Source organism: Thermobia domestica, chromosome 17 (assembly GCF_964235325.1).
Source record: "Thermobia domestica chromosome 17, izTheDome1.hap1.1, whole genome shotgun sequence".
Taxonomy (NCBI): Eukaryota; Metazoa; Arthropoda; class Insecta; order Zygentoma; family Lepismatidae; genus Thermobia; species Thermobia domestica.
The window spans coordinates 169,958,732-170,247,089 of record NC_137470.1 but is presented as its reverse complement, the minus strand read 5'-3'; the positions used below and the strand labels follow the sequence as shown (position 1 = coordinate 170,247,089).

At 37.0% G+C, this 288,358-nt stretch overlaps 3 protein-coding genes and 11 non-coding genes across 21 annotated transcripts in view; 8 read left to right on the top strand and 6 right to left on the bottom strand.

The window, feature by feature from the left end:
- Nucleotides 1–34,269: 34,269 nt before the first annotated feature.
- Nucleotides 34,270–44,678, top strand: LOC145674234 (uncharacterized). The gene is made up of 3 exons (XM_081744071.1): nucleotides 34,270–34,498; nucleotides 36,897–37,414; nucleotides 44,411–44,678. The coding sequence occupies exons 1-3, from the start codon at nucleotides 34,388–34,390 to the stop codon at nucleotides 44,676–44,678; spliced, it is 897 nt and encodes a 298-aa protein (XP_081600197.1). The 5' UTR covers nucleotides 34,270–34,387.
- A 10,830-nt stretch (nucleotides 44,679–55,508) lies between these two features.
- TRNAV-CAC (transfer RNA valine (anticodon CAC)) lies at nucleotides 55,509–55,581 on the top strand. Its single transcript has one exon. It is a non-coding gene; the product is annotated as a tRNA-Val (tRNA).
- A 25,580-nt stretch (nucleotides 55,582–81,161) lies between these two features.
- On the bottom strand, nucleotides 81,162–81,233 carry TRNAK-UUU (transfer RNA lysine (anticodon UUU)). The gene has a single exon. It is a non-coding gene; the product is annotated as a tRNA-Lys (tRNA).
- A 2,295-nt stretch (nucleotides 81,234–83,528) lies between these two features.
- On the top strand, nucleotides 83,529–83,601 carry TRNAM-CAU (transfer RNA methionine (anticodon CAU)). The gene has a single exon. It is a non-coding gene; the product is annotated as a tRNA-Met (tRNA).
- Nucleotides 83,602–85,768: 2,167 nt separating this feature from the next.
- On the bottom strand, nucleotides 85,769–85,841 carry TRNAK-UUU (transfer RNA lysine (anticodon UUU)). The gene has a single exon. It is a non-coding gene; the product is annotated as a tRNA-Lys (tRNA).
- A 2,328-nt stretch (nucleotides 85,842–88,169) lies between these two features.
- TRNAM-CAU (transfer RNA methionine (anticodon CAU)) lies at nucleotides 88,170–88,242 on the top strand. The gene has a single exon. It is a non-coding gene; the product is annotated as a tRNA-Met (tRNA).
- Nucleotides 88,243–90,409: 2,167 nt separating this feature from the next.
- Nucleotides 90,410–90,482, bottom strand: TRNAK-UUU (transfer RNA lysine (anticodon UUU)). The gene has a single exon. It is a non-coding gene; the product is annotated as a tRNA-Lys (tRNA).
- Nucleotides 90,483–92,780: 2,298 nt separating this feature from the next.
- TRNAM-CAU (transfer RNA methionine (anticodon CAU)) lies at nucleotides 92,781–92,853 on the top strand. Its single transcript has one exon. It is a non-coding gene; the product is annotated as a tRNA-Met (tRNA).
- A 2,167-nt stretch (nucleotides 92,854–95,020) lies between these two features.
- Nucleotides 95,021–95,093, bottom strand: TRNAK-UUU (transfer RNA lysine (anticodon UUU)). Its single transcript has one exon. It is a non-coding gene; the product is annotated as a tRNA-Lys (tRNA).
- Nucleotides 95,094–97,387: 2,294 nt separating this feature from the next.
- On the top strand, nucleotides 97,388–97,460 carry TRNAM-CAU (transfer RNA methionine (anticodon CAU)). The gene has a single exon. It is a non-coding gene; the product is annotated as a tRNA-Met (tRNA).
- Nucleotides 97,461–99,632: 2,172 nt separating this feature from the next.
- Nucleotides 99,633–99,705, bottom strand: TRNAK-UUU (transfer RNA lysine (anticodon UUU)). Its single transcript has one exon. It is a non-coding gene; the product is annotated as a tRNA-Lys (tRNA).
- Nucleotides 99,706–102,002: 2,297 nt separating this feature from the next.
- TRNAM-CAU (transfer RNA methionine (anticodon CAU)) lies at nucleotides 102,003–102,075 on the top strand. The gene has a single exon. It is a non-coding gene; the product is annotated as a tRNA-Met (tRNA).
- Nucleotides 102,076–107,620: 5,545 nt separating this feature from the next.
- LOC145674484 (serine protease persephone-like) lies at nucleotides 107,621–254,315 on the top strand. 6 transcript variants are annotated; one of them, XM_081744601.1, is made up of 8 exons: nucleotides 112,614–113,132; nucleotides 115,414–115,466; nucleotides 133,088–133,345; nucleotides 147,971–148,107; nucleotides 219,489–219,613; nucleotides 226,272–226,522; nucleotides 249,170–249,333; nucleotides 252,833–254,315. In XM_081744601.1, the coding sequence occupies exons 2-8, from the start codon at nucleotides 115,424–115,426 to the stop codon at nucleotides 253,004–253,006; spliced, it is 1,152 nt and encodes a 383-aa protein (XP_081600727.1). In that variant the 5' UTR covers nucleotides 112,614–113,132; nucleotides 115,414–115,423; the 3' UTR covers nucleotides 253,007–254,315. The 6 variants fall into 6 exon arrangements, with proteins under 6 accessions (XP_081600726.1, XP_081600728.1, XP_081600729.1 ...); XM_081744600.1 differs by lacking the exons at nucleotides 112,614–113,132; nucleotides 115,414–115,466 and adding an exon at nucleotides 107,621–107,725; XM_081744602.1 differs by lacking the exons at nucleotides 112,614–113,132; nucleotides 115,414–115,466 and adding an exon at nucleotides 112,006–112,094.
- Nucleotides 254,316–273,220: 18,905 nt separating this feature from the next.
- The window catches only part of MCPH1 (Microcephalin), a 148,204-nt gene continuing 133,066 nt past the window's right edge, over nucleotides 273,221–288,358 (bottom strand). For 2 of the 3 annotated variants that reach the window (XM_081744607.1, XM_081744608.1), the window contains exons 9-10: nucleotides 285,477–285,554; nucleotides 278,165–281,620 (exon numbers count right to left, since the gene is read on the bottom strand). In XM_081744607.1, coding sequence (XP_081600733.1) covers nucleotides 281,333–281,620; nucleotides 285,477–285,554 — 366 coding nt within the window. In that variant the 3' untranslated portion in view covers nucleotides 278,165–281,332. Of the gene's footprint in view, nucleotides 273,805–278,164; nucleotides 281,621–285,476; nucleotides 285,555–288,358 lie in introns of those variants that run through there. The other variant, XM_081744609.1, reaches the window with a different exon arrangement.

Genomic DNA, 288,358 nt, shown 5'->3' with positions numbered 1-288,358 from the left:
TAGCGCCCCTTGATTGTAATATTACCGCTTCTTTATTTGTACGAGGGAGCCCCTACACAATCAAGGGTGACAAAAAGAATAGGAAGAGTGTCTATTGATTCCAGTGGTGGATCCAGCACGAGCTCCTGGGGGAGGGGAGGGGAAGTGAAACATTCTTTTGATGATGTGAAGCTGTCACAAATTACCAGTTAACTAAACTAAACAATAGTGGAGGGAACTGGAACCCAGTCAGTTTAAATTGATGTAAAAGTTTAATTTTTGGATTCATATTAAAGTTTTGGTTTCAAATGAGAATTTCAGTCCAAGTGGTCAATGATCAAATCTCGTGGGGCTCTTCAGTGTAGGCTAATACGGCCCCCTTATGAGAAAAGGCATAATTATTAACATGTTTATAACTTTCGAATTTTTCGTCTATTTTAAAGAAATATTTTGCTTCGTATTAAAGTGTTGGTTCCAAATGACAAACTCAGTCCGAGTGGACAATGATCAAATCTCCGGGGGGGTCTTCAGTATAGGAGGCTACGGCTCCCTTATGGGAAAAGGCAAAAATATGAAAATGCTTATAACTTCCGAATTTTTCGTCTATTTTAAAGAAATTATTGGCTTCATATTAAAGTCTTGGCTTCAAATGACAATTTCAGTCCGTGTGGACAATGATCAAATCTCGGAGGGCTCTTCGGTGTAGGGGCTTCGGCTTCTTTATGGGACAAGATTCACGTAGTTGATATTGCGAAATTGTTTTGTATATATAAGTGGAAACTTGCACCATTTGGTTAATTTTACCTCTTATGTTTTGCAGATTCATATTCCAAGCAATAGTTACTTCGCAGAGCTAAAAGAAGGCACTTACTAGTTTCATTAAAATGAAATGTCTTTTATGAGAGGAGCAGACGAACGAACAGGCACCCAAACGTTGGTTGAGTCGTACGGTTGAAACTCGTTAAGCTCGCTTCAATTATTAATATTATTATTATTATTATTATTATTATTATTATTATTATTAATAATATTAATATTAATAATAATAATAATAATAATAATAATAATAATAATAATAATAATAATAATAATAATAATAATAATAATAAAGCATTGCAGGGACCTTTGGTGCAAGGGGTCCTTGGCACGATTCCACTTCGTGCCAAGTGAAATTTGAGGTGGACAAATACCGTGTGCATGGATATGTGTTTTCTTGAGATTTTCCATTTTCCTCCCACTTTCTTCATTTCACCATTTCATTCATCATCATTCTCCCTTAGCGTAGATGCATAATCGTCCAACGTTAAACTAGATTTTGCAATTTCAATAATAATAATAATAATAATTAATTCAACTGAAAGGACTGTAATTTATGTGGAGAGCAATTATCATAAATATGCAACCATTATAAAAACAATGCTTTGAGTAGAAAGATAATCCTTCCCAAGTGTTAACGAATGCGCACGAGATAAGACATGTCTCAAGAAAGAGACAAGACGCGCTTTCTGACATCCAAGATAATACGAGGCAAATGTTTTGGACACGAGATAGCTTGTAAAATGTCTCGTCTTGTCTGGAATGTCTCGAAAACAAAAGTCTAAGTTTTAAAATTATTTTTCAAGATCTATTCTCTCAGAAGTAGTTCTCTGCCTTAAAATTAATAACGACATTTGTGATTTAAAAAAAGATAAACAATGCCTAAAGTTAATAGTTAACTTTTCGAAAAGAAGCTTCATTAAGGGTGAACCTGAAAGATGTCCACAAACTTCGGGAGGTGATTCGTGACATCAAAAGGAGACAAATGGTCCTCTTGCAGTTTTCGAATTCAGCTTCGTTGTCGAGATACAGGGTTGCCAACTGGTCGTGTTTGAGAAACTCACTGGGAATAAATTCAAGTCCAAGAATAAACTACTACTCATATATTTTTCAGGTCAATTGACTTATACCATGTTGTAAGGTCAAATATTTATTTATGAAGTGTGTACAAAATTCGCCAGGGTCTTTTCTGAGAAAATCGTCGAGAAAAAGTCACCTCCAAGAATAAACTACCCCTCGTAAGTTTTTCTAAGAGAAATATCTGATACTGCAATATAGGGTTGTTAATTAAATATTGATTAATGAAAAATAAACAAAATTGTTAAAACCATTTTTGAGAAAATAGCGTTTTTCGATTTTCGGCTGTTTGTAAACCACACTTATTTTAGGTGGTAGGAAAGAATGGAAAAGCTCCTGTAAGAATACTAAGTAAACCCTAAGTTTAAAATTTGGTGTAGATAAGTTGAACGGTATGGCCTCTAGGCGAGTGCATATAAAAGTGTGCCGAACGGACGGACCGGAAGGACGGGTGTCGAAAAGTCACATTTTCGGTATGTAGACGCCATGAAACATGTAAATCCGTTGAAATCTGAATTTGATATTATTTTCACAATCACTGTATTTTCTTCTCTCTTTTGTCGCTCGAAAAAGAAAAGCCTGAGTTTACCACAAAAAGCTAGGGAGTTTCTCAAAAAAATATTCAATTACAGAGCCACCGCACTAAACTTTTTCAATTCAATTTCTTAACTGTGTTAGGCCGCAGTTGTTACTGAAGTGTGTATTTGGATAATACGAATAAAATTATCGTATTATTCAAATACATCGAATGTCAGATTATCGAATAAAAAACTTCGATTGAAGAAAATTCATACTACAAAACTAACTCACACTTTGAGCACATTTTCATTAGACATATAATAGACCAATTAATGCAATCATTGTTGATGAAATATGTAAAAAATCAAATGAGTCACTTTGGGAAAGTCATTCAAAAAGAACACGTCAGGAGTAACCTACCTTTTGTGAATTGTTTCGAACAATGAGTTAAGATATACTTTTGGTTATTAATGAAATATTTATTTGCGAAATTTGAACAAAATCGCCTGTCGTTCGAGAAAATTGTCGGGGAAAAAACCTTGACCCCAAAAATAAACTATCCGTTGTAATTGTTTTTCATAGAAATGACTTATACTAAAATATAGGGTTATTAATGAAATACTTATTTATGAATTATCAATAAAATTGTCCGAGTAATTTTTGAGAAAATCGTGATTGAAAAATAACTCCCCGAATAAACTATCTCTTGAGGATTCTTTCAGGGTAAGCCAGTTATTCCATATTACTAGGTTTTTAGTGAAATATTTATTTCTGAGTACGAACAAAATTGCTTGACTCATTTTTGAGAAAACCGTGGAGGAAAAACACCCCCAAGAGTAAACTACCCCTCGCATATTTTTTCAGGACAAACGAGTTTTGCCATATTGTTCGGTTATTAACGAAATATTTATTTTTGAAATGTGAATAAACTCTTTTGAGTCGTTTTTGAGAAAATCGCCCAGACAACACTCCACCAAGAATAAACTACCCCTCGCATTTTTTTAGGACAAACGAGTTATGCCATATTGATAAGTTATTAATGAAATCTTTATTTATGAAATATGAACGAAAACATTTGAGTCCATTTTGAGAAAATCACTGAGAAAAAACTCGCCCCCTTAGTATAAACTACCCCTTGTAGATTTTTCTCAGATAAATGCCTTATACCACAAAATAGGGTTGCTAATTAAATATTGATTGATAAAAAAAGAAAGAAAACAAGATCGTTAGAGCCAGTTATGAGAAAATATCTTTTTTTATTTTCATCGTACAGGAAACTACCCTTGTTTTGGGAGTAGGAGGGAAATAAAAAAAACTATAGGAAATACTATGAAAATCTTAAACTAAAGTTTGGTGCAGATAAGTTGAACATACCGTAAATTTTTCAACTAATTTACGGTATGTTCAAGTATGGCTTCTAGGCGAGGTATGGCTTCTAGGCGAGTGCACAGAAAAGTGTAGCGAACGGACGGACGAACTGATGGACATGTATCGAAAAATAACTTTTTCGGTGTTAGGGGCTATAATACGTGTAAATTCGTTGAAATCTCAAATTTGATTTTTTTTTTCGAACACCATACTTTCTTCTCTCATTTGTCACTTCAAAGTAAAAGGAACTCAGAACTACAGATAAAAGACACCTACTTTTACACATAGACATTTATTGATTTAAAACTGTTTTAGTTTGTGTCATTTCACTTCCAATTGAAAGGTTTTACAATGATTAACGGCATACCAATGACGAGACGGAAGTTTTCAGGAAGTAAATGCATTCAGAAGTCTAGACTGCATTACAGCCTGTTTTTATTTCTGCAATTGTTAACAGCTGTAATTTCGTCCAAACGCTACATGAAATAATTTTTGGTTGACGTCATTGTATTACTATTTTAGTATTGTTCTCTTCAGACTTGGTTGAAGTTTTGTCTTAACGGTTATACATTTTTTCTTTCTTATTTCATCGTTACACATAAGAACAAAATGTTATGGTGAGTGGATAGATTCGAACCTACGAACATTGAGTTTATATTCTTCCAACACTTTACCAATGGACCAAGCTTTGTCTTCACGTTAACGCCCGGTTACAGGGTTTACTACGATTTAAATAAAATGGCTGGCTGTTAGAATTCCCTTGTCACATATTTCGATAAATAATTTTCATTGCTTCACAATATTGGCAGTGGACAAAAGTTAGCCCGTGTTGAAGCTTTTTGCTCCTAATTTAGTTATTTTACTTATTTAAGGAATATATTGAAAATTGTCAGCAGGCACGTATGCAGTAATTTATTTCGGGAGAAGTCCGACTTCAATATTAGGATAAATTATAATAAAATTTAAAAGATAATCCTTAAATTTAGGCTAAATTTACAGAGAAGTTGGGATTTCAGAGGGGAGTCCGGACCACCTGGACCCACCCCTAAATGCGTCCTTGTTTGTCAGTAACGTTTCCTCATTTTGAAACCCTCAAAAACTTCGGATATATAAAGGAAAACGAGTTATTTTCGATAAAATATCACTTCAGAAGACGCGACAGTTTTATTGCACATGGTGGTGTCCCAAGTTCACAAGGGCAAGAATTCATTAATTTTGATTCTCTGTCATTGTGCTCTATCGAAAGGTTAGGTTTGTAACATATTACTCCTACGAACAAGCATGACTGGCAGATAGGAATACTGAACACAACTCCAGAGAAATGCATGCTGGAACTTACGTTTATAGCTACGCTTTGGTGATTTGCCCTCAAGGTCAATCGAGTGGTAATTCAGTTCCGTCCCTGTTCTTAAGCCATGTTCGTATTACTTCGAACAGTTTTGATAATGAAAAGCATGCCTCTTAATATAACAGACTTCTTTCGCGTAAGAAATCGAAACTCAGTTGGTCAGAGCAACTAGTCTGTAAGAATTAGGTTGTTAGTTAGTTAGGAGCCCAGTACGAGTAAGGGTTTTTATTACTATTGTTTTTATCTTTTTTATGTGAGGAAAGATCAAATTGTGACATCGCGATATCAAATGTATTTGATTAGGTAGCTTTGTCTTAGCTAAACTTTAAACAACAGTAACCGTCGAAATTATTTCACTAACCGATCACTTACTGAACATTTCAAACACGTCAAACCAGTGGCATAACATGAAGGTTAACCTCTCCTCCGCAGTCCTTAGTTATGCGTCCGTACTTTCAAGGGCGGACTAAGGGCCGGGCGACTGCCCGGGGCGCCAGAGAAAGAGGGGCACCAAAACGAGCCTCAAAAAGTAAATTTTATAATGTGCTTTCTACTGACGTTTTTGGTTTATATTCTTGTAAAGTAGTGGCAATTATATGATCTTTTTCCATTTCACTATGGAAGAAGAGAGTTTCATAGTACTAAGGGGGCTGTATCGAAAAATTGAGAGATGGCATGTAGAATAAAGAGTGCCGGGAATTAAGTATTGTTTGTTTGTTTGCTTGAGTTTAGCGTTCCACGGTTATGCCTTAATGGGCAAGGGAGATGTGGATACTAATTATAGTGGAATCCGAACCACTTTTATCGTTCAACAGTAATCCACCGGGAATTGGACCCGGTACCACAGAAGGCAGGCGTGCTAGCCACTAGACCAGGGGGGGTGGAGTTGGTATTGTTTATAGCGGGCCATATTCTTTGTGAACTTTTCCTAGGTAATGGATTTCTTTTTGAAAATGGGTTTAAAACAGGGGCGTCATTTAGGGAGGGCAGGGAGGGGCATTTGCCCCCCGTGAGTTTGAGATGTATATAGATTTTATCATTAGAATAGTAGTAAATCAGTGAAAAACGCGAAATTTTACTTATATCAAGAGGTCTTGCCCCCCCCCCCCCAAAGCAAAATCTGAAATGACGCTCCTGGTTTAAACTATTAAAAACACTATGATAAAATGTAAAATATAGGCTACTACTAGGGGAAGGGCGCCAAAAAGTCACTTTGCCCGTGTGAAAATTTGGCCTGCTCCGCCCCTGCGTACTTTCTGTATATTTTTTGGCCTTGCAGCTTGTGCGGTCCCCACGCCACATTGTTGCGGGGGCGCTATTTACGCCTACCCTTCGAACGTAATTCAATAACTGTTTAAGAAATTCTACCATCAGCGTGAAAACGGGAATATATTTTTCTAATAGTCCCATAGAACTTTCACTCAGAATGCCAGATGCAATTTTTCAGAGTGGGCTCTGGCTAAGTAGAAGGAAGATCTGTTTCCTAAGTAAGTTCCTTTCAGAAAGTTTGCTATTTCTTTAACAGTGATGTAAATAAATATACTTATCGTTATTAGCTCGACACCAAACCATCCTGGACAAATCCCTCTAGAACAATGATCGACAAAAGTTATTCTGCATAATTTTATAAGCGACTCAAGGGTGAAACACTTGTTAACGAAAGCAATGTTGTGTATATACTGCCTTGTTTCTGACAAAATATAAAGTCTTTTGTAATCTTTAGACACTTTACCTATTCTTTTTGTCACCCTTGGTTGTGTAAGGAAGCCTCGAACAAATAAAGAAGAGGTAATATTACAGATAAGGGGCGCTATAAATATATTAGGTATTTCTTTTGTTACCTAACCATAACGGCCTAGGGTCGTCTTCAGTAGAATAAAAAATGCTACGTGATATTACATTCACGAAGGAGGAAAGGATGCTCTAAATATATTTCTTATTCATTTTGTCTGCCCTGCTATGTAAGGGTGGCATATTCATTAATAATAATAATAATAATAATAATAATAATAATAATAATAATAATAATAATAATAATAATAATAATAATAATAATAATAATAAATATGAATGTCTTTGGAGAGCCGAAATTATGTGAGACGAACAATGATATGTAGAGGTTTAAGATGGGTGGTCCTAGAGGAGGAAAAACCAGGATTTTTCTCTCTCTGACTCTCTAACGTTAAGATTATGTGCTGAAGGTAAGAAGCATCATCATTCTACAATAGGTTGCTTTTACGTAGAATATCTATTACTTGAGCTCCCCTCCTTCGGGCAACTTTGCTTATGTAGTAAATTCAAAACAATTTCAATTTAAGACAAATATTTTTAGAGAAAATTAAACATTTAATAGGGAAATCTGTTATCAAAATATCCAAACACGTAGATGGAAGACTATGTAGTGAGAAACATTGTGAAACTATAAAATTCTCCAAATTAGAATTAACATTTACTGAAAACATTCGTTATGCATCAGTGAGCACAGGGGAAATAATTACGAATCTGTTTGCAAACAAAAATTAGAGACACTAATGCAAATACGACGATATTTTCTCTCTCTCTCTTTTTTTTTTTTTTTTTTTGGTATCGTCATGAGTTTTACACATATGTTACAATTTGATTCTTTCCCAAATAAAAAATAAATAAAATAACCTTAGTGATAAAAATGACAACAGTACTTCCACGGGATTCGAACCGTCTACCTTCGGTATACAAACTCGTTGCTTTACCTAACTGAACTATTTGCTCTCTTACGTAAGCTGAACCTGTTCTACAGTAAAGACGATTTTTCATTAGGATTGGGCTAACAATTCGTCTTTTTCCATAGGTAATTTCCACTATTTGCACTATCTATCTATACGTTAATACTTAGCATAGATTCATATATTTGGAGTTCGCTGATAATGCATATAATAAGACATACTAGAAATATTTCGTTAAAATTTTCGTTTGTAGATCTAATCCACGCTTCTCTCAATGACATAGATGTCGCTGCTTCGTGTTGAACTGCAGAATTCCCTCGCGTTCTTGAAAATTTCCCACTTTAGCAGAGTTGGTAATTCTCGAGATTTCTGTCGATTTAATGTTTTTTGCTTCTAATTTCTTTATTTTAAGCTAATATCTAACACAAATATTAAAAACGGGTTTGTTATTAACCTGTCCTGCTGGGGAAACCTTCCGAAATTTCGAACATATAAAGAAAACGGAGATATTTTCAAAAAACTTCAAAATAAAGAGACGCGTCATTTATTTTGCTCATGGTAGTACACAAAACCTATCTACATAAGACTAAGATTTACTGACAAAAATATTTATTTATTATTCGTGATTAAAAAACACCATATTTTTTTATTAACAGCTATATCTCACTTCCTGTTTTACACCAAGTAGCAAAAAAAAAAAAACTGCAAAACAGAATAAAAGCGTTTTTCATCAAATTTCCCATCCAACAAAAAATATGTTTTTTAAAACACTAGTTATAGCATATAAAAATATAAAGTACTTATAAAGCAGTTTAGTACCATTGTTTTATGGCAGTATTTATAGTACCTTGTTAAAACGTTTGTCTTCAAACTGTCAATAAGTCAAATAAATTGTGTAATCTGCTGTCAAAAAAAGTATTTTTCAAAGTCCATATGTTTATTATGCAGTTTATGTTGACACACATCTAAAGAAGAATTACACACTCGAAAAATTATAAATGGTATGCAATAATATAGTTCCATTATCTAAACCTTTTCCTTTAAATTTGGATATAATTGAAGCACAAGTTTTTTTTTTCATTTGGGTTAAAGAAGCTGCAACTTCCGTAAATTATTAATTATATGTACACTTTGTTATTTTTTAATAACTGAAGCGAAGTAATCTTAGGATAATGTTTTAGAAGTCGGTCATTTGTTGGATCCAGGGAATGATTTGGGGGACACGGATCTCTTCTTTTATATTTTTGATTTGATTTTAATTTAGCGTCTCGTTCAGCAGCGAGGCTATATGAGACGTCGACCTACTGATTAACGTGGAATCCGAACCACATGAGCTCCCGCCGGGAATCGAACCCGGGTCTCCCACGCCAAAGGAGCGTACCCTAACCGCTTAGCCACGAGATGGCTCTCTTCTTTTATATTCTTTCCACCTCCACTTTGCCGGGTTGTGTAATCGCCGAAGAACCCAGACGCAGAAATATCTGCAGAAGATAATCACTATTGGGTTAGGCACGATTTCTTATAACTTAGTACAGGTACAAGGCACTGACTCAAATTTGTATCGGTAACAGGTATCAGGTAATAGATAGCCAAAGTACTACCCAAGATAGGTACTGTATGATCTGTCAGGAAAGTAAATGTACACCTATTTTTCGAGTCTGGCATTCCTGCGCTCCATCCGTGGAGAGTATGAGAATTAAATCAATCAAATGTTTACTGAGGGGCAAAAAGAAAAGCTTAATCTGAATAAGACATTGCAGAGGGGCACAAGCTGTGAATACGAATAGTGCATTGCGTAAATAAAGGACGACACCGAAAGAGAAAGCCAGAAACAGCTGTTAAACTTACAAAAAAAGAGTAAAAATTGTCGAAGTGGGAACATAAAACACAAACACAACAAATACGCCGACAACTAAACGATCACCATGCCGTGATCTTGGTGTAGTGGTTAAGGTGCTGGCTTACAAATGCAAAGGACGCAAGTTCGAATCTTAAGCGAGGACATTTTAAAAATTTTTGTTAATAATACATACAACTCATGAGAGATGGTAAAAGAGGTCGTATTTAGTTTTTCGTAGCAATTATTATTGGTAATGTTTAGTACTGATAATACTTTTTGTCTTTGCGTATTGCTTTTATTCTTTTCTTCATTTCCAAAGAGAAGAATATCCGAACAAATGCCACCAAAATTCCTCATATTTTGAATATAAACGCCATTTGCAATTAGTGAAGAATAAAAATTGAACGTTCCGATGTAGCTGCAAAAAGTAAAAAGAAAAACATGGAAGTGGACCATACTCATGGTTATTAAAAATACAATTTCTACATGCCTTACACCTCCCGACCACGTTTCTACGTTAGCAAGTAAGAGGTTTGTGTTTAGGTTAGGTTGGTCAATACGTTTTGCAGAGGGGCCCGGTTTAGCTCTGACGCACCACAGGTGCGAGAAGGGAGAAAAACACTTTTTCTCTCTCCCTCTGTGTGTCTACTTATCTATCTATTTGTATATATATATAACGCTATTTGCGAATGCCATAACCACCCTAATTTTCAGCGGATTGAGAGGAAACTTGGCACAAACATTAATTGTTGAAATATCTTGATGAGTTCGTTAACCAGAATAATCAGATGAAAATGTTCAAAATGGTGGCCCTTCAAACTCTTAAAAAGTTCCAAGGGAACCAAATTTCGCCCATAAATAGGTATTCAGAAAGTTTGAATAAATTTTCCTCTTTTACTGAAATATTTGTGTGCAGAAACTTATTGAAATATTGGACCCGATTAATAGCCTAAAGAAGGTTCACGCCCTTTCGCTACGGTCAGGGTTTTTTTTTTTTTTTTTTTTTTTTTTGCAGGAGGGGGTTATCTTCCTATTGGAACAAGATGATTGTTACTGATGATATGAAATTACACATTGAAAGTGAAGTAACTTGTGTAACGTGTTATTTGAAAGAATAATATAATAAATGTGCATTCCTCTAACACAGAGAACTGTAAATTATGTATTTCGAGTTCGGGAGCCTGAATGGCGAGGAGTGTTATTTGATTTGCTTTTTAGTAACACATTGCATTGCAAATAAAGGTAGGCACTATTAGTGGTAAATAAAATAATAATAATAATAATAATAATAATAATAATAATAATAATAATAATAATAATAATAATAATAATAGGTGTTGTTTGTGGCAAGGTAATATCTTAATCAATTCTTCTTCAAACGTAATGATTGTAACGCCATATCTCCCTTACAAACAAAATATTAGCAATTTATATCGAGAGAACGAGAAACTGTAGAGCGATGGGAGCAACGTTGGACAGTATGCACTCATAGTACTCAGAAAAGTAAGCGATTTCAGTGCAAAAGGAACGAAGAGTCATTGTCATGGGTAGTCATGGGGCCACGGCAGAGCCCTCTTTATGCAAAGTGTCAATAACTTATATCGAGAGGTGATACTGGGATGGGACCAACTTTGGACACCGTGGACCCATAAAGCGCATCGAAAAAAATAGGGGGGGAGGGCGCCAGCCAGCCTTACTTATTTCCACATAATAATATAAAATTATGTTGTCGAAATACACACACGAGTTAGCTACTAATATTTCATATTATTATTATTATTATTATTATTATCGACAGCGTCTTTTCATTACGTGTGCGTGTTTGACATGAAGCCAAAGAGAAGATCCATCATTCGTAGAAAGAATAGTCAGTTACTTTAACTGTGAACGACTGCAAAAAATACGAAAAGAGTGGACTACCTGTAGCGAAAACAAACAATACTTTCTCTCAAATGGATAAAAAATCAAGCCGAGATTAATTCGAACTCGCATGGACGGCGCGAAAAGCAAGTGCTTTGTCCACTTTTTTTTAACTGACTCACTGAACGTGTTTCAGTAACTTACTTATTGCTAATTTTACTTGCTTCACTCGTTTAACTTGCTTTTTCTAATAACTTATAACGACAGAGACACGAACACAGAAACATCGAGAACAGTTAAAAATCATAGATGCTCTCCCGCCGAGAATCAAACCCAAGACTCCATACACCCAAGGCTCACGTGCTAGCCTCTAGACCAGCCGCGATGGTAACGCTCACTTCCTGTGTCGTTAGGGATTACGACCACTGTATTGCCAGCTATCACTTCTGTGGGTTGTATACTATGATCACATGTTTCTTCTCTGCTGCAAGAGTAAAACCTACATTATATGTAATACATGAGGTATTTAGACCTACATGCTCTTCATATAATGTAATAAAAGGGTCATGCTGGGAATAAGAAAAAGAACATTCCTTGGACAAAACGGAAACTATTGGCATCAGAAATATTTATCTACGAGGCATGCGCAGTAGTATATTTCAGAATAGTTACTGTTTTGTTCAGTAAACGAAGAAAGGGGTATAAAAAAGCAAATATGTCGCGTCAACGAGATCGACCAGATTTGACAGGGGAGGAAGCAGATGTATAGTAATACAACAACTTCGCTCAGTTGATACGAGCCGAGCCGGTTGATATCACTACCCGAGTTGGTCTTCTGCTTGAGCTCAAGAATTCGACCGTGCAGGTCTCAGCCTTAATTTTAAGAACTACAGTATAATTTTAAGTACTACAAGAAAAATACCTTTGACTCGACTCGGATTGAACTCGAGTCGAGTCGAATTTTGGCTCGACTCCTGCTCATCCCTATTCGTATTTGTATTTTGTTTCCACTTCAACAATTTCTACTCTTTTTTTTTTCGTTTACCTATTGTTTCTGGATTTCTCTGTCGGTGTCGTCCTTTATTAACACCATGCACTATTCTTATTCCCAGCTTGTGACCCGCTTCAATGTCTTATTCAGTTTAGGCTTTTCTCTTTACATTGACTTGACATGTGATTGATTTAATTCTCACTTTCCGCGCACGACCGATGAAAATGTTTTATTATTATTATTATTATTATTATTATTATTATTATTATTATTATTATTATTATTATTATTATTATTATTATTATTATTATTATTATTATTATTATTATACTATTGAACTTGCACGGCGAAATTACTGTATAATACGATATCATTTCAGTAATTTTATTCCATTGTATGTTATTTAATTTATTAATGGGCACTAAATTGTCTCCAGATCAACGAATAAATTAACTACGGCATGCACTTTGGTGGAAATATCATTACATGAACATGTTTGGAACGAACCAATAATCTTATTGCAATGATATTTCCACCAAAGTGCATGCCGTAGTTAATTTATTCGTTGATCTGGAGACAATTTAGTGCCCATTAATAAACTAAATAGCATACAATGGAGTAAAATTACAGAAATGATATCGTATTATACAGTAATTTCGCCGTGCAAGTTCAATAGTATAATAATAATAATAATAATAATAATAATAATAATAATAATAATAATAATAATAAAACATTTTCATCGGTCGTGCGCGGAAAGTGAGAATTAAATCAATCACATGTCAAGTCAATGTAAGAAGAAAAGCCTAAACAGAATAAGACATTGAAGCGGGTCACAAGCTGGGAATAAGAATAGTGCACGGTGTAAATAAAGGACGACACCGAAAGAGAAATCCAGAAACAGCAGGTAAAAGGAGAAAAAAGAGTAGACATTGTTGAAGTGGAAACATAAAATACAAACACGAATAGGGATGAGCACAAGTCGAGCCAAAATTCAATTCAACTCGAGTACAATTTGAGTCGAGTCAAAGGTAATTTTCTTGAATTGAGTTCCGAGCCAAGTCGCTGTTTTCGAGGTCTAGTTTCGAGTTGAGTTGAGTTTGATAATGGCTCTCTCACTCGTTCAGCTCGTTTTAACTCGTTTTGAAATATTGGCCTGATCAGACTGGAAAGCAAAAGCCATGAGAAATGTAAGCAGTAATGTGGAATACTTTTAGTGTTGCTCACGACAGAGGTGCGTCTCATCTCGTAATTTTAGTGCATCTCGTGGGGCAATTTTAGTGTATCTCGTCTCGTCTAGATAACGAGAAGAAAAGAGTTTATTATTATTATTATTATTATTATTATTATTACGAGACAGCCTCAAATGTCGTAATCACCAATATAATTATATACTGTAGTTCTTAAAATCAAGGCTGAGATCTGCACGGTCGAATTCTTGAGCCCAAGCAGAAGACCAACTCGGGTAGTGATATCAACCGGCTCGGCTCGTATCAACTGAGCGAACAGCTCGAGTCGGCTCGGTTGGGATGAGCCGATGACCCGAGCCGGCTTAGTTGGAACAAGCCATCGACTCAGCTCAATTGAGCCGATGGCTCGAGCTTTCTCGGTTGGGATGGGTCACCTACTCGGCTCATGTGAACCGGTTCGAGCCAGCTAAGTTGAAACTACTTCATCAGCACGTTTCGACTCAGCTCAACTAAGCCGATGGCTCAAATCGGCTCGGTGTGGTGAGTTGTTGGCTCGGCTCACTTCTCGATTCGGTTCGATATTGAATGAGCTGTAAGCCGAGCCGCTCGAGCCGTTGAGAAGCCCAAACCCGGTCCCAGCTGTTTTGAATATGTTTGGATGAAGCCTATAACTTTTAACAATTTTTTGCTCGAGCCCGAATACTTGCCCCTTCGGAACTCAAACCCAGAACGTGACCGATGTCCTTGCCTCCTTAAGACTTCCAGACGACCGAGATCGACAGTCAATTAGCTTTTACTATTCAGATACAAACCGTATATCTTTTAAAGATTATACATGGAGTTGATATAATAATAATAATAATAATAATAATAATAATAATAATAATAATAATAATAATAATAATAATAGTAGTAGTAGTAGTAGTAGTAGTAGTAGTAGTAGTAGTTTTAAACTTGCCCTGAAATTTGGCAAAACTTACTTAAAATTAGAGATTTCGGGGAAAGGGTTCCGTACCTTCAAGACACACCTCTGCAACTACCAACATTTTAAACTAGAACATTTTATTGAAGTTGCATGTAGAAAGTATGTTTTGAGGAAAATAACTGTAATAAATATAACTGAATATCACGCGACAGTAAGGCATATAATAAACTAATTTTTAGAATATGCAGAGGTAAATATAAAAGCTTTGCTACAAAAATACCTACACAGAGCATAATTCAATGAGCTCTGAAATACAATGTAACGAAATAGCCTATGAGATTCAGTCTACAGAGCAATTGTTACTTAAAGAATGGACATACACTATTTCGAGAATCGAGACAAGACGGGAAATGTTTACGATACTTTTCGTCTCGTCTCGATTCTCATCTCCAAAGAGAGACGAAAATTTTGATTTAGCCCTGACCCGTCTCGAATGTAAAATGTTAATTCTCATGTTATTTTATTTGTTTTAGAAACGAGATGACAAACTCCTCTTCTCGTGAGCAACATTAAACCAAACCGAAATATTCTTTCCAAATGTCACGTTTCTCCTTGTAACGGTATGACCTGAGCGATAATTTAGCTTCTAGATTTTAATCTTCTACGAGATAACAATAATAATTATTATTACTATTATTATTCCTGAAGATTTGATAGTTCAAGTATTGAAACATCCGAGTATTCAAATATCTGAATATAATAAAACGTATGTTATCGCTGATCAATCGCCATCAAAAATTCTAAAGTAAGAAAAGAAAATTGCAACGTGCATTCGCAGAAGCACCTTGACCACTGAACCGCGATCGCTACGCGGTAAACGATCCGCCTTTAGTCTGGTTACGTTAGGTTTCTTTGTCTCCGCTTGCAAACTTGTATGTTATATTTTTCGATTCAAAATGTCTTTCGTATTTCTTTTATGAAGTCGGCAAAGTTTATATTAATAACTTGAGTTTTTCTTAAACCACTGGTTCACAAGTTCGTTCTTTCTCCACACGAAACTACAAATATGACAGATTGAATTCTCATACTCCCCATTTCTTTCAAAGCAGTCGCCATTACCTGGTCAAAGACTTATTTCCGCCACGATTCATATTAACCAAAATAAATTCATTTTTCGGAAGCGGAACTTTCACTTTCCGGATTTCGCAAAATTATGGAATTCAGTTATACTCCGGAATTCAGAAGAATTTCGGAACTCGGAAAGAATCCGGAATTTAGAAAATTCCGGAATTGTGAAAAACTCCGGATTTTCCGAATTCCGGAATGTTAACGAAATCAGAAATTTCTAAATTCCGGATTTTTCCGAATTCCGAAATTATTACAAAATTGGAATTTTCCGAATTCCGGAATTTGTCCGGCTTTACTTTCGGGAGTCCGAAAACTAATAATTCCGGAACGGGCTATCCCTAGTTTATACACAACTTTTCAGAACACTAAGCTAGTAGCTGTCTACAAACAAACAAGTAATGCAAAGCATGTTGTATACTGCAATACGTTATGTATTAAAATCCGACACCATGACCCTTTTATTACATTATATGAAGAGCATGTAGGTCTAAATACCTCATGTATTACATATAATGTAGGTTTTACTCTTCCACCAAAGAAGAAACATGTGATCATAGTATACAACCCACAGAAGTGATAGCTGGCAATACAGTGGTCGTAATCCCTAACGACACAGGAAGTGAGCGTTACCATCGCGGCTGGTCTAGAGGCTAGCACGTGAGCCTTGGGTGTATGGAGTCTTGGGTTTGATTCTCGGCGGGAGAGCATCTATCATTTTTAACTGTTCTCGATGTTTCAGTGTTCGTGTCCCTGTCGTTATAAGTTATTAGAAAAAGCAAGTTAAACGAGTGAAGCAAGTAAAATTAGCAATAAGTAAGTTACTGAAACGCGTTTGGTGAGTCAGTTAAAAAATAGTGGACAAAGCACTGGCTTTTCGCGCCGTTCATGCGAGTTCGAATCAATCTCGGCTTGATATTTTATCCATTTGAGAGAAAGTATTGTTTCTTTTCGCTACAGGATGGATTTTCTCTTTGGTTTCATGTCAAACATGCTCACGTAATGAAAAGACGCTGTAGATAATAATAATAATAATAATAATAATAATAATAATAATAATAATAATAATATGAAATATTAATAGCTAACTCGTGTGTGTATTTCGACAATATAATTTTATATTATTATGTGGAAATAAGTAAGGCTGGCTGGCGCCCTCCCCCCCTATTTTTTTCGATGCGCTTTATGGGTCCACGGTGTCCAAAGTTGGTCCCATCCCAGTATCACCTCTCGATATAAGTTATTGACACTTTGCCTAAAGAGGGCTCTGCCGTGGCCCCATGACTACCCATGACAATGACTCTTCGTTCATTTTGCATTGAAATCGCTTATTTTTCTGAGTACTATCGGTGCATACTGTCCAACGTTGGTCCCATCGCTCTACAGTTTCCCGTTCTCTCGATATAAATTGCTAATATTTTGTTTGTAAGGGAGATATGGCGTTACAATCATTACGTTTGAAGAAGAACTGAGGAAGATATTGCCTTGCCACAAACAACACCTATTATTATTATTATTATTATTATTATTATTATTATTATTATTATTATTATTATTATTATTATTATTATTATTATTGTTTTACTTACCACTAATGTTGCCTACCTTTATTTGCAATGCAATGTGTTACTAAAAAGCAAATCAAATAACACTCCTCGCCATTCAGGCTCCCGAACTCAAAATACATGATTTACAGTTCTCTGTGTTAGAGGAATGCACATTATATTATTCTTTCAAATAACACGTTACACAAGTTACTTCACTTTCAATGTGTAATTTCATATCATCAGTAACAATCATCTTGTTCCAATAGGAAGATAACCCCCTCCTGCAAAAAAAAAAAAAAAAAACCTGACCGTAGCGAAAGGGCGTGAACCTTCTTTAGGCTATTAATCGGGTCCAATATTTCAATAAGTTTCTGCACACAAATATTTCAGTAAAAGAGGAAAATTTATTCAAACTTTCTGAATACCTATTTATGGGCGAAATTTGGTTCCCTTGGAACTTTTTAAGAGTTTGAAGGGCCACCATTTTGAACATTTTCATCTGATTATTCTGGTTAACGAACTCATCAAGATATTTCAACAATTAATGTTTGTGCCAAGTTTCCTCTCAATCCGCTGAAAATTAGGGTGGTTATGGCATTCACAAATAGCGTTATATATATACACAAATAGATAGATAAATAGACACACAGAGGGAGAGAGAAAAAGTGTTTTTCTCCCTTCTCGCACCTGTGGTGCGTCAGAGCTAAACCGGGCCCCTTTGCAAAACGTATTGACGAGCCTAACCTAAACACAAGCCTCTTACTTGCTAACGTAGAAACGTGGTCGGGAGGTGTAAGGCATGTAGAAATTGTATTTTTAATAACCATGAGTATGGTCGACTTCCATGTTTTTCCTTTTACTTTTTGCAGCTACTTCGGAACGTTCAATTTTTATTCTCTACTAATTGCAAATGGCGTTTACATTCAAAATATGAGGAATTTTGGTGGCATTTGTTCGGATATCCTTCTCTTTCGAAATGAAGACAAGAACAAAAGCAATACGCAAAGACAAAAAGTGTTATCAGTACTAAACATTACCAATAATAATTGCTACGAAAAACTAAATACGACCTCTTTTACCATCTCTCATGAGTTGTAGGTATTATTAACAAAAATTTTTAAAAATGTCCTTGCCGAGGATTCGAACTTGCATCCTTTGCATTTGTAAGCCAGCACCTTAACCACTACAGCAAGGACATGGCATGGTGATCGTTTAGTTGTCGGCGTATTTGTTGTGTTTGTGTTTTATGTTCCCACTTCGACAATTTTTACTCTTTTTTTGTAAGTTTAACAGCTGTTTCTGGCTTTCTCTTTCGGTGTCGTCCTTTATTTACACAATGCACTATTTGTATTCACAGCTTGTGCCCCTCTGCAATGTCTTATTCAGATTAAGCTTTTCTTTTTGCCCCTCAGTAAACATTTGATTGATGTAATTCTCATACTCTCCACGGATGGAGCGCAGGAATGCCAGACTCGAAAAATAGGTGTACATTTACTTTCCTGACAGATCATACATGTACTGACTAATCAAAGTACCTAAGGTACTATTCTAGGTACAAGATTTTAACCAATTATCTCCATATCTGGAATAAAAGTAATAACAGAATTCGTCAAATTTTAAATATTTAATAATAATTCGGGGTACAGAATATACTGATTTATTTTACTTGTATAAGTAATAGTTCCATATATGCAGTACATAATAATGTTATTATTAATTTGGTTTCCTTGAAGTACAAATGACAGAAAATTCAAAAAAAAAGGAGGGGGAGGAAAGAAAAGGAAAGGTATGCTTAGCTACCAAAAAAATAACAGATTGCAGAAAACTCCAGAATGACGTCAAATTTTACCCTTCTGGAATGTCAAGTTTACAAAACTGAAATGTCAAACGGAGTGACAATCCTTTCAACGTGTCACTAAACGGGTGTCAATGTGACTAAACAAAAGTTCAAAAGAACTTTTTGTGTGTGAGAGAGGAATAACCTCCCAAAATTTGCCGTATAGATCTTGTAACACTCTGTGTATTATTACTAATTTAGCTCACGTCAAGTACAAATGCAATAGAAATGCGAGTTCCAAGAGGCAAAATATATTACACTAAACAACAAAAACATTTGAATCATTAGGTGAAAAAGGAAAAAAAAAAAAACATACGTTTTTAAAATTCGTAGGAAACGTTCACTATTTAATACAATATTAATAAGTTTAAAGTGTTCCTATCTTTCCTCACGTTTCGTTTTGTAAGCTCCATAATACTTTAAAAAACTTAATAAAGCTATATGTACACGTACAGGGTGATCCAAAACGTATGCGACAAACTTCGGGAGGTTATTCCGGACACAATACATAATTTTGAAACAAACATTTGTAAATAGAAAAGATATGACTTCGACAGTAATTTAGGAAGCCGCACTCTCTACATTGAGTAGTTTTAAAATTATATTCCCTTGAAATTCAATTTCCTACGCATTCGGCATCTTGCAGCTCCGAAACTAGTTGCACTAATGTTCAAAAAGTCTTTCTTTCGTGTCCGGAATAATTTTCCGAAAATTGTCGCATAGGTCTTGTAACACGTATTATTACAAATTATAACTTCCTAAGAACAAATCACTTAGAAAGGAGACAATTCTAACAAACCGCAAAATATGCTATTCTACTACAATAATAAAAACACCTGAATTAGTACGTGAACAATGAAATAAACACATACACGGAAACACACACACACTCTTGAAATTCATATACAGGAAACTTTCATTATGCAATACAATATTAATACACTTCAAGTGTTCCTATCTTTCTCCACATTTCGTTTCATAAATCTACAGTATATTTACATGTACAGGGTGTTACAATCAGTGGCGGCTTTAGCGGGTAGGCTGGGTAGGCACGGACCCACCCAAAAATTTTGAAAAATATATAAACGCAAGAAGTTACAATAAAGAGTTTAATATATTTTCCATTATTTATATTAATGGTAGATAATTATTTAACAAATAGTATCAACCACTACTGCAAAAGTAATTTCCTACTGTCATTAATCAATCAAATGTGTACAGACGTGTTCAAATTATTAGATTCACGCCCGTAAAATGCAAAGCTGATGTTGCAGCCCTAATTTAGGAGTTCTAAAACATGTGAGTTAAGGGTTAAACCACAAATAGAGGATCCTTCATTTGTTTACTGTACAGTTGAAGTGATGATATCACCGTTGAACAGCAGATGACATTAGTGGAGGAGAAAGTTCTGAAAGTGGTGTTTCAGTTGTATACAGCGCAGAGACCTGCACGAACCGAATTTTTCGGCCCGGGCCCGATAAATTTTAAAAGTTTTATTTTTGTAACATTTTTCACGGGCACACTTCTTCAGCGTTTGCCTTTATTCTAATTATTGTTTAACGAAAGTTAATAACTATTAAAGAAATGCAATAATCGGCCCCAGCCCGGCCCGGCCCAAAGAAATAACAGAGTCCGAGCCCGGCCCGTGCAGGTCTCTAATACAGCGATTGTGGTTTCTATCAACAAGTTACAGTCTGAAGTGTTGTGGTTGCAGTCGTAAGCAGTCACAACATTCAAAGCGTTCAACAGTTCAAATGGGCCAGTTTAAAGTGATCGTGACGTGTTTTGTGTATTAAAATTTTAGTCTGTGAAGTCCTGTAATCGCTGCATAATGTGAAAACCAGAGATCTTTCTCCACGTAAAGTGGAAGTTATCAAAACGCTTCTGGCGGAAGGAAGATATACACAACGACAAATTGCTAGTAGAGTTGGTGTAGGGCAAAAATGTTTGAGTAGAATCTCTGTTGCAATGAGCAAAAAGCAAATGTATAAGCAAAAATCTTTCTTATTTTGGCCTTGCTTCTGCGCTCATGTAGATACATCCCTACTTTCTTCCTTGGCTTCATGCTGGGGACTTCAGTAAACTCTTGAAATGCACACGTCAAAAAATATTACACCTGTCACACAATACACACAATAATGCTGCTTTTCCTTGCCAGCAGACGTCGCATGCGGATCTTCCCTCGCGAACTACTTTATTGTATCCCTCCAAATTCTACTGTGGGTGGGGCTTAGGCCCTGTCGAACTTTAAGCACAAGATGTCGCTACAGTGCAGAGAAACTTTACGCTGTTACAAGGGTTTCGTTTTCCACGTACAGTATCGATATATCAAAACTGACTTTACAAGTTATAGTGCGAGTGTCAAGTGCAAAGATCAATGCACAATTCCTTCAAAACGGATTTTTATTAGCATGTGGGGTTCTGGAGATAATTGCATGTGAAAATGGCGTTTATTCCCCATTTTTATACCAAATTTACTCATTAAGGATGAAAATTTTTAAATTTTTGTTCTGAAGGATTTGTGCCGACATGTTTTGTGAAGAATATAAAAAAGACCCCATAGTTCTATCTTTAGTCGTAACTGAGAAAAATGTTCAAAACGGAAGGTCTGTTCTGCGCGTTTTTGTGGAGGTATGAAGTCCTCTTAACATGTGGAAGTGGATTTATTCTTGCATCGCTCCTATCTTCCAGTATAGCTCTCTTGCGGTTGCCTTTCTTCCGCAACTGGTCAGCTTCTGTAATAGTTACGAATTCCTCCGCTTAGCAGCGCTTGACGCAATTGATAGGGTGAGGGAGATACAGACGCTTGGAAGAAAGAAGTTATTCACAAAACATAAACTCGCAAAGAACAAATATAAGTCTGGTGGTAGCAGGGACGGATCCAAGCTGAAAGTTTGGGGGGCGGTCGTTCGAAGTCAATAGATTTTATTTAACATTTATAATACAAAAGTGAAAATTCTTGGGATAAGATTTATTTAAAAAATACTATTCTGGGGGGGGGGTCGATCGAGTCTCGAAGAAGAAAATGTCTTACTACTGGTCTAATTCCTAGCTCTGTGTCTTTTGTGCACATGATTCCGTGTTCGATTTCCGGCGGAGAGCATAAATTAATATCAAATCATTAGCTTCCAATACTCATCTGTCTTCTTTAGCCTAATTTGCTGGAATGTTAAATTATTTTTTTTTTCACTTTCGAAGGAAAACATCTTAGATTTCATGCTTCTTTACAGACAAAAATACGTGGTTTCTAAAAAGGGACTTTTTGTACCGTATATTTATACAAAGAAATGCTAACAAAATGCATATTGTCGGAGGAGAGAGGTGTTTCTGGACCCTAAAGAAAATAAAGCGGAAAATATTTGCGGTAGCGATGCTTTCTATCCAGAGAAACTTGGCGAGCAGCATTTCAGATTTCAATAAAGTCATAGAAAAATTTGAAGCCCGAAAGATCGAAGAAAGACCTTCCATTCTAAAATAATGCATAGTTTATATAATTAAATAATTTTATTTAACTGCGTGCATGCAATTTTCTTGCTTTTTTTTCTTTTCGGATTAACGCCATCATTCATGGCTTACAGCACATACTATATATTCGATTTATCTCGTGTTCAATAACATGAGTGTAGAGGTTTTGTATATAAATAGTGTATAAACGTACATTGATAGTGGTTGTTTGAAAAAAAGGAAATAGATTACATATTAAATAAATATTAGAGAAACAATTTAATCAATAATATACAAATAGAGCTTAAAAGACTTTTCTCTTCATATTTCCTGAATATTTTTTGGGAGGGAGGGGAAAACTTGCGCGTACCTACATACCTTTGATATTACAACCGGTGCTTGTATAGACTACGAGCCGCTACTGATATGTACACTCATGTCCAAAATGATTGTCGCATATCTATAACTATCTTCTTGTAAGAATATAATTTGATAATGATTTTGCAGGGTACTTTTAATACTGATACTATGTGTATAATTGGGAAATGTATATTTGTGGTAAATTTCATAGGAAAAGAATTATAAATACGAAAATTAGAATGAGTAAAACAAAATGTTGCTAAATGGAGAAGAAAATTTTGTTTTCGTTTTATTGTTCTTATTTACTGTTCTTTTGACATGAAATTTGCCACATACATTTCTTTACCAACTATACGCATAATAACATTATAAGAAATACCAAGTGAATTCGTTGCCAAATTATATTCGTAGAACAACATATTTATAGGCATGCGACAAAGATTTTGAACATGAGTGTACATACTTACGTATGGAGAATTTAGAGTTACCATATATGGCTTTTGATTGGTGGAAACGTCATCAGGAGATTCGAGTTTCGTTGGTATATGATTTTTTCTAATATGGCGACGTTGCGTGGTCGTCGAACAGAGCTTCCTCCGTACTAGGGTTTTAAAATCTGAATACTCGCGTTTACTCGCATTCTTTTTTCAAATGGCTTGCCTGGAGGCTAGCACCCTGTGAGAGGGTTACGCCCTCTTTTAGGGAGGAGATGTGGGAAGGATTGGCGGAATTTAGATTTTATTATGGGTGGTCTAAGGGATGCTATACAATCTTTATTGTAATAAAGGACTTAAAGAACTTTGCTTTCTTTAACATGTTAAAGGAAAAGGGAGCAGAGAATTAGACTTAATAACATCAAAAGAATACAATCATATACAAGAGAAGTGGCATGATAAACAAGTAGGTGAGATAGAAAGTTCACAATAATATAATAAAATGTATAGCATAAAGTAGACATGTAACACAAAAATCTTAGAAGGGAGATGTACTGACAAGTAAACCTTACGTTTGGGTGAATCGAGTTGCTGACGGAGACACATATGAGAAAGTAGTACTAAATATGGTCAGTATTTCAGTGAAGTTATAGGTGCGAAGCTCCAGGGGTTTAGGAGATATAGCTACCAGAACATTACATGGAAGTACAGAATAGTCTTCATATAGTTGGAGGTAAAAGCTCTATAAGACCTCTTGTAACGACAAAAAATGAATAACAAATATATGGGTACATATTAGGACTAGGGAGAAGTCATATAGTAAGGGTATACCTGACGGCGGCCATCTTGAAATCCGCCATTTTGAATTAAGGTTAAGTTTTTAAAATAGGAATAGGGTCATGTGATACATGATTTAAGACTCGAATTTAATCAGAAGAACAATGGTGACGTTAATTTTGATTTACGGGCAATTGGTAAAAAGTTACAGGGAAATTAAATATTGTTGTAGCATATGTATTAGTCCTTTACCACACCTTGTAAATTTTGTGTTAATAATAATTAAATTAAAAGCAGGTGGATAAATATTAGGTCTATGGTAAGAGTTGCCTTGATGGCGGCCATGTTCAAATCCGTCATTTTGAATCAGACAAAAGTTTTAAACAAAACGCATAACAGTGACACCTTATTAATAGCAAATTTGCCATAAATCCAACGGTATAACCATTTTTGCTTTATCATTATCCAGCACAAAATTAAATGGGAATAGAGTAATGCAATAGATGACTTCGGGCTAGAAGTTAATCAAAAATACAATGGTGGCGTTACAATGTTAGTTGTTTGATGCTGTACTTGCACGCCATTTCGTTGTTTTTCTTGTATCCTGTTCACATCTATTTCTCGCTCGCTATTTAAAACTTCTGTCTGATTTAAAATAGCGGATTTGAACATGGCCGCCATCAAGGCAACTCTTACCATAGACCTAATATTTATCCACCTGCTTTTTATTTAATTATTATCTTTAACACAAAATTTACAAGGTGGGGTGAAGGACTAATACATATGCTGCAACAATATTTAATTTCCCTATAACTTTTTACCAATTGCCCGTAAATCAAAATTAACGTCACCATTGTTCTTCTGATTAAATTCGAGCCTTAAATCATGTATCACATGACCCTATTCTTATTTTAAAAACTTAAACTTAATTCAAAATGGCGGATTTCAAGATGGCCGCCGTAAGATATACCCTTACTATATGACTTCCCCCTAGTCCTAATATGTATCCATATATTTGCTATTCATCTTTTGTCGCTACAAGAGGTCTTATAGAGCTTTTACCTCCAACTATATGAAGTCTATTCTGTACTTCCATATGATGTTCTGGTAGCTGTATCTCCTAAACCCCTGGAGCTTCGCACCTATAATTTCACTGAAATACTGACCACATTTAGTACTACTTTCTCATATGTGTCTCCGTCAGCAACTCGATTCACCCAAACGTAAGGTTTACTTGTGAGAATGCAGGATGAGGTGAAGTGCGGTGCATAGGGTTAACACGTGGGATATGTTAAATAGACGATTGAGACATTCTTCTGGTGTAGGGGCTACTCTAGACCGTAATGAATGACGGGTGAAGCCCAAGTTATTTTAATGGGGAATTAGTGTGCAGAAAATAACGGAAAGATATGAGGAAGATGAGCATGAGTGGTGTAATCGTCCAGAAAAAGAAGCTTTGGATCGTTTGGCGGTAAGGAGAGTTGATAAAGAGTAAGTGGTAAGGAAAGGGGAGTGTGATAGTAACGTACAGTGGAAGGATGAAGGGCTATGTAATGCATGGCGTCGTGTAGAAGGGGATGTAGTGTTTCAAAACAATTCAATTGGTGATGTACGTCTGGCGGAGTTTTTCAATGTGAAATTCAAGGTTTGGAAAGGTGATGAGGCGATAGAGATCTTGGGTAGGATTTGGAAGCTTTATGCGATGGGCTACTCGTATTTTTTTGTTCGCCTTTGCGTTTAAAGTATTGTGCCCTTTCTTCGGGTAAGTGCTGCAATGTAGATCTATTGTCTCTATGAAAATCTAGGTAGTCTAAGGGTTGTCAGGTTTATTATTTCTTTATTCATCACATTAATATTAAACATACATGGATTGAAATGATTCCAGGAGAAAAATAAAATAAATATATATGACACGAGCAGTAAAAGCTTAATGGCTGGAGGTGAATATTGGCAGTTATTACATAAACACAAATTATGAGAGGAAAAGAAAGTTGAGGGCTGCAGTAAGAAAATGGAGAAATGTAATGAATGGATGAAATGCAGTGCTTTGGATGTCACATCACAAGGCTATGTTAGTTCAGACGAATGAAGTTATCTTCTGTTCCTGGGGCAATTCAGGAACTGATGAAGACGGAGGAGGCCCTTGTTAATAGGTATTACTGTGCATACGATGGATAGATATGAGAAAAAGTCCATGCGGTCGGTAGATTGTATAGATTTCGGGGTCCAACATGTCATCATCTAACTGTAAATGATATAATGTCATGAAGTGTTGGAGGGGGGTGTCAACGAAAGTTGGTGGAGCATCGTTGTCACGGTCGTAGCTGAGTATAGCAAGTATCATAGGATGTGGTTGTACCAAACGTTTGCTGATGTAACGTATACGAAGTTGTTCCAGGTGCATTAATAATGGCGGAAAATCGATCATTTCATAAAGTAAACGTGTTGGATGCGGTAGGCTTATGCGGTAAACTAGGCGTATAGCTTGGCGTTCTAGTATAGTAAGTTTTTGATAGAATTTTAGGGGCGCAGATGCCCAGGCTGTATGTCCGTAGGTTAATGTGCTCCGCATGAAGGTTTTATATGTATTGAGAACGGTATGTGCCCTTAATCCCCAGATTGTGCAAACTAATCGCTTGAGAAGATTAAGTCGATTTAGCGCTTGACCTTATGAGTTTGTTGAGATATGGATTCCAGGTAAGATGAGTGTCAAAATGACACCGAGATACGTAATAGTACTTGAAACTGGAATAGGCGTAAGATCAACCTGAAGGCAAAGTAGATTCGGATTTCGACGTACTCGTGAACGGCGTCGACGTGGTAAGAAAAACTATCGTTTGTGTTTTGGAAGAGTTAATATTCAACCTCCAAACATGACACCATCGCACAAATGCATCAATAGCTACTTGCAGGGTTTAATTAAGAGATTGTATGATGCGACCAGTTGTGAAAAAAGCAGTGTCGTCAGCAAACTGAAATATTGTGGTGTTATTAAGAACAACAAGATCAGCGACGTACAGTAAGTATAATAAATGAGATAAAAAATAAGCCTTGTTGTACACCAGATTGCAACAAGATAGGATGAGATAGCGTTCCATTGATTAAGATATAAGCTAGTCGACCTATTAAGAATGAGTGTATGAAGCGGAGGTACGAAGTTGGCAGGAGGTAGTTACGAAGTCAATATAGTAAGCCAGGGTGTCAAACTTTGTCAAAAGCCTTTTTCAAATTAAATGTTATAAGGCAAGAAGGAAAATTGTATTATATTGATTGTAAATAGCTGTGGTGATACGGAATAATTGATAATGAGTACTAAAATTTGGTCGAAATCCAGCTTGGTGTATTGGAAGATGATGTGAGTGAAGATGCCCGCGCATGCGACGGACAAGGATTCTTTCCAAGATTTTGCAGAGACAACTAGTGAGGTGAATAGGACGATAGGATGTGATTTCTGATGGAGGTTTGTTTGGTTCAGGAAAGAGAAACACTTTTAAGTATTTCCAGTCGAGTGGAATATATCCAGTTCGCAGAATAAAGGTATAGATGGTGCTAAGAAAGAGTAGAAAAAAGTGAGGCGTTTGTCTGATGGGTACGCATGTAATCGACAACTATTTCCTGCTTTAATGTTGATCGCTATAAATTGAAACTTCAATAGGTAGCAACAAGCTGTTCTCCATTCTTAACTCTATAGTAAAACCAAAAGTACAGCTTCCAGTTTGAACACTCCTACATAAAGCAAAAGGTATAAGCCATAGAGAGTAACTGCATTTTGGAATCGATTGATCTTTTAAGAAAAGATACTACCTTCTTTTTTAGTCTTCTATTCAAACGGGAAGTGGCAGAGAACCACTTCCGTTTTAAGGTTGGTCGCTGTAGAGTAAAAACTGTAATAACTGGTGAGAAGCGGATTCATGGAATCGCTTTAGCGTTGGAAGAATAAGTATTATACACCTTCTTAATAATCATAATACTTTCTTTAAAACTAAACATTGAGATTTTCAGTAGAACTCTGCCCCCACGTACAAGGTCAAAACAAGAGAAGAATAACTCACGAGTAGCGTCTCGGAGTATATAAGATGTGCGGATCAATGTTGCCAGCAGTTTAGCACGTTTTCTGACGAGATCAATGACTTAAAACCAACAGAAAATCACTAAAATGGTTTAAACGTCAGTAGATATCTCACTAGACATGGAAATGAGAAGCAAAAGTGATAAATTCTGCAATAGATCCTTTAGTTTATTGGGACTTCAGTTACAAGTAAGCACAATTGAGAATTTGTTGATGTAATACAAACTCCGCAATATATAGCTATATAAGAAAAGGATATATCTGAAATGTTTATGGCCTTTGTTAAACAAAAGAGAATGTATTTTGAAACATTTTCATAATTTTGACGCAGCACTTTCTTTTAAAAATATAAATAAATTTCTCCCTAAGAATCCTTTATTATTGTAGTTCCTATTTTGGAGAAAAAAACACCTATATCTGCTATTTCGATGAGAATACGTTTTAACATTACATCCTTATGTATTTGCTTCTTAAGTTAATTTTTGGAGCTAATACCACCAGTGAAATAACTTGTAAAACTACACGCCCGAACAGGGACTCGAACCCTGGACCGTTAGGTTAAAAGCCTAACGCTCTACCGACTTTTTTTTCATTTGCTTTATTGGAGTAGAATTACATATAAAACATAGAGTACAGTCAGATTACATGAGTATCGGAGAACAGTTCATTGTTTTCTATTAGTAGAGTGACAGAGATCAGAATGCACGATTACATAATGGGAAGACGTCGAAAGGTGAGGTAGTTAGTTATAAGCTTGAACAAGAGCTACATCGAGGAAATGTGCAAATAGGGTTTTTCTTCTGGTTGGTGGAAAATGTCTATATCTGGTATACAAGTAATCCTGAGTAGTAGAAAATGGATCGATCTGGGCCAGACCTGGAACAGCGTTTAACAACGCACAAGCCACTGGGAAAATGACCACCGTGCACCGTGAGCCCACGGTCTTTTACGACCTCCATTTTAGGGGTGAATTCGTTCCCTTTTATGAGCACTTTTAAGGGGGTGTATTCGTTCTCTTTTACGAGCACATTTTAGGGGGTGAACTCATTCCCTTTTATGAGCATATTTTCCAACCCCTATGAACAAACAGCAGAACATCAGACTACGTAACATAACGAACATACAGAAGAGCAAATTGAACTCGTTCCCTTTTATGAACACTCTTTCAGGGGTGAACTCGTTCTCTTTTATGAGCACATTTTAAGGGGTGAACTCGTTCCCTTTTTCAACCCCTATTTTAACATAGCAGAAATTACATAGCACAGCTAATAAAAGAACATGGTTTATTTCAGAAATTACACTGAGACTACGTAACACACAGCAGAACAGATAACACATAAGAGTACATAACATAACAAGGGTGTACTCGTTCTCTTTTATGAGCATATTTTTCAACCCCTATTTTAACATAGGAGATAACACATAAGATTACGAACACATACAAGAGAAGATAACACATAACACTACGTAACACACAGCAGAACAGATAATACATAGCACAGCTAATAAAAGAACATGGCATATTTTCCAACCCTTATTTTAAGATAACAGAAATTACACTGAGACTATGAACACACAGCAGAGCATAAGAGTACGTAACACACAAGGGTGTATTCATTCTCTTTTATGAGCATATTTTCCAACCCCTATTTCAACATGACAGAGACTACGAAACATGGCGGACATAGCACAGGGGGTGTATTCATTTTCTCCACCCCTAATTGAACATAGCAGAAATTACACTGAGACTATGAACACACAGCAGAGCAGATAATACATAGCACAGCTAATAAAAGAGTATGGCTCATTTTTGAACCCTTATTTTACCATAACAGAAATCACACAGAGACTACGAAACATAGGGAAGACCACCTCTATTTAAACATAGTCCATTTTAAGGGTGGACTCATTCTCTTTTATGAACATCGTTTCCAACCCCTATTCGAACACAGCAAAAACTAGAAAATAATGGGGGATGTACTTGTTTCCTTTTTAACCCCTATTTCCCACATAGGCTACGGACATAGCAAAGGGGGTGTACTCGTTCCAACATAGCAAAAAATTATTTTTACCTGAGTCTTATAGTTTATGTGGGATACGCCCTTTCTATAACAATTTTAACCGATTTGGACTAAAACTGTAACTCGAAAATAGATCCACATACTGAGGAAGTGTTTCCACATTTAGCAAGAGGTCATCAGGTACTACATGTCTCAAAATTAGTGGCCATCGAGGTCAAAGGTCAAAATACTAAAAACCTAATAACTCGAAAAAAGATATCCACATACTGAGGAAGTGTTTCCACATTTAGCAAAGGTCAACAGGTACTACATGTCTCAAAATTAGTGGCCATCGAGGTCAAAGGTCAAAATACTTAAAACCTAATAACACGAAAACGGATCCTCATATTGAATTGGTTATTCCACATTTAGTAATTAATCATCAACTACTACAAGTTCCAAAATAATAACCATCGAGGTCAAAGGTCAAAATACTTAAAACCTAATAACACGAAAACGAAGCAACGTATTGAGGTGCTGTTTTCAAATCTAGTAATAGGTCATGAACTAGTACATGCTAAAAAAGTACTGACCATCGAGGTCAAAGGTCAAAATACTTAAAACCTAATAACTCGAAAACGGAACCAAATATTGAGATGCTGTTTCCACATTTAGTAATTGGTCATCAACTACTACAAGTTCCAAAAATAATGACCATCTAGGTCAAAGGTCAAAATACTTAAAACCTAATAACTCGAAAATGGATACACATACTGATGTGGTGATTCCACATTTAGCAAGAGGTCAACAGGTACTACATTTCTCGAAATTAGTGGCCATCGAGGTCAAAGGTCAAAATACTTAAAACCTAATAACACGAAAACGGATCCACATATAGAGATGATGTTTCCACATTTAGTAACTGGTCATCAACTACTACAAGTTCCAAAATAATGACCATCGAGGTCAAAGGTCAAATATTTAAACTCTAATAACACGAAAACGGAGCCACATATTGAGGTGCTGTTTCCACATTTAGTAATTGGTCATCAACTACTACAAGTTCCAAAATAATGACCATCGAGGTCAAAGGTCAAAATACCTAAAACCTAATAACACGAAAACGGATCCACATATTGAGGTGGTTTTTCCACATTTAGTAATTGGTCATCAACTACTACAAGTTCCAAAATAATGACCATCGAGGTCAAAGGTCAAAATACCTAAAACCTAATAACACGAAAACGAAGCAACGTATTGAGGTGCTGTTTCCAAATCTAGTAATAAGTCATCAATTAGTACATGTTAAAAAGTAATGACCATCGAGGTCAAGCAAAATACTTAAAACCTAATAACTCGAAAACGCAGCCAAATATTGAGATTGTGTTTCCACATTTAGTAATAGATCGTCAACTACTACAAGTTCCAAAAATAATGACCATCGAGGTCAAAAGTTTAAAAAAACTCGTAACAGAGCAACGGATAAATTTTTGGGATTTATTCAATTTTGTATCAAGCAGAAAAATTGAGTGGCTTATTTACTTTTATATTAATGAAAAAGAAATCAAAGAAACACAATTTTAATTAGCTCAATATTTTTCGGCTACTCAAATAAAACGCAAAAATTAAACATGGATGGTCTAACAAAAAAGAAAGCAAAGATATGCCATATTAACTAGCTTAGAATTTTATATCATCTTGTACTATTTAAATAAACGAAGAGATAAATTTAAGTGATCTATTTAATTTTGTACCCGAGGAGGAATACCCTTTTAACTAGCTCAGAATTTATAAAAAAGCGAAGATCCATTTGAACTATTTAAATAAACGAAGGAATACATTTGAGAGGTCTATGCAATTTTATACCAATGAGAAATGCCATTTTTATTTAGCTTAGAATTTCTAGTGCATGTTGTATTATTTAAGCTAAACGAAGGACGAGAAAGAAACCAAAGATATAATATTCTCATGTAGTTAAAATGGCATATAATCTTGAACGATTTAGGCAAAAAAGAGATAAATTTGAGTGACCTATTTAAAATTTTACCAACGAGAAATGCTATTTTAACTAGCTGAGAATTTTATATCATTTTGTACTACTCAAATAAATGAAGGAATAAATTTGTACTAACCTAAGAAAAGCGAAAAAGGTCCATTTTAACTATCTTAGATTTTTATACTATTTTGTACTACTCCAATAAACGAAGGAATAAATTTGAATGAACTATTCAGTTTTGTACCAACTAGAAAAAAAAGACCGAAGGATGACCATGTTAACTATTTAAATAAACATAGGAATAAATTTGTACGCGGAGGAAAAGCAAAGAAATAGCATTTTAATGCAATTCAAATGAACGAAGGAATACATTTGGATAGAGTATTTAGTTTTGTACCAACCAGAAAAAAGAAGTGAAGAATGAGGAATCATTTAGCAAGTTCATAATTTATGTATTTTTCGTGCTATTAAGTGAAGGAAAGAAATAATTTGTGTCCTCAACTTTTTTACTAACGAGAAAAAATGAAAGTTCAATTTAACTAGTTGACTCGGAAACGGAGCCACATATTGAGATGGTTTCTCCACGTTTAGTAATTGGTCATCAACCACTGCAAGTTCCAAAAATAATGGTCATCGAGGTCAAAGGTCAAAATACTTAAAACCTAATAACTCGAAAACGAAGCAACGTATTGAGGTGTTGTTTTTAAATTTAGTATTAGGTTTAAAGGTGCTCACGGAACAATTTTTATCGAGGGGCGAGTCTAAAGTCCAAAGTTTCCCGATCAGTAAAAGCATATTTGAATGTAAGATTTAACCAACCAGAATTGCCATTGGTTACAGACGAAGAGAGTTCCGTCATAATTGTGTAGAAAGGACTCCATAGCAATGAACGTTATTAAGGGATGAATGACAACGAATCATTGCAATTAATAAAGAAAGAAGAAACAGCATGCTTGGCCATTTTGGTGATAGAGGAAAAGGCAGAAGAGATCATATCAAAGTAAAAATCAGCTCACCAAGGAAAAGAACAGTCTTCAATGTTCCATGTTGCACACCATCTATAGAAAAGTGCTGAATTATTCTTTCTGTTGATGCAGATGTTTAAGCTTCTCAATATTAATGCACTTTAAATAGAATAAAAAAGAAAAGTACGAAAAAGTTACCTAACATTTGTATTGCTAGTATAGTGAGGGTCCTAAGGTACAGTGTATTGAGCGCAAACCTGTTTCTTATAGCTAGACTTCGGATTTTAAGGCAAATGCCTATTTTGTTCCCTTTATAGGAAGTAAAAAATACTTCGGATCTTTACGAATCATGAGGAATTAAGCCTATTAAAACACTTTATAAGTGCCCTAAAAATGCCTAAAATGGAGTTTAGCGCCTATTTTGGCCGTTTTGGCCTAAAAATGCCTAAAACTGCAAAAAATACAAAATTCCTGTATTTTTTAAATAAACTTTTTTTTTAGTGTTGAGTGAAATTTAATTGACAAATCTGAAGGCAGAGTGAGTGTGTTTGTCGAGGCTAATTTTAGTCTAACTCGTATGAAGAAGTGAAACGCAGAGGGTGGTTGTATGTAAAAAATTGTTTCTAAAAGTTGAGCTATTTCTGCTCAAGGTCAAGCCCATTTGTGAAAGACAAAGACAAACCATCCCTTTGCATCCTGCAGACACTGTACTGAAAGATCTCTATCTCTTTCTGTCTGTCTCTCTTTCCCCAGGGGCAAAACCAAAGCTATTGCTAAGTGCATATCGCAGTAACCAATATTCCCCTCCCTGCCGTTCTGCATTCTTGGAACTATTCCACCTTTTCTCTTCTGTAGCGGCTCACTTCAGCTCTTCTGTGATCCGTTCAGCTCTCTGGAATTTGGACAATAGTTTACACACACACATTCACAAATCAACACACAGCTCTATTGAAGCAAGAATCTCTTCGGGTCTTCGCTTTCAATATTTGGGAAAAACCAAAGTCCACGAACAGAAACGATTCATGAAGTGACGCGGTTCAGTTGACTGGAGTATCCATCCATGTATCATTTTCGGGTCAGTGCAGTGATTTATCTTAAACACGTAGTTCAAGAACGATACATCGTCTCTACAACGCATGAACAATTGGACTCAACGGCTTACAGCCCAGTCACAGATCTTGAGGATTCTTAAAAAGAAGTTTTGTATCATACGCAACAATGCCAAAGGAGAAGTCTTCAAAAAGTACCTTGATTCGCCAGTGGTTGCAAGAATTTCCAGATCTAACATACGATGGAAGAATAATCTTTTGTCCATTGTGCAGCAAGCAGGTAAGAAAAGCTATTTTTATTTACAGAATTTATAAATTTAATTAAATCAATTGTACACCCCCCCCCCTCCTTGTTTCTGTATAGCTAGCTAAAGTAAAACCTTTATCAATGGGAGGTTAACTATTTTAAGAGACAACGTTACTGAGCTGCTGAACTCGTGAAAATCTAATTTACATGGAATTTAGATCAGTTAAGAAAAAACATAAAAATAATCCTGTAACACAGGAAAATCTTTAAAATGTAAAGACTTCTAGCAGCCTGCTTAAATGAAATATATGAACGATGGTTTTGAAAGTGCTAATGGAAGAAAGTGTCTAGACTTACACATTCAACAGTTTTAGGGATTCTCGGGGATCTTGAGAAAAGCGGACATGGCATTCTCGGTTCTTTCCGAAGGACTCCCCCCCCCGAAAAAAAGCGGTAAAGGTTAAAAACAATGTAAGTTAAAGTTGACATATTGTGTCAGTAACTCCAAAAGGGGTCCTCTTTTCGGAGAAAAATGTTTAATGCCAGCAATTACTCGACAGTTTCTGGAGCTTAAGAAAACATATTTTTGCTATCTCGTTTTTCAAAAGAAAAAAAAAATACGAAAGAAGTTAAGAAAGGCGGGATTCAATTTTTTTTAAATGCCAACAGTTCCAAAAGTTTGAAAGAAGAAATGTGCAATGCCAATATTGATTATCTTTAAAAAGTTAAGGAAACTGGATATATCCTTTCATCCCGAAAATATCTAAAAACGAGGATTTCAGTTTGAAAGAAAAACTAGAAATGTCAATATCTTGAAAAGCATAAAAGATAGGAAAAATGTTTAAAGGCCATTTTTTTTTTTTGTTATTTTTCTCGAAAAAGAAAGAAAAGATCTGTTAATAGTTAAATAACGGCGTTTGAGGTTCATAGATTGTCTCAGAACTTGTTTTACGAAGCAGAAACTTGTTTGTCTCTTTGTTTTTTTATTTATCAATTTTGCTCGAGGTGCTACTGTCTATTGTCTTAAGATGCTATTGATTTCCATCCATAGTTACAGACAAATAAATTCCACACAGGGGCAAGAAAAGAACAGTCTGACACTCGTCTAACAAGAATTACAATTGCGGATAATTTTATTTTAGGACAGATCTTAAGAAAGGAAGAATTTGTCTCTGATGTTCTCTCCCCAAAGCCAAAAAAAAAAAAAAAAAGGAATTCTAATCGATTGCTCTCTCTCTCTCTCTCTCCTGATGAAGAATATCCATACACCTTTTGTCGCAGGGCCGCAAGAGACAACTAATTTCCAAAAAAAAAAAATTAAAAAACGCCAATTTTATTTATTGTATCATGCTGATGTTCACGCTCAACTAAGGCATTGCTAATACTTTATTTTCGTTCTAACTTTGGTTTCTGTCAGTTGATAGTTGCAAAAATTTTGAATTTTTGAAATTTTAAAACGGCCCTTATTTTAAATTTTTGACAGGTCACTGATTTTCACACTGAAACATTTTAATCATATTTTGGGGAAAATTTGGTTCAAATCAGTTAAAAATTTTGTAAATTACAGTTTTAAAGAAAATTTTAAAGGGACGATATTTTGAAATTTTTCATGCAATTATTTTGGCATCCAAATCTCAAACAAAATATTGCCAAATTATGTTTTAATTTTTGCCAAGTTGGAGTGTGTCAGCATTCGAAATTAAATAAAATATAGTGCTTAAAATTAAATTAGTTACAGTGCTTAAAATTAAATATTATTTCTCAGATATTGATATACAATTTTATTGCTTCTGTCTGTAAATTGGGGATTATTCTGAAGTAAAATGCTCATCGATTAGTCTTTTATTTGATCTGTTCTGATTCGAAATGGGACTGGGGTATATTGGTCTTTAACGAGGTAGACCAACAAGTTTGCCTTTTTGTCAACTTTAAATCAATAATGTAACGTTCACCGATTAAAAAAAAAAAAGCACATTACGACCAGAAAGGCAAGCAAACAGTGATGGTAGTTGTCGCAATTAGTGCTCTCAATCGGGTCAGTTCGGGTCGACTTTTGGTTGGACACCCTCGAGTAACGGGTCGGGTCAGGTCAGCCTAACTCGGGTCACGGGTCGGGTAGCGTTAGACCAACTCAGTTCACCGGTCGAGTCGGGTCACCCGAGATAGTTTGACCCGACCCGACTGGTGAACTGAGTTGGTCTAACGATACCAGACTCGTGACCCGAGTTAGGCTGACCTGACCCGACCCGTTACTGAGGGTGTCCAACAATAAGCTGACCCGAACTGACCCGTTTGAAAATACTAGTCGCAATGTACACGAAGAAAATTAGAGAATTTGAAACCGAAATTAAAGTTAAAACGCCACCATCTTCACTAGTTTTGTAAGAAGCATTTGAAAATATATTTCTAAGCGTTTTTTTTTTTTTTTAAGGTTTCTCAGGAAAAGAAGTGCCACTTAAAGCAACACATTGATGGTGCTGGACATCTTGCCAAATCTAAAGCGAAGAAACAACAGAAACAGACACAGTTAACTCAGCCTTTTGGATCTGGATCTGAATCTGGAACTGCGAACACATTTAATGCGGATCTTGCTAGAGCCCTTGTCGCTGCCAACATCCCATGGAACACACTTCAAAATGAAACATTCCGACAGTTTTTACAGAAGTGGTGCCAGCAATCGATACCGTGTGAGTCAACACTCAGGAAAACGTGTTTGGATTCTGAATACAACAATACACTTGATACAATCAGAAAGGATATTGGCGATTCCAGCATTTGGGTAGGCGTCGATGAGACTACTGATGCATGCAATAGATACATAGTGAATGTTGTTGTAGGAAAACTTGATGAAGATGGACCTTCAACTCCTCACTTGTTAAGTAGCAAGGAAATTAAGAAAGTGAGTGCCCAGACAATTGCTTACACCGTGAACAAAAGTTTGCAACTTCTGTATCCTAGTGGTGTGGATGATTCTAAAATTCTTCTTCTTTGCACAGATGCAGCTTCTTACATGATTGCTGCGTTTAAGAACCTAAAACCTTTCTACCCCAACCTCATCCATGTTACCTGTGTAGCACATGCTTTTCATAGAATTTCTGAAACAATCAGGAACGAATTTCCTCAAGTCAATGCCCTCATTTCTAACATGAAAAAAACTTTTTGCAAAGCCCCATCGAGAATCGCTGTCTTTAAAGAAAAACTGCCTGGCATTTCTCTTCCTCCACAACCTGTCCTAACGCGCTGGGGAACATGGCTTGAAGCAGCTTTGTATTACGCAGAGAACTTGGACGCTATTGCTGGTGTTGTTGGCGAACTTCCTGGTGTGGAAAACATTGCAAGTGTTTCAGTTTTGAAGGAACTTTTCAAAGATCCCATTCTCAAAAGAGATCTTGTATATATCAAGTCAAATTTTTCATTCTTACCTACGACGATCACTAAGTTGGAAGCTACGGGAAAGCCACTTAGTGAACAGGTGTCAGTAGTTAACGAAGCCGAAAAGAAAATCCAAAGTGCTACGGGGAAAGTTGGGGAAAAAGTGCAGTGTAAGTGGGAAAGTGTAGTGAAGAAGAATGAGGGATTTCTTGTGTTGGTTCGTATAGGGAAAGTTTTGATGGGAGAGGATGAAACCATCCCCGACGAAGTGGAAATGAAAAATGTATCGAAATTTAAGTATGCTCCTGTAACATCTGTCTCAGTGGAAAGATCGTTTTCGGCAGCAAAGATGATCCTTACAGACAAAAGAGAGAGATTGACAGTCGAAAACTTTGAGAAACTGTTGGTAATTTACTGTTTCCAAAATTACGAATGAGCAAGTTGTGTACTGAATGAATCACCTGATTCACTGAAAACAAAAGATGTTAATAAAAAGGGGTATGTAATAATTTATACTATTATTTTTAGAGCCTATTTTTAATTTTTAGCGCCTATTTTCCTATTTTTAGTACCTATTTTAGGCGCCTAAAATTAAACTTTTTGGTGCCTAAAATTCCGAAGTCTACTTATAGCATAGGGCACCGTGGATGGCAAACGGCTATTGACATTATTTTAGTGTTATTTTAAGGCTCCTTATATAGTACATTTTTTACGTGACGGAAAGGCAATGCTACTTTAAAGTTACCCTTTCTCTGGGTGACACAAGAATATACAAAATAGTACCACAAAATATATATTTCTTAGTTTATTTTGCTTTTCTTCTAATTGCTACAAAATTGAATAGATCACTCAGATTTATTGTTTCGTTTATTTAAGTAGTACAAAATGGTGTAAAATGGTGAGCTAGTTAAAATAAACCTTCTTTGATTTTCTTCTGATTCATACAAAAACAAAATACACTACCCAAATTTATTCCGTTCGATTCCCGGCGGGAGCTCATGTGGTTCGGATTCCACGTTAATCAGTAGGTCCACGTCTCATATAGCCTCGCTGCTGAAATGGACGCTAAACTAAAATCAACTCAACTCAACCAAATTTATTCCTTCGTTTATTTGATTACTACGAAATGTTGTTTCCTTCCTTTTTCTGCTGGCTATAAAACTAAATATGTCAACAAATTTATTCCTTCGTTTTTTGAATACTACAAAATTAAACTTATTCGCTTCCTTTGTTTTTTAAATAGTACAACATGGTCTAGAAATTCTGAGCTAGTTAAAAATGACATTTGTCGTTGGTACAAAATTGAATGGACCACTCAAATTTATCCCTTCGTTTATTTAAGTAGTACAACATGGTCAAGAAATTCTGAGCTAGTTAAAAATGACATTTGTTGTTGGTACAAAATTGAATAGACCACTCAAATTTATCCTTTCGTTTATTTAAGTTTTACAACATGGTCTAGAAATTCTGAGCTAGTTAAAAATGGCATTTCTTCGCTTTTTCTTGTTAGTACATATTGATACCGTTGTTTATTTGTGTAGCACAAAAATTATTAGTTAATTAAATGGCATTTCTTTGCTTCTGCTTGGTACAAGTTTATACCATCGTTCGTTTAAATATTACAAAAAAGTATAAAATTCTAAGCCAGTTAAAAATGATCCTTCTTTGCTTTTTGTTTTCTCGTTGCTACAAAAGGAAATAGGACATCCGTATATATATATTCATTTCTTTAAATAGCACAAAAAGGTATAAAATGCTCATCTTGTTAAAATAAACCGTCTTTGTTTTTCCGTAGAAAGGTGAACAGATTTGCGCTCAATACACTGTAGGAGTCTGTTCTACACAATTATGATGCAACTCTCTTCGTCTGTAACCAATGACAGTTCTGGTTGGTTAAATCTTACATTCAAATATGCTGTTAGTGATCGGGAAACTTTGGACTTTAGACTCGCCCCTCTATAAAAATTGTTCTGTGAGTACCTTAGGACTTTAAATGGCACAAAAGGTATAAAATGCTGAGCTTGTTAAAATGAACTTTCTTTGTTTTTCTTCTGATTTGTACAAAAATAAAATAGACCATTCAAATTTATTCCTTCCATTATTTGAGTAGCACAAAATAAGAAATCCTTCTTCGCCTTTTCTGGTCAGTACAAATTCATTCCGTTGTTTACTTGGTTAATTCCTTTTTCTGCTTGGCACAAAACTAAATACTCCATCCAAAATTATTTCTTCGTTTATTTGAGTATTACAAAATTTATATAAAATTCTGAGTTAGTTAAAATGGTCCTTGTTGCTACAAAATTGAATAACCACTCAAATTTTCCCTTCGCTTGTTTAAATGGTACAATATGGTCTAGAAATTCTGAGCTAGTTAAAAATGGCATTTCTTCGCTTTTTCTGGTTAGTAGAAATTGATTCTTTTGTTTACTTGTGTAGCTTTTTTCTGTTTGGTACAAATTTAAAAAGATATACCTTCGTTTGTTTAAATAGTACAAAATGGTATTGGAACTTCTGAGCCAGTTAAAATGGTCCTTTCTGGTTAGTAGAAATTTATTCCTTTGTTTATATAGTAAAGAAGCATACAAAATTTATTCATTCTTCAATTATTTCTACTTGATACAAAATTGAATAGGTCACTCAAATTTAACCTTTCGTTTATTTTAATAGCACAAAAAGGTACAAATTACTGAGCTAGTTACCATTGACCTTCTTTGCTTAAGCAATTCAAATTCATTCTTTCGTTTGTTTGAGTTAGTTAAAGAATGGACCTTCTTCTGTATTTCTCTGGTTGGTACAAAACTAAATAGACCACCCAAATTTATTCCTTCGCTTATTTGATTAGTACAAAATGTTAGTTCTTTCCTTTTTCTGCTTGCTACAAAAGTGAATACTCCATCCTTTATTTGAGTATTACAAAATGATACAAAATTTTGAGTTAGTTAAAATGAAAGTTCTTCGCTTTTCTGGTTAGTATAAAATTATTCCTTTGTTTGTTTAAATAGCACAAAAAAGTATAGAATTCTGAACCAATATAAAATTCTATCCTAGTTAATATAGCATATCTTTGCTTTCTTTCTTGTTAGTCCATTATAGATCCATTATAGTCCTTGTTAGAAAATTGAATAGATCACATAAATTTACCCGTTGCTCTCTTACGAGTTATTTGACCTTCTGACCTCGATGGAACTTGTAGTAGTTGATGACCTATTACTAGATTTGGAAACAGCACCTCAATACGTTGCTTCGTTTTCGAGTTATTATGTTTTAAGTATTTTGACCTTTGACCTCGATGACAATTATTTTTGGAACTTACAGTGGTTGATGACCAATTACTAAATGTGGAAAAACCATCTCAATATGTGGCTCCGTTTCCGAGTCATCTAGTTAAATTGAACTTTCATTTTTCTCGTTAGTATAAAAAGTTGAGGACACAAATTATTTCTTTCCTTCACTTGAATAGCACAAAAAATACATAAATAATGAACTTGTTAAAAGGATTCTTCTTCGGTTTTTCATGATTGATACAAAAATAAAACATTTCAGTAGACAAAAGGTACATAAATTATAAGCTAGTTAAAATTGTCATTTTCCGTTTGTTTAAACAGTACATAACGATATAAAATTCTAAGATAGTTGAGGTGGCTCTTCTTCACTTTTCCAATAGATACAAAAAAGAATAGACCGCCCAAATTTTATTCATTCTTCACTTCATTTTTCTGGTTGGTACAAAACTAAATACTCTATCCAAATGTATTCCTTCGTTCATTTCAATTGCATTAAAATGCTATTTCTTTGCTTTTCCTCGGTGTACAAATTTATTCCTGTTTATTTAAATAGTTAACATGGTCCTCCTTCGGTCTTTTTTTTTCTAGTTGGTACAAAACTGAATATTTCATTCAAATTTATTCCTTCGTTTATTGGAGTAGTACAAAATGGTATAAAAGTCTGAGATAGTTAAAATGGACCTTTTTCGCTTTTCTTAGGTTCGTACAAATTTATTCCTTCCTTTATTTGAGTACTACAAAATGATATAAAATTCTCAGCTAGTTAAAATAGCATTTCTCGTTGGTACAATTTTAAATAGGTCACTCAAATTTATCTCTTTTTTGCCTAAATCGTTCAAGATTATATGCCATTTTAACTAGATGAGAATTTTATATCTTTGGTTTCTCTCTCGTCCTTCGTTTTGTTTAAATAATACAACATGAACTAGAAATTCTAAGCTAAATAAAAATGGCATTTCTCATTGGTATAAAATTGAATAGACCACTCAAATATATTCCTTCGTTTATTTAAATAGTTCAAATGGACCTTCTTCGCTTTTTTATAAATTCTGAGCTAGTTAAAAGGGTATTTCTCCTTGGGTACAAAATTAAATAGATCACTTAAATTTATCTCTTCGTTTATTTAAATAGTACAAGATGATATAAAATTCTAAGCTAGTTAATATGGCATATCTTTGCTTTCTTTCTTGTTAGTCCATCCAAATTAATTTTTGCGTTTTATTTGAGTAGTCCAAAAATATTGAGCTAGTTACAATTATGTTTCTTTGATTTCTTTTTCATTAATAGAAAAGTAAATAAGACACTCACTTTTTCTGCTTGATACAAAATTGAATAGATCACAAAAATTTATCCGTTGCTCTGTTACGAGTTATTTGAAATTTTGACCTCGATGGTCATTATTTTTGGAACTTGAAGTAGTTGATGACCTATTACTAAATGTGGAAACAGCATCTCAATATTTGGCTACATTTTCGAGTTATTAGGTTTTAAGTATTTTGACCTTTCACCTCGATGGTCAGTACTTTTATAACATGTACTAGTTGATGACCTATTACCAGATTTTGAAACAGCACCTCAATACGTTGCTTCGTTTTCGTGTTATTAGGTTTTAGGTATTTTGACCTTTGACCTCGATGGTCATTATTTTGGAACTTGTAGTAGTTGATGACCAATTACTAAATGTGGAAAAACCAATTCAATATGTGGATCCGTTTTCGTGTTATTAGGTTTTAAGTATTTTGACCTTTGACCTCGATGGTCATTATTTTGGAACTTGTAGTAGTTGATGACCTATTACTAAATGTGGAAACACCACCTCAATATTTGGCTCCGTTTTCGAGTTATTAGGTTTTAAGTATTTTGACCTTTAACCTCGATGGCCACTAATTTTGAGACATGTAGTACCTGTTGACCTCTTGCTAAATGTGGAAACACTTCCTCAGTATGTTGCTTCGTTTACGAGTGACTGGGTTTTAAGTGTCATACAAAGGGCGTATCCCACATAAACTATAAGACCTAGGGAAAAATAGAAATGATATTTGTAATCAGCATGTCCGAAAACCCCCATATACCGAGTTTCACCCAAATCGGTTATAATTGTTATAGAAAGGGCGTATCCCACATAAACTATAAGACTCAGGTAAAAATAATTTTTTGCTATGTTGGAACGAATACACCCCCTGTGCTATGTCCGCCATGTTTCATAGTCTCTGTCATGTTGAAATAGGGTTTGGAAAATATGCTCATAAAAGAGAATGAATACACCTCTGCAATGTTTCGTAGTCTTATGTATTCTCTGTTCTGCTGTGTGTTCGTAGTCTCTGCTAGGGGTTGAAAAAGTAATCATAAAAGAGAACGAATACACCCCTTGTATGTTTCATATTCTTCTCTTATCTAATCGTCTATGTGTTATGTAGTCTTATGTATTATCTGCTATGCTATGTGTACATAGTTCAAATAGGGGTTGAAAAAGTGATCATAAAAGGGAACGAGTGCACCCCTAAAATATACTCATAAAAGAGAATGAGTACACCCCCTAAAAAGTGCTCATAAAAGGGAACAAATACACCCCTAAAATGGAGGTCGTAAAAGACAGTGGGTTCAGGGTGTAAGGTGCTCAATTTCCCAGGGGCTCCTGAGCTGGCCAATGATGGCCAATACTGAGCCAGATCGATCCGTTTTCTACTACTATCCTGGTATTCAGTGATACGGCGTAACTCAGGAGTAAGGATATAATGAACAGTACTCGATATTAACCACAGCACTGAGTTGTGTTTAGCACTGGGAAAGAGACGGAAATCAGGAAATAAGACGATATCACTGGTAACAGAACCTGGCACTGTACGGCAAATAGTACTGATCATTCGTTGAAACTTTGCCCAAATTTGAACTGTATTACAACAGATTATTAATCGATGTTCCAAATCATCGACACGACCACACTTGATACAAAGGGCACTGTCACTGAAATGTAAGCGATGCCGTTTAGCACGAGTGTCCAGAAGGTCGTTCACCACAGCGTACCAACTCGATATTGTCGGTCCAGAAAGGTGAGAGGCAAAGATATTACTCCATACTCTCGTCCATTGTCGTGCGGGGTGCTTTTCGTAGAGGCGATGAGGAGGGAGAGAAAGTTGGCGAAGTAAATACTGATACAAGTCCTTCACTGAACTAGGGAACGCAGCAGTTAGAGCTGCAGACATATACGCATAGAAACAAATAACATCACTATAATACCAATAAACATCAGGAATATAGCAGATATTAAGTGGAAATGTATATGAAACAGTGTCAAGACAGTAAGAAAGAAGGGTATGGCTGATTCCCGTAAGGCTGGTTGTGAGGCTGTGGAAGCATCGAAGCAGAAACATAGCCCGAGCTTTGAGGCCGACGTGGATAAGGTTGAGACCACCGGCTTTTGGCGAGAGACATGTGGAAGGATACTTAACCCTAAAGATGTGACCATGCCAAAGAAACCAATTAACAACACTCGTAATGCGTTGAGCAATATCACTGGGCATAGGAAGCAGCTGGCACACATACCACAGTTTGGATAGAGCATAAGTATTGAGAAAGTATATCCGAGACAAAAAAATAGCGTGATCGATGTGACTGGAGAACATGCCGGATACTGGTTACGAGTAAGTTATAGTTCGCATGGACTGTTTCAATAATGGTAGAGGAAAATGTGATGCCCAAGATTTTTAACTGAGGAACAACGTTAGTGATAGTGGGATACTCAGAAAAAGCGTGTGTGCCAAGAACCAAAAGCTTAGTTTTCGACTGATTTATCTGAGCGCCAGATAAGGCGGTGTATTCCATCAAACAGGTATCAAGGGTGCGAATATCACTGGAATAGTGGATGAAAACTGTCACATCATCAGCGTAACTGCAGACTCGTAAGGTATGACCGTGGAGGGAAAGGCCGGAGAGACGATCGTTAATACTATAAAGAAGAGGGCAAAGAGAAATGGCAAACAAGCTCATACTCAATGGGCACCCTTGACGCACACTTCGTTTGATATGCACAGGCTCAGTGAGAAATCCATTGATTTTAAGTTTACTTTGACCATTGTCGTACAATATACGAATCCAGCGAATGAACTGCTACCCGAGACCTAAGGTGGAGAGTACACGCCAAAATTAATCATGACGGACGCGGTCAAAGGCTTGGTGGAAATCAAGTGACAGGAGAGCATGACAGGCAGAAGAGTCTTCAAGGGTAGCAATAACGTCACGAATGCACAGTAAAAGATGGTAGATCTTATTGTTTTCTACACACGCATATTGGTGAGGACCCATTAACTTGGCTAAATAGGAGCGTAAGCGGTTGTTCAGGCAGCGAGCGAGAATCTTGTAATCAAAGTTCAGCAAGGTGATTGGCCTGTAATGGGAAACGGTAGTAGGATGTGATTGCTTCGGTAAAAAGATAGCCACGCCAGCCGCTTTATACGGGGACCGTGCAGCAGGAGCAAAATGTTCGTTCACCATAGCAGTTAAGGTATCGCCAATAAGCGGAAAGAAACGTTTGTACCACTCAGCTGGAAGGCCATCAATTCCAGGAGATTTTCCAGACGAAGCACTCATAATTGCTGTTTGCACCTCTTCTTTGGTGAATGGAGTTTCCAGTGATTGCGCTTCTCGTGGATCGACCACACATGGGAGGCGATCTAGGAAGGAAAATGGTATGTCAACGGTGTCCGATGTGCCATATAAACTAGAATAATAGGTGTAAAAAGTCCGCTTAATACCTGCAAAAGTATGATGGGTGTTACCTTCGTCATCCTTGATATTCTGAATATATCGTCGGCGGCAATTCAAAACCTGCTATGTGCATTTTGCAGGAGAAGCGAAAAACAGTATCCTGGTTAGATTTTTCGCTTTATAAAAGTGATGTTATAAGTAATATTTGATGCTGCACGTAACTTGATATCTTCTCAAGTTACTTGAGAAGCTATCAAGTTACGTGCAGCATCAAATATTACTTATAACATCACTTTTATAAAGCGAAAAATCTAACCAGGATACTGTTTTTCGCTTCTCCTGCAAAATGCACATAGCAGGTTTTGAATTGCCGCCGACGATATTTGCGTGTACCTCGTTTATATTCTGCCAAGACATGGTAGAGCGACGGTTCTTCTTGAGGGTCGATGACTGTAGACTTGCTGCGGATTTTCGTTCCTTCCATTCGACGGCGGCTCAGACACAACAGTTTAGCTTGATACTGATTCATGAGAGGTAAATCAGAAGGGTTATGGGGAACAGCACTTTTAGCATCAGCCAAACAACGATAGTAGAAGTGGAAGAGAGTTCGGTGATCACGCTCTCGCTCAGCACAATACCAGCGACAAAAGCTGGCAACACGTGGTTTGAGATATTGATACCACCAGTCAGAAACAGTCCGAAAATGTCTCTGCTGGGTTAAAGACTTCGCCCACTTGGTTGTAAAAGATTCGCAAAATTCATTATCCTCAAGAAGAGAAGTATTAAAATGCCAATAACCAGGCCCTCGTTCAACCTTGACATCAGGTATACGCAGGGTAACAATATAAGCACAATGATCAGAAAATGTGGTAGGTACAATTTCAGCGTCAAATATGTTTCGGATCAGCATGGGACACATATACATGCGGTCAATGCGAGAAGCACTATTACGGCTGACATAAGTAAAGGCCTGCCGAGGTGGAGAAGTAGACAGCCAGCTCTCTTGGAGATGAAGACCTTGTGTTAGCTCCTGCAGGGTCGGACTATAGTTAAACCCGGGAGACTGGTCTTCAGGATTTAAAACACAGTTAAAATCATCAGCAAGAAAAACCATGTCACTGTTGGGGAGAATACAGGAAGCTTCATCAGAGGCATAGAAATTGTTACGATCCACACGTGCCTGAGAGCCACTAGGAGCATACAGATTTAGAAGGTGAATATTACCGAGCCTACCACTGATAATACGGCCAGTTGGGTGTAGTAATATGGGGAGAAATGAAAATGATGCTGAGCAACAATTGCCGTTCCAGTGCCAGTGACAGTAAAATTATTGTAAACAGTAAAATTAGGACCAAGGCCTAACACTTCCAGCCCAACTTCTTGCAATAACGCGATATCAATATGAGCTTCTAGTAAAAAGTCACGCAGCGAGAAGAGCTTGGTACTACTATGTAAATTATTAATATTAATAGTAGCAATCTTCAAGGTCATTGAAAAGAGAAGGAAACATACATAAAAACGAGAGGTGTGCATGACATACACGCTCACATCACAGAACTTTTAAGTAGGCACTACAAAAAGGGCGGAGCACAGATATTGAAAAAAAGGCAAACAATAACACGTTTGTCACAATTCGCACTGAGCGCCAGCACTGCAATACACACACATAAAAAGCAAACACCTTTATCAAGACATGTGCCAATGGAAAGCATGATTACCTATAAATATTACAGCATCAAAGTTGATTCTGCGAGGAATCATCTGATTGAGAGTCAACAGCAGCAGTGACAATTGGAATGTCAACGTCAGGAAGGATGTCAGCCTCTTCTTTATTTTTCTTAAACAGCTTATCACTGATGTCTTGGCGCCTCGAACGTTTAATTCGAGACCGTTCGCCAGTACCAGAAGCAGAAGTAGGGGAGGTTACACTAGGGCACACAACTGGAGGTTCCACAACGAGAAAAGAAGGACCAGTAGCAACAATGGAAGGTGAAAAATCTTTATCACCATCGACACTCTCTGGGTTGCCAGATCCGAGCACGCAAGAACCCACAGGGACCACCGGCACCATAGAGCTGGTAGAAACTGGCAAAACATTCACAGAAGGGAGAGTTCTTGCACTGAATTCACTATCACTAGTCGTCATTCCTGTGTTGATTGAAGCAGAAGGAGTCTCAGTGGCCAATCGGACGTCGGGAGTTGACGCTGGCGTAGCACAAGTATGCAGAGAATCAGTGAAGACCAAAGATGAAAAGGATGAGGAGACTACCGGTGGATGATCATCGACAGATGTTGATAAGCTGAGCTTTGAGACAGACGGAGCTTGAGAGGCATCATCCGGAGGGACAGCAACAGAGGGGAGAGGGGGGTAGTCGCTATCCTGAAGACGAGGTGCATGCGGCTCATGTAGATTATCTGTTGTTTGAGAAACATTAATGTCCATGGAGATCTGATGGGACTGAGGTGCCTCAGAGTGCGATAGGTTGGGAACCCGAGCCTGAGACGTAATCGGTAGGCTGGAGAATTGAGGAACAAAAGAATTCACTGCAGCATCCAAATTAGAAGCAGAAGGGGCCACTTTACCCGCATTACTAGTAGAACTGCGAGGTGCGTTATTGGAACGTTGGGGATAATTCGAATGTAAATGCTGGGTACTGTGACACCGTATGCAAGTTTTCTCCTGTCCAGGATAAGTGACCCAGTAATGGTGCTGTTGAATCAGTACGAATGATGGAATCGATTTCTTTAATTCCATTCGTAATAATTTCCTCCCAGTTCGAATTTGGTAAACATGGTCACTAGAATATAGTTCATCATGAATATTATAAATAGTACCATACTGACTCACAACATCCTTAATGGTGTCATTGGAGAGCTCCATAGGAATTACATGTAAGCGCACAGTAACAACCTGAGTATCAGCCCAAGAAATCCGTATATCGTGCGTGCCTGAGGGATCAGTAAATTGAACTACGCCACTAGTGCCATTCAAAACTTTTTCACATAACGCAAGAGATGAAAGTTTGAGGAACACACACTTACGGTAAATATCCAGTTCAAGACTAAAAACTTGTTCAACAGGAAAGGCAAAACAATCATATAACCATTCATGAATTGTCAGAGAGGTAGGCCGCTGGCTAACCGCTCCGAAATCAAATTTCAATGATTTCATTCGACGTGTAGACAGATTGAAGACATTTTCAGTCACAAACAAGAAAAAAAAACACCAAAACTGTCACCGAAAAATCTACACAATTACAGTGAAAGATAACACGAAAAAAAAGAAAGAAAAAATGCTTCCCTTAATGGGTGAGTTTGACTCACGGCACACAACACAAGTGTAGCAGCAGAGAGCACAGAGAACGTGTTTACTCGACAACGTTCACAGCGCGAATCTGGACTACTCTGAGCTATCCGGGCAATAGTTATTAACCGGCCGAATTTCGTCTGCTCTGTAATCTGTTCAAGTGAATGGGTCAAGTGTATTATTTTGTGACAATATCGGATGAGATATTTAATTATATAAAATCGTTTTATCTTTCAAATTGTGCCAGTTAACATTTTTAGTTATCTCCCGAACTCGGGTTTCCGCCAGGATTTTAAAATCGGGAGGGTGTTCAAAAATTTAAGGGGGGTGTGGGTGCTTGACTTTCAGAAAACTTATAGACATTATTATTTTTACCTTTCTCGTATTATCCTAAAATTCCGCAATAACAAGGAAAATGACACCTTTCCACTGCAACCGTAACTTCAACAGAGTAGAAAATGTTGAATTGGCCTTTTCGTTTCTTTGTTTTTCTATTTTGTGTAAATATCCAACACAATCATGGTAAGTTATGATATTAACGATCTGATTCATTTGCCCGATGTTGAACTAAAATCCGTCGTAGTTTTCGTGATTAATCTATGTATGGAGAAATAAACGTCGGATGTTCTCCTAATTTTATAATTTCTCTTGTCATTCTTAGATTTCTATTTGCCCTGCCTAAAATGAAAAATTTTCATTCTTCATGACTGAGATCAGCCAATAGTTAGGTTTGGTTAGATGGACTCAATCTGATATCGGAAGTGCTTAAACAACAATATATACTGAAACATTTATTGTTAATTGCAGGTATTGCACAATTATCGCAATATTGTAGGTGTAACTTAATTCGTTAAAATTTATAGCCAATTCAAATTTAATTTTGTACCTACCAATGTGACTCATATATCAACGAATGAGTTGAGTTGATTTTGAGTTTAACGTCCCTTTCAGCAGCGAGGCTATATGAGACGCTCCTACTGATTAACATGGAGTCTGAACGGGAATGCGGCGTAGGATCGACACTGCGTACGATCGAAACTGCGTAGGATCAAAAAATTCAGCTCAAAACCTGTTTCGATCGTACGCAGTTTCGATCGTACGCAGTGTCGATCCTACGCAGTGTTGATTCTACGCAGTTTCGATCCTACGCAGTTTTGGTCCTACGCAGTTGCCCTGAAATAATTTAAGTTTTAGTCATGCGCTCAAAAAATATTTTTTTTCTCTCTCTTTAATTTGTTTAACCTGTGCAGCTATAAATTAGGGTTATATCGATCGAAACTGCGTACGGTCGAAACTGCGTAGGATCCACACTGCGTAGGATCGAAACTGCGTAGAATCAAAACTGCGTAGAATCCAAACTGCGTAGGATCCACACTTCAGGTAGGATGGACAAGTTACAGGCGTATGGATTGAGAATCAATTATGATTTGTAATGATGACTATGTCAGAAGTGTAATACTAACTTTGAAACAGCTTCGATGGAATATAATGTAAAATAGTTATGTAATATGAAGAATTTAAAGTAATGAAGAATATGATGTATGATGAATATTGAAGGATAAGAATAATAATAATGTTTAACGAATATTTCGATTGTAAAGATATTATTTCGTAAAGGCTGTCAGAAAGTTAGAGAAACAAAAGTCAAAGATTCATATGGTGTTCTGTGTGTACTCGTCTGCGTAATATGAATGAAAATTTATATGATTTTATGTACAGCTTAACGACCTAATCACCAGTTATTCATATGTATGTCGACAACGTTACAATATTGTACTTCGCTTTGGGAGTTTCTCATTTGTACACTGAACCTCAAATCGATTTATAATTGGAACACGTACCCGTGGGAGTAGGAGCATTTCAATGTATTCCGTTACATTTCACAAAAATATTTTTAACCGTAAAAGATTCGAAATTAAACTACTATTCAAATAGAGAATAAAATTACGAAAGTTTACAATTATTAGTGGAAATCAATGCTGTCATCAATTTTGAACATTTTAAAAGAACATAGTTTCTAATGTATTGAAATTTCATTTCTTATGAATAGTTTGAAACGTTGTAAATAGTTGTAAAGAACCTGAAGAAAATTCATCAAAATCCTCCTACAATGAGGAAGCCGTGTTAGACAAGGAGTTAGTGGATGCAGATGGTGGCATTGGAAAAGTCCGGGTCTCCCGAGCACAGTGGTGATATCAGAAACCGGGTCCCAGCCATGAGGCTCCAGAAAAATGGGGTCCCGAAGTTTTGGGCGCGGGTTCTTTCTATACGCCTATTAAACATGGAACTGTATGTGGGTGGTGAAGTTGGAAATGTTCGGGTCGTCTGAGCACAGTGTGAACGTCAGAAATTGGGCCCTTGTCTCAAAGGTCCAAAAATGGTGTCCGGAAATTCTGAGCTTGGCTTCATTATATTTTTCTTTTAAGCATGGAGTTATTGGATACATATTGTGGTGTTGGAAAGCTCCGGGACCTGAGACTCCAGAAATGAGATCCCAAAAGTTTGGGTTCAGGTCTCTTTTATTTGCCTATTTAACATGGTGTTGTACTATAGTGTTAGCGTTTGAAAGGTCGGGGTCGACTAACGAAAGCGGTAATGTCAGAAATTGGGCCCTGGCCTCGAAGCTCCAGAAAATGTGGTTCCGAAATGTTGGGCTCGAGTCCACTCTATTTCTCGTTTAAGCATGGAGTTGTTGCATACAGATGGTGACGTTGGAAAGATCCGATTCCCCTCAGCACAGTGGTGGTCAGGAACCGGGTCCCCACCATGGGGTCCCAGAAATGGAGTCCCAATGTTTTGGGCATGAGCCCCTTCTATACGCCTATTAAACATGAATTGTTGTACGAAGGTGAAAAACTTGTACCTTCCTAAAAAAAAAAAAAAACTTGTATCTTCCTTATAATTATTAGATAATAATCTCAGCTCCTAAACACGTATAAAAGATACCGAAGTTATATTTCAGCAAAAAACAATTACCATAAAACATCTCTTTGCATGTGTAATGACTGAAATGTATTATACTTTGCTTCCCTCCCAAATAAATTCATTTCACCATTCCATTTATTCTCATCATCTGCGTCTCCTTTAGTCTACCCAGGATGACAGTCGGACATAAAACTTAAAGATTGCATTTTCATTTTCACATTTGGAGACCCTGTATCTGTGTTCCTTGAGTGCCCCAAATGCTAAATAATGATGGGTTGGAAGGCCCATGAAGTTTAGTACCTGGTACACCCATTATCTCAACTTGCCCAAAAAGTTAAGGGCTCACGTTAAGTTAACGCCCCAAAACTTTGGTTTTCACACCTTATTAACCATATTGGCCCAAAAGATGAAATTTGTTAGCCCGTCGATCTTTATCTCGACTAGCCCAGAAAGTTGGGAGGCTCTGGTGAAGTTAGCCCCCAAATTTTCGGCGCCTATATCACATTAACTATGGGAGAACGAAAGCTGAAATTTGGTAGCCCATCCAGCCCGTAGACAGTACTATGTAGGCCATTCATTCTATGGACCAGCCCAGAAACTTGAAGGGGGGGGGCTCACGTTAAATTAGAGCCCGAAATCTTTGGCGCGCATACCTCATTAACCCTTTCGGAACAAAATCGATTTTGGGGTTTTCGTAGACTTTCAGTTAATGATTTATTGCCCAAACACTGTTAGCCCGATTAATATCGTTTACGTCTTGTATTTTAGAAGAGGGACATGGCTATTTTTTGGTGTAAGTTAGATTGCAGTGTTGCTAACGGGAGGGATTATTGAAAAAATGTAGGAGTGAAATTTTTTAAAAAAAATCCCTAGCCGAATTTCATGATTTTTTCTAGCTGGCAACACCGAAGCCACATGGGTTCAAGTCACCTAAAAAGAATTTTCTGGTATGTTGACAAGGTACAGTAAAAACCTGAAGTCGCTGGCTGCCATACAAAGAGAGAAAGAAAAAACTCTCTCATAATACACATGAAATTTTGGCACTTCTTACGCGTCAGAAGCAAAAATCAGCATACATGGTGTTTCACCGGCTTCCCTAATTATCCAATCGTGCTCCTCTATGGTGCGTTTTGTAGGCCAAGAATGATTCCAGACAGTTGTACGTTGGTTTGAATATAGCCAAGGACACTGAAATAATAGAGGGGAAAGGATAAATTTCCCAAATTTTTCACAAACAATTACAATTAACATTAAATTACAATTTAAAAATGTTTTCATCGTTTGTTTTAAATATTTTGTTTTAAACAAAACAACCCTGGAAGTTAGTAAATTTGGGACGAAGCCCAAACTAGCAAAAACTTGAACTAATTACATGAACCTTCGATTGTGCCACCTGCAAAGTCTATAAAAGAAGTGACAATTCACAGCAACTAGGTAACTAAGAAAATGTTAAGCTAAGTCAATTGAACTTAACGGCAATCTTCTGAACAAGGAATTTGCCAACTTGATCAGAAGTACTGGTTTTTGGGGGGAGGCTTCTCCTTTCTCCCTGCTGAGACAAGACAGCTTTTTTGGACCTCCTGAATAAGTCATAGTCCCCCAAAAAAACTTCCTCGGTACACCCCTGTATGATTATTTAATTATATATATCACTATTTTATTTGTCAGTTTCGTTTCTATGCAGTTTCGATCGTATGCAGTTTCGATCGTACGCAGTTTAGACCGTACGCAGTTTCGGTCGTACGCAGTTTCGATCCTACGCAGTGTGGATCCTACGCAGTTCCGACCGTACGCAGTTTCGACGCTACGCAGTTTCGGTCGTATATAGTTTTGATCCTACTCCGGTTTTTCCCTATATAACTTCAAAAAAATACTATTACTTAATATTCTGTGATTATAAAATAATTGTTTTTTTATTGTTCGATCATATGACCTTATCTGTTTTCGATCCTACGCCGGTTTTAGTTTCGATTGTACGCAGTGTCGATGCTACGCAGTGTCGATCCTACGCATGTAATCCATCTGAACCGCACGATCGAACCCGGGTCTCCCACGCCAAAGGCGAGTACGCTAATCGCTTAGCTACGAAGGAGTTCAATCCACGAATGTATTAACAGTCTTGATGATTATGCATAGTTTCACAAACTCTCCTCTGAACCATCATTAGGCTTCTTCACATTGTAACACCACTTTATAACCTATACATGCGTTATGCGGGTTCGTTTAATAGTCAAGTTAAATGCTTCTTGTGTTGCTAGTGATAAAACAAATATTCAAAATATGTCTACAAGCATGTTTGTGAACCACGACGCAGTCTTAAAAAAATTGAAAATTACTGTTCCAAGTTCCGTGGCGCAACTTCACCGATGCAACTCATATATGACTTTTCAAACATTCCTCGTATGCACAACTTATACAATTTTCAAAATCAGCCTCAACACTTCTATTTTCATTTGGAACATCAGGTAAACAAGGTCTCTCCAAGGTCATGAAACTTGACGTAGATTTGCCAATTTTACTTTCCAATAAACGCGAGGGTATGTCCCGCTTATCAACTCCCATCCTCTTTTGCCAGTTTTTTCTCTCGCGCTGCACGGAGAACATCTCATTAGGTTACAGTCTTGTCGGATTGTTCATAAGTTTCATTCGGTTGTTATTGTTGTTATCAATTTTTTATATTTTTACTACTATTATTGTTAACATTCAGTTCAAATAATGGTTAGTGTTCGTGTTACAGTTGTTTAAGTGCTGCTTTTTCTCCCCTCGTTTTCCATGTGCTTTAATTTTGGCAACATTGTTGGTGTACTTGCTGTTTCACTTTTTCTCAAGTGTGGGTTCGGAAGACAGCTTCACGAATTGTACCGAATGTTTCCGATCTATTACACGTGAAGGAAAGTATTTATATGATCCGTGTAAAGACCATGTTTCACGACTCGCTGCGTTCACTGCAATAGCATGATCATAAATTATTTAGTGTACATTTGAAACCATGCCTAGTGTTTGTGTGTGTCAAAAGAGAAAGGAAGGGGAGATTAAAGAAATGAAACTCGATTAAAGAACAAAACTGTAAATACAACCATTGTAGAAATGAGAATTTCTAAGTCATTATTGGTAAGGATTTCGACCTGAATATTCCTCCGTAATATATTTAATTTTTATAACCTTTCAATTTTTTTTACTTGATTCACAAATTTTACTTAATTCTCAATTTTTTTTACTTAATTCCTTACATAATTCACACAATTCTAGAAACAAGTATGGAGGAATTAAACAAATTTGACACAAAGGAATTTCTAAGAAACTAAGAAATGTATACAAACATAAATATTCCTAACTGTCAATATTCTACTTCTAATACTATTTGAAAAACCTCCATTTCTATAGCAAGAAAATAAAACCAACGTTATCTACTCATTCCTTATTTTCTAGGATTCGAGTGAATAGAACACCAGCCTCGGTAGCGCAGTAGGTAGCGCGTGAGTCTCACAATCTCAAGGTCGTGAGTTCAATTCTCACCCGGGGCATTTGATATTGCTAAAAATTCAATTAAAGGAAACCCAAGTGAATTACATATACCAAATGTCACAAAATTAAATCCCCACGTTAAGCGGGTCTGCATATCCAGGCTCCTAACTATGAAAACATTTACGCTCACTCCAACCTCAATCATTTCACGAATTCAACCTGTTTTACGTATGTTATTAGGACATAATATCGATTGTGATTTATTCTAAAAACACTTTTATACATTGCAAGAGCTGTAACGTCCAAATATTTACTGAGAACTCATAGTCGTATCGGAATAAACAAAAGCGAGTATGGAACAGTAAACTGCTTTCACAAAAGGCAAAAGAAGATGTGCAAAGGCATACAAAACGGTCGAGTGGTTTGGGTCGATACACCATCAATTACAGGTTTGTGTGTTCAAACCCGGTAGCAATTTTTTTTTGTTAAGTGTCTTCCTATTTTCATCCGGAGGCTGAAAATATTTCTTTGAGTAACTCATTGAAAACTTCTTTTGTTTCACATTCGATTAGAATGGAACATTATATGAATTGCGAATCTTAAATCCGTAGCTAAAAAAAAAAAAAAAAAAAAAAAAAAAAATGAAGTATACTCACTACTCCAATATCCTCTGATTTGTAACGAAAAACTATTTATAAACAGTGGTGAGTTCAGAAAATTATCCCCGGGGGAAATTTCAATATGCGGGTGGAGGGCTAACATTGGTAGTCCACATTGAGCACGATCGAATATATGGTCCTGAAGGCGGAAATTTCTTACACCGTAGCTCAAGATGGGTCTCAAATTCTTCCTCAGATCACGTCCTGAAAGCATCATTGCTTAAAAGCTTTTCGTAACAAATATAATATTACACTTGTTTCTCGTTCTACATTTAGAATTGGTAAAATCATAACTTATAGTGGATTATAATAAAAGCATAAAAATTACAATACCAGTCATGTATAAATTATCCTGTAAGTTACCAACTTTGGGACAGATTAAAACTCAAATATTTGTTTTCGGATTGCACTTAGAAGTAAGTCCTCTCTATATAATCCTGATTGGAAAGCCATGTATAACTCTAATTAATTAATCAATATTTATACAAATATTTTTTATTTTACAATTTTTACTATTCAATATTATATACACTTCATTTCCAAAATCAAAATCTCGAAAATGTATATTGTACGAGTGCAGATTCCCAAATAAATGATTATTTATTATATATATTGGTCTCTATTCGAAATCCTATTTAATCGAATCAGACAAGAACACTGACAGAAACATCGAGAACAGGTGAAAAAAAAGAGAGGAAAAAAGTGCTGTACTTGGCGGGAACTCGAACTCAGTTCGAATGGTGCTTTATCAGCCGCACGCCTTAGACCACTCGGCTATGGTAACAACTAGTGATTGTAAGAAATGCTTCGAGTAGTAGTTCTTATTACAGAATAACATTTTCTATTGTCTAAAATTTAAACCTAATTTACTTTGATATAATATATCTATTAATTTGTTCCATGAACACGTATTCGTTACTTTGATGAATGATGTATGTTGTTGATATAGATTCTATTACACGTTCTTTCGTAAATATTATAGAAAGTATCAGGGTTATTTATGATCTTTCATGGAAATTGACTGGCGCATGCGCAGTACACAGACAGTTCAATTGGAAGGCGAGAAAGGAAACGCTAACACACTGTTAGAATGTTTCCCTCGCAAGCAGTAGTTCCCAACCGAGGGACGGCGGGACGCACTTCCTCCTTCTGGGGTGGCGTGAATGGTTTACGAAGTCCCTTCGTTGTGTTATATTTCTTGAATGATTATGCACAATATCCAGTCACATCTTCTGCACATTTGGAAGTGATAAATCGTAGTATAAATAAACCGTCCTCCACACACAGTGATTATTGCTTTTCCAAGATTATAAACTGAAACACTTTTTATTTCAATAGAATATAAAAGTTTCAATGGGAGGGGTTACAACCCCTTCAACCCCCTGGGTCTTTGATATGTCACCGCCTAAACTGTAACTTTCAAGTTAGAATCGAAAAATGGAGACATGTGACCTACTAAATATATATTTTAGTTCATTATACATTTTTATAAATAAAATATCCACAATTACAATGAAAGTAAATGCTAAGTAATTATTGTAAAACATTGTACTTTCATTTTCCCTCTTTCTTCTCAAGTGAGCTTGAAAAATGTAAAAATGGGAGGTTAAGAATTTCAAATATTACGTATATTTTAGCGTATTACGAAATTTATATTTAATAGAATCCGGCAGGATCACAAACAGAAACGTCAAGAAGAGGTAAAATCAAATTGTACTGTGGTGGGATTCGAACTACTCTTGAATGGTGTCTCAGAATCTCTAGCCGAATGCCTTAGTCCACTTTTTTTTTTTTTAAACATCTTTATTTCCCAAGGTCACTTACATACCTGAAAGAAATTGGTCGTTTAGACATAAGGCATAGACGGTAAATACAAGTAGAAAGTTGGAATATATACAGTGCTATAAGAACAATACAAATCACATCATCATATTACATTTTTTTTTTTTGTGCTTATCAAGGTAGACAAGAACTTGTAAAATATTGACAGTATTATAAGAAATTTAGAGGTACTACAAATATGATCTTACAGATATTACACTAGTCGTATCATGTTAAAATGAGGTAGTCAAAAAGTTTGCGAAATTCTTGTGGAAAGGTACCATACCAAAAGTTTTCCATCTGGTGCGTTTTAAGAATTCATGATAATCCGTGACACTTATGTGACTGCGACTGGAATCAATATAGTATAAGGTGTGTCCTATTAGCCAAGTAACAGCATTATTGCGGGTTGGAGGGTACCAATGGTAATCGGGTAAGGTAATAATATCAGGTGTAAAATGGTGGGGAGATGTCCGACATACGATAGCAAGGAGAGCACATAGTTTTAACCACACAGACATTACTAGCTGGCAAGAGGTGTATCTGTGGATAATGGTGTCGGGGTGTCCACAATGGGAACACGCATTATGTGGTAGGCGATGAATGTCGAACAAACGTTGATTAGTAGCATGAATATCATGCACAACACTATACCATAAACTACGTACACAAGTCGGAAGAAACTTTCTATGAATATTAAACCATATGCGATTCCAGTTACAACTATTATTGTTCTGCTGTACTCGTATCGTAGTTGGAGTAAAGGTCATTTTTAAAAAATACAGATAAAAATCACGAGAACAGATTTCTCTTATCTCATCATGTTTAGACAGATAACTCCAGGCTAGGACGAATTTATATACATATAAGGGTGCGTGTTGAAGGAAAGGAACATTGGGTGGATTTGGAGCAGGTAAGGTGGGCGTCCAACATTGTAGCCATTGTTGTGTATGACTATGGTCCAAATGATACAATTTATAGCTACGTAATAAAAATAATATTTTACACTTGAGTCGTACATTGATTAAAGCAAGGCCACCATTGTCTACTGGTAACACCATTACTACCTGTGGAACTCGGAAGAAAAAGCCGCACCAAATAAACCAGCCAATGATCGATTGCACTTTTTTGGCACAGATGTCCGGAAGAGGCCATACCTGTGCTGTATACCATAATTGAGAACATATATAAGTATTCACATACCAGACTCTCTGGATTAAATTCAGCTGTCGATGACGATTTTGGAGAACAACTGTCCTGATTTTATTGATTATTGGCGTCCAGACTGTCTCAGAGTCTGTATCAAGATTACTCGTAAAATTAACACCTAAAATTTTTAATTTCGTCACAATTTCTGAATGACAGATAGTTAACCCTTTATTGACCGTTGCCCAATTATTAAAAGTTAAACTCTTCGTTTTATTGACGTTAATACTTGCTCCACTAGCATTACAATAACTATTTAAGCACTGGTGCACATAGTTTACCTGAGCAACAGTGGTACAACTGATTGAGACATCATCAGCGAAAGCAAAACAAACAATATTTTGAAAATCATGTAAATGTGAGACTGGAAAACAGGACAAATTTTGCAATAAAGGTTCAAGAACTAAGCCAAATAACAACATTGACAATGGACATCCTTGGCGGATACCTCGCTTGATAGATATGGGTGAGCTAAAGTAACCATTGATGTGAAGCTGGGATTTTGCATTGTGATATAAATTTTTAATATTAGCAATAAAACGTGAATCAAAACCAAATGCTTGTAGTACAGCATAAAGATAGTTATGCTCGACAAAATCAAAAGCATGTTTAAAATCTATAGAAGTGACACAGGCAGGGAGCTGTTGCACTTGAAAATATCCCATGATGTCTCGTAGGCTACACAGGGCATAGTAAATATTACGTTCTTTTGATAGCGCTGCCTGCTTACCACTTAAAAGTTTCTCGATAACTTTTTCCATGCGTACTTTATATACCTTAGACAATAATTTGACATCAGTATTTAACAGCGTAATGGGTCTAAAATTAGAAATATGAGCTTGGGCTCCTTTTTTCGGAACTAAAATAATGATACCATCATTTTGCATAACATTTCCAGATTGAAACATATCATTAAGTACAGCAGTGAAAGTATCTCCTACCACATCCCAATACTGTTTATAGAAGAGAAAAATGAGTCCATCCTTGCCAGGACTGCTACAATGCTTTGTAGTATTTAACACATCATAAATCTCTTGTTTAGTAATCGGGGCTAACAATTGTGCATTGTCAGCCGCTGTTAATTTACAAGATATATTGGAAAAGAAAGTGGGCCATATCTGAGTAGCAACTGGATGCGATTCAAATAGTTGTTCATAATGCTGTGTTAAACTGGACATAATATCAGGTAATGCAGTAACAACTTGGCCATTTTCTAATACAAGATGTTCCATAAAATTAGTTCTCCTTCTATTATGTTGCCGCATGAGGTGGAAAAATGTAACTCGTTCACTAGACAACAATAATTTGGAATCGAATGATTTAGTGATAGTCTGTAAAGAGTCGTTTTCTAATCGAATTAATTTTGCTCTGATTTTATTAATATGCATATACGTCTGCGCAGAGGGAGGCTGTTGCCACAACTCATGTAACACTTTGTAAAGGTAGTCAATGGTATTTTTGCTGTTCTGACGGTATTCAGAATGCATCCATTGGAAAAAAGATTTAATTTTATGCTTAGCATAATGAACCCACCACAAATTTAAACTGCCAAAATATCTCTGTTGTCGACACCAGTAAGCCCATTTCTCTCGAAACAGTTCTTTAATATCATCAGATTTCAGAAGCTGTGGATTAAGTTTCCAGTTAGAGGGACCGAACGTTGGGCTCAAACCAAGGAGAGGGGGAGGAAATTTGAGTAACATACACACAGCACTATGATCACTAAACGGAGCCATAAGAACATTAATGTCACACACACGAGGTACGAGATCGAAGGAGGTATAGATCCTGTCTATGCGTGACTTCACTGATGGAGTGACATGGGTATAAATGATATCAGTTCGTTTGGACCGCCAGGTATCAACTAATCGGAATCCGTGGACCAGTCTTTCTAATGCTAAGCATTTATTAAAATAGCCAGTAGAATCGTCACAAAACAAAATGGAATTGAAATCTCCAGCAAGGATAATACTCGTATGCGGAATCGAAAACAGAGGCACGATATCAGCATTAAAAAAATTTTCACGGTCAGTTTTGTGTAGAAAACCTGACATGCAATACACATTTACATATAGAATGTTATCGCATACAAGGCTGAGCCCATTGCCAGACGGTAAACGAGTAACGTGTTGCACATGGATTCCTTTCTTCACTAATATTGCAGTACCTCTACCACTATATCCAAGATTAACAAAACAATTATACCGATCTATGAAACTTAAATCGGCAATTTTGAGTTCTTGCAAATTGAGTATATCAAAGTCATGTAATCGTATAAAGTTATGTAACAAGCGTTGTTTCGTAGGACTAGTTATACCATTTAAATTTAAAGTACCCACTTTACGAACAGTGACAATAGGGTAAGACATACACAGCGGATAGAAAGTAAATAAAATTATGAGAGCTGCAAAATAAACGAACTGCATGCTGAGACCTGACAAACAGGAAAAAGAAAAAAACAACACTATTCAGGTTGATTCTTTACACTGTCTGTTTGTAGTGAATCGTCAAGGACAGTCGAGAAGCTAGGTTGCGATGATGTAATCGAAGCACCAACAACAGGCTCACGTGAGTCACGTGTCACGACAGCCTTCCCTTTCCCTGTGTTTGTTTTGATTTTCTTGTGTGTTGACAAGGCAATCTTACCTGCTTTTTCACTTATATAAACCGTTCTCACAGTTTTGCTGCTTTCCGCATCAACTGAGTCAGATAAAGGAGGCGGAAGGTCGTGAAGTACCTTAGTAGGCGGTATCTGCGAAGCACTGGTGTTGGAAGCCTCGTCCATTGCCGACACACTTATTAACGAACACTGGTCATTGACATCAGGCACCATGGGCGGATCTCCTATATCTTCGGGGGGCGCACTAGTTATTGAATCCTGTATCCCGGTATCCGTGGGTCGATCCAGGGAAGTAGGCACAGTCAGCACTGGAAACTCATTGAGGTCCTGTATCGATGGAGCACTGTGGGCACTGGGTAATGAGTTAGATAAGGCCGTTGTTAACGTACTGTTACCAGGTTGAAAGCTCTGATCGGTTGAGTAACGAGGAGTTTGAGGAAGAGTTTTTCCAGATAACTGGGACATATTGAGCGTCAGAGGAGCTGTACTCAAATGTTTGACGCGCTGTAGGCGTCGGGGACAAGAACTAAACGTGTGATCGACCTGGTGGCACGCGAAGCAAGTTGGGGGTTGCCCAGAGTATATAACGCTTGTTCGATAACCTTGGATGAGTAATTTCGAAGGAATATGCTTCTTGAGTTCCATATACGCTATACGTACGCCATTAAACACAGGAAAGCGGTACTTCTGGGACCATTGCTCATTTTCTATCTTTTTCACACTTCCGTAATTACTGAGGGCAGAATTGAGAAAACTAACATCTAGTTCAAGGGGGAGATCTGTGATACGTACACGTGTAAGAGTATCTGAAGCATTTTGCACTGAAACAAGGCTCCGCGAGCCATCTTGATGCAAAAAGGGAAGTTCACTAGGTGTATTGACGAGAAATTGTTCAAATTTTTCCGGAGAACTAAATTTCAAGAACACGCAATATTCCTCACTGTTTAATTGAATACCATCAATCTGATCCAAATTCACATGTACCTGTTCATCCAGCCAAATATGGATATCCAAAGCAGTTGGGCGTATATGTCGTGTACTTTTATCGAATGCAAGTTTCACTGTGTTCTGACGTAAACCACGAAACATGATGATCACCAATTCAAACAAAAAACAACAAATACTTTTCAAACAATAACTATATACTCGAAAAGTATCAAAGCTGTTCACTATAGCAAGATAGCACTAATCACAGTCACTTGAAATAACACTTAGCTAGCCGCACTTAACTGGCTATTCGGTAGTCACAACGAGCACGAGCAAACGTCCGCACTCCTTCACGTCTACCGGTGAACTCAGTCCACTCGGCTAATGTGACAAGTTGAAAATATAGTAAGCGTGTTTCATGTTCAATCTTTTGTTACAGTATGAAATTTATGTTGTATTCTCTGAAGTTTAAGCCTATTTTTGCCTGATGTAATAGTCTGTTGAAATTGTTTTATGTTTACGGTATTCTTTACTTTGACGAATGATGTTGTTAATATAGGTTCTATTACGTATTCGTTCATAAATATTACAACAATTGTCAGGATTATTTATGATCTTTCATGAAAATTGACTGGTGCATGTGCAGTAGAAACAGAAAGATTCACTTTACCGACATTTGTCATACACGCCAGAACGCAAATTTCTAACAGGTTCTGAAAATGCCTCGCTCTAAAGGTTGTGGAGAACTGTCTGTTGCTCTGAGAGGAGAAATCATAGGCCAAGCAAAAATGGGACAAACTGTGCCTCAGATTGCTAGAGATCTGGGATGTGACAAGAAAACGGTCAAGAAATGGGTTCAGCGACATGAAGAAGGTGGCGAATGGTTCAGGTCTCGGTCAAAAAGTGGAAGGCCAAAAGTGACAACTGCAGCTCAAGATCAAGCTTTAGTTACAGAAGTAATCAACAGACCTCAATGCCACACGTCAATCCTCTTGGACAAAGCCAGAGAATATAATTGTTCTCACGAAACAATAAGAAGAAGATTATTGGGGGCTGGTCTACACTGTTCAAGACCCGCTAGGAAGACTCTCCTGACTGAAACTCACAAGGCCAGACGAATTGAATGGGCACAGAATAACATAACCCAACCTCAGTCATATTGGGACTTAGTCATCTGGACCGACGAGAAGGTTTTCAAGTCTAACCAACAATTCAGAGTTATATTGTATAGACCGCGCGGAACCAGGTATGCTGAACAAAATATTATCAGAACTTCTTGTTCAGGACGAATATCAGCACACTTTTGGGGATACATGACGGCTGCTGGTCCTGGAGATTTGGTTGCGGTGCCTGAGAGAATGAACAGCAGCGTTTACATTAATATCCTCGAAAATACGTTACCGTCCTTAGAAAGAAACTTCCCCGAACAGGAAGAATATATATTTATGCATGACAACAGTGTTGTTCACACTTCCCGACAAACACGAGAGTGGCTAAGTGAACATCCAGAGTTAATTTGTATTGAGTGGCCCCCTCTATCCCCAGATTTGAACCCAATTGAACATCTGTGGGCCTACATGGTGCAAGAATGGGAAGAGAAACGTGAAGACAGAGACCAAACGTTTCTTCAAAATCATGTTATGGAACTGTGGCAACATTTTTGTGACACACCGTCGTATTGCTCGAGACTTGTGTCTAGTATCCCCTCCAGACTTCAAGAAGTTATTGACTCTGGAGGTGATTACACGAAGTACTAGTGCGTTATTTTTTGTGTAAACATTTAAGTTTCATTTATTTATTATATTTTTTCAAGAGCAATACTTTCGTTCTTCATTCTTTTCCTTTGCTTGTTTACTTATTAGTTCGTTAAAACGTTAAGGAAGAGTAGTATATCTTCAAAAAGTATTTGTGAATTTACTTTGAACGTTTCTAAGAATACATTTACCTTTTTTTCTTACTCTATATCATGCCCAATATTACTTTCATTTCAGTTAATTAATAACTTTATTTCAAACTCGGATAAAAGTATTATTATCTTTTTAACGATGTTTTTCCTTTTGATTGTGTAATTTCTAGTTTTATTGAATTATCTCAATTCGAATGAATAAATCTAAATCACATTTTGTTTATTGTCCCTTCCTTAGCTAGGTTCGAATTCGAGAACAATGTGGTGTAATATACGTTCTTTATTCTTCATATTGTGCAGTAATGACAATATTAATTATTTTTCGTGAGTCCAGTTGATCAGTGAGAACTTGGACAAACATTAACCTGGTGATTCTTTACGCAATGACAAGCGTATAATGCATTTTAGCTGTTCTTTATACTTCACAGCGATGAAACATTCTAACAGTGTGTTAGCGTTTCCTTTCTCGCCTTCCAATTGAACTGTCTGTGTACTGCGCATGCGCCAGTCAATTTCCATGAAAGATCATAAATGACCCTGATACTTTCTATAATATTTACGAAAGAACGTGTAATAGAATCTATATCAACAACATACATCATTCATCAAAGTAACGAAAACGTGTTCATGGAACAAATTAACAGATATATTATATCAAAGTAAATTAGGTTTAAATTTTAGGCAATAGAAAATGTTATTCTGTAATAAGAACTACTACTCGAAGCATTTCTTACAATCACTAGTTGTTACCATAGCCGAGTGGTCTAAGGCGTGCGGCTTATATAGCACCATTCGAACTTAGTTCGAGTTCCCGCCGGGTACAGCACTTTTTTCCTCTCTTTTTTTCACCTGTTCTCGATGTTTCTGTCAGTGTTCTTGTCGGATTCGATTAAATAGGATTTCGAATAGAGACCAATATATATAATAAATAATCATTTATTTTGGAATCTGCACTCGTACAATATACATTTTCGAGATTTTGATTTTGGAAATGAAGTGTATATAATATTGAATAGTAAAAATTGTAAAATAAAAAAATATTTGTATAAATATTGATTAATTAATTAGAGTTATACATGGCTTTCCAATCAGGATTATATAGAGAGGACTTACTTCTAAGTGCAATCCGAAAACAAATATTTGAGTTTTAATCTGTCCCAAAGTTGGTAACTTACAGGATAATTTATACATGATTGGTATTGTAATTTTTATGCTTTTATTATAATCCTCTATAAGTTATGATTTTACCAATTCTAAATGTAGAACGAGAAACAAGTGTAATATTATATTTGTTACGAAAAGCTTTTAAGCAATGATGCTTTCAGGACGTGATCTGAGGGAGAATTTGAGACCCATCTTGAGCTACGGTGTAAGAAATTTCCGCCTTCAGGACCATATATTCAATCGTGCTTAATGTGGATTACCAATGTTTGCCCTTCACGCGCATATTGAAATTTCCCCCGAGGATAATTTTCTGAAGTCACCACTGTTTATAAATAGTTTTTCGTTACAAATCAGAGGATATTGGAGTAGTGAGTATACTTCATTTTTTTTTTTTAGCTACGGATTTAAGATTCGCAATTCATATAATGTTCCGTTCTAATTGAATTTGAAACAAAAGAAGTTTTCAATGAGTTACTCAAAGAAATATTTTCAGCCTCCGGATGAAAATAGGAAGACACTTAACAAAAAAAAAAAAATGCTACCAGGTTTGAACACACAAACCTGTAATTGATAGTGTATCGACCCAAACCACTAGACCGTTTTGTATGCCTTTGCACATCTTCTTTTGCCTTTTGTGAAAGCAGTTTACTGTTCCATACTCGCTTTTGTTTATTCCGATACGACTATGAGCTCTCAGTATATATTTGGACGTTACAGCTCTTGCAATGTATAAACGTGTTTTTAGAATAAATCACAATCGATATTATGTCCTAATAACATACGTAAAACAGGTTGAATTCGTGAAATGATTGAGGTTGGTGTGAGCGTAAATGTTTTCATAGTTAGGAGCCTGGATATGCAAACCCGCTTAATGTGGGGATTTAATTTTGTGAAATTTGGTACCATATGACTCCGATTAAACGAACTTTTTAGTTTTGAACGCAATCCAGAAACTTGGAGCAATCATAAATAAAAATCATGAAGTTGTGAAATGGTAACTTTTCTCAATTCGCTTTCGTTTAATTACAACTTAAGTCTAATATTCAACTGTACCAAATTTCACAAAATTAAATCCCCACGTTAAGCGGGTTTGCATATCCAGGCTCCTAACTATGAAAACATTTACGCTCACTCCAACCTCAATCATTTCACGAATTCAACCTGTTTTACGTATGTTATTAGGACATAATATCGATTGAGATTTATTCTAAAAACACTTTTATACATTGCAAGAGCTGTAACGTCCAAATATTTACTGAGAACTCATAGTCGTATCGGAATAAACAAAAGCGAGTATGGAACAGTAAACTGCTTTCACAAGAGGCAAAAGAAGATGTGCAAAGCCATACAAAACGGTCGAGTGGTTTGGGTCGATACACTATCAATCACATGTTTGTGTGTTCAAACCCGGTAGTAAGTTGTTTCTTTCTTTAGTGTCTTCCTATTTTCATCCGGAGGCTGAAAATATTTCTTTGAGTAACTCATTGAAAACTTCTTTTGTTTCAAATTCGATTAGAACGGAACATTATATGAATTGCGAATCTTAAATCCATAGCAAAAGAAAAAAGAAAAAAGATGAAGTATACTCACTACTCCATTATCCTCTGATTTGTAACGAAAAACTATTTATAAACAGTGGTGACTTCAGAAAATTATCCTCGGGGGAAATTTCAATATGCGGCTGGAGGGCAAACATTGGTAGTCCACATTGAGCACGATCGAATATATGATCCTGAAGGCGGAAATTTCTTAGCTCGAAAGAGGTCTCAAATTCTCCGTCAAATCACGTCTTGAAAGTATCATTGCTTAAAAGCTTTTCGTAGCAAATATAATATTACACTTGTTTCTCGTTCTACATTTAGAATTGGTAAAATCATAACTTACAGAGGATTATAATAAAAGCATAAAAATTACAATACCAATCATGTATAAATTATCCTGTAAGTTACCAACTTTGGGTCAGATTAAAACTCAAATATTTGTTTTCGGATTGCACTTAGAAGTAAGTCCTCCCTATATAATCCTGGATGGAAAGCCGTGTATAACTCTAATTAATTAATCAATATTTATACAAATATTTTTTTATTTTACTATTTTTACTATTCAATATTATATACACTTCATTTCCAAAATCAAAATCTCTAAAATGTATATTGTACGAGTGCAGATTCGGAAATAAATGATTATTTATCATATATATTGGTCTATTCGAAATTCTATTTAATCAAATCCGACAAGAACACAGACAGAAACATTGAGAACAGGTGAAAAAAAGAGAGAAAAAGGTGCTGTACCCGGCGGAGACTCGAACATAGTTTGAATAGTGCTTTATAAGACGAACGCCTTAGACTACTCGGCTATGGTAACAACTAGTGATTGTAGCAAAGGTTTCGAGTAGTAGTTCTTATTACAGAATAACGTTTTCTATTGCCTAAAATTTAAACCTAATTTATTTTGATATAATATATCTATTAATTTGTTTCATGAACACGTTTTCGTTACTTTGATGAATGATGTATGTTGTTATATAGATTCTATTACACGTTCTTTCGTAAATATTATAGAAAGTATCAGGGTTATTTATGATCTTTCATGGAAATTGACTGGCGCATGCGCAGTACACAGACAGTTCAATTGGAAGGCGAGGAAGGAAACGCTAACACACTGTTAGAATGTTTCCCTCACAAGCAGTAGTTCCCAACCGAGGGACGGCGGGACGCACTTCCTCCTCCTGGGGTGGCGTGAAGGGTTTACGAAGTCCCTTCGTTGTGTTATATTTCTTGAATGATTATGCACAATATACAGTCACATCTTCGACACATTTGGAAGTGATAAATCGTAATATAAATAAATCGTCCTCCACACACAGTGATTGTTGCTTTTCCAAGATTATAAACTGGAACACTTTTTATTTCAATAGAATATAAAAGTGTCCATGGGAGGGATTACAACTCCCTGGGTCTTTGATATGTCACCGCCTAAACTGTAACTTTCAAGTTAGAATCGAAAAATGGAGAGATGTGACCTACTAAATATATTTTTAGTTCATTATACATTTTCATAAATAAAATATCCACAATTACAATGACAGTAAATGCTAAGTAATTATTTTAAATGTTTGTACTTTCATTTTCCCTCTTTCTTCTCAAGTGAGCTTGAAAAATGTAAAAATGGGAGGTTAAGAATTTCAAATATTACGTATGTTTTAGCGTATTACGAAATTATAATTAATAGAATCCGGCAGGATCACAAACAGAAACGTCAAGAAGAGGTAAAACCAAATTGTACTGTGATGGGATTCGAACTACTCTTGAATGGTGCCTCAGAATCTCTAGCCGAATGCCTTAGTCCACTCGGCTAATGTCACAAGTTGAAAATATAGTAAGCGTGTTTCGTGTTCAATCTTTTGTTACAGTATGAAAATTATTTTCTATTCTCTGAAGTTTAAGCCTATTTTGGCCTGCTGTAATAGTCTGTTGAAATTGTTTTATGTTTACGGTATTCTTTACTTTGACGAATGATGTTGTTAATATAGGTTCTACTACGTATTCGTTCATAAATATTACAACAATTGTCAGGATTATTTATGATCTTTCATGAAAACTGACTGGTGCATGCGCAGTAGAAACAGAAAGATGCACTTTACCGACATTTGTCATACACGCCAGAACGCAAATTTCTAACAGGTTCTGAAAATGCCTCGCTCTAAAGGTTGTGGAGAACTCTCTGTTGCTCTGAGAGGAGAAATCATAGGCCGAGCAAAAATGGGACAAACTGTGCCTCAGATTGCTAGAGATCTGGGATGTGACAAGAAAACGGTCAAGAAATGGGTTCAGCGACATGAAGAAGGTGGTGAATGGTTCAGGTCTCGGTCAAGAAGTGGAAGGCCAAAAGTGACAACTGCAGCTCAAGATCAAGTTTAGTTACAGAAGTAATGAACAGACCTCTACGCCACACGTCAATCCTCTTGGACAAAGCCAGAGAATATAATTGTTCTCACGAAACAATAAGAAGAAGATTATTGGGGGCTGGTCTACACTGTTCAAGACCCGCTAGGAAGACTCTCCTGACTGAAACTCACAAGGCCAGACGATTGGAATGGGCACAGAATAACATAACCCAACCTCAGTCATATTGGGACTTAGTCATCTGGACCGACGAGAAGGTTTTCAAGTCTAACCAACAAGGCAGAGTTATATTGTATAGACCGCGAGGAACCAGGTATGCTGAACAAAATATTATCAGAACTTCTTGTTCAGGACAAATATCAGCACACTTTTGGGGATACATGACGGCTGCTGGTCCTGGAGATTTGGTTGCGGTGCCCGAGAGAATGAACAGCAGTGTTTACATTAATATCCTCGAAAATACGTTGTTACCGTCCTTAGAAAGAAACTTCCCCGAACAGGAAGAATATATATTTATGCATGACAACAGTGCTGTTCACACTTCCCGGCAAACACGAGAGTGGCTAAGTGAACATCCAGAGTTAATTTGTATTGAGTGGCCCCCTCTATCCCCAGATTTGAACCCAATTGAATATCTCTGGGCCTACATGGTGCAAGAATGGGAAGAGAGACGTGAAGACAGAGACCAAACGTTTCTTCAAAATCATGTTATGGAACTGTGGCAACATTTTCGTGACACACCGTCGTATTGCTCGAGACTTGTATCTAGTATCCCCTGCAGACTTCAAGAAGTTATTGACTCTGGAGGTGATTACACGAAGTACTAGTGTGTTATTTTTTGTGTAAACATTTATTTAAGTTTCATTTATTTATTATATTTTTTCAAGAGCAATACTTTCGTTCTTCATTCTTTTCCTTTGCTTGTTTACTTATTAGTTCGTTAAAATGTTAAGGAAGAGTAGTATATCTTCAAAAAGCATTTGTGAATTTACTTTGAACGTTTCTAAGAATACATTTACTTTTTTTTCTTACTCTATATCATGCCCAATATTACTTTCATTTCAGTTAATTCATAACTTTATTTTACATATCGGATAAAAGTATTATTGCCTTTTTAACGATGTTTTTCCTTTTGATTGTGTAATTTCTAGTTTCATTGAATTATCTCAATTCGAATGAATAAATCTAAATCACATTTTGTTTATTGTCCCTTCCTTAGCTAGGTTCGAATTCGAGAACAATGTGGTGTAATTTACGTTCTTTATTCTTCATATTGTGCAGTAATAACAATATTAATTATTTTTCATGAGTCCAGTTGATCAGTGAGAACTTGGACAAACATTAACCTGGTGATTCTTTACGCAATGACAAGAGTAAAATTCATTTTAGCTGTTCTTTATACTTCACAGCGATGAAACATTCTAACAGTGTGTTAGCGTTTCCTTTCTCGCCTTCCAATTGAACTGTCTGTGTACTGCGCATGCGCCAGTCAATTTCCATGAAAGATCATAAATAACCCTGATATTTTCTATAATATTTACGAAAGAACGTGTAATAGAATCTATATAACAACATACATCATTCATCAAAGTAACGAAAACGTGTTCATGAAACAAATTAATAGACATATTATATCAAAGTAAATTAGGTTTAAATTTTAGGCAATAGAAAACGTTATTCTGTAATAGGAACTACTACTCGAAGCCTTTGCTACAATCACTAGTTGTTACCATAGCCGAGTAGTCTAAGGCGTTCGGCTTATAAAGCACCCTTCGAACTAAGTTCGAATTTCCGCCGGGTACAGCACCTTTTTCTCTCTTTTCTTCACCTGTTCTCAATGTTTCTGTCTGTGTTCTTGTCGGATTCGATTAAATAGAATTTCGAGTAGAGGCCAATATATATGATAAATAATCATTTATTTCCGAATCTGCACTCGTACAATATACATTTTAGAGATTTTGATTTTGGGAATGAAGTGTATATAATATTGAATAGTAAAAATAGTAAAATAAAAAAAATATTTGTATAAATATTGATTAATTAATTAGAGTTATACATGGCTTTCCAATCAGGATTATATAGAGTGGACTTGAGTTTTAATCTGACCCAAAGTTGGTAACTTACAGGATAATTTATACATGATTGGTATTGTAATTTTTATGCTTTTATTATAATCCTCTGTAAGTTATGATTTTACCAATTCTAAATGTAGAACGAGAAACAAGTGTAATATTATATTTGCTACGAAAAGCTTTTAAGCAATGATACTTTCAAGACGTGATTTGACGGAGAATTTGAGACCCCTTTCGAGCTAAGAAATTTCCGCCTTCAGGACCATATATTCGATCGTGCTCAATGTGGACTACCAATGTTTGCCCTCCAGCCGCATATTGAAATTCCCCCCGAGGATAATTTTCTGAAGTCACCACTGTTTATAAATAGTTTTTCGTTACAAATCAGAGGATAATGGAGTAGTGAGTATACTTCATCTTTTTTCTTTTTTCTTTTTCTGTGGATTTAAGATTCGCAATTCATATAATGTTCCGTTCTAATCGAATTTGAAACAAAAGAAGTTTTCAATGAGTTACTCAAAGAAATATTTTCAGCTTCCGGATGAAAATAGGAAGACACTTAAAATAGAAACAACTTACTACCGGGTTTGAACACACAAACATGTGATTGATAGTGTGTCGACCCAAACCACTCGACCGTTTTATATACCTTTGCAGATGTTCTTTTGCCTTTTGTGAAAGCAGTTTACTGTTCCATACTCGCTTTTGTTTATTCCGATACAACTATGAGTTCTCAGTAAATATTTGGACGTTACAGCTCTTGCAATGTATAAAAGTGTTTTTAGAATAAATCTCAATCGATATTATGTCCTAATAACATACGTAAAACAGGTTGAATTCGTGAAATGATTGAGGTTGGAGTGAGCGTAAATGTTTTCATAGTTAGGAGCCTGGATATGCAAACCCGCTTAACGTGGGGATTTAATTTTGTGAAATTTGGTACATGAACAGGAGACAGACGTGTCAGGACGATGAGCCAGTAGTGCACCAACAGGTACAGGAACAAGTGGCGTTATCATGACCCTGTTTGACGGTGAGTGCCGCATAGAACAATCTACGACATCATTCAAAGGTGTGAGAATGGGAGGGGAAACGGCAGTCGGGATCGGGACGGCCAGCTCTTATTTTCACGAAACAAACAGAGCAGCAGCTGAAGAAGACACTCCAGAACAACGATGGTGTTTCAATGTGTTTTTGCGACACAAAAATTCAAGTCTTCTGCGTCGATTATCCACCATGTAGTACATAAGGAAACATATCTACAATACAGGAAGAAACAAACCATCCCCAAACGCACAGAACAATAAAAAGGCATCATAAAGCCCAAGTGTGGCAGCTTGTTGCGAAAATTCGCTGCTCGTGATTCCATCTTGGATGATGAAACCTGTCTTACATTGTCCCATGCCTCTATCAATGGAAATGATGGATTCTATACATTCGACCCATCTACAGCTCCATCTTGTGTTAAATGTCACCAAGAAGAAATTTGAAGAGAATGTGCTTGTTTGGATTTCCATGGGTCCGAAACATGTTAGCCAACCGTTGTTACGTTGATCTGGATTAGATATCAACGCCCAGACGCCAGTGCATTAGGAAGAGACTAACACCGTACATACGTGCAAACTATGAACCAGGGACATATGTGTTCTGGCCTGATCTAGTACCCGCGTATTAAGCCAAAGTTGTGACTGAAGAACTCAAGCAGGAAAATACTGAATTTGTACCGAAACAAGATAACCCAGCTAATGTTTCAGAAATTCGACTCATCGAAACTTTCTGGGCAATTTTGAAGGCTAAGGGATGACATGCTACAAACCTGGATCAGCTCATTCGACGGATCCGTTACTACCTGAAGAACATCGATCTATCTGTCGCACAAAACCTTATAAGATCCACTAGACGTCCTATCGACGAAGTGCATCATGAGGGATTGATTGGAAGCCGTTAGTGCTACGATACTATTCTCTGTGCTGTGTTCCCATATGTATCACCTTTGTACCAAATTTCACATAAGTAAATCCCCACGCTAAGCGGGTTTGCATATCCAGGCTCCTAACTATGAAAATATTTACGATCACTCCAACCCCAATCATTTCACAGATTCAACCTGTTGCATATAAGTTATTAGGACGAAAAATTGAATGTAATTTATACGAAAAACCCTTTTATGCATTGCAAGACCTGTAACGTCCAAATATTCACCACAAACTTATAGTTGTATCGACATAAACAAACAAACAAAAAAAAAAGTGTGGAGCACGAAACCACTTTACACAAAAGTCAAAAGAAGTCATTGAAGACATAACAACTGGTCGAGCGGTTTGTGTCACTAGTCTATCAATCAGAAGTTTCTGTGTTCAAACCCTATAGAAAATATTCTTTTTTTTTTCTGAAAAGTGTGTTCCTATTTTCATCAGAGAACTGAGAACATTTCTTTGAATAAATCTTTGGAAACTACTTTTCTCTCAAATTCGATTAGAAGCGAACATTATATGAATTGCTAATCTAAAATCCACAGCTGAGAACAAAATATTAAGTATGTTCAATATGTCATTATTATCATTTGATTTGTAATTAAAAACTAATTATAAGCATTGACGATTTCAGAAGATTCTCCCCGGTAATGGTCAAGATATGAATGAGAAAAAAACTGATAAAACATTATTAGTCTACTTTGAGCATGATCGAAAATAACTTATGGCCACGAAGGGGAAATTTATGTCGACAGGGTCTCAAATTCTCCGACGGGTCATGACCTGAAATTATCATTGTTTGAAAGGTTTCCTTAACAAATAGAATATTATATTCATTTCTCGTTCTACGTTTTGAAATGGAAAAATCATAATTTTAAGTAGAATTATAATACGATAAGCATAAAGATTTATACAACTAATGAAGTAAATATCCTTGTGTAAGTTATCGATTTCTATTCGGATTAAAACTCGAATACTCGTTTGCATCACACTTTAAAGTAATTCCTCTCTCTATATATATTTCCTACTGGAAAGCATGTTTAACTCCAATTACTTAATCAATATTTTTAATAATATATTTTTATTGTAATACTCTTACTATTCAATGTTGTATGCACTTAATTTCTCAAAGCAAAACCTCACAAATGTATAATTGACTAGTAAATATTATCAAATAAATTATCATTTAGTTTACGTAAATATTGCATCGCCTGATTTGAAACTTCGTATTTTAAATAATAATAATAATAATAATAATAATAATAATAATAATAATAATAATAATAATAATAGTAGTAGTAGTAATAAAATCATAGCCATATCTTTATCAGAATTTCAGGCTTAGTCAATAAATGAATTCAACATAGTCTCTATTCGAAGCTCTATTTAATCGAATCAGATAGAAATACGAAGAGGAACTTCGAGAACAGGTAAAATAAAAATGTTACTTTGGTGGGTTTGGAAGTAACTTTTAAGAGTTTTTTTTTTTTACAAATTACAGACAAATGCCTTGGACACTTTTTTCTTTTCTTTAAGTTAACTGATTCACCGAACGTATCTGACATATGAGTAACTTGTCTCTATTTTCTACTCGGTTATACACGTTTTACACTCTTTTCCATTAACCTTGAACGACAAGAACACGAACACAAAAACATCCACATAGGTATGACAGTTAAAATTCCTAACTACCCCCACGGGGAATCGAACCCGGGACCACATACACCTAAGGCACACGTGCTAGCCACTAGACCAGCGGGAAGAGCAAATGAAAAGTATTTTGTAGTGTCTGAAGTTTATAGCTATTTCACCCTGTTGTAGTAGGCCTATGTCTATTGATTTTTTAATGTTTACCGTATTCGTTACTTTGAGGAATGATATATATTATTGATATAGGTTTTATTACATATTCGGCCATAAATATTATATAAATTATCAGAATTATTCATGATCTTTCATGGAAATTCACTGGTGCATGCACAGTAGACAGACAGTGTAATTGGAAGATGAGTTCAACAGAGATTATATATTCCGCCGATTATATTTTATTTAATAACTATTTAGAAGAGATAACGAAAACGAGTCTACATAATGAAGATGGAATTTCCGTAGAAGATAGAATGGTGAGGTGTATACGGTTTGGGGTTGATATGGTTGTTGTTGCAGAATCTAAAAAGAAAATTAATAAGATGTAGAAAACTTGAGAAAGGCTTGTGAAGAATATGGGATGAAAATAAATGTTAGAAAGACAAAATCCATGGTGATTGAAACGAAGCGATCGGTGTGAAATATAGAAGTAGGAGCGGGAAAAAACAACAAGTGATTAGTTTTCGATATCTGAGTACTATTACTAGTGATGATATGACATGCGAACGTGAAATAAAAGCAAGGATAGAAATGGCGAAAAGAGCCTTTAGGATGGAGGAAATAGTATTTTGAGGGGACCACGAATAGAGTTGTAAAGAAAAAGACTCATAAAAGGCTTCGTTTACTGTATTTTACACTATTTATAGGACATAAACATGGACGAAACTGTAGAAACTGTTAAGAAGGAACTGTATCATGACGGATGTGCTAGAGGGTATGGTGGCAGGGAAGAGAGGGAGAGGACGAATTAGACTATATAGAAACAGAATTAGGCTATTGGCGATATCAAAACAGAAAAATCGTATGTGAAGATGGAGAGGTTAACAGAAGATCGTGGAGCATGGCAGCTTCTCAGCTGCGGTAAGTGACCCGCTGGTAATGGCGGAATACTTCTGATATAATGATACTGATGATGCACAGTAGGAACAGAAATATCCACTTTACTGTCATTGCTAATACGAATCACAATGCAAATTTCTACAGGTTGTCAAAATACCTCGCTCTAAAAGCTGTAGAAAACTATCTGTTACTATGCGAGGGAAAATCATAGGTCGAGCAACAATTAGACAAATTGCCATTCAGATAGCTAGGGGTATGAGCTGTGACGAGAAAACAGTGAAGAAATTGATTTAGCGGTATGAAGAAGGTAGTGAATATTTCACATCTTGGCCAAGAAGTAGGAGACCAATAATAATAATAATAATAATAATAATAATAATAATAATAATAATAATAATAATAATAATAATAATAATAATAATAATAATCCCAGGAATTTATATTTATTTCCAGCAAGACTTTTGCATACCCTCCTAGTGCAATATGTTTTTGTAAAACGGCAATTATAAAATTGTCAAGCTGAATTTGAAAGTCATAATAAGTAGTGCTTTATTTATTTATTGCACAATTCTTTTATGCCAGTAGCTTTCGCCACCTTACTCGCTCTTCATGCTTACTCAGGAGAAAGCTGCGGGTCCCTAGGTTGGGAACTACTGCTTTCCACCAAGGAATTCAGACAGCCTGTTAGAAATTTGTGTTCTGACCAACATCAGAAAGTTGTGTTCTTCTGTTTCTACTGCGCATGCACCAGTGAATTTCCATGAAAGATCATGAATAATTCTGATAATTTATATAATATTTATGGCCGAATATGTAATAAAACCTATATCAATAATATATATCATTCCTCAAAGTAACGAATAGGGTAAACATTAAAAAATCAATATACATACTACAACAGGGTGAAATAGCTTTAAACTTCAGACACTACAAAATACATTTCATTTGCTCTTCCCGCTGGTCTAGTGGCTAGCACGTGTGCCTTAGGTGTATGTGGTCCCGGGTTCGATTCCCCGTGGGGGAAGTTAGGAATTTTAACTGTCATACCTATGTGGATGTTTTTGTGTTCGTGTTCTTGTCGTTCAAGGTTAATGGAAAAGAGTGTATAACCGAGTAGAAAATAGAGACAAGTTACTCATATGTCAGATACGTTCGGTGAATCAGTTAACTTAAAGAAAAGAAAAAAGTGTTCGAGGCATTTGTCTGTAATTTGTCAAAAAAAAAAAAAAAAAAAAAAAAAAAAAACTTTTAAAAGTTACTTCCAAACCCACCAAAGTGACATTTTTTTTTACCTGTTCTCGAAGTTCCTCTTCGTATTTCTATCTGATTCGATTAAATAGAGCTTCGAATAGAGACTATGTTGAATTCATTTATTGACTAAGCCTGAAATTCTGATAAAGATATGGCTATGATTTTATTACTACTACTACTACTATTATTATTATTATTATTATTATTATTATTATTATTATTATTATTATTATTATTATTATTATTATTATTATTTAAAATACGAAGTTTCAAATCAGGCGATGCAATATTTACGTAAACTAAATGATAATTTATTTGATAATATTTACTAGTCAATTATACATTTGTGAGGTTTTGCTTTGAGAAATTAAGTGCATACAACATTGAATAGTAAGAGTATTACAATAAAAATATATTATTAAAAATATTGATTAAGTAATTGGAGTTAAACATGCTTTCCAGTAGGAACTATATATAGGGAGGATTTACTTTAAAGTGTGATGCAAACGAATATTCGAGTTTTAATCCGAATAGAAATCGATAACTTACACAAGGATATTTACTTCATTAGTTGTATAAATCTTTATGCTTATCGTATTATAATTCTATTTAAAATTATGATTTTTCCATTTCAAAACGTAGAAGGAGAAATAAATATAATATTCTATTTGTTAAGGATACCTTTCAAACAGTGAAGATTTCAGGGCATGACCTGTCGGAGAATTTGAGATCCTGTCGACATAAATTTCCCCTTCGTGGCCATAAGTTATCTTCGATCATGCTCAAAGTAGACTAATAATGTTTTATCAGTTTTTTCTCATTCATATCTTGACCATTACCGGGGGAGAATCTTCTGAAATTGTCAATGCTTATAATTAGTTTTTCACTACAAATCAAAGGATAATAATGACATATTGAACATACTTAATATTTTGTTCTCAGCTGTGGATGTTAGATTTGCAATTCATATAATGTTCGCTTCTAATCGAATTTGAGAGAAAAGTAGTTTCCAAAGATTTATTCAAAGAAATGTTCTCAGTCCTCTGATGAAAATAGGAACACACTTTTAAGAAAAGAACAAAACGAATATTTTCTACAGGGTTTGAACACATAAACTTCTGATTGACAGACTAGTCAACCAAACCGCTCGACCAGTTCGTATGCCTTCAATGACCTCTTTTGACTTTTGTGTAAAGTGGTTTCCTGCTCCACACTTTTTTTTTATTTTGTTTGTTTGTTTATGTCGATACAACTATAAGTTTGTGGTGAATATTTGAACGTTACAGGTCTTGCAATGCATAAAAGGGTTTTTCGTATAAATTACATTCAATTTTATGTCCTAATAACTTATATACAACAGGTTGAATCTGTGAAATGATTGGGGTTGGAGTGATCGTAAATATTTTCATAGTTAGGAGCCTGGATATGCAAACCCGCTTAGCGTGGGGATTTACTTATGTGAAATTTGGTACCTTCACTTAATAGTCCAGTTACAATTTCTAAAATACAAATAAATTAATCTAATTCTCTTGGAATGTGTGAATAGAGAAAAACTCTATATCGGTGAAGTGCTGACTTAGATTTATCGAATACGGAAGGTTCCAATTATACATGAAATTTAGCGTATTTCGAGGAAATCATATTGTTAACAACGAATACATACAATTCGGAAGTTCAACAAAAATTATTTTTAATTATTTTCTACGAGTTCGGTTTACCAGAACTCCTTCAAATATTTACCGTATTTCTACATGCAAACCATATCAACGAAGAAAAACCAAACATCTACCGAAAACAGGAAATTCGTGTGTTACTCAGATAAAGTCTTTTGCCGTCGCGAATTCTATAGAGGAATTTGTAGCTTAAATCGATAATCATGTCTGTTGAGAAAGATAGTCACTTACTCGAAGGGGAGAACGCAGACTGAAAGTATTTGAGAACAAAATCCTAATACGAATATTGGGACCCAAGAGAAATAGGAATGGGGAATGGCAGGAACTACATAACGAGTAATTGCATAATTTATACGGTGTACCAGACATTTTTTTTTTTTGTCATCAAGGATAGGAGACTTCGGGTGGGTAGATCATGTAGCCAGAATGGACGTAAATAGGAACGCTTTCAAAGTTTTGACTGGAAATAAAATCAGAAGACGTACGTTAAGAAGACCTAAATACGGAAAGGAGGACAAATTTAGAATGAATCTCACATAAATAGCAATCCAAAGGATAGAAGTCAATGGAGAAGTTTTGTGAATGTGGTATTGAACTTCCAATTTCGATAGGCCATAGAGTGAATTAGTTAATGAGTATATGTGTGTGTCCGAAAGACAAAAAGAGCTCTAGAAGTACTTGAGTGGATCACCATAAATTCTGACCAGGATGTAAAGGGCCAAAACTTAGTAATCGAATTCGTTAATAGAGATTGAATTCAAACCAGAAGTGGTAGAAATCAACTATTTCCTGCTTTATTGTTGATCGCTATAAATTAAAACGGCCATAGGTAGCAACACGCTTTTCTCCATTCTTAACTCTATACTAAAACCTAAAGTACACCTTCCAGCTTCAACACAGCTACATAAAGCAAAAGCTATAAGCCATAGAGAGTAACTGTATTTTGGAATCGATTTATCCTTTTAAGAAGAGATACTATCTTATTCAAACGGGAAGTGACAGAGAACCACTTCCATTTTAAGGTTGGTCGCTGTAGAGTAAAAGCTGTAATAACTGGTGAGAAGCCAATTCATAAAATCGCTTTAGCGTTGGAAGAATAAGTATTATACACCGTCTTAATAATCATAATACTTTCTTCAAAACTAAACATTGAGATTTTCAGTAGAACTGTGCCCCCACGTACAAGGTCAAAACAACATAAGAGTAACTCACGAGTAGAGATTCCGACTATATCAGATGTGCGGATCAATGTTGCCAGCAGTTTAACACGTTTTCTGAGCGGATCAGTGACTTAAGACCACAAGAAAATCACTAAAATGGTTTAAACGCCAGTAGATATCTCACTAGACATGGAAATGAGAAGCAAAGGTGATAAATTCTGCAATAAATCATTTAGTTTATTGGGACTTCAGTTACAAGTAACCATAATTGAGAATTTGTTGATGTAATACAAACTCCGCACTATATAGCTATATAAGAAAATGATATATCTGAAATGTTTATGGTCTTTGTTAAACAAAAGAGAATGTATTTTGAAACATTTGGCATAGTTTAGACTGAGAACTTTCTTTTAAAAATATAAGTACATTTCTCCCTAAGAATCCTCTATTATTGTAGTTCCTATTTTGGAGAAAAAATAACCTATATCCTGCTATTTTGATGATAATACGTTTTAACATAAATCCATTTGTATTTGCTTCTTAAGTTAATTTTTGGAGCTAATACCACCAGTGTAATAACTTGTAAAACTAGACGCCTAACAGGGACTCGAATCCTGGACCGTTAGGTTAAAAGCCTAACGCTCTACCGACTGAGCTATCCGGGCTATAGGTACTAGTCGGCGCGATTTCGTCTGCTCTGTAATCTGTTCAAGTGAATGGGTCAAGTGTATTATTTTGTGACGATATCGGATGAGATATTTAATTATATAAAATCGTTTTATCTTTCAAATTGTGCCAGTTAACATTTTTAATTATCTCCCGAACTTTATAGTTCAATCTTCAGAAACTTCAATCTGACCTGGGTTTCCTCCAGGAGTTCAAAATCGGGAGGGTGTTCAGAAATTTAAGAGAGCTATGGGTGCTTGACTTTCAGAAAACATATAGATATTATTATTTTTTACCTTTCTCGTATTATCCTAAAATTCCGTAATAACAAGAAAAATGACACCTCTCCACTGCAACCGTAACTTCAACAGAGTAGAAAATGTTGAATTGGCCTTTTCGTTTTTTTTTTTTTCTATTTTGTGTAAATATCCAACACAATCATGGTAAGTTATAATATTAACGATCTAATTCATTTGCCTGATGTTGAACTAAAATCCGTCGTAGTTGTCGTGATTAATCTATGCATGGAGAAATAAACGTCGGATGTTCTCCTAAATTTGTAATTTCTCTTGTCATTCTTAGATTTCTATTTGCCCTGCCTAAAGTGAAAAATCTTCATTCTTCACTACTGAGATCAGCCAAGAGTTAGGTTTGGTTAGATGGACTCGATCTGACATCGGAAGTACTTAAGCATCAATATATACTGGAACATTTATTGTTAATTCCAGGTATTGCACACTTATCGCAATATTGTAGCTTAGCTACGAAGGAGTTCAATCCACGAATGTATTAACAGTCTTGATGATTGTGCGTAGTTTCACAAACTCTCCTCTGAACCATCATTAGGCTTCTTCACATTGTAACACCACTTTATAACCTATACATGCGTTATGCGGGTTCGTTTAATAGTCAAGTTAAATACTTCTTGTTAAGTTGAGTTGATTTTGAGTTTAACGTCCCGTTCAGCAGCGAGGTTATATGAGACGTGCACCTACTGATTAACGTGGAATCCGAACCACATGAGCCCCCGCCGGGAATCGAACCCGGGTCTCCCACTAAATGCTTCTTGTGTTGCTAGTGATAAAACAAATATTCAAAATATATCTACAAGCATGTTTGTGAACCACGACGCTGTCTTTAAAAAATTGAAAATTACTGTTCCAAGTTCCTCAATGTTCTTTGAAATGCTAATGCATTTATTTTGATTCATCCGTGGCGGAACTTCACCGATATAACTCGTATATGACTTTTCAAACATTCCTCGTATGCACAACTTATACAATTTTCAAAATCAGCCTCAACACTTCTATTTTCATTTGGAACCAGGTAAACAAGGTATCTCCAAGGTCATGAAACTTGACGTAGATTTGCCAATTTTACTTTCCAATAGAACGCGAGGGTATGTCCAGCTTGTCAACTCCCATCCGTAATCTTTTGCCAGTGTTGTCTCTCGCGCTGCACGGAGAACATCTCGTGAGGGTACAGTCTTATCGGATTGTTCATAAGTTTCATTCGGTTGTTATTGTTGTTATTATTATTTTATATTTTACTACTATTATTGTTAACATTCAGTTCAAATAATGGTTAGTGTTCGTGTTACAGTTGTTTAAGTGCTGCTTTTTCTCCCCTCGTTTTCTATGTCTTTTAATTTTGGCACCATTGTTGGTGTACTTGCTGTTTCACTTTCTCTCAAGTGTGGGTTCGGAAGACAGCTTCACGAATCGTACCGAATGCTTCCGATCTATTACACGTGAAGAAAAGTATTTATATGATCCGTGGAAAGACCATGTTTCACGACTCGTTGCGGTCACTGCAATAGCATGATCATAAATTATTTAGTGTACATTTGAAACCATGCCTAGGATTTGTGTGTGTCAAAAGAGAACGGAAGGGGAGATTAAAGAAATGAAACTCGACTAAAGAACAAAACTGTAAATACAACCATTGTAGAAATGAGAATTTCTAAGTGATTATTGGTAAGGATTTCGATCTGAGTATTCCTACGTAATATATTTAATTTTTATAACCTTTCATTTTTTTTACTTGATTCACAAATTTTACTTAATTCTTTACATAATTCACACAATTCTAGAAACAAGTATGGAGGAATTAAACAAATTTGACACAAAGGAATTTCTAAGAAACTAAGAAATGTAAACAAACATAAATATTCCTAACTGTCAATATTCTATTCCTAATACTATTTGTAAAACCTCCATTTCTATAGCAAGAAAATAAAACCAACGTTATCTACTCATTCCGTTTTCTCTAGGGTTGGAGTGAATAGAACACCAGCCTCGGTAGCGCAGTAGGTAGCGCGTGAGTCTCATAATCTCAAGGTCGTGAGTTCGATCCTCACCCGGGGCATTTGATTTTGCTAAAAATTCAATTAAAGGATACCCAAGTGAATTATATATACCATATGATTCCGATTAAACGAACTATCAGTTTTGAAGGCAATCCAGAAACTTGGAGCAATCATAAATAAAAATGATGAAGTTGTGAAATGGTAACTTTTCTCAATTCGCTTTCGTTTAATTACAAGTTAAGTTTAATATTCAACTGTACCTTCACTTAATAGTCCAGTTACAATTTCTAAAATACAAATAAATTAATCTAATTCTCTTGGAATGTGTGAATAGAGAAAAACTCTATATCGGTGAAGTGCTGACTTAGATTTATCGAATACGGAAGGTTCCAATTATACATGAAATTTAGCGTATTTCGAGGAAATCATATTGTTAACAACGAATACATACAATTCGGAAGTTCAACAAAAATTATTTTTAATTATTTTCTACGAGTTCGGTTTACCAGAACTCCTTCAAATATTTACCGTATTTCTACATGCAAACCATATCAACGAAGAAAAACCAAACATCTACCGAAAACAGGAAATTCGTGTGTTACTCAGATAAAGTCTTTTGCCGTCGCGAATTCTATAGAGGAATTTGTAGCTTAAATCGATAATCATGTCTGTTGAGAAAGATAGTCACTTACTCGAAGGGGAGAACGCAGACTGAAAGTATTTGAGAACAAAATCCTAATACGAATATTGGGACCCAAGAGAAATAGGAATGGGGAATGGCAGGAACTACATAACGAAGAATTGCATAATTTATACGGTGTACCAGACATTTTTTTTTGTCATCAAGGATAGGAGACTTCGGGTGGGTAGATCATGTAGCCAGAATGGAAGTAAGTAGGAACGCTTTCAAAGTTTTGACTGGAAATAAAATCAGAAGACGTACGTTAAGAAGACCTAAATACGGAAAGGAGGACAAATTTAGAATGAATCTCACAGAAATAGCAATCCAAAGGATAGAAGTCAATTTAGAAGTTTTGTGAATGTGGTGTTGAACTTCCAATTTCGATAGGCCATAGAGTGAATTAGTTAATGAGTATATGTGTGTGTCCGAAAGACAAAAAGAGCTCTAGAAGTACTTGAGTGGATCACCATAAATTCTGACCAGGATGTAAAGGGCCAAAACTTAGTAATCGAATTCGTTAATAGAGATTGAATTCAAACCAGAAGTGGTAGAAATCAACTATTTCCTGCTTTATTGTTGATCGCTATAAATTAAAACGGCCATAGGTAGCAACACGCTTTTCTCCATTCTTAACTCTATACTAAAACCTAAAGTACACCTTCCAGCTTCAACACAGCTACATAAAGCAAAAGCTATAAGCCATAGAGAGTAACTGTATTTTGGAATCGATTTATCCTTTTAAGAAGAGATACTATCTTATTTTTTAGTCTTCTATTCAAACGGGAAGTGACAGAGAACCACTTCCATTTTAAGGTTGGTCGCTGTAGAGTAAAAGCTGTAATAACTGGTGAGAAGCGGATTCATAAAATCGCTATAGCGTTGGAAGAATAAGTATTATACAGCTTCTTAATAATCATAATACTTTCTTTAAAACTAAACATTGAGATTTTCAGTAGAACTCTGCCCCCACGTACAAGGTCAAAACAACACAAGAGTAACTCACGAGTAGAGTTTCTGAGTATATCAGATGTGCGGATCAATGTTGCCAGCAGTTTAGCATGTTTTCTGAGCGGATCAGTGACTTAAGACCACAAGAAAATCACTAAAATGGTTTAAACGCCAGTAGATATCTCACTAGACATGGAAATGAGAAGCAAAGGTGACAAATTCTGCAAAAAATCATTTAGTTTATTGGGACTTCAGTTACAAGTAAGCATAATTGAGAATTTGTTGATGTAATACAAACTCCGCAATATATAGCTATATAAGAAAATGATATATCTGAAATGTTTATGGTCTTTGTTAAACAAAAGAGAATGTATTTTGAAACATTTGGCATAGTTTAGACGGAGCACTTTCTTTTAAAAATATAAGTACATTTCTCCCTAAGAATCCTCTATTATTGTAGTTCCTATTTTGGAGAAAAAACAACCTATATCCTGCTATTTTGATGATAATACGTTTTAACATAAATCCATATATATTTGCTTCTTAAGTTAATTTTTGGAGCTAATACCACCAGTGTAATAACTTGTAAAACTACACGCCCGAACAGGGACTCGAACCCTGGACCGTTAGGTTAAAAGCCTAACGCTCTACCGACTGAGCTATCCGGGCTATAGGTACTAGTCGGCGCGATTTCGTCTGCTCTGTAATCTGTTCAAGTGAATGGGTCAAGTGTATTATTTTGTGACGATATCGGATGAGATATTTAATTATATAAAATCGTTTTATCTTTCAAATTGTGCCAGTTAACATTTTTAATTATCTCCCGAACTTTATAGTTCAATCTTCAGAAACTTCAATCTGACCTGGGTTTCCTCCAGGAGTTCAAAATCGGGAGGGTGTTCAGAAATTTAAGAGAGCTATGGGTGCTTGACTTTCAGAAAACATATAGATATTATTATTTTTTTACCTTTCTCGTATTATCCTAAAATTCCGTAATAACAAGAAAAATGACACCTCTCCACTGCAACCGTAACTTCAACAGAGTAGAAAATGTTGAATTGGCCTTTTCGTTTTTTTTTTTTTTTTTTTTTTTTTTTTTTTTTTTTGTTTTTCTATTTTGTGTAAATATACAACACAATCATGGTAAGTTATAATATTAACGATCTAATTCATTTGCCTGATGTTGAACTAAAATCCGTCGTGGTTGTCGTGATTAATCTATGCATGGAGAAATAAACGTCGGATGTTCTCCTAAATTTGTAATTTCTCTTGTCATTCTTAGATTTCTATTTGCCCTGCCTAAAGTGAAAAATCTTCATTCTTCACTACTGAGATCAGCCAAGAGTTAGGTTTGGTTAGATGGACTCGATCTGACATCGGAAGTACTTAAGCATCAATATATACTGGAACATTTATTGTTAATTCCAGGTATTGCACACTTATCGCAATATTGTAGCTTAGCTACGAAGGAGTTCAATCCACGAATGTATTAACAGTCTTGATGATTGTGCATAGTTTCACAAACTCGCCTCTGAACCATCATTAGGCTTCTTCACATTGTAACACCACTTTATAACCTATACATGCGTTATGCGGGTTCGTTTAATAGTCAAGTTAAATACTTCTTGTTAAGTTGAGTTGATTTTGAGTTTAACGTCCCGTTCAGCAGCGAGGTTATATGAGACGTGCACCTACTGATTAACGTGGAATCCGAACCACATGAGCCCCCGCCGGGAATCGAACCCGGGTCTCCCACTAAATGCTTCTTGTGTTGCTAGTGATAAAACAAATATTCAAAATATATCTACAAGCATGTTTGTGAACCACGACGCTGTCTTTAAAAAATTGAAAATTACTGTTCCAAGTTCCTCAATGTTCTTTGAAATGCTAATGCATTTATTTTGATTCATCCGTGGCGGAACTTCACCGATATAACTCGTATATGACTTTTCAAACATTCCTCGTATGCACAACTTATACAATTTTCAAAATCAGCCTCAACACTTCTATTTTCATTTGGAACCAGGTAAACAAGGTATCTCCAAGGTCATGAAACTTGACGTAGATTTGCCAATTTTACTTTCCAATAGAACGCGAGGGTATGTCCAGCTTGTCAACTCCCATCCGTAATCTTTTGCCAGTGTTGTCTCTCGCGCTGCACGGAGAACATCTCGTGAGGGTACAGTCTTATCGGATTGTTCATAAGTTTCATTCGGTTGTTATTGTTGTTATTATTATTTTATATTTTACTACTATTATTGTTAACATTCAGTTCAAATAATGGTTAGTGTTCGTGTTACAGTTGTTTAAGTGCTGCTTTTTCTCCCCTCGTTTTCTATGTCTTTTAATTTTGGCACCATTGTTGGTGTACTTGCTGTTTCACTTTCTCTCAAGTGTGGGTTCGGAAGACAGCTTCACGAATCGTACCGAATGCTTCCGATCTATTACACGTGAAGAAAAGTATTTATATGATCCGTGGAAAGACCATGTTTCACGACTCGTTGCGGTCACTGCAATAGCATGATCATAAATTATTTAGTGTACATTTGAAACCATGCCTAGGATTTGTGTGTGTCAAAAGAGAACGGAAGGGGAGATTAAAGAAATGAAACTCGACTAAAGAACAAAACTGTAAATACAACCATTGTAGAAATGAGAATTTCTAAGTGATTATTGGTAAGGATTTCGATCTGAGTATTCCTACGTAATATATTTAATTTTTATAACCTTTCAATTTTTTTTTTACTTGATTCACAAATTTTACTTAATTCCTTACATAATTCACACAATTCTAGAAACAAGTATGGAGGAATTAAACAAATTTGACACAAAGGAATTTCTAAGAAACTAAGAAATGTAAACAAACATAAATATTCCTAACTGTCAATATTCTACTCCTAATACTATTTGTAAAACCTCCATTTCTATAGCAAGAAAATAAAACCAACGTTATCTACTCATTCCGTTTTCTCTAGGGTTGGAGTGAATAGAACACCAGCCTCGGTAGCGCAGTAGGTAGCGCGTGAGTCTCATAATCTCAAGGTCGTGAGTTCGATCCTCACCCGGGGCATTTGATTTTGCTAAAAATTCAATTAAAGGATACCCAAGTGAATTATATATACCATATGATTCCGATTAAACGAACTATCAGTTTTGAAGGCAATCCAGAAACTTGGAGCAATCATAAATAAAAATGATGAAGTTGTGAAATGGTAACTTTTCTCAATTCGCTTTCGTTTAATTACAAGTTAAGTTTAATATTCAACTGTACCTTCACTTAATAGTCCAGTTACAATTTCTAAAATACAAATAAATTAATCTAATTCTCTTGGAATGTGTGAATAGAGAAAAACTCTATATCGGTGAAGTGCTGACTTAGATTTATCGAATACGGAAGGTTCCAATTATACATGAAATTTAGCGTATTTCGAGGAAATCATATTGTTAACAACGAATACATACAATTCGGAAGTTCAACAAAAATTATTTTTAATTATTTTCTACGAGTTCGGTTTACCAGAACTCCCTCAAATATTTACCGTATTTCTACATGCAAACCATATCAACGAAGAAAAACCAAACATCTACCGAAAACAGGAAATTCGTGTGTTACTCAGATAAAGTCTTTTGCCGTCGCGAATTCTATAGAGGAATTTGTAGCTTAAATCGATAATCATGTCTGTTGAGAAAGATAGTCACTTACTCGAAGGGGAGAACGCAGACTGAAAGTATTTGAGAACAAAATCCTAATACGAATATTGGGACCCAAGAGAAATAGGAATGGGGAATGGCAGGAACTACATAACGAAGAATTGCATAATTTATACGGTGTACCAGACATTTTTTTTTGTCATCAAGGATAGGAGACTTCGGGTGGGTAGATCATGTAGCCAGAATGGAAGTAAGTAGGAACGCTTTCAAAGTTTTGACTGGAAATAAAATCAGAAGACGTACGTTAAAAAGACTTAAATACGGAAAGGAGGACAAATTTAGAATGAATCTCACAGAAATAGCAATCCAAAGGATAGAAGTCAATTTAGAAGTTTTGTGAATGTGGTGTTGAACTTCCAATTTCGATAGGCCATAGAGTGAATTAGTTAATGAGTATATGTGTGTGTCCGAAAGACAAAAAGAGCTCTAGAAGTACTTGAGTGGATCACCATAAATTCTGACCAGGATGTAAAGGGCCAAAACTTAGTAATCGAATTCGTTAATAGAGATTGAATTCAAACCAGAAGTGGTAGAAATCAACTATTTCCTGCTTTATTGTTGATCGCTATAAATTAAAACGGCCATAGGTAGCAACACGCTTTTCTCCATTCTTAACTCTATACTAAAACCTAAAGTACACCTTCCAGCTTCAACACAGCTACATAAAGCAAAAGCTATAAGCCATAGAGAGTAACTGTATTTTGGAATCGATTTATCCTTTTAAGAAGAGATACTATCTTATTTTTTAGTCTTCTATTCAAACGGGAAGTGACAGAGAACCACTTCCATTTTAAGGTTGGTCGCTGTAGAGTAAAAGCTGTAATAACTGGTGAGAAGCGGATTCATAAAATCGCTTTAGCGTTGGAAGAATAAGTATTATACAGCTTCTTAATAATCATAATACTTTCTTTAAAACTAAACATTGAGATTTTCAGTAGAACTCTGCCCCCACGTACAAGGTCAAAACAACACAAGAGTAACTCACGAGTAGAGTTTCTGAGTATATCAGATGTGCGGATCAATGTTGCCAGCAGTTTAGCATGTTTTCTGAGCGGATCAGTGACTTAAGACCACAAGAAAATCACTAAAATGGTTTAAACGCCAGTAGATATCTCACTAGACATGGAAATGAGAAGCAAAGGTGACAAATTCTGCAAAAAATCATTTAGTTTATTGGGACTTCAGTTACAAGTAAGCATAATTGAGAATTTGTTGATGTAATACAAACTCCGCAATATATAGCTATATAAGAAAATGATATATCTGAAATGTTTATGGTCTTTGTTAAACAAAAGAGAATGTATTTTGAAACATTTGGCATAGTTTAGACGGAGCACTTTCTTTTAAAAATATAAGTACATTTCTCCCTAAGAATCCTCTATTATTGTAGTTCCTATTTTGGAGAAAAAACAACCTATATCCTGCTATTTTGATGATAATACGTTTTAACATAAATCCATATATATTTGCTTCTTAAGTTAATTTTTGGAGCTAATACCACCAGTGTAATAACTTGTAAAACTACACGCCCGAACAGGGACTCGAACCCTGGACCGTTAGGTTAAAAGCCTAACGCTCTACCGACTGAGCTATCCGGGCTATAGGTACTAGTCGGCGCGATTTCGTCTGCTCTGTAATCTGTTCAAGTGAATGGGTCAAGTGTATTATTTTGTGACGATATCGGATGAGATATTAAAATTATATAAAATCGTTTTATCTTTCAAATTGTGCCAGTTAACATTTTTAATTATCTCCCGAACTTTATAGTTCAATCTTCAGAAACTTCAATCTGACCTGGGTTTCCTCCAGGAGTTCAAAATCGGGAGGGTGTTCAGAAATTTAAGAGAGCTATGGGTGCTTGACTTTCAGAAAACATATAGATATTATTATTTTTTACCTTTCTCGTATTATCCTAAAATTCCGTAATAACAAGAAAAATGACACTTCTCCACTGCAACCGTAACTTCAACAGAGTAGAAAATGTTGAATTGGCCTTTTCGTTTTTTTTTTTTTCTATTTTGTGTAAATATCCAACACAATCATGGTAAGTTATAATATTAACGATCTAATTCATTTGCCTGATGTTGAACTAAAATCCGTCGTGGTTGTCGTGATTAATCTATGCATGGAGAAATAAACGTCGGATGTTCTCCTAAATTTGTAATTTCTCTTGTCATTCTTAGATTTCTATTTGCCCTGCCTAAAGTGAAAAATCTTCATTCTTCACTACTGAGATCAGCCAAGAGTTAGGTTTGGTTAGATGGACTCGATCTGACATCGGAAGTACTTAAGCATCAATATATACTGGAACATTTATTGTTAATTCCAGGTATTGCACACTTATCGCAATATTGTAGCTTAGCTACGAAGGAGTTCAATCCACGAATGTATTAACAGTCTTGATGATTGTGCATAGTTTCACAAACTCGCCTCTGAACCATCATTAGGCTTCTTCACATTGTAACACCACTTTATAACCTATACATGCGTTATGCGGGTTCGTTTAATAGTCAAGTTAAATACTTCTTGTTAAGTTGAGTTGATTTTGAGTTTAACGTCCCGTTCAGCAGCGAGGTTATATGAGACGTGCACCTACTGATTAACGTGGAATCCGAACCACATGAGCCCCCGCCGGGAATCGAACCCGGGTCTCCCACTAAATGCTTCTTGTGTTGCTAGTGATAAAACAAATATTCAAAATATATCTACAAGCATGTTTGTGAACCACGACGCTGTCTTTAAAAAATTGAAAATTACTGTTCCAAGTTCCTCAATGTTCTTTGAAATGCTAATGCATTTATTTTGATTCATCCGTGGCGGAACTTCACCGATATAACTCGTATATGACTTTTCAAACATTCCTCGTATGCACAACTTATACAATTTTCAAAATCAGCCTCAACACTTCTATTTTCATTTGGAACCAGGTAAACAAGGTATCTCCAAGGTCATGAAACTTGACGTAGATTTGCCAATTTTACTTTCCAATAGAACGCGAGGGTATGTCCAGCTTGTCAACTCCCATCCGTAATCTTTTGCCAGTGTTGTCTCTCGCGCTGCACGGAGAACATCTCGTGAGGGTACAGTCTTATCGGATTGTTCATAAGTTTCATTCGGTTGTTATTGTTGTTATTATTATTTTATATTTTACTACTATTATTGTTAACATTCAGTTCAAATAATGGTTAGTGTTCGTGTTACAGTTGTTTAAGTGCTGCTTTTTCTCCCCTCGTTTTCTATGTCTTTTAATTTTGGCACCATTGTTGGTGTACTTGCTGTTTCACTTTCTCTCAAGTGTGGGTTCGGAAGACAGCTTCACGAATCGTACCGAATGCTTCCGATCTATTACACGTGAAGAAAAGTATTTATATGATCCGTGGAAAGACCATGTTTCACGACTCGTTGCGGTCACTGCAATAGCATGATCATAAATTATTTAGTGTACATTTGAAACCATGCCTAGGATTTGTGTGTGTCAAAAGAGAACGGAAGGGGAGATTAAAGAAATGAAACTCGACTAAAGAACAAAACTGTAAATACAACCATTGTAGAAATGAGAATTTCTAAGTGATTATTGGTAAGGATTTCGATCTGAGTATTCCTACGTAATATATTTAATTTTTATAACCTTTCAATTTTTTTTTACTTGATTCACAAATTTTACTTAATTCCTTACATAATTCACACAATTCTAGAAACAAGTATGGAGGAATTAAACAAATTTGACACAAAGGAATTTCTAAGAAACTAAGAAATGTAAACAAACATAAATATTCCTAACTGTCAATATTCTACTCCTAATACTATTTGTAAAACCTCCATTTCTATAGCAAGAAAATAAAACCAACGTTATCTACTCATTCCGTTTTCTCTAGGGTTGGAGTGAATAGAACACCAGCCTCGGTAGCGCAGTAGGTAGCGCGTGAGTCTCATAATCTCAAGGTCGTGAGTTCGATCCTCACCCGGGGCATTTGATTTTGCTAAAAATTCAATTAAAGGATACCCAAGTGAATTATATATACCATATGATTCCGATTAAACGAACTATCAGTTTTGAACGCAATCCAGAAACATGGAGCAATCATAAATAAAAATGATGAAGTTGTGAAATGGTAACTTTTCTCAATTCGCTTTCGTTTAATTACAAGTTAAGTTTAATATTCAACTGTACCTTCACTTAATAGTCCAGTTACAATTTCTAAAATACAAATAAATTAATCTAATTCTCTTGGAATGTGTGAATAGAGAAAAACTCTATATCGGTGAAGTGCTGACTTAGATTTATCGAATACGGAAGGTTCCAATTATACATGAAATTTAGCGTATTTCGAGGAAATCATATTGTTAACAACGAATACATGCAATTCGGAAGTTCAACAAAAATTATTTTTAATTATTTTCTACGAGTTCGGTTTACCAGAACTCCCTCAAATATTTACCGTATTTCTACATGCAAACCATATCAACGAAGAAAAACCAAACATCTACCGAAAACAGGAAATTCGTGTGTTACTCAGATAAAGTCTTTTGCCGTCGCGAATTCTATAGAGGAATTTGTAGCTTAAATCGATAATCATGTCTGTTGAGAAAGATAGTCACTTACTCGAAGGGGAGAACGCAGACTGAAAGTATTTGAGAACAAAATCCTAATACGAATATTGGGACCCAAGAGAAATAGGAATGGGGAATGGCAGGAACTACATAACGAAGAATTGCATAATTTATACGGTGTACCAGACATTTTTTTTTGTCATCAAGGATAGGAGACTTCGGGTGGGTAGATCATGTAGCCAGAATGGAAGTAAGTAGGAACGCTTTCAAAGTTTTGACTGGAAATAAAATCAGAAGACGTACGTTAAAAAGACTTAAATACGGAAAGGAGGACAAATTTAGAATGAATCTCACAGAAATAGCAATCCAAAGGATAGAAGTCAATTTAGAAGTTTTGTGAATGTGGTGTTGAACTTCCAATTTCGATAGGCCATAGAGTGAATTAGTTAATGAGTATATGTGTGTGTCCGAAAGACAAAAAGAGCTCTAGAAGTACTTGAGTGGATCACCATAAATTCTGACCAGGATGTAAAGGGCCAAAACTTAGTAATCGAATTCGTTAATAGAGATTGAATTCAAACCAGAAGTGGTAGAAATCAACTATTTCCTGCTTTATTGTTGATCGCTATAAATTAAAACGGCCATAGGTAGCAACACGCTTTTCTCCATTCTTAACTCTATACTAAAACCTAAAGTACACCTTCCAGCTTCAACACAGCTACATAAAGCAAAAGCTATAAGCCATAGAGAGTAACTGTATTTTGGAATCGATTTATCCTTTTAAGAAGAGATACTATCTTATTTTTTAGTCTTCTATTCAAACGGGAAGTGACAGAGAACCACTTCCATTTTAAGGTTGGTCGCTGTAGAGTAAAAGCTGTAATAACTGGTGAGAAGCGGATTCATAAAATCGCTTTAGCGTTGGAAGAATAAGTATTATACAGCTTCTTAATAATCATAATACTTTCTTTAAAACTAAACATTGAGATTTTCAGTAGAACTCTGCCCCCACGTACAAGGTCAAAACAACACAAGAGTAACTCACGAGTAGAGTTTCTGAGTATATCAGATGTGCGGATCAATGTTGCCAGCAGTTTAGCATGTTTTCTGAGCGGATCAGTGACTTAAGACCACAAGAAAATCACTAAAATGGTTTAAACGCCAGTAGATATCTCACTAGACATGGAAATGAGAAGCAAAGGTGACAAATTCTGCAAAAAATCATTTAGTTTATTGGGACTTCAGTTACAAGTAAGCATAATTGAGAATTTGTTGATGTAATACAAACTCCGCAATATATAGCTATATAAGAAAATGATATATCTGAAATGTTTATGGTCTTTGTTAAACAAAAGAGAATGTATTTTGAAACATTTGGCATAGTTTAGACGGAGCACTTTCTTTTAAAAATATAAGTACATTTCTCCCTAAGAATCCTCTATTATTGTAGTTCCTATTTTGGAGAAAAAACAACCTATATCCTGCTATTTTGATGATAATACGTTTTAACATAAATCCATATATATTTGCTTCTTAAGTTAATTTTTGGAGCTAATACCACCAGTGTAATAACTTGTAAAACTACACGCCCGAACAGGGACTCGAACCCTGGACCGTTAGGTTAAAAGCCTAACGCTCTACCGACTGAGCTATCCGGGCTATAGGTACTAGTCGGCGCGATTTCGTCTGCTCTGTAATCTGTTCAAGTGAATGGGTCAAGTGTATTATTTTGTGACGATATCGGATGAGATATTAAAATTATATAAAATCGTTTTATCTTTCAAATTGTGCCAGTTAACATTTTTAATTATCTCCCGAACTTTATAGTTCAATCTTCAGAAACTTCAATCTGACCTGGGTTTCCTCCAGGAGTTCAAAATCGGGAGGGTGTTCAGAAATTTAAGAGAGCTATGGGTGCTTGACTTTCAGAAAACATATAGATATTATTATTTTTTACCTTTCTCGTATTATCCTAAAATTCCGTAATAACAAGAAAAATGACACTTCTCCACTGCAACCGTAACTTCAACAGAGTAGAAAATGTTGAATTGGCCTTTTCGTTTTTTTTTCTATTTTGTGTAAATATCCAACACAATCATGGTAAGTTATAATATTAACGATCTAATTCATTTGCCTGATGTTGAACTAAAATCCGTCGTGGTTGTCGTGATTAATCTATGCATGGAGAAATAAACGTCGGATGTTCTCCTAAATTTGTAATTTCTCTTGTCATTCTTAGATTTCTATTTGCCCTGCCTAAAGTGAAAAATCTTCATTCTTCACTACTGAGATCAGCCAAGAGTTAGGTTTGGTTAGATGGACTCGATCTGACATCGGAAGTACTTAAGCATCAATATATACTGGAACATTTATTGTTAATTCCAGGTATTGCACACTTATCGCAATATTGTAGCTTAGCTACGAAGGAGTTCAATCCACGAATGTATTAACAGTCTTGATGATTGTGCATAGTTTCACAAACTCTCCTCTGAACCATCATTAGGCTTCTTCACATTGTAACACCACTTTATAACCTATACATGCGTTATGCGGGTTCGTTTAATAGTCAAGTTAAATACTTCTTGTTAAGTTGAGTTGATTTTGAGTTTAACGTCCCGTTCAGCAGCGAGGTTATATGAGACGTGCACCTACTGATTAACGTGGAATCCGAACCACATGAGCCCCCGCCGGGAATCGAACCCGGGTCTCCCACTAAATGCTTCTTGTGTTGCTAGTGATAAAACAAATATTCAAAATATATCTACAAGCATGTTTGTGAACCACGACGCTGTCTTTAAAAAATTGAAAATTACTGTTCCAAGTTCCTCAATGTTCTTTGAAATGCTAATGCATTTATTTTGATTCATCCGTGGCGGAACTTCACCGATATAACTCGTATATGACTTTTCAAACATTCCTCGTATGCACAACTTATACAATTTTCAAAATCAGCCTCAACACTTCTATTTTCATTTGGAACCAGGTAAACAAGGTATCTCCAAGGTCATGAAACTTGACGTAGATTTGCCAATTTTACTTTCCAATAGAACGCGAGGGTATGTCCAGCTTGTCAACTCCCATCCGTAATCTTTTGCCAGTGTTGTCTCTCGCGCTGCACGGAGAACATCTCGTGAGGGTACAGTCTTATCGGATTGTTCATAAGTTTCATTCGGTTGTTATTGTTGTTATTATTATTTTATATTTTACTACTATTATTGTTAACATTCAGTTCAAATAATGGTTAGTGTTCGTGTTACAGTTGTTTAAGTGCTGCTTTTTCTCCCCTCGTTTTCTATGTCTTTTAATTTTGGCACCATTGTTGGTGTACTTGCTGTTTCACTTTCTCTCAAGTGTGGGTTCGGAAGACAGCTTCACGAATCGTACCGAATGCTTCCGATCTATTACACGTGAAGAAAAGTATTTATATGATCCGTGGAAAGACCATGTTTCACGACTCGTTGCGGTCACTGCAATAGCATGATCATAAATTATTTAGTGTACATTTGAAACCATGCCTAGGATTTGTGTGTGTCAAAAGAGAACGGAAGGGGAGATTAAAGAAATGAAACTCGACTAAAGAACAAAACTGTAAATACAACCATTGTAGAAATGAGAATTTCTAAGTGATTATTGGTAAGGATTTCGATCTGAGTATTCCTACGTAATATATTTAATTTTTATAACCTTTCAATTTTTTTTTACTTGATTCACAAATTTTACTTAATTCCTTACATAATTCACACAATTCTAGAAACAAGTATGGAGGAATTAAACAAATTTGACACAAAGGAATTTCTAAGAAACTAAGAAATGTAAACAAACATAAATATTCCTAACTGTCAATATTCTACTCCTAATACTATTTGTAAAACCTCCATTTCTATAGCAAGAAAATAAAACCAACGTTATCTACTCATTCCGTTTTCTCTAGGGTTGGAGTGAATAGAACACCAGCCTCGGTAGCGCAGTAGGTAGCGCGTGAGTCTCATAATCTCAAGGTCGTGAGTTCGATCCTCACCCGGGGCATTTGATTTTGCTAAAAATTCAATTAAAGGATACCCAAGTGAATTATATATACCATATGATTCCGATTAAACGAACTATCAGTTTTGAACGCAATCCAGAAACTTGGAGCAATCATAAATAAAAATGATGAAGTTGTGAAATGGTAACTTTTCTCAATTCGCTTTCGTTTAATTACAAGTTAAGTTTAATATTCAACTGTACCTTCACTTAATAGTCCAGTTACAATTTCTAAAATACAAATAAATTAATCTAATTCTCTTGGAATGTGTGAATAGAGAAAAACTCTATATCGGTGAAGTGCTGACTTAGATTTATCGAATACGGAAGGTTCCAATTATACATGAAATTTAGCGTATTTCGAGGAAATCATATTGTTAACAACGAATACATGCAATTCGGAAGTTCAACAAAAATTATTTTTAATTATTTTCTACGAGTTCGGTTTACCAGAACTCCCTCAAATATTTACCGTATTTCTACATGCAAACCATATCAACGAAGAAAAACCAAACATCTACCGAAAACAGGAAATTCGTGTGTTACTCAGATAAAGTCTTTTGCCGTCGCGAATTCTATAGAGGAATTTGTAGCTTAAATCGATAATCATGTCTGTTGAGAAAGATAGTCACTTACTCGAAGGGGAGAACGCAGACTGAAAGTATTTGAGAACAAAATCCTAATACGAATATTGGGACCCAAGAGAAATAGGAATGGGGAATGGCAGGAACTACATAACGAAGAATTGCATAATTTATACGGTGTACCAGACATTTTTTTTTTTTTTGTCATCAAGGATAGGAGACTTCGGGTGGGTAGATCATGTAGCCAGAATGGAAGTAAGTAGGAACGCTTTCAAAGTTTTGACTGGAAATAAAATCAGAAGACGTACGTTAAGAAGACCTAAATACGGAAAGGAGGACAAATTTAGAATGAATCTCACAGAAATAGCAATCCAAAGGATAGAAGTCAATTTAGAAGTTTTGTGAATGTGGTATTGAACTTCCAATTTCGATAGGCCATAGAGTGAATTAGTTAATGAGTATATGTGTGTGTCCGAAAGACAAAAAGAGTTCTAGAAGTACTTGAGTGGATCACCATAAATTCTGACCAGGATGTAAAGGGCCAAAACTTAGTAATCGAATTCGTTAATAGAGATTGAATTCAAACCAGAAGTGGTAAAAATCAACTATTTCCTGCTTTATTGTTGATCGCTATAAATTAAAACGGCCATAGGTAGCAACACGCTTTTCTCCATTCTTAACTCTATACTAAAACCTAAAGTACACCTTCCAGCTTCAACACAGCTACATAAAGCAAAAGCTATAAACCATAGAGAGTAACTGTATTTTGGAATCGATTTATCCTTTTAAGGAGAGATACTATCTTATTATTTAGTCTTCTATTCAAACGGGAAGTGACAGAGAACCACTTCCATTTTAAGGTTGGTCGCTGTAGAGTAAAAGCTGTAATAACTGGTGAGAAGCGGATTCATAAAATCGCTTTAGCGTTGGAAGAATAAGTATTATACAGCTTCTTAATAATCATAATACTTTCTTTAAAACTAAACATTGAGATTTTCAGTAGAACTCTGCCCCCACGTACAAGGTCAAAACAACACAAGAGTAACTCACGAGTAGAGTTTCTGAGTATATCAGATGTGCGGATCAATGTTGCCAGCAGTTTAGCATGTTTTCTGAGCGGATCAGTGACTTAAGACCACAAGAAAATCACTAAAATGGTTTAAACGCCAGTAGATATCTCACTAGACATGGAAATGAGAAGCAAAGGTGACAAATTCTGCAAAAAATCATTTAGTTTATTGGGACTTCAGTTACAAGTAAGCATAATTGAGAATTTGTTGATGTAATACAAACTCCGCAATATATAGCTATATAAGAAAATGATATATCTGAAATGTTTATGGTCTTTGTTAAACAAAAGAGAATGTATTTTGAAACATTTGGCATAGTTTAGACGGAGCACTTTCTTTTAAAAGTATAAGTACATTTCTCCCTAAGAATCCTCTATTATTGTAGTTCCTATTTTGGAGAAAAAACAACCTATATCCTGCTATTTTGATGATAATACGTTTTAACATAAATCCATATATATTTGCTTCTTAAGTTAATTTTTGGAGCTAATACCACCAGTGTAATAACTTGTAAAACTACACGCCCGAACAGGGACTCGAACCCTGGACCGTTAGGTTAAAAGCCTAACGCTCTACCGACTGAGCTATCCGGGCTATAGGTACTAGTCGGCGCGATTTCGTCTGCTCTGTAATCTGTTCAAGTGAATGGGTCAAGTGTATTATTTTGTGACGATATCGGATGAGATATTTAATTATATAAAATCGTTTTATCTTTCAAATTGTGCCAGTTAACATTTTTAATTATCTCCCGAACTTTATAGTTCAATCTTCAGAAACTTCAATCTGACCTGGGTTTCCTCCAGGAGTTCAAAATCGGGAGGGTGTTCAGAAATTTAAGAGAGCTATGGGTGCTTGACTTTCAGAAAACATATAGATATTATTATTTTTTACCTTTCTCGTATTATCCTAAAATTCCGTAATAACAAGAAAAATGACACCTCTCCACTGCAACCGTAACTTCAACAGAGTAGAAAATGTTGAATTGGCCTTTTCGTTTTTTTTTTTTTCTATTTTGTGTAAATATCCAACACAATCATGGTAAGTTATAATATTAACGATCTAATTCATTTGCCTGATGTTGAACTAAAATCCGTCGTGGTTGTCGTGATTAATCTATGCATGGAGAAATAAACGTCGGATGTTCTCCTAAATTTGTAATTTCTCTTGTCATTCTTAGATTTCTATTTGCCCTGCCTAAACTGAAAAATCTTCATTCTTCACTACTGAGATCAGCCAAGAGTTAGGTTTGGTTAGATGGACTCGATCTGACATCGGAAGTACTTAAGCATCAATATATACTGGAACATTTATTGTTAATTCCAGGTATTGCACACTTATCGCAATATTGTAGCTTAGCTACGAAGGAGTTCAATCCACGAATGTATTAACAGTCTTGATGATTGTGCATAGTTTCACAAACTCTCCTCTGAACCATCATTAGGCTTCTTCACATTGTAACACCACTTTATAACCTATACATGCGTTATGCGGGTTCGTTTAATAGTCAAGTTAAATACTTCTTGTTAAGTTGAGTTGATTTTGAGTTTAACGTCCCGTTCAGCAACGAGGTTATATGAGACGTGCACCTACTGATTAACGTGGAATCCGAACCACATGAGCCCCCGCCGGGAATCGAACCCGTGTCTCCCACAAAATGCTTCTTGTGTTGCTAGTGATAAAACAAATATTCAAAATATATCTACAAGCATGTTTGTGAACCACGACGCTGTCTTTAAAAAATTGAAAATTACTGTTCCAAGTTCCTCAATGTTCTTTGAAATGCTAATGCATTTATTTTGATTCATCCGTGGCGGAACTTCACCGATATAACTCGTATATGACTTTTCAAACATTCCTCGTATGCACAACTTATACAATTTTCAAAATCAGCCTCAACACTTCTATTTTCATTTGGAACCAGGTAAACAAGGTATCTCCAAGGTCATGAAACTTGACGTAGATTTGCCAATTTTACTTTCCAATAGAACGCGAGGGTATGTCCAGCTTGTCAACTCCCATCCGTAATCTTTTGCCAGTGTTGTCTCTCGCGCTGCACGGAGAACATCTCGTGAGGGTACAGTCTTATCGGATTGTTCATAAGTTTCATTCGGTTGTTATTGTTGTTATTATTATTTTATATTTTACTACTATTATTGTTAACATTCAGTTCAAATAATGGTTAGTGTTCGTGTTACAGTTGTTTAAGTGCTGCTTTTTCTCCCCTCGTTTTCTATGTCTTTTAATTTTGGCACCATTGTTGGTGTACTTGCTGTTTCACTTTCTCTCAAGTGTGGGTTCGGAAGACAGCTTCACGAATCGTACCGAATGCTTCCGATCTATTACACGTGAAGAAAAGTATTTATATGATCCGTGGAAAGACCATGTTTCACGACTCGTTGCGGTCACTGCAATAGCATGATCATAAATTATTTAGTGTACATTTGAAACCATGCCTAGGATTTGTGTGTGTCAAAAGAGAACGGAAGGGGAGATTAAAGAAATGAAACTCGACTAAAGAACAAAACTGTAAATACAACCATTGTAGAAATGAGAATTTCTAAGTGATTATTGGTAAGGATTTCGATCTGAGTATTCCTACGTAATATATTTAATTTTTATAACCTTTCAATTTTTTTTTACTTGATTCACAAATTTTACTTAATTCCTTACATAATTCACACAATTCTAGAAACAAGTATGGAGGAATTAAACAAATTTGACACAAAGGAATTTCTAAGAAACTAAGAAATGTAAACAAACATAAATATTCCTAACTGTCAATATTCTACTCCTAATACTATTTGTAAAACCTCCATTTCTATAGCAAGAAAATAAAACCAACGTTATCTACTCATTCCGTTTTCTCTAGGGTTGGAGTGAATAGAACACCAGCCTCGGTAGCGCAGTAGGTAGCGCGTGAGTCTCATAATATCAAGGTCGTGAGTTCGATCATCACCCGGGGCATTTGATTTTGCTAAAAATTCAATTGAAGGATACCCAAGTGAATTATATATACCATATGATTCCGATTAAACGAACTATCAATTTTGAACGCAATCCAGAAACTTGGAGCAATCATAAATAAAAATGATGAAGTTGTGAAATGGTAACTTTTCTCAATTCGCTTTCGTTTAATTACAAGTTAAGTCTAATATTCAACTGTACCTTCACTTAATAGTCCAGTTACAATTTCTAAAATACAAATAAATTAATCTAATTCTCTTGGAATGTGTGAATAGAGAAAAACTCTATATCGGTGAAGTGCTGACTTAGATTTATCGAATACGGAAGGTTCCAATTATACATGAAATTTAGCGTATTTCGAGGAAATCATATTGTTAACAACGAATACATACAATTCGGAAGTTCAACAAAAATTATTTTTAATTATTTTCTACGAGTTCGGTTTACCAGAACTCCTTCAAATATTTACCGTATTTCTACATGCAAACCATATCAACGAAGAAAAACCAAACATCTACCGAAAACAGGAAATTCGTGTGTTACTCAGATAAAGTCTTTTGCCGTCGCGAATTCTATAGAGGAATTTGTAGCTTAAATCGATAATCATGTCTGTTGAGAAAGATAGTCACTTACTCGAAGGGGAGAACGCAGACTGAAAGTATTTGAGAACAAAATCCTAATACGAATATTGGGACCCAAGAGAAATAGGAATGGGGAATGGCAGGAACTACATAACGAAGAATTGCATAATTTATACGGTGTACCAGACATTTTTTTTTTGTCATCAAGGATAGGAGACTTCGGGTGGGTAGATCATGTAGCCAGAATGGAAGTAAGTAGGAACGCTTTCAAAGTTTTGACTGAAAATAAAATCAGAAGAACGTACATTAAGAAGACCTAAATACGGAAAGGAGGACAAATTTAGAATGAATCTTACAGAAATAGCAATCCAAAGGATAGAAGTCAATGGAGAGGTTTTGTGAATGTGGTATTGAACTCCAATTTCGATAGGCCATAGAGTGAATTAGTTAATGAGTATATGCGTGTGTCCGGAAGACAAAAAGATCTCTAGAAGTACTTGAGTGGATCACCATAAATTCTGACCAAGATGTAAAAGACCAAAACTTAGTAATCGAATTCGTTAATAGAGATTGAATTCAAACCAGAAGTGGTAGAAATCAACTATGTTCTATTTGTGGCACATCATAAATTATCGAAGACTCGACACGGCACACTAAAAAGTTACTCCTCTTAAGAACATATTATTCGACACTGTTAATATAAATACGTATTATAGTGTATCTATTATTATTATTATTATTATTAATATTATTATTATTATTATTATTATTATTATTATTATTATTATTATTATTATTATTATTATTATTATTATTATCGAATATTGAATTTGAAATCTATATTATAAAATTGAAAGTGACTATGTTTGTAACTCTTAATCTCTTGAACCATCCGACCGATCTCGATCAAATTTTCAACGTAGATGGGGCTTTGGCCTGAGAGTGTTTTTTTAGCTCTTTAGCGGCGGGGGAGGAGCGACTGTAGAACGTAGGGCGGGGGAGGAGGGAGAATTATTAAGATAAATAAAACTCTTGAACAAAACGACCAGTCTCAATCAAATTTTCAACAAAGATAACGTTCAAGCCTGGGATGCTTCTTATCATTTCAGTTTGACGGTACATCGTAGAGGTTTGGGGAGGAGGAGGAGGTATACTAATATATATATAAGTGACTATGATCGTGAGTTAATAACTCTTAAACCAGCCGATCGATTTCAGTCAAATTTTCAACATAGATTAGGTACGGGCTTGAAATGTTTCCTATTATTTCGATTTCACGGTAGACGTTAGGGGAGGGTGATAGGAGGGGAGTTATTTAGAAATAAATAAAACTTAGTAACTCTTGAATCATCGGACTGCTCTCGATCAAATTTACAACCTAGATGAAGTTTAGACCTGCGATGATTTTTGCCATATCACTTTGTCGTTGTAACTTAAAGGTGGGGGAGGGGAGAGACATTTAAAAATGATCGAAAATGACCGATATTAGTGTCGAATCCATAATTTTCGGGGTCACTAAGGTGAACAGTGACAGTTTTGATGCCGCTCAAATCCGAATTCAGCCCCGTAACTTGGGGGAGGGGAAGGTATAAAAACATCGAAAATGACCGATATCAAAGAGCGCTTTAGTAATAGTAAAAAATGACTGACTAACGGAACATATTACAATTTTTCTTAATTTAACCCAGCAAAGCGGGCAATTGATGCTAGTAATTTATAAACATGAATTCGAGTTTATTATGGCACATAAATGCAGTGGATTTAAGCTCGATATTTTGTTCTGCTGTAGAAAATCAACTTTCTCATTTCTGTTAAAGTAAATATTTGTAGTCATACTTTCAATGTGATACTTGTGGATGGGTAGTAGGGATGGCCACATTTTCCGGAAAAACGGAAAACGGAAAATATTTTTTCCGGAAACCGGAAAATTGAAAACGGAAAACGGAAAATTTTCCGGAAAATCGGAAACGGAAAATTTTCCGGAAAATCGGAAGGCGGAAAATTTTCCGGAAAAACGGAAACGGAAAATTTTCCGGAAAATCGGAAACGGAAAATTTTCCGGAAAATCGGAAAACGGAAAATTTTCCGGAAAAACGAAAATGGAAAATTTTCCAGAAAAATCGGAAAACGGAAAATTTTCCGGAAAATCGGAAGACGGAAAATTTTCCGGAAAAACGGAAAACGGAAAATGTGATTTCCGGAAACCGGAAAACTCTTTTTCCGGAAATGGCCATCCCTAATGGGTAGCTGAACGTTTCTGGTTGATTCAGGAGGAATCATTGGGAATCGTCAGTTGCATTTCATCATCGACAACTTTGAGTCTTTCCCTCTTCGATGGTTTAATTCCAGTCAACATCGAGAAGACTAGTTCATACAAACGTGTAATTAAAAATGAACTCGGCGATTGATTCTGTCAGCAAAGAAAATATAAATGTAAGTTGCAGCTTCTGAATCTAGGAATATTTTCACCACCTCTTTACAAGCGGTTTCTAGGCGTTTACGATAAACTCTGCTATCGTGTAACAACTAACTTTTTATACAGTTATCGAAGCACGTCCTGTAAGAAAATAAAATGAAATCTGTAAGTTTTACGTCCCACGTTATACCGGCGAGGCTAAAGCAGACGGTGATGACGAGAAATGAATGCAATGGTGGAATGGATCAAATGAGAGGATATGGGAAAACCCCGAGAAAACCCCCACACACGGTGTTTGTCCATCACAAAGCTTACTTGGCGCGGGCTGAGATTGAATCAAGAACCCCATGCACCAGAGATTAACGCTTTACCACACGTCCTGTTCGAGTTATGAACATTCTTTGGTTTCTTGTTTTGTTTCGTTAAACCGATAAAAGCATTGCAGTAGAATAAAATACGGCAGATAATAAAATACTATACACACATATAAAATACATTAAATGAGATAAAGTAATTAAAAGATCTATAATTAATTCTTCCAACAAGTAAAGGTTCGCGTCTAGCCATTCACTTTACTGGGGCACAACAGTGTGCTACGGCACATCGGTTGCGGAACACTGCACTACATTTTCCTACTAGCTACAACGCAAAAAGCTTTTCCACCAAACAAGCTTTCAAAAATTTTCAAATCTGATGGGAAAACCACTTAATTGGCAACAACACTGATTTGGATTGGACGGTTGGGAGTCCAATCCGTTATCCTTTGGACTATCGCTTGTGGCATGAATTAGAAAGTATGTACCCCGTGGAAACTCTAAAACAATCTCTTGCCCAAACTGTGAAGCGATTCTTGCTTCAAATGGTGCACGATTTCATAGTGCTCATAGATTTCATAGATTTTATAGAATTTTAATTTCTTTTGCATTATTATTTCTGCAGATACCAAATTCTATGTAAAAGACGGATGAGGATCTACTATGGTGCCCCAATTATTCAACATCTATAGTGTATGTTTAATGAAGGAATCATTAATGGGAATTGGAGATTTCAAGATTGGAGGGCAGATCATTAGCGAAATCAGGTATGCAGATGATACTACTGTTATAACTAGAACCGAAGGAAGACTACAGGAGATTAACAAAATAGTTGACACTGGAAAAATATATGGAATACAAAATCAACGTTGAAAAATCGAAAGTCATAAGAATATCCCCTGGAAACCTGCCCTTATGAGTCAGAGTAGAAAAAAAAAAAAGAGAAACTTTGAAGAGGTCAATAATTTCAACTATCTGGGTAATATAAAGACGAGAAACGTTTACTGCACTAAAGAGATCAGGTCATAATCTGTCGTAGCCACAGAAGCATTCAACAAGAAAATATCACTCTTAACTAGCAGAATTAACCCCTTACCGCATGCTGTGTCATATATGGCACATATCCTTTTACCACTTTAGCTTTTCTGTGATTTATCAAAGCCATCAAATGACTGTTTTGTCTGCTGTGTGAGATATTGACGTGTATGAATAAGAGATTTTGGTGTCATCTGGCATGTTCTTTGTGAGTTGTGTGTCATATATGGCACTTACTTATTTCTCGTTGGAACTTAGTGAAAAATGTAAAATGCAAATTTTAATTCATTTTTGAAGTTCCCATAGGAGGATTTCCAATACTGATTTTTTTTTCGCTAAAAGAAAAAAAAACATGCAGAAAGAGGTTAATATTGGACTTAGGAAGAAGTTGGTTATGTGTTGTATTGGACTGTATGGTTCAGAGACTTGGTCATTAAGTACGTTAGAGAAGAAATATTTAGAAAGCTTCGAAATGCGGTGTTAGAAGAAAATGGAGAAGATAAAATGGATAGAGAGAGTAACAAAGAAATATGTTTAAAATAGATAGGAGAGAAGAGAACGGTTTTAGTCAGCATCTTTCGTAGGCAGGCCAATTGAATTAGATAAATCTTGCGAAGAAATTGTCTTCTTCATACTACCATAGAATGAAAGATGGAAGGAAAGCGAGGAATAGGAAGAAGAAGAACACAAGTGATCGATGATTTGAAAAATAGGGAGTTAAAAGAGGAAGCTGAAGATCGAGAAACGAGGAAGAAACATTTTTCGGGCCAATACTCTCAGGTCCTGCCAACGGGCAGAATACTTAATAATAATAATAATAATAATAATAAGAAGAAGAAGAAGAAGAAGAAGAAGAAGAAGAAGGAGGAGGAGGGGGAGGGGGAGGAGGAGAACAACAACAATGTGAGAGAGAGCATTTATGAGAACACTAAATATAATGCTACAGATTAACAGATTCGATCTTTTGGTATATTTTCATGAGAAGTGTTAATGGCACGTGAAAGGAAAACCACAGAAAATGTACTTCCTCCGGCAGACTAGACTGTCTGAAGCATAATCTATTTTCGATTTATCTTTATATTCAAACGTTTTCCGGTGATTAGGGTTTCCCTTTTAAAATACTAAAAGGATGCCCTAGTAGTATACAGCAAAGTGATAAGTTATTAATACGTGTGATATATGTTGTCTTGGTAATCACTTTAGAGAAATTTGTGTAATGCGCTAACCAGATGTCCACACAATGATGGATATACGTCTTACGCTATTGGTTTTAGTTTTCCCATTACTGTTACATAGTACTCAAGGTAAGTTTACAGCAAATAGGGTATTTTTCCTAATGAATAGTTCAGTACTAGTTATACTACCAGAATGTCCGTCCACCGCGCGGAAAAATAACGTTAATAGAAAATATTTAAACAAAATCTTTATTTTTCTGTTTTCAAAATGGTGGGAGCACGGTGGCTCAGTGCTAGAGTGCTTACCTCTGGTGCGTGGTGTCCCTGGTTCGTGGTGGACAACATCGTGTCCGTGAGTTTTCTCGGGGTACTCCCATTTCCTCCCACTTTTCATTCCACTAATTCTTGCATTATCATTCACTTGCTTTAATCATCGTCTCCCTTGGCCTAACGGGTATAATCGTGGATGTTAAACTTTTTTTTTTTTTTTTAAAAAAGAAAATCACTGCCTCCAACTCAATTCTAGTTGAAGCTAGGCAGTTCATTCACAGATTCAATAAGGGACAGTAGCGTAGCTAGAATTTTTGTTTGGGAGGGGCGAATATATATATTCGTTTGTTCAGTCAGAATGTTTAGTTATGATGATAATAATAATAATAATAATAATAATAATAATAATAATAATAATAATAATAATAATAATAATAATAATAATAATAATAAATCTTTCTCTGAAGTACCGGCTTCTTTGGATATTTCTTCGTTGCTTCTCGATTGCTGTTTCTGGACATTTTCTTCGCCAAAATTAACACCACTACTGTCTTTTTTTCCGTCCTAGCCACTTTTTTACAGCGCTTTTTGAGTCTTTCTCTGAATTAATATCTTGTTTAAATTTTTCTCCGTTGCCTTTTTTGGTTTCTTTGTTTGCATATTTTTCTCACCGAAATTAACACAGTTGTATTTTTTTCCACTTTAACCACTTCTGTAAAACGTTTTTCCGACATTTTGCAATTACAAACAAAGTTTTTATTTCGACACCCTAAACACGTCTACCTCAAGCAAATTTTCTGAACTGCTCTAACTGATCAAACATCAGAGATCGATGTGACATAGTCACACGCTACAAGTCTTTACTATCGTTTTCCATACTCTTCTGTTAACAATTTTTCCTCAATTATTTTTCATCTGAATGAAACCTAAAGAACAAAGAAAAATCTTTATTTTTAGCCCTCCTTTCTTTCTTTCTTTCTTTTTCTTTCTTGTAAGTTAAGGCACATTGTCACGTTAGAAGAACTTGTAGCTCTCATAAAAAAAAAAATCTTGAAACCCGATCTTTTTACTTACTGTTTACATGTTACAACTCCCTGAAAGCTAGAAAGGTATCTCCGCCCATGCAGCACTGCACTCTAGTGAACAAACAGTGAACCTCCTCATTAAAAACGTGTATTTTGGCGCAATCCACCTCCCTGTCCAAAAGAATCCGTTGTTTCGGAAGCGGCGAAACTGTTTTTTTTCCTTTATGTCAGCGGGAGGGCGATAGCAGGTAGCAAGCAAGACGTCCCAGAAAGTTGCACATTGTTCAACTCCTTGCAAAGTGGAAAAAAACGTTGTGTGTCCCTTCCAAGACTATGTTTACATTGTCAAATATGGTAGAGTTTCAATAATTTATTTTTTATGACAGCTACAAGTTCTTCTAACGTGACAACACGGGCTTAAGGAAACTAAATTAGCTGATGAGCATTTACAGAAATTCATTGATCGCCGCTTTCCTTGATGTCAATTCGGCTAGAATTGAATGGTATAAAACCGAGGTTTCTTGTTGTAGTTAATTCTATTGCGAACGGGAGCTCCTCCGTGGCTAAGTGGTTAGCATACGCGCCTTTGGTGTGGGAGACCCGGGTTCGATTCCCGGCGGGAGCTCATGTGGTTCGGATTCCACGTTAATCAGTAGGTCCACGTCTCATATAGCCTTGCTGAGTCGCGATAACGGTTTCTCATGTAAAATAATATTGTCTAGGGCGCTCTTGTTCCACATTTCGATTATCTTTTATCTATTTGAAGATATCACATAATTACTGTAAAATTAGCGGTATTTTAATTTCGCCGGGATGAAGACTCTTAAGGTCGTCATATGAGTAGGTCTATATGCCGTCCATTCTCTTTCCTTTCTTCCCTTTGAACAGCAGAGATTCCTAGAAAACCCGATTTCCATACTCCCCAAAATGCAAAAATTTTTAAATAATACGGACGACGTTAATGCACTTAGCTTTCTAGAAACTGTTTGGTGACACATCTTGTTTTGAAATAGAGTACATGAAAGGCAATCGCTGTTTCTTCCGAGAATAATTATGAATATCAAAGTAGCAAAGTACATTGTCGGAATCCTTTGGGGGGAGTGGCCCCCTTGGTCACACCCCTTCGCAAGGCCACTGATAGGGGATTAATAAATAAGAACACTAGGCACGTTCCTAGGGGCGGAAACTTCTGGGCACGGCCAGAATTTTTCCAGAATGTAATAAATGATAGTCAAAGTTGCGTTTTCTTTAATTAATGTGAAGGATTTGTTTTGTTAATCCTGGGAACCCCGTGCATAGAGAGAATTACATGTTCTTTCTTAGAGTTGCCAGATGTCCCGGTTTTCAATGAAAGAATTAACTGTCCCGAAAAACGCTTTCGGGACGCCTGTTTGTCCCGATTTTCGTTCTTCAGATTGAAAAAAAATCAACGAGCGAGAACTAGTATGTCTCAGGTAAAAACGGAAGGTAGTATTTCTGACTCAAATGATGGCGCAACAAAGAAAAAAGTACGATATCTCTTCAATCATAAATGGGAGAGTATGTCGTAATAGACACAACTTTTAAGGCGTGTTAAACACACAAAAAAGTCGGAATTCGGAGTAAGAGACACCAGGCAGCTCTCCTTATGTTACCTTTTCACACTCTTTATACATCCCTTGTGCGGCTTCATTTGTGTTAACTGTATATGGAATGGATTGGAAAATTGTGACTACTAACTTCGACAAGACGGGTAACTAATTGATTCTGACCGAATGAGTAGAAACCGTGATCATATATATATATACTGAGATTAGTGTCCCGGTTTTTCGCTTGCAAAATCTGGCAACCCTATTCTTTCTATATATAGTGATATACCGCATTGGCGCAAACCTGTCTTCAACATTGGAGGCACGGGTAAGACCGTTTCTCTCTCTCTCTCTTTATATATATATATATATATATATATATATATATATATATATATATATATATATATATATATATATATATATAGCGATATTCAAAATATTTATAAAGTTGAAAAACAATGCTGTGGAGGATCAGGGGAGCAGAGTTGTCTTTAACATTGGGAGGCGGGCAGATTTGAGGCTTATTCTCGGGGGGGGGAATGAGTCACATTACGGTAGATGAACCTGATTTCAGAGGTGAACCTGTTGTATATTATATATCAGTCGAGGTAGGTAAAGTAGTGAAAATGAAACAAGCCAAGGGACATCAATTTTATATTACTTTCCATTGTAGCTGCCGGACTCAAATAATCACATTTCTCCCACAAAAATAATTTCAAATCGGGTTATTGGGGGTAAACAGTTCCCCAGATCCAATATCGAGAGAGACATGTTGACCTCATCCCGCCGGGATTTGGGTCAGTTGTTACCGCCACGTAGAAGATCCGGCCTGTTGGCTTAGGTCAGTGGTTCTCAACCGGTGTGTCGCGTAGTCCCACAGGATGTCATAAAACCTTAGAATTGAAAGTTACAATGCATTAAATAATTAGTTAGAATCAATTTTTAGAGATACTGAATTAGTCAACGCCTCCAGGCAAGGCAGCAACAATTTTCAATATTACCTAGAATCACTACCTCATAGAAAAAATGAAATGAAATCTTTGAGTTTTACGTCCCACGGTTATGCTAGCTAGGCTAAAGGAGACGGAGATTATGAGAAATGAATGAAATGGTGGGATGAAGAAAGTGGAAGGAAACGGAAGAACTCCGATAAAACCCAAGCACATGGTGTGTGTCCACAACAAAGTTCACTTGGCGCGGACTGGGATCGAACCAAGGACTCCATGCAGCAGAGGCGAACGCACTACCACTGAGCCACCGCGAATTCCACTACCTCATAGAAACTTATAGTCTTAAACTACTGTAAACGATATTACTGTTAATAAAAATATCAATTAAGTGTGTCAGGATGTCGTAGGTATTCAATAGTGTGTCGTCAGTCAAAAAAGGTTGAGAATCACTGGCCTAAGGGCCGGTACCGTGAAAAAACCCGGCCCACAGTTCTTCTGCATTTGAATGTTATTAGTGTCCTTGTGCACATTCAAGGTTTATCCTCGATCTCACACTCAGAGTTAGATACGCCTACTGGGCGCCTAGACCAAAGTCCTTAGTGCCAACCTACTGATCGAGGCAGCCTTATTGGAAAGCCAGGGCCTAACATGGTCTGCAAGCATGGTGTGCGAGTGTTAAAAGGTAAACCTCATCCTCACCAGTACAAGTACCATCTGCTGATGTCCAAACTTTGTTTACAGAACTTTTAACCCTGCAACCCTCGCGCGGGGTAAATATGACCCCAGAGGGATATTTTTGTTTGGCTCTCCTAGACAGTTGGCAATTCTGACCCGGCCACCCTACTATTAAATCATGTTAAGAGTACAATACTTACAAAAATATGCTATTAACATTTATCGTACACAAAAAATACGTCTACTATAAAGTGGGGTCACTGTGACCCCATGCGAGGGTTGTTGATACCTAACACCGCGCGAGTGGTGCAGGGTTAAGAAGCTACTTCAATTTTTATAAACGATGAAAGCACAATGTATTGTGTGAAAGAGTGGTGAAGATCATGCACGGTGAGTTGCTGACAATGAAGTTTTCGTTACCGTTTAAAAATATATACAGTATATAGAAAACATAAACATAACGAAAGAAAATAAAGTAAATCATTGCCGAGTCTACTGACAAGTGAGTACAGTTTTCGACACTCCTTGCGCAATACTACGCTATTTTAACGCTTCTTCTGTTAACTTGGCATTTGTGTGGGTGTTTTGAAAGCATTAGTGTTTTTTTTTTTCCTTTGTGGACTCTGAGAATTAATCCGGAAACAATAAGCGAGCAAAATTAAGTGGGGCAACTTATCGCAAATTTTCAAATGAAAAAGCGAGAACGAGAAGGAACCTTACGTAAAAGTTTCGTACGGTGAACACTTTGTTTAGGCGAAAGGCGTAAGAAATATTCGAAAGCAGCATTTGCAGTGCACAAAATGAATTGAATTGGACTACAAAAGTTAACCTATCATGCACAGAAAGTTCGTGTTCTCGTTTTCGTGAAAGAACACAGTACTCCTGCCCTAATGTCTCGTTAGTTCGTTGGGAGTTCCCGATTGTGACCGTAATAGTGCTTGTATAACGATCCTGCAGTGGTGGCTAAATTAGTCTGATTGGCACTCCTAATACGTATAATTAGAATATAGAAAGCAATTTTTGAACATCCCAACACTTATAGCAGGTAAGAGATTATTATTTTTTAAATAGTGTTTCTTTTTCAGCAAACTAGCAAATAATTAATCAATTTTGCAGGATTACTTACAATGTTAGAATATTCGTATTGTGTATCAAATAGGTTCTTCAAAACCAAGATTAAGATCACAACCTATTACATTTTAAATAGGGAAGCCTTTCAGATATTCTATAATCTAAAGAAAATTCTGGCGATCAAAAAGCTTCGAGTTAGTATTCTAAAGGAAAGATAAATGTTTCGACACTTTGCTGGGGGCGCGGTGGCTCAGTGGTAGAGCGTTCCCCTCCGGTGCTTGGAGTCCCTGGTTCGATCCCAGCTCGCGTCGTGTGGACTTTGTGGTGGACAAACACCGTTCTCGTGGGTTTTCCCGGGATTCTTCCGTTTCCTCCCACTTTCTTCATTCCACCATTTCATACATTTCTCATCATCACCGTCTCCTTTAGCCTAAATGGCATAACCGTGGGATGTAAAACTTAAAAGATTTCATTTCATTTTTCCGTTCAATTGGCACTTTGCTGAGGTTCCTAGTTCTATCCTCGGCCAAGTAAGTTTGTGGTGGACAACATAGTGTCCGCGAGTTTTCTCGGGTACTACCGTTTCCCTCTTTTTCATTCCACCAATTCTTTCATCATCATTCACTTCCTTTAATCGTCGTCTCCGTTAGCCTAAAGGGCGCAATTGTGGAACGTTAAACTGTAAGTTTTCATCTTTTAGGCATTTTGAAAAATTGTTTTCAGTGACATGTTGAGACGGAATTTCAAAGTTTTAAGAGAAGTTTTTATTTAGCAACTTGCGAGCTTCTTGTATGAGGCTACAAAGAAAAATTATGTTCTCTGCTTAACAGGCCCCATCACGGCGAAATTGAAATACCGTTGATTTTGCAGTAATTGTGATATCTTCAAATAGATAAAAGATAATCGAAAAGTGGAGCAAGAGCTCCCTAGACAGTATTATATAAGATACCGTTATCACGACTCATTTATCTGCTTTCGATTTCCAGCCATTTAGAAAAAGGGGATTTATTTTCGCGTTTCTAAATGACTGCAGACGGAAAGCTACTAGGTGACTCGTGATAACGGTATCTCATGTAAAATAATATTGTCTAGGGCGATCTTGTTCCACATTTTGATTGTTTCATCTATTTCAAGATATCACATAATTACTGTAAAATTAGCGGTATTTTAATTTCGCAGTGACAAGGCCTGTTAATGAGTCAGCTTAACGTCTCACAATTATGTCCTTAAGACTAAGGGAGACGGATGATTGAGGCAAATGAATGATTGAACATGGAGGAATTGGTGGAATGAAAATGCGGGACGAAACTGAAGTACTCAGAAAACCCACGGACACGATCTGTCCATCACAAGTTTACTTGGCTGAGATCAGATCAGTAACCCCCACACAGGTAACCCCCAGATCAGTAACCACAGGTAAGTGCTCTTAGTGTTGGGCAGTGGGAATATTCCCGGTGGGAAGGAAAATACAGAATGGAATATACAGTTTTTTCCCCCTGGCGTATATTTCCATTTCTTTACTTTATTTTACAAATTATAAGAACCATATAACTAATTACTTTATCATAATTTACTTCTAGGTTTTAAATTATTTGAAGGTTTAACCCTTATCCGGGCAAGACATTTTTGTAACGTAAACGGGCAACTGGGGCCTGTGAGGCCCAGTATATATTTTAAGTGCAGAATACACAAAATCAATGCCTATTGTCACTTACTGCTCAGACTAGTCTAGAATGTACCGGTATATATTTTTGTCAAGTAGCGAAACTTCGAGTCACGCTTTTGTAAGCCGACCAAGCAGAATAGCAAATCCGGTCCAGACATTTTTGTAACGTAAACGGGCAACCGGGGCCTGTCAGGCCCAGTATATATTTTAAGTGCAGAACACTCAAAATTCAATGTCTGTTGCCGCATACTGTTCCGACTAAAGGTTACAATAGTCACGTGTTCAATATATAATTATGTGACAATTTGATCTAATATTTGACAGGAATTTCACTAAAGTTATACGGGGCCTCCTAGGCCCCGGTTGCCCTGTTACGTCAGGAAAAGATTTTCAAATTAAAAAAAAAAAAAGCTTTACCAACTCGATATGTTCATGATTTAAACTTCGACGAAAGATAGAAGAATTCAGTATTTTATGTCTTCGACATATGTATGGTCATTGAGAAATTTTAGAAAAATGAAGCTACTGGGCCTGGGAGGCCCCAGTTGCCCGGATAAGGGTTAATGAAGATTTGTTTGCTTCTTTTTAGGTATGTATTCATGCACAGTACCAAGAATTGTTGGCGAATTTTTGTAACACAGTGTAAGTATATTGTTCGAAATATCCTCTTAAATTAGAGATTGAATAGAACACACTAATAATACAGTAGCAAAACAGTGTACTTCGACTCAACATTCTGTATATAGGGTGTTTCAAAACAACACCGACAACGTTTGGGAGGTGATTCCTGACACCAAGATCAGACAAAAACTATAGACCAACCTGGGTGCACAAATGCTTCCTTTCGGAGTTATAGGCTACAGAAAACATGAAAAAATTAACTTTAAAGGTCCATAGCTCCAAAACTATGGGACCTACCGCAGTCGGGTCAAGTCTTCACATAGGAATTATGTGCGCTATCCAAAAATGCATGTTTCACAATCTTAAGGTACTCACGCAACAATTTTTGTAGAGGGAGTTTGTGGGCATATAATTTGAAGTACTCAAATACCTCTAAAAATATTGTGGAAGTATCGCAGGATTGTGTAACGTGGATATCTGGATAGAGTACATACTAGTTTCTACGTAAAGTCTTGACCCGACTACGGTAGGTCCCGTTGTTTTGGAGGTATGGAGCTTTAAAGTTATTTTTTTTTCATGTTTTCGGTAGCCTGTAACTATGAAAGGAAGCATTTGTGCACCCAGGTTGGTCTACACTTTGCCTTATCTTGGTGTCAGGAATCACCTCCGAAGCGTTGTCGGTGTAGTTTTGAAACACCCTATATATGACATCCCATACACTGACAACCTTACGAATTTTTCGACAGACTACGTATGTTTTCTGCAGTTACCAACCAAATTTTTTATAACATTCAAAAATGTTATGTCAAAAATGTTTATATCGGTAATGGGGTCAGGTTTAGAAAATCCACTCACATATAAATTTAAATTGTTTAGCGAAGTAGAAGTGTGTGGACATTCCTATACCAAATTTTTCCCCAACATATTTACTCGCATAAAAGATATTGTAACTAAATATACGTTTATGCGTACTCTAATAATATAATAAAATAATTATAAAAGAACATAATACTGTTCACTATATACATTTTAAAGAATCCTCTGGAGACAACAGTAATAAATATACTGTGATAAGAAAACAAACCAACGAACTTAAAAAGTTCGTTACTGAATTCTCTGTCTGTCCGTCCGTCCGTCTGTCTATCTGTCTCTTATTTGCGATCTTTTCAATCTTGAATCCTGCATTCGATCGAGTATCAAAAACTATCAGATAAAGTGATTAAATTTTTCGCGTCACTCTTAACGTTCCTGAGATATTGGCCAAAAAATGGCCGATTTCCAAAGATTTAAGGACCCATATCTCGGGATTGGGCCAGTTGGCCAGTGACCACCAATTAATATCGGTACGAAAATGTTTAACATTCTATTAGGGATTGATCAACACCAACATCATCTCTCCATGACTTACCGTTCCCCACATATTGGCCAAAAAATAGTTCCGATTTCGGGAGATTTAAGGATCCATATCTCGGAAACCGTAAGTCATAGAGAGATCATGTTGGTGTTGACCAATACCTAAGAGGATGGTGAACAATTTGGTACAAAATAGTAACCGGTGGCCAGTGGTTAACTGTATACTGGCCAACTGACCACCGTTCCCCAGATATTGGGCAAAAAAGTTCGAATTTCTAGATATTTAAGCAGCCATATCTCGAGAAGTGTAATTCATAGAGAGATGATAATTTGCTATTTTTTCTGAGAAAGAGAAGAAGGTGCGGATAAAATGGTTTAGTTTTACATCCAGGAGCAATGACAGTTATCCTTCCCGCTCCATCTCTCTATTCTTTTTATGTTCGTTCTGACAATGCTCTTGGACCATTCTCAACTGGATTTGTTTTGAAATCAATAAAGTAATAAAATGGAATTTTCTGTGTGTTTGTACACAAATTCCCGGAATATTTCCATTTTTGGGAATATTCCCGAAAAATATATTCCCTGGAATTTTCCCATCACTAACTTTTTTTTTTTTTTTTTTTTTTGACAAATCGATTTCTGAAAATGCTTGCTATCATCGGATGCAGCACCCAAGGAAACCGACAAAAACAAGTTTTTGGCGGCAGATCGTAAACAGGGCCGGAGATAAAGGGGGTCCAAAGTTCGAATACATGACGCTGAAAGTGCACATAAATATCATTTTGAAACGAGTGGAGGAATTGAGATCAAATTTGAAGTGTGAGTCTCGAGTGTGAAGCTCTTTGAAATAGGTATATTGCGCATCATGTTGCCCATCTTAAAAGTCGCCATATTGGAGTTATGGAAACTATAGAAACGGGTTGAAAATCACGTAGCATATCAATTTAGGCTAGCTTGTTTCCAGAAATTCAAATATGCAGTTAGTTTTTACCAACCGTTATGTTGAGTAGTTACGGATTTTGGAAATTTTGAACAGGCGAAATAAATGGTAGTGTCTTCTGCCATTTTAATCGATTCAACGTAAACCAACAATAAGATTAAAATAGTGCTTGAGAACAGTTCTACAATTATTACAGGTTATAAACTATTATGTTAAGACAATCTTGAAAGGAGCAAGAGAGCAACCGATATAACACCTTAAGGTGTCAAAAGTTTCCGGTGGGACTACTGAAAATTAGATTACACGTGCAAAACGTTATTCCCTGTTAACACTAATTACTGTTGGAATTTAAGCATCTGTAGTTTCCGCCTCATGAGCAAATTTCTCATATAGCTGTTTCGAGGATCATTAAGGTGCTATATTAATAAGATTGTATGCACCTTTCAAGCTTGATTTAACAACATAATACTCCCTCTTCCACAGCAATAACTCTAACACTGTGCCAACACTCACAGCCCTATTTTGATTATTTTTGTGGTTCACGGTGAATCGACTGAAATAGCAGAAGACACTAATATTAATTTCACCTGTTCAAAATTTCCAGCATCCGCAACTATTCAACACATAAGGGTTAGTAAAAATTAACTGCATATTTGAATTTCTGGGAACAAGCTAGCCTAAATTGATATGCCACATGACTTCCTTCCCGTTTCTTTATTTTCGATAACTCCAATATGGCGACTTTTAAGATGGTTGACATGATGAGCAATATACGTATTCCGAAGAGCTTCACAATCGATACTCACACCTCAAATTTGATCTCAGTTCCTCCACTCGTTTCAAAATTACATGATATTTATGTGCACTTTCTGCGTCGTGTATTCGAAATTTGGACCCCTTTATCTCCGGCCCTGTTTACGGTCTGCCGCTGAAAACTTGTTTTTCTCGGGTCTTTTGGGTGCTGCATCCGATGATAGCGAGCATTTTCAGAAATCGAATTGTCAAAAGAAGAATGGTCTTTTGTAAATGGTCTACCATTGAACTACCGTGCCCCCATTGTGCAGAATGGAAACCCACGGAAAGGTCATACAAGATACTTTTCTAAGAATTTTGAGGTTACTTACTGATATTGAAAATACATACCCGTATTCATTGATGAAATAAAGCAAATATTGCTACATAATGGTTGATTTAACTCCTGATATTTTGCATACTTACCAGCTTGCTTTTGTGTTGAGATGTGTGAGTGGAAATGGTAGATCTGTTTATTTTGTTTCTGTTTCGAGGACGTATAGAGGTTTACAGGCTCCAATTAAAAAGAAAAAAAATCAAAAGCACATTGTGTATCCTGCACAACTCATTCTTTGAACTTGGTTGTAAGGGTAAATTCTAGCTACTCATTGATAAGTAGGACTGCTTTAAAAGAGGATAACAGAGTAGGGCAGGGTCGAGTAGAGTAAGGTAGGAATAAGTAGGGCGGGTCGGATTGGGTTAGCTTAGGGAAGTTTGGAGGCACTTTGTTAAAACTATAGTTCAAAAGGTATAACGTCGTTGACCTCCCGCGCTTGGACCTGCTCGTCACTGGGGGTGTGGTAAGAGGGTAGCTACTCACCACCAGCGTTTACTGCGCTCAACGAGCTACGAGTAACAAAAGCTGTCATTCCCCATAAACGTCACTACAACTTTTCGCGGGAAGCTAACGACGTTACACTTTCCGTAGTATAATAGTATAATTTCTCTCTGCGAAATGATCCCAAGTGGAGCGGGCATAGTAGTACTCCCCCCTCTATATGCAGCAGAGTCAGCAAAAATTTTTCGATTCTGATTGGTGGAGAGAGGTCACGTGACTTTAGGCCCGGCCTACATGGGAAATTCAAATTTAGCCACGCCCCCAGGTCACGTGATATGACGTCATGTCACCCTGCGGGGAAATCCCTCACTCTTTTATGACCGGGATATTTGAAATTGGTTTCCTTTTACGGATAAGATGAATGCTTTGATACCTGATTCTGATTGGTTGATAGATGTCACGTGATCTTAGATCCTGGGATTTTTGAAATTCGTTCTCTTTTACGGATGAGTACTTTGGTACCATGATTCTGATTGGCTGATAGAGGCCACGTGATCTTACTCCCTGGGACTCTTGAAATTAGTTTCCTTTTATGGGTAAGATGAGTGCTTTGATACCTGATCCTGATTGGTTGATAGAGATCACGTGATCTTAGGCCCTGGGATTTTTGAAATTCGTTCCCTTTTACGGGTATCCTCTTTGATGTGTACTTTGGTACTACGATACTGATTGGCTGATAGAGGTCACATGATTTTAGACCCGCCACACGGTGAACAGGTTATATTTTATAACGTCATGAGTCATCTTTGTGGGGAAATCCCTCGCTCTGAATTTTTGAAATTCGTTTCATTTTATGGGTAAGATGACTGCTTTGGTACCTCGATTTTGATTGGAGGATAGAACTCTCATGATCTTAGCCCCAGCCCATGCGAGAAATTCAAATTTTTTAGGTTACGTGATATGACGTCATGAGATCAGGCGATCCACCCTTGACCGTAATTTTAGAATTACGTTCCCTTTTATTGTTAGTGTACTGGTTATGTACTGAAGTTCACCTTAAATATTATCGTTCCCTTTTATGGGTAAGATGGTTCTTACCTTGACGGAGAAATTGCCCACCTTATATCTTTACATATGAAGATCTTGTCCTTGAATTAGTATGTCTCTAAAAGGATACCTTTATTTTAACAATGGAGAAAGAGGGGTCCATCCTTGTCGCTTGTAGATTTCATTGTTAGAACTCTTATAAAACATTGTTGTAAGTTTGAGCGACTTTTAAACACTCAGAGTTTTTCATTGATGGAAACAGTGTTGCCAGATTTTCCTTACCTAAATTGCACCGATTCTTTTCGAAGCGGTTCGGCAGAGTGCAAGAATTTCGAGAAACTAAAAATTTTTTCGAATCAAAAAAATTGAAACTAAATTTTTCAAAACTACATTTTTTTCGAACTAAAAAAAATTCAAAACAAAAAATTTTCGAACGAAAAAAATGAAACTAAAAGAATTTCAAAACAAAAAATTTTCGAACGAAAAAAATTTAATACAAAAATTTTCAAAAATAATGTTTTAGAACCAGAAAATTTGAAGCTAAAAAAAATTTTATCGAACCATACTGACAACCTTACGAAATTTTCAACAGACTACGTATGTTTTCTGACAGTTACCAATCTAATTTATATATAACATTTTAAAATTTAATATGATGATAATATTAGTAGTAGGGTCAAATCCACTTACATATGAATTTAAGCTGTTTTGTTGTGAAAAGGTACCGTATGGGAACTTTCTATACCAAATATTTTTCCTACATATTTACTCGCTTAAAACATATTGCAAGTAAACATACATTTATGCGTAATCTCTAAATAGCATAAAATAATAATAACATAATACCGTACAGAATGTACATTTTAAAGAATCATCTGGACACAAAAGCAATAAGTATACTGTGTTAAAAACTAATTTTATTTTGAAATCATAATATAGTAATAGAATGCAAGTTTCTTTTCGTTTGTACATAAATTCCCGGAATATTCGCATTTTGGGGAATCTTCCCGGGATTATCCCCAGGGAAAATTCCCGAAAAGTATTTTCCCGGGAATTTACCCATCACTATCGTGTCCGTGTTTTTTCTAGGGCTACAGTTTCCTCGCACATTATCATTCCACCAATATTTCTATTATTCTCTTGCCTTAATCATAGTCTCTCTCAGCATAAAGGGGCATAATCGTGGGACGTAAAACTGAAAGATTTAATTTTCATTACATTTATAAGCATGGGCGCCCATTAGGGGGAAAGGGGAGCAGTTGCCCCAGTACTTTTTCGAAGTAACCCATTAATGTATATAGTTTAATTTAGAAAAGTAAAGATTTTGTACTATTTACTGGTTCATAGAAAAAAAAGTCATATATTTGCCGTTCCGTGAGTATGTATTGGTTGTCTTCCCGTGGAGTAAAGAAAACTAGAGGAATTGCGTTTTAATTGCCACAGGAAATAACCCCAAAATTAACCTATTGGAGCACAACAATTTCAGCATAGTTTTTCTCACAAGGGTTCGATATGTTAGTCAGCCGTTTTGAAACTAATTTAGAGAGCATTTCAAGAAAGAAAGAAAAAAAGTGTTTCAAAAGTTATTTTTTTAATTGCACAAAAATCGAGTTCCTAAAATGTATTTTTTTTCTAAAGTAAGGGAAAAAACGTAATAAGAAACAACTTCTACCTTTTCCATTGTTTTGTAGTTAAATATATGAGTGAAGTGGTGTGTTAGAGGTGTATTGTCCGGAAAGTAATAGGACTCAGTCGATTAAAAAAAAAAATATATTGAGCCAATCGTTACAACTCAAAAACTTTCAAAATAGGCTCCTGCGTCGATGCAGCGTTGCCAGCGCGATTTCCAAGCATTGGAGGCGTCACGGAAGTCATTCTCCGGAATAGCCTTGAGATCCGCGGTACAAGCTGCTTGGATCCCCTCTGTCGTCTCAAAATGCTTGCCTTTCATCGGGCGTTTCAGGCGAGGAAACAAAAAGAAGTCCGGGAGGCCACATCGGGGCTGTAGGGCAGCTGCGGAAGCGTTGGGATGCCGGCCTTGGTCAGGTAGCTGTTCACAAGAAAGGCGGTGTGAGCCGGGGCGTTGTCGTGGTGCAGCTTCCAGTCGGCTCCGATGTCTGGTCGGACCCGATTGACCATTCGTTTGAGTCTCTTGAGCACTTCCACGTAAAATTTGGCGTTGACGGTTTGTCCAGCAGGAACAAATTCATGGTGGACGATGCCTTTGATGTCAAAAAAGACAATGAGCATCGTTTTAACTTTGGATTTGCTCATTCTTCCCTTTTTTGGGCGAGGAGACGCGGGGCGTGTGCCACTCGGAAGATTGCCTCTTTGTCTCGGGATCATACTCAAAGATCCATGATTCGTCACCTGTGATTACGTTATTCAAAAATTGGGGGTCACTTTCACACATGTTCGAATTTTCTTGGCACAATTCCACTCGCCGCAATTTCTGGTCGTCAGTGAGCACTTTTGGGACAATCTTCGCCCACACCTTGCGCATGTTCAAATGCTCCGTCACAATTTCATGAACCTCAGTTTTTGGTAAATTTAACATCTGGGCAATTAAACGAATACTTAGTCGACGGTCGGAGTTCAAAACTTCGCGCACACGAGTCACATTGTCGGTGTTTGTCGAAGTCGAAGGTCTTCCAGCACGGTCTTTATCGGCGACCTCTTCCCGGCCCTCCGAAAAGGCCTTGTGCCACCGAAACACACCACTTCTTGCTCAAGCATCATCTGGGTAAGCCTACTTGATCATATCAAACGTCTCTGTCGCAGATTTACCGAGTTTAACACAGAATTTAATCGCGTACCTCTGCTCTAACGAACGCTGCATTTTCGGCTTGCACCACTCACAGAAACACGTCGCGCAAAAAAGAGTGTCCTGACTCTCTGTGTTCTCGGAGACAACTGACCAGCCGCTCGTTCGTTAGCTAGGAACGCCCTCTACCGGATCCAGTCGGCGCGCGCACGCTCCGAAGTACAGTCATGGCGGAATAAAATCAATCCTATTATTTCCCGGACAAACCCTGTATATACAATTAAATTTAGTGAATTCAACATAATTCTAGGCTTTAGTGTTATTTTTGTATAACTGGAGTATGGAGTGATTCTAAGTATTGTTGCGTTTTGGTGTGCTCCAAGAAAGTGAAAACTGCACCTAATGGCAACGAACAGATTTCGGAAAGTTGCAAAAGCAAATATTTCTTTAAATATCGTAGCATATGCTTGTAATGTTTACTGTCTTTCATATTCTAACAATAACATTCATTTAATAGCATGTCTGGAATTAAAAATTAAGTTGTTCATTAATCCCTGTTTTAATATGACTTTTGCAAAACCAAGATCATTATTTATTACTATGATTAACATTATCATTTCTATTTATTTGTTTTTCAAATTTGTTATTCAATAATCTGATCAGTTTTCCAGACAATTTTAAGATGTTCATGAGCAGGGAATCAAATCTATTCTTACACTTTTGTTGTTTAAGAGTACAAAGGGCTAATACCTACTTGCCTTGCTCTCGTCAATTTACTTAATAAAATATGAAATACTATATATGGTATTTTAACTGGGAAAGATAGAATCCTATTAGTTTTACAACCTTTCGTCAAACAAAATATTAGAAACAAGTAGGAAAACTAACATTTATATACAAATATTCAGATCCTGTCTTGCCCCCCCCCCCCCTTTTTAAAGTCCAACCGCCGCCACTGCAAGTGTACAAAACATTGATGCTCGTCTTCAGGTGTCGAAGTCGACGGTCCTTTAGATACAAGACAAAGAAATTTCTGCCATTTACGAACGGTTAATAGAATCAGCGTTAGCCTCATTGTTTTATACATATACTACACATGGTGTCAATTTATTTATACGGCAAGATTTTACTTTGTTTCTGACAGTGACTTCAATCGGTTCTTACAGGTCATCACTTCCTGAAACTGCTTGTGCCTCAGTCACTTGTTGGAATTGTTAATGCCTTTGATGGTGTCAGGTGGTATAGCTGAGCGAATGTCAGCGAGCGTAGGGGTTTAGAAACCCCACAGGGCTAGTTTTATTCCACCTTTACCTCCATGATAATACCAGTAACATTAGATCACGATTGGGTGGAGCAACTTCAATGTGATTCCTAAACTGCTCCGGAAACCGATGAATCGGTTGCAGTCTAAAACTTGCCGCGGTGGCTTAATGGTAGAGCGTTCACCTGGTGTATGGGGTGCTTGGTTCGATTCCAGCTCGCGCCAAGTGAATTTTGTGGTAGGTAAACACTTTGTGCATGGGTTGTCTCGTGTTTCTTCCGTTTCCTCCCACTTTCTTCATTCCACCACTTCATTTATCATCAGTCTCCTTTAGCCTGGCCGGCATAATCGTAGGACGTAAAACAAACATTTCACTTCACTTCATTTCATATCCAACCCAATCGAATTTCTAGGTTAGACGAAAATAATACACCACTGGTATGCCATATAGTATGTATTAGTTGACGTTTTGTTTACAGGGATACTAGTGTGTCGAGGTCGATTAATCGGTTTGTTTGGGCTTTAACGTCCATCATAGGACCGATGCTATACGAGGCATGGGCCTTCAATTGTGCATTAGATCCGAACCTCATGAGCTATTAGTAAGAATCAAACGCAGGTAGTATGCTAACCATACGACCACGAAGCAGCTAAAGGCCAGGACATCGAGTAAATAACACAAGTGAATTAAGTGTATACATTATCGCTGGCGATACCTAATTGCGGCGTAACAAGCATCGTCGCATCGAGCTTATTTACATAAGAGAATCTGACACCTGTGTTTGTATTCGAGTCTTAAGTGCTTGTCATTCCCATTCACATTTCTTTTCAAAACTTGAACGAAGCTCCTTTTTACTCTACTTAGGCGTTCGATTATCCGGATACTCCTCCGAGATGCCAGAACCGTTCTTCACCAAATTTGACATGGTGATTCGTGAGCGCATGCTGACAAGGGAACATCTTATATTGATAGTAGCATTGCCCAATCAAACAATGCGCAATCGATAGAGGAGTGAAGAAAAGTGAGAAATCCAAAGTTTTACGGGTCGACACCCAAAAACACAGGAGATACGCAGGAAAGAAGAATCTAGAATCATGTGAAGATAGCAATGCAAAAGATACACTGACACAGAAAGAACTTCAAAATGATTAAAGTAATCAAAATGGCAAAATACAACATTCATATAGGAACTCATATAGCTCTACCTCTAACGTTCGCAACACTGTACATCAAGACTTCACAGGTATGGTTCTACTCATAATTAGATTTTCTAGATAATATATTTTTGTGTTCCGTGCCATTTAACAAAACTTCATCTTGTGCTCAGTTGGCAACACTGGATTACATATGTTATTGAGCATGTCTGTAGGTACAACGTTTGCTTTCTATACTGTTGTGTAAATGTTGATTACTTTAATCATTTTGAAGTTCTTTCTGTGTTAGTGTATCTTTTTCATTGCTATCTTCACATGATTCTAGATCCTTCTTTCCTCTGTATCTCCTGCGTTTCTGGGTGTCGGCCCGTAAAACTTTGGATTTCTCACTTTTCTTCACTCCTCTATCGATTGCGCATTGTTTGATTGGACAATGCTACTATCAATATAAGATGTTCCCTTGTGAGTGTCATAGGGGGTCGCATGTCCAGATCAGACATACCATTGAGGGATAATCACTCATTGAGGGGGAAACTGGACCCATAGATTTAACATTGGAGAAGCATTTGACGCGCGAATTGTCATAGACTTTTCAGCATTAGAAATAGTGCGAAGCCCTTTCCGTTTTGTTCTGCGAACACAGTTTTTGTTTTCAAAGGAAAGCGAGCGTATCTCTTCTTTTAATCGACTGAGGCATTCGTTTGACCGGATACTCCTCAGAGATGCATGAACCGTTCTTAACCAAATTTGACATGCTGATTAGAGAGCGCGCGCAGAATGTCATTAAAGGTCGAATGTCCCGGTTGGACATAAATTGAGGAATAATCACCGAAAAATTAAAACAATGAAGGTCGATCACTTTGCTCCAAATTTGCAATTACTGTATACCTAGTGATATATTTGTTGTTTTCTAGAGAATACAAAATACTACTTAAATTATCCGATCTTTGAGGTGGTGGTTGTCTTTGATTGTTTGCCCTCTAAGCCAATAAAATTATAACTGAATCGAACACTTATTCTTTCAGAATGGAAAACTTACTGAAAACTCAAACTACTCCATTGAGTGGCATTTTCTAAGTACTTAATAATTAAGCAGGTACATCTTAGGTATAATTTTTTAACTTAGCTATATTTTCAAAAATATCGGAAAAAAGTTGTTACTGATGGGCAACAAAACATCAAAACTTCACAAAAGATTGTATTGAATATTTCAGAGATAGAACAAAATCCTTTTCAAATGACCGCTCACTGTCCGTCTTGTCCGATTACATAACCACATACACAAAAAATAAAAGTTCTGTGCACCAGACTCGTGTATGAATTCGATGTATTTTGTTACACAGAATGCAAATTTCGAAACCCCAGGATGATTGACCATGTCAGTTTTGTTTTATGGGGTGAAGTGTGTCATCTGAGATCGTTCAAACTTTTTGCCAATAAAAAAAGTCAATCATTCTGGGGTTTCAAAATTTGGATTCTGTGTACAAAATACATCAAATCCTTACCCTGAGGTACGCTGCATAGATTTTTTTTTGTATATCTGTGTTACGTGTAGCTTATCCTCCCTGTCTAAAATCGCTAAAGTTTTTCGCCCATAAAAAGGAATTGACATGATCAATCATCCTGGGGCTTCGAAATTTGCATTCTGTATAACAAAATACATCGAATTCATACCCTGGGGTCCGGGGCACAGAGCGTTGTGTGTGTGTGGGGGGGGGGGGGCGAGCAGTGTTATCAATCGCTTATAGACAATACTAATAAATTATTTTCTACTTTCAGGCACTTTTATCGTCTGCCTTTTAGCGCTTTTATTATTTTCTGCCTTTGAGTGCAGTTTTTAAAAGTCTATTCGTATTTTTTTTTCAGTTATTTTAGATTGAAATGATTTTTATAGGCAGAGGCAAATAACGGCCCGGGCGTGTCTTTTCCCCTTCACCAATTTTCTTATAAAATTCCTAAGTACAATGTCTTTAATTTACAAAGAGTAATTAATAGTGTCTTTCTCCTAATTGACCAGATGAAGGAGTTTGGTGTTTTGCAGGTGCTCCTTCCGCTCATGACAGCATCCAGAACTTATACGTGAGGGTCATTCCATATCAATTAAACACAATGACTTAACTGCACCTTCTCAGATTTTAATGAAATTTGGTGCATAGGTGCCCTATAGACTAAGAAAAATACCAAATCTCAACATTACATATCAACCAGTATTGAATATAGGGCTATGTAAATTTTGAAAAAAAAAAATCTCCAAAATTGCATGGTTAATGTATTTTGAAATTGGAGTTGCAGCTCTCCTAATTAAGCTAGAGAGCTGCTTGAGGTGTCATTTTACAGCATTTTTAATGTCCTTTTCTGTGGTATACATCATATAGGCTAATACCGATTTTTTCAAAATAAAAAATTTACTTCAAAATTTTTCAAAGTACATATTTAAAAAGTGTGAAATTAATTCCATAAATAGATAGTATTATTGTAGAACAAGAATAGATATTATTAAACGCTTGCAGAGACATGGGTTTAGAAGTAAATGCAGAGAAAACTAAATACATGGAAGTACGTCGGGACCGTAATACGGCAAATTGTGGAGGCGTTAAAATATTAAATAATACTTTTGATAAAGTGGATACTTTCAAATATTTAGGATCAATATTAACAGACGAAAATCATATTCACGAAGAAATTAAATGTCGACTAAAAGCAGGGAATTCGTGTTACTATTCGGTTCAAAATCTCTTGTCGTCGCGAATTCTGTCGAGGAATTTGAAGCTTAAAATATATAAAACGATAATCATGCCTGTTGTTCTGTATGGTTGCGAAACATGGTCGCTTACTCTCAGGGAAGAACATAGACTGAAAGTATTTGAGAACAGGATCCTGAGAAGAATATTCGGACCCAAGAGGAACGAGAATGGGGAATGGCGGAAGCTTCATAACGAGGAACTACATAGTTTATACGGTTTACCCAACATTGTTAGGGTCGTCAAGTCTAGGAGGCTTAGGTGGGCAGGTCATGTAGCCAGAATGGAAGAAAGTAGAAACGCTTTCAAAGTCTTGACTGGTAGACCCATAGGAAAACGACCATTAGGAAGACCTAGGCGCAGATGGGAGGATAATATTAAGATGGATCTCGCAGAGATAGGAATACAAAGTAGAAACTGGATGCAATTAGCTAAGGATAGAAGTCAGTGGAGAGCTTTTGTGACCGCGGCACTGAACCTCCGGGTTCCATAGGCCATAGAGAGAGAGAGAGAGAGAGAGAGAGAGAGAGAGAGAGAGAGAGATTATTGTAGAACACCTGGCAAAATATGAATTTGGAAAATGAAATGAAATCTTTGAGTTTTACGTCCCACGGTTATGTCAATTAGGCTAAAGGAGACGGTGATTATGAGAAATGAATGAAATGGTGGAATGAAGAAAGTGGGAGGAAACGGGAGAACCCCGAGAAAACCCACGCACACGGTGTTTGTCCATCACAAAGTTCACTTGGCGGGAGCAGGGTTTGAACCCGGGACCCCATGCACCAGAGGTGAACGCTCTACCACTGAGCCACCGCGGCCCCAATATGAATTTGGGATGATGGTGGGTTCATTGTTTTAAAAGATTCAAAACTAACACTTGATTTTCAAGAATACTCTGTACGTAGGGTAATAACACAAGAATGCTAAGTTGTATATTTCTGTGAAAATAAAAACACTTAAAGAAAGAGTATAGATGAGTCCATAGTATTTTTTTTTTTCAATAAGTAGTAGGATATATTTATCATTTGAAGTTTGAAAAAGCCACATTTGTTTGGTATACATCACTTTCAAGAACACACCTTCTTCTAGTGGGCGATACAGGATTCACTTTTGTCAGAACGTCCACTACTAACATCCACCGAACATCAGCATTTCTTGGATATGAGAATGATGAAGATGGCCCAGGTGGATGAAGAAATTTTTACTTCAAGTTAATTTTTCTGTAAAACATCCCGAGCTACCAATTTCCTTCACATAGAGAGCGGTGACAGCCTGATATATCTTCTAATTGATGTTTATTTGAAGATTTGACACTTCTTTTTTCCAACTATGCATACCATCTGAAAATTTTAATACAATTTGCCCTTATATTGAATCCGAACCACCACCTCTGTAAAGCTGTGGATCCCCCGAAATAAATTCCTGCGTATGTCCCTGATAACCAGCGTGCTGAAATGGGTTTTGTACAATGAATGCTGGAATTTTAAAATTAAAAAAAAATAGTATGAGATCATTTAAGAAAATTAAAAATTCCAATTGATAAGCTACAGATGTAATCGATAAAGCTTGTGCCTTCTTTTTATCAATATATTTAAGGAAAGTGAAAAATATTGAGAATTATGGAACATTCAGGCAAGCGGATAGATGAGAGAGAATTGGCTTCGTTAGCAGGGAACTTCAGGATTTTAATTTTGAGTAGGCCAATGTTTATTTTATTTCTTTTAAATATAAATGTATAGGATTTGTTCCTTTGCAGTAAATATATATTAATCATCTTTTAGTCGTTTATATTTTTCAATTTTTTTGGATAGACCCTAGCCTACCCGCTAAAACCTGCCTCGGTTCGTTTGGTTTGTTTAGGCTTAACGTCCTAATAATAAGCGGAGTTAGGAATTGTCTCCTGGGGAAGCAGACCTCAAAAAAAACCTTGGCATTTTTATTTTTATTATCTTACAGATGGCATTTTTTTTTTTTTTTGTTAAAAAGTTGGAGGAAGCAATGTCTCCTCATGCCCCGATATCTCCGCCCATGGTGCTGGCTATGAAGGATTGGACATATTATTTAAAGTGGCATCTGAACCACTATCGGATTCATCTGGGAGAAATTTTGTGCTCCCATCGGGACCCCTTAATTACAAGACGAAATTAGATTCTACTAACAGATAATTCGAGATACGTGAAAAAGTCACTAAGAAATTCACACGATGTTACATTTTTTTGCACCATTAAAAAACACCTGGTTTAAAGCAGCCAACCCTGCTTCTGTACCAGTGCTAGATGTATACTTTTTTTACAAATCACGTTTATTCACAGTAAAATTTTTGTGAAAGTTGTGTTAATATTATTTTATTAACCTTTATAAAACTGAAGTTCAAAGTATCATCTCTCTAACTTAGCTTTAAGTTAAAGTTTTTAAAGTATGAGAATAAGTTTTGCCTGCAGATTACAAGTCTGTAGGATATGTTTTAGAACCATTACTCTACTTTTCATATTTATTCCCACAAGTAAAACTTGCATATTTGTATTTTTCAGCTAGGTACAGGTTATTAGTGAAAACTGTAGTGTTCGTTTTATTTTTTTAGAACAATGAACCCATTATCATCCCAAATTCATACTTTGCCACGTGCTTTACAACAATACTATCTATTCATGGAATTAATTTCAAAATTTTAAAATATGTACTTTTTGAAAAATTTTAAAGTAAAATTTTGGTTTTAGAAAACAAACTCTGTATTAACCTATATGATGTCGTACATCATAGGAAAGGGCTTTAAAAATGCTGTACAACGACACCTTAACCAGCTCTGTAGCTCAATTAGGAGAGTCGCAATTCAAATTTCAAAATGCATTGATCATGTTATTCTGGGCAATTTTTTGAAACTCTGTAAAGTCTTACCTACAATCTGGTTCATATATAAAGATGAAATTTGGTGTTTTTCTTAGTCTATATGAGTAGTACCTTTGTGCAAAATTTCATGACAATCTAATATGGTAAGAAATTTTGTCTTCAAATTGTTGATTTGACCTGGAACGGCTCGTGAGATTCGTGGATAACCCCCTCAGCTCACAGCAGCCTCGCGAGGTTTGGTTGTAGTTAGGCTCCCTAGTCCAGTGCGACATAGGGCTTAGAAACGGTGCACCCCTAGTCCAGTGCGACCTCGGAGTAGATAATGGTTAGTCGATCAGTGGTCAGACTGATGTCAGGTCCTTCTGTGGTCCCTCTTTTATTTGTTCTCTTCGGGTGGCTCGTCCTCCTTCGGATCCTTTCGTGCGGTCCGTCTCCTTTCGGTTTCCTTAGTGTCTTCCTCATTAGTGTATCGTCTGCTTTTGTAAATAATGGCACGTGTCGTTATACATGTGCTTTCTGTGATGTGGGGATCCTTTCAATATGGTAAACTGAAAGTTTGCAGAATCACTTCTTTTGTTTGGATAGAATGTCTTAGGTTGCAATACGTTTCAGTGCTGCAGTTCGAATACACCTCACAACAATAGGATTTCCTTAGTAGGTTTTATGTTAGCTTGTAAATTTTTGAGTTGCTTCAGTCTAAAAATAAGTCAACCGATTGCTGTGCCGTAGGACACACGCTAGTGTTCAGTTGTTTGGATGCGATTTTAGAGAAAGTGCACTGAATGTTGCACTTGAAAGTCCAGAAATGTACTTCCCTAAAGTATGGCCAGTTTGAATAACAGAGGTTACAATAGATGTAAATTATTTCCGTAATATGAATATAATAGTTAAATTACTGCAATTTGAGTCTTGACAAAAATTTTCGTGACAGAACGTTAGTTACTTGACCTGAGGACAAAGAATCCTTTATACGTGATTCTAAAGTCCAGCTGGATTTACGTTTGACGTCGCTTTCAATTTACATAATTCCCTGTGTGGAGACGACATTATTTGACATTATTTTGAGTTTGAGATCCTAAGCTATACACAAAGAGTAAGGGCTCGATCTCCGCCATTGAAACTTGTACTGGATTCAATCCCTATGTCTCAATTCGGAAACAAGGCTTCCTTACGGCAATATCAGGTTCAATTCCCTAATGTCTCAAGTTCGGAAACTAGCATAAGGTATAAATCATTTCTCGAAGAAAACACGCATTAAGCACAAAGCACGGTCGGTAGAGTGCTATCAGGATGTATCGGACAATACTCCTAAAAAAGCATTCTAATTGTACCGTTGCTTCTAACGCAACTCAATAATACTGTAATATTCAGTAGAGTAACAGTACACGAGTTTTCTCCTTCACCTTTTATTATGAAAAGGTATTTATATAGTTTGCATACAAAATTACGAATAAGTAATTTTCAGTTCGTCCCTAAAAGTTCTTTACAATTGAACCTCCTGCCCATTGCAGCTCGTAGATTTCAGGTTGCTGGCTAAGAATGACCTTGCAGCAGGGTCTAAAGGAACCTCTTGCCCGTTGCAGCTCAGAGATAGGTAGGAGATAACCAGTTAACAGCTGATGCCGTCTGCCTCGAGGTCTCAGTTTTTATAGCCAGTCTTCGGAGGCGGAGCTTGTGGAGGATTTGAAGGGGTCTTGTTCGTGTCTCTTAGTTTTCCATCGGTGGTGATGGCATCCGTCGTCTCCTTGGTGGTGCTTGTGTTGAAGCACGTGGTTTTGCTTACAAATATGAAGGGATATTGCAATACTCATACTATTGAGTTATGTGAGTAGTCTTCAACAAACACACAAAATAAAAATTGTAGCAACTTAAAAAGTATTAGGTGTAATTATTGTAGCTTAAGTACAATTTTGCATGTAATTTACTATCATGTACATTATTTAGTTTGTGGTAATACGTTTCAGGTTTTGCTTTTTCCAATGTGAAGGATTTTCTGCATAGACTATCCACCACAGTAGAAAGAAGATATAACGATTTGAAAGCAGGTATTCATCGTATCTTAGGCAGACATCACTCAGAGACTAATGGAAATGTGAAAATGGAAGTAGAACCAGAGAATCCTTCTACTTCTGCTGATGATCTTCCAAAGTGTAAGAAACCTACAATACGAAATGACACGTATTCGGAACCTCAGCCGGATACAACACGCAAAAGCTCCAAAGGTAAGCTGTGACTGTTATTCACTTTGTAAAGGCAATTATTCCACCAATTCTTTCATCATCATTTACGTACTTGCATTAATTCTCTCTCCCTTGGCCTAAAGGGCATAATCATGTATGTCAAACTGGGTATTTCATTTTTAAGTTTTGGTTTTTTGAGAAGAATTATACTTATTTTATAGATTTCTTAATACTAACAAAATCCACAAATACAAAATGAAATTTTTTTTTTGAGTTATTGTTGTTAAACTTCCTAACTTTTATGTACATAATTATCGAAAGTTTTATAGAATGGCTATACCCGTCCGTCTGTTGGGGGCGCGGTGGCTCAGTGGTAGAGCGTTCACCTCTGGTGCTTGGGGTCCCGGGTTCGATCCCAGCCCCCGCCAAGTGAACTTTGTGGTGGACAAACACCGTGCTCGTGGGTTTTCTCGGAGTTCTCCCGTTTCCTCCCACATTCTTCATTCCACCATTTCACTCATCTCTCATTATCACCGTCTCCTTTCGCCTAACCGGCATAACCGTGGGACGTAAAACTCAAAGATTTCATTTCATTTCCGTCCGTCTGTTGACAGATATCATACCAAGAACGGTTCCAGATATCAAAATGGGATGTCCTGCAATCGATTCAGTGTGCCAGGAATACAGAGGTTCACCGGAAAGTAGTAGGATTGATTTTTTTAAAATTTGTTCACAATTTTGACACATTGACTTAATACTTTGCACAATATGCCCCATCTGCATCAACACAGCGTTTCCAGCGACTTTGGCACAATGAAGTCTCCCTGGAATGCAGAAATTGGAATACTCTTCAGCTCCCTCATTACAGCCTCTTGAATGACCTGGACCGAGCCGTAGTGCCGTCCTTTCATGACCCTTTTCAGTCGGGAAAAGAGGAAATCTGCAGAAGCAACATCTAGGCTGTAGGGTGGCTGGGGAAGCTGTATGATGCAATGTTTGGTCAGGAAGTCTATGGCAGCAAAGGCGCTGTGTCTCGGCGCATTGTCGTGATGAAGCTTCTATGATCCAGTGATTGCTGGAAGGACGCCGGCGACTCGTTTTCTGAGTCTTTCAAGTACTTCCAAGCAGTGTTTCTTTCAGAAATAATGTTCCGGGGGGTCATACTCAGTATTCCGGGGGGCACTGCTAATACTATTCTATTTGTTATTATATTATAAACGTATTATTTTTTGTCTGCTCCGGGGGGACTCTGAGATCCGGGAGGCAATGCCCTCCAAAAAATGGCCTGAAGAAACACTGCCTCCAAGTAGAATGCAGTATTTACAGTCTGACCAGGCGGTACAAATTCTGTGAACCACTTACAAGCAACGTACAGAACAAGGCAGGATCAGATCCGACTCAGCTTCTCCCAGAGGAGGCATAATAAAAAAAAAGTGCAAAATTGAAGCTGTCCCCATCCAGAAACACCAGAGATATGCTCCGCAACATAACGCACCACGCGACAATATGATATAAGGTAAACATCGCAAGATACCAATTTATGTCGGAAACGGAAAGGAAGGGCAGCACCAGGATGATATCAAGATATTTAATATGCTATAACACTGACTTGGCGGCCATCTTGAAAGCCACTATCTTGGATATAGCGTAAGGTATTGAAATGAGAAGCGGGGTGTGTGATACATCAATGTAAGGTAAAATGCAAAAGAAAAACCAATGATGTAACTGCGAAAAACATATGTGTAATGTGTGGATGGGACGAAGTGTGGAAGACTCGGGCAAACAAACGTGTATTCGAAGGACAGAATAATAGGGCAAGACGCCACGACAATAGTACGCGACAAGTAACTGCAACAGTGTCTGTGCATGGAAGAGCATCCGCCTTGAAAGATTATGCATTTCGAGGATATTGGGATTCCGTTTGAAACAGTGAAAACCATAGTTGCAAGCCGCGATACGAGCGCTCGTTTGCAAGCTACATAAACTACAAAGGACTATCTCTTATGGAACAGCAATTCGGCAGCTCGCTCCGAAGTGTAGGAGATATCATCTTGGATTAGTGATCAAACACACGACCTACCTGGGATTGAAGCCCACTCCTGGACAATGTTTTGTATTTCTTTTTTTGTTCAATTTTCTTGCTGTTTCGTGTGAACAAGGGACATTTCGACCCACGTTTGTTTAAACAACACTATCTGAAACAAATTGTGTACGGATGAGAAAGCCCAGCCAAGTTCTAGCTTACATTTCTTTACGAATGTTTCTTTTCCTTTGCGCGGTTTGCTACACTGTTTTGCGACGATCCCAAACAGTCACAATACCAGGGAAAGGCAGCGCTCTGCATTGACTCGATGAGTTCCATGAGTTGTTGCAGTCTCAAACTATAAGGCTAGTTTACCACACAATGAAACGACTCGAATTGTCTACTGGCTTCGAGAGTCTCATCCACATTCACTTTTGTTATATCGTGGTTGTTCAAAATCTCCAGCATGTGCTCAGTTGCTTTTCGTTCGTCCACTGTCGTATCTGTCTATTGGATGTACACTTGTTTTGGAAGTACACTTTGCATTAGTAACACCACATCGAAAGGGTCGCCATTGCAACTCTACATTGGTGTTTATAGATAAACGATACTGCGGACACATTCAACACCACAGAATATTGCGCGTTTTTGTTTGCGTATGCCACACATACTGTCACTTCTGACTTGGCGGCCTCTGCTGTCACGTTCACTTCGTTCCATATGTGCCAGTGAAAGCAGTAGACACAATTCAAGTCGTTTCATTGTGTGGTAAACTAGCCGTCTAGTGAGAGACTGCAACAACTCATGGAATTCATCTAGCCAATGCAGAACGCTGCCTTTTCCTGATATTGTGACTGTTTGGAACCGTTGCGAAACACTGTAGCAAACAACGCCAGTAGCGTAGCGTTTACTTTCGCAACGGGTAGACAGCACAGGCGCACCCACGGGGGGGGGGGGTCAACCAGGTTCCGACATCTCCAAAACTTAAGTCAATATACTTTTATTCACTTTCTTAATAAAACTATACTTGTTTAGTAGAGAAATGATTGATGTAGCATGAAAATTAGATCTTACATATCATCTGTACTATTTCTCTTATAAAAACAATTTAGTTCCATTTTTTTTTTTTTTTTGAAAATACAGATGAAAGTACTTTACAGTTACTTGTCTTGTCGAGTGCAGAATAATATCCGTTCAATACTACATAGACGTAGTGGCTTGGATCCCCCCAAACCCTGGATCCCTCCAATTAGGAATTGTCTGCTGGGGCAGACCTTTTGGTCAGTCTCGGATCTGTAGAACACTTTCTAGACAAATGTGGAGTTAGGCTATAAGTGGCATTTTATTTTTTTGTCAAAAAGTTGGGGGCAATGGTCCCATGCTCCCATAGCTTCACCCATGCCCTCGTCCCTCTCCCAAAAAATGGGTGCGTGCCTAGTAGATATTATTATTTCTTCTCGAGTTCGGAACGAAGATTAATTTGTAGAGCCATATCTCATACAGCCTCGTTGCTGGAAAGGAATATGGAACTTCTGACCAAATTTCGCTACAAACTGATTTTTGCGAGGTTGCACTACGTATATAACATATGGACACTTAATTTTCATCAACAAAGCCCTTAACGATTAAATCAATCATATCGATATTAATTCATTCTGAAGAATCTCAGTATAGGACATTGGATACGTTAAATTGAATTAATAATTTACTTCCTATGTATAATCTTACTTTCTTAGCCTTTGTAAAGTGTGATCTTTGAAGCTCAGAAATTGGCTATTTTTTAAAATTGATACTAATTTTCATACGACAGCTTAGTATGCCATAAAGTGGTGCAATAAATCTATATCTAATAATTTAATTTGCACATAATACATAATTAACACATATATCCAAATTCACATGAAGTTAGCTAACGATTTTAAAAGCAACAACAGAACAGCAGACTATAAAACATCTTGCGCTCGCTTTTGCCTTTCGCAGTGTTGACACACTCTGATATTGCGATTAAACAGAAGCCGAAGCTAGATCATGGAAGATTTATATGAATTACTGGTATTCATAAAACTTTCAGCAATTGTTCCGGTAGTTATTAGTTTATTTTTTTTTCTTCTGTTTCTTGAAATTTTCTTTGAAATATGATTAAATATCTAAAAAGAAGAGGAAAAAGTGTGTTGGATTTATAATAGTACAATTGTGCTGAGTGTGGTATCACTGCAGCTGAAACATGTCTCATTGCCAGGTTCTTTCAGCGAGCGAGAACCCACACAGCCATATGCGCGCGCAACTTTCAAGTAGGAGCTCCACTGACTTGTTCAGCCGCGTTGAGACAAATTTCTTGATGTCTCTCTGTGGCCTGTTTGACGGAGACAGAACTTTAATTCCCCAGTTTTGAAAAATAAAATTATTTACAAATTAGATTCTACCACTGTTGCATTGAGCAAGCTATCACGGACCCTATTATTTCTATATTTTTCTACAACATGAAATGTATATTGATTCTTATTAATTAAGAAATTCTAAAACTATGTTCTTTTAATTTAAAGGGTAGACAGTGTCTCAGTGTCTCATAGCACTCTACGCTACTGAACAACGCAAAGGAAAAGAAATATCTGGGCTTTCTCATCCGTACACAATTTGTTTCAGATAGTGTTGTTTAAGCAAACATGGGCCGAAATGTCCTTTGTTTACACGAAACAGCAAGAAAATTGAACAAGACACGTACAAAACGTTGTCCAGGAGTGGGATTCAATCCCAGGTAGGTCGTGTTTTTGATCACCAATCCAAGATATCATCTCCTACACTTCGGAGCGAGCTGCCGAATTGCTGTTCCATAAGAGATAGTCCTTTGTAGTTTATGTAGTTTCCAAACGAGCGCTGGTATCGCGGGTTGCAACTATGGTTTTCACTGCCCCAAACGGAATCTCAATATCTTCGAAAGGCATAATCTGTCAAGGCGGATGCACTTTGATGCACAGACACTGTTGCAGTTATTTTTCGCGTACCATTGTCGTGAGGTCTTGCCCTATTATTCTGTCCTTCGAATGCACGTTTGTTTTGCCCGAATCTTCCACACTTCGTCCCGTCCACACATTACACATATGTTTTTCGCGGTTACATCATTGGTTTTTCTCTTGCATTTTACATTACATTGATGTATCACACACCCCGCTTCTCATTTCAATACCTTACGCTATATCCAAGATAGTGGCTTTCAAGATGACCGCCAAGTCAGTGTTATAGCATATCAAATATCTTGATATCATCCTGGTGCTGCCCTTCCTTTCCGTTTTCGACATAAATTGGAATCTTGCGACGTTTACCTTATATCATATTGTCGCGTGGTGCGTTATGTTGCGGAGCATATCTCTGGTGTTTCTGGATGGGGGCAGCTCCAATTTGGCATTTTTTCTTCTTTTCTATTGTCCCCTGGGCGAAATTTGAGTCGGATCTCATCCTGCCTTGTTCTGTACGTTGCTTGTTAGTCTAGGCTCTAGCACATGTCATGTGTACATTATATGTGCCCCCATTTTGACTGCTGGGTGTTATTACCCGCTTCAAAGAGTTAATTTCTTTTGGTTACGTGATCTGGTTCATGGTCGTTTAGTTGCCATATTGGATTCAAGATGGCGGATCATGACTTTGAAACGCTCATAACTCGGCCATTTATGGACCGATTTTGATCTTTCTTCCCTTGGAAAGAGGAAATCATACTCTATAATTTTGTATTCTTGTCCTTTTCGAAAAATCTGCGCAGTTTTCCCGGAAATTCGGAAAAGGTAGAATTAAAGATAAAATTTTATTTTCGTTTTTTTTTTTTTTTTTTTTTTGAAAATGGCTAATAAACATTTTAGTAAAAGACAAAAAAGAAGCAGAATTTAATAAGCTTTAAAACGGTATACAAGAAGCTGGATTTAGTTTAAAACTAGGCTTTATATTAAAGGAAAACTAATAGTATATGTGATTTTCATTGTTGTTACAAAAATAGCTTTCCCGTAGTTTTCACCTTCTAGCAATATACTTGTACTACAGGCGTCCCCTAAATTTTGTTGTGGGGGTTTGTTCAACACCAATACGAGTGTAAAAATGGTCACATCATCCAGATCATGGTCATTTGGTTGCCATATTTAAAAATGGATGCCAAATTGCTATTTTTTCTTTAAGTATATCTCCGTACTCAGTGGTCCGAATTTACAACCTGGTTGCTCATTTTACTCCTTTGTAAAGTAAATCTCGTAGTTCTAAATTATAATGTAATTTGAAAAAAATGGAGCAAGGACGTATTTTCAGATAAAAGTTTTAAAAAGGTGGATTCAGATATAACATCACTTCTGATCCTTAAAATATTATTGAGTCATATGAATAAACCAAAAAAAACTCACTATCGCACAATATGTCGTTTATTCAATTTTTTAGATCTTTAACGTGGGACAAGTTAAAGCAGTATAACTTACATTTTTACATTATAGCCAACAGGAACAGTCTCTCTCTCCTCTGTTTCTTCATTACTATGACAACGAGCAATCCGTCGTTATGGTTATCAAACATTCCATTACTTACATTAAAAAGTATATGAAAACATTAATTCAAAATAAAAATCATAATTTTGTCTTCTTCTATTGTAATAGCTGACTAGTGCATATAAAAAATCAAGTATCGCCCCAAATTACAAGCTTAAAATTACAAGAAATGATACAACATATCGTTGTATAATGGCGCTTTGAACATACGGACTTCTCTTTTATTTGGCTATCAGTTAAAAATAATCCTGGTCCGTTAACTTTTACATATTAGTTATTCACATTTTCAGGCGCCCCTCGTATATATAAATTATATTTCATATCATAATTCTTATACATATTCTTATACATTCTTATCATAATGATGTATCTGAGTTATTCCAGTTATACTTTGGTTTGATCCCTAAAACATTATACCCTTGATTCTTTTAACTCTAAATTTGCTGCGAATTCGCTATGTAATGTTCTAAACAAGAACCAATCATAACACAAATATATACAAAAGAAATACAAAACGAAGACGAAAACAGTGATAATATCGAAAACAAAACATAAAATCAGGACATACATTAACATGAATAAAAAAAAATGTTAAATAAAAATTTAAAGATTTAATATCATAAATTAAAATATAACATAATGCGTTACAGATCTCCAAAACTCTTAGTTTTCCCCTTTTGAAACTGAATGCCATCTGTTATAAATCATTTACATTAACTCTCGTTATAATCTCAGATGGAACAAAAGCCTTAACTAATTCCATCCATCGATTCCTAGTATACTTTGAAGGACGCCAAAGTCAGTGGTGCCCACCCCCCTCATGAACATGACGCACCCCCCTCAATTGCCTATCCGTAGGTGTTCTTCCATGAAAAAAAAAAACTTTCGATTAATTTTTACACTCTTTCAAACATATTTATATAGATTTTTACCCCCAATATTTCAATGACGCAGTTTGCGTCATAGCCCCCCCCCTTGTTGGCACCCCTGCCAAAGTTTAATGTCATCAATATTACGAGCAAAAATCAATTGAATACGGTTTTCTGGGACGCCGTAACTTAAGTTACATGACCAACGAATTCATTTAATTTATATTGAAAGTCATAAATCAGAATACAGTCTTGCGCGTTATTTACTTCTTCAAGTCGTTGCTTACTATTTTGAGAATTTGTGACATCTATGGAATTTCTACGAGGTCCAGTTCGAGGGGAATGCAAATCTAATGAGTACATGTTTCTTAAGTGTATGATTACTATTACTACCAAGATTAGGTTCGGTTACATGATTACTGTTACATTTATTAAGAAGGTTAGGTTCGGTTATCTTACCGGTAGAATTACGTTCAGTTCTCACTCGTTTCACTGGTGACGATATATCGTGTCTTCTAACAGATCTGTACCTATTCTTTCCACAATATTCACGGTAATTTGTCCTACCACGGTTTTTGTTTCCTCTGTAATTAAGCTCAGTTACATTACCGGTACACATGAATTTAACATCACCTTTCACATTGGGATCACACTTCAATCTCACATGGATGTTTCGAATTTGGTTTCGATTTAGGTTAGTTTGGTTCAGGATAGTACTGTATTGCACCATTGATGGACTTTCAAAATTTTGCAATGTCATACTTAGATGATTGGAATCAACGCTCACGTTCTATACAAGCACCATCGGATTGTTCACTAATATCATTTGATGCTTTCGTTGAATGAACATTTCAATAGCTCTAAATCAATCACTGGCGTTGTTGGGAACACATGTTCTCTTTCTGAATTTCACGAATACTGGAATAACTTTCTTCCTGCTACGTGAATCAATGTCGTGTACATGTCATCAAACGGTTCTATTACCATTACCTCATTTCCAGAATTAATATAATGTTGAACATACTGGGAATACAAGCAACCAATAGCATTCACTGAAAAAAGATGACCATAATTTTTCGCACATTGATACTCACCAGAATCTTCATTACAGGCAGCATCAGTAAGACAATCAAAAACATTAGAATAAAGATAGAAGTTAGGATGATCTGATCCAACCAATACCGCAGTATGGTTTTGCGAAAACTCAGTAAATTTCACTAATGCAAACTCAGGATCTGCATTTTTTGTTGTGTCTGTGAAAGGTTCAGGTTAATTTATTTGGGTAGTATGATCATTAACTATAGTTTCTACCACTTCGATGGAATTTTGCATTTCATTGAATCTACGCAATATCTGTTCTACCTTACGGTCACTCTGTTCGAATTTTGCGCTGATTTGATGGTTCAAATGCTGTTGTAGCTGATCCAGCTTATTATTTCGCTGTTGAAACTGATCGAACTTATTATCCAATTGATGTTGAACACGATCCAATTTGTTATTATGCTGTTGAAGCTGATCGAACTTATTATCCAATTCGTTGTCGATTTGTTGATGGAACTGGTTGAATTGCTGTTTTATAAGTTCCACTATATTTCCAGATGTATTACTCCCAGTTTCCCTATCTTCATTAACTTCATCTCCTGGAACACTCATCTTAATGTTTCTATTTATTTTAGCCCCACTTCGGAATATGGTATAATTCACGTTGGGCTCAATGGTGAAATCGTTATACTATACTTCTAATCAAAATCACAATTCCTGGCGTTTCGGCACCATTAATATATATAACAACATTTTCTCCCTGATCCTTAAAATGTTATTGAACCACTATGAATAAAACAAATAATTCATTTACTTTTTCACGCAATATGTAGTTTATTCCAAATATTTAAAATATTTAACGTGGAAAAACTTACAGTATAACTTACGTCTTTATCAGAAGAATCAACAAGTCGTCATCATGGATACCAAAAACGTTCCATTATCTATATCACAAAAAATATTTTCATCCCCTTCTATCGGAATAGCAGGCTAATGCATATAAAAATCAAGTATCGCCCAAGAAAAATTACAAGCTTATTACAAGAAAATGATACAATGAAATGCCCACATTTTGTTGTACAGAAAACTTTTTTTTTTTTTAGAAATAGAAGAACTATGTACTTTTAAACAAATACGTCATAGTGGATAATACAGAGATACATTAATAACTCACTAACTAACTAACTAACTAACTCTATGGCCTATGGAACCCGGAGGTTCAATGCCGCGTTCACAAAAGCTCTCCACTGACTTCTAACCTTAGCTAACTTCATCCAGTTTATACTTTGTATTTCAATCTCTGCGAGATCCATCTTAATATTGTCCTCCCATCTGCGCCTAGGTCTTCCTAATGGTCGTTTTCCGATTGGTCTTCGTCATGACTTTGAAAGAGTTTCTACTTTCTTCCATTCTAACTACATGACCCGCCTACCTAAGCCTCCTAGACTTGACGACCCTAATAATGTTGGGTAAACCATACAAATTATGTAGTTCCTCGTTATGAAGTTTCCACCATTCCCCATTCCCGTTTCTCTTGGGTCCGAATATTCGTCTCAGTATCTTGTTCTCAGATACTTTCAGTCTATGTTCATCCCTCAGATTAAGTGACCATGTTTCGCAACATACAGAACAACAGGCATGATTATCGTTTTATATATTTTAAGCTTCAAATTCCTCGACAGAATTCGCGACAACAAGAGATTTTGAGCCGAATAGTAACACGAATTTCCTGCTTTTAATCGACATGTAATTTCTCCGTGAATGATTTTCCTCTGTTAATATTGATCATAGATATTTGAAACTATCCACTTTATCAAAAGTACTATTTAATATTTTAACGCATCCATAATTTGCTGTATTCCGGTCCCGACGCACTTCTATGTATTTAGTTTTCTCTGCATTTACTTCTAAACCCATGTCCCTGCAAGCGTTTAATAAGATCTCTGCATTTCTTTCTATTGTTCTCCTATCATCCCCTATTAAATTTAAATCATCAGCATATGCCATAACCTGGTGAATACCGTTCAACTGTAGGCCCTGGTTGCTATCTTTGATTTTTCTTATAGCGCATTCCAGAACGAAGTTAAATAATAATGGCGACAACGCATCTCCTTGTTTCAGGCCATTTTCGACGTGAAATCTCGTCGACAAAAATTTTCCTACCCGGACTTTACTTTGGGATTCATTTAAACATATCTTAATTAATCTAATTAGCTTTCTCAGTATTCCAAGCTCTGTAAGAACATTGTATAATGTTTCTCTCCTAACCGAGTCGTACGCCTTTCTAAAATCGATAAATAATTGATGTACCGGGGTATTGTATTCCCACTTTTTTCTTTTCGAGTATTTGACGAATGGTAAATATTTGGTCGATAGTTGATCGATTTCGTCTAAATCCGCACTGATAATCTCCAATAATTTCATCTGCGTATGGGGTCATTCTTGCTAATAGAATATTTGAAAGAATTTTATAGGATGTTGACAGAAAAGAAATGCCTCGATAATTATTACAGTTAGTTTTGTCGCCTTTCTTGCGAATTGGAACAATGATTTATTCTTTCCACTCTTGTGGCAATTCTTCCTTGTTCCAGATAAGGAGAATGAGTTTGTGTATCTTGTTCCACAATTTTTCGCCTCCAGCTAAAATTAACTCAGCCGGAATTTCATCTATACCCGGAGATTTGTGTTTCTTTAATTTCTTTATAGCGGTTTCTACTTCTATTCGGTTGGGTTTTTGGAATATACGGTTCTGCGGTGTGTATCTCCTTTTCTCCACTCACACTAGTTTTTGGTTGCGTGTTAAGCAAATCGTCAAAGAAATCTTTCCATCTATTTAAGATGCTATCCGTATCAGTGAGAACTGTTCCGTCAGATTTCTTTAATATATAAGCACGAGGTTGATAACCTTTCTTAAATTCGCTGATTCCCTAATACATGTCCCGGATGTTTTTATTTTTACTATTATCTTCAAGTTCCTTAATTTTAGCTTTCAGAAAATAGCGTTTCTTTGTTCTAAAAGTTTTGGAAGTTTCCCGCCTGATATCTGCGAAATTGTGTAGTTATTTCATTCGGATTTTGGAACCAGCGTAATTTTGCCTGTTTTCTCTTCTGTGCTAGTTTTATGCATTCCTGGTCGAACCATGGTTTGTTCCTACGTATTTCCGCGTGTCCCAATTTTTCTTTTCTGAAAATTTTAATGTTATCTCTAATTTCAATCTAAGTATCCTCAATACTACTGCACTCCGAATCTTCTAAAGCCGAGAATCTATTCGAAACTTCAATCTGGTATTCTTCTCTTACCTGGCTCTCTTCTAATTTCTTTAAATTGAATCTCTCCGTTTTCGGACAATGTATATTACCTTTATTCAACGATAACTTCTCTTATTATCGCTGCTACCAGGTAGTGATCAGTGTCACAATCAGCCTCTCTAAACGACCGGACATCAATTATGCTAGATTGCCTCCTTCTATCTACTAAAACGTGATCAATTTGATTGTGTTTTTCCGTCTGGTGATTTCCAAGTGTATTTATGAACGTCGCGATATGAGAATTTTGTACTCTTTACGATTAGGTTTTCGGGTGTTGCAAAGTTCACGAGTGTAACACCGTTGTCATTACTTTCCTTATGCAGACTTTTGTTCCCTATAATCGGTTTGAAAATATCCTCTCGTCCTACCTTCGCATTGAAATCCCCTAATAATATTTTCATATAGTATCGCGGGAGTTGGTCAAATATCCGTTCCTTTTTTTTCGTAAAAACTGTCTTTTATATCGTCATCCTTATCTTATGTTAGTGCATGTACATTTAAAACAATAATGTGGCACCACCGTCCCTTAATAGTAATAAAAGAAAGTCTGTCAGTAACAAATTCAACCCGTTTAATTGCTGGTAATATTCGTTTATGAACGAAAAACCCTGTTCCTAACTGATGATTTTTATTTCCTTCCCGGTAAAAGAACGTAAAATTTCCAGAATTCACAGATCCATTTCCTTCCCACCTAACTTCCTGAACTCCTACTACGTCCATACTGTATTTCTCTAACTCACTAGTTTCGGATTGTAACGCGCCTGCCCTATAAAGACTTCTAATATTCCATGTTCGAAATCTCATGTCCATATTCTTTTGCTGAGGCCGTGCCAAGTTATCAGTCCTTGTCCGAGGCTTTTGTGAATATTTCTGAACAAATGCTTTTTTACAGGATGAGGTTGTTAGCCTTACCCAGACCCCCAAGCTGGAGGACCACTCCTAGTTGTCTGTCCGCGACTGCTTATTCAATATATTCGCAGCTAACCTCTATATCTAGAGGCCTTTTCCTCGATCCGCAGCCTGAGGACGCGCCATGACGTGGTAACAGGAACCCACGTTAAATTAATAAGTGTCATATTGCAAATCTTTCAAAGTCGAGATAAAGACTAAGAAAATCACTTATAAGGGTTGCTGCATTGGTCCAAAATTGTACTTTTACATTTACAAAAGTCACAGCACATTATTTCCAATTTTCTACAGGGACATACAGTTTCTCCGAAGTACATGTGACAATTGCATGGCTTAGGAACATCTTCAGGCTCCGATGGATCTACCTCTTAAAGAGGTAGAAAGGAGCTCAATGGCCGAGTGTTTTAATGTGTATAAGGAGAGTATCTCTCAACGACCAGGCGTCTTAGGTAGTTGGTGGTTTGATCAACCGGGCGAAATTGAAGTCTTCTGTGGTGTGCTCTCTTCTTTTATCCTAAAATATCGGCTAACTTCGTTGATCTGTCATTTTCCGATTGTTGCCGATGGTGGACGATGTCATCTTTGGAGTGTTTATTTCTAGCACGTGGTGTTGAAACACATGGTTGCATCTAACATGGTGTGAAAATACGTGCAACCTTACAATATTCTTGTGCCATTAGAACAGTACAAGATAAAGCTTCAATTATTTTATTCTTAATTGGTTGAACTATATCACTTCGTGTTAGCTATTGCTATGCACCCTTTCCTCTCCAATTGAAAGCACTTTTCGAATCACATGATCATTTTTTTCTCTTCATGCCATCCTCTGGGAACTGCTTTTTCGCAATTGGATTCACGAGAAGAGACTTGACAAGTTAACACACTCATATTAATCGTGTGCATTGTAATAATACACTTATAATACAATGCGTACTAGCGGCGTATGCCACCCCCACACCCACAATGGAGTGCAAAAGACATTCATTGTCTAGTGTAATATATATTAATTACCAATTAATTTGCTCTAAAAACAGACTTGATCGAGTGAGCATCATGGATTTATGCAAGTGCGACATGAGTCACTTGCTTTCATGTACACCCATGTTCAAAATGATTGTCGCATATCTATAAGTGTCTTCTTGTAAGAATATAATTTGATAAAGATTTTGCAGGGTACTTTTAATACTGATACTGTGTATAATTGGGAAATGTATATTGTGGTAAATTTCATAGGAAAATAATTACAAATACGAAAATTAGAATGAGTAAAACAAAATGTTTCTAAATGGACAAGAAAGTTTTATTTTTGTTTTATTGTTCCTATTTACTGCTCTTTCGACATGAAATTTGCCACATACCTGTATTTGCCGATTATACACATACTAACATTATAAGAAATACCGGGCGAATTCGTTATCAAATTATATTCCTACAACAACATATTTATAGGCATGCGACAATAATTTTGGACATGGATAATCTATACCCATAGTGCCTACCTACCGCTTATAGATATTCAATACTACAAAAAACTGTTATTTCGAGTGTAACATGAGATTTTTCACCTTCTATACTCACCTCGAGGACTTATTAACCTTTGGCTGTACAGCATTCATACAACTGCTTTGCCTCACATGTGATGCATTGCAAGAATTCGGCACGCACGATTCTTGGAGCTACTTCTCCAAATGGGAGACAACTGAAATGTACCAATAACGTTGCCAAACTTAGAAACCATGGCAAATCAGCGACAAAAGAAGCACTGAAAGAACACTAAAAGATATTTGAATTAAGGTAACAACAATAATAGCAAAATGTAAAACAACGACGGCAACAAAAATAAACAAAATGAAACTTAGCGGCAGTCCGACAACTCAAATTGAAAAGTCATAATTCGTCGACGTCGATAGAGTATGTTTTTTGATGTCTTGAATATTGCCTACTTGGAAGGAATACTTTTAATTATTAACAAAAATAATTCAACTTTTATTATTTCCAGCTTGTGATCAATACTCAAGGGAACAATGTTCCAGGCTCAGACGAGGCACATCAACCCGTCGCAAACGGAGAGATGATGATGCATTATATTATCTTGAAGGCGGAATAGAAGTTATTGCAAGAGATCTAACACATATGGTAAGTTTTTAGGGGGGAGGGGGGAATAAAATCAATCCTAATTTTGTTTTAGTTACCAAGGTAATTCCATTAAATTATATTTCAAAATATTTAAACATTTCAGTTTTTGGTTCCGTCGTAAATATATGGGAGCTTATTGTTTCACTTGAGATAGGGGAAGCAGTGGTACAGTGAGACATTTTTGATTGCTCAGATCGCGACCTTTCAATTTCGGCACCTAAAATTTTAACCGAAACAGGGCTTTCATCATTGAAATCTTCTTTTGCTTCATTTATTTCATCATTCATTCATTTTTGTTTGAAGGACAAGAACGAGGGAGGGGGTTTAAGGCACCACACACCAGGGGCGGATCCAGGACCGACTTCTGGGGGGGCGGTGGGTTGTCATACTGCTACTTTTAAGGGCTCCAAACTTTGAGATGGGTTTTATTTATATATATAAAATAAAAAGTTTCCTCTTCTAGGGGGGCGATCGGGGCGATCGCTCCCCCCCCCCCTGGATCCGCCCCTGCCACACACAAGTAGAAATTTACCACGAATTTACCACAACCACAGCACAAATACAAAATTGAAAAGAAATAAAAAGTAATAAAAATGAAAAACAGAAAATCAACAAATACTAGCTATATACTTGTAACTCACCTACCTTCACTACCGTTGTATTCTAAAGCTAACTAACCACACCTATTCTATTTTATTTTCTCGACCCAAGTTAGGCTTTACTCGTCTTCCATTGTTTCCATCTTTCTTTGGTTTTGTGTCATACTTATCCTTCCATGTTTCATTTTATCATCATCTCTACATTCAGGTTCCCTTCACCTGTATGACACTAGGATGTTGCAAAATAGAGGATCTGCCCATACGTATCTTCATCCTATGAACTCAGTGAAGCCAGGAAACAATCGAGCATCGTCTGAACCGGCACGTCAGATTGGGACAGTTCTCTCGTTTCCGCCATGATTGTTGGCTCGAAAGATTGCGATCTTAGTGGCGCGGAGCGGGCAGAGTAGGCGTGGCGAAACTGTGACGTATGGCTTCACGATTTTGTTCTATGGACAGAACCTCTATTTTATAACATCCTTGGTATGACATGACTTTTCACCTGTTTGTTGCTTTGGTTCTCACTCAGAATTTACCACATTCTCCTAATCAAGCACTATGCCTCTACATGCTTACTTAAACACCACTAAACACTTTAACGACACTGACACTTAACATAAGCGCTTTCACACTCCTGTTTGTGGATACACATTCTAGCACCTAATACGAAAAACACTACACTCATCACACTACACTGTTGCACATTTCACTGTTTTACTAGTCCTGTAAACTTTAATGTTCCTTATTGATCCCATGCTGAAAGCAAATACTTAATGTTCCTTGGTTGATGTTATGCTTATATACTCTTCAATGCAGCTGCTTGAAGTCCAGGAGCCACTCGGAGCACTTAGTGCGGGCCCTGGTCAGTTATCCTACAGCCGTATGCGCTGGAACCGGTGGTAGCACATACGCAACCAAGTCGCAAAGTGGCCACCATGTCATCATTTTCCGAGTTCCTTGTTTATGTCGTTTTGCGTTTATTCCATGGGATCTTGGTATGCTAATATGTGTTAAAGTTTACACGATTTCCTGCACCAAATCACAGTCACTCCCGCCCGATACATCCGGTGTTCCTATCCGATTGGATGCCGGAGATGCATCGAGCTCACCCATTCACACTTTCGTTCTTCCGGAACACGCGGAAATCCTGTGTTCCTGGAGAAAACTTCCGGTCCTGGAAGATTCATATTCGCGCACACACATTCGTTCTTTTTAAATGTACGTATCATTAGTTCCTTTAACAATTTTCCAATAAGTCTTCTCTCTCATTCTTGTTGCCTAATATATAACTGTTTTCTTAACTCTGAATATTCCTTTGTTATTCTACTTAATATTTTATAGTCCTATTCTTTGGCTAGAATTTCTCTCATTTCTTTCATTCTGATAACCTCTTTCCCGTAGTCGGTCCTCTAATAGGGGACGCCATAAAATGTGATGTTCAGGCGTGCCTAACTCTTGACATTGACATCTGGGATGTTCTTTCAGACTAGTGATGAGCGCAAGAGTCTTTGTCTTGCAGTTTTTGCAAGAGTCTTGCATGCAAGACCAAGACTAGGAATTCCGTTGCAAGACCAAGACCAAGGGGTGCAAGACCAAGACCATACCTGCAAGACCAAGACCAAGACTCTTGCGCAAGAGTATTGCACAAGTACCGGTACTACATATTTTTTTATAGAATGTAAAAAAAAAGGAAAAATCATTACATCATTTACTTGAATTTCTTGGCTTCAGTAAAAATGCCGCTGGAGTGAATGTGTTCCCAGTAGTTAATGCAATCCGTGAGAGTTAATCTGCCCCTGTAGCATATAGCTACAGTCTGTCGTTTTCTGAGTTAGTTGGTTCAAGTTTTCTGTAGATATGTCTCTTTTTCAAGAGACACAGGTATCATATTGCGCCATATGAACTATTTTGGTGAATAAAAACCGTGTGCGTGGGTTTTCTCAGGGTTTTTTAATTTTCTCCAACTTTCTTTATTCCACCATTTTAGTAATTTCTCATCACTGTCTTCCTTAAACTTGGTGCATAAACTTGGGACTTTAAACTTCATTTCATTTAAAAGCATATTAGTGGTGTTATTTTTTCAAAACTAAAGAGAAATGTACAAGGTAGGATTCAAAAGTAATGAGGCTTCGTTCAAAAAAGACAGATTTATTGAGCTGATTGGTACAACTGACTAATAGTCTTCAAAATAGGCATCTCCTGCAGCAATGCACTTCTGTAGGCGGCTTTTCCATGACTCAAAAACTTTCCGCGAAGGCCTGTCCCGGTATGGCTGCAAGGGCTGCCTTGACATTTGTTTTGATGTCCTCGATGGAGTCGAAACGTTTTCCTTTCAGCGCTGATTTTAAGCGCGGAAACAAGAAGTCAGGAGGTGACAAGTCCGGACTGGAGGGAGGCTGGGGTACCACAGAAACGTTGACTCGGACCAGTTAGTCTGTGACGATGAAGGCGGTGTGACTGGGGGCGTTATCATAGTGAAGTTTCCAGCTGTCCGTGATGTCCCTGCGCTTGCGCGCGAAGCTTCTTTTCAGCCTTTTCAGGACTTCCTGTTAGTAAGTACCGTTAACGGTCTGTCCGGGCGGGACAAACTCGTAGTGGACGATCCCCGTCACTCCGAAAAAGGCGATGAATATGGTCTTCGTCTTTGATTTGCTCATCCGCGCTTTCTTGGGACGGGGTAAGTTTGAGGTGTGCCACTCAGCGCTTTGTCGTTTTGTTTCTGGATCGTACTGAAAGGTCCAAGTTTCATCGCAAGTTATCACTTTTTTTTTTTTTTTCGAGAAATGCAGGATAGCCTTCGCACAATTACAGCAGTTCTTTGCATCTGAGCATTCTGTTCCGTTTCTGTTCTTCAGTCAAAATTCTCGGCACAAGTTTCGCACAGACTTTCCGCATGTGCAAGTCCTCGGTAACAATGCGTTGCACCGTTATCTCCTATAAGTTCAGGGCTTCTGCTACTTGGTAGAGATTCAAACGCCGATCCGTGTTCAAAAACTCATGTACTCGCTGCACATTCACGTTAGTACGGGCCGACGACGGGCGTCCAGACCGGGTTCGTTAGTCACCTCTTCTCGGCCCTCACGAAAATCCTTGTGCCACTTTTTGACTTGAGAATAAGACACTCAGTCCCAAACGCCTGTTGAAGCATGGTGAACCTTTCGGAAGGAGACTTGCCCAACCGGAAGCAAACTTTGATCGCGTAGCGTTGCTCTAACGGACTTGCCATATCGCCGTGTCACGCACCACCGTATAGGGTCTACTGTTAAGACCGATGCTACCACTCCGAAAGCTGGGATCCAACCAGCGTTGCCAACCTGATCAGAAGATATTATCATACGTAGCACTTAAAATTATCGTTTTTGTTGTAAAATTATCGAATCTTTTGTTTCCCGTCTCAATATCAGGCTTTAATAATAATAATAATAATAAACATGAACGTTTACAGCTAAAACTATTTAACAATCTGTATAGGAAATAAGATTGAGAATTAATTCTTTACCAGTCTATCAATATATATATATATATATATATATATATATATATATATATATATATATATGTGTGTGTGTGTGTGTGTGTGTGTGTTCTTCAACATTTCATATATTTACTTGTGGAACTTTATCTATATTAAGTAGCTAGTAATTACCCATTCTGTCGGTTTACTGTGTACATGATCGTAGTTCCCGGTTTGATTACAGGTGAGATCACGTGTCTGCAGTACATATACTAGTACTAGTGTGGATGAATTTTACAGTATGTTTTATCTCGTACAGTATCGGTGTTCGAAATTGCAGTTATCTGATTAACCAATTACCTAGTAATAATAAACATGAGTAAACGAGTTATTCTGTTTTATGATTTTAAACTACGATAAATATCAAATGTTGCTAACAGTGTAATAAAAAATAATTACATTAATTTTCCAACATTATTTGCCTTCTCGAGACTTTGGTCGCTCTTGCAATGTTTCGAGTAATCCTGTCACATATGTTATAAAATTCATATTCTTTTTCACGCATGAATGAAATTTCTTTCGAATTTCAAATATCTCCAGGATTATCTTTTCTTCTTACCAATTGTTGTTAAATTATCATACACTTTCCTGTCATCGTACAGCAGCTATCGTTCATCGTACAAGTGTCAAAATTATTGTATGATTCGATAATTATTGTACATGTTGGCAACGCTGGCAGCCAACTAACCCGTGTTCCGCTCTGAAGCCCATACCCACCACCACCGTCGCTTGAAGCGGAGCGCGCTGCAGGGTGCGCACGCGTCAGTATAAAGTGAGGCTCATTCCTTCTGAATCTTACCCTGTAATATTGAACATCAGTAATTCCTTACGCCATAGGTGCCGACTACATGGGTATGGCCTTGGCTCCTCGACTCAAGCATCCGTTGGAAATTTTTAATATGTGCTCATAAAACTAATATCGAAATAATATTTTTATGACATTGACAAAAAATTTAGTGCATGTGACAGCAAGTTTGATTTCATGGGCGGATGCTTATACGTTGAATAATTTTTTATCAATATAACTTTTAGCCTCCTTAGGTATATGGCACATCGAGGATTGGGCGATATAACATTATACTACAACAGTAAGTCTTAACTATATATAAAACTACATGAACTGTCATAAATTAAAGGGGTACTTCGGGTTGACGTGGGAAGTTGAAATTTGGCATGATTGTAGCTTTCCGAGACTAACAGACAAGAAAAATGCCAATTTTTAATTTTTAGAGAATTTAAAGGAGGGATGAAGAATTTCCCCATGTTATTTAAATGTTTTTTTTTTTTTTTTACCTATAATTTCATATTTTAGGTACTTCGAATTTGAATACAAACATGAAATTCGGTATGCTTAAGTTTTCGTTAGCATTATCTAAGTAAATCAGTAAAGATAAAAATTTCCAAATTTAGAGTGGTTTTATGGGGAACTGAAAAATCTTCCCCATGTTATTTATATGGGACGTGTTCTACACCCAAAAATGTTTAGGCACTTCCGGCAGGATTAGAATAATGAAATTTCACATGATTGTAGCCTTCTGGGAGTAAACTACAGGAAAATTGACAAAAGTGAATATTTTTAATTTTGAAAGAGTCTTAAGGCGGACGAAGAAATTCCCGTCTTATTTAAATAGGTGTTTTCTTGGGATAGAAAATCTTATCTTTTAGATGGTCGAAATACGAAAATAAACTTGAAATTCGGTAGAATTGTGGATTTAAAAGGTGCGAAGTCATAAGCCAAGCAAAGGCGGAGGTGTAGGGGCGAAGCCCCCAGCTGGGCAAATTCAGGAAATATTAAGGGCAAATGTATGAAATTCGCTGTTAATGCAAAGGCTAGCCTAATACATAAGACATGCGAGGCCGTAGGCCGAGCAAATGCGGGGTGACTGGGGGCGGAGCCCACAGCTAGCCAAAGGCTAGTATGAATCTAAAATAATAATTGAAACATCCGTTTCGAGAAAGAAATGCATATTTCCAAGACGACAATTGGCGAGAATTCAAATAATGCAAACTGTAATAATAATAATAATAATAATAATAATAATAATAATAATAATAATAATAATAATAATAATAATAATAATAAATTGCATGCTTACTTTATTAGTGTTGATTATTGTAGCTTGTACCAATCACTCTTTGAGTTCTTTTTCGTTTCTGAAGGCAGTAGATGAGTTAAGAATTAAATATAAAGTTCGAAGAATTGCGAAAATTTACTTTACGAAATGTCTTCATTTTGTTACTTCCTTCAGATTGGTGGTTTACAATCTGCTATAGAATCGGAACCTCTTAAATATTTCTGAATACGTATGGACACTTTCCACAGATGTACTTAACAAAAACGTCGCTCATTCTATGCACTTCGAAGGCATATTCAGAAGAAACTATGGAAATGGTTATCCAATTTTGCAGGGGTTTATAAATTAAAATTGAGATTTTTACTGAACGTTTGACTGGTGTAGTTGCTCATTTACTTATCTCATAATTTTGAGTCGAGCATTCGAATAATGCTTCAGATCATAATGGTAGGTTTGGGGGCGCGGTGGCTCAGTGGTAGAGCGTTCACCTCCGGTGTTTGGGGTCCCTGGTTCGATCCCAGCTCGCGCCGTGTGGACTTTGTAGTGGACAAACACCGTGCTCGTGGGTTTTCTCGGGGTTCTCCCGTTTCCTCCCACTTTCTTCATTCCACCATTTCACTCATTTCTCATTATCACCGTCTCCTTTAGCCTAACCGGCATAACCGTGGGACGTAAAACTAAAGATTTCATTTTCATAATGGTAGGTTTGTACAGTCCTTGATCGCACTGTTATAAAGGTCATCATATTTTTCTTCGTAATGTGTCGATGGTCGTTGTAAAGATTTGATATGAAAGAGGCGATAGTCACCAAAAAGTACGCCTACTGTTTTCGAAAAAAAAAAAAAAAAAAAAGATACTTTAATGAAACTATAATCGCAATGGTCATGGTAAATAATGGGAAATCCACTTGTGGTTGTAATTCACCCGATCTTGAATTCAATTTTCGCTGGAAGTCTCAATCTATTAGTCTACGGAGCATATGGCAAAATTTGCGTTTCAGTTTGCATTGTTAAGCATAGCTGTTACAATTTGTCTTAGCATATTTTACGTTGCTTTACGCTTCGCAGATTCTGCGAAGTCTTGTATGGAATAACCCCTTCATGAGCGAGTACTTGAATTTCTTTCTGCGCTAGTGGATTGCACTGTTAATGTATTGGGTACATTTTACAACTAAATAACACATGGTAGTTAACGTTATTTGATCACATGGCTATTTGTGTGTGTGTGTGTGTGTGGAAAAAAAACTTATTTAATTGTATAATTTTTAGAATAATGTTAGATGCTATAACTACTCATACGGAGCGATAGCATTGATGTCAAGGATGATATAAAATAGAAGATCTGCCCATACAACAAAATCGTGAAGCCATACGTCACAGCTTCGCCACACCTACTCTGCCCACTCCGCGCCACTAACATTGCAATGTTTCGAGCCAACAATCATGGCGGAAACGAGAGTAGCCAATCAGACGTGCCGGCTCAGACGATGCTTTTTTTTTTTTTGGCTTCATTGAGTTCATATGTTGAAGATACGTATGGGCAGATCCTATATTTTATAACATCCTTGATTGATGTAGTGTATGAAGCGTGACTTACAGATGAAATGCCGTAGGGATGCGCACGAGACAAGATTTGTGGCTGTCTCGACTCGAAAATGTGCTGTAAAAGTGATGCCTTGACTCGAAAAATATATATTTTTCCATTGGAAGAGCCGTGTCTCGACTCGAATTTTGTCAGGAAAATCCTGTCTCGACTCGTCTCGTGCGCATCCCTAGTAAAGTATGTTTCGCAAAAGATGAAGTTTGAATTATGGATTTATCCATGTTACTTGTCCTTCTAATATGGCTGAGAAAGAATGCGAACAGAAGTAAGTTTGAAACACGAATATATGATCGTCGCATCATTATAAAATTACCTTCCATGCTGTAATAAGTTTTCTTTAAAATGTAAAACAGTATCCTTACTTGGAAGTAAAGAAAGGAACAAATTGAATTGTAATAAATAAAACATATGTAGGTATAATTTTAAAGCTACAGTTTATTTTATGTCACGTGCAAATTCGAGGCACTCTTCACATCGATAAAAAATATTTCTTTTTATTATTATTATTATTATTATTATTATTATTATTATTATTATTATTATTATTATTATTATTATTATTATTATTATTATTATTATTATTATACATTTCTTTGAGTTTGTTATTGTAATCACCGGAGTAACATTGCATTGAATTTAGGGTACACATGCAATTGTTCGTGAGCTGTTACTATACATCGTTCGTTACTTTCTCTTTCTTGACATTTGAGATATGTAAACTTACATTGGTAAAATTTTTACTTTAGTATTACGCGAGTAACTTCTAACGTAGTAGTAATTTCCCAGCAAATATGAAGCAAGTTGTTTTAGAAAATCAGTACTTCAGTCTTCATTTTCGTATAAGGAACAGCTTTTTATCGGTAACAATATTTAACACGAAATATCATAGATAATGGTACATTAGAAACAAAATACAATAAATAAATTAAATAAATAAATAAATAATGAAAACAAAACTAAAAGAAAAAAATAATGAAAAAAAGTCCATTGCGTTTCATAGTTGTGAACCTACGGTAGACTTTCAAACTATGGAATTCAGTATTAAGAGTGATCTATAATTTCCGGATTCAGTAGAAGGATAGTGAGATGAAACCTGATGAAGCATAAAGGTAACCAAGAAAGTTCTGTCTCTTTTTGTGGAGGTATGTGTTCAATTGTCCCTCACACGAATACGAATGGAGACAAAGCGAAGGACAGTTGTTGGTGTCCGTATATTCAACATACTACCTGGTTGTAACAATTCTGTTACACCGTGAACTTGGGCAAGGACAGAGTGAACATGGGACCACCACAGAGCGTCATAAGAGCGTGTATGCTGTACGAGTGCAACTGGGGTTAAACGCCGCTGCAGCGGGGCGGAAGATATGCCAGGCCTTTGGTGAGGGTGTCGTGACTACGCGGACAGTGCAGCGGTGGTTTAACAAGTTTAAAGACTGTGACAAAACACTCGAAGACGCACCACGTGCCAAAAGACCAACACATGTACAAAATGAAGATATTCAGGCAGCAATTGAGGCGAATAGTAGCCAGACATGTGAACAACTGGGGCTACAATGTAGTGTGAGTGGAGAAACCATTCGGCAGTACCTCCATCAACTTGGGAAGCACTAAAAGTTGGATCGATGGATCCCACATGATTTGACTCCAGCAGAAGGCAATGCGTACAGACACCTTTGTTTCTTTGCTGTCTTGTCTGACGGAGCCATTTTTGGACAGGGTGTTCACATGTGGTGAGAAGTGGGTCCTGTACGAAGCTCCACAGCGCAGTCATTATTGGTTCGCATCCCATGAACCGGTTCCTAAACAGTCGAAACTAGCACTGCACCAGATGATGATCCTCTTGTGTGTCTGGTGGACTGCTCGCGGCATCCCACATCGGGAACTGCTGGCAACTGGTCAGAGCATCAAGGCAACTGTAAACTGACAGCAGTTGAGCCGTGTTCAAGGAAAACTCAAAACTCTGGAGCCAGCACTTCTGAATCGTAAAAGGGGCTCTCCTGTTACAGAACAACGCTAAGCCCCACGTGGCTAGGTGACCCAGAACACCATTCTACGCCTTCAATGGGAAACTATTGCATCCGCCATACTCCCCGGACATTGCACCACCCAATTATCGCCTGTTCCATTCCTTGGACAAACCACCTTATTATATACCAGTTCAGATCCTTAGTCTAGATTATAACATTGAAAGTGACTATGTTTGTGACTCCTAATCTCTTGAACCACCTGCTCGATCTCAAATTTTCAACATAGATGAGGTTCAAGCCTGGGAGTGTTTTCATTTCACTTTGATGATAAAACTTAGGGGAGGAGGGGAGCTATAAAATAATAAATAAAACTTAACTCTTGAACTAAACGACGAATCTCGATCAAATTTTTAATATAGATTAGGTTCAAGCCTGGAATGTTATTTGTCAGTTCAGTTTGACGCAGCAACGTATGGGAGGAGGGGGAGATATAAGAAATCAATATAAGGAAAAATAAGTGACTAAGTTTGTGACTTAATAGCTCTTGAACTACCCAACCGATCTCAATAAATTTTTAACATGTATGAGGTTCGAAACCGGAAAGTTTTTTTTTAATAGTTTCACTTTGATGGTTGAACCTAGGGAGGGGGAGGTGAGTATATATAAAAATAAAACTTAACTCTTGAAACACCCGACCGATCTCGATCAAATTTTCAACATGAAGTTCATGCCTGGAACGATTTTTATCATTTTACTTTGACGGTACAACGTAGGGGAGGGGAAGGAGAGAGAGAGACGTAAAAAATAAAAATGTAAGTGACTGTCTTTGTGACTTCATCACTCTTGAACCAGCCGATCGATCTCAATCAAATTTTTAACATAGGTGAGGTTCGCACTTTAGGTGCTTTTTTTGTCATATTACTTTGACGGTAGAGGAGGAGGAGGGGTGGTGAAATAAATAAAACCTAATAACTCTTGAACCACGAAACCGATCTCGATCACATTTTCAACATAGATGAGGCTCGGACCTTAGATTCGTTTCTGTTATATCACTTTGACGGTGCAGCTTAGGGAAGGGGGAGGGGAGAGATATTAAAAAATGATCGAAAATGACTGATATTAGAGTGGAATCTATAGTTTTGGGGGTCGCTGAGATAAAGTGACACTTCCGAAGCTGTTTAAATTCAAATTCAGCCCCGTAGCTTGGCGTAGGGGAGGGGAGATAAATAAAAATGATCGAAAATTACGAATATTAGTGTCGAGTTCATAGTCTTCGAGGTTGCTGAGTGAATACTAACACTTCAGATACCATTTACGACCAAATTCAGCCTGTAACTTGGGGGAGGGATATATATATAAATGATCAAAAAAATAACCAAATATTACTGTCGAATTCATTCTTTTTGGAGTCGCTAAGGTAAACAGTGATACTTCCGATCCCGTTTAAATGCAAATTCAGCACCGCAACTTGGGGAGGAAGGAAATATATAAAAATTATCGAAAATGGCCCTTATTATCAATGTTGAATTCATGGTTTTTGAGGTCATTGAGATAAACAGTGACACTTCTGATGCCGTTTAAATCCAAATTCAGCCCCGCAACTTGGGGTGGAAGGGACGAGAGAAATATAAAAATCATCGAAAATGACGGATATCAAAGAGCGCTTTAGTTATAGTAAAATGTGACTAACGAAACATATTATTAAAAAAAAAAATTAACCCAACGAAGTGGGTAATTGATGCTAGTAACCAACCCATATTCACAAATGAGACTGATTTTGTCCAGTTATTTCAAATAACTTAGAGTTTGATGCCGTTATCTTCTATTTCTAATATAGGTGAAAAGTATTTATTTAAATTGAGTTAACAGAAAAGATATAGACAGTTTAGTAGTTTTCAGTTTTCACTCAAATTATTCTAAAATATTAAGAGTTTTGATTATAATGATTATTATTTTATTTTTTTTTCTTTTATTGTGAATATTGCTAAACACATAATCATCATAGCTATTCTGAAATTACTGGCTGGTTACTTGCTGCAACTGTGAAACTTCGATGTACGGTGGTCCTCAGCTAGTCTCTTAGTCTTAACGTAGCAATATTCTGTTTTAATACTGTACCTTCCTTCAACTAGTCTCCTTCGCTCCTTCCCTCTCTTTCCTTCCACCATACCCTCTAGCACGTCCTCCTCAGCCAATATCCAAACCAGTTCCTCTTTCTCCTTTTATCAACATCTAAAATTCTTTTTTCCCCTATAATATTGCTAATATTTCTAACTTAACACCTTATCATTGGTTTCACGTTCAACACAACTAATTCTCTCCCGTTTTTTCTCCATGCTCACGTTTCAAAAGTCTGCAATTTTTTCATCGCTTTTGCGCAATGTCCATGTTTCTGCCCCATAGAGTACATGTTCGAATCGGTAAAACAAAATCTTAGTATTTAATTGGAAGTTTGTTTAATACAAGAATTAGCTAATCGTGGTTGAAAAAAAAAATCACTCCTTTAGAGTGTAAAAATAATTTTGCAGTTCATGGTATCTCAATCTGTGCAGTCTTGATTTTTTTTCTTTCATGTGTCTCAGGGGTAGCCTCCCCAGTTTGGGAACCAGTTGAGTGTTGGATATATTTTTAAAAAAATGTAAAAAGATTGTGATTTATCTTATAACTAGTGAAGTGTGGACACCCATTAAAAAAATGTCATCGTCTATGTTGTACACTATCATCATACTTACACAAAGGTAAACTATGTTACATTTAGAAACATACATTGTATTTCTGTTATTATTGGCACATTGTAGAATTTATTATCCGTTATGTCAAGAGTAAAATTTACCTATGAAAAGTATAAGATCTTTTAAAAGCAAGACTTGCAAGATTCTTGCATTTGCTCATCACTATTTCAGACCCATTCTGTATAAGTAATGTTGGTAAGGGCCATATCCTGTGAGGTAATGAATTAAGCCTGGATTAGGCTCAAAATGTTGCCACTTAAGACTTGTATTAATATATGGTATTATATTGTATAGTCTTCGTGAAGTATTTATTTCTTGCCCATTTTTATTCCAAATTTTGATTATTTCGTCCTCTATTTCTTCGACGTAGTATTTCTTGTATTTTGGTCACATTTGATTTCTTCAGCCAATAAATTCGAGCCCTTTTTATAATAGTTAAACTTACTGTTTTGAGTCCCAGCAAAACTCTTAATGCAATGAGTGGCGTCGTACTAAAAATTCCACTTAATCTTATTAACAAGTTGCTTTGAGGTCTGTCAACATTTTGCTTCAAAGTATTATTTCCTTACAATATGTGAGCCCATACACTGGATGCATATGTCATTGACGCACTTAGTAATGTTTCTTGATATAATTTAATTACTTTTCGTGGTAATGTATAAGTACTATTTGCTATCGATATTAATTTATTCGCTACTTTGTAGAGACCTGCACGGGCCGGGCTTGGGCGGGCCGACTCTATTTCTTTGGGCCGGGCCGGGCTTGGGCGGCCGACATTGTTATTTTTTGGGCCGGGCCGGGCCGGGCATGGGTTGGCTGACACTGATTTCTCTTCAGGTCGGGCCGGGCTGGGGCCGATCAATTGCAATTCTTTAATAATTATTGACTTTCGTTAAACGATAATTGGAATAAAGCCAAACGTTGAAGAAGTGTGTCCGTGAAAAATGTTACAAGGAATGCAATAGCTATTTACAGTTTGTGTTGCTTAGCGGCTCCTCTTTCACTATAGAGGATTGCAGGCATTATGCGGTAAATTAAGCTCTGACCTTAACCTTCACTGAACTCAAAATATAACAAGAAGGGGTGGGAATGTTTTGCCTGTCGCTAAACAATATTGCCATCTTCACTTTATGCTAAAAATCAATTATTTCTTTGTTACAGGGAATGGAGTTTTTGTTCTCTCGATGACAGGCAAAGTTGTAGGAGGCAATAGTACCATTTGGGAGGCAAGCGTCAGGTTGTGAACCAGAGTTTAGAAAAATGTTTCTGAAGGTTAGGTCAAATTAAGTACTAAATTTTGAGAAAGATTGGGGCTCGAGCTATTTTTTTTAAATTTATCGGGCCAGGGTCGGGCCAAAAACTTTTAAAATCTATCGGGCCCGGGCCGGGCTTGGGCCAAGAATTTTAAAACCTTATCGGGCCGGGCCGGGCTCGGGCCGAAAATCTCCAAAACCTTTCGGGCCCGGGTTGGGCCGGGCCTAGGTACGTTCGGGCTGGATTGGGCTCGGGCCGAAAAATTCGGCCCGTACAGGTCTCTACTACTTTGTCCCCTATCTACTATATATTTTATATGTGGTCCAAAACTTAATTTTTCATCTATTTGTATGCCCAAATATTTAAATTCTGTTACTCTATTTATTGTATGGGTTCCTAGATTGATGGTTGGATTTCTATGCAGTTTTGTTTCAAATAACATGTATTTTGTTTCAAATAACATGTATTTTGTTTCCGTACCGGATAATCGTAATTTGCATTTATTAATCCAATTTTGTAAAAATATTGAGGTTTGTTCTACATTGTATTCTAATTCCCTTCGTGAATTTGCTGAGAATGATTGCTATATCAGCAGCAAAAGTCACTACTCGGCCAGTTGCTTCGTTTCTGTTTAAAGTTTCCAAACAGGGCTGCAGTTCTATTTCCCACATTAACGGTCCTAGGATCGAACCTTGGGGGCATCCTTTCTCCATATTGACGGTCCCTCTTTCGTTTTGAATTAATATTTTTCTATCTGTGAAATAATTTATTATATTTAATAAGTATCTAGGTATACTTATTTTTTTTCTTTTAAGATTTTGAACTAATGAAGGAATCCATAGATTATCAAACGCACCTTCAATGTGTACAAATAATGCTAATGCATATTAATTAGCTGAGCTACTTTTTCTTACTTGGTTTATGAAGGTATTGAGAGTATCTTCTGTCGATTTCCCGGGTCTAAAACCAAACTGTGGCTTATCGTTTGCAATATTTCTAAATTTATTGATTCTATTAGCTATTAATTTTTCAAAAAAACATTTTGTTTCTGAGGAGGCAATGGGACGAAACGAATTTACATCCGTTGGATCTTTTTCCTGTCCTTTTAATATCAACTTCAACTCCTTCCAGCTGGTTGGGAATTCCTGTTTCCTAAGCAATATATTATATAGTCTAGTTAGATAAGGAATCCAAATACTTTTCTTGTTCTTAGATTTCATTTTTTATGCCATCCAAGCATGAAGCATTTCCTGTTTTTAGTTTATTTTATAATTTATTCTACCTCTGCATTTGTTAGGTGGCTCAGTGGTACCGGGTACCTGGTCCTCCGGTGCTTGGGGTCCCTGGTTAGATCCCAGCCGCGCCGCGTGGACTTTGTGGTGGACAAACACCGTGCTCGTGAGTTTTTTTGAGTTCTCCCGTTTCCTCCCACTTTCTTCATTCTACCATTTCACTCATCTCTCATTATCACAGTCTCCTTTAGCCTAACCGGCATAACCGTGGGCCGTAAAACTTAGAGTTCATTTCATTTCTGCATTTGTTATCTCATGAATATTATGTGGATCTTTTACAGGTTGGATATCCTCATATTCCCTCCTTATTATGCGTTGATATCCAGTTTCAACTTCTTGTAAGTCCCGTGGAAAATATTTGTTAGATAGTTTCTGTATAGTTTCTTCCCCAGTTTTGGCATAGGATCTACCATTATTTTTTTTATAGTTAATAATGTCATTGGATTATTATTATTATTTTTTTTTGCATTATTAGTTTGTAGGGGAGGCCCCATGGATCCAGCTCAAAAATTTTTTCAAAAATTTCTTCCAACTTCTTTTCTTGACTGTAAGCAGTTCTTCTGTATATTCTTGTTTTACAGCTCTGTATATATCTAATCTTCTTTAAGTATCTGTGATGCTGCTGCTTGATAACTCTTTCTTTTCGCTTTAACTAATTTCTTTAGGCGTTCTAAATTAGAAGTCCAGAACTTATTGTATTTTGTTTTGGATTACTTTTTGGTGTTGATTCTTGTAGAGCTATCTTGGTAGCATTTTCGATTTGTATATATATATTGTTATATATGATGTTTTGTTCTGAGATTGGTGTAGCAATGGTGTACACTTTCTTTTGTGAAATCGTAATTGAGATCACTTCTTCACTCTCCACCCAGTAATACAAAGTTGGTTCGGAGTCCAACTCCCCTTAGCCTCGGTCTCGAAAAAACGTCTTTAGCTTACTGGTTCGAAGATGATGAGAAAGTGCACTTTTAGTGGTAGAGCTTGGTACTAGGAATCGAAACCCAGGTAACACATGAAGACTGTGAGTTGAATCTAATTAGGTGGGATTAGCTTGACTAAATCAAAGAGACCATTCCACTTGACTATTTATTGAAAAAAAATAAAAATAAGAATACAGATGAATTTTTACAAAATCGGATACTTGGAATGACAACTTGAAAGTTATACTACATCATTTAAGTGGGAGCACAACCCCTATAATACGCAATGGGTGCTAGAAGGTTTTTATGTTAAACCGCGAGTTATTGAAAATAGTAAAGTGTGAACTTCGTACACCGCAACTTGCATTGGCCCAAAGGAAAAAGTGTTAGTTCTCGAATAGGGAATTTGCTCTCGAGCTATAAGAACTTCATTTTCGTCACTAAACATTTTCAAAGTGCGACTACAAATCTCAAAGTGCTCTTCCCAAGTTAGAGGGGGAACTTAGAAAAATAATCACATACCTGGTGTTAAATCGAGCGGCCGTAGTTAAGGAGCACACACACTAGTCGACGTTCCACTATAGAATCAACCGGAGCGGCGAACAAGCCTCGTTTATAAAGGCGTTTCGTCCCACGCATTTCTGCCAGTTTTGACGTAGCTCGAAGGCGACGTCACGAGCCTCATCGAGCATGGGAGAGACTTCTTCACGCGCATGCTCAATAGTGGTTAAGACTTCTAGGTTTTTCTATGATTTTTTTTCTCTATCACGCCGGGATTGAAATTCCTATTTTACATTTATTTTTACAGTTTTATTTTACACCTAACTCTAACTACATATTAGATTTCCTGTATTTATTGCTTTTGTGGTATTCCCTAAATATTGCATCTAGGACCCAGCTCTGTGATCTGAGTAAATCATAGCTAGGGTCCCACCACTAATACATGCGTGTGGATTGGTGTCAATGAGGCATCAGGTCACTAATTCAATCTGACCCTCGACTGACTCCGTTCCCCCTATCTCTATCTCTCTTTTCCTTACTACACACACAATATGAAAAGCGCGGGCGTCTCGCCCCATAATTTGGGTCCGGCTTAGGACTTCGAGGCACAACTGTGTAACAGTTATCCGCCGACCTCGGTAAAAAAAAAATAAACAAAAAAAATGTCGAAAGTTATCTTTCTGGCATTTATATTCAAGTACAGAAACGGTTGTCCAAGGCAAGTTGCTGGGAGTTAAAGGGTTAATATAGAACTGGCCTTACGTCAGGCGCTAAGAAACTAAAAACAAGCTTTCTTGAGGGATTGGGAGATTATGCGCGACTAAACTGCAAGAAAGCGGGATTGTAAGATTTCATGTGTCTTAACTAACTATAGTACTTTTAAATGTTACTCAATTCCATTAACAAACTAGTAGATTAAAACTATGTAGGATGAAACCTTACAATCGTGGATTCCTTCTAGCTTATATCTACCAACAGGTTTTGCATGAACTCACAATAGTATTTTTTTTTTTAAACCAATTCCTAACCATATTATTAAGAATGACTTCGAACCGATTATGAGTACAACTTCTAGTATTATAAAGAAAATTTAGATTTTGTGAGTTTACTGATTTTTTTTTTTTAAATACAATTGTCTTTGCTGTACTGAGTACAATTATAGATGTACGTGTCAAATGTGATTGTCTCAGGCTACTAATTTTATTCAATTATAAATGAAAGAAATTTAACATTAAATACACTTAAACAAGAATAGCGTGAAGCGCTTTAACGTTTGACTGTGATGAACGATAAAATTACAAGAGTAGTTCTCATTGTTTATAGTATAAACCAAATGGGAAAAACATGCAATGATCTAGACTAGGACACTCAATTGTGTTGCCTGAAACCAATTTTAAATTATTGCGGGGTTGTGCCTTACAGTTTGTGAACAACATTTCTTATGTTGTGTCAATATACCAGTGATACTTCATAAATCATAGGCTATACTCTACTTTCCAGAATCAAGTGAAGATTTTATAACCTGTAATGTATTGAAAGTAATTGAGTACTCCATTACATATCTGGTAATATATTTATTTGCAACATAGAAGCGATTGCATATTAAATGATTAAATCGCATAGGTAAAGTAACTTGAGTAATTAACAACTAGCGATTAAAACAGTGGCTTAATGCTTAATAAAGGTTTTAAGTGCGTCTATACGCATAATATATTAAAACTCATTTTAATGTTATCGAAGAATGAATCTCACATTATTAGTTATTGCTCTTTACATTGATAATGCAATAAATGTAATTTATTACAAACTTACTGTATAGGTTTGTTCTATACAGGGTAATCATAGTATGTACATGTGTTTTTCTAAACTTCTACTCAGCTTGATTGCTATTTTGACCTCGATTTGGTTTCTCTCATCCTGTGTGGTATGCAATACACTATACACATTGATTACTTTTATGTATACTGACAATATATAGACATTACAAATGATTGGTGCGATTTAGCGCACCTAGAGATTTATATGCCATTACTTTAGCTTTCTTTTTCCATGAGTGGTTCTGTCAGCAGAGGGGGAGTCTGAATGGTTAAAATACTGACCCTATGGTTAGTGTGTTAGCTTATGCCCTAATGGCCTATGGTAATAACAGATACAAAGTCTAATAATCAGGGATGCAGTTACATTTGCTATAGCAGAGTACATGTTTTTACAGGGGACTACATAACATTTCTTTATAATAATGGGGGAATGTTAGGGGGGGTTTATAGGTTAGTATTGTTAGTATTCCTATTCTTATTATTATTAATAATATTAACATATTTTATGTCTCCTTTTCTTTTTTAATATACACACCGAAATCGAGAGGGATTTCTTTGCGGGTACAAAGGTAATTTTACGAAGTAAAGTTACATCATGTTTCATCATGTTAGTGGATCTTGTTGATTTATAGGATAGATTTTAAACGCAAAAGTTAACCACAACATAAGCTATGGTTGATATATTTTTAAAACACACCGGAAGTGTGTTCCGTTCTTTCTTTTAATTCTACTAGCCATGACTGATAACCGGCCTCGGTTTCCGTTGTGGTGAACTTTTCTGTTTTTAAATCTTAAATGCCTAGTGTAAGGGATATAGTTATGCGGAGAATAACTCTATATGATGACGTCACGGTGACCTGTTGTTGGGCACAGTTAAATACAATGTGCAATGGATAATTTAATAAATTACTTCCTTGTCCTGTTCGCTTTGGTGTTTGCCAAAAGATAGCTATACAGAGGGTTCCAAAACTTACGGTCTGTAACATGGTGGAATGAAAATGTGTAAACTCGATTACCATACTCACGTATAGACTTCATTAAATGTCTGAAAAACAAACTTGTGCTTTTACTTGACCAATCAATAGAAATTTAATTTTTACATTTAGACAATAACTGTCCATGGTTTTTTTGTTACTGGTCCGTTAGATTGTGGATATTACAAGGAAATTGAGTTGTTTCATATATGGAGAAATATTTGAAGTCTCTTGACATTGTTTACAATCTTCTTATGATTTTTCACAACGCTGATTTGAAAGGAGTTTTTATTCCTTTTATTTTGAGTCTTTTCACTTGTCCAAATTTTTTTTTTTTTTTTTTGTATCTGTACCAGAAGAGTTTTTCACCTGTAAGCAATGAACTGAGGTAAGTCAATGGGAGTCTGTCCGTAGATAAAAGAGATTTTCTTGTCACAGTAGAAGTTTATAATTCTTACGGCACAGAGAAAGTTCTGTATCCGGATGGAAGTTTTAGGTTTTGGGTCACTGTTGTCCACTAATAAACAGTGATGGAGTGACAATAATAAAAATCAATTTCCATATCGTCCCTCTGGATCAGCCCTGGAGGGGGCTGACAGGCTGCAATCTGGATCCTTGGGTACCTCCAGATACCAGGGGGGGGGTCTTACTCTAGTCATCACACTGGGTAGGCAATGGTTATGAATCTGTAATCAATTAGGCTATTAGACTACATAATCATTAATGCATTACAGAATAACCTTTGGATTATGCGAAGTACTTGTTTATATAGGAAGTCCACCGAATCCCTTTTGTAATTGTTTGTTACATATATTTATTCAACGGGGCTGACCACACATCAAATCTAAGAAGGATATAGTAATCAATATATAGTAATCAATGGAATCTGCAGGGGTTACCCAAAAATGAGGCTATTCGAAAATGAGAGTCGAATACAGAATGTTTTTTCAGTCAGATGTACTGAATGTGCTGACCACACATCGTCAGAATCTAGGTACAGAAACCTGTTTAAATATTGTATGTGATTGTAGTAATATCACAAGAATCCATTTTGTACCATTGAACAACTAAACCGAAAGCCTAGAAAATAGTGTATGTGCGCTGACCACACATTATTGTTAGAATGCCTCTTGTGTTCAAGTCGTGACTGTGGATGAAGCTCAAACAACGTCACGGTAAGTCAAGTTCTTCTCAAATTAATTGATGTACCTAACTCGGTGTGTTTCCTTGTGAGTGGAATGATAATGATGGAGGAGGCTGAATTATTAATTATCCTTTCCATTTACTGTAATGATTAATGGGTGATGAATCATAGGGTGAGTAAATCCAAGGTACTTTACAAGATGGGCCATACCTGGTTTGTTATGAAAACGTCAGGGCGTAATTGCCATATTGGCATACATTTGCCGTATATTTTGCTTTCAGATGTAGTCAGGTTGAGAACCAGAGTGTTAAAAGGAAGTTTGAATTTAGCCAGCGTGGCGGAAATGAGATGGTATAATGATAAGTGGCTTGCAAATTATCAGCTCAGCTGACGAATGTTTGGAGAGAGGGAACAAGGGGGCTTGTACATCGCCACTGAGAGAATTCATCTAGTATGCTGTTACAGAGGCCGGTGTAACGGGCAATTTTTACCCTAGCAAATTATTACCCTAGAGGGTAAAATTTGCCCGGGAAAATTTGACGTCAACAATAGGGGTACAAATATTATCGTGAAAATATTACCCTACATGTCAATCAAATATATTGTTGAAAGGAGGGTAAAAATTGACCGGGAAAAAATGACTTCTCACGTAAGAGGGTAATAATATCCCGGGCAAATTGTACCCTATAGCTAAACTCGCTTGAACTACACAGTAAATTTCTCCTAAAGAGGGTAATAATTGACCAGGAAAAAATGACTTCTCACGAAAGAGGGTAATAATTTCCCGGGCAAATTGTACCCTATAGCTAAACTCGCTTGAACTACACAGTAAATTTCTCCTAAAGAGGGTAATAATTGACCAGGAAAAAATGGCTTCTCACGAAAGAGGGTAATAATATCCCGGGCAAATAGTACCCCCTTGCTAAACTCTACAGAATTATAGTATACATTTCTCCTAAAAAGGGTAATAATTGACCAGGAAAAAATGACTTCTCACGAAAGAGGGTAATAATATCCCGGGCAAATTGTACCCTATAGCTAAACTCGCTTGAAATACACAGTAAATTTCTCCTAAAGAGGGTAATAATTGACCAGGAAAAAATGACTTCTCACGAAAGAGGGTAATAATATCCCGGGCAAATAGTACCCTCTTGCTAAACTCTACAGAATTACAGTATACATTTCTCCTAAAAAGGGTAATAATTGACCAGGAAAAAATGACTTCTCACGAAAGAGGGTAATAATATCCCGGGCAAATAGTACCCTCTTGCTAAACTCTATAGAATTACAGTATACATTTCTCTTAAGAAGGGTAATAAATGACCAGGAAAAAATGACTTCTCACGAAAGAGGGTAATAATTTCCCGGGCAAATTGTACCCTATAGCTAAACTCGCTTGAACTACACAGTAAATTTCTCCTAAAGAGGGTAATAAATGACCAGGAAAAAATGAGTTCTCACGAAAGAGGGTAATAATATCCCGGGCAAATAGCACCCTCTTGCTAAACTCTACAGAATTACAGTATACATTTCTCCTAAAAAGGGTAATAATTGACCAGGAAAAAATGACTTCTCACGAAAGAGGGTAATAATTTCCCGGGCAAATTGTACCCTATAGCTAAACTCGCTTGAACTACACAGTAAATTTCTCCTAAAGAGGGTAATAATTGACCAGGAAAAAATGACTTCTCACGAAAGAGGGTAATAATATCCCGGGCAAATAGTACCCTCTTGCTAAACTCTATAGAATTGCAGTATACATTTCTCCTAAAAAGGATAATAATTGACCAGGAAAAAATGACCTCTCGAAAGAGGGTAATAATTTCCCGGGCAAATTGTACCCTATAGCTAAACTCGCTTGAACTACACAGTAAATTTCTCCTAAATAGGGTAATAATTGACCAGGAAAAAATGACTTCTCACGAAAGAGGGTAATGATTTTCCGGGCAAATTGTACCCTATAGCTAAACTCGCTTGAACTACACAGTAAATTTCTCCTAAAGAGGGTAACAATTGACCAGGAAAAAACGACTTCTCACGAAAGAGGGTAATAATATCCCGGGCAAATTGTACGCTATTGCTAAACTCCATTAAACTACACAGTAAATTTCCGCTAAAGTTGGTAATAATTGACCAGGAAAAAATGATTTCGCACTAAATGGGATAATAAAATCTGATTCAAATTATACTTTATAGCTAAACTCCATTGAACTAAACAGTAAATTTCACCTAAGGAGGGTAATAATTGACTAGTTAAAAATTACTTCTGACGAAAGGTTGTAATAATATCCCGTGCAAGTTGCGGCATGTGATTTTACTGCATTTGGAAACTCCAAGGACGATTTTTTGAATCAGCTTGTGACCCAGGATGAAATGTGGTTACCCTTTTTAGGAGAAATGTATACTGTAATTCTATAGAGTTTAGCAAGAGGGTACTATTTGCCCGGGAAATTATTACCCTCTTTCGTGAGAAGTCATTTTTTCCTGGTCAATTATTACCCTCTTTAGGAGAAATTTACTGTTTAGTTCAAGCGAGTTTAGCTATAGGGTACAATTTGCCCGGGATATTATTACCCTCTTTCGTGAGAAGTCATTTTTTCCTGGTCAATTATTACCCTTTTTAGGAGAAATGTATACTGTAATTCTGTAGAGTTTAGCAAGACGGTACTATTTGCCCGGGAAATTATTACCCTCTTTCGTGAGAAGTCATGTTTTCCTGGTCAATTATTACCCTTTTTAGGAGAAATTTACTGTGTAGTTCAAGCGAGTTTAGCTATAGGGTACAATTTGCCCGGGAAATTATTACCCTCTTTCGTGAGAAGTCATTTTTTCCTGGTCAATTATTACTATCTTTAGGAGAAATTTACTGTGTAGTTCAAGCGAGTTTAGCTATAGGGTACAATTTGCCCGGGATATTATTACCCTCTTTCGTGAGAAGTCATTTTTTCCTGGTCAATTATTACCCTTTTTAGGAGAAATGTATACTGTAATTTTGTAGAGTTTAGCAAGAGGGTACTATTTGCTCGGGATATTATTACCCTCTTTCGTGAGAAGTCATTTTTTCCTGGTCAATTATTACCCTTTTTAGGAGAAATGTATACTGTTATTCTGTAGAGTTTAGCAAGAGGGTACTATTTGCCCGGGATATTATTACCCTCTTTCGTGAGAAGTCATTTTTTCCTGGTCAATTATTACCCTCTTTAGGAGAAATTTGCTGTGTATTTCAAGCGAGTTTAGCTATAGGGTACAATTTGCACGGGATATTATTACCCTCTTTCGTGAGAAGTCATTTTTTCCTGGTCAATTATTACCCTTTTTAGGAGAAATGTATACTGTAATTCTGTAGAGTTTAGCAAGAGGGTACTATTTGCCCGGGATATTATTACCCTCTTTCGTGAGAAGTCATTTTTTCCTGGTCAATTATTACCCTCTTTAGGAGAAATTTACTGTGTAGTTCAAGCGAGTTTAGCTATAGGGTACAATTTGCCCGGGAAATTATTACCCTCTTTCGTGAGAAGTCATTTTTTCCTGGTCAATTATTACCCTTCTTAGGAGAAATGTATACTGTAATTCTATAAATTTAGCAAGAGGGTACTATTTGCCCGGGAAATTATTACCCTCTTTCGTGAGAAGTCATTTTTTCCTGGTCAATTATTACCCTTTTTAGGAGAAATGTATACTGTAATTCTGTATAGTTTAGCAAGAGGGTACTATTTGCCCGGGATATTATTACCCTCTTTCGTGAGAAGTCATTTTTTCCTGGTCAATTATTGCCCTTCTTAGGAGAAATGTATACTGTAATTCTATAGAGTTTAGCAAGAGGGTACTATTTGCCCGGGATATTATTACCCTCTTTCGTGAGAAGTCATTTTTCCTGGTCAATTATTACCCTCTTTAGGAGAAATTTACTGTGTAGTTCAAGCGAGTTTAGCTATAGGGTACAATTTGCCCGGGAAATTATTACCCTCTTTCGTGAGAAGTCATTTTTTCCTGGTCAATTATTACCCTTCTTAGGAGAAATGTATACTGTAATTCTATAAATTTAGCAAGAGGGTACTATTTGCCCGGGAAATTATTACCCTCTTTCGTGAGAAGTCATTTTTTCCTGGTCAATTATTACCCTTTTTAGGAGAAATGTATACTGTAATTCTGTATAGTTTAGCAAGAGGGTACTATTTGCCCGGGATATTATTACCCTCTTTCGTGAGAAGTCATTTTTTCCTGGTCAATTATTGCCCTTCTTAGGAGAAATGTATACTGTAATTCTATAGAGTTTAGCAAGAGGGTACTATTTGCCCGGGATATTATTACCCTCTTTCGTGAGAAGTCATTTTTCCTGGTCAATTATTACCCTCTTTAGGAGAAATTTACTGTGTAGTTCAAGCGAGTTTAGCTATAGGGTACAATTTGCCCGGGAAATTATTACCCTCTTTCGTGAAAAGTCATTTTTTCCTGGTCAATTATTACCCTTTTTAGGAGAAATGTATACTGTAATTGTGTAGAGTTTAGCTATAGGGTACAATTTACCCGGGATATTATTACCCTCTTTCGTGAGAAGTCATTTTTTCCTGGTCAATTATTACCCTTTTTAGGAGAAATGTATACTGTAATTCTGTAGAGTTTAGCAAGAGGGTACTATTTGCCCGGGATATTATTACCCTCTTTCGTGAGAAGTCATTTTTTCCTGGTCAATTATTACCCTCTTTAGGAGAAATTTACTGTGTATTTCAAGCGAGTTTAGCTATAGGGTACAATTTGCCCGGGAAATTATTACCCTCTTTCGTGAGAAGTCATTTTTCTTTGTCAATTATTACCCTCTTTAGGAGAAATTTACTGTGTAGTTCAAGCGAGTTTAGCTATAGGGTACAATTTGCCCGGGAAATTATTACCCTCTTTCGTGAGAAGTCATTTTTTCCTGGTCAATTATTACCCTTTTTAGGAGAAATGTATACTGTAATTGTGTAGAGTTTAGCTATAGGGTACAATTTACCCGGGATATTATTACCCTCTTTCGTGAGAAGTCATTTTTTCCTGGTCAATTATTACCCTTTTTAGGAGAAATGTATACTGTAATTCTGTAGAGTTTAGCAAGAGGGTACTATTTGCCCGGGATATTATTACCCTCTTTCGTGAGAAGTCATTTTTTCCTGGTCAATTATTACCCTCTTTAGGAGAAATTTACTGTGTAGTTCAAGCGAGTTTAGCTATAGGGTACAATATGCCCGGGAAATTATTACCCTCTTTCGTGAGAAGTCATTTTTTCCTGGTCAATTATTACCCTTTTTAGGAGAAATGTATACTGTAATTCTGCAGAGTTTAGCAAGAGGGTACTATTTGCCCGGGATATTATTACCCTCTTTCGTGAGAAGTCATTTTTTCCTGGTCAATTATTATCCTCTTTAGGAGAAATTTACTGTGTAGTTCAAGCGAGTTTAGCTATAGGGTACAATTTGCCCGGGAAATTATTACCCTCTTTCGTGAGATATCATTTTTCTTGGTCAATTATTACCCTTCTTAGGAGAAATGTATGCTGTAATTCTATAGAGTTTAGCAAGAGGGTACTATTTGCCCGGGATATTATTACCCTCTTTCGTGAGAAGTCATTTTTTCCTGGTCAATTATTACCCCCTTTGGGAGAAATTTACTGTGTAGTTCAAGCGAGTTTAGCTATAGGGTACAATTTGCCCGGGAAATTATTACCCTCTTTCGTGAGAAGTCATTTTTTCCTGGTCAATTATTACCCTTTTTAGGAGAAATGTATACTGTAATTCTGTAGAGTTTAGCAAGAGGGTACTATTTGCCCGGGAAATTATTACCCTCTTTCGTGAGAAGTCATTTTTTCCTGGTCAATTATTACCCTTTTTAGGAGAAATGTATACTGTAATTCTGTAGAGTTTAGCAAGAGGGTACTATTTGCCCGGGATATTATTACCCTCTTTCGTGAGAAGTCATTTTTTCCTGGTCAATTATTACCCTCTTTAGGAGAAATTTACTGTGTAGTTCAAGCGAGTTTAGCTATAGGGTACAATTTGCCCGGGAAATTATTACCCTCTTTCGTGAGAAGTCATTTTTTCCTGGTCAATTATTACCCTTCTTAAGAGAAATGTATAGTGTAATTCTATAAATTTTAGCAAGAGGGTACTATTTGCCCGGGATATTATTACCCTCTTTCGTGAGAAGTCATTTTTTCCTGGTCAATTATTACCTTCTCTAGGAGAAATTTACTGTGTAGTTCAAGCGAGTTTAGCTATAGGGTACAATTTGCCCGGGAAATTATTACCCTCTTTCGTGAGAAGTCATTTTTTCCTGGTCAATTATTACCCTTCTTAAGAAAAATGTATAGTGTATTTCTATAAAGTTTAGCAAGAGGGTACTATTTGCCCGGGAAATTATTACCCTCTTTCGTGAGAAGTCATTTTTTCCTGGACAATTATTACCCTTTTTAGGAGAAATGTATACTGTAATTCTGTAGAGTTTAGCAAGAGGGTACTATTTGCCCGGGATATTATTACCCTCTTTCGTGAGCAGTCATTTTTTCCTGGTCAATTATTTCCCCCTTTAGGAGAAATTTACTGTGTAGTTCAAGCGAGTTTTGCTATAGGGTACAATTTGCCCGGGAAATTATTACCCTCTTTCGTGAGAAGTCATTTTTTCCTGGTCAATTATTACCCTCTTTAGGAGAAATTTACTGTGTAGTTCAAGCGAGTTTAGCTATAGGGTACAATTTGCCCGGGAAATTATTACCCTCTTTCGTGAGAAGTCATTTTTTCCTGGTCAATTATTACCCTTCTTATGAGATATGTATACTGTAATTCTATAGAGTTTAGCAAGAGGGTACTATTTGCCCGGGATATTATTACCCTCTTTCGTGAGAAGTCTTTTTTTCCTGGTCAATTATTACCCTCTTTAGGAGAAATTTACTGTGTAGTTCAAGCGAGTTTAGCTATAGGGTACAATCTGCCCGGGAAATTATTACCCTCTTTCGTGAGAAGTCATTTTTTCCTGGTCAATTATTACCCTCTTTAGGAGAAATTTACTGTGTAGTTCAAGCGAGTTTAGCTATAGGGTACAATTTGCCCGGGAAATTATTACCCTCTTTCGTGAGAAGTCATTTTTTCCTGGTCAATTATTACCCTTTTTAGGAGAAATGTATATTGTAATTGTGTAGAGTTTAGCAAGAGAGTACTATTTGCCCGGGATATTATTACCCTCTTTCGTGAGAAGTCATTTTTTCCTAGTCAATTATTACCCTCTTTAGGAGAAATTTACTGTGTAGTTCAAGCGAGTTTAGCTATAGGGTACAATTTGCCCGGGAAATTATTACCCTCTTTCGTGAGGTCATTTTTCCTGGTCAATTATTACCCTTTTTAGGAGAAATGTATACTGTAATTCTGCAGAGTTTAGCAAGAGGGTACTATTTGCCCGGGATATTATTACCCTCTTTCGTGAGAAGTCATTTTTTCCTGGTCAATTATTACCCTCTTTAGGAGAAATTTACTGTGTATTTCAAGCGAGTTTAGCTATAGGGTACAATTTGCCCGGGAAATTATTACCCTCTTTCGTGAGAAGTCATTTTTTCCTGGTCAATTATTACCCTCTTTAGGAGAAATTTACTGTGTAGTTCAAGCGAGTTTAGCTATAGGGTACAATTTGCCCGGGAAATTATTACCCTCTTTCGTGAGAAGTCATTTTTTCCTGGTCAATTATTACCCTTCTTAAGAGAAATGTATACTGTAATTCTATAAAGTTTAGCAAGAGGGTACTATTTGCCCGGGAAATTATTACCCTCTTTCGTGAGAAGTCATTTTTTCCTGGTCAATTATTACCCTCTGTAGGAGAAATTTACTGTGTAGTTCAAGCGAGTTTAGCTATAGGGTACAATTTGCCCGGGAAATTATTACCCTCTTTCGTGAGAAGTCATTTTTTCCTGGTCAATTATTACCCTTCTTAAGAGAAATGTATACTGTAATTCTATAAAGTTTAGCAAGAGGGTACTATTTGCCCGGGAAATTATTACCCTCTTTCGTGAGAAGTCATTTTTTCCTGGTCAATTATTACCCTCTTTAGGAGAAATTTACTGTGTAGTTCAAGCGAGTTTAGCTATAGGGTACAATTTGCCCGGGATATTATTACCCTCTTACGTGAGAAGTCATTTTTTCCCGGTCAATTTTTACCCTCCTTTCAACAATATATTTGATTGACATGTAGGGTAATATTTTCACGATAATATTTGTACCCCTATTGTTGACGTCAAATTTTCCCGGGCAAATTTTACCCTCTAGGGTAATAATTTGCTAGGGTAAAAATTGCCCGTTACACCGGCTTCCGACCAGCGACATCTCAGCCTTGTCAGATAAGTATATTTGCATTGTTTTCTCTAATTTAGAGGAGAGGAAGTGGTCAGTCGTTCGGATTTCTATGCATGAGTACAATAAAGCTGTTGTATACAATCTTTCATACCTTGAAATGTTAATATTAAACTTTAACAAAATTATAAGATTTGAATTTAGGTTACTTCGTAAACCACAGAACTAATGATCAGAGTTTAGATTCAACAAGATTTAATTAAATTTAATTATACCATTGCAAATATGCTAGTTAAGAAAATTAGTTCCAAAGTATCATCAAAATTTGTTAACGAATTTAACTAAAAACAAAAATTGTAACTTATCTAAAGCAGACTGATATAAGTTTCTGGCAACTAATTGAACTAAAACACACTCAAGAAAAACTGATATAACTTAAACATGCAAGATTTCATAATTGAACTTCATTTCTAGGTTTACACTTTATTACACCTTATGTACTCATAGTGTTCAAGACAAGACGTATCTCACAATAGGGCAATCTAGCACTTGATAAATGCTCAGTTAACGTGCATATTTTTTTTTTTTTTTTTTTTACAATTGTAGTGTCTCGCTAAATCTTTGATAATGTGTTGTCTCAATTGTTACAGATTTCTTGAAATAGTATTGTAGGGTTTTGAGCTCTATAACGTTAATTATTGACAATTGAGGCCCTCAGAGGAGGCAGTCTTATCTTGTGCACATTGTGATTTGTTCATTATATTTGCAACCTTTTGTAGGTAGCTTAGTAAGAATAATAAAGAAAAATGTCAAATTCCCTTGTTAAAGTGAATTGACAGTCAAGTGATTAAAAATAACTATCTTTTAACAAAAATATAAAAAGGAAAATGAATACTCAGTTATTTCCGAGGCGTAGGTCTGTAACTGTACCAAAATTCTGCTTATAATATTTTTCGTATAAACGCAAATTCTGCGTTAGAGCGTTATGTGACGTTCGTCTGAATTCGTACACTTTGTGCAGTGTATGCTTCTTGTTGATTGTGCTGCCGCCTAGTGGTGTTAAAAGACAGGATAGAAGAAGAGGAAGAAGAAAGTTATGAGAGGACAACTAGTTTTTCGTTGTGTTGTGTTGGTGTGTGTGAATGTGAGTGACTCAGCTATTTTGCTGATCACTACAATATCTCGTCCTCAAACGTTTTTTTAAGTGGAATATTAGTTACCTTGTAATCTAGATATCTATCACTGTCTTCAAATATGTAGAAATTATTAACGAAAACAGTATTATTAACTTGAACATTTTGGCAATTCTTATGCTACTCATTATCAAAACAAATTAGCCCCAAGTGGTATTTTATAACAAGGAGGGGGCGTGTTGGAGACTAAAAAGAGCACAAAGGACTGGGAAGGTGGTACTAAAACGCAACGGACGTGTGGTAAACGACCAACACAAAAATATCCCAAAACTGGTCAACTCCTGATCAAAACCACGACATAATGTCATCAATGTGTTCACTTGCAATAACCGTCTACTAAACTCTCAACATTGGCAGAAAGGACGATCTTGGTCAGTGGATTCGACGGATATATAGTGTTCCAACCTAAAATGTGATCACGTCTTTCACCAAGCCATGGCGGACAATATAACGAAGTGAGTAATAAAGTGCACTTACAAACTCATTACGTAAACGGGGCGAACAATGTAAGGGAAAGATTGTTTATCTCAGGTACGTTTATTCATTTTAAATAAATGGCACAATAAGATATAAATTTGTCAGTTTTTCTTTTACAGATTGCATGACGTAATAAGAAGGTGATTGTTGGATAACCTGCGCACGGTTCTTGAAAGTAGGCGATGCTCTCGTCTATTTTCGTAATACGTCTTAGATCTTCACCCAGGTGGTTCCCGTCCGAATCTGGACCGTAACGGTGAGGTGTATCGCACCTTCCTTGAGCGATCGTCGTGGGGACGAACTTTCCGTACCCGTGAATAAAATAGTGCAAAGCTGTATTATTTGCGGGCAGGGAATAGGGAGTTCTTCACGGAGGCCGGTTAAGGACGGTGTGCACTCCGCAGCGCAATGCTGCTAGAACCCCGGAACCGTAATAGAACGACCGAGCCCTTCACTGGGACCAGAGTCTCAATCGAAAAGGTACACGGATCGAACCCAGGACCATTAACAGAATGTCGCCCGAACACGGAACAAACCCTTCACCGTAACAGGTCCTGTTACTGCTTTTACCTGGGCAGGTTCTGCTTTTAGGCTTCTGAAAGGAAAAACCTGAAACAAAAAAGATTCTCACACCCACACATAGCATTATACATTGGACGCGGGGACATGAAGTTGAGTGTAGTGTCCCGGCTTCTTATGAGCCGACAATTAACGAACTTGGCAGTTAGGGCGTGACTAGATTTACCTAGTAGTTTCCTTTGTTTAATTTCCAACTATTAAGTATGATGCCAATTATTGCACTGTGTTAATTATTAAGTATGATAATCAACGAGTTTAAATAAGATCTTAACTTTGTGGTTCATATTTTTTCAGCTTGTTGGAGTATTCGTATCATCTGTTGCTCGGAGAACGTAAAAGAAGGAGAAGGGAAGACTCACGTCTCCAGAGACAATAGGGGAGGTTTCTTGGTACAGGGTAAGTACTAGGGTGGGCCGAAAACGGCCGAAAAAAAATTTTTTTAGAAAATTAATATTGAGTACCGTGCAAAAGTTGTATAATGTTATATTATGTTTCCTCACCAAAACAGAGCCGGATTAAAAGATATTTAACCGGGCCCCGGGGGCCCCAAAGAACGTTTATTTTTTAGAAAAAGTAGCCAGCAATGAAAACATTATTAAAATATATTTTTTAGAATGTTAAGTTTGAGTACCATGCAAAAGTTGTATAATATTACGTTGTTTCTTCACCAAAATAGAGCCGGATAAAAAGATATTTAACCGGGCCCCGGGGGGCCCGAAAGAACGCTAATTTTGAAAAAAAAAGTAGCCAGCAATGAAAATATTATTAAAGTATATTTTTAGAAAGTTAAGTTTCAGTACCGTGCAAAAGTTGTGTAATGTTATATTATATTTCCTCACCAAAACAGAGCCGGATTAAAAGATATTTAACCGGGCCCCGTGGGCCTCAAAGAACGTTAATTTTGAAAAAAAAAATAGTTGCGAGTAGTGAAAATATTGAAATATTTTTTTAGAAAGTTAAGTTTGAGTACCATGCAAAAGTTGTATAATATTATGTTTCTTCACTAAAATAGACCCGAATAAAAAGATATTTAACCGGGCCCCGGGGGCCCCAAAGAACGTTAATTTTGAAAAAAAAGTTGTGAATAGTGAAAATATTATTGAAATATAATTTTTTTAGAAAGTTAAGTTTGAGTACCGTGCAAAATTTACAATGTCATGTTTCCTCACCAAAACAGAGCCGGATAAAAAGATATTTAACCGGGTCCCGGGAGCCCAAAAGAACGTTAATGCTGAAAAAATTATGGTTGTGAGTAGTGAAAATATTGAAATATTTGTTTTCAGAAAATTAAGTTTGAGTACCGTGTAAAAGTTGTATAATGCTATGTTTCTTCCCCAAAACAGAGGCTGAAAAAAATATTTCAGCAGGCCCTGCGGGTCCGAAAGGTGTTATTATTATTTTTTAAAAATATAAATACCATTATTTTAAGTATGTATAGAAAATTGGTTAAGATTCCTAATACTTTAACTTGACCCCAGGATTTTAAATGTTCTGATCTGATGTGCAGCTCTTCGCCTGATTGGTGTTTAGTAGATATAATAGTACGGACACAAATACATAAGGTAAGGTTGAAAAATTGACCAACAAACACCAAACCAGCGCAGAACTCACCACGTGGAGGTGGCTACACAGCGAGTTCCTCCCACCCACCCTCCTCTTACTTAAAGCTCCTTAGTTGAATCTTAGAACAAAATATTGAGATTTATGTTCGAAGCTTGGTAGATACTTTCGTGCTTCCAGTTTTGCTCGAATATAACCGTCTCGTGCAACACTCCCGCATACTTCTGAAGAAGATTCTGTTACTACCTTTACATACCTCTCCAAAGCCTGTGTGTGGAAGGGGAACGTGACAAACTGAAACCTCCTCTTTTCCACAATCATTTCGGTTGGTTCTTCTATTGATACGTTAGCCGAAATTGGAGGTTTCGTTACTATTACTTCTGACCAATCGGTCAAATCGATATAATCCGCATATTCTTCAGTGCTTTGCCTATTGCAATTGTCAATTAGAACTATAGTTTGGTATTTTCGGCCATCAAAATAGAGGCCCTTAAAATTAGTAGCTTTACACTGTAGACGGTTTCTTTTTTCTTTTTCTTTTTTGCTAGTTTCGTACGGATTTTGTTTTTATCTACTACCTTGTCTTAGTTTTGTTCATTAAATTCATATCTTCTAAAACAGCAGATACAATTTTAGCAGCCGACCTATTCGATATACCTGTTAAATTTTTGCGGTACTCATTTGTTTACGGCTCACTATTGTTTATTTAGGTTTACTTTAGATTTTATTCTCCAAATGATTGCTCCATGCGAACTTTCATCGTCTGAATTCGGGGTGGAAGCGCTTAATATATGTTCCAAGTACGGGATTGACGCTAACGATTGTAATCCTCTTGTAATTGGTACCGTAGCATCATAATCGTCTGTGTGTCATGCTTTCTTTTGAGACTATGGGTTTCTGCTTCATCTACATTGCAACTCGTCATTTGTCTCTGATTTCTCTGATCTAATATGAGCTCCCAGTCCAAAAGCGGTATATAATTTGATTTACCACACTTACAGGTTAATCTATCGCAGCATTTGCAAGAGCACATATCACATAGCTTCTGAGCACCGTTCTTAAATTTCTTTAATTTGGCTCTTAATGGGGGATATCTCATTTCTTAATGGGGTTAATGATCGTTCTGCATTTTGAGTTGTAATTCAAAATCATATGCTTAATTCGAAGTCAAGACAATACAAGAAGAGAGGCTTGCAGCCATATTGTTTCTAGTTTATTTGAATTCAGCAATGTAAGCGCCGCCTTCGGAAAGCCAGTGTTATGTATTTTGCATCCAGATGCGAAAAAGTGATATTCTCTTAAAGTTTGAGAGTTCTGAGCTGGGCTCAACACAAAGGTTTTTCGTGTGTTAATATGGTAGTTATGAAAGTTAGTTAAGCTCTTAATAGTGATTTGTGTATATTGAAACCATGTATTTCATGTTTTATGTATTAATAGTATTGTCTGGTAAAATGTTATTATTACCTAAAACCATTTTATTTGAACAAAAAATTGGGAACTTTAGGGCCACGGGGGCCCGGTTAAATATTGTTTTAAAATCAACATATTTGGCATGGCTTCATTTCGTACCAATGCACAACTTTTGATAACTACTCAATCCTGAATATCTTAAAAAAATTTTTTCGGCCCACCCTAGTAAGTACTAACTCCTTGAATTGTTAGTGTGTTATCTTTGAAGCATGCATTTCAATTTCTTCACGTCAAGCTACCAATTGGTTTTACTAGTGAGTGTTACATAGTTGAGTGCTAACTCGAGTGCAACGAAATCACAGTTCATATCCTGGGAGTATCCCATACCGATTTTTATTATTACTGAATTAAGTGAAAAACCACAATGAAAGAGAGTGACCCAAGTCGTAGTTAATCAGTGCTTATAAGAAGTGCGTGTTGCATTACTTGTGAATTTAGTGAGTGTTTCCCTAAGGAAAAACAAAACGTTGTTTAGTGTGAGTCACTCATACAAATAGTGCGACTCATACAAATAGTCGGGTCTCGAACACAGGACCCCTAGTATTGACAGTATTTGATTCTAACCTACTTTTACATAACCAATTCAAATACAAACTTGCGCTCGTGAGGGCGCTAATTAAGATATAGGATAAAAGAAATGATCTATCGGGGGGGATCGAACCCGGAATCGTCAAGAATCAAGTGCTTAACATAAACTATGGTGTACTCCAATCGTGATGATTTAATGGCAACATTATTATTATTATTCATTTCATTGTAATGTCCTTTCCCTATTTTCGCTTTATTTATCTATTTTCCTGTTATAAACTCTGGTGTGTTCTTTGCTGTTGGCTTTTCGCGCAACCATCATTCTGAGTCGGATGCACTTCCGTCACCTGATAAGAGTTGATTTCCTTTTTAGTTTTAACGATGACTGAGAGACGGGTTTTGAGGAAGTATCCGCGAACAATTGTTTTTTTTTAAATTTGTAAAGCACAATGATATTCAACTAACTTTTAAGTTTCAAAGAGTACACTTTGGGGTGTTTATTTTGACATATTATTTCGCTTAAAATTATAAATACCGTCACGTTATATCCTAACGGTCTTGTGCGCCATGCGCTGTTGTGAAGCAGTAATATCCACTTTGAAACAGGGCCGCTTATGGAGGGGGCCACCAATTTTGAAAGTTTCATTACTTCTAGGTATTAAATCTAGGTTTTTTTTTTATTCTGAGTAGAGTTAAGTTATGTTCTACTAGAACTCGAAAGTCCTTAATATATACTATGCAACTCGTCAGGGTTCTACTCTATTATATTTATCTAACTTCATTATTTCAATTCAAATAGCCACAAATGAACTTACTAATAACAATTAACTATAATAAAAAAAATCCAAAGCTAAAACCTTAAGTAAGCAGAAACCTAACTAACTTAAGATGCGAATAAAAATAACAGGATAACTAAAGTAATATCTAAGAGTTATTACACCACTTAATCAGTTACTACTGGATTACTTCTATATTTGATATCATTATACTTCATTTGTTTTATTCTATTTTATTTTATTTTACTTTATTTTATTTTATTTTTTTTCTATATTTTAGTTATACATATCTATATGTATATAATCCTTCCCGCCCAGACTCCTCAGAAAAAAAAATAAAATAAACTAATAACTTCAGAGCAAGAAACTTGAAAGTCTTAAGTGTTAAATGAATATAAAGAAACAATACTGAACACTAAAAATAAAACTAACACAATATATGAGGAGCCTGGTAGGTGAGGTGAACAAATGTCAGGCAGAATATATAATGTAACAAAAAGGAAGCAAATTCAGGTAGCAGACATATTGACAGCACTTAATGGCCGGGAAGAGTATATACAAAAGATAATTTGAGGAATAATAATATGTAGCAATTAAGCACAAAGCAAACACAAGCGGGTCAACTACCCGTTAGGGGATGTAAATACGAATCACTGACGTAATTTGTCAATGCAGTGTGTAACCGCCAGTCCACAAGCAACACAGGTGGCGGCATGATTGCATGGTCGGAATACTAGTTGGACTTCTTCAAGGAGGCAAATTTTACACAGGGAATTCTGAGGGATGGGGGTGTGATCGTCTGTGGGGCGGTCTGAATTTGCAACAACCTCATTAGCGGCGACCGGAATCTCAGTATCTGACAAAACTACTGGTTGTGTGGGAGGTTGGGATTGATCTGGGGATGCCGTCTGTAGCACGCGAGTTACGAAATCTTGGCCCTTATGAAGTAAGAGAAAAGCGCAGCGGGGAGCGTAACGCGCGTGTTCAACCCAGGGGTCATCGGTGGGCTCCCATCGATGAAGGCCCTGACCACAGAAAAAGCAGATAGTTTGGTCTCCCTTTTTCGCATAAAAGAAACCGGCTCGGCTTAATGCCTGTGGAGTTTGAGCTAGAGCAGGGGGCCACAATGAAAATGACTCCAGTCGCTTTTCTTCGAGAGTGTAGTGTGGATATTTGGGTCCATTTATTGTGATTTCTGAGGTACCTGTGATGGCAGGGGATTGTCCCCGTGAGGATGAGAGACGTTCTGGGCGGGAATTGGGCATATACGTCCAATGATAGGGGCCACATTCGTCTCTACCTGTAGGAAAAGTTTGTAAGAGCGGGCAAGAAGGTGAACACTGACGATGCAATTCAGTCGGATCATCCCCTGGTTCAAAAAGACCAATCTGCAAATTACAAAATATACAAGCTACTCTATTTGGTTTGCAGAGGAAATAGAATCCAGCGCGTGCTAACGAAGCGGGCGAAATAAAAGATACCGACCAGTCAGTAAAAGTTGATAATCGAACATTTTCATCACGTAGAGCATCCATGGATGGACCAGGCGCAGATGGTGTGGGTGTAGGCTCCATGGTGGCTAGAGGAGGAGGAGACAATAAAAAAAATAAGATATAATAGTGGTCCTAAGAGAAAGAGACCTGGAGAGAGAGAGTGATATTTTGAGATGAGGGGATAGGCGCCCCTTGTTTTTTTTTTTTTCGACTTGTTGTAATTATAGTTCTATCATAATATAATTATGAGGTATGCCAATGGTCAGTGTTTAATTGCGTTATGTATTTTATAGGTTTGGTTTTTTTTATCCAGTAACACTTAAATATCGTGGCGGCGATTGTTGCTGATAGTATGGTCTACGGCGAGCTCGTACTAGAGCACGTCTGCGCAGTGTAATGCCAGTAAAAATAACAGACAACAGTCCGATGACCAAGGTAATTACCATAAATACTATATTAATGATAAACATTGTTGAATAATCTGTTAACATAGGTTCTGAAGATGGGAACCCTGAGCGAAGGGTACATGGGTGACAAATGAAAGGTACGGTCTCACTGGGTATGTCTTGAAGCCATTGCACAGGAATTAGTTTTACAACACGTGCTTTTTCCACGTGATGAGTAATGCAAGGATAAATAGATTGTTGTACAACCCCTTGTAGTAGCACAGAGCATCTACAACCAAGGTTTATCAAAAAACTGCCATAATCATCTGGGGACATCATATTTGGAATGTCCGTTTCTGGGCATGAAATATGAATCGACAATCCACGTCGGGCAAGGATCGTGACAGTAGTGAAATTTAACCGATGAAATAGGTCAACCGACGGTAAATATTTGCATTTCAGAGGACAATTGTCTCGAATGGCCGAAGAATTTGAGTGCAAAAGCGATAGGAGACAGGGTATTATGGAGAATTCGTGCGGTTGAAACTCACGGGCTAAACAAATGGTCTCCTTTGAAAAATCACAGTCTACGGTCATAAGTTTATTAGACGGCCATCGGGTTACTATATGTTGGATAGGTAGATCCACATGACAAACTTCCTTACCCCTTTGGAAAGGAATAATACGCAAATGTTGGAGTTGTAAAGTAGTTCCGCGTTGTCGTAAAGGAATTTTAATAGCCATGATGACTTGTGTAGGCGCAATGATACATTCACTAAGTTTATACGAGTAGAGAATCGAAATATCTGAGGGGGGTATAACTAACTCATACTCTGTTGTCTTAAGCCGGTGTTCTAATTCATAAGTCAAGTTAAGTAATAAATCAGGAGGGAGTAAGGTAGGGGTGATAGAGTTCGTTAAGCATGTAGCAACCAATTGATCCCACGTTTGAATGTTATGAACAGTTCGTAAAGTTTTCCATGGAATCATTGACGCATGTTGAGCTAACCTTAAGTTACCAAGAAAGGTTTGGAGCTGTGAAGTAGTAATCCAAGCTTGCTTAACGTGGACTTTCGTGACAAAGACAAAGGCGTAGCCTTGCTGACTATGATCTTGCATGAGTACTTCTAGATTATTTGGAGGTAGTTTGTTCCAAATGTTTTGTCCATCAGGCGGTACGAACGACTCGTATAGAAATTCAAGGACTAGTGGTAACGATGAATCATAAAGGATAACGTGCGGATCACTATCCGTAATAACGCCAGAATGGGCAAGGGTTGAAAGTTCTAGAGCATGCGCCTCACCAGTAGCGAGCAATAGTAACGTGATCGTTGCTAGTCATAAATTAGTGGTACGAGGGGGAGCTGGGGGACGTCGGTCCTGACTCGAGGACGGTTCCTCTAGGGGTTGGGAAGTAGATGGAGGGGGGTTGCGAAGAACAGAAAAAACTCGAAGACACAGTGTCTTATAACAACAAAATAGAATAATTCCCGAAATTGTTATTCCAATAACGGCATAAAGTAGTGGTTCTGTTATCTCATGAATAATGCCTTGAGCTTTCACCGGCTGGGGGTAAGTAAGCAGAAGAGGCCACAGAGTGCTCTTTAAACGAAGGATCATATAAATTATGCATAAGGTAAGAACAATGTTCCATACGAACAGGATCGTAAGATACGGTCTGCCACTGATATCGGATACTGTAATTGTTTGGGGAAGTGCGATGGGGGTTAGCCTATGAGATTGTAATGGCGGCTCATAGTAGGTTACCTTTACTGACCAATTTTGGTTTAATGTCGCATTAAGGTCGGTGAATTCCAATTCACCTAAGAGATTTTTCGGTAAGAGTCTCTAAGGGTAGCCAAGTTAAGGGTAGTAAGCGTTTGACGGCAGGATCCATGATGGAGTCCTTGGGGCATGGGAAACGGGGAGGAATTCGTAATTGAGAATTAATTTCCAATGCACATTTACAGTGTAGACTAACTTTGAGAGACCCAGGAGTAAAAGGATCCTGTTTAAGAATTTCACTCTTGTGTGGGCATATCATGCTCATTTGACGAGGAGGGTTAGTAATAAGATAGGTGTCTTCACTCAAGGGAGTGATGATGGGTTGTACATGTGGATGACAGGAAAATGCACAAAATTGATTGATTTCCGCAACCGAAGATGTTCTTGCCACAAATGATAGATACAATTCGGAGCTTGGAAGGATGTACGTGTTATTTCCGGTATTTTACAAAGGCCATCAGGTCTATTCAAACACGTGATAAGATCGTAGTCTGTTAAAATAGTTTCATATTCGGAAGTAAGTAGCCAGTAGGGCAGGTTCATGTATTACCTTGCACGTTTGATTTGGTAGTGAAATGGTAATGGAATCAAACGGAATAACTTTATGGGGTGAGCCCCACGAATGATTGGAATTTTGGCAATCAACGTCACACTGTTTCCTACCAAAGTGGCAGGTGGTTGTACGTAAATTATAGTAGCGAAATATTTCTGATTGTGGTATAGCCAGTGAATATCCTTGTTTCTGAAGTCGAAGCGCTAAAACCTGTAAATCACGCGCTAATTGTTTGGGGTTAACTGCTGTTAATGACATACTTCCCTCAATGCAAGCAGTGTGGATGTCCTTATGTTGGCGCTCGTATTGGAGCGTAGCAAGGAGCTTGCTTAGGGTGAGAACTTGCACTGACAAGGCGGTATCATGATTACGAGCTACTTGCTCGATTACCCTATTTACTGCCTTCTGAAGCGATTTCACTTTATCCTGTATTGAACGTACAGCATTGTTCACTTGGGTAGAAAAATTTCTTGTAGAGTCTCGAGTCAATAGAATGTTATGATGATCTGAATGTATTTGATCCACTATTTGATTCAACAATTCACCCATTTTTCTTTGGCTTGTAACGTAATTTTGGAAGGTACTTTTCGAAACAGTGTTACAACACCAAGATAGGAAGCTGCCAATGAAATCTAAACCCCGTTTTGTTTTATCTGTTCGAAATGCTGTGAGGTCAAGAAATTCCTGCTGCAATTGTAAGTCAGTGATCTTTTGGATTTCCACAATTGAGTTCAACAATGTACATGAATGTTCAGACGCATCACTAGTCTGATCGCAATAACCGGAAGTGAACGCTTGCTGAAGAGTTTGGAATTCATCATGCAACTGAGGTAAATTGTATATGGGTATGGTATAAGCCAATATAGCTAACTTATGATAGGGTACCTGAGAAGTTAGTAGTTCCCAAAACACTCCTGCATTAGCAAGTACAGGAAGAACACTTTCCTGGTTGGATAGCGGAAGTAAGGAACTTCCAATTCCCAATATAACAAAAAGATAATGACGAATTAACATTTTTCTGAAAGAAACAATAAACAGAAACAATTATATAGGATAACATATCGCCGAGAAATCCGGCTTACGGCGGTATGATAATAATGCCTTATTTATTTATTTGCATTGGTCAATCAACTATTGTGTCAAATCAACAGGGATATATTTAATATTAATAAAGTAGAGCAATCACGTATAGTCTGACCGTGGGTTTTATATATTTAGGGGTTCTTTAAGGTACCAGTTAAAAAGAAATGTATTCCTCTTCCAAAACCTCATTCCATGTGACGGGTCTGGAGGCAACTCGCAATTGAAGGGTTGCATCACTTGTTCCCATTACCAGGAATATGCGAAATGCGAACCCGTACGTAGCGTACACACTTCTCATCCAACGCGTGGTTTTTAAACCAAAAAGTTTCAACCATCCCTTGAAAAGGATAAGGTTTCCTATCTGACAATATCGAAATGCAAGATAGCGTCGCAGATAGTATCGAAAAAAGGGTGGAAGTATCTTGGAAGCTTGTCGGGAGGGAATGAATGCAAATAGCTTATTCCAGAGTTTTCTTTCCCACAATGTTATGTACGTCCACACTCGTAGGGGAATGACACTACCCCTATTAGTGGTGATATGGCAGCGTCGATCTCCAGAATTGGAATCCGTAGGAATATCCGTTTCCGGAGAGAGACAACAAGAACAGTGTTCCTGTATCCATCGAGCGATGTTGGACATACCTAAGATAGGCTATTGTTTGATCCGTTAAATTATTAACCGTATCCGCAAGGGCTTTGGGGAACAATTGTCGGTATATTAGGCTAAGGCAGATAACTTCTAGGGCTTCCAGGAAATCTACGGATAAGTGGACATATACCAAGTCCGGGGGTAGTTGTCAATTGATGCAAGATAGAATTTGAGCCACAAAGGATTTTGCAAAATATTTCCGCTGAGAGATGCGAGTGAAGAGCGGCATGGGGCGTACAGCTAAATGCTAAAAGTTTTAACTTACAACCTTGTCCTGAGACTGACCTTCTACTGTCTGTCCTCTCTACGAAAGATAAAACGATAATTATATGGTCATCGTAAATGAATTGTAACTTATAGGGAATAGTTGTCTGTTTCTATTAGACTTAACTACTAATAGTCTTATTACTATTATGACATGTCTTAATTTGTTTAGTTACTTATTTATTTTTTTTTAAATGAGTAATCCTCTCTCCTATCTCTTTCCAGATCGGGGATCTAGGAGTCGTTATCATCCACAAATTATCGAAGAGGAAGGCGGTACGTATGAAGTGTAAGGTGGAAGGATCTTAAGGTTCATTACAAGTATTAATCTTTGTTCTGGCTTTACCGCTCTCCTTCTCCTTCCGGCAGTAGGTCCTCTAATATACAAAATGGATCCACCCAGGAGGGGGATTCTATTTTTTTTGAGTACCAGCTGTGTAATTTTAGTACTTGTGGGATTCCACATTCAAAGTGATTTTGTAGGTGCTCTGAAAGGGGCCAGGGTACTATGGGGTCAGGCAACTGGTCCAAGGAAACATTAATCAAAGGTTTTAGGTCCAGGATAAACCATTCCTGGCATGCTTCTCTTAAGGCGGCGGCCGTCGGCTCGCCATAAACGAACACCGTGGACCCCATTGGGATCTTGTTTTTAAGTTCGCCTAACGCTTCATGTAAGTAACATTCTCCTTGGTCATACTCTAGCGACTGGACTTGTTCATAGAGCCATGCGGTAATTTGTTGATCTGGGGTGAGTTGGTCATGGGCGATGTAGGGTTTTAAGATATAATTTATGGGATCCAACTCTAGTAGCTGTTGGCTAGTCCGTGGGGGTACTATCAGAACTGATAGTTCCTTGAATATTTGAAGTCCGGGCGCTAGTTGAAGGCCTTCCAGCGCGAAGAAATAAGCGGGAGCAATGTGAAAATTGTCCGTTTGGCTTACACTTTCATTTATTTCCGCGTCCTCGCTATCCAGTTGTAGAAATTCATTTTCTTCCCAGAAATGTGCCATGTCAGAGTATAAATTCTATAATTAAAGGGAAAACACAACATTGGACCTTGGTGCTGCCATGGTCTGGTTGCACTTAATCTAACTTATTCTATTTTTAACCTTAATTTACTTATTACCTAAATTTGTCCTTACCTCGATATACTAGCGATTAACTAGTATTGATCAAACCTGACAAAATGTTCACCAGAAAAAGAAAATCGTTTATTATTTCTGCTTGTTTGGTTGGACTGAAAGATTATTTTCCTTAGTCTGATTCCTTGTAGTCAATGTCGATTTTTGTGGACCCTGTGAAGTCCGGCCGAAAGTGTTTGGCCTTCCTCCAGTTACCTTGGGTGTTTGTTTGATCTTGTGGGCGGACTGCAGGGGCTTTGTCAGTTAGGGGTGTCCCTGAAATATGAGTTTTAGCCCAACATTGAGCACGCAAGTGCTTCGGTCGCCCACATCTGTAGCACTTCAAGGGGCCTCGAGTTGGAGCTTTTTCGACCGAGACAGATTGCAATTTGGAAAATTTGGGTTTTGGGGGTTGAATCTTCCTGGCTATCTGAGTCTTTACTTCTTTTTGTTGTGGCTTAGTGGTGGACGGCAAAGAGATTTGTTCTCGACGCAACTGCGAGCGTACTCGAGCCTTTTCATATCGTTCAAGTGCCAGTTTTACCTCTTCCGGGGTGTCACACCCTTTTTCAATGACATAACTAAGGGCATCAGCCGGTAAACCTCGCAATAAATGCTGGAATTTATCCTCGTCACTCATATGCGGAGAAACACGTTGGCATAGCTTCATCATGGCATAGTAATATTGCGAGTATGTTTCGGTCGGTTTCTTCATTCTATTATGAAGGCTAGCATAACTGTCTGACAATTGGTCAGTGTTCCCAAAAGCAGCGCGCAACTTCTGTTCTGCGTCATCAAATTTAGTTAGAGCTTGTAGCTCATCACAATTTATTTCATAAAAGTCGCGGGCAGGACCGTACAAGTAAGCAACAAGGTACTTTATGCAATCAGTATCATTCCATTTATATAGCTTCGCGGCCAATTTGAAGGTTTGAAGGAAGTCCTCCAGGGACTCTCCTGGGGTTCCGCCATAGTTATCAATTTTGATGCTAGGAACCTTAGGTGATATAGCCGTAGTATTTGCCGTAGCCATCCTGAAATTGATTCCCCTATATTTTTTTAAAGCCTCAAGCAGATAAGCAGTATTTATGAGGGTTTCAGTATAACTTACTTGACCTTATACACTTTACCAGATCGTTTTGGTGCTCAACCAGAAGTTTTGTCTGCCAAAAGAGTAATAACATTTGTAAATTATCATCTTCCCATTTACCTTTTTCTTTGGTTTAATATTGAAACCTTTTAATACTACTGATTAGTACTATCAATACTATCAATAGTATTTCATAATTTTAAGAGATCCCAACACCACTAGTTAGCGGATTCCTTCTTTACACTGTGCTTAACCTATGTTTAACCACCGTACGGTTTTACTTATATGATTTAGTTCTGTGTGTAACTTCTTCATGTTTCTGAAGTAAGGAGCTCCTTTTCGATACTAACTCGGTTAAACCTAGGTTCAAGCTTCGCGAGTACTTTCTTTTTTTTTTAAATAGTGGCTTGAGTAGGTTAAAAATCCGGAGGATGGGGGAGCAAGAGTTACTAAAGAAGGGGGGATATTTCCTTCCTTTTCTTTTTCTTTTCTTGTAGATATTTGTTTTTTTTTAAAAAAAAAAAAAACAAAATTCAGGGCGCATATTCTCCCGACCATCGCGGAGGCTCGGTCACACTCATACCTTGTAGCTGCCGAAGTTTTCTTCCGGCCTTCAAGGATAGAAGGGAAAATAATGTTTCTAACCCCAACATTATTGTTTTCTTCACAGCGTAGCGGCATTGAATATGGTGAGAATTTTGGCGCCAGTTCATCACACTCAAGGCGGCTACACATTAGTGTAATTGTTCCCCTTCTGTTTAACATAATTTTGTTTTTTTAATTTTTTTTTAAACTCTTGTTTTTTTTTTAATCCTCCTCACTGTCACCGGATACCTCCTCCGAAGTCAACCTATCTCGCGGATAGTACTTCTTTAATCTTTCGATTGTTACAATCTGGGTGCGGCTGGGATCCGATACTAATTCAATTTTGCAGGCATTAGTAGGGGAAATACTTCTAAGATAATACGGTCCTATAAATTTTGGTGTCAGCTTAGGAGAAATATCCTTCTTTGGCAGGTAATCTCTACACAATACTAAGTCACCGACTTTCAGCTTAATAGGTTGTCTAGTGCGATCAACTCGTAACTTAGTCTGTTGCTGTACTTGTGTCATGGCCTGCTGGGCTAACTTACGGATTATCTTTAATTGTTTCTGGTGTTCCTGTATCTTCGTAAATTGATACTGGGTGTCCAATTGAGTGGGAAATCTTGCCTTTTGACCAAAGACAATCTCGTATGGGGAGTATTTTCTAATAGGTGAGGGTGATACATTATAAGCATATGCGCACAAGCGGACATATTCCGCCCACTTAGTAGGCTGCTTAGCCGTGTACTTAGTTAGAAAATTTGCGATTACGGAGTTAAATTGCTCACACAGTCCGTTCGTTGACGGTTTAAATGCTGCAGTTCGAACATGCTTAATGTCAAATAAGTCATTTAGTTCGGCCATTATCGCCGAGAGAAAATTTGTACCTCTATCCGTCAAGATCTCTTTTGGGGGGCCAAAACGCGTGATTAATTCATCCAACATGGCTCTAGCCACTGTCGGAGCTTTCATGTTTCGTAGCGGTACCAGGACTGCAAAATGGCTAAGATATTCTATCATAACTAGGATATAACTGTAGCCTGCGCTACTATGTAGCAGGCCAAAAATATCTAAACTCCAGCGGGAAAACAATTCCTCTTTTACAGGTAAGGGATGAAGAAAACCTTGTTTCTTTTCTCTAGGGATGTTCACCCTCTGACATTCGTCACAAGAGCGCACGTATTCCTTAACTATTTTCCCCATGTTCGGAAAATAGTAACGTTCGTTTACTTTAGAGTAAGTGCGAGAAAATCCCGTATGGCCTCCGCACAGCGGAGACGAATGGGCCTCTTGTAAAATGTCGGGGATCGCCTTTTCTGGTATCACTAGTTTCTTATCTTTGTTCATGACTCGATATAACACATCGTCAACCACAACATAGGGTTTTAGAGCACGATCAGTAGGGTTATCTGTTTTCTTTTGTATTAGTTCTCTAATTTTATCGTCCTCTTTTTGCATTGTTTTGATATCTATTTTGGGACATAACACTAGGTTGCACACTTCTGCACAATCTTCTTCTTGACCAAATTTGGAGGGTAACTCATCCTTTAGCGGACATCTTGACAAAAAGTCGGCGGTCACGTTATTGCGGCCCTTGATGTGTTCGATTGTGAATTGATAGGGTTGTAAACGAATTGCCCAACGCATAAAACGAGAATTTAGCATCTTATTGTTTCTTAGGTAACATATACCGTGAGCATCAGTCCGCACAATAAAGGGACGGTCTGCCAATAGAAAGTGGAAATGCAAAATTGTCTTAGTAACTCCTAGCGCTTCAAGCTCAACCGTGGAGTAGTTGAGCTCCGCTGGGGACAAAGATTTTGAAAAATAGGCTATTGGGTGTTCTTTGTTATCTTCTTTAATTTGTGCAACGTATCCGCCTATTCCGTCTCGACAGGCATCCGAATAGACTATGGCGTCCTGATTCAGGTCAAAGTGGGCAAGGACCGGAGCAGAGGTAAGACAAGATTTCAAGGTATCCCATGCTTGTTTCTCAGGTTCTCCAAATTCGAATTTGGCGTTCTTTTTAGTCAACGAAATGAGTGGTTTTGCAATGGAAGAAAATCCTTGGACAAAAGCTCTGTAAAATGAACAGAGTCCAATGAAACTACGTATTTCTTTAACTGTGGTAGGGTATGGTACCTTTGCTATAGCTTCCGTTTTTGCGGGATCTACACAAATTCCTCGCCTACCGACGATGTGACCAAGCACAGAAGCTTCTTCGTACCCAAAGTAACACTTCTTAGGGTTGAGTTTTAAGTTGGCCTCCCGGAGTCGAGATAAAATAATTCTCGTTCTTTCTATTAACTCTGGGAAAGAAGGACTAGGACAAACCAAATCGTCTAAATAACAAATTACATACTTCCACATGATGTCACCAAATATAACATTCATCATATTTTGAAAAAGGGCCGGGGCCGTGCTTAGGCCGAATGGTAGTCTCAAAAATTCGAATTTTCCACGGCTGCAGATGAATGCAGTCTTCTCTATATCACACGGACGGATTAATAATTGGTTATATCCATTTTGCATATCCAGCGTATTTATGTATTTGGTACCATTCAGAAACGCTAATATATCATCTATACGCGGCACTGGCGTATAATTGGGCCTTAATATTAAGTTCAGTTTTCTGAAGTCGACACATATACGCGGGGAGCCATCTTTTTTAGTTACTATCACAATTGGTGCAGAATATGGGCTTTGACTTTCTCGGATAATATTGCTATCTAACATTCTCTGAATCTCTGCCGCGACTATCTCTCTCTGTTTTGGTGTTTCTCTATAGGGTGGATGAGAAACGGGTATATCTGTAATGACCTCTAGGGGACACATAAATTTATCAGTAGCCGCAGTCAGACGAGACTTGTCCCAGGCTACAACGTCACTAAATTCCATCAATAAGTCCAGTAATTGGTTTCTTTCTTCGGGGTTAAGTTTGGACCAATATGTAGTACTTGAGCTAATTCTTCCTTGGTTTGGGGGACTTTCTGGGGTTGTTCAGGGACTTCCACGTCATCTGTTTCATCTTTGTTAGTGAGGTGTATGATCTGATTAACGGCCTGTACGTTATTCTCCGTTTCGTCATTTAAGGACTCGGCCTGGGGTACAAGTTTCCCTAAATAAAGATTTTTAGACAAAGATCTGGTTCGATCTGAACTATTAAAAATAGTCAGAGTAATATTTCCATTCTCAGTAAAAACTAGACCTCTTGGGATCAAACAGGAGTGCCAATATCGAATTCCTTTGGACGGTAAAAATTCCCAAATATGTAAGTTCCCGGTTGGTGCGGTAATTTCTATGTCATATGAAGCCTTGGACGGCACGCGGACATTTGCTGGAAGGTGTACTTTATAGGTAGTGTCCGGATAGATATCAAAAAGTTCGTCGTTCAGCCCCAAGGGGTTTGGCACGACCTCTTTCTGACTATGATCCTGAGCAGAACTCTCTAGATCAGGGAGGGTTGCGGGATCATTTACTCTTCCTTGCGTTATCAATTGTTTTTCTAATGTTTCTAACTGTCCACTATTTGCTTGGCCCTCTACAGGCTCATAAGGCGCCTGGGAGGCCAGGGGTGACTTTACAGAGTGTTGGTTCTTTTTGTTATTTCTTGGCGCATAACACGCTTTCTTTTTCTTTCTAGGAATAATCTCTGTATCCGAACTATCTGTAGAACTAACTGCCAAAGTTCCACTAGGGCCTGGTTGAGGGTCAAGACTGCATAGATTCTTTTCCTCTCTCTCTAAGTCAGGCGATTTGGTAAGTTCCAGCTCAGGAGCACTGGTCGATACCTTGCTTTTCTTAGTTCGGTTACGTCTTGCCTTTTTACGACTATTGACTTTTCTATTCGTTCTATTCGTAGGTTCCGAGGAAAATTTTGTAGTTTCCCTGGAACACACGAATACACGAGATGTAATTTCCTTAACAGGGAGTTTTTGTCTCTTTTCAGGTACACTAACAACGGGATTTATGTGATTTCCGGTGACCAATTTTGGATACGGATCCTTACTCCTAAGTGGGAGGTTCCGTTTCCTATAAATTGGTTTGTTTGTATGAGGGGGGATAGAGAAAGCCGTTTGTCTAGCATTATCGTTCCGTCTTGATTGGAACTCATTATACGATCTTTTTCCCACTGATGGTGGGTATCGTTTAACATGCTTTAAATCTAGGGTATGAATCACACCGTGACGATTTCCATATGTACCTTTTGGGAACGTAAACCATAGATCTTCGAAATGATTCCCGTCTTTATCTGCTAGTTCCATATATTTGGAATGAATGGTTGTGACATACTTGTGCAAAAAATCTATCCCCAGAATAACGTCATAGGCGCAAAACTGTGGGTCAACTATAGCTACGTCTAGAAATCTTCGTTTGGTTGTTTTCAAGTGATCCTTGAAACAACACGCTATTCTCACCACAGGAATGTAATCTGTGGGCTGAGCACCGACGCCGCGAAGCTTCACATAACCCTTCAGTCTTTCCGTTAGTGGAAATTTTGGAGGTAAGAGGGTTTTCGAAGCTATCGAAATTTCAGAGCCAGAATCGATAAGAGCTTGCGCCCAGCGGTCTCCTATTTTTATCTTGACTGTACAAAGCTGCGCCTGCCCATGGCCAAGGCCATAGGTATTTTGGTGATTGTTCCTATACGTTTTGTAACCCGGTTCTGCTACTACTTCGTCTGTGTAACAAGAACTAATCTGTACAAATCCTGGTTGGTATTGTTCTTTAATGCATGACCAGTCCGAGCGGTCATTTTCCCATAATACGTCATGGCTAATTCTCTGACTAACTAATCTTTGTGCCGTGTGAAATTTTCTAAGATATTGTAGGCACTGTTCGAGATTATCGCAATCGTCCACTTCAAGCATCAGCTTATTTAGGATGTCCGGCAACAAACTCATTCTAAGTTTACTCATCAATTCACTTTCATTAACCCAACCTCGTAAAAATTTCAAATCCTTTATTAACTTATAAATGAATGCTAAAGTACTTTCATGGGGTTGTTGTTTTCTTGTATCAACGTCATATTCTAATCTTGCAGTATACTCAATACTAGGGAAAGCCTTTTTAAGTTTTTCCTTCATCTCGTTATAGTTTAAAGGTAAAATGTTTGCTAGGTCTACTAAATAAAAGGAGAAAGCTTCCCCTTTCAGACAGTAAGGAAGGTAATTTCCTATCTCTAGGGTTGACCATTCATATATGCTAGCCACTAATTCATATTCTTGCAGGAAAAGTTCCACACACTCATGTCTATTACCAGAGAAGGAGGGAATTTCAACATTTGGATAAATCTTAAAGGCTTGTGGTTTAGCACCAATAGTAGAATTTTGATTGTCACCCTCGGGAGGAGGGTTGCTAACTTTGCCTGTTACTACTGTATCCGTAAATTTAGGTTTCTCAAAACTATATGGTATAGATGGCTCGGTAACCGGACTAGTTTTAATTTCTTGCTCAGATTTTAAATTTATACGAGGCTTATCCTCAGGATCTACTTTTAGAAATGACGAAAAGTTTGATTTTTGCTTATCAGAGGTCTTATCTTCACTGGATGAGTGTGAAACGGGCTCATCTTTCAGATCTAGGGACCTGTCTAAAGAAACCGAGGTGTTGAAATTTTCAGAAACGGACCTATAGTCTGTATCAGTTACGCTTCTATTTTCTAACTCGGAGGTTTGTTCTGAACTATATTCTGATGTATAAGTTCTATCATGTTCGCTAAATGCTGAGTTTTCTGTCTTTTTCCCTTCGCTAAACTCAAATTTCTCCACGGGGGCCATGGGTGTAACTACGCTACTAGGTGGCGAAACAAACACTATCTGTAAGGGATTTAACTTTTCCTCTTGTTGGTACTTTTTCATTTCTTTAGTCGCAGGTGATTCACTAGGTTCATTATAGGAACTAAATTTAGCACTAGTACTAGCTGAAGGTTGTAAACCAATATTCTTGACACTATCAGTTTGTTTGTTAGATTCACTTTGGGTTGGAGAGGTTGAGGGATCGTCTCTATTTTCTACTTCATCCAAACAAATTACCGAGGCACCAAATTCCGCGTAATCAAAGATTTTACCAATGTTTTCGTTTATTCTACTCTCAGACCAGGAATCGCTATTTTCTTTTTCTTCTTTCTCAATTTGCTTCTGGGGGTCGGAGCAAACGGAGGGAAAAGCATCATCACTTTTCGTCTCTTCGCCTAACCTCCTCTCAACTGGAGCAGGGGCGACGAGGTCATTTCTCTGGTCAGCGTCCTCGTTGGGAGGGTCTTGGTTCGTTGCTCGGGGAGTAGAGACCGTGGGAGGATCCCAATGGTCATATCGGAGTTCTTCTTCGGAGTTCCACGAAGGTTTTGACTCATCCTCCAGGGATGACGCAGGAGAAGACTCCGGGTTGTCGTCTTGTAATTTCGCTATTTCGTCGTTTTGTAATTTCTCTAGTTCGTAACCTAACCAATCGTCTTTCAACGACTCACCCCCATCTGAATCTGCACTACTAATATCTCCGTTTGACCACCTAACTTTACTAACTACACTGAGTATGTTATCTATACTGTCCAAATATTGCAGTTTCTCTTGGAGAGTAAGGTTATCTTCAAACATGACAGGATTGGTTTGGGTAGCTGTTGTCCGAAGAACCTTAAGTTCACGGTCTGTATCAATTCGGATCATTTTAGGAAACTTATATTCGGTCTGAACACTAACATCTTTCTTTTGAAAATCGTCAGTCTGTATTTCCATATCAAAATTTCCAACTATATTTTCCTCAGGTAATAAATCTTCAAAGGGGGCTGAGGGGTCCGCTTGAAATAAAATACCTAATTTCTCTTCGGCGTCACCTTGGCGGCGAACAACTGTGACCTGTACTTTCTTGTTTCGTAGTTGTCTAGTTAAGGGTCGAATTAAGTTTCCTACTGCCGGGGACAGTTCTGTTTGTAATGAATGCTTAATCTGGTCTATTGACGCTTCATCGTTAAATTGTGACAAAGAGCGCGATTCATTTTCATTATTCTCGTCAGGGTTCTCGATTTTCGTTTCCCTTGGTTCGGTTCCTATATTTGCATAAACTGGCTCTTTATTCGTGATTGCCTTGGGTTCGAGACCAATATTTTCGTAAATTGGCTCTCTACTCACTGAGATTCGTGATTCAGTATCTAAGTTAGCATACATAGCTCTAGGACCGATCTCTGCATAAACCGTTTCATCACTACTACCAGCATAAAAAGATTGAAAGGTGGGTCTTTGCATTTCTAACGGCGTTCTAGGATCTGACAGTTCGTATTTTATAGGGAAATATAGCGCTACTGGGCTATCTGGTCCCTTCGATACACCAATATCTTTATTTTCTGCACTTAACACTAAATTACTTAATCTATTTTCCTTATCAGCTAACTTATTATTATCTAAGGGACTTTGGTTCGAGGGGACATCAGGTATTACACCTGCTGTTGTTTCTATCTCAATTGTTGCCTGCGGGCATTCCTGACCTGCAGTTATTAGTTCGGCTACCTCTAGTTCGTCTTTTAAATTTATTTCATTCACTAGAGTTTTTGGATCTACCCCCGGTGGGGTCTCATCCGTATCTGAATTCATATATATCGTCCTAGGAGCTGGCATTGGTTTTTCACTTGAACCAGCACTTTGTATTTCTATATCATTTCTAGTCGGAATAGGGCTAGACGCGGCCAGCGGCGTTAGATCACAACCACTCGCTGGTGCTTCTGGGGTTTGCGGGCTCGCGGTCGTTGGTTCACGATATCTTGGCTGACTCCACGTATCCAAGTATCTCGGTAATGGATTCTTTTTCCAACGACCAAACTCAGGAGGAGAATGCCCGTGGACTTTTATTTTATTGCACTCAATACAATAATAATTATTCCGCCGATCTAAAATATAACGGTGTTTGCCCGTGGGTGTCTTAGGACAATGGGATTGCCCTAAATCTAATAGCTTTTCTTTTATTTTCTGCGCGAAACTCATTTTTGATAAATGAATCTGTTTTTCACAAGTCAGTGGCCTCTTAAACCAGGGCAGTGGGTAATCAACCTATTTCCTCTGATATAGTAAGAATTTAATCACTGATAGCTACTTCCTTCGGAAATACTACGTCAAAATTTCTTACGTATTTTTGCGACTTATTATTATTTCATTATCTTTATTTAGCTTCCTTTGAACTTGAATACTCAACTTCCCTTTCTTTATAAATTTTGCTTTACTTTTTAGAACGGGAAACGGAAAGTGACTAGACGGCTGTTTATAACAGATAATGCTTATTTGCTCACTTATGATGATTTTACTTTTTACTTCTATTCTTTAACTTGTTTTCTTTTTCTTTTTTTTAAATACAAAACATCATTGTTTTAAACTATTATTTTTTTTTAAATTCACAAGGGGAATTACGATCATCCAACCATTGGTTCATGTACTTGCATTTTTGATTTTAGGTATAGCATTTGCATAAAGGTGAGTTTTAGGCAGTTATTCCCAGGCAGCCGTCGGGCATGCACCCCTATTACAGAGGGGCCCTGCTGGACCAAAAGAATAAGATACCTGTGACCCCCAAGCGTTGCATGGGAAAGGATTTTAGACACTTATCGCCGGACAGACTGGTCGAACTTTCATCCCGTAAAACGGGAGGTTCTGCTGTCTAGCGATAAAACTGCCTGTGATCCTCCCCAAATAAGTGGTAGAGGTATTAGCCACTTATCGCCGGACAAACTAGTCGAACTTTCATCCCGTAGAACGGGAGGTTCTGTTGTCTAGAGATAAAACTGACTGTGACCCCACCAAAGCGAGCGGAAGCATAAGCAGACTTAGGGTTTTGCAAGTACATGAGACAAGAGCTGAATTCTGTATTAACACTCGCGTCCTGATTTTCCATTTCCCTTACTACACAAAAAACGTCGTGAGGTGAACTGAGTCTTGCTCTGCGGAACCTAGCAACTATTCCGCTGACTTATAACAGCTTAAAGCGAGAGAAGTTGAGAATAAAAACTTTTTCGTCGCCACTTCACTACTTGTGAAACGCACTATTTAGAGCGGCAAAAAATTATATTTGTATATCAGAGTCAAAGGCTGAACACCGCCTAGGCTAAGTACGCCACTGAACTTTACTGACTTTACATATTACAGATAACCCACTTGACTAGTCAAAAGAAAACTTTGCGTACACTTTTCACTTTTATCTAGTGAAAGCTCTTCGGTAAAAAAAATCACTCCCGATTTGCTAAAATCGCGTTTTAGGACAACTGAGATAGTTGGTTCCCCTATAAAGTGAATGAGCACCAGAGATTTGTTTAGTGATTCAAGAACACACAGTTGGATACCCGGCGAACACCGAACACCATAACATGTTATATATGATGTTTTGTTCTGAGATTGGCGTAGCAATGGTGTACACTTTCTTTTGTGAAATCGTAATTGAGATCACTTCTTCACTCTCCACCCAGTAATACAAAGTTGGTTCGGAGTCCAACTCCCCTTAGCCTCGGTCTCGAAAAAACGTCTTTAGCTTACTGGTTCGAAGATGATGAGAAAGTGCACTTTTAGTGGTAGAGCTTGGTACTAGGAATCGAAACCCAGGTAACACATGAAGACTGTGAGTTGAATCTAATTAGGTGGGATTAGCTTGACTAAATCAAAGAGACCATTCCACTTGACTATTTATTGAAAAAAAAATAAAAATAAGAATACAGATGAATTTTTACAAAATCGGATACTTGTAATGACAACTTGAAAGTTATACTACATCATTTAAGTGGGAGCACAACCCCTATAATACGCAATGGGTGTTAGAAAGTTTTTATGTTAAACCGCGAGTTATTGAAAATAGTAAAGTGTGAACTTCGTACACCGCAACTTGCATTGGCCCAAAGGAAAAAGTGTTAGTTCTCGAATAGGGAATTTGCTCTCGAGCTATAAGAACTTCATTTTCGTCACTAAACATTTTCAAAGTGCGACTACAAATCTCAAAGTGCTCTTCCCAAGTTAGAGGGGGAACTTAGAAAAATAATCACATACCTGGTGTTAAATCGAGCGGCCGTAGTTAAGGAGCACACACACTAGTCGACGTTCCACTATAGAATCAACCGGAGCGGCGAACAAGCCTCGTTTATAAAGGCGTTTCGTCCCACGCATTTCTGCCAGTTTTGACGTAGCTCGAAGGCGACGTCACGAGCCTCATCGAGCATGGGAGAGACTTCTTCACGCGCATGCTCAATAGTGGTTAAGACTTCTAGGTTTTTCTATGATTTTTTTTCTCTATCACGCCGGGATTGAAATTCCTATTTTACATTTATTTTTACAGTTTTATTTTACACCTAACTCTAACTACATATTAGATTTCCTGTATTTATTGCTTTTGTGGTATTCCCTAAATATTGCATCTAGGACCCAGCTCTGTGATCTGAGTAAATCATAGCTAGGGTCCCACCACTAATACATGCGTGTGGATTGGTGTCAATGAGGCATCAGGTCACTAATTCAATCTGACCCTCGACTGACTCCGTTCCCCCTATCTCTATCTCTCTTTTCCTTACTACACACACAATATGAAAAGCGCGGGCGTCTCGCCCCATAATTTGGGTCCGGCTTAGGACTTCGAGGCACAACTGTGTAACAATATATATATATATATATATATTCATATCTTCCAAGTCTTCTATTTGTGGTAGATTTAGTCTTTTTAAATAATTCCCAATTTGTTTCGTAAATATTTAAAACCTCTTTTTGAACTTCTTGTTTTGAACTTTGAACTCCAATTCAAAAGTTATAACTTCTTGATCACTATTAGTTATTCTGCCTTGGACTATCCAATTTCTTATCTTGTTTTCTAAATCAAGAGTACATAATGTGACATCTATAAAAGACTTTCCTATGGGGCCATTAAATGTTGGTCTGTTTCCCCTGTTTGTCACCGATAAACCATTTTGTTGTATAAAATCTTCAGGAGCCTCACCTTTTTGTATCCGTGATTGGTAAGACCCAGATAGTGGATTTTGCATTTGCATCTGCCTTTATAATAAACTTTTTGTCAGGATGTTTCCAAATTAAATCTTGTAGCTTTTGTAAAAATACATGCGATTCAATACTGCATTGAAAGTAAAAGTTTGAGCCAAAAAGCATAATTTCCTTATGAGATTTCTATACATACGGTCCAGTCATCGCTGTATTATGTTATATTTAAGATTTCGAGTTCATTATTCATTATAATAGTGACAGCTTTCGGTTCATTTCCTCCATATATAATTCTTGAGGCCGCCGGAAAAGTACCCAATTTATTATTTATTATATAAGGTTCTTGAATAACTACTATGTCAATATTATTTATTTCTGCATATCTTCTTAGCTCAATTGTTGCAATTTTTGATCTTTGAACATTGTTTTGCAGAAGTTTTAGCGTTCTATATTTTATGCATAGTTGGTATGTACCATAACATCCTTGTCTGTTTTGCTAAAGTCGAAGTATAATCATCCATGGGCATTTACCATTTGTCTATGTACATTATCAATATTTCAAAATATTCCACTTCTTTCGAAAGCTTCATCAATCAAGTCAATTCCCGACTAATTGCAGGTAGATCATATATTGTGAGCTCCATTCTGTCTACTTCTTTCAACACTGGGTATGTAATAATTCTTCCTTTTTCCTGTAAATCTCTAATAATCTGTCTAAATGCTACTGTTAGAATTTATCTTCTAGTTTAGCCAATTTGTATTTATGTTCCATTCTTTCGTACAGAGGGCGATGCTCAGTTGTTATTGGTAGGTTTTTTTTTCGGGAAATAAGAATTTTTCTTCTCCCTGGGTAAAATAATCTTTTAGTTTTGGAATTTTTTCTTCGTTAAGTTCTTGATCGTTCATGTTTCGTTTTTTTAATAATTACTCTTTGTTCCATTTTCCAAGAGGGTTTTAAATTCTCCTACAGCATTTGTTTCTAATTTAAAATTATTTATTTCCGATATGTCAGTTTGCACATATTTATTTTTACAGATTTATTTCCACTTCTTTTCCTCTCTAAAAACTCTTCCAATCTTCTTTTATCTCTTTTGCTTGCTTGGGAATTTGTTTTCCCTTATTACTACTCGTGGTTCTTTTGTCTCAGCGGGGACGCGGTTGCTCAGTGGTAGAGCGCTCACCTCCGGTGCTTGGGGTCCCTGGTTCAATCCCAGCTCGCGTCGTGTGGACTTTGTGGTGGACAAACACCGTGCTCGTGGGTTTTCTCTGGGTTCTCCCGTTTCCTCCCACTTTCTTCATTCCATCATCATAGTCTTCTTTAGCCTAATCGGTATAAACGTTGGACGTAAAACTCAAGATTTCATTTTTTTGTCCCAGCCATAATTGATCTTACTGATTATCCTTTCTCTCGCGACCGTGTGTGAAACGCATTCTTCTGTGTTGAAGTCTGACATGTTTTGTCTTAGTTTACACGGGACACCCACATTTTTGTTCTTGTCTTCACATTCTTCACTTTTATGTTTTAATGTACCACAATACCTACAGTTTGTTTGTCTTTATTACAATATTTGCTTACGTGACCGAACTCTTGACACACAAAACATTTTATTACAACTACGAAATCTTTTATCTTGTGGGACTCAGTCTATATAGACTTTATTTATCAGCAGTCTTCTTATTCGTGGGGTAACCTCAATTACTAAATTATACTTTTTCTATTTTTTTTCTTCCCACTCTAAAGTAGGCTTTGATTTTTTTAGCCTCTTACATTTCATTTTCCTCAGTTTTGCTCTACAAGTGCCATTACTACTTCCTCATCTTTGAGTTCTGAAGGGATACAATAAATTATCATTTCTTTTCCTACTTTCTTCGAAGGTAAAATTCCTTTTGATTTCCTCTTTCGGTGTTATTTTGTTTAGATTTTCTTTTGTTGCTGTTTCTAATACAACTATATCACTCGTCTTCTCATTCCACTGATTTTTAATTTCTTTCCTAGGATCGATTGTCCCTGTCAGACGTTGTACCGTTTGTTTAGTTGATTCCTCATCATTTTAAAAAAAAATCAGTGTTGGCTTTGTTTTTGTCGTAACCTCTATCTCTTTTGGTGATCTTTCTTCCTGATTTGATTACTTCTGTCCATGTTGGGGCATTTTGCTCCTCACAATCAGTTTCCAATTTTCCGACTTTCAAATCTTCTACTTTCTTGGAAATTTCTCTAACCTCATTTGTCATATGTTTAGTATCTCTCTCATTTTTTTTACTTCCGCTAGTTTTCCCTAAGAATAGATGTCTCCCTTATTGTAAACAATCCTAATTTTGTTTCTTAGTTACCAAGGTAATTCCATTAAGTTATGTTTCAAAATATTTAAACATTTCAGTTTTTGGTCTCGTCGTAAATATATGGGAGCTTATTGTTTCACTTGAGATGGGCTAGGTGTGTGTGCGGTATTTTATTTCTCAGTAATTACTGGTCAGATCTAGACTAAAATTAATTAACAAATAGCCGATATAAAAGTAAATAAAATAAATATGTTTGGTGGCCGGGCTTTGCCAGGAATAGGCTCGGCTCGGCTCAACTCGTTCTGTATGTGGTACTCTATTTCATGGTAAGTTCTAACCATATCTGAACGAAATTCAGTGGGCAAATAGCCCATCACCCAATTGCAAAGCGTGAGAGGGCGAGTCAGCACAGTACAGACAGGTCAAGAAACTTATTACGCCTTGTTACTACATTAGAGAGCATTACTTGCTCTGGTATTTCATTGGAAACAAATTACTTATGTTCGAGAATATTCTGAAATATCCAGGGCCATAAAGTTTAACCCAACATCCAGGGTTATCGTTTTCCAGAAAACATGTTACGGTATTTTCTTTCCTACAGAGAAAGCACGTAAAATGAGAGAGAGAGAGAGAGAGAGAGAGAGAGAGAGAGGAAACTTAGTTATTTCATTGTTACTGTTTCAACAAGTAGTAAACACCACACACCACTATCTGCAGGTCACATTAAGTACACGAAACCATAAAAGCTTCAGATTACAAGCTTAAGCATAAGTTTCGAAGGAGTTATAGAAGCATCCTGATTAAATATGAACAGAATGTGATAGCATACTGAAAGATAATACTGCATTCATCATATTCTTTTAGTAATTTAAACAAAGCACAATTAACATTAAATCATGAACTGATATTTTAGAAATTCATCTATCTATATTACGTTCTCATATTTCTTATCTACTGTAACACAGCAACGTCAACGTAACATACTGTCCAAATCCGTCGGCAAAGTAATCCTAGTTTTTTTTTCTCGCAACTACACTTTCACCTTTACCTTCAAAGAGAAACAATTCAAAACAGTGATAGCTAAACTGTCGATCGTGAGCTACTAGTAACTTGTGATAACAATTTCGTGAGATTGTGTTAACGCTCCAGTTATCTAACCTTGATCAGTGTTTCCAATTTTGGGTAAAAATTGCAAAATCGAGGGGATTCGACTTCCAGAAAAAAAAAATTGACAAAAACTAGTTCCATTCTTCTCATGAAAGTTAATGGGCCTTTTGCAGAGTCGTTCTGACGCGTGATTAGTGCAATACTAAAGCGTTCGACTAACATATGTTGCCTGCAGCAGTCATGCCTTTAGTATGACGCCGATCATACGTTAAAACGATTCTGCATAAGGCCCAATAAGTCTGATAAATTAATTAAATTTATTATTCATTACTAACTATACTTTAGTTTATGAACAATTCAATTTGTTTCTTTGTTATATAAAATTTAATTAAAATTGATTTAATATTTACTAAAAATTTGAGTTTATAGGCAATAAACGAACATACGACTTTATTTTTAAATTGATAGTTCTTTTGGTTTGTAGCTCTCAGCAGGATTTAAAAACGGTACGGTAGCTCAGAAGCTACACAAGTTTGGCGACCACTCATCAGAGGCGGCTCGTGGCTAAATAAATAGGTGAGGCACAGAGAAACAGGTTGTAGTGTTAGGTGCAGGTCCGCAACCAGAGGGAGCAGGCCCCCCTAAACTTTTCGCAGCCCATCCAGACCTCAATACAAAATGCTATTATTAATACAAAAACAATTTGTAGGAGAATTTTTAATGACTTGGCCCCCCTAACATATTAATGCGCCCCCAAACCTCTGAGGTTGGTTGCGGGCTTGGTTAGGTTGCAGTGAAACTGGCTCTTTACCCCCCTTAGAAGCATTTTTCCCCGATTTTCCCCCGCTGCTGGTAATCTAATAAGCATACTATGAAATCAATTACTTGAGGAGGGGCATAAAAGTCGAAGTTTCCCGCGTTGTAGAGATGTTATTGACGCCACTGACAATGTTATATCTGTAGAAGACGAAGTGGCTTTCGTTAATCTATATCTCCTTATATTGTGTTACAAAAATACATTACTTTTAGGATAACGATCATCGTGGTAGAATATTTTTTTCTTCCTTCAACGTTGAATCACTGTTGCTCCCTCCCTTCCATACAATAGTTAGGCATTGAATTTCTAACATAAATATAACTTGAACTTACCTTATTTGTACAGAAGGTCGATGCGACGATCCTTTCGTGTTGCATATCGTGTGATTACTTCATCATACCAAGACGGTTGTTTCATTAATTTGGACAGCAATTCTTTCTCAATTGAAAGGATTGATAATGCTGACAGTCTATCTTGGGACATTGTTGTTCTTAGAGTAGTTTCTATGCGATTCAGGTAAGAGAAACTTCTTTCAGCAGAAGCACTTATAGCTGGGATAGTCGCAATGAGAGAAAACAGTTTATATGCTTCAAGAATTATTTCAGACATTCCATCATGAACTATGCGTTTCAATAATGTAGGTAGATCTGTGTTGCGGAAAATATCCCTACCGAATACAATTTCAAGCTCAGTGCGCAAACAGTCAGTGTTGAAATAGGTCCATATGTTGAGATCAAGGAAGTCAAAGCATGAGTGGGAAAATTCGCAGAGTATGCATCAAATTTACTAGAGCCAGCTAACTGAAGAAATTCCAATTTATTTAAATCTGAAAATCTGGTGTATACTTGAGTTTTTATAGTGTCAATTGTTTGAAAGAAAATTTGTATTTGGCGCAGGTAGTTCCTGTTTCACGTTCAATGGCTTTAGCTCTTTTCAAAGTAGTACCAACTGTAGTTCCTTCTTCGATACGCCGAATGTACTCACTAAATTTAATATCGTTCCGTAGCGCATCAAGAAACTTTACACATTCTTTAAGCTGGATCGCTAGTCACATTTAGGGTAAAACTTTCTCACTAGATGGCAGAGCACATTGCGACACATGCGATGTTGCCACATGAATTACGAATAGAAAAGTATTTACAGACGATCACATTTTATACATGCACACCTGAAGTTTATAACAGTTCCAAATAACACTTTTACGAGTATCCAGAAACATCTGCAGGGTTTTTCCAACGGTGGGAAGGGGCAAAAGCCAGACATACATTGATATGCATAACGCTTAATGTAAAACAATTATTATTGAAGCATATTGCATAAATTTGTGGACTACATTAAATAGGCCTATGTTAAATATTCTAATGGGTGTAACCAAATATAATATGCCTTCACGTGTGTATCTGGATAAAAACGTTTCGAAACAACCAAACACCTTTCGAAAATGCAGGGTAAAGCCATTGTCCCCTTGCCTCCGCTGCCCATGGCCTTATCGTTGACAGAGCATATTGCTTTGCTCAATTGTGACATTCACCTACGAACCGGTTGTTAAAATTGTATCTCCACGTTCATATCCAATACTTACGGAAACAAAAATTTTCTAGTTTTATGTGTCAAAAACCTTTAAAACTTTTTCTTTTAACATTGAGCGAGTATGAAACACACGAATTTAATTTTTCTACACAATCCACTCTACGCTCAATATAAGTTTCCCATTATTTATAAAGTATCCCAATGCCTCTGAAGAACTTTTTTTTTTTTTTTTGATTGGCTACGCAACCAGTCATATACCATTTGTTGTACCTCTTCATCAGATTGCAACTTCTTTCTTTTTATTGCCTTTAAGAGATACAAATATGTGAAAATCACTGAGGCGAGATTCGGTACGCAAGGAGGATGAAACAAAGATTTTCAATGATCGCAGCCATAGCACATGCAGTAGTATGAGTCCAAGTATTGTTATGTTGTAGGGAAAATTTGTTTTCAGAAGTCCGTGTTACTTCGTATAGTAGGTTTACGATTTTTTGGAGATCGGAATACAAGCTATTATTGACTATGAGTTCCGTAGGCTCTAATGCTCCAAAATGACACCCTTTTGGTCCCAGAAGAAAGTACTAACTTCCCTGTAGATGATTGTGTCGGATAATGGATACTGCCTCTATTGCATGCTCGCTTGCTTACTTTCGGAATGGGGCCGTGGTGGCTCAGTGGTAGAGCGTTTACCTCTGGTGCTTGGGGCTCCTGGTTCGATCCCAGCTCGCGACAAGTTAACTTAGTGGTGGGCAAACATAGTTTGCATGGGTTTTCTCGGTGTTCTCTCATTTCCTCCCACTTTCTTCATTCCACCATTTCATTTATTTCTCATAATCACCGTTTCCTTTAGCCTAACCGGCATAATCGTGGGACGTAAAACTTGAAAATTTCATATTTTACTTCCGGAATGTAATAGCGCACACATATTTCATTCCAAATAACGAATCTCTTCTGAAAGTTTGTGGAGTGGCAAAATCTCGTCACACATCAACACATCCTGCTTCAGTTCGTCTATCAGCTGGCATGATACCATCCTGGCGCACACATTCCGAAATCTGAGCACAGCGTGGAAAATGTTATAGATTGAACCGTGACTTATGCCAGTGATTGTAGCTGCTTCATCCAGTCACTCTGCATTGCCCCTTATCACAATTTCAATTTACATAGAGAGCTCCTCCGTGGCTAAGCGGTTAGCGTACGCGCCTTTGGCGTGGGAGACCCGGGTTCGATTCCCGGCAGGAGCTCATGTGGTTCGGATTCCACGTTAATCAGTAGGTCCACGTCTCATATAGCCTCGCTGCTGAACGGGACGTTAAACTCAAAATCAACTCAACTCAACTCAATTTACATAGATCAAAGACGATAAGTGATAACAAGCAATTATTTGTTGGTATAGATTCAGCGTCCCAAGCATAGGTTCTATCTGCGCTCCTTATTCTTATGCTGAAACCGCAAGTGGTACAAGCATCACTTACGGCCAGAATATTGGATCAATAAGAGCTAGACATAGAGCACTCACTTCTGGTGGGTGAGATTTTTGGCTGGATCCCTGCTCGTACCAAGTTTGCTTTGTGGTGGACAACAGACAAACCATATGTGTGGGTTTCTTCCGGGTCCCTCCCTTTCTTTCATTCAACTATTTCATTCATTGTCATCATCATCACCTTTCCTTCGGAACACAATGATAGGACGTTACAAAAAAAAATTCATGTCTCTCGGTTATCCCATGTAGGCTAAACGAGACGGTGATGATAAGAATGAATGAAATGGTAGAATGAGAAAAGTAGCAACTCACGGGAAACCTCGAGAAAACCCACACACACATGGTGTCTGCCCACCATAAAGCCCACCTGGCAAAGCTGAGATCGAACCAGTGACCCCACATACAAGATGTCAATCCTCTACCACGGAGCCACTGCAGCTCCGGAGTAGAAAAAGAATTTGCATTTCTACATGAGTGGTTGCGTTTCTCAACTGAAGACATACATAATTTATTTTCAATATAGGAAAAAAAAAATAATCAAGCTTTACGGTTTTATGAATTTTTTAAATACTAACTAGGGAAGGTCGCGGGATATTACTCTGACATCGTATCGATATTATGCTCAGTCGACGCCTTTTTGCATATGAAACAATTAGGCAACCGGAGAAATCCTCGATCGCAAGCGTGTTCGAATTATGAGCGTTAAAAGTTCAAAATTGAACAGATTTTGCAGAAAGTTTGAAGTACCATTTCTTGAGATAGACGCTTCAGTTTTGGCATCAGAGAGTTCTCCTGGATGCCCAACACAGTAGTAAGATCAATTTTGCAAGATAAGGGCAATTATTTGGAAGGGTGTGAAGGGTAATGGCGTCTTACACCTTGCAAATTGCCCCTCATTTGGCATACAGGGTCAATAAGCTAATAAAATGTATTTGATACCCCTATTCGACTGTATTGTTATTCAAATATCACTTTCTGTGTAGCATCCTTCAAATTTAACCAAAGCATTTGTCGTGAAAACTCTTTGCAAGGCGTGCAAAATTCAATGAAGAACGTCGTGGTATTCACAATTAAACTTGTGATGATCTATATTGTAGTGTTCTTCCCAGACCCGTGGGAGGTCGAGGGAGCCGGACTCCCCGTAAATTTTTACTGCCGCCCTTAAATTTTCACGGTAGGCTTGCAAATGAACAATAATATGGTGATGAACTATAATATAGTTGGATCGCCCCCCTCCCCAACATTTTTGGGCTGGCTACAGGCCTGATTCTTCCCCTTCTGTAGCTAGGAGTGAGACCAATATTTTCTCAAAAAGCTCTGTCACCAATGTGTTGTTTTGTCCGGATCAGTTGTTTAGCAAAAATTTTTCACTGGGCCACACTAAAATATAGTATCATATGTGGAAAACGAAAATCATGTTATTGTTAAAATGAAGTTAAATCAAGTAAATTATCTACTAAGGCTGGCATTGAGGGTGAATACGAATATTAGTTTATACCACCGGTATTTTATTTATTAGTTAGACCCTAATCGTGCGGAAATGCAATCCAAACAGCCCGCGCAGCGCCAGACAGGCCTGCCGTGGAACTCCTGAGCGGTACTTCGAACCCTGTCGGCCTATGCTTATGCATGGCAGAATACGGTGTTCTAATACATCATCGCCAACCATGTACTTAGTTTTCAACGAATTGGAATGTCGATTCTGGGGAAATATTGGTCAAACTCCAGGAAATATTCTAAGATATTCAATTGACCGAAAGATTTAAAGAAAGAAAAAAAATGGTTAGCGGGAATGTGATCTCAAAGTTGTGAAACAGGTGACTTTTATTCTCGAGAAAACCGCTGTTAGCATACATCATTGCTAGTCGATTTTTTGTTTTTTGGTCACATTTCTCGCGGAATACCGTAAAATATTGCCTGAAGTTTGGCCACTATTTTCAAATAATGCCATTAAAATCCGTTGAAAATTTAAAAAAAATGGCTATGGATGAGATATTGAAACACCGTCTTCCATAATGAATACCATCATGTCCGTTTGTTTTCTTGGGGTACTCCGGTTTCCTCCGTTCTTCTCATTCCATCAATTCTTCCATCACCATTCACTTGCCTTAATCATAGTTTTTCTTAGCCTAAAGGGTATAATCATCGGATGTTAAACTGAAATATTTAATTTTCTCGACAGTGCTCAGAGGCCGGTTGGGTTGGGAGTCCCGTTCAAGTTAATTCCGCTACAAAGCGTTTCGGAGACAAATGTCATTGTTTAATGTTTAGGTGGCCACACAGAAAAGTGACATTTGAATGACAATACAGTTGGCGCAAAATACATTTTATTGGCCTATTGACCCGGTGTGCCAAACAGGATGCAATTTGCAAGTTGTAAGACGCCATTACCCTTCAATCCTTCCTCAATAAGTTCCCTTATCTTGCAAAATACGTACATTTTGACCTCGCCATTTTGTCGAGCACCCAAGAAAACACCCCAGTGCCAAAACTGAAGCGTGTATATCAAAAAGCATGGTTACTTCAAACCTTTTTCAAAATCTGTTCAATTTTGAACTTTCAACGCTTATAATTCGAACAAGCTTGCGCTCGAGGATTTCTCCGGTTGCCTAATTGTTTCATATGTAAAAAGGAGTCAACTGAGCATAGTGTCAGTATGAAGCCAGAGTAACACCCCACGATCTTCCCTTGTAAGTGAAATTAATCAGTATTTTCCACTAATGAGTTCAGGCAACTATTCGTGTATATATATGAAAGCTCAAAAACATACATAAATTATTTTCAAGAATATATAATATTTTACCTAAGCAAAATGAGTTTCAGCAAAAATAAAGAAAGAAAAAGAAAGGAAAGAAGAAAACAGAAAGAACACACATTACATACTTAACTTTCAAAATGATCGTCAAAATAAACTACCTTTGTATTACACGTGTGCATAATATTTACATGGAAACAAACAGTTAAAAATTGAAGAGCGCTTAGTTGTTTCTTCAAATTATTCTCCCTTTCTCTTCGCTTCCCTTGGCTCTTCGTTCTTTTACTTTGAGTTGGATTCTTCTTTTTGTATATGATTCCTTCCGTTTCCCCATTTTCCACTTTTATTATTTATAATAGTTTTGTCACAATTTTCAGGTTCCGCCTCTGGACTTGAAACGCTAACAAAGAATTACCCTACTACTGTGACTGCAACAGTAGACATGCAAGTTTGGCAACGAAGCATTATGGCGTCCTGCGCAAGCATGAGATTCAGCCGCTAAAACTATTTCCATAAACATAGAATTATATTTGGATAGAATGTAAAACATAACACGAAAAATGGTCATATAGCTAATATCCATATTCCGTAATGAGACAACTACTTATAAAATAATTTATGCTTGTAATAAAAATTTCATAAAATTGAGCACAAGAGTAGCAAAATCTAACAGCAAGCGCCATCTCGCGTACTCATCTTAAAACTCATTAAATTTTCCTCTTATATGTTACTTTTTTAGATAACAGAATGCATAACCACAGGAAATAGTATCTTATGTTGTAGCTGACGCGTAACTCTATTTTATAGTGCAATATTAATAATATGTGCCATTTCTTTACGAGTTGGTTAAGGCAATGAACTAATGCTTATACTGACTTCCGGGTAGTGATCCACCTTAACTTCACGAATACATACTTGAATATCTGACATTTTTCTCTGAATAATGCTAATAAACAAAACTCAGTTTGTGCAAAAATATATTTAAATACAAGAAGGAGAAAAATGAATTCAAATTCTTCTAGTTTCCTTTTGTATCCTTCAGCTTGCCGAATAGTTTTTTTTCATTCGTTTCTACGGACATAATTTCTGAGAACACTTTCACTAAGTTCTCTCTTTCGTTTGAAACGGTAGATATAATTTTTGCGTTTGAATTCCATCTTACTTCAGTATGAGTTGGTATCCGCTTTCCTGCAACGCGTTCTAAAATTGCTGTTCGTTTCGAAGATTTGTGAAAAAAAGTTTGGAATTCCTTGCAGTGTACAGAAAAACAGTTTTGCTGCATAACATTTTTTACAGCTCTGTTGAAGAATTAAATTCAAACGATGTGCAAAGCAGTGGGTGAAAATAGCCTGAGGAGCAAATTCACGCATTCGACACTGAAGACCATTTAATTACACAGGCCTACAGAAAAAAAAATTTTTCTTGGTGCCTAAAATTTTAGAGCTGATTTTAACTATGTGTGGGGCGCTGAATCCAATAATGTAAGCAGTTTTTTTCTATCAGCTCTACTTTGGTAGATACAGGCTACTGTACCAGTAGTGTTATTTACGTTACAATGTATGTGGAAGAAATATTACAATCCAAAATAAATATGTAAATTATAAATGATGTAACCACTATTTCTGCATGCTTCTTGCAATAGTATACAAAATAAGCAAAAGAAATACAAATATTCTCGTAATAACAAGTTTGAATATGATCTTATAAACTCTGCAACTCAAATAAATCCTACTGTGCTCTATAGAGATTTCTATTTGGAAGAACGGCGCTCTTTTCTCATTAGTGCTGCTATCTGTCGGTACTAAACGGAAACTAGTCATATAGTAGTTCCAGGAACGTCCACTAGATTGCATTGGTATTCTACTTGGCTAGTGGATCGTAGTTGTTGTCTTGCAGGTGGAGTGACATGTTGGAACATGTGAGTTTTGTTCTGAAATCATAACTTGTATCGCGTATACTAAGGCTTTATATTTAACATCCGTGTTAGTGGCCTGAACATAAAATGAGTTCAAGTCGAAGAAGTTGTGTTAACCATCCTGATCTGTTTTGCTACATATGTGGTGAGTACACATTTAAAGACAATAGAAAACATATCAGTGACTTTGTAAGAAAAGCGTATCATGCATATTTTGGTGTACGCCTAGGGGACCAAGATAAAACGTGGGCTCCACATATTGTGTGTAAAATGTGTACTGAACACTTGCGACAGTGGACAACTGGAAAAAGAAAAAGTCTTAAGTTTGGTGTTCCAATGGTTTGGAGGGAACCCACAAACCATGTTGATGACTGTTATTTCTGCCTGGTAAATGTTACGGGTATGAATAGAAATAACCGGAACAAGTGGACATATCCTGATCTGCCTTCAGCAAGACGTCCAGTTGTTCATTCCGATGAAATACCAATCCCAACGTTTCACCACTTGCCAGAGCTTTGTGAGACTGAAAACGAACGTAGTGAACATTCTTGTGACATGGATGATGGAAGTGACAGTGATTATGAGGGAATGTCAACAATTCCTCAACAGTTTAATCAAGATGAGCTAAATGATCTAGTTAGGGACCTTAATCTTTCAAAAGAATCGTCTGAATTACTTGCTTCCAGATTGAAGGAGAAAAACGTACTAGAACAAGGAACTAAAATCACATTCTACCGAACAAGGGAAAAGGAGTTTTTACCATTTTTCACTGAAGACACAAATCTCGTATTCTGTCACGATGTTAGAGGTCTCCTAGAACACATGGGTCTTCCAGAATACAATCCAGATGATTGGCGCCTGTTTATTGATAGCTCCAAGCGAAGTTTAAAATGCGTCCTTCTACACAATGGCAATAAATATGGCTCAATTCCAATCGCTCATTCAACACGAGTGAAAGAAGAATATGAAGCAATTGCTTTGGTTATGGAAAAAATTAAATATCAGGACCATCAGTGGGTGATTTGTGTGGATTTAAAGATGGTGAACTTTCTTCTTGGACAGCAAAGTGGCTACACAAAATATCCTTGTTTTCTATGTCTGTGGGATAGCAGAGACAAAGCAAACCATTGGTCAAAAAAAGAGTGGCCGCAGAGAGACGACATGGTTGTTGGTAAGAAAAATATTATTAACATGCCTATTGTTGAGTGTGACAAAATCATTTTGCCACCTCTACATCTCAAGCTCGGTTTGATGAAGCAGTTTGTAAAGGCGCTAAATAAGGACGGGCCGTGCTTTGCTTACATGGGAAACAAGCTACATCAGATCAGCACAGAAAAATTAAAAGCTGGAATATTTGATGGTCCCCAAATAAGACAACTCATGAAAGATCCGGCTTTCGTGGAGTCCATGAATGAGACTGAACGTAGAGCTTGGACCTCATTTGTAGAAGTTATCAAGAATTTCCTTGGCAATAATAAAGCTGATAACTATGTTGAGCTAGTGAACCAGATGCTTAATGCATTCCAAAAACTTGGATGTAATATGAGTATCAAAATTCATTACCTGCACAGCCATTTGGACCGTTTCCCAGACAACGTAGGCAGTCTGAGTGAAGAACAAGGTGAAAGATTTCACCAAGATATTAAAACAATGGAGGACCGCTACCAAGGAAGATGGGATGCCCATATGATGGCAGATTACTGCTGGAACCTAAAAAGAGACTGTGCAAAGAAACATTCAAGGATGTCACGAAAACGAAGCTTCCGAAGTGTTGAATAGATCGTTTTGAACAAATTATTTGATTTTTTATTCATAAAAACTATTATAAAATGTAGTTACAGAGTTATTATGTCCTTGATGTTTGTGCTTATATGGTTTTCATTATTTTCAAAGTGTTCCAAATAACAGATTTAAATGTCATAGTTTTCTTTTCACTTACAGTAAAACAGCACCTATGCAATTTTCAACGTTGTAGCAGGTCAGTCTTGCAATTCCTATATCTCAAAAACTAAAGCTGTTAGGGGAAAACTAACGCCATATTTGGATTCAGCGTCCCAATTCTACTTCAAATCAGCTAAGAAACACCCGGTACCAAAACCACTGTAAGCCAGTGTTATCCCTATATTTATCAAGAACATTCACCAACATAATACATGTTGCTGCAGCAGACTTGTCTTCTCCTAGGTCGCGAAATCCTAAAAAATGTTCCTGAATTTCACCTTCAGTATCCACAAATCGAAGGATCACAGAACATTGAGATCTACAAGCTTTATCAGTTGTTTCGTAGACTTGACATGAAAAGAATTGTTTTTTCAATCCTTTCTACAATAGCTTCAGTCAGTATCTCTGCTATGCAATCAATCAATTCATTCTGGGTTGCTTTTGACAGACTATTAAAATTACTCACTTTTTTCCAATGAGCTTTTCAGTTCTTCGTTACAACTTAGCATTAATTCAAAAATTTCTTTAAAATGTCCCTGATTCAAAGAGTCATTCAAAATGCCCACCAAATGATAGTTTCTGCTTACATAAGACACACGTCAAATCAATCGATTTCTTAAAAATTTCTGTTTTTTGTGGCATTCTTGTTATATTCTAATTTTCTTTGCTCTTCACGCTCATTTATCTGTTCTAATATGGTTGCAGCTTATTTGCTGATTTGTTTTAAACCGGTAAAATTATTGGTGTGCTCTTTCGATTTAAAATGTTTTTCTAAGCTCCGAGCCAAGTTCTTTAAATCAAAATAGCCTTCAGAACACCATACATTTTTCTTCACACTTAAAAGCAAACACGGCCAACAAAACAATCTACCAACTACAATACTACCGCATAACCACTTATGAATACCATACCAAGATTTCTTAAAAGTTCTAGCCTTCTTACCGTCTACCTGGATCAATGATAAATCAGGAGTAGGGGGTCCATTGTTAAGAATAGCCCGTTGAGCCACTTCACTTCGCCTAGAAAATGGTATGTTTAACAACGAAACGATCACATCACAAGAACCAATGTCTTCCATCATGTACACGTTAATTCAGCACAAGATCAACGTCCTAAACACTGTTCCAAACTCGCAAAAAATACCTTACACGCACAATGTCGCTCGAAAATAAGTTACTGTCCCAAACTCACGAAAAACACTACATGCGTAAACTTGTTACAAACGCACAATACCGCTCGCTTGAAAACAAGATAAAACATGCAGAAAACCACGATGTTACACCCGCTATCCGTCGATTTTCGCGCTCTTACTACAAAAATGTGTTTCACAGTATTGCCATAACTCTTATAGTTTTTTTTTTTTTTTTTTTTTTGCCATCAACATTTTTAGCATGTTTACTAGAAATTAAGTATAAACTACTATATATTTTGAAACCAGATTTTAAAAATTTCCTTTAAAGGAAATATACCTCCTCAGTAAAACGTTGTAAAAGTTTAAATGTTGTTCATATGAAGGAAATAGCAAATGTAATTCATTACTTCTTTATAACCAAGCTTACGTTTAAATCTGTTCAATTTGCTACTCTGCTTGCCCTTATCTGGGCAACAACGGAGAGTATGACAAGTGTCACTATCTGGTTCAAGCATGCGCAGTGCTTGTCAGCGGCACATTTTCAACAGGCCTCCCTTGAAACACAGAACATTGGAGTAATTCCTAACCCAAGATTATTGCCCTTTGGTTACCCCTCTCCCCTTTCAAACTGCAAGAGGGATGTTTTCGTTGCAACTGCTTCGCCGTTGAGGAGGCCCAATCTGTTTTAGGCCGCAATACAGGATTGGAATTTTTAAAACTAAAATTATCATGCCAAAGAATATAAGTTTTATTTCAAAAATTACACAGTAACATTGAGTTAATTTGGAATTTATTGTAAAAAGTTCATTTACTTTTGCTCAAAAATATAGCTGAGGTCAGGCTTCACCTGACGAACCGCTAGTGCCACTCATTTAGAATATTAAAAGTGTGTCAAGAAACCGGAGAAAGAATCTGTATTAACTTGTGATCTTAATCGTACTACAAATATTACGGTACATGATATGACCATACGAAGAGCTGCAGTGCACTAGTTCCACTATGTGTACTTCTGTACAGTGAGGTTAGTTTAAATCCAAAATATTTCTGAGCCGATTTGTTTGTTTTTCTTAGAAATTTGGTCATGTAAGCATTATTTTGCAATACACACACACTCTGTATTGAAACTGACATATATTTCCAGTCTTCACAAGTATTAGTAGTTATAATATTTTATTTTTACAGGCTCTTTTAGGATATCCAAGTCGTATGGGTATAACTTGGAACTGTGGAGGTAGCCTTATAAGTCACTATCATGTTCTAACAGCTGCACATTGTATTTTCCGAGTTGATGAAGTTACCAAAAAACGGTCAGTTTAATTTTATTTCTTTGAATTCTATTTCTATTTCAACCTTTCTTTTAAATGTAATTTTCTATCTTTTTATAGTAGTGAATTACGAAACAGTGAGAGATTGTCATTGTTGCATTTAACCATAGGCGGAGTTAGGAATTGGTTGCAGGGGGCAGACCTTTTGTCTGCGGGGGGGGGGCACGGTTAATATAAATCAGAATTGAAGGATCTTATAAATAGCATTTTTGTTTTTTGTCAAAAAGTTTGGGTGCAATGCCCCCTATGCTCCCCTATAGCTACGGCCATGCATTTAACCCTTTTAGGTTTTTTGGCAACTTTATGGTTACCATGGCGTAATGTTGTCTTTGACCGCTTATTTAGGTTCTATAACAGGTATTTAAGCAGTTTTTTTATTGGTGAAGTCAAGAATGGACCAAAGAACACCACAAATCCATTTTGGAACCCGATGTTAACTTGGCAGCGTCAAGTGCGGGCTGAGGGGTGTGACTTTTTTTCTTAAAGCAAATTTCAAAAATTTTTCTTCCTTTAGTTTTCAAGATATCAGATTGAAACATTGCATACGGATTGTGTGCACCTTTGGATATTTTTCTATGTTTTTGAGATCCCTATATGAACACGGGGCCGGGCCTGAGGGGTGAAATTGTTCGGAAGGCGTGATTTTTTTAAAAGAAAAAAATCCGGTTTTTCCCGAGTTTTCCAGTTTAGATGTATGATACGGGCATGAGTGATACCGTTGGAAAGGGTTCGTTATACTGAAGAAAATGGCGTTTTAGCCATGACTCTAGGCTAAATAGTAATGACGCAGTAAATTTATATAGGGCCTAAATTCAAACTTTCCATTCCCGGCGGGAGCTCATGTGGTTCGGATTTCACATTAATCAGTAGGTCCACGTCTCATATAGCCTCGCTGCTGAACGGGACGTAAAACTCCAAGTCAACTCAAACTTTCCATTTTTTTCTGCCCTTTCTTTTCAAGATACAAGATTGAAATTTTGCTCACGTATTACATACATAACAACGTATTCTTTTTAAATATTCAGATCCTTACGTGAAAGCACGCCAGTGCCAGAGGGGCGCAAAAATTTCAAAAAAATCAAAAAATCCCCCGGTTTTCCCAGATTTTCCAGTTTTGGTTTATAATACGGACATGTGAGTAGTGCCGTTGGAAAGGATGCTCTATTCTAAAGAAAACTAGGTATGAACCATGATCCTATGATAAATAGTAAAGAAGCAGTATCTGTTTGAATTAGTCTAAAATTTACCTCAGAAAATGGAAATCCGGAATCGATTATTTTTTCTACACTAGCGAAGACATATGTATAAATCTCATTTCTGGAATATCTCATTTTTTAAATGTTCCTCTTCTTTCAATTGGCAGTATGAAAAGAATAATAAGAAGAGAGCATAAACTCATTTGAATACAATCATGAACAATTATATGGACTTAAAAAAAAAACATTTCTCTGTAACTCGCAAAAAAAGCAGTAATCACTCTGCAACTGAACGAAAAAATGCTGAGACTTGTATTTCCGCATTTAAAAGGCAACTGATCTTTACAAGGACAATTAACTTATAATTCTACAACTGTTTGATATTTTTTTCTTATTGTCACCGATATCATCCAATATAAATGTTATACAGGATGTTCCAAAAATCATAATCACTAAATAGGATGTCCAGGAATTCAGGACCATCATTATCATCATTATTGGCGTTTAAAATTGGAAATTTATTGAAATATATATCTTTAGTGCAGATATATTAGGAACTTTACACCTTATACAGGGTGACCAAGAAATCACGCCGTTCGCATCACAAACTTTCCAATATAAATTATCCCAGTGATAATTGCAACCATTTTAGTATTCGCAGTTCTTATTATTTTATACATATTATATCACAGTCTTCGCTCAATAACAAAAAATATCCAAAAGACCTTGCTTAGAAATATCTCCTCCAATCCCAATGGACACATTAAATATCAATAATACGACTAAGGAGCAACCAATATTACAGACTCCAACGCCCCTCACTATAAGTGAACTAATATATGTATATTAATAGCAAAGCTTGAAACAGCCCTACATCGAGGAAAATGAAGTGACATACAGTATGCACCGATCTTGCCTGTGATTGGGGAACAACTGTTAAGTGCTTTCTTCCGCTACCTTATTAGTGCTCCGAAAAGTAATTTCTTTCATTGTTGCCAGTGTTATTAATGTTTTTGGTGATTTTTGTGTGTGAGATCCCTCAGTGTTGCCACCCCTACAAGAAGCAAAATAACCCTTCTGCTTATTTTTTAAACAAGCCAGGGGGGATATTCCATGTGGTGTTGTAAACAAACAATTCCACATGTCAGTGTTTTACAAACACCACCACGTGGTTCGGCAAGAAGACTTCACACCAGATGGATCTACAATCACTTGCAGACGACGGCTTCTAGCCCCTCCCACGGAGCAGAAGACAACATCGGAGCAACAGCGCCATCGCCACCCAAGGAACCCTATAAATTGGATGGAAAAAAACAATTCTGTACCAGTTTTCTGATGTCCCTCCTATTGTTTGCTTCGGAACATTAGGAGTAACGTAACCCCAGGGCCTCTAGTCTGCTTCGGGACTACGCCTATCCTTTCTCCTGCTTAGCCTGCTCCGGGGCTCTGACTGGGAATCCTAACCTCAGCCGCTTAGCCTGCTTCGGGGCTCTGTTGGCCATTTAATCTTCCCTCTTCTTGCATCGGAGCTTAGGGTCCCTAATTCCACTCTGCTCTGTAGAGATCCTGTCTGCGACCTTACGGCCAAAGACTACCTGTAAGTAACCTTTGATATTACAGAGATTAATTTGTACAGTATTTTGTGAAAATACTTTTGTAGAGAAAATTTATAACAAAATTGGTAGTGGGAGATCGATTCCGGACACTATTTTTATTAACTCTCTATCTATACCTATATGGGACAGAGTTTTACAATATATTCATGCACGCAGTTAAACAAAATTATTTAATTAATTAAACTATGCATTATTTTAAAATAGAAGGTCTTCCTTCGTTCTTTCAGAGCTTCAAATTTTTCTATGATTTCATTGGAATCTGAAATGCTGCTCACCAAGTTTTTCTGAATAGAAAGCATCGCTACTGCAAATATTTTCCGCTTTATTTTCTTTAGGGTACAGAAGCACCTCTCTCCTCCGACAATATGCATTTTGTTAGCATTTCTTTGTATGAATATAAGGGACAAAAAGTTCATTTTCAGTAACTACGTATTTTTATCTGCTGTTCTACTATGAAGAAGAATGAAATATAAGATTTTTTCCTTCGAAAATGAAAAAAAAATATAATAGTTTAACATTCCAGCAATTTAGGCTAAAGAGGACAGATGAGTATTGAAAGTGAATGATTTGAGATTATTTTTTTTATGATCTTCGCCGGAAATCGAACACGGGATCATGTGCACGAACGACACACAGCTAAGACATTTTCTTCTTCGAGACTCGATGACTCGATTGCCCCCTCCCAGAATAGTATATATTTTTTTTTATTTTAAAAATAAAATCTATCCCTAGAATTGTGATCTTTGTATTATAAATGTAAAATAAAACCTATTGACTTCGAATGACCGCCCTCCCCCAAACATTCAGCCTGTATCCACCCCTGCTACCACCAGACGTGTATTTGTTCTTTGTGAGTTTTTGTGAATAACTTCTTTCTTCCAAGTGTCTATATCTCACTCAATCTATCAACTGAGTCAAGCGCTGCCAAGCGGAGGAATTCGTAACTATTACAGAAGCTGACTATATACCAGTTGCGGACGAAGTAGCAACTGCAAGCGGACAATGCGGAAGGATAACAGCGATGCAAGAATAAATCCAGTTCCTCATGTTAAGAGATAGGAGCTCGCAGCCATACGCTCAATGTTACTGCTTCCAGTGACAGCGCTCCCTGCAGCTGGATTTGTAAATCACTCTTTCTTTGTTTTTTAAATTTTTTTTTTAGAAATGCATCAATACTGTTTTGCGCTCAAGAGCAAAGGTTTATTTATTTTTTCTGATACACTACTTTAATACTTAAAAATACCTTTAGTATTAAAAAATATATACGGTTGCACAACCATACAACATATAGTACCAGCCGCCGTTGATAATAACCCGTAAAACCATAACAAAACAATATTGACCTAACAGTCAGGGGCGGCTCTACCATATGTGTAACACGTGCATTTGCATGGGGCGGCAAAGCCTGTCATATCTGTATTTAAAATAGGTATTTCTTGCTTTTTACAGACTTCATGATGATAGTTAAATGAATTAAGGTAACCTTCTGTTTGAATGCTACATTCATAACATTTAAACATTGAATGCTGCATTAGTTTAAGATCACATGGACAGTGCTAAAGCAAATGGTGAAATAAATCCCAGCATGAATTGCTTGATTCTTGTCAAATACAAGAATTCAATTCTCGAACAGTAGTGAACACTGTTCCATTTAGTTATCACAGTTTCGATATGAAAACTAGTCTTGTCTTCGTAACAAACAAGTTCCTTATTATTGAAAGTGGAAACAAGTTCTTTTTTTTTAACAGATGTAGAAGTAAAATCAAGAAATAAAGGTAAAAGAGTCAGTTGCACTACTGCTAGCAAGGAATAATAAGTTTCATAGTTTATAAGCTTAATAATTTACAATGATAAGCTTTTGAAGCATTTACATACACCATTTTAATGTGTTTGTCAAGATTAACTGTACAAAATATGGTGTATTGCTTGCAAGCATAGGTCACGTACAAACAAAATATTTATTAACTCAACTAATTTTCTCGGCATTATTTTTTCTGTTTCAAGTGTATTTATTTAACTCATAATATTGCCAATGATTTACAGGGTGTTTCAGAAAGAATGACCTGAACTACAAAAACGGGATAAATTGCAAAATACTCAAAAATCAAGTTTTAGCTATGCTAATAAAAATGCTCTGTCTTTACCATTAGAGCACGACCAACATCTAGACAATAGCTAAATTCGTCATAAACTTCGAAGGTGCGAGGCCGACCTGGACTCTTACCTTTGCACAAGCATCCTCTCTTCAAATTGGCAATACCAACTACAAATGTTTTGGGGTACAGGCGGATAAAAGCCAAAACGCTGACGTAAAGCACGCTGGACCGAAATCACGGACTCAGTCTTTCCAAACTGCAGCAGACAAAACATCAGACCCAACATAAGTACATGCTAGCCATGTGTAAAGAATGTTTCTCTAGATACATTGATATACAGGGTATCCATCTCGACTCTGGAACTCACTAAAGAAATAATAAACACTTCTGATTCACACGTAACTTTCATCGAAGAAACAGAAATTTTGTAGACGATATTTGTAATTTATTTTATACTAGCAGCGTTCACCCCGCTTCGCTGCGGTCACCCCGGAACGCAATAAACTTTGTTACTTAGATAATTTTTACTTTTTCGCTTTCAAGTGATATGATAAAAACCATAGAAGATTGCAGTAAATCTTAACATTATATCGCCTGTCATTTATGTTAACCCGCCCCGCTTCGCTGCGGTCATCCCGGTGCTGGCATATTGTAAAAGTGTCTGTAAAAATAAGCAAATCAATTAAAAAATTTTAAACAGAAGATTCAAGCTATTTTCCGCTGTATATCGCCTGTCATTTATGTTAACCCGCCGAGTGACACGGTCATGCGGGTTGCATATAAATACGTTTATTTTTACCTATGATGAACTAATAACAAAGGATTTGTACGTTATGGACACTTGAATGGTCAATTATCTCAAGACACTGGTAATTGAAAATTAAAGTGATATGATAAAAACCATCTAGGGTCCAAATCCTAACAACCCCCCAAAAATGAAAGAAATCGGTTCAGCCGTATTAGCGTGATGAGCGGACAAAGGATTTTGTGCGTTCTCTTTTATATATATAGATAGATTAAACACAATCAGTACACACTTCACGATGAATTACCGCCTTCTTTCAAACCACCTTTCTCGTTGACTGAATCTGCGCGGGCGTAGACAAATAAGTGTCGCAATTCAAAGTAAAGTATGCGCGACCGGCCCGTGATGCATGAGGTATGTCCTATTCACGTTCCTTACATTCCAGTGAAGCATGTAAAATACCTTTCAAGTGTCAGAAATTTCTCGAAAAGTACTTACCTGGCGACACATTCTGGGAACATGAAGTGTACATCCCTCAAGTATCATGTACGTTAACGATTGGTATGGAAGTTAAATGGTACGTGACTAGTATGTATCTGGTTGAGTGGGATCATCTTTTGAGCGGACGCCATCTTATTTCTGACTGCAAACTGAAAAGACGCATTGATTGACATTTAACGGTGATTTTCTGAAACTCGAGGCCTACGCCCATTCAAACAGTCATTTCCTTGCCGGTACGTCCCATGGTCCGTAATTATTACCGTCCAAAATCAGATCATTCTTTTGAAACATGGTGTATTTTTCTTCTTCGTTGTGCTTTTGTTGCTAATAGCCTAGTCTTTACCCTGCCCGCTGTCCAATTAAATTCCTCACTCTAAAATCCTCAGTCAATTGTCATGAGATATAATTCATCTTCTGTAGCATAATGTAGAGAGTAGGTTTTTTGGAATGCAGAAGCATTTTGAGTAATATTTATTTTCCTTTCAGTGTAAATCCAGTAGTGGTCCGACTAGGTGAAACTGATCTCGACTCAGATGAAGAAGAAACAAAAGATGTGTGTATTGAGGAAATCTACATGCATCCCGAGTACAAACCACCGGCTTACTACAACGATATAGCTATTTTGAAATTGAAGAAGTATATCAATTTTACAGATTTTATTTACCCCACTTGTCTTCAAATTTCGGAGAAGTTTCCAGAGGATTTAACGGTTGCTGGTTGGGGAAGAACGAAATATAGTGAGTACAAAGTACCAGATATATATGCAATGAGCATTGTTCCATGTAAATATATATAGGGTGGTTCATTTATAATGATAGTAGTAAATAGTTCAGAAGTCTTAAAAGGCAGAGAAGTGAAACTTTGCACCAAGAAACTATAGGGAGGGGGACAACTTCTTAGGTATTTCATAGCATCACCGAATGAACAGTGTTGCCAACCCAATAAAAAGATTTTTCACTACGTCAGACATTTCAAATCAACATGTCAAAGAAAAACTTAAAATACAGCATTTATTATTCAGTGTTGCAAACTAAGGGTGTTATAGTATCACAAACATTTAAATTTTGGAAACCTCTATTACACATACAGCCCAACAGAGATGACAGGATCATGTACATGGAAAGTACCTTAACGTTGGATACTATGGTCATGGTATGACTTGATTCGAATGTATAGGAACTAAGTTACAGGGATTGAAAATTTTGATTTTTTTTAAAGGCTTTATTTCGAAAAAATGCTTAGGTGAGTACCATATCTAGTGTAGTTTGCAATGTACGTACAAATTGTTTTGCCATTTACAGCACTTCGATATCTCAAACCGTTCCGGAGATACGACAAACATTGATAGTACAAGTTCTCGCAATTATAGTGTTGCAAACTTCAGAAATGTGTACCATATCTCCGGAACGGTTTGAGATATCGAAGTGCTGAAAACGGCAAAATAATTTGTACGTTCATTGCAAACCATAAATGTAACTAGATATGATACTTAACTAAGCAGTTTTTTTTCGAAACAAAGCCTTTCAAAAAAATCAATCCCTGCAACTTCGTTCCTATTCATTCGAAACAAGTTGTACCATGACCATAGTATCCAACGCTAAGGTACTTTTGATGTGCATGATCCTGTTCATCTCCGTTGTGCTGTGTGTGTGATAGAGGTTTCCAAATTTTGGATGTTTGTGATATTTTAACATCCTTAATTTGCAACACTGAGTAATAAATGTGGTATTTTAAGCTTTTGTGTAACATGTTGATTTGAAAGGTGTAATAATCTGACTAGTGCCATTTAAAAAAAAAACTTTATATTGGGTTGGCAACATTGTTCATCCGGTGATGTTACAAAATACCTAAGACGTTATCCCCTTTCTTAAAGTTTCTTGGTGCAAAATTTCGCTTGTCTGCCTTTTACGATTTCTGAGATTTTACTACTGTAATTGTAAATGTTCCACCCTGTATATACAGGGTGAACACAGTCGCTTTCCCCAATATGTGAAGAAATAAAAGAAGCTAGATGACATAACAATTTTTATTGTAGTTACAAATATTGTTCAAACTGTCTCCCACCATGTTCAATACACAAGGTACACTTTTAGCACTGATTTGCAAATATTATGAGACAATCGTGAATTGGTATCCAATTTTGTTTGTTGATCCAAACCCTACGGTTGCCAGGAAACACTTCGTCTTTGGCAATACTTCATATGTAATATGGTGTGAGTTCATACAGTGAGCAAAATAAGTATTCGTCCGGCCAGAACTCAAATGTTTGTACGCATATAATTTGCATTCAACTCAATAGTAAAAGGAAGAACGAAACACAGATATTTCATTACACTACATTTATATATATCAAACATAGAAATGAAGTTATTTCATATTCAAAGCATACGAAAAAGTAAAAATAAAATGAACTAAACATAGTTCACGCCAAAAAAGTATTCGTCTACTAAGAAATACTATTCATCTGCAATAGCTTGGGTTGTTGTACCCCAACTTTTAATACTTTGTGGGTTCTCCTTTTCGCCGCATGACCTCCTGCAACCTCCTTGGCATTGGCCTAACTAGATTTTCTATTGTTACGCTGGTAATTTTTCTCCATTTTGTCAACAGTGCGTTTTAAAGATCAGACTTATTTGAAATATTGTGTTTTCGTTTGTTTGTTTCCAGAGAGTGCCATAGTTGCTCAATTAGATTTATGTCCGGTGATTTTGGAAGGGTTTCCATCCACTTCGAGGCATTGTATAAGAGCCACAGCTTCGTATTCAGCGCAGTGTGTTTCGGGTAGTTATCTTGGATGAATATGCAATCACCTGCTGGCCCATTTGCTCAACGCTTGTGAGAAGATGTGTCTTCAGGATGTTGATGTATGCTGTGTGATCCATTATTCTTACAATGAAACAATTTTCCAATCCCGAACGCACTCATGCACCCCACACAAATACTGAGCCGCCCCTATACTTCATTGTAGCTGTAAAAATATTTTCCTCAAGTTACAATTCTTCTTCCTTTATACCAGGACTCGTCCATCTGATTGAAACAAATGAAATGTGCCTTCATCAGTGAAAAAAAAATCTAGAAGTCAAAATTCTCGTTCCTGTGTGATATTGTATACTCCTGGCCCTTCTTTCTGTTGTTTTTTTCTGATATATGGATTTCTGTGGCCTGTTTGAGCTCCATATCCAGCTTCATGGAGGACATTTCTCACGGTTTGGACTGACACTTTCTTTCGAGACTCTTGTTCGAGCTCCGCAGCTATGAGTGGTGCACTCACTTCGAATTCTCCTTAACTTTACGTGCGTTAGTTGTGATGGACGCCCAGATCTCGACAGATTCTTGTATGTTTTTGTCTTTTTAAACTTATATATGAGGCCTTCAATGCTGGTAATAGGCCGACCAATCATAGGGGTCTAACACTGGTCTCACTAAACGATTTAGTCTTACCAAACAATCGTATCATCATTCGTCTTTCCTCTTCACTTGTTTCTTTTGATTTCCGGCCCATTTCGTCTTCACCTGGTTGCTTTCTGTTTGTTGTTGACTCCAGTACCAGAGCACATACACTCTTTGACTACATTTCACCAATTGACACAAGCTTTTGCATCTATAATACCCAACGACACGCGTTACGAAGAGTGTGTTGCTTCTGGTATAGATACAAGACGAATACTTTTTTGGCAATAAATATGAGGTCTCTCTTCTTCATTGTAACCTCTAGAAAACGAAAGACAAAGTTTCACTTGTTTCTTCCTTTATTTTATGCTGGAAAGTATAGACAAACCTATGAGCATATTATTGTGCGATAGGGTTTTCTTTCCTTTAATATATGAGACGATTTATATTGTGTGCGCTTTGAGACGAATACTTTTTTTGCTCAGTGTATGAATGGGGCAGCCAATCTGTCGTACCACGACCACCAATCCATTCATCGGAATGTTTATTCAGGAAATCCCTCACAACACTAAAATGAGGCGGTGCTCCATCGTGTAGCCACGGGAACTGAATGTTTTCGTAATAAGGGTTCTTATCAAGTTCTGAAATGGCAACTATTGCTTTATTTGAAGATGTGTCACTGGTAACAATTCTTTTTAAAAAGAATGGTCGTGTGACACAACCATTCCAAACTGAACCTCAAACAGCAATATCGGACACATTTAGCTCTTGTCACATTTTCATGTGGATTGGTATCACTCCAATAAACACAACAAACACCGTGCTCGTGGGTTTTCTCGGGGTTCTCCCGTTTCCTCCCACTTTATTCATTCCACCATTTCACTCATTTCTCATTATCAGTCTCCTTTAGTCTAACCGGCATAACCGTGGGACGTTAAACTTAAAGATTTCATTTCATTTTTCCAATAAACACAGTTATGTCCGTTTACGCGACCGTTCGCCTTGAACGAGTCCTTATGTACCCACAAAATTTGTTTCCAGAATACACTATCAGCTTCGTTCCGAATGAGAGACTACTCATATAACTCAACACGCTAGTGTAGATCACTTCGTGCAACGCATGCAGAAGCTTTGTCCCGTATTGTTCCATCTTCAAATCCTTTAACATGTTTCTTTAGAGATAGTCGTTCCAAGGTCATGTGCGCATCTTCTGGTCGACTTCTTCGAGCTAGATACACAACCCTGAGCAACAAAGTTAATGTTTCATTCATTTCGTAGTGTTCGTGGTCGTCCGCTTTGCGGTAGATCATACATAGACCCTGTATCCTCGAATCGTTGGTTCAGGCACGAGCGTCTCTGGCGGGGGGGACGAAAGGGACGCGTACCCCCAATATTTTGAAGTACAAAATGTTCAATATTTTATTCTAATTTAATTTACTAACAACAGAATAACACATAAATAATAATAATAATTACTTGGAATATAATAATCAGCCTATGAAATGATTATAACAGTGTTCTTAATATACCTTAGGGGGTCCGTGAAGGTAAGCAGAAAGGTAACAAATGGAATCGAAGATAATAAACGGGTTGGGCTAGGTAGTACCATTTAAATCACTTTCTTTGATGTTAGCCCCAAATCTTACATGCCAGAGACGCCAGTGAGTTCCGGTGTTTCACGGCTTGCCTTGTCCTGACGTGACAGTGGACCTTGAAATGTTCTTCTCAAGCCTATTACCACATTTGTGTTTATATTGTCTGTATATGTATATATAATCAAGTAACTAGCACATATTACCCGCTTCGCTGGGTTGAAATAAATAATTTAAATGCACATCTTTGTATTTTGTTTCGAAAAACTTTTTCAATTCTCTGTTTATATCGTATGATGTCTCCCACACGGCTTATCATCATCTTCGAAATTTCATTTAAATGCGATGGTTCAGATGTAGTTTAGCGTAGCTCAATATATTTCTTTGTAGTTGATTTTTACCTAAAAATCAACTTTTCAATGTATAACAGTTATTCTTTACCTACCTATATAGTTCCCGAAAAAATTTTCTTACCTTTTTATATGTATATCTTATGATATGAACCACGTAGCTTGTCACCAAGTTCCGAAGATCATATAATACGATGTTGTAGATTGATAATAACTCACTTTTATGCTGAAATATGATGTCCTCCTTTCCCAATAACCCAAGTTGTATGGCTGAATTTGGATCTATGCTACATCGTAAGTATCAATGTTTATCTTAGTGACGAAGAAACTTATAGATTCAACACTGATATTGCTCATTTTCGATCATTTTAATGTATGGAGTGTGATTGTTCATCTCGGCGACCGCAAGAACTATAGATTCAACACTAATATCGGCCATTTTTGACCATATATTTCCCCCTCCCCATGTTGCGGGCCATGTCATCGGAATGGTAACTGTTCATCTCAGCTACCCCCAAAAGCTGTGGATTTAGCACTAACATCGGTCGTTTTCAAGGATTTTTAAATCTCTCCTCCCCTCCCCAAGTTGCGGGTTTGAATTTGGATTTAAACGGGTTCGAGAGTATCAATGTTCATCTAAGGGACACAGAAAACTATAAATTCAACACTGATAGTAGCAATTTTCGATCCTTTTTATATATCTTCCCCCCCCCCCTGCAAGTGGCTCGCTGATTTTGGATTTAAACCGGATCGAAAATGTCACTGTTCATCCGAATGATCTCGAAAACTATGGATTAGACACTAATATTGATCATTTTCGATCATTATTATATATAGCTCCCCTACCCCTCCTCCGTGCTGCGGCATACGACATCATAATTGTTACTGTTAATCTCAGCTACTCCTAAAACTATAAATTCGACACTAATATTAGTCATTTTCGATCATTTTTAAATTTTTATCCCTCTCCCCTACGTTGTAGCCTCCCCTCCCCAACTATCAGGGCTGAAATTGGATTGAAACTGCATAAGAAGTGTCACTGTTTCTCTCATCGATCCTGAAAACTATGGATTCAACACTAATATCTGGTCATTTCCTATCATTTTTAAATTTCTCCCCCTCCCTCCCCTACGTTGTATCGTCAAAGTGAATCCCTGTCCTTAAACTCATGTATGTTGAAAATTTGATTGGGATCGGTCAGGTGGTTCAAGAGTGAAGAAGTCACAAAGGCAGTATTTTTTATTTTATTTTTTTATTATTTTTTTTTTACATATATCTTCCCTTCCCCTACGTTGGTTCGTCAAAATGAAACGACAAAAAACACCAGAGGCCTGACCCTCATATATGTTGAAAATTTGATCGAGATTTGTTGGGTGGTTCAAAAGTTATTAGGTTTTATTAGTTTTTATTTATGCATCCCCCTCCCCCCTAGGTTCTACCGTTAAAGTGAAATTACGAAAATGTTTCCAGATCCGAACCTCAATTTTGAAAATTTGATTGAGATGGGTCGAATAGTTCAAGAGTTAGTTACAATAATAGCCACTTTGTCTTGTATAAATTGATTTTTATATATCTCCGCCTCCTTTTCCTCCCCTATGTTGCTCCGTCAAATTTAAACCATAAAACCAATCCCAGGCGTGAACCTCATCTATGTCGTAAATTTGATCAAGATCAGTCGAGTGGTTCAGGAGTTAAGTTTTATTTATTTTTATGTATTCGCTCCCCCTCCCCACTCCTCAGTTCTAGCATCTAAGTGAATAGCCTAAAATCAGCCCAACTTCGAACCTCATCCATATTACAAATTTGATCGAGATCAGTCGGGTGGTTCAGGAGATTTAGTCACAAACATAGTGATTTTCAATTTCACGTATTTAGATTAAGCTAAGTGTCATTATAATATATTCTTAAATTTGATAATGTATTTGATAATAATCATCCTCCATACACAGCTACTAAGGGCAGAAAAAATAACGTTTGACCACAGAAAGAAACTGGATGTACTGTACAAATCATCAGGCAATAGGATCAAGTGAAACATTCTCAAAAATCGCATGGCGGGCTACCAATTTCCTATCACACCTTAATTGGTGGCAAACTATAAACAAAATTCGTAACCTTAAGATATACGAATAAAAGTAAAGCAAAATAATAATAATAATAATAATAATAATAATAATAATAATAATAATAATAATAATAATAATACGAGGGTCGTCCAGAAAGTAAATAACGTTTCGGCATGGTTAAATAAAAACAAAAAAAAAAAAAATAAGCACAAAACTTCATTTACGAAGCCACAGAACCTTAGTCTACTTTTCTAGGTAATCGCCATAGTTGTCAAGACATTTGTTATAAGGTGGGACAAGTCTTTGAATCCCGATATTCTGTGGTGTAGCCACGGGGGCCCATCGGGGCCAGACCCCCCAAATTACCAGCTTTTAAAACATCATCGTAATATTACTTTGCTTCTGTCAGTTAAAGATAACAAATTTTACATATAATTAATAATTTACGGTAAAATAGTATGGAAAAATACTATTTTACCATACCAATCGAAAAATAGTATGGTATCTCTTCCTTAGGTGTCTTCTCACTTGCGTACATGTCAAAATCCTTCCCAGTTGCGTACGAGTGCCAGATGCAATGAAAGGTCATGATTTAAAAGTGAGATAAGAATTCCCATTTGCGCACTGATTCAATAGCTGGTACTATTTCTGTGAATTTTTGTTAGTTTTTGAGCAGTGGGGATATGGAATCTAAAGGTTCGTTTCGAGTAGCACCCACAGTGAATAAGAGTCTTTGAATAGTTTCATTTTGCAGGCCAGCACGACCTTCTTTATTGACGGCACATTTAAAAGCTACAACAAACTTTTCTCCCAAACTTTTGTAATTCATGCAGATATTGGAACTTCAATAGAAGAAACTAATGTGATTTCAGTGGTTTTTAGCCTTCTCCCAAACAAGAGAAAGTATATAGAATATGAAAGGTTGCAGTCCTGAATTGTAATCTTGAAGTTGTAGTCGTAGACTTCAAGGAAGCAGTAATAAATTCATTTGGACCCTTCCCTTCAGCTTCCATAAGTGGGTGCAATTTTCACTTTTACCAGTGTCTTTGGTGTAAGATACAGGACTTGGTTACCGACTACAAAAACAGACTTCAGGTTCGAATGTTTGCGTCATTAGCTTTTCTTCCCTTAGAAATGGTCGACAGTTGTTGACTGTATTCAAGAAGACATCCCCTAAGCTTGAGCAGTTCTATGGCTATTTCATTGACTAGTGGGTAGAAAATTCTACAGTCCCAACAGTGGTGTAACTAAAGGCTTGGGGGCCTCCCCGCAGACAGCGTGGAGTGGGGCCCCTTCTCTACGTCCCACTTCAAGATTTGGGGCCCTCTTATAGCTTGAAGCCCTCCGCAATGCGGCTCCCTTATTTACGCCCCTGAGTCCCAATTAGCATGTGAAACTGTCATGAAAAATACCATAGAACAAATAATCCCATAGAGGATGGGGATAACAGATTAATACTCTGCTAAATAAGCAAAATCCTCATGTCATCGAATAAGTCCGTTTTCTCAAGTTACAAGCTAGGAGAAGTGACCATGCACACGACAGAAAGTATCTCAGCTTGCAAGGCAAAAGAAGAAAGTATATGCAGCTTGATAAAAAAAAATGTTTTGGGTACTTTTGATATTTTAAAAGATGTTAGATTATATTTGGTTTCACTTTCATACATTCATAAGTTGTCATAATTGTAAATCGTATATATATATATATATATATATATATTGATAATCATTACTTATAGATGGTGGTAACATCGGTAAACGGCCTACTGCACATGGACCAAGATCATAGAAGATCCAGATCAGGGGCGGCCTGGTCAGGTCGGCAGGTCGGCAATCGCCGAGGGCCCCGGAGCTGTGGGGTCCCTAAGAACAAAACGATAAATTTTTGGTTGGTATTAAAAACGTTTATATACATTTAGATACTACTCCATCGCATTCAAGCATAGGATGTTTGAAAATTATTTCAAACCTGTAGGGCTATGCCTCGTTCGCACTAAGTCATCTTTGCATTAATATAAACTAACCTTGCAGTACACAAATTTGGTTGAAATTCTTAAAGAAAACAAACGTGGTGAGCTGCTGAAATTTAGACCTAAAATATGAAACTTGTATAACTTAGTGTTGCTCAATAAAGAACAGCGACCGTGCAAACATTGGAACGCACGGGGCCCCCGCTCAACCCGTTTATTATTCCGGACTTAACATTTATATAGTTATTCGTTTCTTATGTGTGAGAATTATTGTGAAATTTTAGATTATTACCAAGTTTGGTATATTTTTTTTCTGTTTTGCGGGCCCCCTTTGAATTGTCAAAATACAAGTGATGTTGGAAATTAAAAATATTTTCGATGATTAGTATTGTCTTTAGCTAAATAGTTAGCGCACGTGTGAACGATGCTCATGGTCTCGAGTTCGATTCCCGATGGGGACACTCAAAAACTTCAGTGTTGACCAGCATCGTAAGGATAATTAGAGAGCTATCTCAATTAAGAGGGAACGGACTCCGGCAGTGGCGTAACAAGACGGGGGGGCAAGGGGGCATTGCCCCCTCCCCAAAGTTCTGGTAAAAGTTATTGAGGGCGCCCAAGGCGCCTAATGATTACTTTGCCTTTTATAAAGCCAATTGAATAACGAAAAGTTTATGTACAAAAGCTGTGTTTTTTATGCACTGACAAATCCTGAACAAAATATAGAGTGCAGTGCTTTGTATTATTATAACTAATGGGAATTTTGTTCCTTTTGTGTTGATTGTCTAGAGCACCTTTGATACAATAAAATAAAGAAATAAAAAATATCTAGATGACAGTCAAGCAGCGATATAAACATTTTCTTAATCCTTTGTCGCCCCTTATTATGTACGGGCGACAAAATGCTTCGATAGAATAAAAAAAGAAATAATGTTACAATGACGGAGCATTGTAAATATATTAATTATTTTTTCGTCGCCCTTGATTGTATAGGGGCGCCTTCGATAGAATGAGCAAGGATGTAATATTGAACCAAGGGCTAATTATTCCTTTTGTCGCCCCTGATTGTATAGGGGAGCCTTCGATATAACAAACAAGGATGTAATATTGCACCAAGAGCGCTGTAGATATATTAATTATTCCTTTTATCGCCGCTGATCGTATAGGGGCGCCTTCGATAGAACAAAAAAGGATGTAATATTGCACCAAGGGCAGTGTGGATATATTAATTATTATTTTTGTCGCCCCTGATTGTATAGGGGTTTTCTTCGACAGAACAAACAAGGATCTCCTCAGTTACCGCGCAGGAAACAGACACTGAAAAGATTAGAACACCCGCAAACATTCGCGAAAAATTACCAATTAAACATTGCAGAAGAGAAATTACGCGCAACCTATTGTGAATGTTTGGACAATATCATTAGCAAAATTTAGTCGATTCCATCAGCCTAAACTGAAGAAATATCGTGCAATAGAGGATGTAATTCTGGAAAGTAACTTTTCTCACAACATTAGTGACATTTTAGAAGAATACCATGTCAATCCGGACCGACTACAACTACAGATGCAACAGTTATTCACCACTATTCCCACTTCAAGAAATCTGAGTATCCTGGTTGAGAACTTCAAGAAACTCTGTAAAGAAACAAGAGAATTCTTTTCTGAAGTGTTGATAGTCTTCGTGTCCTGCTGGTTATCCCGACGACGTCTGCAACTACCGAGAGAAGTTTCTCAATGTTGCGGCGTCTCAAAACTTATCTGAGGTCCACAATGACCCAGGCAAGACTTAACCATTTTGCAGTTCTTAATGCATACCCAGACAGGCTTGACTCACTGGAAGTGAAGAAACTGTGTAGAGAATTCACAAATAGCTCCTACCGTGCAACTGTCTTCGGAAAAGTGTGAATTCTGCTTTTTGAAGTGTGTAGTTTTTGTGTCGAAATGAGCTATAGGATCACAGTGGCTCGTTATTTTTTTACATTGAACATTTAATCAAATTGAAACTATATTATTCCGTTCTTGTAAAATATATTAAAAGTTGGATGTTACGTACGCAAGGGCTAAAAAACGGCTTTTTAAAAAAAGTTTTTCTACCGCTTTTATGCCTGTCTTTTTTTTATTTTTTTATTTCAACTTTAATGAAGAAAGTACTTTCCACCTTTGTTCCCCATTATAAGAAGAAATAGAGACTTAATTACTGCATTGTGAAGAAAAATAAATATGAGAAATCCAACAATCAAGAATAATCGATCACTCATAAGAAAAAGAAGGGCAAATATATTAACCCTTTGGGGACTTTTGGTACAGATCTGAACCATGGCATCGACCTTAGGAATTTGCTTTACAAATCTCTAGTAAAGCTTTTCACACGTGTTTTTTGCATTCATTCAAGCAGGTAAGCATCAAAGAATGTGTTTTATGGGCATTTTGCAGTCACGCTTGCGATGCCTGGGGGCAGTGACGCCACAAACATGGACGAAGGAAGAAAGAAAAGGATACATTTTAGAGCTTTTTTTTTAAAAAAAATCCTAACACATCGCTATTAATCCTAGGATCATGGTCCATACCTAGTTGTGTTCGTAGCAAAGAAATGTTTCCAACTATACCACTCAAATTTCCCTATTGTGTACCAGAAGCGGAAATATCCCTCCCAAAATGGAAAAAAGGGGATTTTTCAGATCTTTTTATTTTTTCGGGAATTCCTCCCCTTAGGGACATATGAGTGGTACCGTTTAAAACCTACCATCATTCCAAATAAAACAAGGTACAAACCATGATCGTAAGGTAAATAGTGATTTCTTTTTTTTAAAAAATCTCAATTTTCCCCTATTACACATTTTTAGTCAATGTTTTTAGTAAAGTAGCCACATGTCATCTCTATTTGTCGTAGGATTATGCTCTGTATCTCATTTTGTTCGTAATGATGCAACGTTTCCAACGGTACCACTACCATTGCGCTGTCATGCACCTGAGGAGATAAGATTCCGAGAAAGTTAATTTTTGAAAATTTGAATTTCCCGCTTCTCTTTATGCATTTTGGGCAGGAATTTCTCCCCTCGGGTACATGATAGGGACATGCAAGTGATAGGATTTAAAACGCTGGTTCATTATAAACAAAAAGGTACAAACCATAATCCTAGAATAAATAGTCTTGGTACTAGCGCTGATTTACTAATTTTCCCTCCCTATTTTTGGGTAATAGTTACTAAAGTATTGTTATTCAATAAGCTCTAGCGTCAAGAGTGTTCATTGTATGACAATGGTTCTTATCTCATTTTGTTTGTAATGAAGTAACGTTTCGAACTGTACCATCGCCGTGGCGCTAGCATGTATTTGGGGGAAGAAATTCTCAAAAAGGTTATTTTTTCCTGACAAAAATCTCTTTTTCCCAATTTGAGCGGGATGTTTTCACTTCTGGTACATAATGTTGAAATATGAATGGTACAGTTGGAAACATTTCTTCATTACAAATACAAAGAAGTTACGAACTATGATCCTACGATAAAGAGTCTTGACACTAGAGCTTGTTGAATAACAATAGTAGATATTGGGAAAAATAGTAAATGAATTTTAGCACCAAGGCTATTTGCACCAGTATCATGGTTCATACCTCGTTTCATTTGGAATGAAGCAAAGTTTTTTTTGGAACATTCGCATGTTCATGTTGTGTACCGGAGGGAAGAAATTCACAGAAAATGGGGACTTTTTTTTAAAAAAAAAATCCTTTTTTCCCAATTTGGACAGGAATTTTATATTAGGGAAAATTACAAATTAGGAAATCACTGTTTCATTCCGAATACACTGTTTCAAACGGAGTATGAACCATGGTTCTACGATAAATAGTCTCGATGCAATAGCTGCTTGACAGGAAAGTCTAAAATTTACCTAAAAAAGTGGAAGTCTCAAAAGGGTTAATGTTTAGGGTTTTCTAGTTCGAACGAATTGTTTGTAGAGTTCTTAGAATAATGTTTAACGACAAAAAAATTTTAGTGAAAAGTTAGTGGTGGGAACAATAACTGTTCTGAATAGTGGTTTAAGGTCTCGAAAAAAAAACTGCTTAAAAAACGAATATCTATTCCATGTTTTTTGGCTTGGGATTTTTTTCTTTTAATATTTCATATTTAGCGAAGAAACAACAGTATGTTCCAGCTCTCTTTTCCCATCATAGTCTAACTTTAAAAAAAATACTGTATTCTGAAGAAAAATAAAAGGTAAGAGCCACCGCACTAAACTTTGTTGCTCCTGTTCCTTAAACTAAATCATATTATGCTGCTGCTATTAGTGAAACATTTTCTTCTGAAATATGAACAAAATTATGCAGCCTTTTCGGCTCTAATATTAGGTATTGAAGAGTATCTGAAACAGTGTTTCTGGAACGGCGGTGATACTTTTTTCTTGTCTGCGAGTTTGACTAAGCAACTCAAACAACACATTTCAAGATGTATAAATTTCAAGAACTTGATATCATGGTTAGGCAACCAACGTGGGACTTATGAGATCCTAGTTGTGTGAAAAGAGCGAAAATTTCCTTTTTCTTTTCAAAAGCCGCCTTTTTTTTTTAATGAAAATAAAGCACGTCTCAAAAATCCGGCTATTTTGCATCTCTAGTCCGGTATAACAATACAAAGTGCAGTTCAATCTATGTGCTGAAACATTTGAAGATTAATGTGGTGTGAAAGTAAAATAAGAAAAGTGTGCGTGTAGGTGTATTGTGAGGATCTGTTGATCACTTTAGATTTGTGTGTGTGTGTGTGTGTGTGTGTGTGTGTGTGTGTGAGGTGAGGTGATTTTTAGTTTAACGTCCCGTTCAGCAGCGAGGCTATATGAGACGTGGACCTACTGATTAACGTGGAATCCGAACCACATGAGCTCCTGCCAGGAATCGAACCCGGGTTTCGTGTGTGTGTGTGTGTTTGTGATGTGGCTTTACTGCCGAACGTATACGGAACAATTATGTCGTACTATTTAGTGATTAATTAATAGTAAACTGTACTTCATACGTACCCTGACGCAAATCAAATGAGGTCTACTAGTTTTACTAATGTATGACTCTTGTGTTGAATGATAACATTGGGTGGGTGAAGAAGCTGTCTTTACTTCAAGTAAGTCTAATATTTTAATTTTTCAAATGTATAGCTGTTTTCATAAATTACAATTATTTTCCCACACACACACGAAAAAAAATACATAACAGTAATACTGTAAAGATTAGTGGAAATTACGCGCTGGGGGGGGCGCTGTTGAGAGAGGGGCGCAACAAAAAGACTTGCCCCCTCCTATATTCGAAATGTTGTTACGCGGCTGGACTCCGGTCTAGAAAGCCGACATTAAGGACTTCGGGTGCTGTTGCACTGATTTCGCATCCTCGTTGCGATGGCAGCTTTCGAAAGCCAAAGAGGACATATTTCAACATTATTAGCTTCCAATCAGATAAAAAAGAGAGAAGCAGAAATTCAGACCAGAAGATTGGTTACACAGCGTTTAATCGGCATAGTGTTATTTATAGGAAGACAAGGAATTGTTTACAGATGGGGAGGGGGCAGTCAGAAGGGGCGCATTCATTAGATTATCTCAAAAACCATGGGAGTTTCCTTGAATTGGTCATGTTAGTTGCAAATTATGTGATTTTGCAAATTCATGTTACAAAGTATATTGAAAACACCAAAGCGCACAAACTGAAAATAAAGAAAAAATGGGAAGTAGAAGGAAAATCGACAAAAGGACAAACTGGACGAAGCACTCTCTTGACTTTTTTGTCAAAAAGATTCATCAAAATTTAATCAAGGTAATAAATTTGGACACAAAGTATAGCTTTTACGGACCAGTTGGCAATCTGTGTCCGCTACGTAGTCCAAGGAAAGGTATACGTATAAAAGACACAAATTGAACAGTTGTTGATGATTCAAGTGGACTTGCTTTGTACGAATGTATCAAGTCAGAGCTAGTTGAATGTGGCATTAAAATTTCGAATATTATTGCGTGTTCTTTTGATAGCGAGTAACATGAGCTTCTGTTACAATGGTCTTCAAGTGCATTTCAAAAGGGAGAATCCGTATTTAATTTACACTGCATGGGACACGACTAAATTTTGCTGTAGCTTATTCTACAGTAAACTTGCTCCAAGCAGAAAATTTATTTGGTTTTAGTAGAGGAATCGGCTGTTTTTTTTAACTTCTTGTTACAAGAGAATGACTGTCTGGGAGAAAGAGACTAAAACGAAAGTGCGAGCACCAAACTATGCAGACTCCAAAAAATTGATGACACAAGATGGTGGAGTAAACATACGGCACCTTCATCAATTATTGATGAACCGTTTTTGATAAGTAATACCAACTCAGGAAAGTTGACCCATTTGTTGAATGTTTTAAATAAAATATTGAATGGAAGCTTGAATTGCAAATCCAAATTCGCGGCCATAACTATGATAAAGCAATAGTCCAAATTCGAGTATGTTCTCGTGCCTTTTATCATGCTCGATATTTTTCTGGTCACAACTCCCGTTTCAAAATACTTAAAGAAATGGATTACTATACAGCTTGGAAATTGGTGTAAATCACTGCTAAAATTAGTTCAAAGCACTTTAAATTTCTGCTTGACAAAACAAAATAGTGTGCAATTGCCATGAATAGTATTTTGGAGGATATGGGTGATGTAGAAGTTTCACTGGAAGTTTTCGAAATTACTCCAGTTCAGAAATTTAAACAAATCTATTTCCGTATTATCGATTGTGCTACTTCAAGTATTGAGAAAAGATTTAATCCAAACAGATATTTTGAAAGATTGTTCATGGCCTAAAAAAAAGAAAAAAACTGAAACAGCAGACATTGACGAATTTCCAACAGAAGTCTTACGCACCAACCTAACCAAAGTTGATCTTAGACTCAGTGGGATCAAAGTGATGAAATTGATGTGAATAACTTAAATGAAGACGAATGACGGTTCAGAATCAGAAGAAGGTGACGAGAACTGTCAACTGCTCAGTGAAGAAGCATGTACCTTCAACGTTGTTTTCGTGCTGTCACAATCTGGAATTTTTTTTACCAATCTATATACAGCTTACAAGTTTATATTAACTCTGCTTTGTACACAGCTAACCTGAAGAAGGATCTTTTTAAAACTTAAAAATTTAAGAATAGATTAGATCAAACTTTCTGTGCTAAACCAAGATTTAATGTCTAAGCTACTTTTTATAAATATAGAACGAGACTTGTTTGTAAATTCAGATAAAAATTTGATTATAGATGAAGCAGCAATAACGAGTGAGAAACTTAAGAAAAAGTTATTAGTTTAATGAAGCATTTAGACATTAGACCTATACACCTGATCTAGGTAGAAGGACACTTCTTTTCTCTGTTAGTAAATGTTGTATTCATAATATGCCAATATTCTTCATCAACAGAATACAGTATTAGATATTCAAACATAATTTTACAGGTTGATAGTTTGAAATTTTCTTTTTATGAGTGAATCTAACGTAAGTACAATACGTACACAATTTATATACATTTCTTTGATTCTATAGGATCTTTTATATTTAGATTTTATACGCCTATGCAAAATCACTATTTTGAAGTAACCTACGTTTGTAAGTTTCATGTAATAAAGTATGAAAAGTACCAAGTATTCCTGGTAGTATTTATTGGTTACTTACCTTATATCATTGACCAAGGTATTGAAAATTTGTTTTTAAAGAATATTATGGTAGAATTTATGTAATTAGAACATGTAAGCATACTGTAGAGGTTTGCTATTAAAATAAATCTCCTATAAAACAATGCGGTATGTAACTTTACTTAAATGGGCCAATAATGAAATTTAGTAACATACGCAAGTGGACATTTTTTTTAAAAAGGGACACCTCTAGCTTCCTGCTGCCGAGGGCCCCCAGAGATGCCAGACCGCTCCTGATCCAGATATTAGTTCGACAAAGACCCTTTATAAAAGCCGACTTGTGTATCCCTTTGATGAGATTTGTGAATTCATATCACACACATTTCGGGGATACATTGGTCGAATTTAAATTCAACGTGAAGAGTTGAGTCGAAAAGAAAAAAAAACTTACAACAGTATGGAAAGCAGGTAAGCATCTTTTCATATTTCCTTGAGCATGCAATTCCATATCCTCCTCTGCTCAAACTTGATTGACATTGTTTCTCCGCATTTTTAGTTATTAAACATGTACGGAAGTTGGAAAACTCTTATAAATATCAAAATATGTCATCACCCATGGCACTTGTACCCATCTGGGAAGGATTTTGACATGTACGCATCTGGGAAGTAATCCTTCCTTACATCGATTGGAAAATAGTTTTTTTTTTTTTTTTTTTTTGACAGCAGATTGCACAATTTATATTTGAAAGTTTGAAGACAAACGTTTGAAGAAGGTACTATAAATACTACCATAAAACAATGAAACTAAATTGATTTGTAAGTAGGAGTGCATTGCATTTTTTATATGCTGTAACTAGTTTTTAAACAGAGACATATTTATATCAGATGGAAAATTTGGTGAAAATAAACGTTATACGGTTTCTCAGTTTGGATTTCAATTAATCGGTAATTTTCCATTATTTTTATGTCACCATTACCCTTAGGAGTACTAATGGGAACTGAATTTGGATTTAAGCGGCATCGGAAGTGTCACTGTTCATTACAGCCACTCCCAAAACGACGGATTCGACATTAATATCGGTCATTTTCGATCATTTTTATATCTACCCCTTCTCTTCAAAGTGCATCTTCAAAGTGAAGCGATAAAAACCATCCCAGGCCCAAACCTAATCTATGTTGAAAATTTGATCGAGATCGATCGGGTGGTTCGAGTTAAGTTACAAATGTACTCACTTTCATTATACGAGGATCATTTAACTCGAGTTGTGAAATGGAATTTAGTGAATCACTCACCTCAAGAAGCTTACAGTCCTTCGATGTAGTCTTCGCCAGGCTTTTGAACCCTTCGCCAGAAGTCTGGTAACCGTTGAATACCGGACAAAGCACCACTTTGTGAGAAGGCGTTGACAGTGGGGCCCTAAGGCACGAACAATGCTGGTAATGTCTCTGAAACGTTTGCCCCTGAGAGGTTCTTCCCTTTTTAGGAAAAGATCAAAATCGCAGGGGCTCATATCCGGGGAGTATGGAAGGTGCTCCAGTACCTCCCAACCCCCTTGTTGTAACAGTCTGTACTGGATTGGCTGTATGACATCTGACATTGTCGTGTAGGAGAATTGTTCCAGACTCCAGGAGGTGTGGACGTTTGCTCCGCAATGCTGGCCGCAAATGGTGACTGAAGTATGCAGCATTGACGGTAACACCCGGTGGAACTTGATGTAACTGCATAATTCCTTCGTGGTCGTATGACATTATCATCATCACCTTCACATTTGCTGGTTCTTGCCTAAGCTTTTCGGTCGTGAAGATTCTGGGTGGCGCCATTCACTAAACTAACATTTCAATTCAGCCTCGTAGGATCTTCCCCACAATTCGCCACTTGCAATAATGTGGTGCAAGAAGTCATCACCTTTCTCCTTGCAACGTTGAAGGTGTAGGCGCGCACGTTCCCACCTATGCCACTTTTGAACCTTCGTCAGAGCACGGGATACCCATCTGGCTGCAATTTTCCGCATTCCAAGATCTTGTGTTAGCATGCGGAACACTGATGCGAAAGAAATGTTCCTCTCCTGCGCCAGTTCACTACAAGTCCAGTGCCGATCACCATGAAACAGTGTCCGTTGTTTTGCAAGAAGAATTTCGTCCGTCGTCGTTCGCATATGCCCTCCACCGTGCATTTTGTCTGTTGACTGTCATCCCGCCTGAAATGCTGCAACCCATCTCGCCACTGTCCGATACGGTAGAGCACCTTCACCACAGGCCTCTACTAATCCCCTGTAAATCGTCCTAGCATTTCGCCCTCTTGCCACCTGGAATTTCATAAACACACCTGTTCTGCACGCGGAATCTTTGCGTACGGGAGGTATTTCATACAACAATCACTTTCACAATGTCTACTCGCCACATACACCGTAATATGGGACCGCAGAAGCATTGAACTGACTCGTACACATCCATGGAACACACTACGTTCGTAATTCGTCTCCTGCCCACACAACAGTAGAATCGTAGCAGTGTTGCCAGTTAAATAACTCTCGTATATATTTGGTCTAGGAATTAATTCGTGCGGTTGGTACGCACACATTGAAGCTGTAGTACAAACACAAAATACATAAATACCTTAAGAAAAATATTGTCCATCGCTAGCCACCACTTTCGCCCATCTGTCAGGCAATGTACGGATTCCGTGGCGAAAGAAGTCCTCATCCTTGGAAGCGATCCAGTCAGAGACCCATGTTTCGATATCTTCTGAAAAGTAAACCGCTGTCCAATCAAATCGTTGTTCATGCAATCGAACAAGTAGTAGTCCGAAGGAGCAACGTCTGGTGAATACGGCGGGTGGGGTAAAACTTCCCATCCGACATTTTCTAAATAGGTTTTGACCGGTTTTGCGACATGTGGGCGAGCGTTATCATGTTGAACAATACGTTTATCATGTCTGTTCTCCCATTGTGGTCGTGTTCTGGCCAGAGCTTGCTTCAAACACATTAATTGTCGTCGATAACGTTCTCCATTCATAGTTTCACCCGGTTGCAGCAGCTCATAGTACACCACACCTTTCATATCCCACCATATGCACAGCATAACCTTTGCACAGTGAATATCTCGTTTTGGTTGTGATGGACCTGGTTCACCTGGTTTCACCCAGGCCTTTTTTCGTTTAGGGTTCTCGTAATGGATCCACTTCTCATCACCCGTAATAATTCGATGCAGAAACCCCTTTCTGCTCTGTCGTTGAAGCAGCAATTCGCAAATGGTTTTTCGTCTTTCAACGTCTCTGTCTTTCAATTCATGTGGAACCCAATGTGACATCTTTTGAATCATTCCCATGGCTTTCAAGCGTTTGGAGACTGTTGTTTGATCAACGCCTAATGCTGCTGCAAGTTGTTCCTGCGTTTGACACGAATCCTGCCCGAGCAATGCTGTCAATTCTTCGTTTTGAATTTTTTTTTTTTTTTGGCTGTCCAGCTCGCTCTTGGTCTGCCAAGCCGAAATCACCACTTCTAAACCGTGCAAACCACTTCTGACACGTTCGCTCAGCTAGAGCATGGTCACCATACACTTCCACCAAAATACGGTGACTTTCAGTCGCACTTTTCTGCATATTAAAGTAATGCAGCAGGACACCCCGCAAAAACACTTTATCAGGCACAAATTGCGGCATGTTCACTTAACTACAAACTGGTGTTGTTGACACTTTAATCCACTGCCCTATACTACGAACGATACGCGATGACAGGGGCTTGCAACTCATGTGTGGATACACGGAACTGCGGGACGCTCCGTTCGTTGCGCCATCTCTTGTCCACCCGCACGAATTAATTCCTAGACCAAATATATATATATATTAGATAGATAGATGGGTAGGTACATAGATATTTCCATTATTTTGAAAAGTTGCGAGCTATAGCCTATATAAATTGAATCATACAGAAGTGATTCGAAGACGCACAAGACACTAGTATGACTGGTGAGGAACTCTGTGCGTATTACAATACAATAAAACTCCGTTTTGTGGTTATCGCAGCATTGCATTTACGATACATGCTTTTCTCGAGTTAGTTGCTAATGATCGTAACTACAGCTTTAAAATTCTTTCGCGTTCCCACTCGTATCGCTATTTCTCAGAACATTGTTTAAAACTTTTGATTCGAATCCTTACCCACTCTTTTCTTCGAAGAAATTTCGCATGTGAAACAGAAGGAACTCTTTTTCGTGAAATAATAGACCCCTATTTCCCGCGACGGAACGATCCACGATTTGCAGATCAAAATACATTAAAAACTTAATTCGTCGGATATTAATGTCGTACTATTTTTTTTTCATTCGAACATTTCTGAAGAAATTGGGTATATTCGCATTCTCGCACTAATTTAGGACCAGAAAAATTTGTAAAGTGGTAAATTGAAATCAAAAGTCCAAAGAAGATGCTCGAAAGTTTGTTCACAAACGAGATGTCTCTGCTTCTTTACGTATGCATCCACTTCGAATCTGTGGTCAACGAGGAACAGAACTTTGCATCGTTGACACTGGCGAACTTCAAATGTACGAAGCATCCTGGATCTCGGAAGAAGAGGTCGATGTTATTTCTTTAAATCCTGATTTAACTGCATCTTCCGCAGTAATTTCTCCTTGCCAATCACCAGTGACCTAAAATGATGGGTGCGATCTCCTTGGAGAAACGACAGTAGTTTTGAAGAATTAGGATTGGTTAATTAAACAACCTTATGGGGATAAAAGATTATTATCAGTCTACCATTTTTTAATACTTTGATTTGTTGTCGAAAAACGCTACAAATATATTCACAATAATATAAGCATTTTGTAATAAAAGTTTTACCATTAAAAATAGTTTTTTTATTGTTATAACCCCAAAAATATCAAAATTTGTGAAAAAACAAAAATCAAAGTGTTACGTAACAAAGGGGGAGGGGTTCGGCCTTGCGTTACGAAGTGTGACAAACAGGAGGGAGGGGGTAAAAATAGCGTTACGTAACATGTGGACAGCCCCTATAGAGAAAAAGCGAATATTAATAATAATAATAATAAGATAAAAAAAAGAAAACAGTTTTTTTAGTTTTCCAGAAGGAAATAAAAAATTTCCGGTTTTCCCAGGCCTCAAAAACACTACCTGCAACACAGTTTCTTCTGGCTTCGTACATTGTAGCTGGCCTCCTTCAAAAACGACGGGGCCCTCCTACATACACCTTCTGGCTACACCCCTTCCGATATTATACTCATCTGCCGACAAAGATTTGAGCCATGTTGTTACTGCTTGCTTGAGTTCCTCATAGTTTCCAAAGTGATTTGCACCCAAAAATACCCTAAGTTTCGGGAATAAGTGAAACGTCGGTTTTCCTGAATCCTTTCTTAGCGTTCTTTTGTAACAAGTGATAGCCTCCCATTTCGATCTTCTTCATGCACGCTGGTCTTTCCTTGACTAAACATAATGCACCATTTCCTACTGATGACTCGTTCATTGCACTATCACCATAAACATTATTTATTTGCCTTTAAATTTCATTAGGCTTAATTTTTTGCACGTTCAGAAAACAGACGACACACTCTGTACTTTACATTAATTATATAATTATTTCCCGAAATGGAAAGAGCTAAAAAGATGATATTATAAGTGATATATGGTATTTTCGATTGGCACCGCCATTTTGAATCGCTGCAAAAGCAAGTAGTGTGACCATGCAGCATTGACACTCGACTCGCACTGGGGTGAATGAAAGAGCTATTGTGCTGCCAAAATGTCTTGAGCCGTGGCAAAAATGCGAACTAAAGCTCACACCCTCACACACCCACGCGTTGAGCCAATAAGGGTTCAGCTGTTGCTAAGCGAGAGAAAGCGAGTGGAATTCTTTCAGCCGATACCAGCGCTTCCAACGGAAGACTAGGGATCAAGTCAATGTGGTATATCTTTAACTGCCGCGCACGCGATCGCAATGGTGAGGGGTCGGTGACACACGCGATGTGCAATCATTCTTTATTTTCTGGATTTCTCTCGTAATAATAAATTTTTGAATACATTACACGGTTTTAGTGTGTTACGGGTGGTCATGATATTTTTCCTTGAGACGCTGAATCGATTCCAGAAAACCATTTGCCGTTATTCAGTACCGCTTTTGTTTCATGTGAATCAGGGTTGAAACCGGAAACTACTCATTTATATCACAACGAAACAGATGGATTCGATTCTTAGGACCGTGAATCGATTGCCAGAACCATTTCTTGATACCTCTTCCCCTTTTTTGCATTGATGACTGTCGACAGACAGACACAGAGGCGTTCTAAGATTTCCGACACTTCGGCATAGAATAGTTTTGAATTATATAATTAACTAAATATTTAGTAATCTTTGTCCATTATTGTATAAGAACTAAAATTCTTCATCTTATTATGACAGATGCTGATAAGAGTAGATCTCTACTGAAGGCTTTCCTAACGCACGTACCCAGAGACCAGTGTAACAAATACTATGAATTCAGAGCAGGATTCAAACTTTCAAGAGGAATCGAAGAATCAATGGTATGTGCAGTTCATCAAGAAGCGGAAATGGGCATATGTGAAGTAAGTATTTTCCAATCGGACACTTATTTAACTATATTTATTGAAGTACAGTATGCGGAAAACAAGCAGTACTGAAATTCGCGTACGAATAGCGCGCAGGTGCAAAGTGGTATGAGCTGCGAGTGTCACATGTGCGCTCAATTGTGTGCGGACTAGCGTAGTGAGCAGCTGGTCCGTTTTTGTAGTTACAACAGAGGTGTTTATTGTCAAGCGATATTTCGGCTCATACGATGTGGGGCAGCATCTCACTGCAGGAGATGAGCGCGCACTTCTACTGCGTTGCTTTGGAACTGTGGAATATCAGCAACATATGGTGCAGTGATGAAAGCCATATATACCTTGGTCGCTCATCAATGGACAGTTATTGACAGATTCTTGTATGATTTGCGCGATTTTACAATACATGTCGTTACAACAACAATGGATGGAGCAAGATGAAGCTATTGATGGCACTGCAAGTGAGTCACATGTCCTTCTTCCCAAGAGACTTTGGACATAGTTTGATCTCCCGTGGAACGGATTTTCCATATCCTTCCCATTCACCTGATCTCACGGCTTCAGACGTTTACATATGGTGTATACTGAAGGAAGCAATTTTCCGATAGACCCCTACCACTATACCAGAATTGAGACAGAGAATTCGGTCATTTGTTTTGTCGTTCCAGCAAGTCATGTTCATTAACATGTTCAACTATCTGCAGGACCGCTATGATGAATGTGCGTGACGTAATGGTCAACATCTTGAACAAATGTACAGGCACGATTGCTCTAAAAATTTACACTATATGTTAAGTAACATTTAGTTGACATCCATTTGACATTATTTCTTACGTTTCATTATATTGTACAACAAATAAACGCCAACGATGTGATTTCAGTACTGTTTATTTTATCGCACACTGTACTATGTTCTTTCCAATGCTGAGTGTATTATCTGGTTTCATAAAGCAAAATCTAGAGTGCATTTTTTTATACCGGGTGTTCCAGAATTCTTTCCCTGATTACAAAGATTCGTCATAAACATGATACATAGACAAATACTTTTTATCTTGAATTGCATGTAACATATTCAAGTTTTTGTGTACATACTGTTATTTTGTTTGTTAGAGGGCCTAGTGACACCGTAATAACAGCAGAATCGGATACCATTTGCAGGAACAGGTACTCAAACCACGAGAAAGCCCAATGTGTCCTCTAATATCACGAGTACAGTCACCAAAAACATTCTAGAGACAATTCCAGATATCATAGCATACACAAGCAACAAATGTTAAAAACATCACTGGTATGCTAAGTTTAAGGAAACAGGCAGCGTCAATGATCTCCCTAGAACAGGCAAGCCTGGACCTAGTGCGCAGATCATTCAGACAGTGAAAGACGCCTTCGTGAGAAGTCTTAAGCAATCAGTCCGCAGAGCCTCACGTGAGTTGCAGTTTACTAAGACATTGTACCGCATCCTACACAACTTCTTTTTACGTGCATACAAAGTCCAGATCGTGCAGTCCGTACAACCAACGGATTACAGTGCTCGTTATGACTTTTCTGTTGACATGTTATCTGAAATAGAGGAAGATGTTGAGTATCTGAAATGTGTCCTTTTCACAGATGAAGCCACATTTCAATTGAACGGTGTTGTCAACCGACACAATGCTAGGATCCGAGAATACCCAGGCTGTGAGAAACCGGCAGAGACAGCCCTAAGCTGAACGTGTGATGCAGTCTCATGCACACAAAAAAAGTGAAAAGATGATCACAGCCAATACCTATCTTGATATGTTGTAGTTTTGCTGTGCCATAGATTCAGGACATTCCGGGCTTAATTTTCCAACAAGATTCTGCGCCACCTCATTGGGGATTAGATGTCCGTGCCTATTTGGATACAGTATTTCGGGGAAGATGGATCGGGCGTGATGGTCCCATAAACTGGTTTACCAGTGAACGACATTGCAGCATTACGGCACAGAATAACTGAAATCATAACATCCATCCGTCACGTAATGTTGACCAACACATGGATATACAAACACTTGAATATGTTACATTCAATTCACGATAAGAAGTGTTTGTTTGTGTGTCATATTTTATAACCTATGAATGTCTACAGTGAGGGAAAGAATTCGGGGATACCCTGTATTTTTAGAAGCTACCGAAGCAATTTGATACAACATAAATATTCTACCCAATATAGTATTTGTGCCTGAATGTCTAAAGCTGCTTCAGTAGTTCCACTAATATATTATCTTGACCATTGTAGCTATAGTTCATTCAAGGAAAAAATCTTTTATTATTATACAATATGTTGAATATGACGACGATTGAGTGGCATTGTGGAAAATTGTAGTCCAGAAGAAATGTGTTGGGTGCAGAAATATTCATGAGAGCTGAACTATAAAGAGAGTTCGTTAGAAATACGTAAAATTTGGCAGCATATTGAAATTTTATTTTTAGAAGCCGCATATGCCGGCAAAACACAATGGTAACACACAGCGGATCGATGGCGTATACATCTGGTTGTACTAAGGATTGTTCCAATTCTTCTAAGCCTTTTTCCTAGTTAGGTGGGGTCGGCTTCTCGGATCGCTATATTCCACTGGTTTCTATATTGTGCCATATCCGCTGTGACAACACACTGTATCACATCGTTCTTTATACTCTCTTCCCACTTCTTGCAGTCAAACGTATTCGATAGTTGTTAAATGTGAGTGGGTTTTCACCCTCATTTTCAGTAGGATCATTGACTGGTTAAAATTTAATGGGGACATCAACAGCGAGGCTGTTTCTCTGCCACTACTTTTACGACGTAAATATCGCAGTGATTTCTTTACATGTTTTCCCATTTTTGTTGGTTTGTAGTTACTAATTCTCGTGTAAATTGGCCTTTTAGGCTGTATTTTGTACGTTTCTTAAAGAAACAGGGGTTCGTCATTTTCATATACAGGGTGTTACAAAAATTTGTCACAATATTTTAAAAATAGATTCCTTACATCAAAATAAGAAAGAAGTGCATAGTTCCGTAGTTATAGTGTGCCGAAAACCTGAAAAAATGAACTCCAAAGGTCCATAGTACCAAGATATGACTGAAGAACTGGTATGTGACCTATCCACATATCTGTTTAAGAATGCTCCAGTACTTTACATTTAGAGAGGTAGGTGGAGAATGATCACTCCCAAATAACTTCTCTAAAAATGATTGTGCAAGTACTGGAGCATTCTTAAACATATATGTGGATAGGTCACATACCAGTTCTTCAGTCATATCTTGGTACTATGGACCTTTGGAGTTCATTTTTTCAGGTTTTCGACACACTATAATTCCGAAACTATCCACTTTTAAGCACAGGTCCATATGAACATTATTTCTTATTTTGATGTGGAAAATCTGTTTCCAAAATGTTGACACTTTTTTGTAACACCCTGTAGATAACTAATCTGTTCAGATTACGTTCATTTGTTCTTTTTCTGTTGATTAGAATGTTACTTTTTATATTTCATTTTTCAGGGAGATTCAGGTGGACCTCTGATGTACGACAATCATGTGCAAGGCTTCTGCATATATCACACGGTGGTAGGAGTAATAGCTGCATCAGTGTCGCCATGTGCTTCTCCCGTGCCAGCTATATTTACCAAAGTGTCATATTTTCTTGATTGGATTGAAACTGTGGTATGGCCATGACAGAATATCTAGTTACGCATTTGTTATTACGATTGCAGTATGTACTATGGAATATTGTTTTCAACATCCTATAAATCTTAGAGATTGATGCATATTTAAAATTGACTTACAAACTTTAGTTTTTTGCAAGTACTTTTATATTTAAATTAAGTGAGAACAATGATGAGAAAAAATGATTCCAGGCAATACTCAGATTCTCTTACGTCTCCAAAGTACATTTTCAAGATAATTCGAAAAAAAGTCAGGAACAAAATATATTTCTTTTTTCTAGTTCGAAAAAACAACAAAAAATGAAGAAAACTGGTTCACTTGCTGCTTCGGTATGGAGTGTAATTAGATTTATGCGACTCATTCCCTAAAACAGCGATAACATTTCCTAATGCTGAGAGACCTTGATTCCCTCTTTGAAATGGTTACCTGTCGCCTGGGTTTTCTAGCTTGCTATGAAGCCACCAAATAAAATAAAAAAAATATAAATATTACTTTTTTGCCATTTTATCATTTGTAACAGAAGTACTATGCCCTTCCTTGGTAATGTGAAAATCTCATGGCTTGTGTTCATTGCTATTGCACCTATAACTTTACTGGCAGTCCTGGAATAAAATACAGACTAATTTTAATCTGGCGACTGAATGTAAAGCAGGTATTACAGACTTCCCGCACCGAAAGAATTCGAATCCAAAAGGAACTTCAAACAACTAATTTCATCATTTATCTATTTACAATTATATTGTACGAAGCACCTTACTTCGGTCTTACAACCTATTTTATAGTTCATTCAAATTGAGATTGGTAAAAGGGAATTTTGTTCGTATCATTATTCATTTTAAAATTGAATTTGTGTTATTATACAGTTCAGAATAGTTTGTATGACGGGACACACTATATATGAATTAACCTTAATAGAGGCCTGGAATACGAAGTTTTACATAATGTATGTGTAGCGATAAAATGATAGTAGCCTTCGGGAGGGGTTGCCTCTACCACCCTCCCCGTGGATCCGCCAGTTCTGTGACGAATAAATATTAAAATTATGAACCTGAATTAGAATATTCTAGCATTCTCACTTGTAAAAGAAATATAAAGGCAGGCTTGTCTTAACATTCTTTGTTGGTTTCTTTTTCCTCTAACACTTGTGTACCACCATAGGGTCCTTTGGGAGCCCAGAGATATTTAGTGCAGTCTCTCTCTCTGAAATGAACAACGTACCTAAAAGTGTGTTCTTGTATTTTACCCATGGGTATGTTTAATATATTGAACGCAGAATATAGTTTCCTATTTTGTATAAAAAAAAAAAAAAAAAAAAAGGGTCGTAAAAAGACCGCAAGGTAATAACCATGTACGTAATCAATTACTTTGCTTGTTTGGTAAGACACAACAAGAAAAAGAAAACATATTACACAATGCTCAATAGATGGTAGAAACTACTGATATATTGTTCCCGACAGTCACTCCATTATTGATATAATAAAGTAAGTTGTGTTAGTAATAAATAAATTCATTCTTACATTACATTATTTGTGACCTTGTCTTTTTCTTCCTAATATTACTGTTTGAGACAATAACTTGAAACCTGCTTAAATTTTTGAACAGCTTGTAAATAACAGTCCTAGTTTCAAAGGGCTAAAGGCCATTAATTCAAGCAACAATCCCAAGAAGATGACATGACTATTCTGGGTTGTAGTTGCGCCTGTTGTCTGCTGACGAGGTCATCAAGTATTTCTTTTATGACGATGATGTCGGTAATGTCGAAAATGACAGTCTGAGTTCGAGGGAAATGCAATAAAGTACTGTTTTGAAATGTATCTGTATAAAATTTCTGTACGAAACACCAATTACTTATTTTTAATTGGGGTCTTTAAGGATACCTTCTATGCTATCTTTTGCATTGTCATTGATGTCCTTTTAACCCTTGTATATTACCATGAATAACCTGTCAATTTGTAGATTTAGACTATTTTAGAACAAAAACAAAAAAAAAAGCTAATAAATTAATAAGTTTTTATTTACTTTTAAACTTTCAGTACCAGCAAGTACCTTACGGCCATAAACTGCATCCAGTGATCTCTTTGCAATAAATAAATATATATATATATATTGCAAAGTTCAAAAATATCCTGATTAAATAGCTCCTTTTAATCCTAGATATTGTAGCTTACGAAAAGATGATTATGCGCAAAGAAAAGTCTTCAAACTATAATAACTTTAGCTATGCCAGTACAAGGTTTCGAACAAAGCGGAACTCGGTGACGACGTCTAGTTAATCACAATTCTGAAGTTACTGTACTTTCTATTTGGTTCTTTGTTTCATCAAATGAACTCAGAATGGTTGGTAGGTTCAACTATACATACTAAAGGCAGCATAAGTTAAAAGTGACTTCGAAAATCTATCGCAAATTATGTTTAAATATCCTTCTTAGTATAAATTCTGTTAAAGGCAACAAGAACTAAGGACAGCCTCAAATATGGCTATTTTTCACATGTCGGCAAACAAACTAGTTTTATTGATAAAAGTTTGTCAACGGATGTTATTGTAATTGTTGAGGTTATGCTGAACAAATGCCACTAGAAAAACCCCGCCAATACAAGAATGTATCGAAAAGTTGAGAGACATACCTCAAAAACCTTCAAAGCATGTTTTGAATTGTTTGACGTAGCCAGTAAATTCAAGAATAATTAATACTCTCTTTCGCTGCGGAATTAAACTTTCGGTCGATTCCTTCAAAATTTTATTACTACTTTGTATTGGGCAATAAGAAGACGAGCATTTGAACTGTTACGGTAGTGAAATTGCTTATTTATATACATGAAACAGATCACGCCAAAACAAAACTAAAATAAATAAATAAATAAACAGTAATGCATTCCGAATATTTTAGTACTAATTGTATACAACCTTGGTGTTTTTAAATATTATATATAAATTGAACAGTTTTAATGGCTTCACATTCAAAATGATGTCCTTTTTATTGCCTAAATTGATGAATTTTCTGTTCTAATTTGTTTGACTCCGTTTGACGCTATCTAGTATCGTATTTTCCTACCGGTTGTCAGCGCATTATCACTGCTAAATATTCCATATACAATGAACGACTGAAGTCTAATTTCGCAGCGAAAGAGGTACTAGTGAAATCTTAATACTAGATTTGTAACAACCCTGTAAACAAATCTCATTATTGATATAATTTGTTTCTACAATATAAATTTTGTTTGTTGTACAAAAATGGTTTGGTTATTGGTGTGACCAGCTATATTCCTTCCTCGAAATACTTGCATATGCAAAGCTAAAAAGGTTCTTTCACAATTCTATTTTTCTGGAGAACTTGAAATGCCTCATTAAATTTGTACTTTTTTTTTTTTTTTTTTTTTTTTACATTGTTTCATGAGTTCATCTCTATCAATTATCCTTATGTTAGAGCTGCTCGCTAGGAAGAAGGTTGACCAAGTAAGAAAAAGAAATACAATATTTGAACACACATCAATCGAATACTTTTTTTTAATGCATCTCGAAATAAAATGTCTTCAATAGCGCAGATACCAATTCTTTGGTTGTTTAATAATGGATAAGCAAACGTAATGTGGTCTTTATGTAGCTCTCACAGTCGTTCTTTAATTTGAGAACGTAAAGGTCTAGAAATACTTTAACAGGGTTTTCACAAAATACGATTAGAGATTATCGTAAATAGAACCTTTTCTAATTCGTGAAAAACAAAAATATCACAGTGGATTACGATGTCGTATAGAAAGTGATTTTTATGTGAATACTAGTATAGTTCAATTTTAGTTAATTCGCTCTTCAATGAAAGAATCACACGGATGGTTTCGTAGTGATCTGTAGAGGCGATGTCCCGAATAAAATGGGGACTTTTTTATATTGCGACACCAAAGTAAGACTTCAAATTAGAAGTTTCAATAGTTTGTTTCTACAGGCGTTGATATACACATTTATTAGGGTATCGTACAGAACGTGATACTGTATATGGAAATATAGTTCACTCTCAGCTTTAATGCTGTTTCGTTACTGAAGTTTTGACAAGGTAAGCTCTCTCGCTTGATGTATATATAAAACACATTTCTGATTGTTGTGGAAAGTTGCAATTTAGCATGACTGTAGGTTTCCGGGACTAACAGACAGGAAAATTGTCAAAAAAAGGGACGAAGAAATTCACATAGGCGTTTTCTTGGGTTACAAAACCCTATCTTTTAGAGGATTGAAATAGTATTTGAAATTCAGTAGAATTGTGAGGTCGAAGCCCCCAGCTGGGCATATTTCCGGAATATGAAGAACACGAAATTCAGTGTCGATGCGAGGGTTCAGGGCGAAGCCCCTAGTTAGCTAAAGACTAGTATTTTTCTATAACCTTGTCCTTCGTCGCTAGTCGATAATAATAATACTTATCATTATGCAGGGCAGGGCACTGTACTGCGTTCCCTGTTTATAAAGACACGAAAGAATAAAGTGATTTTCGTACATGTGTAGTGTACAAATTGTACTTTCAAATCAGATGAGATACCATCATCTACTATTCATGTTTTTGCTGTTGAAAAAAAAAATCTTGGTAGAATAAAGAGTACATTAGTATCCGATTTTAAGTGGGTAAGGATACAAATGGTAATTAATTTTGAACAATGAGAACTAGCAATATGTTGGGATAGAATGTAAAAGGGAAGGGTCACTTATGAAGAAAGACATATTTATTTAGAATATAGTCTTGAAACAAACGAAAGACGTATCAATGGATTATATAGTAATCCGGTATGATCATTGTTTCTACACGAACTGGAAATATAACACTCACTGAATGTTTGGAAACCTAATACGTCTTTCTCATATGAGAGAGAGATGATATATATAAATATATATATATATATAAATATATATATATATATATAAATATAACCTTCCTTCGCCATTCATTCCGAAGTATTGATGGCACTTGAAGAGGTCACTAATATTTAAGGGACTGAGTTTTACTACAATCAATCATACTACTGACGTACAGCGGAATGAGAAGCAGACCGCTACAACTAATACATACACACTTTTACGTACAAAATTCTGTAAATTCCTTCTCTACATGTTATGCGTTTAAACTTTGGTATATCCAGATCACAATAACTTCATGAAGATATTTATTGTGTGTGTTCCATATATCCGTCTAAAGCAGCAAAACTGCCGTGGCAGAAATCCTGGGATCCATCTAGGAGGGTGGTGGTTGTTGGTGTTTCCCTCCCCGATGGATCCCAGGATTTTTTACTTCTCTGTATCCAAGTACCAGAGAGGCCCAGCTTTATCCACACGTGGAGGACACTGTAGCCATCTGTTTACATGGAATACAAGTGAATAGCTCAATTCACTTTACAGTTCATTTGGAAATACAAATTTATACCCTGGCCGCAGATATAAATTTGCAAGTCCTCGGCTTGGATTTGAACCTACGTTGTCAGTTAAACCCAAGCTTTATAGAACTGCGCCTTAACCAATTGAGCTACCTGGCTAAGGCGACCAACGATGAGAAAATTCAGTCTTTTATTTGTGTGGCATCTAAGTAACTAATATATACGGACAGAGCCATCTGTTGGATAAGTGTAGAACTATTTAAAGAGCTCGCTACTGACATCTATTAGCATTGTTTTTGGATTAAAAAGCTCGTAACTTAATATGTTCCATTTGTTCAATTAACCGGCAAATTCAAAAACAAAAAACAGGAATACTGGTATCTCAGTTCCTATTGAATATCCCATGTATGCATTTCGGATTGTATACTTTCAAGGATAAATTCTATATACCCTAATTCCTCAGCTACTTAAGATACATTCATGTCCAAAATGATTGTCGCACATCTATAACTGTCTTGTTGTAAGAATATAATTTGATAATGATTTTGAACGCTACTTTTAATACTGACACTATGTGTATAATCGAGAAATGTATGTTTGTGGTAAATTTTACAGGAAAAGAATTATAAACGCGAAAATTAGAATGAGTGAAACAAACTGTTGCTAAACGGACAACAAAGTTTTATTATTGTTTCATTGTTCTTATGCCATGAAATTTTCCGTATACATCTCTTTGCTGATTATACATATGCTAACATTATAAGAAATACCGGGCGAATTTGTTATCAAATTACATTCCTACACATGCGACAATGATTTTGAACATGAGTGTACATATAAAATGCTAACGTTATGCGAGGGTGAAAATCGGGGTAGTTTATTACGGACGTAAAAAAAAACTAATTGTCCCGTTTGATTTTTTAAATTTAAGCTTTCTAATTAAGATATTTTCCAATTTGAAGTTTAAATATTTGCCTAATAAGCTCACTCCCAACTAATTATGAAATTTACTATATCCACTCCTAGTTAAGATACTAAATTTCATAAAGTTCAAACGATATTCAACGAAGAATTGTTATCTCTAGTACATCACAGGCAGCCTACCTCTAAGGATAACACTAGAAAATTGCTTTTATGGCATTAAAAAACTGTGACAATTAAATTTTATATATAAGAAGTAAAGTTTGAATATTGGTAGTGAAATCTGCGACTTACCTAACTTTCAATTGTAAACAATGATCTTTTACAATTCTGTCCATTGATCATAGTTTAACAGACACAGATGCTTATTTTCCTTAAAAGCAATTTCAACACTTAATTGTTTGACAGACAATACAAGATAATGCATGTTTTCTGCGGGATAGTATATTGCCACTTGCTGCTATGAAAATAAAATACTACACATTACTACATGTCATTACGCCAGTAGCTTGCTATTTGCTGATCAGTTAAAACAGTATTCCTGGGCATCGAAGCGAAAAATGTATTTGCCGTTTCGTGCATTGTACAAAAACACAAAGAGTGAACGCAATAAAAACTAAACAAAGAACAAATACAATGCGATGTAAAGTACTTGAACTCTTTAGACAAATCACTCAATGTAGCGCTTTCCTTGCAAGCAGGTCTTGACGGTGTAATCGGTAACACCGTGGGCCCAAGTTCACGGGGTCCTCAGATCGATTCCCCCTGAAGACATACTTTTTATTTTCTTTTAACTATCCAGTCATCCGAGAAAAGGAAAGTGTGTAGAAGCACAACATTTCACTTTTGTATTCACATTATCGCGAAGAAATATGATCATTTCTTGCAGTTCAAACAGTAGACAATAAGTTAGTGAATAATATTTTTCGGTCTTTTTATAAACAATGTCCAGTGTGTTGTCGTCGGCAGACCACTACGCTGTAGACCTTAAAGTCGCAAGTTTCTGAGGAAAACAGTGTCTACTTATTACTACTAGAATGACAAAAGGAAAGAAAAAGACACATAGTAGAAGCTATTGATAGGAACAGAAGAGATATACTTTGTCAGATTCTTTTTAGGTTTACACATGAACGTAATAATAATATTTCTGTCAATCCATTAATGTAATAATATTTTATGAGAACAAGAAATGGAATATTTGTTAGCTGGTAGTAGTAATGGATTTTGTTTCGCCCTTCTAGATAGGTTGAGTTGATTTTCAGTTTAACGTCCCTTCCAGCAGCAAAGCCATATGAGACGGGACCTACTGATTAACGTGGAATCTGAAACACATGATCTGCCGGAAATCGAACAAGGGTATTTTTTTTTTTTTTACATAGGAAGGTGAGGAGACACCTTGAATAAGTTCGATCTATATTTGTAATTTTTTTCTTCCCTTAACGTTTTTCCAACGTAGCATGTAGCGTTAAATTTAATAATAACTCTGCGAAATCACGTGTAAAATTTGAAGACCTAATTAGTTGTGTAAATTCATATACAGATCGAGGAAATGAAGCCACAGTAATGTGCGTATGTCTCTTGAACAAAGAAATCAGTTTCTTTGCTCTGACCATCCTCCCTCGTAGAGTATTCAGTAGCAAGGTGGTCTGAAGAAATTGTAGTCCAGGGATCGATTCCCGCGCAGAACCATTTTTAATTCTTGAGCACATGTAGAAAAGGTAAAAAAAATAAACCGAATCGAGATGCATGAAGTTTAGAGTTAACAAGTAAGACCGAACCAAAAGTATTTATCATTACGTGATTTCTTTAAGAACAATAAAATGGAGAAAAGTTGTTTTGTCTGTGTCTAGGAATGGAGTACAAATAAAAGAAACTACACTTCTGTCCAGAATTTCTGTCGCATGTCCTTCAAAATTACATAAATAGAAATAACTCTTTTATGATAGAAAATGTTAAATGTCTTCTTAGAAATATGCAGAAAAAGGAAACCACATATTTCAAAATATATATATATATTTCTGTAAAAAATTAACAAATAAAGAAGTTAGAATTTGGCGATGAGTTTGAGAGATTTATTTTATTAATTCTAAGTTCCATTTTCGTAAGAATGGCAAAGCGCGCGGCGAAATTTACACAGGGAATTTTATGCTTTATTAGAAATACAACTTAAATCTTTCATAATATTAGTTACTATACATATTGCATAGCTCTAATAATAATAATAGATATTAAACATTTTATATGTAAACAAACAAATAAAAGGAAATAAGCCACCAAATAGGAAAAGCGATAAGGCAGTTTGTGGTAGTGATTTTCCAATATGCGTTTACTACGAGAATGAACCTTAACATACCTTCGTGGACTATACGGTTATCACACGCTCCCCGAATATCTTGCTTTTATCCTCGATCATCAGTTCTACGCTGCCTTTTTTTGTAGAAAAGCTTGATTCTGTCAATTTCTTAGGCTAGTTTTAGACGAAAGGATTTATCGTAGCATTTCTCGTAGCAGATGTGCTGCCAAAAATCTCGTATAATATTCTATGGCATCAAAAGTATATTGTGCTTTTACACGGTAGCATTTTGATGTGACGTAGCAAACAAATCACTGGAGAAGAGCGCAATTATGGCTCCAAAACTAAAAACAGATATTTCAGTCACTATTTCTTCTAAAGCCCTTTTTCGCATATGCTTATTATGATAAAAACGACATTTAACGGTGCAGTTATACTATACAGATCCATAGATTTTAAAATTTACAAAAGAAATTTCTAATATTTTAATAGAGTAGTGTATAAGTAATGGAACTATGGTGTGCACTTACATCTGAGATAGGTATTTACGTGGAAATATAGAAATTAAAGTCGAAACTGAAATGCACGTAATCTTCAATAAGCTGCCATAAAATTTTGGCAAGTCAGCAATTTCCCCATTTTGTATCGAGAACAGAACCCAACCAACCCCTTCGGGGCTTCTAACCCGTTCCCATTACTACTACCACTACTATTACTACACCTATTCCTACTGTTATAATTACTAAGTACTACTACTTACTTACTTCTACTACTATTATTACTTATACTATGGGTCCGTATAGTAAAACTACACGTTGCCAGCTGTCTTGCAGAAGACCTGTCAAAGTGAACCTGCACCGGAGAATGCAAGAACACACCTCAAAAATGATTGCTGAAGGTACAATAAATGAAATGAGAAAGTTTTTTTTTAAATGAATTTCTGTGTGGATCCGTATAGTGAAACTGCACGCTTTTAACTTTGTACAAACAGGGATGTTCCTCATATTCTTTAATCAACATAATAATAGTATCCCTACTCCAACTCATTTTTCTTTACTACAATTCAATTTCCCACACAAAACAAAGAGGATGGATATTTGACACAAAATATTTCGCTTACTTTTAACACACCACGGCCCTGTAATCGGAGCAGAAATGCTGGGGAAAATGCTACGAAATAGAGCAGGTTCTATCGACAAGAAATGCCATGGCATGGGAAATGCTATAGCATTTGCTACTTTACACGGTAGGATATCGATGATACGATTTTTGCTACGAGAAATGCTACGATAAATGCTTCCGTCTAAAACTAGCCTAAAACAGCAATGTTTTGTTCTAATAATGTTGCTTAGTATTATAGTCTTCATTCTAGTTTATTTGAATATCTCCAAATAATCTAGAATTACGTCCTTTAAATAAAGTATTACAATTATCAAGAATTTTATAAAAAGAGGAAACTTCATTTCTGATCATTATCATAACCTGAAGGGGAAACTTATAAATATTTGAAATAGTAAATAATATATGACTAAACTTTAACGAAACATTAGTAAAATAAAAAAAAAAAAAATACTCCGAATAGTCTCCTCAAGTAAGTTGTAGAAAATGGACAGAAATAGTGAACATAACTATTAGTTGTCAATTAAAAGTGTAGTAGCGATAGCCCTAAACACAAGTAGAATAATACTCTTTGCTTCATGAAAATAATAAACATTTTACAAACATAATGATCTTTTGGCTGTATCGTAAACCTTTTAGTAAATAAATAAGTAAAATACATATTATGTATCATTTAATCACTGTGACTCGATAGTTGATTGCGAGGGTGAAGATAATGAATATTACTACACACTGTTAGAAAGCTAGGGGCCGCAAGTGGCCCAGTGGAAGACGGTGGGTGTAGCTGAGTAGCCTGAGGTGTTAAACTGTAGTGTTGTCAACGGCTTGGTTCAGGCTCAGTGAGCCAAACGGAGAAGTGAGCCGAGCCCACATCTCACCCTACCGAGCTGGCTCGAGTCCTCGGCTCAGTTGGACCAAACCGAGCCGAGCCAATGGCTCACCCTACCGTAGCCGCCTCGAGCCAACGGCTCACATGAGCCGAACCGAGCCGATGGTTTATTGCAACCGAGCCGTTGGCTCAGTTAAGCTGAGCCGAACCGAGCCGGCTGGAGCTGTTGAACCGAGTCGAGCGGATTGACATCATTATTAGACTGACGATCGTGAGGTTGTGTCCCTGTTGATTCTAGGAGTCCTGAAATGAGGATTGAAATAGAGGATAAGTCAGGAAGTTAAAAAGATGTATAGCGGTCACCTTTGGTGCATAGAGTCCCTGGTTCGATCCCAGCTCGCGCCAAGTGAACTTTGTGGTGGACACAGCCTGTGTGTGTGGGTTTTCTCGAGGTTCTCGTGGTCACTTGATAACGCATTGTATCATATATGCTGCGAATCAAAGCTTGACACTTTTTATCTGTTATCACTGGCAATTGCTCTCTCCTAGTTTCTAATATTAAGACTTTAAATGTGCACTACTACCTCGCGAAAGATGGCTCCGAAGTTCGTTCACCAAAATCTGCTTCTCCCTTATTAGTTTTCATCAGTTCACTTGAATTGAAATACCCATCCTATGGGGAGGAAGGTTTAAATGAACCTTCCAAATATTTCTCAAATAAACCTCTTCCCGATCATGCGGGAGAATTCTGAAATAAAGTAAATATACGAGCGTCATTTTGTTATAAAATTACATGGCGAACGCATTTAATGAGATCCCAAACAATTATCGTCGAATATACAAGATTAAAGAAGCACTCTTATTAGCAAAATTAAAAAGGATCTCCATAATTTATCCCTCTACGAGACAAGTTTTTTGCATCGCCTCCGTGCCAAATCAGAACTCACGACTAGTAATCATAAAATTGGTTGTTTGCGCCTACCCAAGGGCAGTGTTTGTTTCTCCTTTAGTGTTTTTAGACTCACTTTTATGTAACAAAATCAGGCATAGAGGCGATTTAACATATTTTCACGAAATTATCTTGTGGCTGTTTGGCGTTTCGTCGCGTCTCTGCCGCTGGTGGTATAATTTTCAAAACGGAAGTGGGGCCACAGCGGATCATCGCTGCGGGGCTGCCAATGTTTGGCAAAATGTCGGTAGTTGCCCATCGGTGGTCCACTACGCTTACGGCATAGGGATATTTATAAATAATGGTTACAATAGATTAATAAGATCAGAGATAGAATCTGTATTTCGGTCACTGAATCCATATCAGAAAACCATTATCCCTATCTCGCTATCCCTTACTGTTTTAGTTCTATGGGGCTAAAGATTGAAATCGGAAATTGTTAATTTGAATTGCGTCCAGCTTGAATAAGTGATTAAAGGAAGATAGAACGTACTGTTGGGAAGCTGAATCGATTAGATAATAATATATCTCAATATCTCTTACCGTCTTACTCTACGGAAATCGGTACTGAAACCGGAAGTAGTAGTAAATTTAAACCATTACCGTCTTTGGTAGACTGTTCGCCATTGTCATGATACGTTGCTTTGAAACGCTGAATCATTTGCAGAAAACCGCTTGTTGTTATCTAATAACTATCTTGTTCTATGTCGATAAACGTTGAAACCGGAAATGATTAACTTGAAATCGGAAGTTGTTCAACAGAGAGTAAACATAGGAAATGAAACCTATCCTTGGGACGGTGAAACGATTGCAAGATCCGTTATCTCTTTATCCTTCACCTTTTTTCCTATGATATGTGTCAACAGATGGACGGACGAACAGACATAGCTGTTCTTTAAGTCTTTAGATACTTATGCATAGCACAGTTTAGAAGTCTCATATCGAAAGTGAACCTAATCCCAATTTTCAGTAAAAAAACACTAGCTTCTGCCAGCAATCAAAACTGGATAATATAAGTTCGTCTGTAGTGAATGACGTGCGAAAACTGTCGTTTCTAAATACATTCACCTATATTTGATTTGTGAGATAGCCTTCATGTAGAACGGAAAATATTGCTTTATTCGTATTAAGGCTACTATGCTAAGCACAATACAGAACATGTAGGCACGAGCTACAAGCTAGTGGTTAAATGGTTTCACGCAGGTAACTGCCTAACGGAAAGACAGCTTACCACAGCATTAGTGAAGAATTAACACAAACAAGCTTTGAATCTTTGAACAACAAAAAGACCACATTCGAATTCGGATCAGATGCGACAAGCCAATTGTATACATACGGCAGTATATACCACGATCGCAACAACTGATGATTGAGACAATGAAATCACTGGGCAATGTTGAAACGGAATTATTTAGTTTAATGTTTCACGTTTATGCTCTTCAGGTTACAAATGATAGACAATTAACAAGAGTAAATGAAAAGGTAATTATTTCTTATGTTCTAGTGGGAATAGAACCTGGAACCGCATACACCAAAGGCGCACGTGCTACTTGCTAGACCAACGGGAAGGGTTGAAAGCTAATATTTTATCAGAGCTAATACATTATCTTTACAAAATTCTATTCACAATTATTTATAGTACTTTACTTAGTCATTTACCTCTAACAACAAAAAGAATAAGCAATCTAAGTTTTACGTCCCATAGTTATGCCTTCCTATGCATTGTAAATCCTTACTTTAGGGGCGTAAGATGTTTTAATATATGTACTAGACTCATTAAGCCATTCGAAGAAGAAGAAAAAGATATATGTAAAATTTTATATCGATCTTACATAATAATATGTTCCTATGTCTATATATGTTAAAATAATAAGGTTTTGGAGACGACGTTGTCAGGGACAACAGATATATAATATAAAAAAATGGAATCAATATAAGGGACGAAGTGTGTGTATTATTTAATGTGGCTCAAATTTAAATCTAAAACGAAGAACCAGTGATTATATATTATCGTTGTACAGATGGTGATCAGAAAAATGGAAACACCTGAACGAAATTGCAACTTACCAGATTAATATGGTGTCGGGCCACCCTTCGCCTTCAGAACAGCCTTGATGCGACGTGGGATGGAGGCATAGAGGTCGTGAATGGCAGCAAGTGGAATTTTACACCATTCTTCGTGCAGGGCATCGGCCAGTTCTGTGAGAGAGGATGGAGGTGGAAATCGTCGCCGGAGTCGTGTTTCCAAGACGGACCACAGATGTTCAATTATGTTGAGCTCTGGGGATTGGGCGGGCCAGGGGAGGTGTTGAACTTCATCCCGATGTTCCTCAAACCACACTGCAACAACGCCAGCTGTGTGAATGGGTGCATTATCATCCTGGAAGTTGGCGTCATTGTCCGGGAACAACATCCGGACTATAGGATGCAAGTGGTCTCGTAAAATTGCGACATAATCGTTAGCAGTGATTCGTCCGCTAAGTGTAACCACAGGACCCAATGAAAACCATGATATGGCGGCCCACAGCATCACCGAGCCGCCGCCATGTTTCACAGTTGGGCGGAGACACTGCAGATCAGAAGTTTCTTTGGGCGTTCTCCACACATAAACACGGTCCGTGGTTGGGAATAGGGTGAAGGATGACTCATCCGACCATATCACACGTTTTCAGTCCTCAACGGTCCAAGTTGCATGGTCGCGGCACCATTTGCGGCGTGCGAAAGCGTTATGGTCCCTGATGAGCGGTTTGGCCCGTGCAACACGACCCCGTAAGTTCATGTCATGTAATTCGCGGCGGACTGTGATTGTCGAAACAGGGTGGGGGAGGTGCTGATTGAGTTCCTCCGTCACTTGCTCCGCAGTGACACGACGGTTCTGCGTGACAATGCGCTTTAATACCTGGCGTGACCTGTCACTCATGATTTTCTTCCGCCCACTGTTCCGCTTCCCCGATGTGGTTTTCCCGTGTGTTGTGTAGGCCGTCATCACCTTCGACACTGTCCCACGCGACATACCTAACACAGTAGCCACTGCCGTCACACTCACTCCACATAACCGCGCACCAACAATTTGTCCTCTTTGAAAATCTGAGAGGTCTCCCATTTTACACTACCTCCGTCTGCTGCAGCCACTGGACACTGCTGTTCCACTGCGCCTGACGTAGTATGGAGACCGACCTAACACACCACCACCAGCGGTCCGGCGCTGCGGGCGCCACGACACCACTGCCAACCCATACATCTGACGTGTTGCCAACTACAGGTGTTTCCATTTTTCTGATCACCATCTGTAATCTCTCTGGCCTTTCAGTACATTTCAAATTCCTTTCAGCGCCACATCATGTTACCTGACATTAATATTCGTAGTCGCTCCAACAGACAAGACAAATGTCTTGAACTTCATCACCACTGCTACAATTGGCACACGCACGTGCATCAACTGCCAAAACCAACATCCCCAGATTCTAATACGACTCCTGACATAGCTATCACTTCAGCTATCTTAACACACCACACAACAATTGACGTCTTAGAACCTTTAGAAAGTGATCATGTACCGATCAGGCTATGCATTCAAAGTCGCACTCCTCGATCTATTGACGCAACTCACCTCGAATGATCCCAAGATATGACAAAGCAGAGTGGGAAAAATATCGTTCATCTTTCGAAATACCTAGAATAGCTTGATCCACCTACTACAGAAGATCGACTATATCATATATTGGATACCATTACAAGCCATATAAATCACGTCTCTGCACAATATATCCCACAATCGCAATATACACCATATAAGCTTAAACTTCCGCCGCAATAGCTTGCCATGGTGCAGCGATCCCGACAATTTTTTCGTGACTACATTCGTCCAGGAAGTCGCGAGGAACTTCATCTCAGATCTTCAACGTACAGTCCAAAACTATGTCAAAGCGTACAAATTACATCAGTGGGTAAAAACCTACATATATCTCTCGGAGACACTCCACCCTTCACGTTATTGGAAACGTAGCAAAGCAATTTCTGGCAAATTTAACAAAACTTCCTATTTACTCATTCTTAACGACACACGTCTACACTCTGATCTCAATAAAGCAAATGTCTTCATCACATATCTTCAAGATATGTTCACACCACTTACTCCTGATCGACGTGTTCATAATTATCCAGTAAACCACTTTGCTTTTTCATCTGCTCATCTTCAACCAGACACTGACTATTCACAGACCACTAACAGCGACCATCATTCTTGATGACCACTTCAGCCATAAGAGGGAAACGTAACACAGCTTCAGGAATAGATTCCATTTCTTATCGCCACATCAAGGTGAGTCCATACGTAGTTCTCTACTTTCTTTTATTTATCTATACTTTCACCCTCCGTTCTGGATTTATACCATTTCAATGGAAGACATCTAAGATCTTGATGTTTCTTAAAGCTAATAAGCCCGTCGACAGTGTCTCTTCATGTCGCCCTATTCAACTAACATCCGTATTTAGTAAAATTTTTGAAAAGGTTTTAGTTTAACGAATACACGTCTATCTTACTCGTTATAGTCTTTTACCACGTTCACAAGCAGGATTTCGTCCAAACTATTAGCATTAACTATCAATTATTACGTCTCAACTACATCACCACATTATAATACATCACGACCATCTTCTCTTACCTTATTTGATTTGGAGAAAGCATTTGATACAGTGGGGCACGCAGAAATTATGTAGAAACTTTTGAACTTTCGTCTTCCTCTTACTTATATCCATTTCATCTATAACTTTTTGCACCATCGCCTTGCAAACGTTTCTATTAATAACTCATCTCACCCTATATTACTTTACTTTGGCGTACCCGAAGGATCTTCACTCTCCCCTCTGCTTTATCTTCTTTATGTGGCCGACTTACCACCATTCCCTCCGTACGTCCATGTTTTCCAATACACGGGTGATACTGCCTTCCTTGCACTCGGCAAAACTGTTCACTAACTTAACATTTCAATGCAGTCCGCCACAGATTTCTTCGTAAACTGGTGTGAAAAGTGGCATCTCAAGATAAACGCTCTGAAGACACTTGTTTTCTTGCCGCCCAAAAAACGCACCAAGGTCCACCAAAACTCCAACCTCCTCCATCTCAGTCGACAATACCCGTTTTCAACTTAGTAAATCTGTCAAATACCTCGGCCTCACCTTAGACGCACATCTCACTTGGAACCTACATTTACAGGACGTCATTGCAAAAGCTTCAACCTGCCTCAATTTATTAAAACGTCTCACGGATATTACGTGGGGTCTCAGTTCCACAACTTTGCTAAATACTTATAAGGTCTTTTTGCGTCCAGTTCTGACATGCTAATATAGCTTGGATCGCTGCACCTCTTTCCTTCTACAACAAATTGAAGATCTTGGAACGCCATGCATTCCGCATTGCATACAGGATAAAATTGCCCAGTCTGACATACAAATTATAAGAACGAACACCTTTTCCACATATTCTCTTTCATCTCGAATCTCTCCGTCTCAAATACATCGATAAACACATGCATGAACGCCCACATAGACTTTCCTATTTCAGCTGCTATTATACATACACCGTTATCTCTTATCTTCACGATCTACCACTACACTCTACCCCCAAACCACAACTATCTCCGCTTAGTAGAAGAATTGAAGACCGACGATCCCCAGCCCCTCACCTGTCAATCATACGCACTGTAATACCTCTCACAAATCTGAGCTTTCCATTGTCTTTCATCAATGCTTGAAACAGACCCCAAGCGAAAAGATTAACCAACATCAGTCAACTAACAAAACCCAGTGATGTATTTATTGGTTTACACTTCACAACACCATATTTTCCCTTTTCATCTTCATCTCATGTTTAATGTTCCACCTGGCAATACTTGAAATAAATAAAGAAAATTTTCGTCACTATAATTATCTTCCTTAATTTTTTCCTCACCTTTTACCCCTCCTAACTAAGCATGACACTATCCCATAGACCGGCTGCAACTACTCCTATTTCTTCCTATTATGCATACACCTCCCCATAGAGGGCATAACCCTCGAGCGGGTAGCCAGCTCTGGCTAGCAAATAAAATAAAAATAGAAATGCGAAGATGTTGTTACCAAACGTATACGCATCAAAAACAATACAGACCTAACTTATATGGTACGAGTCCTTACCTCGCATCAAGAAACTATTGACGAGCTTTGAACTAGGGGTGCCTATATCTTTAAACGTAGACACTGGGTCGAGGCATCTTGCACCCCACCACCTCTACCGATTCTATGCGAAAAGTTCCAGCAATATAATTCGCATCCGACGTCCAGGTGTCCAAATCAACCAACATGTGACTTTTTTTCTGGACCCCACACAACAAAGCTCTGCGCAAACAGCCAACAGCCGCCTAAGTGGAACGCTTGCACAGAGCAAAACCCCACAAACACAGCTTGGAGCTCAGGCAACTCTTCGTGTTAACTTTAATGCTACTTATTTTGGTCCATATGCTTACTACCATGCTGCTGCAACTTCATCCAGCTCTTAATCTATCTACTATGGACATCCTGCTGATTAGGGGTTTAATATTCTTATTTTTGAATATTTAATCTTTCGAATCGAATAAACTTCTGTTTAAACAACTGTTTCTTGAAGAACACGCTAATGCATTTCTTCCAAACGAAACTCACCTGAAGCCTGAACAAAGCTGCAAATTTCCACGATACACGTTGCTCAGGCATGACAGTGCGATACCTATGCAGTGTGCTAATGGTGGAGTTGCACCTGACTTTTCTTCCACAGTCGCTCATCGCAAATATTTTCTGACCAAATATCCCGGAGTATATAATCACCAGTTTGTATTACAGATATTACGCTACTATTTATATCCGCCTTGATGTCTATCATATCTCACGCATTCTTTCAATATATATCAAATACTTTTCGTCTTCACATCATTATGGTCGATATAAATATTCACACCCGAATATCTCGACAGAGAGAACTATTTCTGGACTTCATTGCAACACAGACCATTGGCACCTTCCACAATTTATCTTAACATACACGCCTGATCTCTAATATCACACGCAACATTGTCATTACGTCTGCCAGTCTTTTCGCCAGCTGTACACTCGCAGTTTTAGATTCTCTTGGAAATGATCATGTTCCTGTTGAATTATTACTCGCACCTGCAAATCGTCCACTACTGCAGATACCTCCAGTCCCACGTACTGCATTACGTTTCGACAAAGCTGATTGGACAGGATATTGTACATATCTCAGAACCACTTTCGCACAACCGAATCTCCAAGAAACGGAAGAAGACATGTATCTCTCTCTGGATATTATAACCTCTGCACTTCAAGGGGCGAACAGCCGTTTTATATCGACCAGCACATCCAATGGTTTTCGACTAACGTTACTACCCCACTATTTACCACTGATTAGACGCTCACGAAAACTCGATAGAGATTACAAACGTACAGTAAGTGCTGAGTCCTTGCGCTTACATCATCAGTTTCAACGTACAGTTCACAATCATGTAACGGCCTATAAGACAAGACGATGGATTAAAGCTTACAGTAATATGGCTGATACTTTACACCCATCCCAATACTGGAATCGTTTCCATATGCTTACTGGTCGCAAGAGCCGCATTACACATCCTCTCATGGACCATGATCAACCTCTCCAGACTGATAAAGAAAAAGCAGACACCTTCGTAACTTACCTGCTGACTATCTTTACACCATCAGCCGCAGCCATTTCTCGGAGACATCCAACACACCGCTTCAAAATCAAGTCATCAGAACTAAGGCCGAACATGTGTCATACTCTACCTGATTATCCTCTCATTGCCATGGACATCACATCTGTCACAGCTCGTAAACAAAATACCACTCCTGGTCTTGATTCCATTACTTATCTCCATGTCAAAGAAGCACCTTTTGTGTTACTTAACCTTCTAGCTGTTATCTTCACATTTATTCTTCGCACAGGTTATTTTCCCAATCAATGGAAGACTTCCAAAGCTCTTATGTATGCCAAAACCTGTGAACATCATACAATTACATATACATATCTAGTGGAAAGCCTGTCAGCTTCGTCAGAAATTCTTGTTTTGAAATTAAGTATTTCTCATATGTAGATGGTGAGTGCGATAATCGAACTCTAAGATCCGTTTCAAGGGCTAAATGTTAAGGAAACACCTACGCAGTACTCACAGACTAGTCGTACACTTCCCACTCAGTTCACGAATTTTCTGTTTCAATTCTTAATCATTGTTTCTAATGCAATGTGTTTACATTTGTTTGATATACATTTATCGAACTTATTTTTCACACACACAATGGAAACTAATGTAAATACGTTGCACTAGTAACGATGATTAAGAATTAAAACAGAAACTTTATGAACTGAGTGAGAAGTGCACTACGAGCTTGTGAGTATTATTTAGGTATTTCTTTAACATTTAGCACTCAAAACGAATGTTAAAGGTTGGTTTCGCAGCTATCATCTACATATGAGAAATATTCAATTTCAAAACAATAAAATAATTTATAGCAAAGCTAAAGGCTTCCTATGAGATATGTATATACCAATTTTGAAAATCCTGCATCAAGGCTTGGTTGTCACTAAAATTCCTTATACAGTAGATTTAAAAACAGGGTTTCCATAAAGTCCGGGTACATGATGAAAAACACATTTTAGTCAATTTAATGTTAATAATATTTTCAACATAATTTCTGTGCTGTTCAATGTATAAATTTGATGCGCTTTGCAAGATTAAGGTGAACTCGATGGAATAGGTCTGAATTGCCGTCGATTTCAGCACACTGACTGGTAATGCGTTCTGTCAGGTGGCTTAAATTTTTGATCATCGAGTAAACTTTCTCTTCCCCAGAAAAAGAAATTACGGGGGAAAAGGTCTGGCGATAGAGGGGACCACTTCACATGACTTCTTCTCCCAATCCAATGAGGAAAATTGTCATTCAACTTATCTCTAACAGCTCCAGCAAAATGGGCAGGGGCCCCATCCTGCTGAAACCAGTCTGGAAATCCCTCAACCAAATGTTTAATTTGTCTCTCAGTATGTTCAGATAAGTCTCACCTGTTACATGTTCATCAAAGAAGAAAAGTTCTAGCACATGAGCTTTCCACAAACCAGACCACACCATCACACTGCCTGTTTCTTTAAACTTGGTGATTAGTTTCCCGACTGAAGTAAAACAAATAGGTTGACGATGAGGGTGTTGAAGGTTAAATTCTTCCGCAATACTGCGATACGACCATCCTTCTCGTCCACTTACGAGTACCAACTCGACTCGTTCTACTTTAGACAGAGCCATCATTCAATCTGGAAAAACAAAAACAAATTATTAGAATTCCCTATGTGCCCAGACTTTATGGACATCCTGTAGTTTAACATTTTAAATTTATATTTATATATATATTTTTAAATATGTTGAGAAACTTTTATAAAAATTACAACCTATACTCTAAATCAAATACAATAGAAAAAACAATTCAAATCCCTTGAACAAAACTTTTCACAACTGAATTTTAAGCAACGTGAAAGTAAATAAACATATGTGCTTGTGGTATTACAAAGTATTTCCTTTCAAAATATTGAACTAACATTGCAGAGTACACTTAACTTTGTTTAGATTGATTCGAGCTGGATCCTTTTGCCAGAAATTACGATTTAACAAATAAAATGTTTTGAAGAATTATTAAGTTTACATTCTGCATGTCCTAAAATAATATGTTAACTAAACTAAATTAAACTCACTAAATTTAATGGGCCTTAGATGTCATTTAGATGTATGGTTTGCGTCATTCTAAAGGGCTGACTACTGTAGGAAACACATGTTAGTCGAACTCTTTAGTATGGCACTAATCACGCATCACAAAGACACTGAATAAGGCCCATGGTAACTTAACTTGTTTTAAGCACGGACTTTTCAGCAAATACTATTATTTACAGACCAATTCATGCGTTAGTACGAATGCAGCACAAAGTAGAACCTACCTTCTGAAAATAGTTTTTTCTTTTTCTTTCTTTTATATCGTCGTTGTCTGGAAAAGAAATAAAACTTTTCTCATCCAAAGAGAACTCATGAACAAGGACAAATTCTCTTGTGTGATGTAGCAACCACGTACTACGACAGGCAGCGCCACCAGTTTCCGCTGTACGGGAGGGAATCATTTTATCCGCCTTTCCACTATCGTCAAATAGTGATGTACATAAGAGTGTTTTGAACATACATTATTTGGAACTCTATTTACTGGTAATAGCATAACTACCATTTTTGTTTCACAGCGGGAATATTACAAAGGAACAATAGAAACACTGATAAATGCAAGAAATTTACCTTTATTCATTAACGAAGAAACAATTGATATAAATACGTGTATCACACTTTGACAATAAACAATCTGATCAAGTTTCTAGCTTTAGTGTTTGCACTAGAAAACCGCAAATGTAAATCAGCATGAAATATTACTTAGAAAAGCTTGCATATCAAAAAATGTCTGGCCGGAATATAGTTTATTAGTGTCCCAAGGAAATATATTTGTTTTTCCATGGTTTTAAGCGTAGTCTATAAATAAGCTTTCCGTGTACAAGACATACAAATAGAAAGGTCAGCATGTCAGGTGAAAACAGTAAAGGTAAGAAAATATTCAACAATATCATAAATTGTTGCATTGACTTAAGGCAAAACTAGAGTAATACACATTTGTTCTGAAGGTCTTTTCTTATGAACAACTTGCATGACCTTGTTACATTCCGCTCTTAGAAAACCTTCATTACTGCAAGGTTTCGTGCAAAACCTTCTTTCGTGTTTCACAGAATACTAATATATAAAATTTAATATCTATATAAATTACTAAGTATATAATATACAAAATATATTAACGACCTATTATATAATACAGACAGTGAAGAAAATGTGTATGTCAGCAAGAATTCACTTGAATTACGTTTAGAAAATGTATCCCACATATAAGTGAGGTTCTGAATTCTACTGGAAACTACAAATAAATATGAAGTTCCTTAAACAGAATAGAGCAACCATACACAGACCAGAAATAAATACATAAATCGATAATACTGCTACAAAATTTGTCATATTCAATAAAACTAAACGAAACGATGTTCTGCATTTCAAAATTAGTCTCTCATAAATTAATATATATATGATTAATCATACAGTTAATCATATGACGTATATACAGGGTGTTTCAAAACAACACCGACAACATTCGGGAAGTGATTCCTGACACCAAGAGAAGGTAAAAAGTATAGACCAACCTGGGTGCACAAAGGCTTTCTTTCTGAGTTATAGGCTGCCGAAAACATGAAAAACTGTACTTTAAAGGTCTATATCGCCAAAAATATGGGACCAACCGTAGTCGGGTCAACACTTCACTTAGAAATTAATACGTGAGCTATCAAAAATACATGTTTCAGAATCCTAAGATACATAACAATTTTTATGGAAAAAGTTTTGTTACGAGCATATAATCTGAAGTACACACCAATTACTTCCATAAAAATTGTTGCGAAAGTACCGCGGGATTCTGAAGCATGGATATGGCACATACTAGTTCCTAAGTGAAGTCTTGACTCGACTACGGTAGGTTCCATAGTTTCAGAGCTATGGACATTTAAAGTTAATTTTTTCATGTTTTCGGCAGCCTATAACTCCGAAAGGAAGCATTTGTGCACCCAGGTTGCTCTATATTTGTTGTCTTATCTTGCTGTCAGGAATCACATCCAAAACGTTGTCGGTGTTTTTTTGAAACACCGTGTATAATTTAATCTTCGCAGGTACGAACTTATTTTTTTAAAATAGTTACATAACATATAAGAAAAATAAACTGAGATAATATCGCCAAAATAAATTGTTAGAAAACGAAAAATATCCTTTCACCACTGAAAATGACTATATTTGCTTTTCACTCCTGAAGTGTGTATCAATATTAACGAAGCTACTAGAAAATAATTAGAATTATTAAAAAAGAAAATGTTCTCTAACTCGAATATACAATAATTTAAATTTACCACATGTCACCTAACACATATAAATTTTCGTCCTGCAAAGATTGTACAAAATAAAGTTTTTAAAATTAATAATGAAATTCTAATCACAAGTGATTTTCTTTATGATCAATTAAGATAAATGTCATCACTAAACAGTTTCTTGAATAAATACTAGGTTTTCCAATTTCCAATAAATAACTCTTTTGCCTATTAAAAATATACTTATATTTGCTGAAAGGATAAACTTTGAATAAACTGTAACAGCAGTTACCATTTTGCTTGTTGTTCTGTGATTCAGCAAGAAAAGTTGACAACTTCGAGTATAAGTTTGGCAAATGTCATCTTGTCCTATTTCAAGCACTGAAGAACCTCAAAAATGAATGTCCTTACAGTACATACATGTCGCCTGAAATATCGCCACAACAAACCCTCGCCATAACTACTTTTCAGTCCAAAATACAGTTTTTAAAGGCTTTGTAGTATTTATTATATTTAACGTACAATCAAAATAATACACCAAATGAAAGAGCAGTTTAAACAGTTGTGTACGCACGCATGCGCATCCACTGTTTCCTCGGCCATTAGAAAGCTCTACTGGCAAATATGCGATTAGTGAGCAGAAGGCTTTTTGTGTTTTACATTTTGCAAAGACTGAATCTGTGGTTACAGTGCAACCGTCTGTGCGGAGAACTTTAAGGAGACAATTAACAACTACGTTCTTATCGTTTTCACTTGCTACAAGCTCGAAAGGCTACGGACTACGGTTTACGTGCCAAATTTGCAAATGAAACGTTGCTGCATGACGATGAAGATTTTCTGGATACTGTCATCTTCAATGACGAATTGATATTTCACCTAAATGATGTGAACACTCATAAAATTTCCATCTGGGGGTTAGCAAGTCCCCATGAGATGGTACAGATGCAATGAGACTCCCCTAAATTGAATGTTTTGTGCCATATCCCGGCGGAAAGTTTATAGGCCTTTTTCGCCTATCGACTCGATGTGTGCCGTGTGACGAATGGTGCTCACATTGAACAACTGTAACAAAAAATTTTGAGTTTCTCTTTCATTTGATGTATTAGTTATAATTGTAAGTTAAATGTGATATATACTACAAAGCATTAAAACCTCGATACTCATTTTAAAACGCCCTAGTAACAAAAAGCACTGAAATATTTTACGTTCCAAATTTTGCCAAGATAAAATCTTTTGACATAATCAACAATGCCATGGGATTAAGTCGTCGACGAATCTAAAACTGTATTTTTCTTTCAAATGGCATTACTTTACACTATTACATATTCCAAATCTGTCTTAAACGAGAAGCTGTAAGACCACATTTATTCCAAACTTTGGAGGCCCCTATAACAGTAATAACTCAACTGAGGCGGATGGGGAATGCACAGCCAAAGCACCTTCATGTCGAATACTATGAACACGGTCTGATACACTTGAAATAAAAAGAAATTTTACATTCTGTTTTCAAAGAAGTGCTTAGGTAAATATCACATCTAAGGACTTATATGTTTACCAATACACTTAAAAATCATAATGCCGTTTATAATAATTCGAAATCTAAGTTTTACGTTCCACGATTATACTGGCTAGGATAAAGGAGACGGAGATAATGATAAATGAACGAAATGGTGGAATGAAAAAAGTGGGAGGAAACGGGAGAACTACGAGAAAACACACGCACACGGTGTTCGTCCGCCACAAAGCTTATTTGTCGCGAGGTGGGATCGCACGAAGGACCTAATGCACCAGAAGTGAACGCTTATATAGTAACACACTCATTATCAAACCGCAAAGCATGGATAAAAGATAGCTTGGTATACAGCTTCAAATAACGTCAAGTTTCTATAACACTATAGAAATAATCTTTTTGCAGTTATAATTAGAGGTTCTCCCAATTACATAATTTTAAGCAGTGTTACGTTTTTTATGAAAGTTCATTATATCTCCGGAACGGGTAACAAATTGCTGCAAACTGCATTATGATCCGTATGTCTATTGGAAAACATACGTCTAAGTCCTTAGATGTGATATTTATCTAAGCAATTTTTCGAAACAACCTTCAACTTTTTAATCCCTTGGAACTTCTTTCTATTGTGTTCCATTCCTGGTTTCTTTATAATAATTATTTTCCTAGTGTAGGTTGAAATTTGTCTTCCGTTATTACTTGAATGTATTTGTACTATTATATATATATATATATACAGCGATATACTGAACATTCTACACTAAAGAAATTGTTATGGCTAGATTATCTCGCGAATGCTAATCACGCAAGAATTTGGCCCCTGAAGTTCTGTGCTCCAACCAATAAAACTGTTTTTCATGAAAACCACACCAATTAATGTATGATTTGGACAAGATGAATTAAGCATTTCTAGGTATTAAAGAAATACACCGTGTTTCAAAAAGCATGATCTGATTTTGGACGGTAATAATTACGGAACATGGGACGTGCTGGCAAGGAAATGAGTGTTGTTTGAATGGTCGTGGCCTAGAGTTTCAGAAAATCGCCGTTAGATGTCAGTCAATGCATCTTCTCAATTTACAATCAGTCAGAAGTAAGATGGTGTCCGCTCAACAGAAGGCGTAGTGTTGCAGTTTGCAAAGACTGAGTCAGTGATTTCGGTCCAACGTGCTTTTCGTCGGCGTTTTCGCATTGATCCGCATGCGCTCCAAAAAATCCGATGTTGGTATCGCCAATCTGAAGAGAAAGGATGTTTGTGCAAAGGTAAGAGTTCAGGTCGGCCTCGCACTTTCGATGAAATGGTGGTGCTGCTGTTGCTAGTGGACACAAAGCATTTGTAATAACATGGCTAAAACTTCAAGATTTTGTGAGTATTTTGCAGTATGTTTTTATCAATACATATGGACTTTTAAAATCAGGTCATTCTTTTGGAAACACCCTGTACTTCACAAGTGGGAGAATTTCAGAAATTAAGTTAAAAAGAATAGTACCTGAGCTTCCCTATATAACAACGAAGAATTAGTCACAACATTAAACGAGTACGTAACGTGCGATGCAACACACTCATTATCACAGGTAAATGTAATTGACAGCTGACATTACTTCAATATTTTACATTACTTAAGCATAAAATCTCAATTATAATCTACCTAAATTTGATATCGTTTGTCGCAGAATATAACTTTGATTCCGTTATTTAAGCATAAATGGTGCATAATTATCAAAATATCTTCAAATATGTGTTCGAAAAATACACTTGAGTTAAAAAATTTAATTTGATATCTGTCGTATGCTTAAGATTCGATTACCAAATATATTTTCCATTTTTTTAACCTACTTTGTTTTCAATGTTTTGGAGGATAAATGCTTGATATAAACAAAATAAACAATATATTACATTGAACAACTCTCTACCATCAAAGCAAAAACTAAAATAACTTATGGCTATTCCAAAACCTAAAATAAATAATGTATGATTGTCATGTTCAATGCTTACAACAGTGTAACTTCCAAAACGATTACGATATAAGATGCTTATTTTTATTTTTTATTTATTTATTTTTTTTTTAATTAGGAGCAGTTTCGCGCTCACGTTGGCAACACTGCGTGCTTGGCGTTTTGCGATGTGTGTTAATTGTCTTGCACGTAAAAAGACGCCATTTGCACTTTGTAAAACGCTTGGATTGGCTGTGGTGGACACTGGAAGTGGTGCAGGTGATTGAAAATCCCTCTGAGTATGAGTTATTATGATCAGTAATCAAGTTTTTCAAAACCTCAAGCATCGCCGAGTAATACAGAATAAACGACGAGAAGTGTTGTCTTCTGGAATTTTGCTATTAAACGACAATGCACGATCACACACTGCAGCTGCCACCCAATCAATCACTGACTCATTTGACTGGAAGCCGATGGACCACCATCCGTACAGTCCGAATCTCGTCCCCTAGCGATTATCACCTATTCCTTCACTTCAACACATTTCTTGCTGGGAAGCGATTCCACAACTTTGATGAAGCCAAATAAATCGTGAAAGATTGGCTATCTGAGCTGGCGGTAGATTTCTTTCATGCGGATCTAAAGAAGTTCATCTACAGCTATAACAAGTATCTCAACAATTATAAAATTTACATTGAAATGACCTCCAATATACATGTGAACTGGCACAAAGGTAATTAAATGTCTTCCTTTGAATGTTTCGTTTTATTTTGAAACGGCCCCAAATTAAAAAAAAAGCCTGATACAGTATGCGGCAAAACAAACAGTACTAAAATTCGCGTACAGATATCTCGCAAGTGCAATGTGAAATGAGCTGTGAGCGCCACATGTGTGTTTAGTTGTATGCAGAATAGCGTAGTGTGCAGTTGGTGCGAAGATAATCTTACAACAGAGAAGAAGGTGTTTATTATCGAGCACCCACACAATACTCACACATTTCCACCCATACAATGTTGGGCAGCATCTCACTGCAGAAGATGAGAGCGCACATCTATTGTATTGCTCTGGATCTATGGCATATCAAGATGAAGATTTCAGTACTGTTTGTTTTGCGTGATTTCAGTACTGTTTGTTTTGCCGCATACTGTACAATGACCTGATGTAGAATTTATTAATATCACAGTTACTTCACTTCGGTAATAGAAGAGTATATCAGTTAATTAAAAAATAAATATATATATATATCTCAACAGACACTTCTTCATTCCGTGTAATACTAAAAATGTTTTATAACATGATACATTATATACGAAATAAATATGTGTTGATTTAATACATTTCTTAAATAAGCTTATGTATCATTACTGGGTTAAGAGTAATAATACTGAACTTTACAGAGCAAAGCACTAAAGCAAGTTACACACTCATACGGTATAATTCAGGTAGTAACATTTCATTGTATGTAATAGAATCATAGATCCACTTCTCCGTCACACACAAAATATCTTGATACCTTGTCTTACACCCAACGACGATTTTTGCTGATCGTGGAAAGCGGACAACAGTTCCACTGCACCACTTGACTAGAAGTTCCAGATCTTCAGGTGGAGCACGGCAATTTGGACTTATAAATATTGGTCCACAATGAGCAAAAATATCCAACTTGTACGCTGGTCCGAATATAGTTTTCATCACTCTGCATTTCTGTAATGATAAAATATATTTCAATCAGAACAAAGTGTAAATAGGAGCGGCTACAAAATGCAGTCACAAAGTCACGTGCCAACCGAATTAATATGAATATATATCCTAACTAACCTACTGGGGTAAAGAAAAAATGGAAAGATTAAATAAACTTAACAGAAAAATAACACAGTTCAAAAAGGCACTAAAAAGCAGAAAATAAAAGCACTAAAAGTAGAAAATAATAATAATAAAGCACTTAAAAGCAAATAAAACTTTTAAAAATATTAACGACTTCAACAAAAGCAGAAAATAAAACTTCTAAAAGTAGAAAATAATATTAATAAAGCGCTTAAAAGTAGAAAATTATCGTTATTTAGAAAAAAAAATGAAGTAAATGCCAAGCCAAACAAATTAATGTCTTAAAAAATTACCATCCGAACTAAATTTATATTAGGCATTAATCTGTTTGGCTTAACACAGACTTCATTTCGATAATGGTAATAAATCGATATGGTAATAATCGATATTGGTAATAAATCATTTTCTGCTTTTAAGTGGATTATTATTATTATTTTCTACTTTTAGTGGAGCTACCTTGTGGGTATAGTGTCCGCGCCTTTGGTGTGGAAGACCTGGGTTGGATTGCAGGAGGGAGCTCATGTGGTTCGGATTCCAAGCTAAGCTGTAGATCCAGATCTCATATAGCCTAACAACTGAAAGGGACGATAAACTTCACTCCACCCACCCAACTTTCCATCATTTCCCCTTGAAGAAACAATGCTCGCATTTATTTTTCAGTTCATTAATGACAAATAAAAGACAAATTCTGACCAAAGCATATACTATCTAATAAATAATAACGCTATAGTTTCCGCAAAGTATCTCTATCTTCATCAGACACATTATCTCTCTCATGAAGGCAGAGATACTTTGCCTAAACTTTAACGCTATTATTTATTAGGTAGTTTTTTTTAATGAAATCTTTTAGTTTGACGTCCCACGATTATGCCTGTTAGGCTAAGGGAGACGAAGATTAAAGCAAATGAATGATGGAAGAATTGGTTGAGTGAGATAGTGGGAGGAAACGGGAGTACCCGAGAAAACCCACGAGCACTATGTTGTCTACCACAAACTTCCTTGGCTGGGGATCGAGCGAAGGATCCCACGCCTAGAGGTAAGCGCACTCTAACACTGAGCCAACGTGCCCGCCTTTATTTATTAAATGGTATATACTTTGGTCAGAATTTGTCTTTTGTTTGACAAAAGTAGTTCCAAAGCTAAAATGACAGGCATTCGGATGTGTAGATTTCGAATGCAAATGTAGGATACATATACAGTATTTATAAATGTGTGTTTGCTCCAACATATATTGGAGACGAGAACGCTATGAGTGACGTCTTCGTCCGTTCGCATTGTACAAATATCAGTGCTTTGTGTCGCTATTGATAATTACTAGAGCCCCATATATTCTGAGGTGTAGTCTCATTTCTAACAAGGCAGTGAACTTCATATTGTAATATGACTAAAGCATTTTGGTAAAGGGCATATTTTATTAATTTTGACATTAATATTTTGAAAACCTTCATATATTAAATGCAAATAAAACTCAATTCCCAGTCTGGTGCTGTTAGGTCGTTCACACGTGTAAAGAAATTAAGGAAGTCTCGTAACAATTCAAAACTATGTCTAGATAAAACATTCTTTTAATAGGAAATATAACTTATGTTATGTAGCAATGTGTCAAGGCAATAACAAACACTTCCTACTTCAAGTTATGAGGTAATTCTAAAAATGTAATTGTAAGCGGAAGAAATGACGCTACCAAAAACTAGGAAGAAAATGTAGGTGGACAAAAAGAGTAGTGAATTAGAGAGAGTTTTGAAGTGACCATCAGATAAGAAGGATCAATCTCTCAAAATCTTCACTCATCAAAATCTGAGCGAGTACATGCTGGTTACAATTTGATAACACACTTTTATTATTTGACTTTGTCACCAAATTCGTTTAATTCATAACCTAACTTCAAAATTCAATGACAGTTGTTATAGATTTTGACGTACAGCCACAGCACCAGTTTGGGTCATTATCTGATCTGATATCTCTACTTTTATTTCGACAATCAAAACCATCCATCTTAACAAATTAATCGCTCTACCTAAAATTAAATGGTTAAGTTTGTTATGTGAAAACTCTTTAAATTGCCCCCACGCTAATATGGTTATTAATACATTGAGCTACGTGTGGATAAAATTGTGTATGTCAACGCCCGGATTTCGGTCCAATAAGTTGGCATATGTTAATATTATACCTGCACAAGATTGTAACAATAACAAAAATCCCTTAAGTTTGCAATAATGAGAATACGTATGCAGTAGAGGCTGTTGTTAGTGGTGTGTTGGGTGATCGTCTGTAATACATCAGGCGGGGTAGTGCGGATGTGTGTTTTGAAGCTGGCAGATGATAATCCAAAATGGAAGAAAATGAAAAAAATAAAACTAAATCTTTCAACTTAATGTCTCACAATTATGTCTGTTAGGGTGAGGCAGACACATGATTTAGGCAAGTGAATGATGATTTGATGGAATGGAAAACTGGGAAGAAAATGAGAGTACCCGAAAAAAAACGCCGGACACGATGTTCTCCAGCACAAACTAACTCGTTCGGGGCTCAAATCAGAGACCCCATGCACCAGAGGTAAGCGTTCTAGCAATGAGGCACCGTGCCCCTCCAAAGTAGGAATATATCTCTGCGTTTCAAAAAAAAAAAAAAAAAAAAAAAAAAAAAAAAAAAAAAAAAAAAAAAAATGGATGTACGGTTAGTTGCCGAAAGGTGTCTAGTGTCTTATCTGTGTACTGAGAAACAATAACCAAGTGATGACCTACAGAATTCATCCCAACACATTGGTGAAGAGGAATAGTGAACGGAAGAGTGCTCTCAATAACAGGAATCGCGGAGCATTGAAGATGATTGCCACCAAGGGCTGTAGAGCAAGTGTATCGACAATTGAGTGTGGAAGTCAATCAGTACCTGGAAAAAGACTACGCGTATTGCGAGAATCACAGTCAGATGCAAGTTTCATAGCCTAGGCATCCGGAAGCAAGTTGCAATTTCCGAACTACTGGTCACCGACAACAACACTTTAGCGCCAAGAAAATGGAGCCGGGAAAATTAAAAATAGATTGTCGATGATTGCATTAGGATTTAGATTTCTGGGCTTTCGGCATCTATAGCCGTGTTAGCCCGACACGTATAAGGCGATCAGAAAATCGTAGGAAAGGGAAGGAAGCGGCCTCAGACCTGTGCGTCAGGTACCATTCCGGCATTTGCCTGGTGTGAATAAGGAAAACCTCATTGAGGATGTCCGGCCTGAAAAAGCTTTTTCGCTTTTTCTACCGAGTGTCCCCACCAGGAATCGACCGATGATTGGAAATGCGTAATATGGTCACAAGGGTCGTATTTCGCCTTCTTCTAACAAAAGACGTGTTTACGTATGCCGAAAGAAGCTTATGCTTTGAACTACATTCTCTGTAGCGTGAAACATGACGGCGGCTCTTTAATGCGCCAATACGCGCCTACAAAATTCACGCAAGACCACATCTGCTAAGAGAAACAGTGGTCGGAAAACCATCAGTGATAGATTCCTCTGAGCATTAAAGCGGATTGTTAATCAAAACCGTCGTGATACTGTGATGCAGGAACTCAAGCACCACTTCCCACACCCTGAGTCGATAATCACAGTTTGCCGCGAGCTATATGACACAGATAAGCGGGATCGGGTTGCAAGAAAGTAAATGAGTGAGATTACATAGAATAAAACAATTTGTATTAAATATAGGTCAAGAAATGAATCGTAACAAGTTAGAACACAATTTACCTTCACTGCAGGCGAAAACTCCGTCAGCTCGAACTCCTCCTCGTCAACCCACGTTCGATGCTCTAAACATGTATAAATCTGAAAACAGTAATGAAAACATAAGAAAACAGGTAAATAGCAATAATTGTTCTCCACAAACATAAAGTACACGAGAGGGCACCCAAAAGAAATCGAACTTATTTTTTATTAACTTATTCACATTTTAGGCACAAATCTTCAATCCCTTCATAGAACCTTCCACTTCCACTAATACCACTTGTTTAATCTTTTATTGCATTTCTCGGAACACTGTTTAAATTCAACTTTTGTGATGCTTGACAGCGCCTCCGACGTTTATTTCTTTACCTCAGCATTATCAGCAAAACGCTTTCCTTGCATGTCTCTTTTCATTCTAGGAAACAAAAAATGTCGGGATAATTTCAGGACTCTTCTTTCAGAGCACAGCATACTTCCATGTGACCTTGTTTTGTGCAGTCAGCAGTCGTAGCACGAATTGGGTAGCCATCTTTTTCATTCCCAAATCTGTCAAGATTCGCTGCACTGCTACTCCAAGTCACTCCCGACAGCCTCTCACTTGTCGTCGATCTTTGTTGATGATTACACGAACTTTTTCAACATTTTCATGTATTCTGGCCGTGGAAGGACGATCACAACCAGGTTTGTCATCAATTGACATTTCTCCGTTTTTAAAATGGAAAAAACACTCAAAAAATTGAGTTTTCCCCATAGCATCGTCCTTGTACGAAGTTTTTAATATTTCAAGAGTTTCTGTTCCATTTTTTTTTTTCTCCGAGCAAAAAGCAGAATTTCACCACCGCACGCTGTTCACGAAAATCAGCCATTGCAAAAACGACAATCACACAAAACAGTTGTCACTATAAACTCTGCCGAAACTAGGCATGACCACCTTCAGCGACAGGGGGCTTACTGACTCAGGAATGTTCACACTATGCGCTCCTAGTGGCAAAACGCGGTACTACAAAAGCTCTGCGCACCAAACAATTAGTTCGATTTCCTTTGGGTTCCCCACATACCTGCTTTTATTATTATATTATTATTCAATTTTACGTAAGTTCATTAGCCATATTCATCTACATACTTCAACAATACGAACGAATCAGTGTTCTTCACGGATGGTTCAGTTACAGGTCTTTCGATTTTTACAGTGTCTTAGGTAGCCACTGAATTCAAAATGACAATGATTCACAACTGCAGGATTGAAAAGAAGGAAAAGTTTTTTTTCGTTTAAACCGGTTTTCTCGGTTAAAGCTGAAATTTGAATTATTATCGCCAATCAAGAAAACTGCTGCTCACCTCTGAATAACTTTCGCGACTATTTCACATTGTCGTCTTTGCTGTAGCGCTTAAGCATGAGACACGAAATTTTAGGTATTACAAATGGCAAACTTGTATTTAATGAAAAGGAAAGTTTAACTTACTAATTATAACTAATATACCAACAACTTATTAATTTTGTACAGAATTCCGTTTCCGGTCTAGAAACCTTGTAGTTTTTAAGTTAAATTGAGTTAATTTTCAGTTTAACGTCCCGTTTAGCTGCGAGGCTATATGAGACGTGGATCTACTGATTAACATGAAATCCGAACCACGTGAACTTTCGCCGAGAATCGAACCCAGGTCTTCCACGTCAAAAGCGCGTACGCTAACCGCTTAGCCACGAAGGAGTTCTCTTGTAGTTTTTAAGTCTCCGGAGTTATACGAGTAAAAGAACAAAAGGCTACTTCAGCAGATTTCTAAACATACATTGGCGTTTACCGAGGTTCTGAGCATGCACACAGAAAGCAAGCCTTTTTAAAATTTTTGTTTTATTTAATTCCCTGAAATTACTACCAGAATCTTATAACATGGTTTACTACGTAACATTAGTAAAGTTAACTGGGAATCACATTCCAGCTTATAGTAGCAGTCAGTTAATCTCGACCACAATTCTAATACCGAATACAGTCTATAATATATCTTTTACAGTTCCAAACTATGCTAAGCATAATAGTCGGAAGTTTAGGAGGCTCAGGTGGGCAGGTCTTGTAGCAAGGATGGAAGAAAGTAGGAACGCTTTCAAAGTTTTAGCTGGAAGTCCACTTGGAAAACGACCATTAGGAAGACCTACGCGCTAGATGGGAGGACAATATTAAGATGAATCTTGCAGAAATAAGACTACAAAGTAGAATTTGGATCCACTTGGCTAAGGACAGAAGTCAATGGGGAGCTTTTGTGAACGTGGCATTGCCATAGAGTAAGTTAGTTTTTAGTTACTTGTATTAGTTTTTCTACACGAGAGCTTATCCTTACTAACAGAAAGCAAAAGTTGTTCGTTCCATATATATATATATATATATATATATATATATATATATATATATATATATATATATATATATATATATATATATATATATTATGCTATAAAAATACAAAAATAGGATGAATCAAATCAATCTTATGTATTAAGTTACCACGTAATCATAACTAGCAACTACTTAAATTGTTTCTGCATAACTATTCTATCAGGCCTCGTTTCCATATTTTGAAATTAAACACAATAACACACTGAGTAACGCTATGGAATAAAAATATATAAAAACACAAACATCTAAGTTTTTTTTTTTCTATAGTCCGCGTCACCCAAATTGGCGTGTGGCATCAGCCAATAAGGTCGCAGTGTGCTGTTACTAAACCTTCAGGGAGGAATCTAATCATTCATAATTTTCCACAAACACGATCAAAATCAATTATGAATGATTAGATTCCTCCCTGAAGGTTTAGTAACAGCACACTACGACCTTTCTGGCTGATGCCACACGCCAATTTCGGGTGACGCGGGCTATATCTGTCTTCATCAGACTTGCACTCCTTTTGGCCAC

Excerpts from the sequence above, each read along its gene's own strand:
- LOC145674234 (XM_081744071.1), top strand. The coding sequence starts at position 34,388 with ATGCCAAAGGAGAAGTCTTCAAAAAGTACCTTGATTCGCCAGTGGTTG. Across the intron at positions 34,499-36,896 it reads GTCCATTGTGCAGCAAGCAG|GTTTCTCAGGAAAAGAAGTG; the intron begins GTAAGAAAAGCT and ends TTTTTTTTTAAG. Across the intron at positions 37,415-44,410 it reads AACAAAAGTTTGCAACTTCT|TGTCAAGACAGTAAGAAAGA; the intron begins GTATCCTAGTGG and ends TATATGAAACAG.
- LOC145674484 (XM_081744600.1), top strand. The coding sequence starts at position 107,662 with ATGATGGATATACGTCTTACGCTATTGGTTTTAGTTTTCCCATTACTG. Across the intron at positions 107,726-133,087 it reads ACTGTTACATAGTACTCAAG|GTTTTGCTTTTTCCAATGTG; the intron begins GTAAGTTTACAG and ends AATACGTTTCAG. Across the intron at positions 148,108-219,488 it reads CAAGAGATCTAACACATATG|GCTCTTTTAGGATATCCAAG; the intron begins GTAAGTTTTTAG and ends TTATTTTTACAG.